This window comes from Amblyraja radiata, chromosome 20 (assembly GCF_010909765.2).
Source record: "Amblyraja radiata isolate CabotCenter1 chromosome 20, sAmbRad1.1.pri, whole genome shotgun sequence".
In the NCBI taxonomy this organism is placed as follows: Eukaryota; Metazoa; Chordata; class Chondrichthyes; order Rajiformes; family Rajidae; genus Amblyraja; species Amblyraja radiata.
The window spans coordinates 13,302,192-13,559,388 of record NC_045975.1 but is presented as its reverse complement, the minus strand read 5'-3'; the positions used below and the strand labels follow the sequence as shown (position 1 = coordinate 13,559,388).

Here is a 257,197-nt window from a genome sequence, read left to right as displayed (position 1 = left end):
GGGACCCACGTGGCTTCTGATGGTTATTCTGAACTTGTTGCCATTGTATCTATAAAACAAGCCTTTGTACACTAACTGATTTAGAGCAGCTCCAAGTGGTAAATTAAAAACGTTAAGCACAGTGCACATTATATAAAGAACATAAAACAATACAGCACAGAAGCAGCCCCTTCAGACAACAATGCCCGTGCCAAATGTGATGTCAAGCTAAACTAATCTCTTCTGCCTGCATGTGATCCATATCCTTCCATTCCATACATTTCCAAAAGCCTCTTAAACGGCACTATCTTATCTGCCTCCATCACCACCCTTGGCAGCACATTCCAGACACCCACCACTCTCTGTGTAAAAAAAACTTGTTCCTCACATTTCCTTTCAATGTTCCCCTGTGAGACTAGTTTTGCTATATTTTATTGGTAAGTTGGACAGAAGCTAATGCTCAGTTGTTTGCATTAACCTTGCATTTAATATGTCCATTAATATGTGCTCTGCTTCTAAAACTTGATTTTATTGACTTCATTGCAAGAAATACTTGATATGCACACTTAGCTCACATTGCCATGGATATTCCCCCTGTATGTCCTTCTCCTCATTTTCCACACCTGATCTATTTAAACTCATGATATAACTTTTAAATGTATCCAGTAGAAGTCTTGTCCTCCCTGATGCTACAATTTGTACACACAAGATCCCCATCGCACGATCTTCAGAATAAGGGGTCACCTGTTCAAGGCACAATGAGAGGGAATTTCCTCTAAAAGGGTCATGACTACTTGAATTCACCACCTTCAGACCTGCAGAGGCAAGGTGTTGAACATCTTCAAGCTGAGATGGGTACAGTTTTTTCGACCGCACAGAGAGGTCAAGTGAATGCCCATTCACTTCTAGAAGGAAAGTGAAGCCAGACAGAAAGTACTGGAGGAATTCAGTGGGTCAGCCAGCATCTGTGGAGGGAATGGATAGGCAACGATTTGGATCAGGACCCTTCTAATGCCTCAGTGGAGCTGAGGCCAGGATTAGAGCATAATGTGATTGGCATGTTTTATTTGCTTAGGATGCTAATCCTATTGGACTCGCTCATTCCTGGTGTAAATTGTGAATTATATTAATTAGATTATGAGCTTTAATTCACACACTTAATTAACAGTAGCATGAACACAGATTATTGTCACATGAACCGAGGTCCAGTGAAAAGCTTTTGTTGCGTGCTAACCAGTCAGCGAAAAGACTGTACAAGATTACAATCGAGCCATCCACAGTGTACAGATACAGGATAAAGGGAATAACGTTTAGTGCAAGATAAAGTCCAGTAAAGTCTGATTAAAGATAATCCGAGGGTCTCCAGCGAGGTAGATAGTACGGGTTCAGGGGTTATGGGGAGAAGGCAGGAGAATGGGGTTGAGAGTGATAGATCAGCCATGATTGAATTGTGGAGTAGACGATGGGCTGAATGGCCTAATTTTCTCCTATCCCTTATGAACTTATGGGCACGTGTTCCTATTTATTATGCTCTTATAGTTTTGCAAAACAGGTGGGGAATGTTACGTGTACAAACTCTGACCTCAATTAGATTGTAAGGTTATGTTGGAAAACTAGATGTCTCATTTGTATAAGCCACAAAAATGTTCAGTTCCAAGTTGACTTTGATTGAAGCCTTATTTACAACTAGGCATTTGTATATGTACTTAATTCATCATATGGAATATAAACATTTAAACCACATTGATTCTTTTAATTTTCTGGTCCAATTTCAAATACAAATAACTGCAATAGAAGCATAGAGTCATGGATAGTGTCATGGTTAGACATAGAAGCATGGACAGTCTTCAAACTGAAAATAAGTGTGTGAGGAAGAGACGTTTAATGTAAGATAATTTCAGCTTTACAAAGTTCGAGCAGTTCAAATTATAATTTCATTTCATTGCATTTTATATTCCTGCAATGTTAAACAGTGCCTTAAGAGCATTAAACCGATTACACCGTTTGCATCTCGATTTGAAAAATAGGAAAAAGGACAAGTATATATTTTTCAAAAATATACTGGACTGAGGGTTTGTTGCTGGAAAACATAAGTTGGTGTTTTTATTCCAGTCATGTGTGGACTTACAGAAAATCTTTATCATTAAAATGATGATACATCATCTTGCAGCTGTATAAGTCGTTGGTGAGACCACACTTGGTGTACTGTGTGCAGTTCAGGTTGAACAGCTGCAGGAAGGATGTCATTAAGTTGAAATGGGTGCAGAAGAGATTCACCAGGATGTTAGCTGAGCTTGCGGGCTTGTTATAGGGACAGGTTGGATGGGCTGGGACTTTCTTCTTCGGGACTTTGGAGGCTGAGTGGATGACCTTATTGAGGTGTACAAGATATGAGTGGCATGGATAAGTCTTTTTCTCAGGGTGGAGGATTCCACGGGCTTAAGGTGAGAGATTTAAGAGGGACCTCAGGGCAACCTTTTCACCCAGAGGATAGTCCACAGCTGGAATCCGTTGCTAGAGGAAGCTATAGCAGTGGATTCCATTACGACTTTCAGAAGGCATTTAAATAGAGAAAATAGATAGGAAGAGTTAAGAAGGCTTATTGGCCAAAATTGGTCTAAACCAGTATGCCAAATTGGTCAGCGTGGACGAGGTGAGCCGAAGGGCCTGTTTTCGTGCTGTGGAGCTCAATCAATGGCCTGTGATTTTGGTCCTTTACAGCAAGTTATAAATATGCGCCCAATGTCTGCTATTTTCATGATTAAATTTATCTCCAAACTTAATGAATTTGATGAAGGAATGATTTACAGGGAGGCCAGACACACAGTGGAGAAGGAATGGGAAAAGAAGATTGTGGTAATAGATGAGGATGGGTCACATTGGGCTGTGTGGCATATTTCTGGGCAGTCCATTCCCCTGTAATACTATGTTCAAATTACAGACACAGAGATTGCTTCTCCAGCACAGGCACTGAATGCACAGTGTAGAGGTGGCTTCCCACCACTCAACTCTCCTCTTCATTCACTTTCCCCTCACTCCCCAGCCCATCCTCTCCTCCCTTCTCTCCCCCATCACTACCTCCTTCACCCTCTCCTACCGTCATGCCTCATTCCCTACTCACTCCCAGCTTACTCCCTTCTTCTTCATCCTCTCACTCTCTCTCTCTCTCTCTCTCTCTCTCCACTCTTTCCTTTTCTTCCCACACACCATTGTCCTCACTGCTGCTCCCTCCCCTCTCTCTCGGTACCTCCTCCCTCAAACCCCTCCCGACTCCACTCATCTTTCCCTCTTGGCATAGGCTTAAGGCGAGAGGGGAGAGATTTAAGAGGGTCCTCAGGGACAACCTTTTCACTCAGAGGGTAGTCCACATCCCTAGCTATAGAACAATGACACACTTATGACTAAATGGGACTCGCCCAGCATGGCAACTTAGTCAACAAGGCCAAGGTGGGGTGAAGGTTATTTTCTGCGCTGCACAACTCCATGGGTTTATGACTCTGTTTCCCTCATTCTCTCCCCCCCCCCCACCCCCACCCCACTTCCCTCACACCCACACTCCTCCCCCTCCTATTCCCCTGTCCCCACACTCACTACCTCTAGCAGAATGCAGAGAGGAGAGCTCAGGGAGGTGACCCAGTCTCAGCAGCATCTTGTGCAGAACAGTTCATGCAATTACAGGGGCACAATGGAGAAGCTGGTGGAGCTGCTGTCTTATCGCGCCAGAGACCCAGGTTCGATCCTGGCCTCGGACGCTATCTGTGTGGAGTGAACGGGCGATCGATGGTCGGGGTGGACTGGGTGGGCCTTAAGGGCTAGTTTCCGAGCTGTATCTTTCAATCGATTAATCAATGACGCGACCTTATATACTGACTCCTTCCTATTCTGCCAAAGGCCTGAAGCTTACACTTGTTGTGTGTTAACGGACGGTTTAACGGGGCCTTTCAGGTAACAAGCACGTCTGATACTGTGTGCTGACAATTCACAATTAGACAATTCACAACATTCAAGTGATCTGAGAGGAGGGCATGCTGATGATGAAGGATAGGACGAGAATAGGACAGAGCAGATGGACAGAATGGCCTGCTTCTCTGTGCTCGAAACAGAGCAGTTCCAGATATAGCCATGCTCACCAACTCTAAGCCCACATTTTGCTCTGTGCTGGTATTAACTTGTCAAAGACTTTGTGCCTGAGGTGAAGTTGTGATCTCGGCCTTGGTTCCTGCTCTGTGCACCTCACTAGGAGTTGTTCGCCATCAGACCGTGGTTCCACATTTCAGTTTCTTTCGGCTGCAGGGTGGCTGAGTATGAATAGCTCTTGCGTCTAAAAGTTGCAAACATTACTGTTAGAGGCACAAGGAAATGTAGATGCTGAAATCCTGAGCAAAACACAAAGTGCTGGAGGAACTCAGCGGGTCAGGCAGCACCTGTTTCGGGTCGGGCAACATAACTATTAGATGAGTGCCCAAAAAAGGTCAAACAATTTAAAATTAAACTCTTCATCCTTTCCTGCAACACAGAGAGGGCCCTTCACTCTTCCAGGTCTGTACTAGCTCTTTGAGTAATCCCACTCTACCATTCCACTTATTTACCTCCCACACACTCACATCCTCCATCCTGAATCACCTGCTGTCCTCCTACACTAGGGGTAACTTACAGAGGCCCCTTAACCCACGACTTGGTAATGTGGGGGAAACCAGGGCACCCGGGTGGAACCCACATGGTCACAGAGAGAATGTGCAAACTACACGATCCCCCACACACATATCTCAAATTCTTCAATAGTGGATTGTAAATGCCTTCAACTTCCCACCTTGCAGTGGTCTTTAGCAACTATTAATGAACACAGGCAGTCTGCAACTGCTTAATGCCTTTAATTAGGAGAAACATCCCACATCCCAAAGTGCAGGAAAAGCCAGGCCTTGAACTTAGTAGAAGGAGATTGATGGGCAGTAAACGAAGGTTGGTTAAAGTGGTTTAAACAAGAAAGAGTGGTGAAGAGTCACAGGCTAATTCCTAAATGAGAGGGTTGTCTTATCACAAGAGACTATACAGATCTGGTCCGCATTCTTTGGAGTTTAGAAGAATGAGAGATGATCTTATTGAAACATAGAGCGTACGAAGGTGTAGATATTGAGATGTTTTCAGCCATGGGAGAATCTTCTTTGAGGGGAAGGAATTAAGAGTTTAACATGAAATCTCTCAACTCGGAAATCTCTCAACTCGGCAAATCCATCGAATTTTCTGCCACAGAGGATGGTGGGAGGATGGAAGATTGGAAGTATTTAAAGTGGAGGTCATTACCATTTTGAACGAATGGGAGACTTGAGGGCGATGGGAAACTGGCAGAGGGGAGGGGAGTTGAGATCAGCGTAGATCAGCTACAATTACATGGATGGATGGGACAGGCATGAGGGGCCGAATGGCCTGCTCCTGTTGTCTTGTGCACATTAGAGAGGTGGACTGGAGAGTTATATCGCACAAGGGATGTGGAGTTGAGTCAGAGGATGAAAAAGTAAGGATGTGGAAAGGTGAGGTCACAATAAGAGGGAAGGATAGAACATGGTGGATCGAAATACAAGAGGAAAATATGTTGTTGTAAATCTGGGAGTCAATAAAACATAGTATATCAGAGCTCCACATAATGGATGAGGTTCTGTGTATGTCGTGGACTCATAGACTTGCACCACAGAAAGAGGACCTTTGGCCCTTCTTTTCCATGCTGACCCAATTGACATACTGGGTTAGTTACATTTGCCTGTATTTAGTGATTTCCCTCTAAACCCTTCTTATCTTTATGTCAGTCCAAATGTGTTTTAAAAGTCACAATTGTATCTACTGCTATAGCTTCCCCAGGCAGCTTGTTAATGTCCAAGTGAAAAAGATGCCTCAGAGGTCCCTCTTAAATCACTGCCCTCACGACTTATGCTTACGCCCACCAGTTTTAGAATCCTCTACCATGAGACAAAGACTATGAGCGTTCACTTTATCCATGCCCATCATGATCTTGTACACCTCACTAAGGTTAACTCTCACCCTCCAAAACAAACTGGTAACAGCCTCTCCCTCTAACTCAATCTGCAAGCCCATGAAACATCTTATTTCAATCTCTTCTGCAGCCTTTCCAATTTAATAGCTGGGCGATCAAAACTGCACACAGTACTCCAACTACATCCTTAGCTAATACTACATGTAACTAATCAGAACCTGAGTCTGAACTTCCAAGACTCGTGTGATGCCACATGCCTCCCCTGTATAAAGCTCAGATGCTGATCTAGTCTGCCTTCAAATAACAGGCGGCACAGTGGCGCAGCGGTAGAGTTGCTGCCTTACCGCACCAGAGACCCGGGTTCGATCCTGACTACGGGTACTGTCTGTACATTCTCCTGTGACCTGCGTGGGTTTACTCCGGATGCTCCAGTTTCCTCTCACACTCCAAAAACGTACAGATTTGTAGGCTAATTGGCTTCGGTAAAATCTATAAATTGTCCCTAATGTGTGTAGGATAGTGTTTGTGTGTGAAGAATCGCTGGTCGGCGGGGACTCGATGGGCCGAAGGGCCTGTTTCTGCACTGTGGTAGATGTTTGTGTTCCATTTTCAGTGTGTTTTGGGTGTTCTTTATCATTGTACCGCAGCTGGCAAATTCATTTCACTTGCAATGAGACGAATAAAACTGATTGCATTGTATTGTATTGTATCTCCAAAACCAAAAACCTAAACAAAACTAAACTGAACTCTACCTCCCACTTCGGAAAGAGAACTCGTAACGCAAGCAGGTTCTTACCTCCTGAGAAGGATAACCAAAGCAATCACAAAGACCACGAACACAATGAGGAGCACCAGTCCCAGCACTGCGGATAACAAAGAAACAAGAGGAGTCAGACACACACCTAACTGGGCAAAGTGTGATGACACAATGTAAAGCAGACCTGATAATCCTGCAAGCTATTGGTGGTCCATGCAGAGTAACGAAGGTTTAGGGGAGATCTTGAATGGGTGAACCCCACTACAGGAAGGATGTCTATATGCAGTTCTGGTTGCCCAGCTATAAGAAGGGATGTCATTAAGCTGGAAAGGATATAAGAGAGATTCACCAGCATGTTACTTGAGCTTGTGGGCTTGAGTTATAGGGAGAGGTTGGATAGGTTGGAGTTTTTTTTCTTTGCAATGTCGGAGGCTGAGTGAGGGGTGACCTTATAGAGGTGTACATGATCATGAGGGACATGGATAAAGTGAACGCTCACAGTCTTTTCCCCAGCTCTATGGCTCTACCCCTAAACTAACAGTGTGGGGACTACCAGCTGCCTCAACCCCATGCCCCCTCACTGAGCGACAGAGAGAGGGCACAGTATGGATTGCAGGGGAAGGGAGAATGGCCGTCTGCAAGCCCTGGTTCCAGTTAAATTTCAACTGTTTAATCTGAAGGGTGGCAACTCAACCATTGCAGCACCCAATAGCCATAGAGCCATGTAGCACAGAAACAGGCCCTTCGGCCCACCTTGCCCATGCCAACCAAGCTGGCATACTGGGCTGGCCCTATATGGCTCGCATTTTATTTGGCCCATATCCTTCTAAACCCTTCCTATCCATATACCCCTGGCAGCTCATTCCAGATATTCTCTGAATGAAAAAGTTGCCCCTGAAGTCCCTCTGAAATCTCTCCCTTCTCACCTTAAGCCTATGCCCTCTGGTTTTAAAATCCGCTACCATGGGAAAAAGACTGTGAGTGTTCATTTTATCCATGCCTGTCGTGATCTTGTACACTTCAATAAGGTCACCTCAGCCGCAGCCTATCCAACCTATCTGTAACTAAAGCTTGTACCCCCCAGGTAACATCCTGGTGAATCTTTTCTCCAACTTCCTGACATCGTTCCTATCGCAGGGCAAACAGAACTTCACATTATTTTTCGATTACAAACCTGATTTCCAAGAACCTAAAGGTTTTTCCGAGGAAAAAACTCACCCCAGTAGAGGATCCATTTGCCGAACTTTATTTTGGCCCTCTCTGTCTCAGGTTTGTCGTAAACCTGTGTTGGCTGTGATGAGGAGACATCCATCTCGATCGAGGTGGGTGAAAAGAACCTTGCTTTCCAAGTTGTTGTTTTTGAGCTTGGCTTTGAGACGTCAGAGCTGAATGCAGGGATGATACTCGGGGTAATGGGACGCAGGTCCATGGACGTAATTTCTGTCATGGAGGTCGTGGGCCAAATTAATGGCTCACAGGCATTCCTCTTCTGGGAATCTGGAAAAGGGACAACACTGAGGTTAGAGAGAGGAGGAAAGGAAGAGGAGGAAAGACCAGTGTGAAGAAAGGTCTCGACCTGAAACGTCACCTATTCCTTTTCTCCAGAGATGCTGCCCGACCCGCTGAGTTACTCCAGCATTTTGTGTCCAAATGAGGTTAGAGGTTCTACCAGTTCAGAATGGTGATTCTCAATCTATCGGAGACCATTTTTCTGTTCTAACCCACTATTTAGTCAAGTGTGTGACTGGGAGCTTTAGAATGGGAGTAGGCCACTCAGCCCCTCGTTCCCACACCACCTTTCAATAAAATCCTGACTCATCCTTCAACTCAACATCACTCTCTTCCATAACACCACATTCCTTCATTGCAACATCTCTTCGCCTCTGCCCTACGTCCTCAATGACGAAGGCTCCAAGAGGTCCAACAACCCCCTTCCCTCTGAGTTGAGACATCTCTCCCATCTCAGTGTTGAATGACCTGCCCCCCAACCCTCCTCCCCCCACCCTCTCCCCAGCTGGGGGGGGGCATCACCTCTGCATCTACCTTGGCCAGCTTTGTAACAAGGAAACACAAGACAGTGCAGATGCTGGAATCTTGTGCCACAAACAAAGTGCTGGAGGAACTCAGATTAGATTAGATTAGATTAAACTTTATTAATCCCCTTATTCAGGGGAAATTCTGATGTCCTTGCAGCACACTAATAAAAATACAACATAGATTCAAAAAGAAGTTCAACACAAAAACATCCCCCCACAGTGATTCCCACTGTGGGGGAAGGCACAAAGTCCAGTCCCCATCCTCTTGTCCACCCAAAGTCGGGCCTATTGAGGCCTCCACAGTCGCCGCCACGGCGCCCGATGTTCTCGCCGGGTGATGGTGCTCCGGCGTCGGGAGAACCCCCAGCGGCTTGGGGTGCCAGGAACGACCGCCTTCCCACCGGAGCCCGCGGCTTCCAAGCCAACAGACCGCGCCGGACGGAGCTCCGCACACTGGCGATCTCAGCAAGAGATCCCAGGCTCCGGGATGTAACGTTCAGCGTCGCAGCTGGCCGCTCCACAGAATCGCGGCTCCACAATGTTCTTATCGGCGGTCCCAGCATACTGGAGTTCCAGCGCGGCGACCCAGGAAAGGCATCGCCCGCTCCGCAATAGCGCTCCAGCGCTGCGCCGCCGCCAAAGCCGATGTTCTGGCCAGGTCCCCCTCAGGGAAAGGTCGCTCCAGGACCTGCTGGTAGGCTGCAAGGACAGGTCGAAGTCGCTGCTCAATGGGTCGGGAGGCATTTGTGGAGGGAATGGACAGTTCTGGGTAAGGATCCTTCTTCAGTTCCCGACCTAAAATGTCATCCGCCATCTATACCTCACTCACGCTGCCTCGGAAGAGCAGCCAACATAATGCATAATCCTCTTCGCCCCTCTCCCATCAGGTTGAAGATATAAAAGTCTGAAAGCATGTACCACAGATTCAAGATCTCCTTCTGACTATTGAACAGTTCTCCCATAAGCTAAGCATGTCGTGGTGATCTCCCAACCTACCTCATTACATCCCTTGCACTTTTTTTAATCCGCACTTTCTCTGTAACTGTAATGCTGTAATGCAGTGATACTATATTCACTCTGATATTTCTCTTATTTCAGTTTAGTTTAGCTTAGAGATACAACGCGTAAAACAGGCCCTTCGGCCCACAGAGTCCATGCCACCCATCGATCACCCCTTATCACTAATTCTATGTTATTTCACTTTCACACCGACTCTCTACACACTCTGGGGCAATTTACCAAGATCAAATAATCCACCAAACCCGCATGTTTTGAGGATGTGGGAGGAAACCAGAGCAAGCGGAGGAAACCCACGTGGGCACAGGAAGAATGTGCAAATTCCACACAGATTACGCCCGAGGTCAGGATCGAACCCGGGTCCCTGGCGCTGTGAGGCAGTGGCTCTACCAGTTGTACCACTGTGCTGCCATCTCTTTGCACTACCTGTTGTATCTGTGTATGGCTCGATTGTTCTCTGGTGTGAGTGGTATGATTTGACTGGGTAGTGCAGAAAGTTGATCAGATCAGCCTTTAAATAACTTTTTTTTGCAGTTGAGTTTGTTGGTGAAAAATAACCCCTTTATGAAGGAGCTGCTCCTGAAATCTGTTTTTAGATGAGGACGACAGATCGTCAGGATGAGGAGGGACGTGCTCGTGAGAGGAACTGGTGAGTGGTGGATGAGGACTGACCTGGATTACTAGTGAATCAGCAACAAACAGGAAGTACATGGAGTGGGGGCTGTTGAACGACGATAAGAGTGACCTGCCGAGTATTCAAGTGAGAAGAGGAAAAAGCAGAGGAAGAGTCTTCTGTCAACAGGCCTCGCGCAGCAATCCATCTCAACTTCCTCCCTGATAACCATCGCAATTCAGGAAAGAAGGAGTGGGGCTCGGGGGTGAAATCAGCTGAGGTCAGTACTTTGTGAAAACAAATACCAGGCTTCGAGGGACAAACTCTCATCCCGTTTATAATAAGGGTGGCCAGATGGTCAAGCACTCCCATTACCCAGAGCTTCCTGGAAGCAACAATCCATCCAGCCAGGAGCCACGGCATACACACAGGCCCATCGGCCCACTTTGTCCATACTGACCAAAGCAGCATACTGGGCTTGTTCCATTTTCCTGCATTTGACCCATATCCCTCTAAACCCTTCCTATCCATATATCTGTCCAAATGTCTTATGAAAGTCATCATTGTATCTGTTTCTTTAGCTTCCTCAGGCAGCTCATTCCAGATACAGGGCAGCACAGTGGCACAGCAGTAGAGTTGCTGCCCCGGCTACAGGTTTGATCCTGACTATGGATGATGTCTGTACGGAGCTAATCTTGGCTTCAAGAACCAATCCGGCAGTCCCTGGCCAAAGAGTGCAGCACAGCAGGCTCTGTTTGCCAGCAGTGAAGGGCAACGTGAACACGACACAGGGATTGTGATGGAGGCAGGAGGAACTGTAGATGCTGGTTCACGAAAGAGGACACAAAGTGCTGGAGTACCTAAGGGGTCAGGCAGCATCTCTGGATAAGTGACATTTTGGGTGGGGACCCTTTTTCAGATTAATTGGGGTGGGGGTGGGGGTGGGGCGGAAAGTTAGGAGGGGCAGGACAAAGGCTGGGAAGTAATAGGTGGATACAGACAAGGGTGGATTCTAATAGGCAGGTGATTGGACAAAGGCCAGAGATGAAAATACAGGTGTGAGACACAAGGATTGAAGAGTTACAAAATGTGAAGCTAGAGGAAGGAATATTTGATACGATAGAACTGTATTTATCTCAGGAGGGAAATTGGTGGCAGGGCAGAGGAAAATGGATGTGAATTCAGGTGGGGCACAGAGGAGAGTCACCCCGTTGGACTGCAACCTTGTCGTGGTCGGGGAGCTTATGTGTCTCACTGGCCCCTAGAGCTATGCCAGCGGGAGATTCATCTCCTGTTAGGGTCTCCCATGCTGGACAGGTCGAAGGGTAGAGGCGAGACGAAGAGCGATCCACTGGTCCTCCAGGTTGGAGGTTGAGCACAGGGCGAGCAACCCTGTCTCGTAAAACAAATGTGTTACGGAAACAGCAACTGAAGGAATCAACAAGGAGTGGAGGACCTTCGTTGCTGCCCTACATGCCAGGAGGCATAATAGGCAGTAAGTAAGTAAGTAACAGAGGAGAGAGGAGGAGAACAGAAATGGAGGGCGGAGAAGGTGGGGGAGGAAAGCGTGATGGATAGGTGACGTTTTGGGTGCGGACCATTGTGGGGAGTGGTGTCCAGTTCTCATTACCGTTCTGAAGGAAGCAAAAGGCATCATACTCCATGTCCTTGCTTGCTTTCCAGACCACCACTCCTGTATTGTTCTTTCCGCACAAATACTTTGGAGTGACTCTCGGAATGACAACAAAACCGTCTTCGACCCAACCGTACCTGGACAGAAAGGTGATCATTAGAGGCCGGGGCAGCAGGGAGGCGAGAGCAGCGAGGGGCGTCCGCGGGGAGCGAGTCGTTGTTGGTATTCCCAGTGAATCAGTGATGTCCGCACTTCATCCCAATATCCCATGCTGAAGGAGCTGTGGGAGGGGCGGTACTGAGGGAGCGGCGCCCTGTGGGAGGGGCGGTACTGAGGGAGCACCACACTGTGGGAGGGGCGGTACTGATTTAGCGCCGCACTGTGGGAGGGGCGGCACTGAGGGAGCGCAGCACTGTGGGAGGGGCGGTACTGAGGGAGCGCAGCACTGTGGGAGGGGCGGTACTGAGGGAGCGCCACACTGTGGGAGGGGCAGTTGAATTGCACTCACTTGCACTTTTCAAATCCTTCCTTGTGTGCGCGCTCCATCTGTGCCTTTGTCGCCAGCTCCGCATCAAAGAGACTACAGGCGTCGTATGCTTGCGACAGGTTCAGATTGTAGCCGTTGTTCAGGCTGATGTGGAAAATACCCCAGACCCGGCAGTCATCGTAGGTCATGTCTGTAACACAGAGAGGATGCCTGGTCCTGTCAGAGATACACACCTGCGATCCTCACAGCCGAGCTGTACAGCTCTCAGGATCCCCCCTCCCAACATCACACACAAGCTGAGGGTCACTGAGTCATCTGACACAGAAACAGGACCTTTGGCCCATCATGTCCCTGCTTACCTACACAAATGCTTTTACCAGCACTCGGTCTGTAATATTCTCTGCCGTGGCAATTTAAATAATCCTCTACACACTTCTTCAACGTTGTGAGAGTTTCTCTCTCCACCGCTACCTCGGGCGGTGAGTTCCAGAGAGCAACCATTTTCTGGGTGAGAAAGTGCTTTGTCTCCATCACCCTAAACCCATGTCTTCTAGTTTTAGACATCTTTGCCATGAGGAACAGTTTCCGACTGTACTTTGTCTTCTAATCGTCTGTACCTCTATCAGCCTCCGCCACTCCAGGGAGAACAGTCTCAGACTACAGTCTCTCCCCATAACTGAAATAGACAATAGGTGCAGGAGTAGGCCATTCGATGTGATCATGGCTGATCATCCACAATCACTACCCCGTTCCTGCCTTCTCCCCATATTCCTTGACTCCACTATCTTTAAGAGCTCTATCTAACTCTCTCTTGAAAGCATCCAGAGAACCGGCCTCCACCACCCTCCGAGGCAGAGAATTGTACAGTCCCAGGCAATATCCTGGTGAATCTCCTCTCCAATGCAATCACACACTTCCCACGAGGTTTCGACCACAACTGCTGAGATGGTGGAGCCGGGTTCGATCCTGACCTCAGGTGCTGTCTGTGTGGTGTTTGCACATTCTGTCAGTGACTTTAGACCAGGGATACAGCATGGAAACTCACCCCTTGGCTCACCAGGTCCAAGCGACCAACAATCACCCATAGACTAGTTCTATCCTACACACTAGATACAATTTACAATTTTACCAAATCCAATTAAGGTACAAACTTGCACGTTTTTGGAGTGTTGGAGGAAACTCTGGAGCACCCAGAGAAAAGCCACGTGGTGACGGGGAGCACGTACGAATACCATACAGACAGCACCCGGAGTCAGGATCGAAGCTAGGTCTCTGGCTCTGTTAATGCAGTAACTCTACCACTGTGCCACTGTGATCACATGGGTTTCCACCAGGTGCTCTGGCTTCCTGCCACCCACATCCCAAAGACATGTGGGTGTCTGGTGAATTGGCCTCAGTAAATTGTCCTAATATGTAGGGAGTGGATGCAGAAGTGGGATAACGTAGAACTAGTGATCGACACAAAATGCTGGAGTAACACAACAGGACTAGTGATAATGGGTGATCAATGGTTGGCTTGGACTCAGTGGGCCAATGGGCCTGCTTCCATGCAGTATCTTTCAATCAATCAAATCGCACACAGTACTCCAACTAGACCTCACCAGTATTAATATTTTCTCAGTTACCACCTGCTGATCAAAGCTCACCTGCCTTAGCCAGATTCCTTGCATTAATATGAACACAATTTAGCCTTGCATTCCCATTCCCTGCCAAATTAGTTTAAGCCCTTCCCTACCGAGGAAGCACATCATCCTGTGGAGATGTTGGTCCCATCCCGCTTCAGCTGTTCCTGTCCGGCTTTACCGGTCCCACTCTGGACGGTAGCACCAGGAATGAAGAAGACCGGCAGACTTTGCCCGGTCTATCACAGTTACTGACCTCACCACCACACTCTCATTTCACTGCAACCATCGGGAAGGAGCCTGAAATTTGTGGCCACCAGTTTCAAGAACAGCTTCTTAACAGCAACCTACGAGCTCTTGAACATTGCACAACATTAGCCTCAGCAGCGATGATCGTCTATAGATTGTGTCTTTGGTTGCTCTGCAGGCTTGGTTTTTCACTATTATGATTACCTGGTATTGCATTGATAATTTATTGTATTATTATTGATTATTCCATATTTATCTGTGTGCTATTATGTTTACAGGCCTGTTGAACTCTGGCAGGTAAGAATTGTATTGTTCCAATGTCTGCACATACGGCAATTAAACTCTTTTGACTTTCCTCGTAAGTAGTACCAGCGATCCAGGAATCAGAAGCCTTCCCTTCAGATGTTCATTCAGCTGATCTATCCTCCTGTTCTCAAACTCACTCACACCACAGACAGCAGAGTCCTGAACTATTTTGAATCCTCACATATAAGGAACCACGACAAACTATTTGCATTTATATAGTGCCTTTATCCTTTACCAATCATCGCTGGCATTTCACAGATGTGATCTCCAATCTAAGATTACCGCTGATCCATGAAAGACCAGAGGGCAGGACAATGTAATAGGGAGCAGAGCAGGGGCTGGGTTTTGTCCTCATGGGGACAAACCTCAGGGGAGGAATACGGACAACGTTCCAGATCGGGGTCTCTCCTCAGGGGACTGTCCATTCCCTCGCAGATGCTGCCTGACCTACTGAGTTCCTCCAGCTGGTTGTTTCTTTGCTCCAGATTTCAGCATCTGCAGTCTCTTGTGAATCCAGCAAACCTTAGCGTGCTGGTTTTGATGACAGAATTCAGAATGTTATTATTCACGCCAGGGTTCAACAGCTCTGCCTCTTACACCGACTCTCCAGACAGGTGCTCCACTCCAGACAGTGATCCGAATCTCTGTGCTGGTTGGCATGTGGGACTGGGTGAAGAGCAGGGATGTTTGTGTGTGATGCTCGGGTCTTCTGCCTCCTCCTGTGCTCTCTGCAAGCTGCCTGCCGGACCTTGGCCCTGTTCCTTGCAAACCTGCATGGACCTCAACATCTGCCTGCTCAACCTCATCCCCAAAGGTTGATGAGGAGAGAGCTGTAGCCATTGTAGATATAGATTTCAGCAAGTCATTTGACAAGGTAGGCTGCTCTGGAAGGTTAGATCGCATGGGATCCGAAGGGAGATAGCTGAATAGAAAGAAAATTGGCTCCATGGAAGAAAGCAGAGAGTGATGGTGAAGAGTTGTTCGGACTGGAGGCCTGTGACTAGTGGCGTGCTTCAGTATTCAGTGCTGAGCCTATTGATGTTTGCCATCTATAGCAATGATTTGGATGGGATTATTAGCAGGTCTGCCGATGACACAAAAGTGGATGGTATTATGGGTGGTAAAGATGGTTGTCAAAAATTGCAGCAGGATCTTGATCAATTGGCCAGGTGGCCTGAGGAATTGTTGATGGAATTTAATTCAGAGATATGTGAGGTGTCGCATTTTGGGAAGTCTAACCAGGGCAGGACCTACACGATGAGTGGTAGGGCTCTGGGGAATGTTGTAGAGCAGAGGGATCTAGGAGTGCAGGTACATAGTTTTTTGGCATAGGTTTTTGGCATATTGGCCTTCATCATTCAGAGTATTGAGTATAGAAGTTGGAAGGTCTTGTTACAGTTATATAAGACATTGGTGAGTAATGTGTTCAGATTTTGTCACCATTCTTTAGGAAAGATGTCGTCAAGCTGGAAAGGATGCAGATAAGATTTACAAGAATGTTGCCAGGAATTGAAGGCCTGAGCTATACAGAGAGAGATATATATTTAGAGGTTGAGCAGGCTTGGACTCTATTCCTTGGAGCACAGAAGGATGAGGGGTGATCTTATAGATGTGTACAAAATCATTAGAGGAATAGATCGGGTAAATTCACAGTCTTTTGCCCAGAGTAGGGGAATTGGGAATTGGTTTAAAGTGTGGGGGGAAAGATTTAATGGGAACCTAAAGGGTAACTTTTTTACACAAGGGGTGGTGGGTGTGTGGAAGAGCTGCTAGAGGAGATAATTGAAGCTGGTACTAATGCATTGTTAAAAAAACATTTGGACAGGTACATGGATTGGATAGATTAAGAGGAATATGAGCCGCACGCAGACAGGTGGGACGGGATCACGTCCTAACCACTCTTATCTCTTACATCCTCTTAGATTAAGCAAACAATGGGGGCAGGGATGAGTATAGATGATGGAGCATGTTGGTTAGCATGGGCAGGTTGGGCAGAAGGGCCTGTTTTCATGGTGTATTACTCTATGATTCAAAAGATCCAATCAGGTCTGATACACCTGTTGTGATTCTCTGAGGTTATGAACCATATCAGAATTATTCAGCGCAGGAACAGGCTCACCACAAACCTAAGCCAGAAAGATATTCCTTATCTCAGTCAGTCAGGCTTGGAGGGAGAGGGTTCAGGAGGAAGTTAAAACCGTCTGTATTCAACTGTTGCTTGCTGCCTGACCTCTGTGGTAACGACATCATACAGCATGAGACAGGACCATGTCCTAACCACTCTTATCACTTGCATCCTCTTTGATTAAGCAAACAATAGAGGCAGGGATGTGAACAATAAAATCGTATTGTATTGTAACTAATCGCCTCATCGCATGTGGGGTTGTGCCCTGTTCCCTGTTTGAGTATCAGTTTACCCCTCATTACCTTGGTTACACTTCCTGCATTATTAAACATCAAAAATTAGCACTTGGATACTTGCTTGGTTCTTCTTTCATTTCCTTTATTTCTTCAGAATCTATCCGCCTCAGTGAATGTTATTACACACTCCTCTGTGTCTCCACACATAATTGGCTTCATGCAAGAAAGCAGAGGATGGTGGTGGAAGGTTTTGTTTCTCAGACGGGAGGTCATTGACTACTGGTGTGCCTCAGGGATTGGTGCTGGGCCCATTGATGTTTGAGGTTTCCATCAACGATTTAGATCAAAAATTGCAAGGCATGATTAATAAGTGTGCAGCCAACACTAAACGGGGTGGTATCATAGACAGAGAAGAAGGTTATTAAAAATTACAGCAGGATCTTAATCAGCCAGGCAGGTGGGCTGAAGAATGGCGAATAGAGTTCAATGTACAGAGGTGTGAGTTTGGTGCATTTTGGGATGTCAAAACAGGGCAGGATCTTCACAGTTTCCCAGTGAATGGCAGGGTTGTAGAGCAGAGGGATCTAGTACTGGTGCACAGTTCCCTGAAAGTGGCGACTCAGGTGGATATGGCGGTAAAGAGGGTTTTTGGTACATTGGCCATCAGTCAGGGCATTATGTATAGAAGCTGGTACGTCAGTCGTACAAGGCGTTGTTGAGGCCAAATTTGAAGTATTGTGTTCAGTTTTGGTTACCTAGCTCTTGGAAGGATATCATTAAGTTGGAAAGAGTGCTGAGAAGATTTACAAGGATGTTGCCAGGACTCGAGGGTGTGAGCTATAGGGAGATTGGGGATACTAGGACTTTATTCCTTGGGAGGCTAAGGGGTGATCTTACGGAGATCATGAAAGGATTGACAGGATGGATGTACAGAATCTTTTACTCAGGGTAGGAGAATCAAAATCAGAGGACATGGGTTTAAGGTCAGAGGGGAACCTGAGGGACAACTTTCACAGGCAGAGGGTGGTGGGTATAGGGAATGAGCTGCCAGAGGAGGTAGTTGAGAGAGATATAATTACAGCATTTAAAAGACAATTGGACAGGTACATGAACAGCAAAGGTTTAGATTCATTTGGACAAAATCCTCAGGGTCTCAGACTTGCTCTTCGTTAACCTCGAGTTTGACCAAATTCCGTTTTGTTCCCAATAATCTAACTCATCTCACCAAACTCCCATGGAGGCCACTTGGTCCATCTCAGCTGTGCTGGTTCTTTCAAAGATCTCGCCAGGTACAGAATCACAGAACAGTTACCAGTACAGAGACAGCCAATGGATATGCAAGATTTAGAGGGATCTGAGCCAAATGCCGAACATGCCAACGGTCGGCATGGACAAGGTGAGCCGAAGGGCCTGTTTCCGTACAGGCTCTATCTGGGGAGGGAAATGGACAAGCATTGCAAATAGACACGATGACTGCAGCTTTTGCAGTTCCTTGTGCCTCCAAATATTTAGCCAGTTCCCTTTTAACAGCTCACTTTCCTCACTCAACACTGCAAATTATGCCCCTCCCATCAATTCCCCTTTGCTTCCACTGATCTTTCAGGCAGTACAAGCCAGATCACAGACACTCATAGTGTGATGGGAACCAGGGGTTGGGAGTTCAATGTTATCACACAGAGGAGATTGGTGTTCAATGTGAAAAAGGCAGTCGGAGACAATGGGAACTCTTCAGGTTTCCAGGCGTTTTGTCTTGATCTTCCAACCTATCTCATTGTGCCCCTTGAACTTTTTAAATCTGCGCCTCTCTGTAGCTATAATGTGGCAGCACTACATTTTGCACTCTGGTATTTTTTGCTTTGCATTACCCGTTGTAGTTGTGCATTGCTCGATTGTACTCATGTAAGGTGTGATTTGAGCATATTGCATGTTTTTCACAGTATCTCGGTACAGGTGACAATAATAATCCAATTCTAATATCTAATATACTAATATTAGAGGGTGGCACAGTGGCGCAGTGGCAGAGTTGCTGCCTTACAGCGTCAGCGACCCAGGTTCGATCCTGACTACGGGTGCTGTCTGTACGAAGTTTGTACATTCTCCCCATGACCTGCGTGGATTTTCTCCGGGAGCTCAGGTTTCCTCCCACACTCCAAAGACGTACAGATTTGTAGGTTAATTGGCTTTGGTATAATTGTAAATTGTTGCTAGTGTGTGTAGGATAGTGTTAGTGTGCGGGGATTGCTATCGACGCGAACTCGGTGGGCTGAAGGGCCTGTTTCCGCGCTGTATCTCTAAACTAAACATAAGTGAATGTAAAGCCCAAACTACAAAATAGTTGGAAAAACTCTCTGGTTCATCACTGTCCTTCAGAACATTCAGGATAAAGGTTCAAGGCAAATAGGGATGTGCAATAAATGCTGGCCTTGCACGCCACACCCAGGTTCTCAACTGGTTCAACCCTTTCTCACATCCTCTACACACTGACTCACACTTCAGCTCCTGTGGTTCTGACACATCTGCAGTTCTGAGGAAGAAGTGACTGTGGTTGGAGTCATACAGTCATAGTGTCATACAGGACAGAACCATGCCCTTTGATTCAACTCGTCCATGCCGACCATCATTCCCGCCCAATATCCTTCTAGATTTTCCAAGCAGTAGCTAATCCCAGTTTTCCAATCCATTAAAAAATAATGCTCATATGTTAAGACTGTTCAAATCTCGTTGTACTTGGAAGCTCCATCATCCCGCAACCTCCCATCACACTGGCCCTGCTCTTCCCACCTCTAAGCTCTCCTCTTTTCCAAATTCCTCCCCCACCCCTTCACCCACTGTGCCAACTGCTCCTTCAGATGTCAATGTCTCACTCTCTGGCATTCATTCTCTCATGTCTCCTACAAATCCATGTTAGCAATCAATCCAATTTGTAGGAAAGAACTGCAGATGCTGGTTTATATCGAAGGTAGACACAAAATGCTGGAGTAACTCAGCGGGACAGGCAGCATCTCTAGAGAGCAGGAATGGGTGACGTTTCGGGTTGAGATCCTTCTTCAGGCTTTCGTTTTGGGTCGAGACCCTTTTTCAGTCTGAAGAAGTGTCTCGACTCAAAACGTCACCCATTCCTACTCTCCAGAGATGCTGCCTGTCTCGCTGAGTTACTCCAGCAATTTGTGTCTAATCCTATTTATATTTCTTTTTTTAGCCACACCTGTTAATATAACTTCATAAAGTGCCTCAAATCTTTTCTATTGATATGGGTGCAAATTGTTATTATGACGAGAAGAATTTGAAATGCTACAAAATAAATATTAGCTGGTAAAGTGGCTTGCCTGAACTGTAACCAAGTATCTGATTTTGAGATCAGAAGGGGGTTTCCAGACACTACCAGCTAGAAGTAGCAACTCATAGAGTCAGCGTTTATCTATCTTATGATACCACGTCGGAATCCAGAACAAAACCCCCCAAGTAAAGTGGATAACAACCTCAAGCCATGCTGTATGTCTCTGTGCCTGCGTTACGTTTAATTCATATTCAGTAAAGTTAACAGGGGAAATCACTCTTTGCTGTTAGCATTCAGAGATCACACACTGCACCTTATAGCCAGTGCTTCACTTCCTTGGGTCGTTTCTTTTTCAACTCTTCCTTGTGTTGTTGCTCCTTCTCTTTGGCCAGCTGTGCTGGAACCGACTGCTTTGCCTGGGACATTATTGGTGATCCGACATGTTCATCCTCCACAACGTGATGCAGGTGGTCATGTTTCTTGTAGGACATCGTATGTCGACGTGAAGAGTGGGTGTAACATGGTAGGGCCCACTGTCCTCCCCACAGTTGCTATCACCGAAGAATCTAAGGCTTTGTTCTTCACCAAGCTCCGAGACCCAGATCTCCGTACCTCCCTTTGCAACTGGATCCGTGACTTCTCCATTAGCACGCCTCAATCAGTGTGGATCGGTAATAAAATCTCCTCCTCACTGACCATCTACACAGGAGCACCTCAAGGTTGCATGCGTAGCCCCCCTGTTCTATTCTCTATACACCCATTACTGTACGCGTGTCAGTGTTATGGGGAAAAGGCAGGAGAATGGGGTTGAGAGGAATAGATAGATCAGCCATGATTAAATGGCGGAGTAGACTTGATGGGGCCGAACGGCCTAATTCTGCACCTATAACTTATGAGCATACGACAGTGTGCACAGCTTCAATGTCATCTACAAATCTGCTGGAGACACCACTATTGTTGTCAGAATGGTGGAGGTGAGTCAACCTCCAGGTGAGTTGTAGAACACCTGATTGAGTGGTGCCACAGCAACCTGCCGCACAACTTCAACAAGACAGGGGAAGTAATCGTTGACTTGAAAAAGGGGAAGTTGGGGGACCACGTGGCAGATTTCATTGTTGGGGTGGTGGTGGAGCGAGTAGGCAGCTTTAAATTCCTGTACACTAACATTTCAAATGGCTATCCTGCACCCAACACATAGATGTAATCACAACAAAGACAATGCAGAAGCTCTGCTTTCTTAGATGTTCAGAGATTGAGTAACTAATAAACGTCTACAGATGCACTGTAGAAAGTATCCTGATTGATTGCTTCATGGCCTGGTGCGGCAATTCCAATGCACAGGAACCCAAGAGGCTGCAGAGAGCAGTGGACTAGCCCAGCCCATTAGGGGCACAACCCTTGCTTCCTCCAAAAATATCTACACGAGGCAATGCCTCAAGAAGGCATTGAACATCATGAAGGATCCCCACTATCGGGACATGTCCTCTTCTCACTGTTACCCTCGGGCAAGAGGTACAGAAGCCTGAAGTCCCATGTCACCAAGTTAAGGAATAGCTATTCACCGACAACCATCAGGTTCTTGAACTGACCTGCACAACACTAATCCTACCTTGGCAAAGGAACACAATGGAATACCTCTTGCACTATTGTGGACTTGTTTTTTCCTAATTATGTTTTTGCACTAATGTCGTGTTTTTTTTTTTGCAATCTACTTTCTGTTAGATATTTTATGTGCAATTTATGGATAATATGTGTATGAAATCATGAGAGGAATTGATCCAAAGAGTCTCTTGCCCAGAGTGGATGAATCCAGGACCAAAGGACATAGGTTTAAGGTGAGGGGGAAAAGATTTAATAGGAATCTGAGGGGTAACATTTTCACACAAAGAGTGGTGGGTGTATGGAACAAGCTGCCACGGGAGGTAGTTGAGGCTAGGACTATCCTAACGTTTAAGAAACAGTTAGATGGGTACATGGATAGGACAGGTTTAGAGGGATTTGGACCAAATGCTGGCAGGTGTGACTAGTGTAGCTGGGACATGTTGGCCGGTGTGGGCAAGTTGGGCCAAAGGGCCCGTTTCCACAATGTTTCACTCTTTGACTCTAATCTATTTTTGTGTGTTGTCTGAATCTATGTCCCTGTGATGCTGCTGCAAGCAAGAATTAAAGTGTCCAATATTCTACAACTATCTCTGCCTCGGTAAACCCCTCCAACCCCTACACCCCTGCCTACCTCTGTAATCCCCTCTTGCCTCTACAACCCTACCCACCTCTGTAATCCCCTCCATACTCTTCACCCCTCCCTATCTTTATAACACCCTAGGCCCCTCTCGATCTCTGCAGCCCCTCCAGACTCGACACCCCTCTCTGTCTCAGTAACCCCCTGCAGCCCCTACACCTTTCTCTATCTCTATAACCGCCCCTAAACCCCCCCCCCCACTAGCAGAGGGCAGCTAATAAACCGACAAGAAGTGAGAGGCAACCACAGCACCCAACGGAAACCCTCGCGGCCACATAACTTGCAGCCAAGCTGAGGCAGCAGCACTACCTACTACCCCTGTCTTTCTGCAGATTCTATATCCTGCAGCCTCCATCGTATCCTCAGAGAGGGGTGTCGTTTACCTCCATCTCACAAGCTACAAGATTTCTTGCTTTCTATTACTTTGCTCTCCTGTCTCCTCCCCCCCCGTCAAGAACCACCATCACAGAGAAGCTTTTATTTATCGAATCATCCTCAGAGGATAGGCGAGCGATGATGAATTTTCTTCAGAATTCTCTGTCTACCTCAAAGCAATCACAGATAGCTCCAAGAATGTCACTGAATCACATTTAAAAATCACTTCTCACTGACTCCCACCTTTTGTCATTTTTGTTTTTGGCGACCTAATATTTCTTTGATTAAAGTCATGTTATTTTTCATTCACTTTTCATTCTAAAAAGATCAATGGGTTTCAATAAATATAAATTGTATTAAAAATGATTCCTCAAGAGGAGAAGTGTCAGAGCCCCAACAGTGATCTCTCCTTTGTGATAACATGCATTACGAACTTGGGCTTTGCACTATTCAGTTGCCTAGTATTATGTTTATTAATTTACTATTGATTATTATATAGTTATCTGTGCGCTATTACATTAATGGGACAGTTAAGCTGAAACAAGTAAAGTTGTTGGTACATATGCCAATTAAACACTGGTGATTATTGACTAATATTACGTTCTTGATCTGCTTCATCGGGTAACAAATTGACTTACCTTTCACACTTAAAGGAGCCTGTGGCAGCACCAGAACAACCTGGGCGAGGACAATCAGAGAGAACACTCCCCACCGTGCCATGTCCAAGTCTCCACACGAAGCTCGCAGTGGGAAGTCAGTGTGTGGAACCAACACCCTGGACCTTGGGAGGCAGTGACAGGGAGCTGAGTAACGCCCAGCCTCTTTAACTGTGCACTCACAACCCCGCGGGTGGGAGGAAACAGGAAATAACACATCAGCTAACTTAATGTTCAGCAGGAAAACAGCGGTGGAACAAAACATCTTCATTAATTGCCCCATTTTAGAAATTAGTCGAATCTCACAGAGATTTCCAATGACAGTATTTGAGGAAAGGTGTGGATATTTTGCCATTGAGAAAGAATTTGGGCTTCAATGATGAGTTACTGTTGCAATTTGACCAGAGTTACTGATCGTGGTTGAGTCATACTTCGCAGTAAAGATGATGGAGGTCACTCATCCCAGCCCCAGACATGATCGCAGGAGTTCCTCAGGACAGGGTTGTGAGCCTAGCCATCTGCTGCTGCTCCACGAGTGACCTTCCTTCCATCATGCAGTCAGGAGTGGGGATGTCAATGATGATTGGGTTGGATTCCATTTACAGCTCCCACATGCAACATTCAGGCCCTGGCAGAGAAGTGGCAAGGAACATTTGTACCACCTTAGTGCCAGGCAATGGGCAGCACCAACAAGAAAACACAAGACCATAGAAGTAGGCCACTCAACCCCTCAAGCATGTCCCACCACTCAATATGATCACGGCTGGTCCATGCTGGCCACAATTCCTCTTCTGTGCCAATTCCCCGTCACCTTCAATTCCCCAAACTTTCACATAGTTATCTATCTCCACCTTCAAATATGTCCTGATGATATACCCTCAGGGGCACAGAATTCCAGATATTCACCACCCTCTTGGAGAAGATATTTCTGCACACCTGGGTTATAAATCCAAATATTTACCCTGATTACTGCCCCCCCCCCCCCCCCAATCCCCCAACATTAATGTCCAGGGGATGGGGAAGGCAGACTAAGATGGCAGTTCAATTTGGTGGCCTCCACCACACTTTCAGGCAGAAAATGAAAACAATTCCCTCCCCTCCAACCTCCTTTAGGGTTAACCCCCATCTCCTAGGTTCTGACTCGAGGGAAACAGACCCCTACATATAGCCTCTCCTCATTACTATAAATATCCATCCCGGTAACAGCTCAGCTATCTGCTGCAGCTCCGAGTGCTATCTCACTCTTCCTGTTGTGTGGCGACGAACTCTGCAGAGTGCTCTCTCTGTGAACTCTCTCGCAATTCATACTGTTCTCGCGCGGCTTGCCTGCTTCAGGAGACACAGTGCCTCAGCTCCCTATTTGCATTCACATTCACCAGTTCAGCTGCCGTTAGGAACCTGTGAACCTGCACCCCAAGTAAGAACAGAAGGAATGGGGTCAGGAAGGGGCCAAGCAGCCCCTGAAGGCTGCTCCACCATTCAGCAAAACCACGGCCGATCACCCATCTCACACCCACTTTCCTGCCCTGCCCCTTGATTCCTCTATTGCTCAGAAATCTTCAGTTAGGGTATTGAGTACAGAAGCTAGGATGTTACGTTCCAGTTGTACAAGATGTTGTTGAGGCCATACTTGGAGTATTATGTTCAGTCTAGGTCATCCTACTATAGGAAAAAAAACATGAAGCTGGAAAGAGTACAGAGAAGATTTATAACGATGCTGCAAGGACTCAAGGGCTTGGTTGGGCTATAGGGAGGGGTTGGGCAGTGTAGACCTTGGAGCACAAGGCGTGTGATGGGACATCTTAAAGAAATGTATATAATAATGAGGGGCATATATAGGGTAGACCATCACCGGCATTTGTGATTTCTTCTGCCAGGCAACTTTACATTGTAGTCCAACTGCTGTGTCATTGCTCTCTCATCCAAGCCTCTTTCTATCCTCAATCAAAGTTAGTCATCAGCCAACTCTGAAACACTACACTTGGTCCCCACAGCCTGATGTAGAGTGGGGATAGCGAGGGTTAGCCATCTCCATTGGTCAGTCTGTCAACTTGAGAAGGGCCTGTTTATTAGAGTCATTGAGTACAGCATAGAAACCGGTTCTCGGGTTCACCTTGGCCATGCCACCAAGTTGACATACATACTGTGCTGTCCCAATTGCCTGCAACTGTCCCATATCCCTCTAAACCCTTCCAATCCACAATATCCACCTGTAGCTTCCTCTGGCAGCTTGTTCCAGATATGGACCAGTCTCTGAGTGAAAAAGGTGCCCCAGAGGTCCCTCTTAAATCTCTCCCCTCTCACTTAAGCCTAAGGCCATATACTTTTAGAATTCTATAGCCTGGAAAAAAGACTGAGTTTATCGATGCCCCTCATGATCTTGTACATCTCAATAACATCATCCCTCAGCCTCCCATGCTCGAAAGATTATCTAACCTCTCCCTATAATTCAATCCCGCAAGGCAGCCCAGGTAACATCCTGGTGAATCACTTCTGCACCCTTTCCAATTTAATGATATCCTTCCTATAGCTGGGCAAACAGAACTGCGTACAGTTCTCCAAGTGTGGTTTCATCAAGGACTTGTACAGCAGTATCATGATCGCTCATGATGTACTCAATACCTTTCCCAATGAAGGCAAGCATGCCAAACTCTTGCTACCCTGTGTCTCCTATGTATTAACCAAATCTCAATCTTACCCCTTAAACTCTGTCACCACCTTCTTATGTGGGACCTTTTCAAATATGTTTTGAAAGTTCAACTACACCACATCATCTGGTGCCTCTTATCTTCTCTCACAGTCACCTCCTCAAAGAACTCCAGAAGGTTTTCCTTTCAGAATTCCTATCAGGGCAGCACGGTAGCACAGCGGTAGAGTTGCTGCCTTTCAGCGAATGCAGCGCTGGAGACCCGGGTTCGATCCTGACCACGGGCGCTGTCTGTACGGAGTTTGTACGTTCTCTCCGTGACCTGCGTTGGTTTTCTCCGAGATCTTCCGTTTCTCCCACACTCCAAAGACGTACAGGTTTGTAGGTTAATTGGCTTGGTAAATGTAAAAACAATTGTCTCTAGTGGGTATCGAATAGTGTTAATGTGCGGGGATCGCTGGTCGGCGCGGACCCAGTGGGTCGAAAGGGCCTGTTCCCGCGCTGTATCTCGAAACTAAACTAAAATTCTTTGCAAGATGTTGGACGTTTCAACCTCAAGTGAGGCCAGTAGATTATCAATGTACGACAGATGTACGACAGATGGCACAATGGGCTAAGTGTTCGGCTGGCAACCGGAAGGTAGCTGGTTCAAATCCCGCTTGGAGTGCATACTGTCGTTGTGTCCTTGGGCAAGACACTTCACCCACCTTTGCCTGTGTGTGTGGATGTAATTATGTGAAGCACTTTGGGGTCAATGCAAGTTGACTAAAAATGTGCTATATAAATAAAGAAATTTAATTTAATTTAATTTAATTTAATTTAATTTAATTTAATCAATGTTGGAGGAACTCAGCGGGTGAAAAGCATTCCTTCAACATTTATGTCTACCTTTCCAGCATCTGCAGTTCTTTCTTAAACAACCAGTAGATTATCAGCTATGATTAGTTGCATGTTTTCGCTTGCCTATATTTATTAGTCCCACGGGTTTTTCCCATTCTTTGGCTTGGATCCCAAAATGCACCAGGAAGTTTCCACATGTAGCTCGTGCTTCAGACACTGCTGAATCCTGTGCTTTGGTGAGTGTCTGCTGAGCTGCGTTGAGACGGCTGTGGGATTCTTCATTCTGCAAGGTTCAGCGACAAGGATTCATCCCTAGACAATAAATATCACCAACAAAATTTGTCATGGACCAAGCACAGTGCAGCTATGGCTAAAAGAAGCACAGCGACACATCTACTTCCTCAGAAGACTAAGGATGTTTGGCATTTCTCCAATGACTCTTACCAACTTCAACAGATGCACCAGAGAAAACATACTATCGAGAAACATCACAGCTTGGTTTAGGAACAGGTCTCCCAAAGACTGCAAGAAATTGCAGGGAGCTGTGGATGCAGCCCTGTCCATCACACAGACCCAGACTCCCCATCATTGACTCCATCTCTACATCACATTACCTCAGGAAAGCAGCCAACATAATAAACAGATCATTTTCACCCTGGTCATTCCTTCTTCTCTCCTCTCTATTGGGAAGACAAAGCGTAAAAACATACACCACCACATGCTGGAGCAGCTTCTACCCCACTGTTATGACAATTCTGAATGGTGCTCCCATAAGTTAGGATGCATTCCCAATCTTCCAACCAACTTTCATCGCAGATGCTGGACTTGTTCTCTGTAACTGTAATGGTACAATGCTGTAACAATATATTCTGCATTTGTGTATTTTACACTACCTGGTGTACGTGTGTGGTCTGGTGGTACTCATGTACAGAATGATAGATTGAATTGGACACCTCGTGACATGTGACAATAAACACACCAATAAAACCAACAGAAAGATGGACATTGGCCGTGAGCTGTGGGACCAGCAAAGGGAACCATAGCTTTGTCAAAACCTGCACTATCCTCCACACAGACAAACAAAACCATTGGAACACAGCTGTCGGAGGTCTGAGTTTTTACTGAGACTCAAACACATAACAAACGATAAACCCATTAAATGCCTGTGAAATGGATCCGTGAAGTGGTTGGAATATCTCGGAGTGCAATGTCACGGTGCACTGTAGTTGCCAGGCAGCAGACACAGGTTTGTTCGACAGTAGGTGTCAACAGTGTCCACCTGTGGCACAGTCCTTGCTGTCCACATTGCTGCTGCTCCCCCTGACCTGTGGAATGACTTGTGCTCGAGGTGCCGGCCGCAGTGGCCTCTCCGTCCGTCATGCCTGCGCCCGGTTCTTGCGCCACAGTCGTGAGAAAGGCCAGGGGGAGCCGTGGGCCGAGGGACAGGAGCCTTTCACACCGGGCGTGCTGGGAGTGTCCTCGCACGGACTACGCTGAGAGCTGAAGATGTTGACGAGGACGGCAAAGAGGAGAACCATCATGGCCACGATCCAGATCACACAGCGATGCTTCAACGGCCTCGGGCACAGCTTGACCATTAGCGCTGAGACCTCTTCAAACTTACTGTGAGAAAGGCAACGAGAGAAAGGGAGGATGAAAGGCAGAGGCAGAGTGGAGGCAGCGGTACAGAGAGCAAGAGAGAGACACACACAGCAGGGGAAGAGAGACCATGACAATGACAGGTGGAGGATATGGAGAGCAAAGGAGGGAGAAAGATACGAGAGGGAGAGAGAGAGAGGGAGAGAGAGAAAAAAAAAGAGAGAGAGAGAGAAATACAGAGTGGAGAGGTTAAAGTAGACAAATTGAGGGAGGGAGAATGTGTCAGAGGAAGAAACAGATGATCAGAGGTCAGAGATGTGCAAAGAGAGAGGTGGATGACAAGAGAGGAAGAGGAAATATAGAGAAATGCAGTGTGTAAGTGAGAATAGTGGGGAGCGGGGAATGGAGAAATGCAGATGGAGGGAAGGGGAGGGAAGAGATGGAGACACATTTCATGAATTGCAACAGATCAGAGAGGGGCTGCGGGCATGTTTCTGGGTGGAAGAGGGTGGCCTCTCTGTCACTGATCAATGTGACATCCTGTGTTCAAGGAGTGAGAACGAGGGGCGTGGAGCTGGGTCCGAACCAGCCTGGTGTCGGCATGGGGGTTGGCATGGGCATGGGCAGGGGGGGAGAAGGTGCGGATGGGGATGGGAGGATCACAGTGAGGGTCATGGTGGGATCAGTGTGGGATGTCAGTTTGGGGGAGGGGGGGTTGGTATGGATGGAGGTCAGGAATGTGGATAAATATCTGGGGTGGGGTTAGGGTGAGAGGGGATCTGTGGGGGTCATCGTGAAGGAGCTCAGTGTGAGGGGGGGGGTCAGTGTGTGGGGTGTCAATAGGAAAGGGGGGGTCTGTGTGGTGGGTCATAGTGAGGGGGGCTGGGGAGGGTGATGGGGAGGGGGAGGGGGAGGCTGTGTTTTAGGCAAGGTCAGTGTGTGACGTGATACAGGTTGAAGATGCGTCATGGGTTGGGGGGGGGGGGGGGGGTTGGGTTATGAAGGCACAGTCCCCCATGAGTGATGATCAGTGCAGTCCGATGCCCATTGAGGTGGTGGAGGGGAGACAGAGAGGAATTTCCAACAGCCTCTGCCTACCTCCCCCAGCCACCAGCTCTCCCATCACCCCCCTGCCCCCCTGCACCCTCCTTCTCCCCTCACTCACCAGGGCTTGCCATCATCACCCCCCCCCCCCATTATTGCCCAGCCCCCATAGTGGGTAATGAAGCCGCCACAAAGACCCCAGCCACCTGTGTGTGGAATTTACATGTGACCCCGGTCAACCCAGGCCATCTCCCTGATCCGCTAGTTTCTTCCCACCTCCCCAAAACGTGCAGCCTCCTGGGTTAACCCGTCGCTGTAAGTTGTCCTCAGTGAGTGGGTGAGGGCAAGAAGCTGGGGGGAAGTTGATGGGAAGGTGAGAACTCTAGTGGTGGAAGGGGGTGGAAGAGGCAGGGGAGGGGGGGAAGGGAGGGATTTGTAGAAGTCAACAAAAATTGGAGAATTCAAGGCTCATACCATTGGGTTGTAAGTTAACCAAGTGGAATTATGAGGTGCTGTTCCTCCAATTTGTGCGTGACCTCACTCCGGCAATGTCACTATGGGAATGTGAAGAGGAGTTGAAATGCTACAGGGAAATCTAGTAGACTTAGTGGACCGAGTATAAGTGTTCAGGGGAATGGTTGCCACACTAATGGTATGCACATTGAATTCTTCAATTTCAGGTTGCTTCTACAAGCACTCCCTTCCCCCTCCCCTCCTCTGCCCCCACCCCACAACTTCCTCCACTGGAAGTCTGTTAACCAGCTCCACAGTTTGTAAACACATATCCTTCTTGTGTTCACACCTGTATCTATCCAAAGATCCGCCTATCGGGGAACCTCCTTGCCCCATGGTCAATGGTGGCACTGATTTGTCATGTTTTTTGTCACTTTCAGGTTTTTTTCTCTACTCTCCCTGCTACAGTCAGTCTGAAGAAGGGTCCTGACCCGAAAAGTCACCTGTCCATTTTCTGAAGAGGTGCTGCCTGACCCACTGAGTTACTCCAGCATTTTATGTCCATCTTCAGTATAAACCAGCACATGCAGTTTTTTGTTAAATTGCTCTACCATTGTTTGCTCTCCCAAAATGCCACACAGTTTCGCTCCCACCCTTGTCCATCTCAAACACAGACAGAGATTGGTTTGTTGGGCCACGAGTTGGTGCTGATTATCAATGGAACAAGGTCAGACAGTCGACACAAGACTCCCTCTGCCCTCCCAGTCAGATCCTTCCTGCACCGTCGGAACCTCACTACCGCTCGGGACGGCTGCTATGGAGATGAGACGGTTGCCCACCTCTTTGCAGATTGTGGATTTGCAAAGACAGTCTGGAGAGGTTTGCATGAGTCCCTGTCACAATTTATTCCAAGCAGCTCCTTCACAGAGGACTCTGTGATTTACGGACTGTTCCCAGGGACGCATTTGGAGACGGACATCGAGTGCTGCTGGAAGGTCATCAACTCGGTGAAAGACGCTCTTTGGTCTGCCCGAGCTTTGTTGACCTCCCAGTGGAGCGAGATGTCCGTCGGGGAATGTTGCCGACTGGCCCGCTGCAGACTGCAGGAGTACGTGCTGAGGGACGCACTGAAGCTCGGTGTAGCCAACGCCAAGGCTTGGTGGGGGAGGACCACAGTCTAGGGTCCTTCCGCTGCTGGACATGGGGGGCAGGGTGTGGTGGAGACGCCCCTCAAACATAAGGGTAGGGATTCCACGCCAATGGGCCACATGAGTGGCAAGGGTGGGAAATAAATTTGTGTCATCTGTGTAAACAGTATTGAATGTATGTACAACCTCTGAGAATGTTGGATGGAGTTGGATGGAGTTTTGTAAGGATCATGTATTGGATATCTTTATTTCTTGAATAAAGTATATTTTTTAATTTAAAAAAGAGTCTCCCTCTGAGGGAGTTGAGGGGACATTGGCTGCAGTAACTGTTCCTTGTCCACTCAGTTCCATTGGCTACAGTGCCGGGGTTTAAACTGCACTCAACAACTCAGGCCCTTTGAGCCCCAGCAACATCCTTGTAAATCTCCTTGGCAGCACGATGAGTTGCTGCCTTCCAGCGCCAGAGACCCAGGTTCAATCCTGACTACGGGCGCAGTCTGTACGGGGATTGTACGTTCTCCCCGTGACAACCTGGGTTTTTCCTGGATGCTCTGGTTTTTTTACTCCCACACACTCCAAAGACATGCAGGTTTATAGGTTAATTAGGTTCAGTAAAAATAGTGAACGGTCCCTAGTGTGTAGGATAGTGCTAGCGTTCGAGGATTGCTGGTCGGCGGGGACTTGGTGTATCTGTATCTCTTCTCTGCACCCTCTCTGGCTTCGTAGCATCTCTCCTATAGCAGGGTGACCAAAACCTTGACTTCACTGAGTTCACTGCTGTGGGCCACACTGACCACTGCACAATCTACCACACCGCAGGAGTCAACCAGATAATAGCTTGCAAACAATCAAAATCGGTCTGGTGGGCGGGTGCATCACTGGTTGACACGTAGTTTTGCATCAATACAGGATGCTGATTTCTGATTAAGAAGTCAAGACACATCAGTTCACAATAGAAGGAAGCTCAGGAGAAGTTGTGCAGAGAGATGGGAATGTCAAGGAGCGGGTCATGGAAATAAAAAAAGGAAGTGCTGGGGACACTCAGTAGGTCCGGCAGCATCTGTGGAGAGAGAAACTGTTAGTATTTTGGGACTGGGCCTCTTCATCAGAACTGGGAAAGAGAGAAGGCATAGAGTCATGGTGTTGTACAGCATGGCGGCCAATATGCCCCATCTAAACTGGTCATATTTGCCAGTGTTTGGCCCAAGGTGGGAAAGGGGTCTGGAACAAAGTGTTGGCACCAGACTGGTGCATGGGGGAGTGATGCACTTTATGCTTCTTGCATGTTGTAACATGTTGGAAATAATGAGGCTGTAACCGCACGATATGAACAGAGAAAGTAAAACCGAGGCAAAATGACGACCGTTTCTGATGCAAATAGAACAACAGCATGTGTGTTTCTTCAAGGCAGAGAATTTGATATTGAGTCCGGAAGGCTGCAACAAGCCCAGAGGAAGATGTGGTTTTGTTCCTCAAAATTGCCAGGGGCCTATTGGCAAAAGTGCAGGAAACCACAGAGCCACTGGTGGGGTTGGGTGACCTAAAGTGGCAGGCAATAGAAAGCTCAGGTCTCCCCCGCCCACTGAACGCAAGTGGCCCTCAAAGTAATCACCCAGTCTGTTTGGTGTTTGGTTTCTCCGATGCAGAGGAGACCATGTCTGGACTTCAAATGCAATGACTAGACCGAAGGTTGGCAATTGAATCTGACAAAAAGGATGGTGAAAAGAAAGCAAATCTCCTTCACTCCATCAACTTTTATTAGATTTCACCATTTGCACCCTTTTGGTTTCTCCACTCATCACCTCCAACCTTGGTTGCTATCTCCACACTTCTCACTTCCACCTGAATTATATTACAATCAACCCCTTCTCACCTGGATCCACCTATCACTTAGACACAAAAATCTGGAGTAACTCAGCGGGACAGGCGGCATCTCTGGAGAGAAGGAATTGGTGATGTTTCGGGTCGAGACCCTTCTTCAGACTATCCATCTATATCCATCTATCACTTACCAGGTCTTGGCTCACTCCTCCCCCTCACCTCTTCGGACATAGAACACAAAATAGTACAGCATAAAATAGTACAACACTGCCTCAACCACCACCCCTGGCAGCGCATTCCAGGCACTTACCACCCTCCTGGAATCATGCAGCAGGGAAACAGGCCCTTGACCCAACTTGCCCATGACAACGAAAATGCCCCATCTAAGCTTGTCTCACCTGCCCGCATTTGCCCCATATCCCTACAAACCTTTCCAATCCATGTACCTGCCCAAATATCTTTTAAATGTTGTTAAGTTGTTATATTTGTGACTGGAGGTATCTGTCTCAACTATCTCCTCTGGCAGTTTGTTCCATACACTCTGTGTGAAACATTTGCCCCTCAGATTCCTATTAAATCTTTCCTCTCCTCACCTTAAACATGCTCTTCAGTCCATGATTCCCCCACCCTGGCTAATAGACTCTGAGCATTTACCTTATCTTTCACCCTCATAGAACCATAGAAAATAGGTGCAGGAGTAGGCCATTTGGCCCTTCGAGCCTGCACCGCCATTCAATATGATCATGGCTGATCATCCAACTCAGTATCCTGTACCTGCCTTCTCTCCATACCCCCTGATCCCTTTAGCCACAAGGGCCACATCTAACACGATTTTATACACCTCTGTAAGATGACCGTCAGCTTCATGTGCTATCACCCCTTTACTCCGTCTGAAGAAGGGTCTTAACCCGGATTGTCATCAGTCTATCTCCCTTCACAGATGATGCCTGACCTGCTGAGTTCCTCCAACACTTTGTTTTTTGCTCCAGATTCCTGGATCTGCCATATCTTATGTTATGTAGCTCAACACAATGCTTTGTTCCTAAATCTAAATAAAACAAACTATGAATGGATGAGGGGCGAGTTGGCTGTTGTTTCTGGTAGAAAATGTTAAAAAGCCCGATAATACCTAACATTGAAGGAAATAATGCATATAAATAATGCGTACTATGTGGTCCATCCAGGACTGTGAAGAGAAGTGAAGACATCAAAGAGAATATTAAATCGTTCCAGAATTAACCAGAAATAAATGAGAATTGAGTGCAACGTAGAACTCTACAAAGGACCAAGAAATCAATGAGGACAGACATGATAGAATATGAGTGTGGACCCACGAGAAGCAAGAACACACACTGTGGGAACTTCAGTAGTGTGTAAAGAGGGAAAGACTACTTTCAAGAGCATTTATAACAGGGATGAAGGAAATAATGGAGGAATTAACCAATTACTTTGTGCATGTCTGGTGGAAGACAAAAAATAAACCTGCCCGGACTACCAGTTAACAAAGAGTCCAGGGAGAACTGGGATCTGAAGAAAACGAGTATTATTTTTAAAAGCATCAGTGAAGCTGGTGAGATGGAACTTTGATGAATCCCAAAGACCAAATGAACTACATCCTAGAGTTTGAACAGAGGTGGCAATGGAAATAGAGTTCGGAGCTGTACGGCACAGAAACAGGCCCTTTGGCCCACCTTGTCCATTCTGACCATGTTGACCTACTGGGCTTGTCCCATTAGCCTGCATTTGGTCCGCATCCCTCCAAACCATTCCTATCCATATATCTGTCCAAATGTCTTTTAAAATTCACAATTGTATCCACTTCTATATTCTCCTTTGGCAGCTCATTCCATATATGGACAATCCACTAAGTGAAACATTTACCCCTGGGATCCCTCTCTCCCCTCTCACCTGATGCCTATGTCCTCTAGCTTTTGAATCCTCTACTCTGGGAAAGAAACTGTGGGCATTCACATTTTCCATGTCCCTCATGATCTGTACGCCTTAATGAGGTCACTCCTCAGCCTCCTACGCCCCAAAGAAAAAAGTCCCAGCCTCTCCAATCACTACCTATAACTCAAGCATCCAAGCCTAAGTAACATCCAGGTGATAGACATAAAATGCTGGAGTAACACAGAAGGGCAGGCAGCATCTCTGGAGAAATAGGATCCTGAGCTGCTGTTTCTCCAGCACGTTGTCTATCTTCAGTATAAACCAGATTTGCAGTTCCTTTCTACACGCCAACATCCAGGTGAACCTGTTCTGCACCTTTTCCAACTTAATGACACATGTCCTGTAGTTGGGCGACCAGAGCTACACACAGCTAACGCAATAACTCTCGCCTTCCTGGGGTGTGATGAGGGAGTTCAGAACCCACCTGCTCTTCCTTCCTTCGGTGAAGCTGGACGGTGTGGGTGCCTCCTCGCTCCACCCCTCCTCCTTCCCTGGCTCCTGCCGTGACTCCTTCCGCTCCTGGCTGAGTTGGGCTTTCAAACCTTCTTGGTAACTTGGAGACAGAAACATTCATCGGTCAGGGCTTTGGGCAGAAGAGTCAGGAAGTCATGAGCAGCTTTATTTAAAGTTTGGTTCGGCCACATTTGGAGTATTGTGTGCAGTGTGTATATCAAAGTACAGGAAGGCTTTGGAGTGAGGTTTACCAGGGTATTCGCTACCAGGAGACATTGGATAAACTTGGAATCTTTTCTCTGGAGCGTCGGAAGCTGAGAGAAGACCTGACAGAACTAAATAAAATGATGAGAGGCATAATAATAATAATAATAATAATAATGGATGGGATTTATATAGCGCCTTTCTAATACTCAAGGCGCTTTACATCGCATTATTCATTCACTCCTCAGTCACACTCGGTGGTGGTAAGCTACTTCTGTAGCCACAGCTGCCCTGGGGCAGACTGACGGAAGCGTGGCTGCCAATCTGCGCCTACGGCCCCTCCGACCACCACCAATCACTCACACACATTCACACACATTCACACAAAGGCAAAGGTGGGTGAAGTGTCTTGCCCAAGGACACAACGACAGTATGCACTCCAAGCGGGATTCGAACCGGCTACCTTCCGGTTGCCAGCCGAACACTTAGCCCATTGTGCCATCTGTCGTCCCAATAGATAGGGTAGACAGTTTTTCCCAGGGTGGAAATGTCAAAGATGACATAGCTTTACGGGGAGGGGTGGAAAGTTTAAAGGAGATGAAAGAGGCAGCTTATTTTACACAGGGAATGGTGTGTCCCTGGAATGTGCTGCAAGGACTAGTGGTAGAAGAGAAATAGCAGTGTTTAGGAGGTATTTAGATGGGTACATAAATAGGCAGGGGATAGAGGGATTTTGGCCAGGTACAGGCACATAGGATTAGTTTAAGAAGGAACTGCAGATGCTGGAAAATCGAAGGTACACAAAAAAGCTGGAGAAACTCAGCGGGTGCAGCAGCATCTATGGAGCGAAGGAAAAAGGCAACGTTTCGGCACGAAACGTTGCCTTTTTCCTTCGCTCCATAGATGCTGCTGCACCCGCTGAGTTTCTCCAGCTTTTTTGTGTACCTAGGATTAGTTTAATTTGGCTTTATGGGTCGCACCGACATCGTGGGCCAAAGGTTCTGTTCCTGTGCTGTACATTATCAGACTCTGATTAAACCTGGAGGGCGGAAAGCTTTGGAATGTGAGGAATGCAGATACCAACCTCGCTTGGTAACAGAAGCTGGAGGTGGCTACAAAGATCGGGAGGGGCGGGTGGGCGAGGAATTTGCAATCGGAGATGAGAATTGAACAGAACGTGGCAGCAACAAAGTTGGGGCTCTGGTGGAAATGGGAACGGGATGTGAAGGGCAGGAAGTGCTCAAAGTGCATTTATTGTTCCAGGAATGTCCTTGGGAATTACAAGTAAAGGCGATGGACCGGAAAACTTGCCGAGGTCCGAACTGAAGGGTGGGATTTAGTCCTGACTCCAGCTCTGACAGCCAGGAGCGTGGAGGAAGCTGCCAACTTGGCAGAAGCTCGTGCACTGGGCACATTGGCACTGGGGGTAAAGGAGACCATGCAGCGTGCACAGGGGATGGAGCCGGTTCTATTGCCCGTATATTCTCCACAGATGCTCCCTGGGCACAGGGGCAGTCTCACCCTTTGTTAAACGCATCCTCCTCAATCTTGGCTTTGGTCACCGTGCTGGCTACTTCCGCAGCGAGAGGCTGGATATCTCCCGTAACCGGCCGCTCCACCTCTTTATCACCGTTCTGCTTCCTAGTGGACAGGGGAAACAAGGAGTTTGGTGGCACAAGGAGCTGATCTCACAGTGTCATCGCTTTGTTGGCCACAGGGTCCTTTGGCCCAACTCATCCATGTCGACCAAGATGCTAGTCTAATCCACCCACATTTGGCCCATATCCATTTCCTATCCATGCACTTGTCCATATACCTTTTAAATGTTATCATTGTATTATTTCCTCTGGCAGCTCATTCCTGATACCCACCACCCTGAGTTCCTATTTAATCTTTCCCCTCTCACCTTCAATCTATGACCTCTAGTTCTTGATTCCCCAACCTTGAGAAAATGACCCTGTGCATTCACCCGATCTATTCCCCTCTTGATTTGATGTGCCTCACCCCTCAGCCTCCTGTGCTCCAAGGAATAAAGTCCTTGCCTGCCCAACCTCTTCCCATAGTATGTATCGTTTTTCTTTTGCACAATGTGTTTTACCGCCTTGCTGAATTTTGTGTAATTAATGCCTAATTTATGTTTTCTTGTGTTGCCTGAATCTGAATTTCAAAAGACATTTGGACTAGGTACATGGATAGGAATGGTTTAGAGGGATATGGGCCAAACGTGGCGGGGCAGTTGGGACTAGTGTAGATGGTGCTTTTTTGTTTTGCTTGGGCAGGTTGGGCTGATGGGCCTGTTTTAATGCTGGATGATTCTGTATGTGCCTGTGATGCTGCTGCATTTTACTTGTCCCTCACTGTACAATGACCATAAACGGAACTTAACTTCAGGTATCTATACACGCCCACTCTGCTCTCTCCTCTGTGAGAATCCCCATTATATCCCCCAATCCTCAGCAGTACCGGACACTGCTCGCTACCACCCTCCTGTGGACGGACAGGGTGCAGCGGCCGCGTGGCAAGGGCCAGGAGCTTTCACTCACGTCTCTACGAGGGGACTCAGCATGGGGCTGGAGTGCAGGCCAATCCTGCTGGAGCTGCTGGGAATGGTGCTGGGGCTGGTGGTGATGGGGCTGGTGGTGATGGAGCTGCCGGCGTTACTGGTGGAGTTCGAGCTGTTGGTTTCAGTGCTACTCTGTGACTCCATCTGCAAGTACAACAAAAAGAGCCAGTTTGTTAACAACATGGAGACACAGGGAACTGCTGATGCTGGAATCTTGAGCCAAACACAACATGCTGAAGGAGCTGAGCAGGTTTTGAGAAAGCGCGAAAAGGGAGGGGGGTGACAAGCCTAGCAAAAGTGATAGGTGGATACAGGTGAGGGGGGTTCGCTGTCCTTTAAACCATGGCGATTTAAACCAGAGACCAGTAGGCCTATGCGATCTCCCGGTTGCTAAACACTATAACTTTCCCTCCCATTCCCGCCTTTCTGTCCTGAGCCTCCTCCACAGTCAATGAGGTCCAACGCAAATTGCCTCATATTTCATGAACATTGATTTCTTTAACATGAAGTAACTCTTGCTTCCTCTCTCACTCCGTCCCTCCCCCACCCCAGTTTTCTGACTAGTTTCACTGTCCTCCTGATTCATTTTACTGATTGTATGCCTCGTTGTCACTTTCCGCTCAGCTAACAATAAACCATTCTACATTTCCTTCATCATCATCTGCTTTGATCTGCCATTTTCACACCTTACATTCTGTTTGTACCCGTCCATATCTCCATTTCCCTCTGCCCTGACTCTTAGTCTGAAGAAGGGTCTCGACCCGAAATGTCACCTATTCCTTCTCTCCAGAGATGCTGCCTGTCCCGCTGAGTTACCCCAGCGTCTTGGGCCTATTTGCAATTAAGAATGTAATTGTTCTATTACTGGAACATATGACAATTAAACACTCTAGACTCTGACCTTGACATTTATTTTAATACAAGTGGATGATGTGGAGAAGGAGCTGGTGCAGGAGGGAAGGCTTAAATTATATGGATCATTTGGGTGGTAAAGAAGACAATCGGCCTGCATCTATTGAGCACGGACGTCAGGACATCATGTTGCAACTGTACAAGTCAGTTAGTGAGACCACAATGCAGGGTGCATAGTTCTGGTCACCCTGCCCTAGGAAGGGTCATTAAGCAGGAGTGGGTGCAGAATAGATTCTCCAGGATGTTACCTCATTGAGGGCTTGAGTTATAGGGAGAGAATAGATAGGCTGGATTTTTTTTTCTTTGGAACATAGGTGGCTGAGGGGTGACCTTATAGAGAGATTGAAAATCATGAGAGGGTATAGTTAAAGTGAATGGTCACTGTTCTTCCCCCCCCCCCCCCCCCCCCCCCCCCCCCCATAATTGTGGAGTCCAGAACTAGAGGGCGCAGGCTTAAAATGGATGGGACTATTTTTTTTAAATGACCCGAGGGGTAATTTCTTTACACGGAGGTTGCACTTATGTGGAACGAGCTGCCAGAGGAAGTACTAGAGGCTGGTGCAATGGCGGTCTTAAAAATATATTTCAACAAGGAGATAGATAGGAAAGGTTTGTAGTAATATGGACCAAGTACTGTACATGCAAATGGGACTAGGTCAGCTGTAAAATCTGATTGTCATGGGCGAGTTTGGGCCGAAGGGGCTGTTTCCTTACTGTATCACATCCATCACTCTAAGTTATCAACACCATCGAAAGTGAAGGGTAACAGCTAATCTCAACTGAATTATAGCAACTCGAACAATAGCATATGCACAGAAAAAGTGCTGACACATTTTGCTAACTAAAGGAAATGTCAGCAGAGAGATAAACAAAACTAATGTTCCATGTCGACGACTCTTCATCAGAACTTGGTTGGGATCTTATCGTGCCAAGCCCCTTGATTAAACACCTTCTGAGGGTGGCGGGGGGGGGGGGGGGGGGGGGGGGCTGCTGCCACGTGCAGGCAGGCAGGCAGTAGATAGGACTGTTTGGTGAACGTTTGTAACTTTGTCAGTGCCAAAACATGGCGACACGTGTGCATTTCCTAGGCGAGGTCTGCTACATGATTTTACTGGGTTGTTTTCAAAACAAAGCATTTCACTGCACCTAGGTACATGACAATAAAGTATCATCATCGTCCTACACTCATCATTCATTCATCGTTCATTCTGACAAAATGTAGACAGCCGCTCCTGTCTGCCTTTACAGAATTCTGTTACATTTGTTACATGTGGCCTGTCTTGCGCTGGATTGACCTTATTGATGTGTACAAGATCATGGGCAATGATAAAGTGAACACTCAGTCTTTTTCCAGGGGAGAGGATTCTAAGACCAGAGGGCATAGGCTTAATGTGAGAGGGAACAGATTTAAGAGGAATCTTAGGGTAGCAATGTTACAAAATTTTGAGATTTTAAAAATCAAGTCTGTAATTTATCCCATCAGATAAAGCATAAAAATAAGTTTAATTTGACACCTAATTCACTTTCATATCTCAAGTATTTAAAAAGTTATGGCCATTTTCATACTCGGAAATGAGCATCTTGTTCCCTATTGATTTTCTATGGACATAACAAAAAAGTTGTGATCGTGAACAGTCAAAAGCCCATAACTTTCTTAAAAATTAAGAGAACTGAATGAAATTTTCAGTTATCATAGATTGAAGCATTCTGAAACAAATATAATATAATCTTACTTGGATGACCTGAAATTAAAGCATATAATTAGTTAGTTACCTAATTGTAGCTAATTTCAGACTTCAATTACTAGATCTAAACATCTATCCATTTCTTAATAAATTATTAACATTTTTAAATAGCCTAAATGTCCAAATAATATTCACAAATAATTAACAATAAAACATGATTTTTAAATCTCATTTACATTAATTTATAGACCAAATGGAAGGAATTCAGTGTTCAATTGCTGTAAATAAATGCCCATTTAAATCAGCTTTCTAGTGGGATCCTGTGGAACGCGCTGGTTTAGAACGTTCACATTGCGGTAGATTTGTGCCCCCAAATGCCCAGAAAAATACTGCGGGATATAATGGTCCCAAATTGAGCTACTCGCAATATTAAATTTTGTATAAAGGGATCTTTAGAAGCCCTTTTTAATGTAAAAATATACAACCTAACTTCTGCTATCTGCTTTATGAGACCCTGCGGTTGCCGTTGGTCGCGGGTTTAGAGATTGATTTTTAAACTACTATAACTATTATACGAGGCCTTTAAACCTAATAATAGCTTTTGCGACGGGGTCTATCAGCGATTTCCCGTTAATAATTAACTAGGCTGAACATCTTCGATTTGAACAGCCTAGAGAAAATCGCGTTTTAAACCCGCCCCCTCTAAACGGCGCCAAAATCGCGCACACCCTCAGCAGCAGATTTTCAAAGACGCTTCAGGTAGGCTTTGCAACATACCTACTTAGGGATAGCATTTGAACTTCCCCACAGCCATCAGGCTCGGACAAAACTCTGAACATTAATAACCCATTATCTGTTATTTGCACTTTATCAGTTTATTTATTCATGTGTTTTGTAGTCAATGCCTACTGTGTTCTGTTGTGCTGAAGCAAAGCAAGAATTTCATTGTCCTATCAGGGACACATGACAATAAACTCACTTGGACTTGAACTTGAACTCAGAGGGTAGTCCGTATCTGGAATAAGCTGTAGAAACGCATACAATTACGACTTGTAAAAGACATTTGGATTGGGCCAAATAGGACTAGCCCAGAATGCCAATTTGGTTGGCATGGACAAAGTAATTGGGACCTGTTTGTGAATCTTCTTGACTCTAGAGCTCATAGCTGTATGACTCTAAGAGTAGCCTGCACATCTCTCAATGCACACCGAACATGGATCCAGAGGATTACCCTTCATCTCATCACCAATCTTCCCTCTTCTCCCGAGAAGTCTCCAATCCCTTGACACAATCTACTTATTGGTTTGGCTCAGCCACCGAGCACGACACCCGGAGGCTGCAGCGAATCGTCCGATCAGCTGAGAAGGTTGTTGGCTGCAACCTTCCCTCCATTGACGAACTGTACACTGAAAGGGCCAGGAAGCGAGCGGGTAAGATCATCTCTGACCCCTCTCACCTTGGCCACAAATTCTTTGAATCACTTCCCTTTGGAAGGCGACTCCGGACTGTCAAAGCTGCCACAGGCAGACATACAAGTAGTTTTTTACCACGAGTAGTAGCTCTACTCAACAAACAAAAAGTCTGCAGCCTCCTTTTGCTCTGGCATTTTATTTAATTCACATGTTTAATCGATGATGTTTTATTATTAATGTTTAATGTTTTATGTGTCATTCTTAATTGTCACTGTGTGTCATGTTGTCACTTGCGAGCGGGGCACCAAGGCAAATATCTTGTATGTGAACATACTTGGCCAATAAACTTATTCATTCATTCATTCATTCATTCATTCATTCATTCATTCATTCATTCATTCAAAGGAGAACTGTAAGATAGCGGCAAACATCACTACCTCCTCTAGCCTGACTTAGTGTTAGAGGGACACACAGCACAGAAACGGGCCCTTTGGCCCACCGTACCAAAGAGCCAAACTCCAACCCTTTTGCCCATCGACACTAATCCCATTTGCCGTATCAGGATCACATCCTTCCATGCCTTGTCTATTTATGTGTTTGTCTAAATGCCTCAAACTAATTCTTCTATCTGATTCCACCACCTCCTGCAGCAGTGAGTTCTGGACATCAACCACTATCTGCACAATACACTTTCCAGTTAAATCTCCTCTAGAACTTCTTCCTCCCACCCTAAACTATTGCCCTTGTGTTATTGATACCATTTGCTTTGACATTAAACTCTTATAACTAATTCTTTCCAGCAACCTATTACCAGCATATTTTTTTCTGGGATCTTCTGGGATCTCCAACCAAGGGCAGTGCATATTACTGGTGTTCAGTTGCCCAGCTACAGCAGAGAACATTTAAGAATCAACCACTAGGGGTTGGATCAGAGATCAGATAGTGTGGACATTTAGACACAGCAGGTCCATTCCCTCCATAGATGCTGCCTGACCCACTCAGTTCATCTGGCACTTTTGTCCAAGATTTCAGCATCTGCAGATTCTTGTGACCAGAAACAGTTGGTATTCCCCTATCGAGGATTTCTATGAACTCGTAGGGTTTTACAATCCGAATCTATTACAATCATCATTTTGAATGGCTTGGCGCTTTATTCCAAATTACAGACTTTATTTGAATTCCATGATGGCATTTGACTTTTGATGTCTGTAAGAATTTCAACTGTTCGGTTCCGGGACATGTGACAATAAAACACTTTTGACCATTGAGATTACTTATTCATGGCTCTGGAACCTGCTGTGAGATCTTACCCACTGGACCACCATGCAACCCAACTCTCCGGAGAGCTCCTTCACATTCCCCCTCTCCCATCAGACATGCGGTTATGTGATTGATTCTTAACTGCCTCATGAAGTGGCTTAGCAAGATTTCATAACCAGGATGTTAAATCAGGAAGCCGATGAAATGAAACCAACGACATATCAACTTCCTCTTAATAATAATAATAATACATTTTATTTATGGGCACCTTTCAAGAGTCTCAAGGACAACTTACAAAAATTTAGCAGGTAGAGGAAAAACATGTAAGCCTTAGCCTGCATCCATCCCATTCCCCTAATTCCTCTCTCCAGATGACTTGCTACAATGAGTCAGGTGCCCCTGAGAAGTCTTCTTGAACAGAGGATCTAGTGGACAGAGCCCTTGACCACACCTCATCTAATTTGTGCAGTTCTGGTCGCCCCATTACGGGAAGGCTTTGAAGAGGATGCAGACGAGGTTTACTACAATGATACCTGAATTATGGAGTGTTAGCTATAAGGAGAGATTCGACTTGGAGTGTTTTCTCTGGAGCATTCCTGGTTGAGGGGAGACCTGATGTCAAATTATGGGAGGCATAGATAAGGTCGACAATCAGAATTTTTTCCCAGGGTGGAAATGTTAAAGGCTAGCGGCCATGGCTTTAAGGTGAGAGGAGGAAAGTTATAAAGAGATGTGCAAGCCAATTTTTTATTTTTTTTTGCACAGAGAGTGGTGGGTGCCTGGAACTTGCTGCCAGAGGTGGTGGTGGAGGCAGATCTGCTAGTGGCATTTAAGAAGCCTTTTGATAGGCACATGTATCTGCAGGCTATGGAGGGGTAAGGACCATGTGCAGGCAGATGTGATGGATCACGTGCAGGGCAGGGAGATTAGTTTAGCTTGGCATCATGTTCGGCACAGACATTGTGGGCCATGGGGCTTTTTTTGCGCAGTTCTATGTTTTATGTTCTATTGCCGGCCCTGCTCTCATCCCCTCTCCTCCTGGGAAGAATTCTTCTAATCCTCATCAATTAGCCACCTGCATTCAGCGGTCCGAGATTTTTGCAACTCCAATAAGTTCCACCAGTACAACACGTAATTAGGCCCTTTGGCCCATCGGGAGCACACTGACCCTATATTAATCCTCTTTTTCTTTCTCCCCACATTCTCATTTTCCTACCACTCACCCACACACTAGGGGGCAATTTACAGCAAATTAACCTACCGACCTGCACGTTTACAGGACTGGGAAGAAACTAGAGCGTTTGGAGGAAACCCACAAAGCCATGGGAGAACGTGCAGACTCCACACAGACAGTGTCAGAGGTCAGTATAGAACCTGGCTACCTGGCGCTTTGAGGCAGTGGCTCTATCAGCTGTGCCACTGTGCTGCCCATATTTGCAGCTACTAAACTAACGGTTGATCCCATTTGCAATCAATCAGCTGGCTGTAGATGAAAGATAAACATTCTGGTACATGGATAGGAGAGGTTTAGAGAGATATGGGCCAAGCATGGGCAAATGGAAACTAGAACAGTACAGCACAGGGACAGGCCCTATAGCCCACAATATCTGTGTCAAACATGATGCGAAGTAAAACTAATCTAATCTGTCTGTACATCATCTATATCTTTCCATTCCCTGCTTATCCATGTGCCTACTATGTCTGAATGGGACTAGGCTTAGGTGGGGCGTTTTGGTCGGCATGGACAAGTTGGGTTGAAGGGTCAGTTTCATGCTGACTAACTATGGAAACATTTTCCTTCATTCACCCTCTCCAAACCTGTCCTGACCACTCTATCAAGCCTCCACTCACAATGAGAACAACCCCAAAAGGTCAGGAGTGGCATGGATAGCGAGGAAGATTGTCCAAGGCTTGAGATGGACATAGATCAGATAGAAAGTTGGGCAGAGAGTTGGCAGATGGAATTTAATTCCTACAAGGTGATGGAAGATGTTGGGAAGTCAAATAGGGGCAGGACATCCACAGAAAACTGCAAGACACCAAAGAACGTTGATGAACAGTGAGAGCTCCGAATCTATAACTGGCAACAGAGGTAGATAGGGTGGTGAAGAAGGCATACAGCATGCTTACGGCATAGGTCAGGATACAAAATATAAGAGTTGGGATGTAATGCTTTACAAAACACTGTTTGGACAGCACTTGGGACTACTATGGGGTTGCATTGGAGAGAGTGCAGAGGAGATTCACCAGGATGTTGCCTAGTTGGAAGAGAGCACGGATAGGCAGGGCTTGTTCTCCCTGGAGTGAAGGACGCTGAGGAGTTCAATATAGTTTAATTTAACCTGACAGAGTCTATAAAATCAGTAGAGGAATATCTAGACAGTCAGAACCATTTACCCATCGTTGAAATGTCATAGATCAGAGGGTATAGCTTTAAGATGAGAGGGGCAAGGTTTAAGGGTGATGTGCGGGGCAAGGTTCTTTTACACAGAGAGTGGTGGGTACGTGGAGTGCGCTGCCAGGGTGTAGTGAAGGAGGTAGATACCAGCGTGGCATTTAAGGGGTTTTAGGATCGGCATATGGATATGCGGAGAATGGGGAGATATAGATCACATGCAGGCAGAGGAGATTAGTTTGACCTAGCATTGTGTTTAGCATGGATATCGTGGGCCAAAGGGCCTGTTGCTGTGCTGTGCTGTGCAGTTTTACATTTTATGTTCGTGTTGCATGTATGAAGAGAACTGGGAGAAGATTATGGAACAGAGACAGGTGGACACAAAATGCTGGAGTAACTCAGCGGGTGAGGCAGCAACTCTGGAGAGATGGGTCTCGACCCGAAGCGTCGCCAATTCCTTCTCTCCATAGTTGCTGCCTCACCCGCAGGTTACTCCAGCATTTTGTGTCTACTTTCAATTTACCAGCATCTGCAGTTGTTTCTTAAACATGGAACAGAGCCACCTCCCCAGAATGGACTGTAGACTTCACATGACTTTTCCCTTGATCTTTGTTTATCACCGTTGGACATTTAGCGTTAGACATTTTTTGTTTCCTACCAAAGCCACGGTGGGCATCATGGAGCTGCTGGGTGGGTGTCCTGGAAAGTTGATAAACTTCGGTAGCACTGCCACACTCACTCTCCGGCGCGGCACAGTCTGTGGAATAAAACACCACAAAGTCGTTAGTAGTTTAAAGCCGCAACATTGAGAAATAAGTCAGTTGTGGGGAGACCCATGTTTGGCATCAGTGTAAAACCCACAGTGATGGTTGGGCAAAGAATGCTACCACCCAAGAACAAACTCACCCCCACTGTTTTTATACCACAGTTAACAACATTAGGGTTTCTGCCTGAGGCCGGGAGAATTAATTGCTGCTGAGACTGTCTGCCAGACTGTAGTCAGTTAACCCTTCTGCAGTTGTACAGGGCCCTAGTGAGACCACACCTGGAGTATTGTGTGCAGTTTTGTTCCCCTAATTTGAGGAAGGACATTCTTGCTATTTAGGGAGTGCAGCGTAGGTTGACAAGGTTAATTCCCGGGATGGCGGGACTGTCATATGTGGAGAGAATGGAGCGGCTGGGCTTGCACACTCTGGAGTTTAGAAGGATGAGAGGGAATCTTATTGAAACATATAAAATTGTTAAGAGTTTGGACACGCTAGAGGCAGGAAACATGTTGCCGATGTTGGGGGAGTCCAGAATCAGGGCCACAGTTTAAGAATAAGGGGTAAGCCATTTAGAATGGAGATGAGGAAACACTTTTTCACACAGAGAGTTGTGAGTCTGTGGAATTCTCTGCCTCAGAGGGCGGTGGAGATCGGTTCTCTGGATACTTTCAAGAGAGAGCTAGATAGGGCTCTTAAAGATAGCGGAGTCAGGGGATATGGGGAGAAGACAAGAACGGGGTACTGATTGGGGATGATCAACCATGATCACATTGAATGGCGGTGCTGGCTCAAAGGGCCAAATGGCCTACTCCTGCACCTATTGTCTATTGTCTAACCCATGTCACCCAAGCATCACTCAATGTAAGATAAAAAAGACTCAATGTGCTGGAGTAACTCAGCAGGTCAGACAGTATTTCTGGAGCACATGGATAGTCGACATTTCAGGATGGGACTTTTCTGCAGACTAAAAGGGACTGCAATGTAGCCTGTCTGTGTCTTCAGAGACGCTGCCTGGCCCGCTGAGTTACTCCAGCGCTTTGTATCTATTTTTGCAAACCAGCACCCTGGTCATGCTCTCATTTCGCTACTACCATGGGGAAGAAGCTACAGGAGCCTGAGAACTGTGACCACTGAGAACTGTGACCACTGAGAACTGTGACCACTGAGAACTGTGACCACTGAGACCGTGACCAGCCTCAGGAACAGTTCCTTCCCCTCTGTCATCAGCTTTCTGAACGGTTCTTATAAGCTGGGGTACAGGACAATTGTCCTCTAACCCGTGGTGGACGTTGGACTTTGTCTATGGAACTGATGCGCTACAATGCAGAGAACTGTATTCTGCCCTCTGTATCTTCCCCTTTGCTCTAGCTATTGCACTTGAATTTGACTTGTTTATATTAATATGTTGTATATCTGATTTGTTTGGATAGCATGCAAAACAATAGACAATAGACAATAGGTGCAGGAGTAGGCCATTCGGCCCTTCGAGCCAGCACCGCCATTCAATGTGATCATGGCTGATCATCCCCAATCAGTACCACGTTCCTGCCTTCTCCCCATATCCCCTGACTCCGCTATTTTTAAGAGCCCTATCTAGCTCTCTCTTGAAAGCATCCAGAGAAGCTGCCTCCACCGCCCTCTGAGGCAGAGAATTCCACAGACTCACCACTCTCTGTGAGAAAAAGTGTTTCCTCGTCTCCGTTCTAAATGGCTTACTCCTTATTCTTAACAAAGCTTTTCACCGTACTTTGGTACACGTGACAATAATAAACCTAAATCTATTTATGGATCTTTAGCTAATCAAGGGATAAGAGGCTGGTGTATGGAAAGATCAGCCATGATCTTACTAAATGGTGGGCAGGGCTGAATCTACTCTTCTCCCCTCGTGTTTAGTCATAGTCAGAGAGCTGAACTGCAGGGAAACAGGCCGACCTTGTCCATGATGACCAAGTTTGGCATATTAGTCACAGTTACCTGCATTTGGCCCAAGGCCCTCTAATCATTTCCTATCTACTTGTCTGTCCAAATGTCTTTTAAAAGTCATAGTTGCTTCCACTTTTATAACTTCCTCTTGCAGCTCAAACACTGCTGGTGGTCCCCACTCATTTCCACTCTGAAGCCCAGGAGTGAAACAAAAGTCATTGTGAGAGCATTAGTTTCAAGGAGGCTCTGACCATATCCACTATATGGAGTTCCAGATATTGTCCACTGAAAGCCCGGGGGAGGGTGCAGAATAGGTTGACCAGGTCAGCTGCTGAGACGAGGGACATGTTTAAAAAGCATTGATGTTCCATACACCCCTGCCCTTGTCTTCCTTAGTGGTTGAGTTTGTGGATTTGGGAAGTGCTGTTGGAGTAGCCGAGGCAAGTAACTCCAGTGGATGGTACACATTATGGTGGAGGAACAAGTTGGGCTGTATTTAGCATCTTTAGCTACCTCTGGTAGCCCATTCCAGATAAGGATTGTCTGGTGTTTTGGGGAGTGGATGGGGTGCCATTCCAGCGAGCTGCTTTTCTTGAATGGTGTTGAGCTTCTTGTGTGTTGTTGGAGCCTGCACTCACCCGGGCAAGTAGCGAGTGTTCCAGCGCACTCCCGACGTGCCTTGTAGACAGGGGAAAGGCATTGGGGCGAGTCAAGAGGTGAGTCATTCACCAGCTGCTGACTGTTCATAACCACATTCATGTAGTCAGTCATATGGCTTGACCACATGACGTGTTGTTAATGGAATGTGCTGTCATCAGTGATTATCCCTACTTCTGACCTCATGATGGATGGAAGATCCAGGTCCAGGATTGCAGGAAGATTGTTCCCGATGTTGGGGAAGTCCAGGGTCACAGTTTAAGGATAAGGGGGAAATCTTTTAGGACCGAGATGAGGAAAACATTTTTCACACAGAGAGTGGTGAGTCTCTGGAATTCTCTGCCACAGAAGGTAGTTGAGGCCAGTTCATTGGCTATATTTAAGAGGGAGTTAGATGTGGCCCTTGTGGCTAAAGGGATCAGGAGGTAAGGAGAGAAGGCTGGTACAGGATACTGAGTTGGATGATCAGCCATGATCATATTGAATGGCGGTGCAGGCTCGAAGGGCCAAATGGCCTACTCCTGCACCTATTTTCTATGTTTCTATGTTTCTATGGCACTGATGGAGCAGCTAAAGATAGTTGGGCCCTGGACCCTGCCCTAAGGAACTCCAGCGGTGATGTCTCAGGGTTGTGATGTGTGATCTCCAGCCACCACACCCATCCTCCTCTGTGTGAAGTCAGAGCCCCAATACCACACTCAGTCAAATGCTGCCTTGATGTCCAGGGCAGTCACCCTCACCTTGCCTCTGGAAGACGGTACAGGACCTGAAAACCGTGGCCAACAGCTTCAGCAACCATCAGGCTCTTGAACACTGCACAGCACCAACCTCAGCAACTATGATCTTCTATGTATGGACTGTGTCGTCAGTTGAGTTTAGTTTAGTTTAGTTTAGAGATACTTTCTGCTCACTGAGTCCGCACCGACCAGCCATCCCCGGACATTAACACCATCCTACATAGTAGGGACAATTTACAGAAGCCAAATTAACCGACAAATCTGTAAGTCTTTGGAGGAGGAAACCGGAGCACCCAGGGAAAACCCATGTGGTCACGGGGAGAACGTACAGACAGCACCCGTACTCAGGTTTGAACCCAGGTCTCTGGCGCTGTAAGGCAGCAACTCTACCGCTGCACCACCCTTACAGGGCGCTGCCCAGCCAGCAGCTGTCTGTCTTTTCATCTTTTTTTTATTTTTAGTTAGTTAAAGTGTTTTTGTTTCTGGAGTTCTAGACTTTTTTATGTGGGGGGGGGGGGGGAAGGGGGAAACTACCTTTCAGGGTCCCTACCTGGTCGGAGAGGCAGCTTTTCTCCGGGCTGCAGTTTCGACCCGTCCTCGCGGCCTACCAGCGGGCCTGGAGCGGTGTTTCCTGTCGGGGACCGCCCAGAACCACGGCTTCGGCAGCGGCACAGCGCTGGAGCGCTATCGTGGAGCGGGCGATGCCTTGCCCGGGTCGCCGCGCTGGAGCTCCGGTGAGCTGAGACCGCCAGGAACAACATCGCGGAGCTGCGGGCGGCGGCGCTGAACTGTACACCGGGAGCCTGGGATCTCGCGACGAGATCGCCAGTAGTGGAGCTCCAACCGGCGCGGCCTTGTTGGCTTTGGAAGCCGCGGCCTCCAGTACGGAAGCGGCCGTTCCAGGTGTCCCAAGCCGCTGTGAGGATTCTCCCGACGCCGGAGCACCATCACCCGGCGAGAACGGCCAGGAACATCGGGCCTCCGTAGAGGCAACTGTGGAGGCCTCAATGGGCCCGACTATGGGTGAACTGGGGTTGGGGACTGGACTTTGTGCCTTCCCTCATGGTGGGAGCCATTGTGGGGGGATGTTCTTTATGTTTAAATCTCTTATTAATGTTATGTCTGTATTCTTTCTTTATGTGCTGCATTGGCAAGAAGCATTTCACTACACCTAGGTGTATGTGACCAATAAATAACCTTTGAACCTTTGAACCTTTGAACAACTGCCCTAGTTTTGCACTTTTATGGTTTTCTTGTATTATAGTTATTGTTATCGTAACATTATGAATCATTATTATATATTTACCCGTGTGTTAATAGATTTACAGGCCTGTTCAGCTGCTGCAAGTAAGAATTCCATTGTTCAGTTGCTGGTACATTTGACATTTAAACACTTTCAACATTTGACTCAGCCCTGCGGTCCGTTTAGCCCAGCTGAAAATTGACACCTATTCTCTCAGACGGAGATAAAACTCTTCATTGCTCTACTCTGAGTAATAGCAGTGGTATTTTAGCAATGCCCAGAGCAATCTTTATCCATGAATACCCATCACCCGATGAACCATTTCTGCTGATGAGTCACTCTGCTGTGACATTGACGGCCTCTTTTCTTGAGTTTGAGCAGCATGACTATGATTAAGATTTTATAAATATTTAGTGAGACAGAGTGAGTTTCTTAGAGCTTTTGGTAGTCGCAATGGCAGGTTTAAATGTTCAAACGTCAAGGTGAGAGTCAAGAGTGTTTAATTGCCACATGCACCTGGGCCACAACAATGGAATTTATACTTGCTGCAGATTTACAGACACAGTGGCGCAGCTGGTAGAGCTGTTGCCTCACAGCGCCAGAGACCAGGGTTCGATCCTGACCTCCTGTGCTGCCTGTGTGGAGTCTGCACGTTCGCCCAGTGACGGTGTGGGTTTTCTCCGGCTGCTCCGGTTTCCTTCCACATTCCAAAGACACACAGGTTTGCAGGTTGATTGGCTTCGGTAAAGTGTCACTAGTGTGCAGGATAGAACTGGTGTACGGGTGATCGCTGGTCGGTCACTGTGTCACTGTGGGCCAAAAGTCCTGTTTCCACACTGCATCTCTAAACTAAATTAAACAAAAAATTCCAAAGACCTGTGAATTTGTATATTAATTGGCCTTTGTAAATTGCCCCCAGTGTGTGGGAGTGGATACAAAAGTGGAAGAACATAGAACTCATATGAACGGGTAATAGCTGGTCAGGGTGGGTTCGGGGGGTGTGAAATGCTTCTTGCCAATGCAGCACATAAAGAAAGAATACAGACATAACATTAACATCTCTCCAAATCCTAACGCAACAACACAACAAATAAATACACAATAAACAATCTGTGAGACTGGAACAATACCAGTGCGTTTAGAAAAAAATCTGACTTCCTACATTTGTCCCTTACCTTCCCGAGAGTGAGCGACATGGAACGGGCTGTCCTGGGAACTCCGTCGTCTAAAAGAGAAGGGTAAAGGAGTTAAATGTTTGTGGGCGATGTAATCTGTCCCCTCATTCTCCTCTTGTCTTGTGTAGCTTAATCCCACACCTCCCATCCATTGATTTACAAACATCTCTTGTGGGCGAGGGCGACATTTTCTGAATAAGATCGGTGAAAGAGTACTGCGCTTTCCCAAACGCCCAGCACAAAGGAAGGCCGCTTCCCTCCAAGTGCCTGTCATGGCCCTTCCAAAGTGTGATTCCCACAGCCGCACATTCCTACCCTTTCTCCACTGCCCTAATTATTCCGCGCTGGACAACCCAATGAAAGAGGAGAGAAGCAGGATGGGGCTGAGCACCCTTTCCAGCGTGACAACATCTTTCCTATAACATGGTGCACAAAAACTGATCGCAATACTCTAAATGTGGCCTCACTAACGTTACCGAAACAATGGGGACCTCAGGTTCAATTAACTGGGAGATAAAAGAGGTTGGAGATGGAGCAGGAGCTATGGGGCAGCCTGCCAGCTTTGAGACGGGTGATGGTAAAAAGATTTGAAGGATGGGAGACAGTGCAAGCCCGCATTACCCAGCAGAGGCCAGGAAGGGAAGCTTGGCTCAATGGGAATGGGATTTAGGGAGCTGAGAGAAAATACTTCAAGGTCAGGATGTGGTTCAGAAACCAAAGACTCCCCCTCTCTGCTTGAAAACAACACATGCATTAGAGTGTTTGAATTTCATCCTGAGTTTGAGATATAGGGAGAGGATGGATAAATTAGGACTCGTTTCCCTGGAGCATTGGATGCAGAGGGATGACCTTATGGAAGAGTATATAATCATGAGGGGCATAGATGAGATGAATGGCCACTGCTGGTGGTGAACTGCTGCTGCAGGCGGGATTACAGCTCTGTGCTGAATGATAGGGGAGAGCAGACAGAGGAATATGAGGAGAGACATAGAGGAGATTGTCACAGTATATCAATCCTATCTATGGACACAGGGTTAAGGTGAGAGGAAGGAGATTTAAAGGGGATCTTTCGAGTGAGAGCTTTATACAGATAGTGACTGATATCGGGAACATGCTGCCAGAGGAGGTGGTAGAATCAGATGTATTCACTGTGTTTGAGAGATTTAGAGAGGCATTTAAATAGTGACGGAGATGGTCCTACTGTGGGCAAGTAGAAAGTTATGTGGAACGTATAGTCTTTCCGCTGACTGGATAGCACGCAACAAAAAACATTTTCACTGTACCTCAGTACAAGTGACGATACACTAAACTGAACTAAGTGGGATTAGTGTAGATTGGCAAAAAAGGTTAGCATGGACAAGTTGGGCTGAATGGTCCATTTTCATGCTGTACGAGTCTATGAGTAGATGCAACTGACAATCGTTTCGATCGGTAACAACTTTCTATCCATCTTTAATATGAGTCCTTCAGTACTTTCAAGCCTTCCCAGTTCACTGACACAATCCATTCACTGCCGGTTGGCATCAGTATATATCAGTGAAACACTCAGTAAATTCAAGCACTTGGGTGACCAAACATGGCACATCAACATGTCCCAGTCTAATCGCCCCTCCCCACCCTCTCCACATACCCCACACAGTCAAATCCCCCTCCCCTCATTCCCAATCGCCTTAATACCCCTCACACTAATTCCTCTACCCCTCACTAATACCCCACTCAATCCATTCCCACTGTCCCTGCCTTTAACCCAGCCACAGTGACCAGGCCTTGATGGCCCTCCCTCCCCTGCCACTGGAGACCAGACTGTACAAGTGTCCCTACCGCTGCCGTCTCCGTACGGGCTGTAGCTCCGGCTGGAGTTCTGGTTAGCCAGCTTCTTGTACTCGGTGAGCTCGGCGTGATCCTTCTCGTACATCCTCTTCAGGTTCTCCACGTACTGTATCATCACCTCGGTGGCCTTGGACATCCGCTTCTCCTGCAATGTCCAGGCAATCAGTTACCTGATTCAGTTTAGTTTAGTTGTGAGAAATAGGCCCTTCGACCCTCCGAGTCTGTGCCAACCAGTGAACACCCCTACAAGTACTATCCTGCACATAAGGGACAATTTACAATTTACAGAAGCCAACTACACTGCAAACCTGTACGTCTTTGGAGTGCGGGAGGAAACCTGAGCACCCGAGGAAAACCCACGTGGTCACAGGTAGAATGAACAATCTCCATCTAGACAGCACCCGTAGTCAAGATGGAACCCGTGCCTCAGCGCTGTAAGTCACCACCTCTGCTGCTGCTTCACAGTGCGGCCAGGGATTTGGATGAGAACGCACAAGGCATGATTAGCAAGTGTGCAGATGATAATAAAGTGGGTGGCTTGTAGATAGTGAAGATGGTTGTCAAAAATTGCAGCAGGATATTGAACAGTCGGGCAGGTGAGCTGAGGAATGGATGGAATTGAATACAGAGAAATTGCGAGGTGTTGCATTTTGTTACTACTGCCTATAGGGAGGTTTCACGGCAGTCGGGTCACGACCCATGACCCGTACTGTTGCTACGCTACTCCAAATGGAGTACACGCAATGAACTGCAGGTGGGCACTCACCATTGTTTCCAGCGTAGCGGGCCCGTTAAAACCCGCTGAAATTGTCAATTTTTGCCCTGTAAATAATTATGGAAATCAGGATAAGCGTGTGAGACATTTAGCCTACTTCAGAATTCCAAAAGTGAGGAGGAATGACGGTAGATAGAAGCGGGAGCTGAAGGGACAACAACAGCCCGAGTGCTTTGCGAACATTGGCCGTTTGCTCACTGCATTTCATCAACTAAGGCATTATTTGTGTTTTTTCTTGATTCCTTTGGCATCTAAAAAGTTTCAGAGGTGATAAATCTGGCTGTAAATTTTTTAAATCGCCCATGGTTCCCAAGTGGGGTTTTACATACAAAATGAAAACGCATCTGAAGAAAAATTTACAGCCAGATTTATCACTTCTGAGAATTTTTAGATATCAAAGGAATCAAGAAAAAACACAAATAATGCCTTACTTGATGAAATGCAGTGAGCAAACGTGATAATTTCTAATATTTTCAATTCCGATAACTGCACGGCCAATGTTTACCAAGCACTTTAACTGCTGTTGTCCCTTCAGCTCTCGCTTCTCTATACCTTCATTTCGCTTCACTTTTGGAATTCTAAAGTTGGGTACATGTCTCACACACTTACCCCGACTTCCACTATTTTTTTCAGCGCAAAAATTCAACATTTTGGCGGTTTTTAACAGGTAGGAAAGTACGCGTTTCTTGCATTAATAACATATACCGGAAGTTACGGATGTCCTCCAGATGGATTGAGCGGCTCCGTGCGTCAAGCCCTATGACCCAGTGACCTTACGTGCAACCCCCCTACACCTGCCCCATGCCTCCTTCTTATTCTTGACCAGAGCCTCAATTCCACACGCCCACCTGCCCTGCCCTTCATGCTAATGGGAAAATGTGTGCCCTGGATTATTGTCAGACGTTCCTTTTCCTTCAAGCAACCTGCTGCAATCAACTTCAGCGAATTCCTATACAAAAACTTCAAAGTTGGCCTTGCCCCAATTTAGAATTTTGACTCCTGGGCCTGCCCTATCTCTATCCATAACTATCTTAAACCTAATAGAACAGTGGTTGCTGGTCCTAAAAGTCTCCCCCACAAAAACTTCATCCACTTGCCCTTCCCAATTTCCCAAGGCTAGATCATGTAGGGCCCTCTACATATTGACGGAGAAAACTCTCTTGAACACATTTGACATATTTTGCCCAATCTAAACCTTTTGCACTATGACATTCCCAGTCAATATTGGGAAAGTTAAAATCCCATATTATAACAACCTTAGCCCTCCATATCCCACTACAGATTCTGCCCGAGTCCCACCAGCACTTTGTGTTTTGCTCCAGATTCCAGCATCTGCAGCTTCTTGTGTCTCCAGCTCCTGTAGGCTGCCCCTGCCATCATGGATAACACACAGCGAGAGATTCAGGCTAGAACCACCTGACGTGCCCACGTCCCGCTGGGCTGTAAAACCAGCCCGGGTTCTCCATGCTCACCTGTCGGACGGCCCCCACCATCTCTGCCCGTCCGGAGAGTCTGACAGCCAGGCGCTGTAGAACGCCCACTGTCTCCAGCAACCTCTCCTGGGCATTGCGCAGCTCCGACTGCACCCAGAGCGAGGACGAGAACTGAAAGCAAAGGGAGCGAGTAAGAGGGAGTATTCACCGTCTCTGCAGAACTCCCCCAGTTCCCGCCTCTTAAACGCCACTCATTCTCTCCACTCCTTCACACTCATGCTACACTAAATCCATTTTATTCCCCCCACATTCTCCTCAACTCCCCCCCTTCTAAAGATTCTACCACTCACCTACACACTTGGAACAAAGTACAACGGCCAATTATGCCACCAATGGTGGTGTCTTTGGGATGCGTGAGGAATGTGGGTCGGGTCGGGGGGAGAGGGGGTGGGGGGTTTGGAACCCACACGGTCCCAGGGACAACATGCAAACTTCACACAGACAGCATCCAAATTCAGGATTGAACCCAGATCACTGGAGCTATGAGCCAGTGGGTCCACCAGCTACACCACTGCACTCACAGTCCCGACACTGCAACAGTGCAGGCAAGGCCAGTAGAGACAGTCTGTGTTGTGATCTGAACCCACTCTCGCCTGGCCTTGTAGAATAGCTGCTTAAACATCACTCATTCTCTCCATCCCACAGTCAGCAGGGATCCAGGCCAAGCTCAGGAATTCCACACCAAACCCATTACCTCCCAAGTTCAACGAAGCTTAAGGTCATGTTGAGGTCTAATTAGCACGCAAAAAAAACAGAAGAGAAATACACATTGATGTCCTTGCCCATCTCATGTAGCTCCACACAGATTTGACTGTTTTGGTTCCTGAAGGGTCCCATTCTCTCTGGTTACCCTTTTTCCCTTTATGTACTTATAAAATCTCTTGGGATTAATATTATCTGCTAGAGCCATCTCCTGTCCCCTTTTAGCCCTCCAGGTTTCCTTTTTTATTCTTAGTTTCCTTATCAGTTCCCGAAACTCCTTTTCACTGTACCTCGGTACACATGACAATAAACTAAACTGAGCTAGGGGTAACTCAGCGGGTGAGGCAGCATCTATCGAGAGAAGGAATTGGTGACGTTTCGGGTCGAGACCCAAAACATCGCCAATTCCTTCTCTCCATGGATGCTGCCTCACCTGCTGAGTTACTTCAGCATTTTGTGTCTACCTTGAATTTACAAGCATCTGCAGTTCTTTCTTAAACTAAACTGATGTATTGATATCCCCTGTCTAACCTCCTGCTACCATGACGCACCCAAGTGTTGTTTCTCAAGCCTGAGCCTGTGCAACAGGTAAAGGAGACAGGCTGTAGTGGAGCAGCCAATTTGAGAGCAGCTGCTTTGAGATCAAAGTGCTCATGACTGACTGACCCACCGTCCCTGCTGGCCTGGTTTCCCAGTCGCCTGGGATCCCTGGAGGAGTTTGAAACCCATGGAATCAAGCAGAGGGCCTCACCTTCAACTCTGATTTGAAGTTTTCCAGCTCCCTCTCTGTGTTGTCCTCAGCCAAGTTCCTCTCCCTCTCCGCAAGTCCCAGCCTCGTCTCCAGAGTGTAGCTGTCATTCTTAAAGGCCAGGGACAGCTGAATGAATGTGTTCTGCAAAAAGCAAAGAGATAATAGATTTACAGATCACATGCCTGCACATGAAAATGCGCACACTCACATGCACAGTCACACCACACACACACACACACTTGTGCATATTCACACTTATGCGTACGCATACACACACATGCATGTTTGCATTTAGATATACACAGGTGCACACACACACATGCATATAGCATGCACTCATGCATGCACACATGTACCTGCATGCACACACTGTTAATCCCCCTTCTGCAACAATCCCAACAATTCATCTACCCGCCCTCTTCCACTAGCATATCCCTCCTTTGGCAGGGAGACCAAACCTGCACACAGTGCTCCAGGTACAGTCTCAGACAGGGCCCTACATAATTGGAGTAAAACACCTCTAAGTTTGCACTCAAATCCACTGCAAAAAAAGACCACGGGTATCACTTGCCTTGCTGCACCTGCATGTTAACTCTCAGAGGTTCATCTGTAATGACACCACCACATTTCAGTCCACCACACATTAGGTGGAGTCGGTGCACATATCCAGGTCCCCCTGTCCTTGCACCCCTTTCAAATTTCAGTTTTTTTTTAAAACATTTGGAATTTGAACAGAAAAGCTTGAAGCAGTAGGCATGGAATTACCAGATTTCTGTACAATCAATCCCAATCTCTAATGTTCTTCAGGAGAGGGATCTGACATCCTTACTCAGTCTGCCCTGCATGGGACGAAAACCCACTGCTGTTAATTCTTAACTACATCTTTAGCTCTGAGGCATTCAGGGATGGAGGGTAAATGCCAGGAATGTCTCCTGAGTGGGTAAAGGAGAAGAATGAAAATGCTCCATGACAGTGTTTGTTGGTGTAGGGGTTCCCAACATTTCCAGTGTTCCTCCTCTGCTCAGACTGTGAAGGCCACTTCCTTCAGCTCCTGATCGGTTCAATGAGTTCCTCCAGCAGTGTGTTTCTTGTGTTGATGTCATTGCCTGCATTCAGCCCATATCCCTCTCATCCTTTCCAATACAGGCACCTTTTAAATGCTCTGAATGTAGCTGCCTCTACCACCTCCTCAGGCAGCTCGTCCCATATGCAGGTCTTTCCCAGTTTACGAAAGGCAGACTTATGGACACCTGGTACATATGCAGGTGTCTGGTCTGAAGAAGGATCTCGACCCGAAACGTCACCCATTCCTTCTCTCCAGAGATGCTGCCTGTCCCGCGGAGTTACTCCAGCATTTTGTATCTATCTTCCATTTAAACCAGCATCTGCAGTTCCTTCCTACACATATGCACGTGTGTTTGGATACAGGACTACAAGCATCCTCTGCTGGCTGGGAATGGGGCATTTCCGTGTACACTCTCTCCCCTCTCACCCTCCTTCAGAGGCTCTGGGTGGAGCCGAGCAAAGCTGAGAGCATTGAGCAGACTCACTCACTCTCTCACTCACAGAGTCATACGTCATGGAAATAGGCCCTTCAGTCCAACTTGCCCATGCCCACCAAGATGCACTATCTTCACTAGTCTCGCCTGTTTACATTTGACCCCTATCTTTCTAAAGCTTTCCTATCCGTGTCCAAATGTCTTTTGTACCTGTGGAGTACCTGCCTCAACCACCTCCTCTGGCAACTCGTTCCATATAACCACTACCCTCTCATTGAATCTGTGAGACCGGCTGACGTCCCCACTCGCTCTCCTCTCCCACATACTGTGTATGTCCATCTCTGTCTTAGCAATCGTTTGAGTTACAAACAGTTCTCAGGGACAGAAGCCTATTGTAATCCGTGGACGATCTGTATCCACAACCATCTGCCTGAAAAAACTGCCCCTTTGAATCTTAGAGATAGCGGAGTCAGGTGATATGGGGAGAAGGCAGGAACGGGGTACTGATTGTGGATGATCAGCCATGATCACAGTGAATGGCGGTGCTGGCTCGAAGGGCCGAATGGCCTACTCCTGTGGCTATTGTCTATTGAATCTTTTCCGACTCACCTTACAAGCCCTCAAGTTTTAGACTCTCCTACACTGGGTAATAGACTGTGTCCATCAACCTTATCTATACTCGTCGTGAGATCATCAACCTCTATCTGGCCACCCCTCAGCCTCTTGCACTCCAGGGAACAAAATACCAGTTTAACAGAAAGTGGTGGAAGAAATCAGCGGGTCAGGCAGCATCTGTCCCACTGAAGGGAAAGGACAGACTACATTCTGGGTCAGGACCCTTCTTCAGACATGAGGGTCCTGACTCAAGATGTCCATTCCCTCCACAGATGCTGCCTGACCCATTGGATTGCTCTAGCACATCGTGTTTCGCCCAAGATTTAAGCATCTGCAGTTCCATGTATCTCCAAAGTCCCGTTTATCCAGTCTGAGCTTATAACTTAAACCCTCCAGTCCCAGTAACATCCTCGTAAATTTGCTCTATACCCTCTCTAGCGTCATCATCCGCGCAGCACGGTGACCAGAACCGCTCACAGTGGTCCAAGTGCAGCCGAACATATTATCAGATATTCTTGCCATGCTGCTTTCTGCTGCAGGCATGATTCTATTTCGGGGGGGGGGGGGGGGGGGGGGTGTGGATCAAAGGATGAGACCCAGTGCTGTTCCACAGATCAAGGCTGGACTTGTGTAGGCTGCTCGAGTCTCAGTTTGGGATCCACAGTCACTGCTGACTCGATGCCAGCACTCTCCAGCGTTGAGAAACTGCTCCCTTGACCTTCATACAGAACAGAAACGTCATATACACCCACGCGGGACTCTGAGAAAGCCTTTGACAGAAGCCTTGTTGCTATTATACTTGTGATCGTTTACATTTTCGTTGAGAGCAGGATGTTTTAATGGAGTTCTACTCTGACGCAACAACAGCCAAGAGGGAAATTGAAGACACCCACCTCGATCTCCTTCTCGGTCAAAGGGGGTAATCTGCAAGAGAAAGAGAGAGAAATGCTTGAAACGTTGACGCTGTTTCTCCCTCCAAGTTGCTGCCTGACCCGTCGAGATCTTCCAGCATTGTCTACATTTGTTTTGGATTCCAGTGTCTGTGGTTATGTTTCTTTGGTGATAGGGTTGGGTTCAGTGAACTCCCTCCCCCGAGCCCGCCCTCCCCACCCAATACACCACACATCATCACCGGCTCCTGTTATAGGCTCATGGAGCTGCACAGCACAGACACAGACCCTTCGACCCACCCTGTCTATGCTGACCAATGCTAGCATATCGATATCTATATCTATATCTATCCACATATCTTTTATAAATCATAATTACATCCACTTCTATAGCTTCCTCTGGCACTGAAGGCAGTGGAGGCCAATTCTCTGGAAGCTTTCAAGAGAGAGCTAGATAGAGCTCTTAAAGATAGCGGAATAAGGGGATATGGGGAAGGCAGGAACAGGGTATTGAATGTGGATATTGTCTATTGGCACATTCAAAATATAGACTATCCTTTGAGTGAAAAAGTTCCCCTTAAGATCTCCCTTAAATCTCTCCCCTCTCAACTTAGAAACAGTTTTATTCCCAGAGCTATAGCGGCTTTGAACCGGCCCTGCTGAGTGCCCCCACCCCCCCTGGACTGTCTCCCTCAGATGGCCACGTCACACAGCTTATTTATTTATTTTACTCTTGTTTCACATCGGTTGGACGCTGCATACTAAATCTCGTTGCACTGATGTACAATGACAATAAAATATATTATTATTATTATTATTATTATTATTAAGCCTCATGTTTTAGAATCCTCTACCTTGAGCAAACGACTGTGATGCCTCTGTCTCTGTCGGTCCACTTTATCCATGCCCCTCGTGATCTTGTCAACCTCTCAGGCCTCCCTGCTCCAAAGTAATCAGTCCCAGCCTATCCAACCTCTCTCTGTGAGTCAAGCCTGCCAGCTTCCTGGTGAATCTGTTCAGCACCACCTCCAACTTAATGACATCCTTCCAGTAGATAGGGACACAGTACTCTGTGTGGTCTCACGACTATTGAAGGAGTGTGGGGCATTGCAGAGGTTTGAGGGTTGAGTGAAGGCAGGCAGGTTTGAAGCAACCAGTGTAACCAAACCAAGAAGCTCCACTTCGAATTGACAGATGCGAGCTGAGACACGTGGAGAGAACTTGGTTCCTGCTAAACGTGCCCCCTCCCCCAATGTACTGCTCTGCACCAGCATCCAGCCACATCATCCTCCTATTATGTTCTCCCCGCTGTCTATCTCTGGCTTCCTCATAAACCCATCCCGACCGCACACCTCAAATCACCCTGTGAGAAGAGGACCCACACACCCCCTGCTCTGTGAGAGAAGCAGTTCCTCCTTGTGTTATTTATTATGTACTGTCTAACACTGATGCCCCTGGGATCTCGGCAACAACCTGTGTATATTCAACAACAATTTTCCATCACCCTAATGACCACGATCAGGCAAGGGTTGGTCATCTCTTCAGTGCAGGAAGGCAGCCCACCTTGCTCAGCTCTCTGGTGAGAAGTGGTGCACTCTGATGGTAGTTGTTCCTTCAAGCCTATGTAAGACCAACCAACCTCCCTCTTGCCTTGGTTCATCTCCAGCTGAAACTCTGGTCCAAGAAGCTCAACGCTCAATGACTGACCCAGTCCCCCAAACCCACCAACTACCTAAAAGAGAATCGTCATAAAGCCATACAGCACATGCGGACCAAGATGCCCCATCCAAGTTAGTCCCATTTGCCCACGCCTGGTCCATATCCTTCTAAACCTTTCCTATCCATGTATCTATCCAAATGTCTTTTAAATGTTGATATAATATCTGCCTCAACCACTTCCTCTGGCAACTCGTTCCACATACTCACCACCCTCTGTGTGAAAATGTTGCCCCTCTGGTTCCTTTTAAATCTTTCCCCTCTTACCCTTATTTTCAAATCACCCCATCTTGTTGTGTTTATAACTCTCCCACATTTCTCACCCTAATTCTGGTCTCTTAAAATTCTGGTCTCTGTGTTTTATGCAGGGCTGATGAGGGCTTATGCTCTCAGAGTGCATAGAATGGATTCAGTCCTGACATTAGATCTCTGGTCTGCCAGCCACAGGGAGACGGTTCCCATCACAGCGAGCTTGGGACTCTGACCGACCCCGCTCCATGTACTTCACACACAGGCTGTGGGAAGCAGGGAAACAGAATCCTTGTGAAAGAGATGGAGCCAGAGAGAGAGAAAAACAGATGAGGAGCGAGCGAGAAAGAGAGAAGGGGAAAGAAGACACAGAGGCAGAGATGGACAGAGGAGGAGTAAAACTGGGAGAGAAAAGGGAAACAGACAAGTTGAGGCAGGGAGAGACCCAGGGAAGGGGCTGTGAGACAGAGAAAGAGGGGGGAATAGCTGAAATGAGATAAACAAGACTGACCAGGAGAGAGTTCGAGACATGGAGAAGACAAATAAATAATGAGCAGAGAGAACGAGGTCAGAAAGAGGAAGAGCGATAGAAACAGATCAAACCCGATCCCTGTGCTGTCTGTGTGGAGCCTGCATGTTCCCTCTGTGACACGTGGATTTCCCCCTCAGCTGCTCCAGTTAACCCACTCCACAAGTGGGTTGGTTGGTTAATTGGTCATTGTAAATCCCCTCAGTGTGTGGGCTAATGTAAAAAGATTCAGACGGCAATTGATGAAGAGAGAGAATGGGACTTTGGATTTGATCTGCTGGGAGCTGACATGTATCCAATGGGCAGAATGGCCTCGGTCTGTGTCGTAAGTACATATAGCAGTGATATTATGGAAAGAGCTGAGGAGTACACCCTGATAGGTGGAGACAGTGGGCGGTGAGAGAGAGAGGAGGTTGGAGAGGATGAGCTAGAATGCTGACGTCCCATTAGGAGAGTTCAAATGGTGAGCAGGAAACTGGAAGAACAGCACATAATTTGTTTACGTGGCCTGCAACCCAACATCAAATTCTCCAATTTCAACTAATACCCCCTACCCCTCCCTCTCTATCCTCACCACAGTGCTCACCCATCTTTTCAACATCTCCCACACACCCAGTCACCCTACTCCATTCCCCTCCTCTGTATGCTCATCTCCCAATCCCCTAATCCCCCTTCACTATTATCCCCCCCCCTCCCCGCCAGATGCTGCCTGTACTGCTGAGTTCCTCCAGCACTTTGTGCTTTCTGCAGTTTAGTTTATTGTCACGTGTACCGAGGTACAGTGAGAAGCTTTTGTTGCGTGCAAACCAGCCAGGAAAGGCAACACATGATTAAAATCAAACCATTCACAGTGTACAGGTACATGATAAGGGAATAACGTTAGTGCAAGGTAAAGCCAGTATAATTTGATCAAAGAGAGTCCGAGGGTCCCCAATGAGGTAGATAGTAGTTGAGGACTGCTCTCTGGTTGCACTGGATGGAGAGAGGGAGAGAGGTAGACAGAGACTGGGCCCGAGAGGTGGAGCTGTGGAAGGGAACAGTGTTTGTTACCCTGAAGATCTGTCCTCTTACCCTGCGGACAGTGATCTCTGCACCTTCAGCTTACGCAGCAGTGAGTCAGGGATGCTGGGGGTGATGTTACAGCTGCCATCCACCGCTGGGCTTGGGACGGGAGACGGACCTGGAAGACAAGGCAGGAACAGCGTCCGTCAACCCATCAGACTGAGGATGGAAACAGCTCAGGACTTACCGCCACGGTGTCAGCTCGTGAACCTGGCTGGGTCAAGTCATGTTGAGCAAGAAGCTCATTAGACATCGGCTCCAGCACAGGGCACATCCTCAGCACCACTTAGATTTACACAGGGTAACCATATGAAGAATATTTCATTCAGTGCAACTCACATCCTTCACATGCCCCCATGGAGCAGGCAATGGTGTCCTAGAGCACGTCCAGAGCACAATGTCTCTGTCCATCACTGTGCAGCTCTGACTGTATATATATATATATATATATATATGCTGTCAGAGTGTATGTGTTTGTGTTGTTGGTGTGTATATATATACACACCGAAAGCACACACACATACACTGATAGCACATAAATACATCAACAACACATATCACACATCGACAGTGGATTTACACACACCGACTGCAAACACACACAACAGAGACAACACACCCACATACACAACACACCAGAGACAACACACCCACCCACACAGGGTGACAACATGCACACACACACATCAGACACAACACACATACACTCCCTCCATACCTACACACACACACTCATGCTTGCAGATACATTCATACACAAACTCCCCAACACGCCCCCTTACATACATGAACATGTGCACAAACCCATTCACAGCCTCCCCAAAATACATTAACACAAACTGTCAACACATCCGTACACACACATGAAAACATTGACATGCACCACACACATACACCCACGGATAGACACACAAATACCAACACCCACACACACACAGATACAGACAGACACATACACACACCAACACACAGACACACACACACAGATACAGACAGACACACACACACACACACACACACACCCTCTTACCTCTATCCTGTTCGTTTATCTCACTGAGGTCGGGTAATCTCTGTCCGGCTAGGGTTTGGTTCCGCATCAGTTTATTCTCCTGGTTAAACAGAAACAATGCGTTTACCTGCCTCGCTTGGGAGAGGGATTTGCTCTGGAACAGCAAATTATTTTGGCTTCATATCAATGATGCAGAGAGATTCTCAGCCAAGCAAAATGGCTATTGCAGGACGAGACTCTGCTGGATCTATTGGTGGATAACTCCCCTACAGATATTATTTTCTAAAAGCCTGAGAATAACCATAAAGACTGATGTATATGTCACACTTATGTATAAGCTGCCAGATCGCTTGATCTGATTCACCCAGATCTCTGGTTTGAGCTTTACAGGGTGATAACATCAGATTACATTGATTCAGGTGTGGAACTCAGGCTACTCATTGCACATCAGTTCTTGCTGCAAATTAGAAATCCCTTCTATTGCAACATATCGAGCATGACTGCAGAAAATTTGCCAAAAATAATTTTGTGTTTAATGGCACTCTGATAATTTCAGAGTAAAAGCCTCCGACAGATGTGTGAGAACAGCTCACACCAGACAGTGCAGTCTCTCTCCTCCCCACTGTACATTGGTACATTCAGGAAAATTATCAGAAGACCTGCTCCCCACCCCCTGAGACTCCATCTGAGCAAACGTCACAACCTAACCCACGCAATCTCTAACCTTAATGCATTACGATCCAGGTTAATGCATAGGAGTTGGTGAAGACTAAGACATGCTGGGAGGGAGTGGAATGATGTCATACTGTAATACAGCATGGAAAAAGGCCCTTCGGCCCAATTTATCCATGCTGACTAAGGGCCTAAATGACCTGAAGAAGGGTCTGAAAAAGGGTTCCGACACGAAACGTCACCTATTCCTTTTCTCCAGAGATGCTGCTTGACTTGCTGAGTTACCCCAGTATTTTGTGTCTATCTTCAGCCTAAGTGACGTAGTTCCATTTGCTCATGTTTGGCCCACATTCCTTTCCTATGTAGCTCCAAATGCCTTTTCAATGTTATTATTTACCTGCCTCAACCACTTCCTATATCAGCTCGTTCCATAAGCCCACCACCCTCTCTTTGAAAACGTTTGCCAAGCTCCTACTAAACCATTCCCCTCTCGACTAAGCCCTATATCCACTTGTTTTAGACTCCCCTACCTTGGGAAAAAGACTGTGACCGTTCACCTTATCCACATACCCACTATAAAGGCAAGGGTTAAATGAATGAGAGAGAAAGGAAATATTTGAAGAAAGAGGAGGGCAAGGAAAGGCGAGAGTGGCAGGAGGTAAGAAAGCAATTACAACCCAGAATATATTTTGGGGGCTAAAGGAATTTAATGAGTGAGAATTTAATGAGTATGAAATTGGATCCATATGTGGCTGCTTTTCAAGTCAAGAGTGCTTTATTGTCATATGTCCTGGACGGGACAATAAAATTCTTACTTGCTGCAGCACAACAGAATATGTGAATATGTAAACATTGTATATAACGGGGAAAAAAAGAAAATGTTCAATAAATAACATGCACAAATTCTGCATGAAAAGATTACTACCTGGGTTACATCATCTGAGAATTGTTCCTCCCTTTGGATAACTATGCTTGCACACAGCATTACCCTATATCAGTTAAATACCCTGTGAAGTAACCACTGTTTTATACAATCTGCAGTTTGAGCTAAACACCACACTACCTCTCTTTTCCAACTTTCTCTCTCCTATTCCAATCAGGATGAAGGATGGAGAAGAGTCCCGACCCGAAACGTCACGACCCATCCCTTTTCTCCAGAGATGCTGCCTGACCCACTGCCTGACCCTCCAGTACTTTGTGTCGATCTTCATTCTGAAGGATGGTCTTGACCTAAAACGTTGTTTGTCCATTCCCTCCACAAGATGCTGCCTGACCCGCTGAGTTCCTCCAGCCCTATATGATTTGCTCCCAGCATCAGCAGTTCCTTGTGTTTCTCTGATCATTCCTCGTGAGGTAGGGACACATTCAGCAGAGAGCACGATGGGGGCAAGCGATTTAGGGACACACACACACACACACCCTTTCTTTCAGGACTTTCCATGTCCACTGCATTACACAACTGGTGTTTGGCAGGCATGGGATGGGTACGTCTAAGATCTGATGAAACATTAACCCAATGGGCCCCATACCTCACCTCCTGCTTTACTGTATGTTTTTACAGCCGAGGGAAGCAATCTGAGGCACAGCAGCCCCATCACTGGATGATGACTGTAACTGCAGCGTGACATGTTTACATAGGGGTTTCCCATTGTAAATATGGAACATAGGATTTACAACTATAAAGAGAGCAAGAGGCCAACATGAGACAAAAACATGACAGCAAGGCGAACAACATAGAAAATAGAACACAACACAGGAACAGGCCCTCCAGCCCACAATGTCCGTGCCAAACATGATACCAAGATAAACTAATCTTCTCGGACTGCATGTGATCCATATCCCTCCATTCCCTGCATATATGTGCACATCTGAAATCCTCTTAAATGCTACTATTGCATCTGGATCCAGCACCACCCCTGGCAGTGTGTTCCAGGCACCCACCACCCTGTGTAGAAAAATCTGTCCAACACATCTCCAGTAAGCTTTTCCCCTTTCTCCTTAAAGCTATGCCCTCTAGTCTTTGACTTTTCCATCCTGGGGAAACGGTTCTAACTGCTTACCCTAAGCCTTACATAATTTTATAAATTTCTACTAAACCTCCAATTTTCCCGAGAAATATGTTCCAAGTCTGTCCAATCTCTCCTTACAGCTGGCACCCTCTAAACCAGGCAGCAGACAGGAAATGTGCACAGATGAGTGATTTTAAGAATATGATGAATGCTTACTGGCGAATGCTGAAATAGTGGCATTTGTACGTGTAGACCACAGCAGATTTGGAATAAAAGACAAGGGTTCAGAGATTCCCTCATTTCATTCTCTGCTGGACCTCAGCTGATTATTAATCAAGAGAGGGTTTCCCTGTATCAGGGCAGACCACAGTGCCACAAGCCTCAGCCTTGCTTGCAACACTTACTCTTCAATGTCCCTTCGTGAGAAAAGATCAGGCAACAGCGTGCGCCTGCTTTCCCTGGGCAGAGCACTCAATTAGCAAATAAGTTACCTCTCGGAGTTTGGTGAGCTTCTGCAGCTTTGGTTGGCCGGGCAGTTCCTTGCAATTAAAGCTTTTAAGTTGGTTGGCGTCAAGTACATCGTCGAAGCCAAAGCTCTGGGCTGTCTGGTCAGGGAGGCTTGCCGATTCATCCAGCTCCCCATCCAGCTCCAAGCATTCCCAGGAAACGGCGCGCAGAAGAGGCTGCGAGCTCAACGATTTGATTTCAGCTCTGCAGGGCATCCTGGCACGAGCGGAGGCTAGTTCCGTGCCTGTTTTCAGTGCTTCGAAGTCAGAAATCAGAGCCTGACAGGGACTTGCTGGAAATGCCTTGCGTTCTGGACCTCTCAGCTTGGTAGGGCTGGCCAAAGCATCCTCTGACCCTTTGGTATGTGAGCCATGGTCACTCTTGGACTCCCTACATGCACTGAGTTCCAGGTCTTTACGTTGAACTGAGACAGCCACGACCTTTCCTGAAGGAACGACCTGTGAACCCATCGTTCCTGGAGGTGCTTGTCTGCTTTCGATGGTCTTCCTGACTGGAGATAATTTTCTGGTGTCTTTCTAATGCAACGGTTCAGGATAAGAGAAAGCAGTCAGTGGTCAGCATTGTTCGTGATGACATAAAGAAATAATATTATAATTTCAAACAGAACTAACCTCTGATTTTAGTTGAGTGTCTTGCTCTCTTGTTCGAGGGACTTCCAAATGCTATAAGCAAATGACATGTAATGTAACCAACACAAGGCAAGATTACCGATGTTTGGACCAGAAATACCTCACCATGTATTTTTCAGAAGTTGCTTGTGTTCAGAAGTGTGAAAATGCACACCTCCAGCAGATTCACGGACAGTTTCTTACCAGCTGTTATCAGGCAACTGAATCATCCTATCAACAACTAGTGAGCAGTCCTGGGCTAAAATCTACCTCACTGGAGACCCTCAGACTATCTTTAATTGAGTTTTGCTGGACTTTATCTTGCACTAAACGTTATTCCCTTTATCCTGTATCTGTACACTGTGGATGGCTCGATTGTAATCGTGTACAGTCTTTTCGCTGACTGGTTAGCACGCAACAAAAGCGTTTCACTGTACATCGGTACACGTGACAATAAATTAAATTAATCTAAACTGTGCTCACGCTACTGTTAATTAAGTGTGTGAATTAAAGCTCATAATCTAATTAACTATTCACAATTTACAGCTGGAATGAGCGAGTCCAATAGGATTAGCTTCCTAAGCAAGTAAAATATGCAAATCACATCATTAATTATTAATTTTAATTCTACTGTTACAATCCAAGGGAATTATGGATTAGATTGAAGCGATCTATAAGAGGCGCCGCCTCAACAAAGCAGCCAGCATTAAAGATTCACATCACCCTGGTCTTATGATCTCATCATAGTCTCATGTTGTGGCAACCATCCTGAAGAAGGTCCAGGGGCCTGAGAACCACGATCGCCAGGTTCAAGAACAGCTTCTTCTCAGAAACCATCAAGTTTCTGAACACTGCACAATACTAACCTCAGCACTGTGATCTTCGATGGATGAGTCTTTGGTTGCACCACGTTTTTTTTATTTTGCACTATTATGGTTACCTGGTATGAATCTATTGTATTATAGATTATTATATATGTAACTGTGCGTTATGGCATTTATTTTCCTGTTAAGCAGCAGTAAGTTAAGGATTTAATTGTTCCATTGCCAGTACATATTTCAATTAATTGATTCTAGACACTTGTCCTTTCAAGATTATGATTAAAACCTTCCTGGCTTTTTTCTCGAGAGGGTTGTTCTATAAACCAAACACTACAGTTGGTGTTTCTACCAGTCGTGTCCTTTTATTGGAAACTTTGCTATAATTAATTTGTCCAGCAACGTACAGGATGGATGGAGGCCATTTGGTCCATCATGTCTGTACCAGCTATAAACTACTAGTCCCATTCTGCTCTGTTCCCTCACTATGCAATCCCCAACTGAATCGTGGCCCCAGCACATCCAATCCACAGCAGATTCTGTTGATATTCCAAGATCCTTGGAAAGAAGCCCATGCACAAGTTAAAGTGTTTATCCATATCTTGAACAACTGGCGAGACTGTGAGAGAGTTTGCCATATTGCAGGCAAACACCTCCTCACCTCCAGCCTCTAATCATTCCACCTTCTCTGCTTTAACACTGACTTACAATGATCAACACTGTGACTGCCAACACATATTGGGTTACATACAACATGGAACCCGGCCCACCTTGCTCAAGCCGATCAGCTGGCATTCTGGGCTCAGCCCATTTTGCCAGCATTTATTTTATAGCCCTATCCATATATCTGTCCAAATTACTTTTAAAAATCATAGTTATATCCACTTTTATAGCTTCCTCTGGCATTTCCTTCCAGATTGTGACTACTCTCTGAGTGAAAACATTGCCCCTGAGGTCCCTCTTAAATATTTCCCCTCTCACCTTAAACCTATGCCCTCTAGTTTTAGAATCCTCTACCCTGAGAGTTCACATTATCCATGCCTCTCGTGATCTTGTACACCTCACCTCAATTTCCCCCCTGGGATAAATAAAGTTCTATTATATTGTATCCTATGAGGTCATCCCTCAACCTTCTACACTCCAAAGAGAAAAGTCCCAGTCTATCCAACCTGTCCCTATAACTCAAGTCTGCAAATATAGGTAACGTCCTGGTGGATCTGTTCTGCATCCTTTCTAACTTAATGACATCCTATCTATAGATGGATGACCAGAACTACAATCGTTGCCTCTTTTCCCCTCCACTATCCTTCTACACCTCCACCAGAGTGTATAACCACCAAACATCATCTATCCATGTTTTTCAGAGAAGCTGCCTGGCCCGCTCAATTACTCCAGCACATTGTGTCTTTTTTTGTATTCCCACCATGTTGAACTTAACCACTGGACAAAAGCAGGTGGAAGAACTCAGCGCGTCAAGCAGGACCTGGTCTTTCCACAGAGTTCCTCTCTCTTACAGATTGTATTTTGCTCCGTTCCAGGCGGAACTTCAAATATCATGTTTTTGAAAAGGAGAGAGCACAACTACACAAGAGCCATGCAGAGTGCGTGTGTCCGAGTGCTGAGTAAAATAATCAGACTCTTGTTTCTGGTGGTTAGTGAAAGTAGTTTATTTTCCATTGAACCATCGAAGCGAGCAGTGGAAGTACAGCCATGCACAGTGTACTGTTTGGTGAGCGGTGCAAAGAGCCATTATGCCTGACACAGGCATGGCAGCAAAGTTACAATCAGAGAGCTTTCACACACTGACGGTCACTGGAAAGTGATGCCCACATCCATCTTAAAAACATGCCAGGTGCTGAGACCAGTTGAGCAGGCAGTGAGGGAAGTGGGTTAGTAAGCAAAGCGACTCCTGCAAGCCGATTCCACATTGAGTTGGATCAGAGCCATCCTACAGCCTGTACATGATTGCCCACCTCAAGCCGCACCACTGCCATCACGTTCAATGACGTGCCACACTCTCTCAGACCATATTCAATGGCGTGCCCTCTCTCTCTCTCTCTCAGCCATCACATTCAATGGCATTCCCACTCCCTCCCAGCCTTCCAAATGAGTTTGTTCTTTGCAATCATTCCAAAATGCAGGAATGGTTCCGTACTGAAACTTGCTGTTGGAAGAGCCCAGAGAAGCATTTCCCAACACCCTGTTGAGAAACGGGGCATCAAACACAGGAGTGAATCAGGTAGGGCAGTCTCACAGAGACATTGGAGAAGTGTCTGAGGATGGATCGGTCAATCTGCAGAAGAGTCCTGACCCAAAAACGTCGCCTGTCCATTCCCTCCACGGATGTTGCCTGACCTGATGAGTTCCCCCAACACTTTTTGTTTTGCTCAATATTTCAGCATCTGCAGTCCCCTGTGTCTTCACCAGAGACAGGAATGCTGGAGAGAGGTTATCAGGGGGTGGGATGGATGGGGGTGGCTGTGCTAACAGAATGGGGGGTAAGGGAGAGAGAACGTAGGGATATTGGAAAGAGTAGGGTTGTTTGAGGGGTGAGGTATTGAAGAGAAGGGGTAAGGGAAGGGTCGGGTTACTGAAAAGGGTGATATCAGAAATGGGCAAGAATGTTCTGGTGTCAATGAAATTTCTATTTGCTATCAATCCTTTTGTCAGCAGTGGTCAAAAATATCGGTTAGCAACAGCATATGACTAGACAGGCATAATTGGGATAATAAATCAAAGCGTTAGATTGATCACTGAAAGATACTGCGGTTAGTTCAATGTCGCCTATTGATTTCCCATACAGCCTGTCGCAGCAGAGGACAAGCTTGGATGTGACATGCACAGAAATAGGTGAGGCTCAAAGTAAAGACCCGCTCTGTGCACCGTCCCCTGACATCCCAAACCCCTACACATCTAATCAAGTCATGTAGTCACTCTTGCAGTCAGTTTAGTTTCGTTTTTAGAGATACAGTGCCGAAACAAGTCCTTCGGCCCACCGGGTCCACGCCGACCAGCGATCCCCGTGCATTAACACCAAGCTGCACCCACCAGGGACAATTTTTACATTTACCAAGCCAATTAACCTACAAACCTGTACGTCTTTGAAGTGTTGGAAGAAACCGAAGATCTCGGAGAAAACCCACGCAGGTCACGGGGGGAACGTATAAACTCTGTACAGACAGAACCCGTAGTCGGGATCAGGCCCGGGTCTCCGGCGCTGCACTCGCTGTAAGGCAGCAACTCTACCGCTGCGCCACCGTGACCGTGATCTTGCACGGCAAGATCGTACAGTCAGCAATTTGATCATTCACCAGATCGTGGTGCCCCAGGGATAAACACTGGCCAGGATTCCGGAGTGAAGTCCCCACTCGCCCTTTGAACAGTTTCAAGGGGTATCTTACTCCCATCTGGGATTGGGATGGGGATGTTGCCGGTGAAGTTGTCATTTATTGGCTGTCAGCAATTTGCCTTGTACAGAGGGTCTTAAGAGACCACTTTCAGAAGGAACCTGGGAGTTTATATGGCCCCCAATCACATCAAGGCCCAGAGCAGGAAAGGATGATTGGGAAGAGGACAGCTGAATCAGAGGGGGTCTTCCAACAATTCAATAATTTCTAGAATCCAGCCTGCCCGTTTTTATTTAATGACCGGAATTTAAGTTTCCCCCATTGCTGTGATGAGTTTTGAATCCATACCTCTGTGCCGCAATCCAAAACTCTGTTTACGAGTAACTACCACCTATACAACATTCCTGAAGGTGGACAATAACCAAAGGACAGTGGATTGACAGAGGGGATGTGGTGGGATCAGAATTAGTGTCAAGAAATCAATTGTACCGGAGTTCTGTCCAATAAATGAATGACTACTTATTCAAAGCTCCCCCTCTCCACGATTTTACCCTCCATTGGGGAGTTCAGCCTGGCTGATGTGCCTCAGGTCTACAGATGGGACTTGAACCCAGGGGCAAGAGTTGAACCATGGCTGATACCTGTAGGAGATACAGTGGATGCAGTGACGCCTCCTACGTCAGGTAGTAGCAGAAAGGGGGCAATAGGCAAGCAGAGCTCCTCAGGGGACAATGATTGCCTGTACATTGTGATGATGCTTGGGTGACCTTACCACACTCACACATACAAGATGATACACATTGACTCCATCAGCACCACCATGTTTGCTTGGCCCTGCACTGTAGTGTTAGCCTAGACTTTTACGCTCAGGTTTTTAGGACAGAGGTTCAACCTATATCTTTTTAACTGTGGCACGTGTACTGTACCACTGTTTTTAAAAGGCAGGAATGTACTTCCCCTTCGAAGGTAGCCCCATGAGTTACTCTGTTGATCTAATTTACACCAGCTATTCAACATTGGATGCTGTTTCCACTGGGTTGCCCCCGTTGTTCTAAGGCCTGAGGGTCATGGTGTGCCTTGCCCTACATGATCAAAGTTCACCGATCTTTCCATTCATCTCCAGATCGGTAGAGAAACCCACTGTAAATTATACTAATTCCATCCAGGGATTGTTCTGGTGTCCCAGTCGGAGTCCCCTCTCCTCAGCAGTCCACTGTAGATCATCACCATCGCGAGCATTTGACCTTTACCTTCATGTCCTTGTCCCTGACGGGTGACGGAGGGGGTTCCTCCCCAGCCTGGGGCGACGGTACGACCATTGTTCGGACCACTGGCACGTCCAACTCTAGTGGCAGAATCAGGAAAGTGTTTATATTGGCAGCTGTCGTTCACCTCTGCCCACTCCTCAGATGCAGGGGGTCGCAATATATTTCCCACTGGGAGGTTGAATGTATCCCACATTGAAATTGGGGCCAAGAAAACACACCAATGTCTCCACAGGAGGCTAAGGAAGTTCGACATGTCGTCAAAGACACTTCTACAGATGAACCATAGAAAACATTGTATCTGGATGCATTACCAGCTTGGTTTGGCAACTGCTGTACCCCAGAGCTCAAAACATTGCAGAGAGTTATGGATGTAGCCCAGTCCATAACACAGACCAGACTCTCCACAGCCGACTCCATCTTTCCACACCATGCTGCACTGGGAACGCAGCCAACATAATCAAGGCAGACAAAAATGCTGGAGAAACTCAGTTGGCGAGGCAGCATCTATAGAGCGAAGGAAATAGGCCAGTGGTTCCCAACCTTTTTTAGCTCATGGCCCCCTTGGGATCTTTTAATTTTTTCTGTGGCCCCCCCCTGACATTATTAGCGGAAAAAAAGTACTTCAATATTATAATACCTTCCATAAAAATACCAGTGTCTATTAATTGCACATATATTCTCTTTTATTCTATTCCACAAACATCAAAAATATATCAACTACATTTAAATTTATTAGAACTGAAATTTAGGAGGCAACAGGGTGGTAGCTCTGTGGCCCCCTTCATTGAACCTGTGGCCCCCCTGAAATTTGCCATGGCCCCAGGTTGGGAATCACTGAAATAGGCAAAGTTTCAGGTTGAAACCCTTCTTCAGACTTCAACATAATCAAGGATCTTTCCACCAGTCATTTGCTCTTCTCCCGTCTCCCATCGGGCAGACGATACAAAAGCTTGCAAGCACATACTACCAGATTCAGGAACAGCTTCTTCCCCAATTTGATGAGACAATTGAACAATCCCATAAACTACGGTGCAGCCCCAATCTTTCAGTCTACCTCCTGGCGGAAGTAGAACTCCCTTGGACTTTATCTCTGTAACTGTAATGCGACAATGCTGCAGCACTATATTCTTCACTCTGATACTTTTCTCTTTGCTATACCTGATCCACCTGTGTAAGACTTGATTGTACTCATCTAGAGTATGATTTGAAGAAAGGTCCTGACCCATAATGTCACTCATCCTTTATCTCCAGTGATGCTGCCTGACCCGCCGAGTTGTTCCAGCACTTTGTGTCTATCTTCGGATTATACCAGCATCTGCGGTTCCTTTCTACACATATAGTCCGATTTGACTGGAGAGCACACAGACAAGGATTTTCACTCTATCTCGGTACAAGTTACAATAATAAAATAATACCAATACCAAGGTAGTAGAGAATGGAAGACTTGCATTTCTCTAATGCCTCAGGGCATCCCAAAATGCTTTACACTTCATGCTGAAGTGTAGATGCCACCGTGACATTGGAATAGCAAACAAATTCTGCGCAGCAAGCTCCCATAAATATGAAAATTATGTAATCTACTGATATTATTTGAGTAAACACTGGCTCGGGACTCTAGGTACAATTCCCTGCTTGTCTCCAAAACTACATCAGGGGATTTTTTCTATTTCAGAAATAAACTTTATTCAGAATAAAAAATATATACAAAGCAGAAACTAGAACAACTTTTCACAGTTGTCTATACATTTCTCAGTGCCTACTTGCCAGTGCCTATACATTCAATGGCGTAACACTCAGCAGTGTTTGCACCTATCTTTAAAGAAAACACTCTTGCCACTCATGTGGCCTATATCAGGGGATGTTTTACCTCTGCCTTAGAGGGCAGAGCTGTGTGAATGCCTCATCCAGCAAGTGCTGCTCTGCCTCAACACCATTTGCCGGTGGAGGTGGAAGGATATTGATTGGCTTGGTGTGGGTGATTGGTTTAGGCAGTGTTGATTGGCTGGCATGGGTGTTTGGTTTGTTTGGGGTTGGGTAATTTAGTTTAGTTTAGTGATACAGCGCGGAAACAGGCCCTTTGGCCCACCGAGTCCACACCGACCCATGATCCCCGTACACTCGGACTATCCCGCACACTCGGGACAATTTACAATTATACCAAACCAATGAATCAGTCTGAAGAAGGGTCTCGACCCGAAACGTCGCTTACTCCTTTTCTCCATAGATGCTGCTTCACCCGCTGAGTTTCTCCAGCATTTTTTTGTCTACTTACAATCTATAAAGCTGTACGTCTTTGGAATGGGGGAGGAAACCAGACCACCCGGAGAAAACCCACGCAGGTCACGGGGAGAACGTACAAACTCCATACAGACAGGTTGAAGGGGAGGGTGTTGATTGGTTTGGGGGTGGGTGAATGGATTGGACGGTGATGACTGGCTGGGGTTGACTGGTTTGGTTCGGTTTGGGTGGGGATGAATGGTTTGAGAGAGGGTGATCTAATTGACTAACTCACTCCATGCCATCACGCTAGGCTTCCTTCATGTGGCCCATATGAGAGGCGGCCTTATTCAAATCGATAAGTTTGTAAGGGTGGATGCAGGATGTTTTCGCTAGTGAGGGAGTCAAGAACTAGGGAACTTAGTGACACGACTAGGGGATGGTCATTTAAAACAGAGGTACGTAGACATTTTGTTTAAGAAGGAACCGTAGATGCTGGAAAATCGAAGGTAGACAAAAATGCTGGAGAAACTCAACGGGTGAGTCAGCATCTATGGAGCGAAGGAAATAGGCAACGTTACGGGCATTTCTTCTGCAGAAGGTGGTGAATCCCTGCAATTCGAGGGGTCCTAGGTTCTTGTTCTCAAAGCTCTGGGCTTGAACACAACATTTAAATTCAGAGGTGAGAGAGCTGGTGAGAGAGCTGTGGCAGGCATCTGCAGGAGGAGCAACTAGCTCGAGAAACGGGGCAAGCAGCTGAGAGGTGACAGTGGTTCACAGGAAGGAGCTGTATGTGTGGGAATGATTGAATTCCCTTTAAATGTGTGTCAGCTTCAAGGGAGCCTCATGTGCGTGCACTCAACCTGCAGTTGTGAGGCACACAGCCTTCAAGATGATCGCAGCTATCACCCCTATTCTGTACCATTTCTCCACATCCAACCCTACCCGCCCAAACCAACCAAACACTCGCTGCAACCAATCACCACCTCCCAAACCAAATTCCCTCCTCTACAGGGCCTGAGACCCGGGTTTGATCCCGGGTGTTGTCGGTACGGAGTTTGTACGTTCTTCCCGTGACCACGTGGGTTTTCCCCGGCTGCTCCGTTTTCCTCCTATGCTCCAAAGACGTAGGCTTGCAGGTTAATTAGCTTCGGTAAGAATTATAAATTGTCCATAGTCTGTGTAGGATAGTGTTAGTGTGCGGGGGAACGCTGGCCTGCGAGGACTCGGTGGGCCGAAGGGCCTGTTTCCGCGCTGTATCTCTAAACTAAACTAAATCAATTACCATAGCCCAAACCAATCATCCAAATCACAAATTAACCCTCCCGCAAACCAAAAGTCTTACTCCAAACGAATCATCCACCTACCCCCAGACCAATCTCACTCCCCCAAAGCCAATCCATTGTATCTGTCCCCAAAGCAACCCTTTAACAAACTAACAACTGCCCCCCCCCCACAAAACCAAGTCAGTCTTCCACACCAAGATAGCCCATACCCAACCAAAGAACCCCACCCCCTGCACTGTGCGCCTCCAAAGTCCCCATGGACACCGCGTGTTCCCTCTCCAGGGGCACGCGGGCACGGACGTAGACCTGGAAAAGGAGCAGCAGTCAACCCCGGTGCGGCCGTTGACTACCCGCTGCCTGGACCCGCGAATGGCCATCTTGGCCAGGCCCAGGAGCAGACAGACAGAGAGATCCCCCCCCCCCTCCGTCCCGACCTTCCCCCCTCTGTACCGGGTGCCCAATTATCAGGAGCTCTGCGGCTAAAATGTAGCCAAAACTTGAGGAACAGCCCCTTCAGATAGTCAAACAGGGGCTGCAACCTCTCACACTACATGTACAAGTGGAACACGGTCTCTTCCTCTCCGCAGAAGTGACAGGCGGCTGGCGAGTCCGTGAACCGGCTCAAGTACCTGTTGCAGGCCACAGCCTCGTGCAACACTCTCCATCCCAGGTCCCCGATGTAAAGGGGGAGGACCTCCACTGAGGACCGCTCCCCAGGGGCAGTACTGAGGGAATGCCGCACTGTGGGAGGGGCAGTACTGAAGGGGTGGAGGGTGCTTTACTCTGAATATAAACAATGCTGCCCTTGCCCTGGCCGTGCGACAGTTCTGTCAAATTGTGACTTGTTGGACAGGTTTGGATACTGTTGTTCTGAGGAGATGGTTCAGGTCAAGGGAGTAAAGATTTAACATTTGGGTCGGCTGATTCAAGAGGATGTGTGGGAAACCTTTTTAACCTGAGGCTGGGTAATGTTTGGAATTCACAGCCCGTTGAGGGTGGAGGAGTTGATCAGAACCTTGCGCAGATAATGAGGGACACACTGAATAACCTGCAGGGCCACACGGTGAGAGCAGGAATAGGCCCAATGGGATTGCTGCACTGGGAGCTGGCATGGACCCGATGGGCTGAATGGCCTTCAGCTATGTGATTGTTGATGGGGTCTGAGTGCAGTGCCGAGCTGCGAGGGGGGATATCCAGCGCTGAGCAGTGCGGTTACCTGGTGGGGAGTCAGAGGCGCTGGATCTGGAGCGGCGAGAACGGCGGCTGAGGAACCTCTCACTGAGCTTCTTCGCCTCCTCCAGCAGATCCGTGTTCTTCTTCCGATCTTCGTCCGACAGCTCCATGTCCGGCAGCTCATCGTTTACTAGGTTGTACACGTGGCCATCTCCATCTGCAGGCAGAGCAGTAGCTTCAACTCCAGCCAGACCTCAATCCCATCCTCACTCTCCTCAACCTCAGAACCTCATCCTCATTCACCTCAACAACCTTGGGCAACCTCGCACCTCATCCTCACTATCCTCAACCTCCCTCACCTCAAGTCTCACTCACGTCAGCCTCAGAAGCCCACTCACCTCAAACCCAACCAGTGCTCCATCTCAACCTCACTCACCTCACCTGCAGAATCTCAACCTCCTCACTCGCCTCATCCTCACCCTCACTCACCTCAACTGCATCCACACTCATCTCAAACTCATCCTCACCCTCACTCACCTCATCCTCAGAACCTCAATCTCAGAACATCAGCCTTAATCTAACTCACCTCATCCTCCCTCACCTCCACCTGAACTTCAGCCAGCCCCGCCTCACCCACCTACCTGCATCCTTATTCAACAGCCAAGCTAAACCTCACCTTCTATGTGGTCTGATGGGACTCAGATGGGCAGAAGCAGAGATACAGATGGATAGAGACAGGGAAGATAGATACAAAATGTTGGAGCAGCTCGGCGGGCCAGGCAGCATCTTTGGAAAAAAGGAGCAGGTGATAAGGGGGGCAAGGTGGAGAAATAAACTGGAGGTGAGAAAAGGCCAGAACAAATCAGGGCTTGCAACAGATGGCCTCAGGAAGGGTGGAGCCCACAATGGCCCATTGTTGGCTGGGGAAGGTATAACAAGAGGGATACAAGGATGCGACCAATGGAACAGGGAGGATGACAAGGTGGGGAAGAGGGGGAGAGAGAGAATGCAGGACCGGGAAGCAGACAGGAAGAAAGAGCAAGCGGAGGAGGGGTCAGAACTCCTTGTTGCTATCAGTCCTGTAGCAATGAGGACAATCTGAAGTGGGGAGCAGATCTCAACTGCTCAGTACTTTACCGACAGAGGTGAGGGAACTTGCTGAAGACGAGGAGGCCCTGGAGTTCCTGCTGGACCTTCTCTGAACGGGACTGTGGCACCTGCGGAGTTAACAACACCAGTGTTAATGATTCAAAACCACATGAATTCAGAGGGAAAGGACTCCTGTTCCAACCACTGTACCAAGATGATCCTTACCCCATAGATCCAGTGCCGCCAGGACACCGGCCTTTAAAGGTTTCAAATGTCTTTTATTGTCACGTGTACCAATTAAGGTCCAATGATATGCAAATTACCATGCAGCCATACGAAAAAAAACGCAACAAGACACACAACTACATAAAAGTTAACATAAACATCCATCACAGCGGAATTCCCCACATTCCTCACTGTGATAGAAGGCAAAAAAGTCCAATCTACCACCTCTTTATTTCTCCCACGGTCGGGGCAGTCGAACCATCTGTGGGGTGGATCAAAGCCCCCGCAGCCGACGGTCGAAGCCCCCGCCTCGGGACGATCGACACTCCCGCGTCGGAGCGGTTAAAACTCCCACGGCTTGGAGTTCTGACCAGAGACCACGGGATCCGTGATGTTAACTCCGCAAGCAACCACAGTTGGAGCTCCGAGGTCAATCCCTGACAAAGGGATCGCGGGCTCCGCGATGTTAAATCCGCAGGCACCCGCGGTGGAGCTCTCGAAAGTCGGTCTCCAGCAAAGGCCGCCAACTCCTCGATGTCAGGCCGCAGTGCGGACGGAGATACGATACTGATTAAAAAATCGCATCTCCGTCAAGGTAAGAGATTAGAAAAAGTTTCCCCCACCCCCCACATAAAACAAGCTAAAGAACACTAAAAATATACATTTGACACATACTATATTAACACAAAGAAGGAAAGGGCAGACGGACTGTTGGCGAGGCAGCCATTGCTGGCACCACCCGGTTGTAGCCTTTAAACTGAGAGAATAAGAAATTGTGCATCTCCTTCGGACAAAATCAGACTTTTCAGAGACTTGGAAGTTGCAAGATGGCGCTGAAACATGGCGGCTCTCTAAGTGCCGCTCAAGAAGAGAATCTATTGTACTCATGCATAGTATGATTTGACTGGATAACATGCAGAACATGCTTTTCATCGTATCTTGGTTACATGTGGCGATAACTAAACTAAACCAAAGGGAAGAACAAATAGGCGGGAAATCTATTATCAAGCGCTTTCAAATGCTGGTTTGACGGAGAACCCACAGAGTTGACAGAGAAAATCTTGGCCTTGACACCGCCTCATGGAACTTACCTTATGTGAGCGGCTTGGTCACTCTCCCTGTCCGAAGTGTTGAAGACCTCTGGTAGAACAATTGCTGGTGTTGTATTCATCCTTGTTCCAGCGCCTGGAAGCTGCATTCAGATCGATAGTCACATAATGATTCAAGGCATCGTCCAACACCAACTGATCCTATCAGTGCACTTTGCCCATGCCAACCATGGTGTCAATCTTTGGAACCACTTAAAAAGACTTTAGACTTGGCAATTGCTCCCAGAACAGCAACAAAGCCAGGCAAACCGAGAATAGAACAACCCCAATTATCTCTGGAACGGGTTTCACTAAGTACCATCCCGGGAGTTTATTCACAGCCATCCCCTCACTCTGAAAGCAGATTGGTTTCAGAGACAATATCACCTGCTTATTTCTCCCACCACCTCCCACTAAACCAGTCCTCCTAATCTTTTCCCCTCTTCCGTACGCTCATTGCCCGTCACCGAGCCCATTTTCCTTTTACTTCCATCTTCCCCTTCCCCCTCCCACCATATCCCACCGCCCAGCTTTACATCTCACTCTTCTTCTCTCCATATCTGACACCTTCTTGAATCCTTTTCACCTCTAGCCCTTGTCATTTACTCCACCCTACCCCAATCACACTACCTCACCTGTATCCACCTATCACTTTCGTTTTTACTTTAGTTTAGATATACAGCGCGGAAATAGGCCCTTCGGTCCACCGAGTCCGCACCGACCAGCGACCCCCACACATTAACACTATCCCACACACATTGGGGAAATTTTTACACATCCACCAAGCCAATTCACCTACAAACCTGTACGTCTTTGGAGTGTGGAAGGAAACCGAAGGTTCTCGGAGAAAACCAACGTGGTCACGGGGAGAATGTACAAACTCCATACAGAAAGCAGCCGTAGTCGGGATGGGACCTGGGTCTCCGGTGCTGCAAGCCCTGTAAGGCAGTAACTCTACCGCTGCGCCACCATGGCTGCCCACTTGCCAGGTTTTTCCCATCCCCACCTCTCTTTTCCATCTTTCTTCCCTCTTCAGCCTGACAATCAGCCTGAAAAGAGTCCCAAACCGAAACGTCATCTGTCCATTCCCTCCACAGATGCTGCTTGATCTGCTGAGTTCCTCCAGCACTTTCTTTATTACTCATTGACAATATGTGGTCAGGGAGAGAAGGGAAATAAAGAGGGGAAATAAAGGGGAAATTTGAAACTCGGGGATCGGAGGTGAGCATACTGTGGAGGGGAAAGGAGGGGGGTGAATCAGATGGTGGGAGAAATGTGCGCGCATTGGAGTTTGGGGTGCAGGTGTGAGAGACGGGGGTAGGAGGGTATTACTTAGGAGGTGTATAAATTAATGAGGTGAATATTTAGGGTGAATGTAGAATATTTTACCCAGGGTAGGGAAATCAAATACAAAGGATATAGATTTAAGGTGAGAAGGGCAAGATTTAATAGGAACCTGAGGGGCAATTTTTAAACTGAGGGTGGTGGGTCTACGGAATGAGCATCAGAAGAAGTAGTTGAGGCAGGTACCTATAACAGCATGTAAAAGACATTTGGACAGATAAATGGATAGGAAAGGTTTAGAGGGATATCGACAAATGGGACTATGTCGGCATGGATCGTAGGACTTGTTTCTGTGCTGTGTGACCCTATGACTTGAAATTGGAGAATTCATTGTTCATATCATTCTCATGTTTGTGAAGAGAAAACACAGGAGTCCCTGCAAATTACTACCCCTGGAATGTTTCCCTCTTACATCACGTCGGTACAGTACGGTGACAAAAATCCTTCACGTCTCTCCACTCCTTGGCACTGATCCGACTTATCTTCTAACAGTAATTAGGGTTTACTTTCTATTCTTTGTGCTAATATTCCTGGGATCTACCATGGGAAACAAACCTTCTGTTCTACAGTATCGATACCTTTCATAATGTTATATCCCTCTATCATATCACCTCACAGATTACTTCACTTTAGGGAAAACAGTCCCCTCTTCTGAAAACTCGATACATCCATTCCAGCGACATCCTTGTGAATCTTTACTCCAGCCTCAAGCACATCTTTCATGTAATGTGGTGACGCGAAGGGCAGACAATACTCAAAGTCCAGCTAACCTGCGATTCATACAACTGTAACAAGGTAATGGAGTTTGTATCCGATTCCACCACCTCCTATGGTATCGTATTGCAGATACCAACTACGCTGAGTAAAAACAGAGTTTGAAGGAAACTCCCGACATGAACCGGTATCCGTCAATTCCCTGCACAGACGCTGCCTGGCCCGCTGAGTTCCTCCAGCACTTCTTGCTTAGCTGTGAAAATTTTTTTTCCTTTGGGTCCCCTTTAAAACTCCTTCCTCTCATCTTCAACATATGCCCACTTGTTTTTGATACCTGATATTCAGTGTCCAGCAAATTTCAAATGAAGTTAAATTTATGATTAATGTTTAAAAGCAAGTAGAACATAAAGTACTATGGTGATGGAATATCTGAACAGGCACAGAATGTTCACACCTCCCCATTCATTTATTATCTCTTTGCATCTGAAACATAATCTTCATCAGTCTTATCGTTGCCTTCAGGAAACTGGTGTGAAGCCAAACACATATCCTTGCTCAATGATTCAACCTCGCCAGCTAAGGCCCTGCAGTTTAGGAATAGGAATGAACTCAGTAGAAGCAGTCAATGAGTTGAAATAGGCAGAAGTCCGATTCCAGCTTGCTATCCAAACTCAACTTCTCTTCATCTGCAAAAATTGTATCAATGTCAGACTCAGCTACACTCAACAGCTGGAGACCCACAGATCTAAAGACCCTCCACCTTCGCTTCATCATGATCCTAAATGCCAAGCCTCAATCCTGAGGGATTCTAGCTCCAGATTCTTCAGCATAGAATGACTGATCCCTCTCACAACCGTAAAAGGAGATTTACGGAGATCAACTGTGGGCATACAATGGTGCAGTGGGCAAAGCTATTGCCTCACAGGGCCAGTCATCACAGGGCCAGTCCGTGAGGAATTCGTATGCTCCGCCTCTGACCACATGAGTTGCATTGGGATGCTCCGGTCTCCTCCCAAATCCCAAAAGCTTGTGGGTCGGTAGGTTAATTAGCTTCTGTAAATCGCCCATGTTGAGTGGTAGAATCTGGTGGGAGTATACAGGAACAAGGGGGAATAAACTGGGATTAGTGTAGGAGACTGTGGGAGATCACCATTCATTCTGCTAAACTCCCAGTAGTGATACACTCCCTCATAAGCACTAGCTCCCTCACGAGCCTCCACCGTGCTTTGCCGTGCTCTGAGATTGTGACCTATTTGGCCACATATGCATTTATATCAACATTACCTGGAACACAGAACAGTACAGGAACAGGTCCTTTGGCCCACAATGTCTCCCCTGAACATGATGCCAAGATAAACTAATTTCCTTAACCTGCACAGATCTATATCCCTCGATACCCTGCATATCCATGCACCTATCTAAAAGCTTCTTAAACACCACTATCATGTCTGTCCACCACCACCGTCACTGGCAGCTGTTCCAGGAACCCATCACCCTCTGTGTAAAAAAACTTGGCCCGCACATCTCCTTTAAACTTCACCTCTCTAACCTTAAAACTTCCATTCACTTCCATTCTTACTGAGTTACCGAAGGTGATAAACAATTGCAATGAATGAAAGACGTAGAAACAAAGAACTGCAGAAGCTGGTTTATAACAAAGATAGATACTTAGTACTGGAGTAACAGAAGAAGGATCTGACCAGAAACGTCACCCGACCTTTTTATCCAGTGATGCTGCCCGACCCGCTGAGTTACTCCAGCACTTTGTGGGTATCTTTGCAATGAATGAAAGATGGGTCTAGCCATTAGAACACAATTTGTCACAATCCTCATTCACGCTAAACAGACCCTGGTCTCCCCATCTGCTTGTTCACGATGACCGTTATTTCCATTTCTTACGTTGGGCTTAGAGTTCTGCGTTGTGTCCCGGTGCTCAGTGCCTTCCTCCTCCTCAGGAAGGGTGGGCATGCTGGGAGCTACAGTACAGCGAGGACCGCGAGTTGAAGAGCCAGCGGAACGGCAGGGGGGGTCGAGCCCCGGTAGAGTGAAGTTGCTGAGCAGCAGCCGCAAGGAGGAGATCGGGGCAGAATCTTCTTCTTCTGGCAACTGTGAAAGAGAGAGTCCGTCAGACCGAGAACACCCTGACCCACTCACTCCAGCATCACAATCCAATTGAATGGAAGCCAATGGAACAAATGAGACTATTGAGAGTGATAGACACTGCTGGGTCCATCACAGGTACCGACTTGCCCACCATCGAAGGGAGCTACAGGAAGCATTGTAGCTAATATCCCGCACCTTGGCACCAGACGTCTGGCTAAATTCCATTTATCTGGGATTCACAATCAAGAGTTGAACATCTCCTGCAGCTGTGGGTGGGAATTCCACACCTCTCAGATATTACCTGGACCTGCGAGCTTCAGTTATAGGGAACGCGGGATAGGCAGGCACTTGTTTGTTTGGAGCACATGAAGCTAGAGGGTGACCTATCTGAGGTGTACAAGACCATGGAGCCATTGATAACGTGAACGCTCATAGTTTTTTTCCCAGGGGGGAGGATTCTAAAACTAGAAAGTGTAGGTTTATGGTGAGAGAGGAGAGATTTAAGAGGGACCTCAGAGGCAACAGAAGGTTGTGTGCATCTGGGATGAGCTACCAAAGAAAGCTATAGAAGTGGATACAGTTACGACTTTTAAAGATGTTTGGATGGGGAGGGTTTAGAGGAATACGGGCTAAATGCAGGCAAATGGGACCAGCCCAGCTTGCCAACTTGGTGGCATGGACATGATGGGCCGAAGGGCCTAGTTCCATGCTGTGGGGCTCTGTGGCTCTCCTAGTGGGCCTGGATGCAGAGCTCTCTCAAGGGGCTAGCACAGGGATGGGGAGACGAAGAGACTCATTATGCAGTGTGATGCAACCATTCCCATTATGCTATAGTGTATTATTGTCATGAAGTAATTAGCTGTGTCTGGCTTTTCTGTTCAAGGAGCAGGAATGAGGAAACAGAAATATGTTGTTGGATAAAGATCAGTAGATTATCGAAGCTCTTCTCTCCCTGTGGAATCCAGACAAAATCGCCAGCAATGGAAGGCCGGCCACAGGGGACAGATTCCAAACATGGATGAAGTATTTGAAGGATTCTGAATTTAGATCATGTTGCCCTGGTCATTGTTAGCACTTCTTCAGAGGAATTCGGACTGTATAGACTCACAGTGGTGGCAGGAAGCTGTGCTTCAGCCTCTGGGCTCAGTGCTTGCTCCTCATCTGCCTTCAGGGACTTGGTTCCGCCCAAGATGTTCCTTGTGGACCAAAACAATTAACAAAACAAAGAATTGATTTGAGAGTGATGCCAAAACAGGAAAACAATCTACTTGCTTAGCGTAAACTGTATTAGGCTGCAGTTCAGACATTCAGACAACAAAGAAAAAGACCCTTTGGCCCAACTTGTCCATGCTGTCCAAGATGCCTATATTTTCATCCCCATTTTAGCAAATTAACATTTCTTCCTTAAATGCTTCCAGTAAAACATTTGACGGATTGTTTGACCCTGTTTTTATGGAGTCATAGCATTGTACCTCCCATGATACGAGACTGAGGGGGGACGGGACAAATTCATGATGGGGTTGGTAGGGTAGATGGTATGAATCTTTTTCCCATGATGGGGGTGTCTGAGACACGAGAAGGTGACCTTTGGCATGCTTGCCTTCATTGGGGAAAGTACTGAGCAAAAACGTTGGGACATCATAATACAACTGTACAAGTAGTTGGCGAGACCACACTTGAAGTACTGTGTGTGGTTCGGGTCGCCCAGCGATAGGAAGGATGTCATTAAGGTCGGAAAGGTTCCAAAGAGATTCACAAGGATGTCACCTGGGCTTACGGGCTTGAGTTGTAGGGAGATGTTGGATATGCTGGGACTTTTTATCATGGAGCGTAGGAGACTGAAGGGGGACCTCATTAAAGTGTACAAGATCACGAGGGGCATAGATAACGTGAACACGCACAGTCTTTTCCCCAAGGTAGAGTATTCTAATACTAGAAGGCATCGGCTTAAGGTGAAAGGGGAGAGATTTAAAAGGGATCTGAGGGACAACTATTTCACTCAGAGTAGTCTGTATCTGGAATTCACTGCCAGAACATGCTAGAGAAGCGGATATAATTACAACTTTCAAAATATGTTTGGACAGATATATGGAATGGAGGGGTTGGAGGGCTATGAGCCAAATGGGATTAGCCCAATATGACAATTTATCAGTATGAACAGTGTGGGCTGCAGGGCCTGTTTCCTTGCTGTACAGCTCTATAGCATTATAACACTTCCAAATAAGTGTTGCATTGGCTGGGGAGGGCTTTGGACATCCTGAAAGGGATGGGATGCGTGCTACTGAAATGCAGATCCTTCCCTTCCTCTCTGGATATTTCCAAGCCCGGGGAAAGATGCTGATCTTCCACCAACCCTCTGTCCCATGCAGCAGACCCGCTGTGGTTAGGTGCTACCCTCGGCCTGGAGCTGAGACCTGTAGTTCCAGGCCTGACCTCTAGGGATGACTATCCTCCGGCAGCCAGGTCCAGTGGCCAGTACCGCTGGCTCAAGTGTAGAACAGACCATGATGTTCGTGCAAGGTGATCTCACCTGGCTGCGGTCTGTGCCTCTCCCGCTTCAGTCCGGTGCTCCTCTGATGGTGAAGGTTTCTCTGCTCCCTCTCGATGTCGACCCAACGACGATGGTCTAAAGTGCTTCTGGATTCCAAATGGCTGGCAACTCCAGCTATGTTCTAGATTAAGGGCATCTGTGAAAGAGCGGTGCAAAATAATGAATGGTATGACAGGGGTGGTACATGTCTGCAGTTAGCAAGTGCGTGCAAATGGCCAGCGGACAGACAACAGCTGGTTTTTGGACTTTGTGTTGGTTCCACTACGGACTTCGGCTTTGCACTATTATGGCCGGATTATTGATTTATTGTGTTATTTATTTCTTTATTTATTTATTTATTTTTTGTTTATTTTATTAGAAGTTAGTACAATACAAAACAATACAGTGGGACCTAATTTTAGGTGCCAACTATGTCATAATGTAATTATACATTCTATATACAACCTCTAGATTTATGTTTTTGAAAAGAAAATAAGAAAGACAAGAAGAAGGGAAAAAAAAAAAATTGGAGAAGAGAAAAAGAGGAAAAATAGATAGTAGAAAATAGAAAAACGTGAAGTGTGTGTATAAGATTTATTGCGTTATTGATTGTTGTCATCTGTGTGTTTACAGCAAGTAAGAATGTTATTGTTCTGTTGTTGTTATACCTGGCAATGAAAGACTCTTGACTCAGTATGACCACAGCGGTTCTATTGGCTACAAAGTGCTCTGAGATATACTGCAGTGGTGAATGGCGCCACAGAAATGTAGTTCTCTTGTCCTTACCGAGCAGAGAAGGGCAGTGTCCTGAGCTGCCATGACCCTTGCACCGTCCAGCGAGGGGACACGGGCCGTGGTGGTGTAACTGCCCGAGAGTCTCCTGAGATAAATGCTGCACATCTGGTTCCTGTTTCTGAATCACAAGATGATATTTGATTGTCAGCTTGATCTCAGACAAGAGTTAAAACATTATTGTAACTTGGGGAAGGTCTGGTATTGCAAGAGAACGTTGGGGCAGTCTGCCAGGAAACAGCCCACAGGTTCTGCCCTTCCATGAGTGGCTGAGTCTATCCACCTCAGCAAGCAATCTCCATCTATGGGTCCCTTGCAGACCCTGAGACATGGACAGGGAGCCCTCATGGGGAAACCTCTGGGATAAGGGTTCCTCTGGCGGCACAGTGGTGCAGCTGGCAGAGCCATTGTCTCAAGGCTTCAGCAGCACAGGTTTGATCCTGACCTCCGGCGCTGTTTGTATGGAGTTTGCATGTTTTCCCTGTGACCGCGTGGGTTTCCCCTGGGCACTCCGGTCACCTCCCACAAACCAAACATGAGCCGGTTGGTAGGTGAATGTAAATTTCCCCCAGTGTGTAGGTAAGGGGTAAAATATTGGAGGAGTTGATGAGAATATGGGGGGTAGAATAAAATAGGAAGGGGGTAGTGTACAGGGTTGTGAGGGTCTGTGCAGGCATGGTGGACCAAAGGCCCTGCTTCATGCTGTGTGTCTCCACTGAATACACTCCATTGACTATGTCGGCTGCTCAGTGATGGGACCCCATTGAAAGAAACATAGAAACAGAAAATAGGTGCAGGAGGAGGCCATTCGGCCCTTCGAGCCAGCACCGCCATTCATTGTGATCATGGCTGATCGTCCCCAATCAATAACCCGTGCCTGCCTTCTCCCCGTATCCCTTGATTCCACTAGCCCCTAGAACTCTATCCAACCCTCTCTTAAATCTATCCAGTGATTTGGCCTCCAGTGCCCTCTGTGGCAGGGAATTCCACAAGTCACAACTCTCTGGGTGAAAAACTATTTTCTCACCTCAGTCTTAAATGGCCTCCCCTTTATTCTAAGACTGTGACCCCTGGTTCTGGATTTCTTACTTCCTGGATGAAATTTCCCATTTACATTTGAAGGAATCGCCAGATTCTTCCCCCAGTGTCTCCACCATCAACCTGTTCATGGTGCGACCTCTCACTGACTCAATGACTTCAACACTGCAGTTTGGACGTCTGCCCCAGGTAATGCCTTGCCCTCTGGTTGAAAATGAAAAATACCGCAGTTGGTGGAAATAAGAACGGAAGTTGCTGGAAATACTCAGCAGTGTCGGCAGCAGCTGTGGGAACTTGTGCTCCGGATCTGCCAGATTTGAGGGAATCATCTGCATCTTCACAGTTCTGCCAAGTACTTTTTGTTCCCTTTTAATGATCTTCGTCCATCCAGATGTAACAAGAGCTCTGTATCACCTGACAACAATGCTCTCCCCGCCCTTCCCCCACTCTACTACTTAAAACACATTTTCCCATAGAGACACAGAGCAAAAAGCATGGAAACAAGATGATCAGTCTAACTTGTTTTTGCCAACCAAGATGGCATACTGGGCCCATTTGCCTGCATTTAGCCCATGGCCCTCGAAAACATTCCTATCTATATATCAGTCCAAATGTCTTTTAAAAGACGTAATTGTATCCACCTCTCTAGCTTCCTCTGGCAGCTGAAATGCAGGCAAATGGGACTAGCCCAATATGTTGACATAGTCAGCATGGGCAAGGTGGGCCAAAGGGCCTGTTTCCGTGCTGTACAGCTCCAACTTACACGATTGTTTCTCATTATCTGATCATTCGGTATTCCTTCAAATGCTACGATATGTTGTTCAATTGTCAAGATCAGAATTATTTATACCTGACATTTACGGTATTACACCGGTGTTCCTGACTCAATGCTGACCTTTTACAGGAGTCCATCTGACGAATCTCAGTCGCCACCTCTGTGCAATGTATCAGAAGTCAAGGTTTCAAAGTCAACTTATTGTCACATGAACCAATTAAGGTACAGTGAAATTCTAATTACCAAACAGCCATATTTAAAAAAAAGCAACAAGACACACAGCTACATAACAGTTAACATAAACATCCGCCACAGCGGGTTCCCCACGTTCCTCACTGTGATGGAAGGCAATAAAGTCCAATCTTCTTCCTCTTTTTTTCCGTATCGCATCCCTGGCAAAGGGATCGAGAGCTCCGTGATGTTAAGTCCGCAGGCTCCCGCGTTGGAGCTCTCGAAGTCGGCCTCCAGCAAAGGCCGCCAACTCCTCGATGTTAGGCCGCAGTGCGGACGTGCGCAGATGCGATACGGGAAAAAAATCGCATCTCCGTCGAGGTAAGAGACTAGAAAAAGTTTCCCCCAACCCCCACATAAAACAAGCTAAAGAACATTAAAACATACATTTAACAAATACAAACAAACAACAAAAGAAGGAAGGGACAGACTGTTGGCGAGGCAGCCATTGCTGGCGCGGCCCGGTGTACCACTGAAGTCATGACATTATTTGAACATTATTTTATTTTCCCTTGTCGTTTTTATATCAATCTTTTACCGCTTTCCTTTACAGATGACCCCACTACAGCAGGAAGGGGAATTACTCGGTCAAAAATCGCAATTTGCCATTACACGTGTCTATATGTCAAGAAACGTAACTTGAAAAAAAATGTCTGTTTATTTTCATTTTTTCACATAAACTTCATAATAGCAAATTTTATACCACGTCTCAAATTTTTCCGGTACCGATTAGTGAACCCTCTAAGGGCGAGTTTCCTTCTACCTGAGCGGTAGAATACAGAATTGCCTGTATATTCTTCAGCAAACAAAAAAATGTATATATCTCAGAATGAAATTAACAGTTCACCATTGATCAGAAACGCAGATACACATATAAACTGGCCTAGGAGAGCTGGTCAAAGAGGCTGGGGATCCTGTGGTCAATGATTTGTCTCCACACATATGGAGCATGAAAAACAAACTGTAAAGCACAGGAACAGGCCCTTCTGCACACAATGTCTGTGCCGAATGTGATGCCAGGTTAAATGAATCTCCTCTGCCTTGATGTGATTTACATCCCTTCATACCTACAAATCCCCATGTCATCCTAAAACCTCTTGAATGCCACTATCGTATCTGCCTCCACCACCACCCATGGCAGCACGTTCCAGACATCCACCACTCTCTGTGTAAAAAAAAACATCTGCTTTAAACCATCTATGCCTCTCATAATTTCATAACCGTCTATCAGGTCTCCCCTCAGCATCTGACGCTCCAGAGAAAACAATCCAAGTTTTGTCCAGTCTCTTCTTACAGTTTATGCTCTCTAATCCAGTCAGCATCCTGGCAAGCATCTTCTGCACTCTCTATAATCCTTCCTTTCATGAGGTGACCAAAGTCAAACAGCCAAACTGTCAGAACTGTCCAACTGACAGACAACCCAAAGCCTTTGCACCATCAACAAGGCGCGTCAGGAGTGTGATGGGACACTGTCCACTTGCCTGAATGAATGAATGCAGCTCCAACACACTCACAAGCTTAGCACTGTCTGGGACAATGAAGCTCGCTGATCAGAACCTCCTCCACATCATAAAATATGAATTCCCTCCAACACCTATGAGCAGTGGCCAAATTCCATACAAACTACCCAAAGGGGGGGGGACCGCGTAGAAACAGGGAACTGCAGATGCTGGTTTCCCAAGGAAAGACACAAAATGCTGGAGTAATTCAATGGGCCAAGCAGCATCTCTGGAGAACTTAGATAGGTGATGTTTCAGGGTCTGAAGAAGGGTCCCAATGTGTAACGTCACCTATTCCATGTTATCCGGGGATGCTGCCTGAGCCGCTGAGTTACTCAAGCATTTTGTGTCTTTCCAGGGAACAAATTTTAATCAGCCACAGCACAGGGCAGTGCTTTTCATCTCTTCCTGCTGTGTCCTTGGTTGGACATGCTGGCCTGTCGGTGAACATATTCAGATCGCAATCCCTGGGAAAATCTCAACCGGTACAGTCCCCTGCCGTCTGCCAGGAGATCTAGCCAGGAGAGAGGAGCTATCAACAGAATAGCTTTACATTGGGAAGCGGTGATCACTGCATACAGGCAGCACTTGTCTCCCAGGCCAGGTGGAGATCAAAGCACGTCTATGAGATCTAATGCAGGCCCCTACAGGATAAAGATTGATAGTGCTGGGCTCTGCGTCAAGAACCGAGTGTCCTGCTGATCTGCTGCTTTCCTGAGCTTAGATCATCAGTTTGGCACCAGCCCAGTCACTCGATACTACGTTGAGGTGCAGGGCATTCTCCACTGATTTACATCCTGCACTGGGCCAGCGGTAACTCGATATGCAACACAGGCAGGGAAACACAATCAATGCAGCAGGGATAAACTAGAGTACCAACTCACAGTCAAGGTGGTACTGAGAGAGCACCGCACTATTTTTTTCATACAAAATGCTTTTATTGATAACAAACAAAAATACAAAGTAGTAACAGGATCAGAGAATGCCTATATTGCCATTTTACAAAGAAAGTTATCAAATTAAAATATTAACATTTTTATCAATACATTCGACCTCCTGCGGTGACCAGCGTTCACGGAAGGCCTCCACAGTCCCCATGGACACCGCGGGCACGGACGTAACCCCGGAAAAGGGGCAGGCAGCCGACCGCTGTGTGGCCGTCGACTGCCCGCTGCCTGGACCCGCGAATGGGAGCACCGCACTATGGGAGGGGCAGCACTGAGGGAGCTCAATAACGTGTGCGATAGCTTATTCAGCCATTTGGGTTTAGACTCCATGGAGGACGGAGGAGTTTCCACAGGCCTCCTGTCTGCTTCCCGGTTCGTGCACCAGGATGCCCAGTGAACAGCGGCCCGCGGCCAGGTCCAATATCCATTGTTTGACTGCCAAATATTTCTGGCAAAATAATTTTGCAATACTGAATGTCGAAGTGACATTTCTGAAGTTTCTGTGCAATGGTTCACTCAGTCGTCGCAACACTCATCCCACTGCTAGAATGCTGCGCTCAGAAGAGCACAAAGAACGTGACTGGCACCCAGGCGGATTAGTTCACTGAAGTCAAACACACCTTGCAGCCTCTGACCATAAGCCTCAAAACTCTACAGCAACCTGCACCCTTCCCCTGCGTTCCAACTCTCCCTTGATAACCGACTGCTATAGTCACCCGCCTCCTACATACCTCCCACCCATATCCCTCCTGCTACAACACCCCTCAGCTGGTGGCCCCTCCTACTGGCACCCTCCCACACCCATAAGTGTCACAACCATCCATAATCCCACCTTCTCCTTGACAGTGCCCCGTCCATCACAGGTACCGACCTCCCCACCATCGATAGAGGTGCCCCTCACATCACCCTGGCCGCACTCTCATCTCACTTCCACCATCGAGAAGTAGGTACAGGAGCCTGGGAACCGTGAACTGCAGGTTCAAGAACAGCTTCTTCCCACCAATCATCAGGCTCTTGAACACTGCACAATACTAACCTCAGCAACTATGATCTTCTATGGACTGTGTCTCCAGTTGCACTACACACTTCAATTTTGCACTATGATGATTACTTAGAATTATGGTCAATAATTTATATATTTATCTTTGTGTTATTGTGTTAATGGGCCTGTTAAGCTGCAGCAAGCAACAATTGTATTGTTCTGTTGTCGCTTCATAGGACAGTTAAACGCTCTTGATTTTATCTCATCCTACCCATGACACCATCTCATTACAACCCACCACTTGCATCGATACCACTTACATCCCACAACTCTCTCTAAAGAGTCTATCCTCATCCGCGCATTCCTTGCACAAGGCTCAGGGTCTTAGGTTCAGAATCAGATTGCACTCTACTGAAGATAGACACAAAAAGCTGGAGTAACATAGCTGGACAGGCAGCTTCTACCTCTGGAGAGAAGGAATGGGTGATGTTTCGGGTCAATCCGAAACGTCCACCCATTTCTTCCCTCCAAAGATGCTGCCTGTCCCGTGGAGTTACTTCAGTTTTTTGTGTCTATCTTCGATTTAAACCAGCATCTGCAGTTTCTTCCTACACACTTGTACTCTACTGATCCTGCCTGGCTGTCTGTGGCTGTGTAACGGAACGTGATAATGTTTACCACATTAGAACAGTTTCTCTCTCTACCTCTGGAGGCAGCGTTGAGCCAGCATTGTGGTGTGGGGGCAGTGGAGGCATCCAACAGACTGCTGGACATCGTTCTATCAATTAGGTGTGGTGGATGCTTCCCAGATTGCCAGGCACGTTGTGATTAATGTAGGATTTGTGTAAACGGGTGCTTGATGGTTGACATGAACTGGATGGGCTGAAGGAGCTGTTTCTGTGCGAAGTGACTCATCACACCCTAATTCCGAATGGGTTAATCAGAAGTGAGAACAAGACCACACACCAACCCCACATCAGACACCGACTCAGTACAGGACAAAGTCACTCCACAAAGACCCTCAACTGAGAATGGGGCAACAGACTCCACACCAGACTATCTGTTGCCATTATTTTGAGGATCATCCTTTAAATGTACACAACAGCAAACCTGTCTGAGCCACTGCACTGTTGCACGATGGTTGGTGTATTCAAGGGGAGTGTCACTTTAACTGACCTTGCCTAAAAGCCAGAAATGCAGGCAAAGAAATGATGTTATTGCTTCATTAATTATAATAAAACCGTGCATTACAGCACCATGATTCACAATGATAACCAAGTTTATTTATAGTTCTACAAAAACAACTGTTAACCCTGATAATGAAACTGAAATTGTTCTGCATTATTTCTTGGAGAAAATGTGTTTGCAGATATGAGAATGATAAAAAACACAAACCCAGTAACCCCCCAGACTGCAGTCAAGCACCACAGACATCACCCAGATTACCTTCCTATTGCAAACTTGATCCCATGATACAGTCTGATCTTTGAGTCATAGAGTTGAACAGCACGAAAACAGACCCTTCGGCCTTCCTTGTCTATGCTGACCTAGTGACATATTGAACTAGTCTCATTTGTCAGCATTTGGCCCAGTAACCCTGTGAACCCTTCTATCTCTCCGCTGTCCATTAAAGGTTGTAATTGAATCTGCTTCTATAGCTACTTCCGGCAGCTCATTCCAGATACAGACTACCCACTGAGAAAAAAGATTTCCCCTGAGGTTGTTCTTAAATCTCTCCCCTTAATCCTATGCTCTTTAGTTTTGGAATCCACTACCCTGGGAAAAAGACTGTGAGCGTTCACTTTATCAAAAATAGTCCAACTTATCCAACATCTCCCTGTTACTCAAACCCACAAGGTGAGCGAGCATGCAGCACTTCCCAGTGCAGGGAAGAGAGCACTGTCAGAGGGACTGTACTGAGGGAGTGTGACACAGTCACACAGACAGTAACTGAGGGAGTGCGATACAGTCACAAGGACAGTACTGAGCAAGCGATGCAATGTCAGAGGGTCAGTGTTGAGGGCAACTGTTGGATGGGCAGTTGTGCAGCGCTGCAGTGTTGTGGGGATGGTACAGAAGTGCTGCACTGTCAGAGGGGTGGTACCACGCCAGATGATATCCCTTCGCATCCTGGAATAAGCATCTTATAGAAGGGTATAACATTAATGAAGAGAATAGATAGGGTGAATGACAGCCTTTTCCCAAAGGAGGGGATTCAGGAACCAGATGGAATGTGTAGGAAGGAACTGCAGATGCTGGTTTAAACCGAAATGCTGGAGTAACTCAGCCTGACAGGCTGCATCTCTGGATGGAAGATATCGGGTCGGAGAAGGTTTTGGGTCGAGTCCCTTCTTCAGTCTGAAAAATTGTCTCAATCCGAAAAGTCACCCATTCCTTCTATCTAGAGATGCTGCCTGCCCGGCTGAGTCACTCCAGTATTTTGTGTCTATCTTTAAGAACCAGAGGGCATAGGTTTAAGGTAAGAGTGGAAAGATTTGATAGGAACGCAAGGGACAACTTTCTCAAAACAGAAGGTGGTGGGTTTATGGAACAAGCTGCCAATTAAAGTAGCCAGGGCAAGTACAATAACAACATTTTAAAGACACTTGGACATGTACATGGATAGGAAAGGTTTAAAGGGAAATGGGACAAACACAGGGAAGTGGGGCTATCTTAAATGGGGCATCTTGGTTGGCATGGATGTTGGGCTGAGGATTCTGTTTCTGTGCTGTTTGACTCTATTTCAGCCTAAATCAGTAAAATAGATGTATCCCAGTTTGAAGGCAGAACCATGTCCAAAATACTGAGATGCTGCACAGTAACTTGAAACGAAAAAAAACTGTTCAGTTTGACTTGTGGTTCTGCTCATTTATGATCGATGCACAGGGGGAAATAATTGGAAGTGTACCCAACTCTGCAGCCGCACCTTGCGAGAGGTCACCTGAAGCAACGTATCTGCTGCCATGGTACCACAGTGAAGTGGTGCGCTGCAAATTAATGCCTCTGAGCACTAAAATGTTTTTGTTTGGTAATTGCACGTTTGTTCACCCCAAAATCAAATTTTGCTTGGGCTTGTAGCATTATTTTTTTTAAATGCAAAGGCGATAAAAAAAAAGCCGTTAACACCAGCTGGAGAAGTTTATATTGCAGAGATGCTCCCGGAACTGGGGTTATGAACTATTCTCGACTCTGCATCAGCATTGCATCAACTGTGGCCGTGAGGTGAGATTCACAATTACTTACAGAGAAGTAACAGAACACTACAATCTAGAAATAGGACTCGCTTCCTCTCAAACGGGAAATAAACTAAGATCATGAAAGAGATTAGCCCCTGTTACTATTCTCACTTTGTCATCTTATTTCACATTTGCCCCTTCCCTGAACGGACGCATTAACCAGAGGTTCCGGTCATCAATGTGAATCCTGATATTGAGCTGTGATACAAGGATTTGCGTGTATCAACCTCTGTCATGACTGATATCTGTAGAATTCAAAGAGCTAAACATCATTCTCTTCAACTAAATAATTGGCCACCTCATCATATTTCGTTATCATAGTCTGAAGAAGTGTCTCGCCCTGAAACTTTGCCTGTCCATTCCCTCTACAGATGCAATCTATCCTGTTAAGTTCCTCCAGCACTTTCTGTTTTACAAGTTATTATATTTGGTCATCTCGTTACTACTATTGGGAAGAAGGTACAGGGGCCTGAAAACCATGAATAGTTTCTTCCCAGCAACATTAGGCTCTTGAACACTGCACAACACAAAGCTCAGCAACTATGATCTTCTGTGGGCTGTATCTTTGACTACAGACTTTGGTTTTGCACTATTATGGTTACCTAGTATTATGGTTATTAATTTGTTTTATTGATTATTATAGGTTTATGTATATTTAATTGCATTTATAGGCCTGTAAAGCTGCAGTAAATAAGAATTTCATTGTCCCGTTGACAGTACATGACAATTAAGCACTCTTTACTGAATTATAAAAGATGTTAATGAACATTGCCAGGATGGTTGTGGTGGGAATGTTTCATCTTGTAAGGGAATCTAGAAGTAGGGGGGTCACTGTTTAAAAAGAAGGAATTGCCCATTTAAGAAAGAAATTTTAAAAAAATTCTCAGAGTCTTTCGAACTCTCTTCCACAAAAGGCAGTGGCAACAGTCTTTGAATACTGGTAAGGCAAAGTTAAAATAGTTAGGGAGTTAAAGGTGGCAGCACACATGCCGTCACTAAAAGTTATGTCTCAGGTTAACAAGTCAGTGTAATAATGTAAAACAAGCACAAAGCATGTTTCTAGAGAGACAGAAATGAAAAGTTGGCACGTCGTGATGCAGCTTTACAAGTTGTTAGTGAGACCACACTTGGAGTACTGTGTGCAGTTCTGGTCGCCCAGCTATAGGAAGGATGTCATTAAGTTGGAAAAGGTGCAGAAGAGATTCACCGGGCCTTTACTGGGGCTTGCGAGCTTGAGTTTAGAGAGAAGGTGGATAGGTTGGGACTCTTTTTCTTTGGAGCCCAGGAGGCTGAGGTGTGACTTGATTGAACTGTACAAGATTATGACAGGCAGGGATAAAGAACACTGACAATCTATTTCCCAAGTAGACATTACGGGCTTAAAGTGAGAGAGGAGAGGTTTAAGATGGACCTCAGAGGCAACATTATCACCTTGGGTAGTTGGTATCTGGAATGAGCTGCCAGGGCAAGCTACAGAAGCAGATACAATTACATATTTTAAAAGACATTTGGACAGATTTGGAAATGAATACAAAGGCTTCGGACGGGATATGTGCCAAATGTAGACAATGGGACAAGCCCAACTTGGCCAGCGTAGACTGGGTTGTCTGAAGGGCCTGTTTCCATGCTGAACAGCTCGACAACATAATCTATGAAAGAGTCAATGTTTCAGGTAAATGACCTCGTTTGGAGACTACTGCTTGTTGCTGTTTTGTAGCACATTCACTTCTGACAATGACTTGAACATTAATTCTGTTTCACTTTCCACAGATGCTGCCTGGCCTGCTGAGCATTTCAGATTTACAGTGCCTGCCATTTTTTTTAACAATTATGGAGCAATCCCATCACTGTCAACAAACCTTCTGACAAAGTGGCGCTGTTGTTGTCGGATGAAATGACCTCTTCCTCAATGAGGCCAAACATCAGCTCTCCGTCCTTGTACCTTCCTTGGATCACGGCCACCCCACGTGCTCACCGCTGGAGATCTTCCCAGCAAGGACACAGGTTCAGTGCCCCAATTCCACCAGGTCTATTTCCACCACCGCCCCAAAGTCCACAGTCTGTGTAAACCCATTGTTTCATCCTGTTCTTGCCCCACAGAACCTACTTCTTCCTCACTTAACTGGGTGCTTCTTCCCCTCCCTTGACTATGATATAGTTGGGATCACGGAGACATGGCTCCAGGGTGACCAAGGCTGGGAGCTGAACATCCAGGGATATTCAATATTCAGGAGGGATAGAGAGAAAGGAAAAGGAGGTGGGGTAGCGTTGCTGATTAGAGAGGAGATTAACGCAATGGAAAGGAAGGACATTAGTTTGGAGGATGTGGAATCGGTATGGGTAGAGCTGCGAAACACTAAGGGGCAGAAAACGCTGGTGGGTGTTGTGTACAGGCCACCTAACAGTAGTAGTTCAAGTTCAAGTGAGTTTATTGTCATGTGTCCGTGTATAGGACAATGAAATTCTTGCTTTGCTTGAAGTTGGAGATGGTATCAAACAGGAAATTAGAAATGCGTGCGACAAAGGCAAAACCGTTATAATAGGTGACTTCAATCTACATATAGATTGGGTGAATCAAATTGGCAGGGGTGCTGAGGAAGAGGATTTCTTGGAATGTATGCGGGATAGTTATCTAAATCAACATGTAGAGGAACCAACGAGAGAGCAGGCTATTTTAGACTGGGTATTGAGTAATGAGGAAGGGTTAGTTAGCAGTCTTGTTGTACGTGCCCCCTTGGGCAAGAGTGACCATAATATGGTTGAGTTCTTCATTAGGATGGAGAGTGACATTGTTAATTCAGAAACAATGGTTCTGAATTTAAAGAAAGGTAACTTTGAGGGTATGAGACGTGAATTGGCCAAGATTGACTGGCAATTAATTCTAAAAGGGTTGACGGTGGATATGCAATGGAAGACATTTAAAGACTGCATGGATGAACTACAAAAATTGTTCATCCCAGTTTGGCAAAAGAATAAATCAGGGAAGGTAGTACATCCGTGGATAACAAGGGAAATCAGGGATAGTATCAAAGCGAAGGATGATGCGTACAAATTAGCCAGAAAAAGCAGCATACCAGAAATTCAGAGACCAGCAGAGGAGGACAAAGGGCTTAATTAGGAAAGGAAAAATAGATTATGAAAGAAAACTGGCAGGGAACATAAAAACTGACTGCAAAAGTTTTTATAGATATGTGAAAAGAAAGAGATTAGTTAAAACAAATGTAGGTCCCTTGCAGTCAGAAACAGGTGAGTTGATCATGGGGAACAAGGATATGGCGGACCAATTGAATAACTACTTTGGTTCCGTCTTCACTAAGGAAGACATAAATAATCTGCCGGAAATAGCAGGGGACCGCGGGTCAAAGGAGTTGGAGGAATTGAGTGAAATCCAGGTTAGCCGGGAAGTGGTGTTGGGTAAATTGAATAGATTAAAGGCCGATAAATCCCCAGGGCCAGATAGGCTGCATCCCAGAGTACTTAAGGAAGTAGCTCCAGAAATAGTGGATGCATTAGTAATAATCTTTCAAAACTCTTTAGATTCTGGAGTAGTTCCTGAGGATTGGCGGGTAGCAAACGTAACCCCACTTTTTAAGAAGGGAGGGAGAGAGAAAACGGGGAATTACAGACCAGTTAGTCTAACATCGGTAGTGGGGAAACTACTAGAGTCAGTTATTAAAGATGGGATAGCAGCACATTTGGAAAGTGGTGAAATCATTGGTCAAAGTCAGCATGGATTTACAAAAGGTAAATCATGTCTGACGAATCTTATAGAATTTTTCGAGGATGTAACTAGTAGCGTGGATAGGGGAGAACCAGTGGATGTGGTGTATCTGGACTTCCAGAAGGCTTTCGACAAGGTCCCACATAAGAGATTAGTATACAAACTTAAAGCACACGGCATTGGGGGTTCAGTATTGATGTGGATAGAGAACTGGCTGGCAAACAGGAAGCAAAGAGTAGGAGTAACGGGTCCTTTTCACAATGGCAGGCAGTGACTAGTGGGGTACCGCAAGGCTCAGTGCTGGGACCCCAGCTATTTACAATATATATTAATGATCTGGATGAGGGAATTGAAGGCAATATCTCCAAGTTTGCGGATGACACTAAGCTGGGGGGCAGTGTTAGCTGTGAGGAGGATGCTAGGAGACTGCAAGGTGACTTGGATAGGCTGGGTGAGTGGGCAAATGTTTGGCAGATGCAGTATAATGTGGATAAATGTGAGGTTATCCATTTTGGTGGCAAAAACAGGAAAGCAGACTATTATCTAAATGGTGGTCGACTAGGAAAAGGGGAGATGCAGCGAGACCTGGGTGTCATGGTACACCAGTCATTGAAAGTAGGCATGCAGGTGCAGCAGGCAGTGAAGAAAGCGAATGGTATGTTAGCTTTCATAGCAAAAGGATTTGAGTATAGGAGCAGGGAGGTTCTACTGCAGTTGTACAGGGTCTTGGTGAGACCACACCTGGAGTATTGCGTACAGTTTTGGTCTCCAAATCTGAGGAAGGACATTATTGCCCTAGAGGGAGTGCAGAGAAGGTTCACCAGACTGATTCCTGGGATGTCAGGACTGTCTTATGAAGAAAGATTGGATAGACTTGGTTTATACTCTCTAGAATTTAGGAGATTGAGAGGGGATCTTATAGAAACTTATAAAATTCTTAAGGGGTTGGACAGGCTAGATGCAGGAAGATTGCTCCCGATGTTGGGGAAGTCCAGGACAAGGGGTCACAGCTTAAGGATAAGGGGGAAATCCTTTAAAACCGAGATGAGAAGAACTTTTTTCACACAGAGAGTGGTGAATCTCTGGAACTCTCTGCCACAGAGGGTAGTCGAGGCCAGTTCATTGGCTATATTTAAGAGGGAGTTAGATGTGGCCCTTGTGGCTAAGGGGATCAGAGGGTATGGAGAGAAGGCAGGTACGGGATACTGAGTTGGATGATCAGCCATGATCATATTGAATGGCGGTGCAGGCTCGAAGGGCCGAATGGCCTACTCCTGCACCTAATTTCTATGTTTCTATGTTTCTCCCCATCCCCACTTACATCCGCAACACCTTTGATGTTCTCTGCACCTCCATCACATACAAAGATGGACACAAACAGACCAGTGAAGAGCAGGTGCAGGCCACTCAGTTCCTCAATGACTCATTGATAAGATAATAATGGCTGCTCAACCTGTTGGCTGAACTCTGCACTCCCGCCAACCCAAGATAACCTTTCATTACACTTGCCTACCAAGAATCCATTTCTGCCTCAAAGACTGTGTGAAATTGGCATCTAAAGCAGATAGGGTAGTAAATTATGGATATATCAGGTGTGTGTTATTTTTCCGAGGATGGATTTGGCAAATACTAGAGTGCATACTGTAACTTTCTGGTCAGAAGGGGATAGTTAAAAGGAGATGTGTGGGGCAAGTTAGACACACAAGCAGGGCGGAATAGAAAGAGACGGTGCAGTTTAGTTTGGCATCATGGTTGGTGCGGACACGTGGACCAAAAGGAATGTTTCTGTGCTGTTCTGTTTCATGGTCCATCAACGATGATCTTACTGAAAGGTCACAAATGACCTCGTCCTCTTCCAATTCTTATGCTCATGAAACCAACCAATCATCCTCCATCAACCATGTAACCTGCTGATGTGCAGCCATGATCTGAACTACATCCACAGCTCGATGAGGAAGAGAGCTTAAAATCACTCCCATAAAAATAATATCACTCCCCCTGATTCTAGGCTTTCCCAAGGTCGAACCTCCTTCCGCATCCATCCTACCGAGCCGCATGACTCCTACAACCTTTAATCGTGTCCCTTCTCACACTTCTGACTTGAACTGGACTGGAAGATCTCTGTATTTAATCCAGGATGAGGCTATGGAAACCTGGATGGGTCCAAGCTATAGCTATCTCTTTGCAGGATTTTGCAGAACAGTCTCCAACTTAGTCGGATTCCCCTTTCCCTCTTTTTGGTACATTGATGAGTGTATCAGTGCTGCTTCCCGTTCTCCTGTAGAACTCAAACGTGTCATCAACTTTGCTGCCAGTTTCCACCCTGTCTCACCGTCCATCAGTCTGGCTCTGCCTCTCACCTTCTCTTCCCTGACTTTACTTTTTAACCTTTTTCTCTGGTTTCTATGGAAACTTATTATCTATTTGATGTAAAGCACTTTGGTGTCAATGCGGGTTGACTTAAAACGTGCTATATAAAGAAAACTTACTTACTCACTTACTACTTACTTCACAGGAGAGGTCACCAATATCCATTCCAAGTACAAGGGATCACACTCAACTGCACTTCCACCCCGATCGCCATAAGAATTCCATTCCGTTCTCCACCTTTTTCCTAGGTTCTAATGATGAAATCTTCCTCGGCAGCCTTCCCTTTTTTCCCCTTAACCAAGGCCCACCACAGTTGACAGGGCTGTCACTGTGGCAGTTCCATTTCCTGCGAATCTATTCCCCTGCTCCTCGCCTTTCGCCCCACCAGCCTCCCCACTAATGGATCATTCCCCTTTACAGGGATGCCGTCACCTACAAACGGATGGGATCATCAAGCATATCTCCCCCTCCCCTCCCGGTGTTCCAAGGGAGCTGTGCCCTACATGCCCTCCTTCTCACAGCACCTTTCCATGCGACCGCGGGAGAAGCCATACTGCCCCAACACCGCAGGGATCCACAAGAGGCACTGCCTCCAGAAAGTAAGTCATATCAAAGACCCACACCACACCACACTGGCCACACCTACCATCAGGAAAAAGGGTACAGGAGCCTGAAAACCATCACCTCCAGGTTCATCACCTCCAGCTTCTTCCCAGCTAGACAAAAGTGCTGGAGAAACTCAGCGGGTGCAGCAGCATCTATGGAGCGAAGGAAATAGGCAACGTTTCGTTCCGAGCATGCATGCTGCACCCGCTGAATTTCTCCAGCACTTTTGTCTCCCTTCGATTTTCCAGCATCTGCAGTTCCTTCTTAAAAGCTTCTTCCCAGCAACCGTCAGACTATTGAACCACACTGCACAGCCCTACATCAGCACTGAACTAATATGGAGTTTTTTATGTTGCACAATGTATTTTGGTTTGCATTGTTATGTTCTGGTTACCTCATAATTTATTATATTATTGTTTATTGTATATTTATTTGTGTTTAAAGGCCTGTTAAGCTGCAGCAAGGAAGAATTTCATTTTTCCGTTCCTGGTGCACTCGATGATTAAACTCTTGACGGCTCTTGACCTGCCCATCTAAGGACCCAAACATCTTTTCATGTGATGCAGAGATTCACTTGCACATGTTCCAATTCAATGTACTGCATTCGGCGCTCACAATGTGGCCTCCTCTATACTACAGAGTCTAAATGCTGATTGGGAAAGTGCTTCATAAAATACCTATGAGGCGACACTGAGCTTCGCATCACCTTTCACTTTAATTCTCTGTCCCACTCCCCATCTGACCCATTGTCTTTGGCTTCCTACACTTTGCCAATGAAGCCCCATTTTAAACTCTCACCAACATTCAACAAGATACATCATCAAGACTCAACATTGAATTCAACCATTTCAGATACTTCAAGGTCGACAGAGGAGCGGCAGGTGAAGGAGCGAGTGCGAGGATTGGCTGCAGCAGTTAAAGCCTTGGAATTTTTCCAGAGCAGGTCATTAAAAACCGGTCGGGGCCAGCCTGCAACACATACCTTCAAGGTCAGCAGAGGAGCAGCAGGTGAAAGAGCGTTTAAACTGCAAGTATTTTAATGCAAGGGGCCTGACGGGTAAGGCAGATGAGATTAGAGCATGGTTAGGTACGGGTGACTGGGATATTGTAGCCATGACTGAAACCTGGTTAAGGGACAGGCAGGACTGTCAGTTCAACGTTCCATGGTACAGGAGCTTCAGGAGAGACAGGGGTGAGGGGAAAAGAGGACGGGGGGTTGCATTGTTGGTTAAGGAGGAAGTCACGGCTGTGTTCAGAGGTGACATTAAGGACAGTTCGTCTAGTGAGGCTATATGGGTGGAGCTGAGGAACAAGAAAGGGATGATCACCTTGTTGGGGGTCTACTACAGACCCCTTAATAGTCAACGGGAATTAGAAGAACAAATGTGCCAGGAGATTGCAGACAGCTGCAGGTCAAATATGGGTTCAGATGGGGTGCAATTCCTCAAAAGAGTTCAGGAGAGTTTTCTTGAGCAGTATGTGGAGGCCCCCACACGTTGGGAATTGGGAAGGGCAAATTAATAAAGTGAACGTGGAGGAGCCTTTTGGGAACAGTGACCACAGTTTGATTAGGTTTAAGATAGGGACGGAGAGGGTCCACGTGTTAAAATGCTCAACAAGGGTAAGGCTAACTTTGAGGGTATGGAAGACAGTGTCGCTCAAGTTGACTGGAGCAGGTTATTTGAGAGGAAAGGAACATTGGCCAAGTGGGATGTTTTTAAAAGTGTATTGAAGAGAGCTCAGGATGTGTACGTCCCCATTAGAGTGAAGAGCAAAGCAGGCAAACGTAAGGAAGCTTGGTTGATGAGGGAAATTGAGACGTTAATCAAACACAAGAAAGATGTCTCGGACAGGTATAGGCAGCTGGGATCAAGTGCATCCCTGGATGAGTTTCGAGAACTAAGGAGTAAACTAAAAAAGGAAAATCAGAAGGGCAGAAAGGGGCCAGGAAATAGCTCTGGCGGGTAGCACTAAGGACAATCCCAAAAGATTTTATAAATACATAAGGGGGAAAAGGGTAACCAGAGATAGAGTGGGATCTCTCAGGAATCAAAGCGGTCACCTCTGTGTGGATCCAGAGGAGATGGGCAAGGTACTCAATGAGTATTTCTCCTCTGGATTTACCGAGGAGAAAGACAGTAGGATGGTGGAAATTGGAGCAGTCACTGGAAGTGTCTTGAAAGCAGTCAGGGTTACCGTCGTAGAACTGAAGGTACTGCCGTGTGTGAAGGTAGACAAATCTCCAGGGCCTGATCAGATATATCCGAGGACATTGTGGGAAACTGGAGTGGAAATTGCGGGAGCCCTGGTTGAAATTTACGAGTCGTCCTTAAATACAGGAGAGGTGCCGGAAGACTGGAGGGTGGCAAATGTTGTACCTCTTTTCTAGAAGAGCTGCAGGGAAAATGCTGGGAACTATAGGCCGGTGAGCTTAACATCTGTTGTTGGTAAGTTACCGGAGAATATTCTGAGGGATAGGATATACAGGCATCTGCTGATTAGGGATAGTCAGCATGGTTTTGTATGTAGAAGGTCGTGTTTCACAAATCTGACTGATTTTTTTGAAGATATGACCAAGGTTGATGAGGGCAGAGCTGTAGATGTTGTGTATATGGATTTCAGTAAGGCTTTCAACAAGATTCCGCATGGTAGGCTGCTCTGGAAGGTTAGATCGCATGGGCTGATAGGAGAGATAGCTGAATGGATAGCAAATTGGCTCCATGGAAGGAAGCAGAGGGTGATGATGGAAGTGTTTAAGAAGGAACTGCAGATGCTGGAAAATCGAAGGTAGACAAAAGTGCTGGAGAAACTCAGCGGGTGCAGCAGCATCTATGGAGCGAAGGAAATAGGCAACATTTCGGGCCGAAACACTCCTTCAGACTGATGATGGAAGGTTGCTTCTCGGACTGGAGGCCTGTAACTAAAGTTGTGCCTCAGGGTTTGGTGTTGGGCCCATTACTGTTTGTCATCTACATGTCCATCACCACTGTGTCATTCAGTCCCTTTCGGCCTCCAGCATTTCAGGGACATTCCCTGTATCACTCATTATCACCTTCCCCACAGCCAACAATGGACCTTTCCTTCATCATTGTTGCTTCTTGCATATCTTTCATTCATTTGTTCTATGAACCTTCTATATCTCTCGTTTCCCTCTCACCTGACTGAAGGGGAGAAGGATGTCTTCCCAAAACGTTACCTATTTCTTTTCTCCAGAGATGCTGCCTGACCCGCTGAGTTACTCCAGCTTTTTGTGTCTTTCTTTCGGGACATTCCCTTTGTCACGTCACCTCCCCCCTTGCTCTGCAGCTGAAATCCTGCTTCATCTCTCATCTTTTCCAGTTCTCAGGGATGGCCAAACAATGACTATTTGGTCATTAGTTTTTAATGGGAACTCTCCACATGCCCCACACTGGTCAACGAACATTGACTGAGGACTACAACGAGTGGTCAGTATCAAATGATGGTCTTGCAATGCTCAGATCCAAGCGCACCTTGTCCATTTGGGAGATCTGGACGTAGCTGCAAGGTCTCCATTCATTTCCCTCTGAGGTGGAGCTGAGCTGCTCCACAGACACTGAGTGGTCCTCTGGGCCACGTCAGAGATAACAGCATGAGGTGGGTCCAGAGTCACGAGAGGACCGCACCATGAAGGATAGTGATTTAATCTTCTGAAGGAGCACGTGGGTTTTTATAACAATCCAGTAGTTTTAATGATCACTGTTACTGAGACAAGAAATTATTCCAAATCTCAAATTAAGTCCCAGAGTTGCAGAGCACACCTTCAACCCACCGCATCCATGTTGACCTTTTTGCCCATTGACACTAATCCCATATGCCCACATTGTGACTGTATTCTTCCAAGACTATTACACACAGTAAATGTATTTGACTTGACCATCTCCTCTGCATTAAAGATATCAACGACTAACAGAGTAAAAAACGTACCCCTCACATCCCCTTTAAAACCCTCCGCGTCCCTAAACCTGCATCCAGTTTGACGCTGACTGTCTACACTGCTGCCTATGTCACTCCTACTCTCATGTATTCCAATCAGATCACCCCTCAGCCTCCTTCACTCCAGGGTAAACAAGCCCAGTCTATCCAAGCTCTCCCCATTACTAAACTCCTTCACTCCAGGCAACATCCTGGGGAATCTCCACTGCTTCAGAGCACTTAACTGACTTTAAATCCCACTGCTGGCAGGGTGGGCTTAGTCCTTGGCTCTGTAGCCTGGAGGCTTCAGCTCGGCACCACCACTGCAGTTCTCGTGTGTCACCATTTAATGACATCCATCCCGTTACATCCATTATCTGCAAGTTTCTTGTCTTCTTTTCTCAGATTTCCATTCCTTAACATGTCATCTCTTTACTCTCCTAATTGCCAAAGAACCCTGCGGGGAGGAAATGAAGAAGTGAGTCTGGGGGGAGGGGGTGGACAGGGAAGGGAGAGGACAGAGAAGGGACAACTTCTAATTTCTTTATCCCCAAGGGGAAGATCTCCACGCTCTAAGCACCGGGTCAAGAAGTGACGCATTTGATTCCAACTCTGACAAGCAGTTCTGGGATTTAAACAGGACTCGTTGTTTTGGAAAGAAGCCTTAAAGTTGCTGCTTCAGAGAGCATTGTCCAGGGAAATGGCAGCTTGATGTTCAAACGCAAACCTTTCCAAGGCAAACACAACAGTGCGTGCTGTCCCACGTTTATTTTGAATTACTGCTTCTTCAAATTACTAAACCACTTTTTCAAGCAGCAAGAAAATACATTTATGTACAATTATAACCAGACTGCGTTGTGGGGATTGTGGGTCTGGTTTAACAAATTTAACTGAGCATTGCCTTGAATTAAAGATTCCCATTCAATTACCTGCAGCTTTGCCCACTCCCACCCGGTAATGTCCTCCAGCCCTACAATATACCCAGCTCAAGCTACAGTGATAATTTCATTGTTCAGTGGCCAGTCCAAATGACAACTAAACACTCTTGACTCTTGACATTTGGTTGCCTGCTTAAAGCCCATTTGCAACATAATTTAGTCTGCTCATTTAATCTGCTCATATCCCATATAAATGGTTAACATAGAAATATAGAAACATTGAAAATAGGTGCAGGAGTAGGCCATTCGGCCCTTCGAGCCTGCACCGCCATTCGATATGATCATGGCTGATCATCCAACTCAGTATCCCATCCCTGCCTTCTCTCCATACCCCCTGATCCCTTTAGCCACAAGGGCCACATCTAACTCCCTCTTAAATATAGCCAATGAACTGGCCTCAACTACCTTCTGTGGCAGAGAATTCCACAGATTCACCACTCTCTGTGTAAAAAATGATTTTCTCATGGCGTCAATGAATGCATACATTCTTTACTTTATCCAAAATCATCATTAAATATGGCGAATATTTGGGACCCTAACGAAGACCATGTATAACATTCTAGAGGAAATTTCAAGCTGGGTCAATAATTTATCTTTGATGAGTTTTAAAATTAGGTGACAATTTAAGTAGCTGTGTGCAGTTCTGGTTGCCCAGCTATAGGAAGGATGTCATTAAATTGGAATGGGTGCAGAAGGGGTTCACCAGGATGTTACCTTTGAGTGTGGGTTTGAGTAATAGGTAGTGGTTGGATAGTCTGGAACTTTTTCATTTGGAGCAGATCGGGTCGAGGGATGACCTTTTTGAAGTGTACAAGATCATGAAAGCGTTGATAAACTCAGTCTTTTTTCCCCAAGGTAGAGGATACTAATATTAGAGGGCATAGGCTTATGGTGAGAGATTTAAGAGGAGCCTCATGGGCAACTTTTTCCACTCAGAAGGTTGCCCGTATCTGGAATGTGATGCCAGAAGAAGTTACAATTACGACTTTTAAAAGACATTTGGACAAATATATAGATCGGAAGGGTTTAGAGGGATATGGGCCAAATACAGGCAAATGGGACTAGTCCAATAAGCCAACTGTCGGTGTGGACAAAGTGGGCCAAAAGGCATGTTTCCATGCTGTACAACTCTGTGACTAGGATTTCCTGTGAAAAAATGTATCATCCGTTGAATCACATAAATAGACAGTTCCCTACCCACTCCTTCCATTAACTTTTCTTAATACTCAATAGTCGTCGAGTACGAGGAATGCCTCATAAATCCATGCTGGCTCTCTCTCTGACAAACTGAACATTTTCAAGGTGTTCAGTCATTCTTTCCCTAATTATAGGCTCGTAATTTTCAGATATCAGATGTTGGGCAAATTCCTGTCATTCCATCTCTCATGTTTAGTACATAGGGAAGGAAAATGGGGATTTTTTCTAAGGTTCATGAATGAAGAAACAACTTTTGTTGGAACAACTTTTAGCTCGGAACCTCCATTATAATCCATTTTGATTCGACTCTCATTAAGAAAGAACCCAATCCTGGGGATTAATGCTACTCAATGACACTTTATTTATTGCAATGACCTGCTCTCATGGATTTTGGTTTGGCACTGCCTCTGATTTATAATACTTTTCTCGGAATGTCAGGCATCCTATCCTTATTCTCCACTGTAAATATTGATGCAAAGTAATCCTAGTTCAGTATCTGTCTGTTTCTCAGCTTCATTTACAAGTCAGCACAATCATATTTCCATATAACCATATAACCATATAACAATTACAGCACGGAAACAGGCCACCTCAGCCCTACAAGTCCGTGCCGAACAACTTTTTTACCCTTAGTCCCACCTGCCTGCACTCATACCATAACCCTCCATTCTCTTCTCATCCATATGCCTATCCAATTTATTTTTAAATGATACCAACGAACCTGCCTCCACCACTTCCACTGGAAGCTCATTCCACACCGCTACCACTCTCTGAGTAAAGAAGTTCCCCCTCATGTTACCCCTAAACTTCTGTCCCTTAATTCTGAAGTCATGTCCTCTTGTTTGAATCTTCCCTATTCTCAAAGGGAAAAGCTGGTCCACATCAACTCTGTCTATCCCTCTCATCATTTTAAAGACCTCTATCAAGTCCCCCCTTAACCTTCTGCACTCCAGAGAATAAAGACCTAACTTATTCAACCTTTCTCTGTGACTTAGTTGTTGAAACCCAGGCAACATTCTAGTAAATCTCCTCTGTACTCTCTCTATTTTGTTGACATCCTTCCTATAATTGGGCGACCAAAATTATACACCATACTCCAGATTTGGTCTCACCAATGCCTTGTACAATTTTAACATTACATCCCAGCTTCTATACTCAATGTTCTGATTTATAAAGGCTAGCATACCAAAAGCTTTCTTTACCACCCTATCTATATGAGATTCCACCTTCAAGGAACTATGCACAGTTATTCCCAGATCCCTCTGTTCAACTGTATTCTTCAATTCCCTACCATTTACCATGTACGTCCTATTTTGATTTGTCCTGCCAAGGTGTAGCACCTCACATTTATCAGCATTAAACTCCATCTGCCATCTTTCAGCCCATTCTTCCAAATGGCCTAAATCACTCTGTAGACTTTGGAAATCCTCTTCATTATCCACAACACCCCCTATCTTGGTATCATCTGCATACTTACTAATCCAATTTACCACACCTTCATCCAGATCATTGATAATAATAATAATAATGGATGGGATTTATATAGCGCCTTTCTAATACTCAAGGCGCTTTACATCGCATTATTCATTCACTCCTCAGTCACACTCGGTGGTGGTAAGCTACTTCTGTAGCCACAGCTGCCCTGGGGCAGACTGACGGAAGCGTGGCTGCCAATCTGCGCCTATGGCCCCTCCGACCACCACCAGTCACTCACACACATTCACACACAGGCAAAGGTGGGTGAAGTGTCTTGCCCAAGGACACAACGACAGTATGCACTCCAAGCGGGATTCGAACCGGCTACCTTCCGGTTGCCAGCTGAACACTTAGCCCATTGCGCCATATGTCGTCCCATGACAAACAACAAAGGACCCAACACCGATCCCTGAGGCACCCCACTAGTCACCTGCCTCCAATCCGACAAACAACCATCCACCATTACCCTCTGGCTTCTCCCATTCAGCCACTGTTGAATCCATCTTGCTACTCCTGCATTTATACCCAACAGTTGAACCTTCTTAACCAACCTCCCATGAGGAACCTTGTCAAAGGCCTTACTAAAGTCCATATAGACAACATCCACTGCTTTACCCTCGTCAATTTCCCTAGTAACCTCTTCAAAAAATTCAAGAAGATTAGTCAAACATGACCTTCCAGGCACAAATCCATGCTGACTGTTCCTAATCAGACCCTGTTTATCCAGATGCTTATATATATTATCTCTAAGTATCTTTTCCATTAATTTGCCCACCACTGAAGTCAAACTAACAGGCCTATAATTGCTAGGTTTACTCTTAGAACCCTTTTTAAACAATGGAACAACATGCGCAGTACGCCAATCCTCGGGGACATTTCAATTTTGTTCCTCATCATAGTCAAAGAGTTCCTCAGCATGGGGACAGGCTCTTCGGCCTACCTTGTCCGTGTTGAGCAAGTTGGCATACTAGGCCAGTCTCATTTGCCTGTATTTGGCCCGTTGCTCTCTTAACCCTTCCTATTCCTTTAAAAAATTGTAATTGTGCTTCCATTGACCTTGGCGTCACTTAAATTTCTTTCTCTTCTCCATTTTCCACATTTTTGCTGCCATTATTATTTTTGTTATTCTTTATATCTCCTTCCTGATAGAATTCACACTCTTTTCTGAATTTTTCTGTATCAGTGGCATACAGCTTGAAAACCGATCCTTTGGTCCAACTTGTCTATGTCAACCAAGATGCCTCATCTGAGTACGTCCCATTTGCTTGTGTTTGCGCAATATCCCCCAAAACCATTTCTATCCATGTACCTGTCTGAAGAAGGGTCTCAACCTGAAACGTCACCCATTCCTTCTCTCCAGAGATGCTGCCTGTCCCGCTGAGATGCTCCAGCATTTTGTGACTACCTGGCAACCTCAACTACTTCTTCAGTGCTTTTCCTTTTATACATTTCTTGCAGCCCTTGCCTCGTTAATGATCCATACGTCCAGCCTCTGCCCCAGAAACATATTAACTGGATATCAAGCAAATTCTCTTTTGAACACCTCCAGCTGCTCTGATGTGGTTTTACCCATTAGTTAAGCTTTCTTAGCTAAGGTGAAAAGTTCTCACTGAAATTAGCACAAAAGCACATGGATCAGCACAGAAGCAGGCTCTTCGGCCTACCTTGTCCATGCCTAACAAGTAGGCATACTGGGTTAGTCCCATTTGCATGCATTTGGTCCATAGCCATCTAAACTCCTCCCATCCATTTACGTGTTCATAACTTGCTTTCTCTCTGTCCTGGTTATGTTTCTCTCCACACAGATGCTGCCTGATCTGATGAGTGTTTCCAGCATTTTCTGTTTTTATTTCAGATTTCCAGAATCAGCCAGCTTTTAAATGTTTTTAGAAAGTTTTTGTTATCCCCTGGAGAATAGAAAACTGAAGGTGGCTTTATGGAGGTGTATTTAGTCAGAGCCAACCTGGAGCTGTTGAATTTAAATTCAGTTTCGGTAGGATGGATGGTCACAGTCTTTTCCCCATGGTACCGGATTCTACGATTAGAGGGGAGAAATTTAAATGGGATGTGAGGGGGGCATCTTTTTCACGCAGATGATGGTGGGTATATGGAGTGGTCAGAGCCAACTGTGGAGGGAAGTATAATTATCACATCTAAAGAACGTTTTGACAACTCCTGATAGGATAGATTGAGCAGGATATCGGCCAAATGTAGGTAAATAGGACAAGGTCAGGTCGCCAATTTACTTGGCATTAATGAGTTAGGTCAAAGGGTCTGTAACTATGAATTTATGATGTCACTGTTTGATAAATGCTCACACACTGTTAGGCCACCAACTAAATCAGTTTAATTACCTTTTAGTAAATCCATTATGTTTTACTCCCTTGTTAGTTCTGACACATACTGCTTCAGAAAAACATCCTAACTACCTTTCAAACATCAGATAACCTATTAATCCCACTCTATATGAATGAGAAATCACCCTGCTTTTACAGATCTCTGAATTTATATATTCCATCACATCACAGCAGCTGCCACAGGATTGTTACACAGCTTCCTCTATAAGGCCAGCCCAGTGACACAGCTGATAGAGCCACTGCCACAGAGCACCGGAGACCCATTTTCAATCCTGATCTCAGATTGTGCAGAGTTTGCACGTTCTCCCTTTGACTGCATGGGTTTCCCCCGGGTGCTTGAGTTTCCTCCTACGTCCCAAATGTGTGCAGATTGGTAGGTAAATTGGAGCAAAAAAACAAACGGCTGGAGGAACTCAGTGGGTCAGGCAGCATCTGTTGAAGGAAATGGACAGACCCTGCATCAGCACTGAGTGGAGAGGGGAGAGTGCCAGCATATAGAGGTGAGAGCAGTGGCGGACTGGGTCTAAAAATATTGGTTGCCAGGAGACAAAGGGGGCCCACTTCATCAGGGGCCCACTTGCCATCGGGCAAGCTGACACCCTGGCCAGACTGCCACTGGGTGAGAGGGAGGGGGCAAAACAGGGACTGACAAGTGATAGGTGAGATGGTAGATTAATTGGCTCCTGTAAATTGCCCCTTTTAGTTGGATGAATGTGAGGAGAATTAAAAATGGGATTAACCGACGCAAGATCAGTGTAAATGAGTGATTAATGGTCAGCATAGACTTGATGAGTGAAGGGCCAGTGTCCATGCTGTATCTCGCTACATCTCTTTGATTTACATTACTTTCTATTACACAATTCTTTCTTAAATCCTCCACAGGCCTTGTAACCTGGCCCATTCCAGGCCTGACTATCTTCCCACAGCTACAGCATCACACTCTCCACAGTTAATTCTCACCTCTCATTCAGCTTATCCCTTGAATCCTTTCCCATTGTATCAGGAACACCGAATATTCCCAGACACCCTATCCCATATCCCAAGGAACTGTCTAAGGAGATGGAAACAGCAAAAGAGTGGATTAATGTCCAGTAACTGTGCATTAGGCACCACAGATAAAGAAGAGAAAGCACTTTGCTGGAGGGACTCAGCAGGTCAGATAGCATCTGTGGTGGGAATGGACAGATGACACTTCAGGTCAGGACCCTTCTTCAGTCTGCCTACCCATTTCCCTCCACGGATGCTGCCTGACCCGCTGCGTTCTTTCAGCCCTCTGTGTTTTTGCACAAGATTCCAGCATCTGTAGTTTCTTGTGTCTACAGATAAAGAGAAAACTGAAAGATGCAATGTAATGAAACCAGAAGAGGGGAAATAAGAATTGTCTCGGCAAAACATCGGAGGGCAGAGTCAAGGATCAAGAGTGCTTAATTTCACACACACTGGGAACAGAACAATGATATCCTTGCCTGTAAAGCTGCAGCAATTGTGAAGCACAGTTTCTGAACATTAATCCACTTTTTTCCCTTTCAGCCGTTCAGCAGTTCCTTGAGATTGAGACTGATTTGTTTTCACTCGTGGGCGACAGGCAAAGAGCTGCACAGCACGGAACAGGCTCTTCAGCCTACCATGTCCATGCCGACCAAGTTGTCATGCTGGGCTAGTCCCATTTGCCTGCATTTGGCCCATAGCCCTCTAAACCCTTCCTATCCATATATCTGTCTAAATGTGGGAAGGACCTTGAGGAATATTATCCCTAATCCTCTACCCAGGGATAAAGAGCGTGAGCGTTCAATTTATCCATGCCCCTTGTGATCTTGTACACCTCAATAAGGTTACCCCTCAAACAGAGCATGTGATTCAAGACTGGAGGTCCCGGTGTCTCTCCCCACAACATGGTCAACGGCAACAGCCACTCACTCCCCGATCCAATGGCCAGAGACAACTTCACCTGTGGAAGCTGTGGATTGGTCTGCCTGTCAAGGATAGGCCTAGTCAGTCACAGCAGGAAACGCAACCACAGTTGAAACATCCCCCTCTCCCTCTCTAAGTAGGACAACATCAAAGCCACACCATCATGTACAGAGGTCAGAGGAGATTTACTAGAATGTTGCCTGGGTTTCAACAACTAAATTACAGAGAAAGGTTGAATAAGTTAGGTCTTTATTCTCTGGAGCGCAGAAGGTTAAGGGGGGACTTGATAGAGGTCTTTAAAATGATGAGAGGGATAGACAGAGTTGATGTGGACAAGCTTTTCCCTTTGAGAATAGGGAAGATTCAAACAAGAGGACATGACTTCAGAATTAAGGGACAGAAGTTTAGGGGTAACATGAGGGGGAACTTCTTTACTCAGAGAGTGGTAGCGGTGTGGAATGAAGTGGTGGAGGCAGGTTCGTTGGTATCATTTAAAAATAAATTGGATAGGCATATGGATGAGAAGGGAATGGAGGGTTATGGTATGAGTGCAGGCAGGTGGGACTAAGGGTAAAAAGTTGTTCGGCACGGACTTGTAGGGCCGAGATGGCCTGTTTCCGTGCTGTAATTGTTATATGGTTATATGGTTATGGTTATCATCTCTCGCAGATGGTCGGAAGCCATCAACTACCACAGTTGTTGTCCCGTAAATCATCTCCCTTTCCCAATCCTAACAGAGTTCAGGTGTCCCATTAATCATATTTGTTACTTATTGGTGCCCGCAATGCATGAAATGAAATTCCTCCTTCATACACCGCTCCTTAGCTGCATGGACACCATTAAACTCTGGTTATGTCCACGGACAACATTATAGTCTATTTATGTCCACACCAGTTTGCATGTAATAATACTGAGATTAAGCACCTTTGTGTTATAGAGTCACACAGCATGGACGCAGGCCCTTTAGGCCAGCTCGTCCATGCTGACCAAGTAGTCTAACCAAGCCTGTGCTTGGTCCATATCCCTTCAAACCTACCCTACCCATGTACCACTCCATGGGTCTTTTAAATGTCACAATAAACTTCAAAGCCCAGTGATGCTCCCAGTGCAAGACTGCAGGAGTGCTCTCTCAGAGTGGATCGCGGAATCGAAGCCCAGAGCTGAACGCCCTCTGCTCTCTAATGTAAACCCAGGCATTCCTTTAACATTATCTGTAAAGAACCCAGAAGTCCTTCTGATGTCCTGGGGTCAACATTTAATCCCTCAATCGACATCGCTGTAACAGGTTATCCAATTATAGTTTATGGGATTGAGTTGTGCACAAATTGGCCGTGGCTTACACTGTGGAACAACTTCATAAGTTGTCAACTGCTTTGGGTAGTGTTCGGTCTGTGAAAGGCGCTACAGAAATGAAGGACTCTCTTCCTCTGTACTGAACTGGTAAGAACAGAAGTAATCTGCCAGCAAAGAAAGGAAGCAAAGGGTGACAAAGGGTCTCGAACCGAGACGTCACCCATTCCTTCTCTCCAGAGATGCTGCCTGTCCCGCTGAGATACTCCAGCATTTTGTGTCTACCTTTAATCTATCAACAAGATGTTTACATGAAGATAAGCACCGAATCGCTCCCGTGGTTCGATTATACAGAAGAGAATGGTACCCGCGGACATCTCTTTCACTCCGAGTGCGTTTATGTCAGTCAGTAACAGGCTGTGCAGGCTTCCATGCAGATCACAACATCTCAACACACAGCTACCAAACTACACGAGAAACCATCCCTCTCTCTCTCTCTCTCTGCAGCTTAAACTACTGCATACAGTTAATTAATTACGTCGGCAAGATGCTATCTTTAAATGCTGCAGCTGCTTCAGCATTCCTCCGACTGATGTTTTCAAACTTCAGACAACGGTACTGTACCTTGTTCAGGGGCAAAAGCCACAAAAACGATTCTGTACACAGTCCAAGGCAGGGTCCAAGTGCTCAGATCTAGTTATATGGATCCCCCAAACAACAGACAGACTCAGGACGAACTGACGGGATAATTCCTGCTATTCTGAGCCCAGCCTCTCTCTCACTCTTGGGAGCTTTTTACCATTTATGGACAATGTTCCATCTGGTCCTGTTCGTGCTCACTCTCTCTCTCTCTCTCTCTCTCCCCCCCTCTCCCTCTCTCACTCTCACTCTCACACACATACAGTCCCTCCATCTCCCTCCACCTCCTTTCTCCCCCATATCATATTCTTCCTTTCTTACCCTCTCTCTCTTGCACACACAGTCCTTCTATCTCCCTCCCCATTCCCTCTATTGTCCCCACAAAATCACATTCTTCCCCATCTCCACCCATTTCTCCCTGTGTCTCTCCTCTCTTTCAAATGTTTTCGAGATATCACTCACTCTTTTTCACCCTCACCCTCCCCCCTCTCCCCCCCCCCCCCCCCCCCCCCCCGCCCCTAGGCCGACCCCACAAAACTTTCTAAAGGAACTTTGTTAAACTTTGCATCTGTGAGGATAAATACTAAAGCATGAATGAGAATTTCCACGTGTTGTGGAAGTAAAGGTTGCTGGAATGGGTGACGTCAGGAGTACCGAGCAGTGGTACTGTAACAGGTGACCTCAAATCCCCACTCCTCAAGTGCAGGACTGCAACATGGCTGCTGGCAAAATCATCGACCTCCCCTCCCCAACATAGCCCTTCATCATTTGTACTCCCCCTGCTCCCAGCAGATGTTGGGGTCAATGACAACAGCTAGATCCAGGCTTACAGGAGCACTCACTCCACCCCAGGCACCCTGGAACATGCACACCAGGAGGGAGGGAGGGACACCCTGTCCTCAGGATGTCCCAGGTCTTACACCAATCTGTGGTGGACAGCAGACTGCGGTGGACAGCAGACTGCGGTGGACACCAGTCCGTGGTGGACACCAGTCCGTGGTGGACAGCCAACTGTGGTGGACTTTCTAAGGAGCAGCAACTGTTGGAAAGCAGGTCAAGCAACCGATGGGGCGCTGCCCAGTAAGAGAGGCACAGCTAAGAGGCACACTAACTGGTTGTATCACTGCCAGTTTGGCAACTCGAACACCCAGGAACGAAGGAGACTGCAGAGAGTGGTAGATATCCATCACAGGTACTGACCTCACCACCATTGGAGGCGTTGCCCAGATAGGCAACCGATATCATCGAAGATCCACACCACCCCGGCTACACTCTCACCTCACTACTACCACCGGGAGGAAGGTACAGGAGCCTGAAAACATTGACTCCCAGATTCAGGAGCAGCTTCTTCCCAAGTTCTTGAACACGTCACATGACTAACCACAGCAACTGTGATCATCTATGGACTGTGTCTTTGATGACACTACGGACTTCGGCTTGGCATTGTTATGGTTACCTAGAATTGGTGGGGGCGCTGCAATGGCGGCAGCCCTGTCAGCAGCGCGTTAGTTTTTTCAAATTTTTATGTTTTAAAGTATGTTTTTAATGTTTCTTTGTGTGTTTTGTGTGGGGGGTGGTGTGGGGGGGTGTGGGGGAAACCGTTTCGGCCGCCTCCTCCATGGAGAGGCGACTTTTTCCAGGTCGCCTCCCCCGTGGCCTAACAGCAAGGATCGGCGCGGCCTTTCCCGGAGACGCGTTCGGGGCTTCAGCGGCGGGCGCAGCGTGGACTCTCGGCGTGGAGCGGGTGAGCCCTCGCTGGAGGGGAGCGCTCCGTTTCGCTGGCCCGGGGCAGCCGGCAGCCTGAAGCCGCGCGCGGTCTGCACAGCTCCAGCTGGCGCGGCGTCTACAGCCCGGGATCCCTCATGGGGGACCCGGGGGAAGAAGAAGCCATCACTGCCGGCCCGCGGCCAACTTCTACCGCGGGCGCGGTGGCGACTTACCATCACCCCTGGAGGGGAGCTTCGACCGCCGGCCCTGCGGTCTGCGGTGCTTCTGGCTGCGGCGCGGCGGGAACTTTAAACTTTAAATCTCGACCGCCGGCCTGCGGCCTACACCAACTTAAAGCCGCGGTCTCCGGTGGGGAAGAGCCGATCCTGGACTTACCTGGACTTGTACCTTGTCCTTTTACCATCAGGACTGCGGAGGGTTGAAGTCCCGACCACGGGGGAAAATGGAGGAGGACTGGCCAAATTGTGTGCCTTCCACCACAGTGATGAATGCTGTGGTGGATGTTTATGTTAAATTTTTATTGTGTTTTTGTGTGTGTTCTTTATCATTGTACAGCTGCTGACATATTCATTTCACTTGCACTTTATGTGCAATGTGTCAAATAAACCGTATTGTATTGTATTGTATTGTTGGTGTTAGTAATTAATTGTACAATTGATTATTATATATTTTTCTGTGTGTTTATTGGGTTTTACGGGCCTGCAGCAAGTAAGAATATCATTGTTCCATTGTTGGTATATAGGACAATTAAACTCTCTTGGCTTTTGACTGTGGGAATCAATCGCTTAAGCACACAAAAACATGCTTCTCAGCCCCTCTAGCCCATGCTCATTGGCAGAGGTCCCGGTCTATAGTTCCCCTGCTCCTCTAGGTAGGTGCTCAGCCTAAGGAGTGTTCCTACCTCTGCCATCTCTTCCGGAAATGACTTACACACCCAATCAACTGTTTCAGACCTAAGGGTCTCGACCCGAAACGTCACCCATTCCTTCTCTCCAGAGATGCTGCATGTCCTGCTGAGTTACTCCACGATTTTGTGTCTACCTTCAGTGTAAACCACCATCTGGAGTTCCCTCCTGCACATGGCTCAGTGGGATAGCTTTTCCTCAGCTCCCTTCGACCCTGCTAAACATTTATTGAAAACAGCCTCACAGCACACTCCTCTCATACACAGACTCAGGCCCCACCTCATGTATCCATGCTGACCGCCCCTCTCCAAATACTCATTTCTGGCACCCACAGAACCCCTTATGAAAATTTGCCTCATTCCGAACAGTTGTCAGCTTCCGTTGATTGATTGAAAGATACAGCAAGCAAACAGTCCCTTCGGACCGCCGAATCCAGCCCACCACCGATCTCCCGTGCAAACTGGCTGCTTATCCCACTTTTGCATCCATTCCCGACACACACTCGGGACAATTTACAGAGCATAATTAACCCGACAGATCCACAGGTTTTGCTATGCGGGGTGGAGGTTGAGCACCCAGAGGAAAGCCACGGCATCACAGGGAGAACGTGCAAACTCCACACAGACAGCACCCAAGGTCAGGATTGAACACGAATCCCTGGCGCTGTGAGGCAGCAGCTCTACCTACTGCGTTACTGTGCCGACTCCGGCAGCCTATTCCAGGTATAGACTACCCTCTGTTTCTGTGCTGTGCTGCTCCACCATGCAACTAGATCACAGCTCCCGATCGCTGGTTCTCAGGCCCACCCAACAACCATGTCCCCCGATTCCCTCGGTCGAAAGATTGATGGATGTGTGAGCCACAGTTCCACGCAGCTCATTAAGCCACTGATATGTCAAAGACTGTTTTACTTTCGGTATCTGACTATATTTAGATTATACTGTATAAAGCTGTCAGGGGATTGATAGGAGGCTGTGGTTTAGAATGACAAATGATATGGAGTGGGAGATGACAGAGTCCTACGTGTCTGCAACCAGAAGCCAAGGAAATGGACACAGACTGATGCTGGATAGGCTCAGGCCTAATTCCTTGGAGCGTTGGAGGCTGAGGGGTGACCTTATTGAAGTGTATGAGATTGTGAGGGGCATGGATACAGGGAATGCTCCCAGTCTTTTTCCCCAGGGTGGAGAATTCTTAAACTACAGGACATCGGCTTAAGGTAAGAGGGGAGATATTTAAGAGGAACCTCAGAGGCAATATATTTACTCAGAGGGTAGTTTGTATCTATAATATGCTGCCAGAGGAAGCAGAGAAGCAGATACAATTATGACTTTAAAATATATTTGGACATATATTTCAGAAAAGGTTAGAAGGATATGGGCAGAAGGCAGGCAAATGGGACTAACTCAATATGAGAACTTGGACGGCATGAACAAGGTAAGCCAAAGGGGTGCTACCATACCATACCAGGCAGAGAGAGACAGAGAGGGGCAGAGAGGGGCAGAGAGAGACAGAGAGGGGAAGAGATGGGCAGAGATGGGCAGAGAGAGACAGAGAGAGACAGAGAGGGGCAGAGAGAGGTAGAGAGAGGCAGAGGGAGAAATTTAACAGCCAACGCAAAGAGGCACTGGGTAGCCGTTTCATACAATATGCAGAAACATCACAGACACAAAGTCATTAATCACATCACACGTAAACAACATTGCCTTGTCGTTGCAGTGCAGCAGCCAGAAAGTGCTGTGAACATTCTAACACATACCTCTGTCCTCCACAGAGGACAAGCTACATAGAAAGTGCAGCTAAAAAAAAGTGCAAGGGCTATAACAAGGTAGATTGGGAGATCGGGAATTCATCCTTAGTTTATAAGAAGTCTGTTCAGTGGTCTAACAACGGTGGGGACAAAGCTGGTGGCAAGTATTTTGAAGCTTTTGTACCTTCGGCCCGATGGGAGAGAGGAGATAAGTGAGTGATGTTGGAGTGAGGGATGCTCAATTATTTGGCTGGTTTTTTGCAGCGTGAAGTGCAGGTGGAGTTGATGGTGGGGGGGGGGCTGGTTTACATGATGGACTGGGCTACATCCACAACTCTGCAATTTCTTGTGGTCTTAGGCAGAATAGTTTCCATGCCAAACTGATACAACCCAATAGGTTGCTAGAAGTTAGTATGGGTCATTGGAGACATGCTAAATTACCTTGGTATTCCAAGGAAGGATAGGTGTTGCTGTGTTTCGTGACTGTAGGATCAATGTGTTATATTTTTCATCAGTTCATAAGTGATGGGAGCAGAATTAGGCCATTCGGCCCATCAAGTCTACTCTGTCATTCAATCATGGCTGATCTATCTTTCCCTCAACCCCATTCTCCTGCCTTCTCCACATAACCCCTGACACCCGTTCTAATCAATAGTCTATCCACCTCTACCTTAAAAATATCCATTGACGGCCTCCAGAGCCTTCTGTGATACTTCTGCCATACTGTTTTTGGTGATTCTTCAATCGAGTTCTGGACAGTAAAGGGGATCAGGCAGGAATGTGCAAGGGCATGGTCGGCCGTGACTTCATGCAACAGTGGAGCAGGTTCAACATGCCAAAGAGCCTAGTCTTGCTCCTATTTCCTGTCCCTAACAAGATGGGTTTATCAAAGCTAAGAAGTTTTATCAAAGCTAAAGTCAATATGGTACATCTCACAGAGTGTCATTTGGACACTTCCCTTTAATTGCGAAGTTGTCTTTTGCTTTGTGTTTAGCCATTATCCCATTCACTTCTCTGCTCCTGGATTCAATATATTGAACAGCACATTCCAATCTGCACGGCAAGCACATCTCTAAACTCTAGCAATTTATACATGAAGTATCCTTACCCTGTTAGCGCTGCTGTCGTTTGCTTCATCTGCTGCCTCGCATGGTGGCTGGGCTGCTCCCTCTGTACAAACCAAATTCTACGTTAGCAACTCACATGGCGCCAGGTTTGCTCCCGAATAAGATTAGCCGTTCAGCCCGTGAAGCCGCTTTTCGAAGCCCACACCAGGGCCGGCGTACGAGGCATCTGAAGATGGTGACGCATTTGGGGGAGAAGAGGAGTCGGGGAATGTGGCGGATGCGATCGGCACTTGAACCTCTACAATATTCCTCATCGTTTGTGACCAGTGCCTTATGTAAACCACAGCAACAATCACCAGGCAACTGTGTAGAACCAATCAAAGGGATGCTAATTAATGATGGTACCTCTTTTGGTAATGATAAGCATCTGATAGATTTTCACAAGGACCCAGAGTCCAGTTTCTTTATACTTATAGGGAAAATTATTCTGAAGTACGTCATCTGTGCTTTAACAATTTTGCTGCTTTGATCCCTTTTAAAAAGGCTCTTGGTTAATATTTTAGAACAAAAGCACTGTTTGATATGTGCTATTTCCCTGTTTAACCGGTTTGTTTTTTGATGTCTAGTTTCACCAATAATTAAGCCACCTCTCAGACTCTAAGCTATTCTGCGAAAGTGTTCCAAGTTCCCACTACTCAGGGTGAGAAATGCTTCCAAACACCACCCCTGGTATGGTTGCAATGCCAAAGCTGTTCAGGGACACAAGAAACGGCAGGTGCTGGAATCTTGAGCATTATGCAAAGTGCTGGAGGAACTCAGTGGGTCAGACAGCATCTGTAGAGGGCATTAACAGATGACATTGAGACCCTTCTTCAGATGATTGGAGTGGTGGGAGGGGGAGGGGGGGGGGGGGGGGGGGTAGGGGGGGAAAGCCCCGGAAAAGAGGTTTATTTTTAGTTGAATGTTAGTTGAGGCAAACCGACTGGCCCCCTTGTTCAAGGAAGAACTGTAGGGATCTGAAGCTTTCTGGGTGGTGAATGGAGCTGTAAAGAGACTGGACTTCCATGGTAAAGATGTGGCAATGAGAACCTAGGAATTGGAAGTCATTGAAATGGTGACATGCTCTTTTCCAGCATTCTCCCCATTACTCGAATCGGTCTGAAGAAAGATCCTGACCCGAAATATCATCTGTCTATTTCCCCCCACAGATGCTGCCAGTCCCTCCGAGTTCCTCCAGAACTTTGCTTTTATAAGAGCTATTACCATTGTCACCCAACACCAGCCTCTCTGTCACTATCTCCACCTCCTCGAGTCATTTTTAACACCTCACTTAGTTAGAAGGTGTAATTTCATTGTAAAATACATCAAAGGCCTTGAGCGGGCTAGAGCCTGCTTGAGAAACTGCAGTTATTCTGCAGTGACAGACTTCACGGAAAGTAAGTCACGAGAATGTTCTGTTTCCTGTCTATCAGATGTCTGCATAAAATTATCAAAACTTTTCTACAATCTACGGGAACCAGTATTGTGTCTAATTCTGGTCATCTAACTTTAGGAAGGATGGGCTTGGTGATGTGTAGAAAAGGTTTACTCAAATTATTCCCGGGAAAAAAATATAAGAAATACGAGCAGAGGCTGTCCATACTCACAGAAACAAAGGAAACGTGAGCAGGAGTAGGCTACTCGGCCTCTGAAGCCTGCCCCATCTTTCAATATAATCATGGCGGACAGTATGGCGCAACACAACTTTGGATTTAATTCTAACTACGGGTTGGGTGAGGTGGGTGGGGAGGGATGAGAGGCAGGTATATCACCACTTTTTTCTCACTTTTTCTTTTTGTCCTTTTATTTTTTTTCTATTCCTCTCTTCTTTCTTTATTTTATTCACTCTTTGGCTGCACTACTTTGGTAGTCTAGGAGTTCTACCTTTGCACATTTCACTTTTTCTCTTTCTTGTTTTTTCTCCTTTCTTTTCTAATTCAAAGCAAAAAAGTTAAAATTGAAGCTGTACAATAACTGTATCATTTTATATGCCGTTGGTTCTATTTTTGTACATTTGCTTCTAATAAATAAAAATTTAAAAAAAATTTAAATTAAAAAATAATCATGGCGGATTAATCCTCGTCTGTGCTGATGTGCCCGTTCCCCACAGCTCTCCATTTACCGATCTTTCAAAAATGTATCTATCTCAAGGTAACAAGGCATAATGATGAGTGCCATATAGATAAATGTGAGGTTATCCACTTGGGTGGCAAAAACAAGGGGGCAGATTATTATCTCAATGGGGTTAGGTTAGGTCAGGGGGAGGTACGGCGAGACCTGGGTGTCCTTGTATATCGGTCACTGAAAGTTGGCGTGCAGGTATAGCAGGCAGTGAACAAAAGCTAATGGCCTTCATAACAAGAGGATTTCAGTATAGGAGTAGAGAGGTTCTTCTGCAGTTGTATAGGGCTCTGGTAAGACCACATCTGGAGTATTGCGCACAGTTCTGATCTCCTAATTTGAGGAAGGACATCCTTGTGATTGAGGCAGTGCAGCGTAGGTTCACGAGATTGATCCCTGGGATGGTGGGACTGTCATATGAGGAAAGATTGAAAAGACTAGGCTTGTATTCACTGGAGTTTAGAAGGATGAGGGGGTTTCTTATAGAAACATATAAAATTATAAAAGGACTGGACAAGCTAGATGCAGGAAAAATGTTCCCAATGTTGGGCGAGTCCAGAATCAGGGGGCCACAGTCTTAGAATAAAGGGGAGACCATTTAAGAATGTGGTGAGAAAAAAAAATTTCACCCAGAGAGTAGTGAATTTGTGGAATTCCCTGCAACAGAGGGCAGTGGAGACCAAATCACTGGATGGATTTAAGAGAGATTTAGGTAGAGCTCTAGGGGCTAGTGGAATCAAGGGATAGGGGGAGAAGGCAGGCACGGGTTATTGATTGGGGACGATCAGCCATGATCGCAATGAATGGCGGTGCTGACTCAAAGGGCCGAATGGCCTCCTCCTGCACCTATTTTCTATGTTTCTATGTAATACAGTTGATGCAGTCCACATGGACATCAGTGAAACGACTGACAAAATCCCACACGGGAGACTGATGTAACAGTTGGAGCACTCAGGGCAAGGTGGCAAACTGGATCCAAAACTGGAGACAAAGAGTGCTGTTTGGATGTTGTTTTGTGATCAGAATCATGGGAACAGTGGTATTCTATGGGGATAAATGCTGGGACTATTAATGTTTGTTGAAAAGAATAGTGATTTGGATGTGAATGTAGAAGCTCTGATTAGCAAGATGACATGAAGTTGTTGATGGTGAGGAAGTAGGTTTCTGGCTGCAGTAAGATATTGATTAGTTGGGAAGATGGGCAGAACATTTGCAGATGGAAACTTTATCCTAAAAATTGCGAGATGATACATTTTTGGAAGAATTAGGCTCCATAGAGTCAGAGAGCCGTACAGCACGGAAGCAAGTCCAGTGGCATATTTGGCTAGTCCACTTTTCCTGCTTTTGGCCCATTGCATCTGAACCCTTCCAATACATATATCTGTCCCAATGTGGGCCGGAACTTGGGGAATATTGAGGACCAGAGGGACATCGGCATACATGTTCATGCATCTCTGAAAGTGGAACCACAGCTTGATGACATGGCTAAGAAAACATCGAAAATATCGCCCAGATTTACCGGGGCACCAAATATAAGAGCTCTGAGGTCAAGGTATAGCTTTATAAATCATTGGTTGCGCCACTGCGGGAGTACCGCATGCAGTCTGGTTGGCACACTATGGTAAGGACGTGATTGTACTGACAGGGTGCAGTGGAGACTCAGTAGGCCTGGCCTAGGATGGATCAGTTCAGTAATGAGGAGAGGCTGGATACGTTGGGCTGGACGTCAGGGCGATCTAGCAGTAGAAGTAACAGTCTACAAGTTATACTCAAGATCTTGGTGCGCTTAAACCAATGACATTTTGACACAGGGCTGAATCATGGGATTTTATTGTGGCCTACATCACATTACTAATGACTAAACCGACAATAATCAACAAGGAGGGAAAGCTATGCTTATAAAATAGATTTGTTCATACTTAGGCGACACAATAGGCTGCAGTGACAGAACTGCAGGTGTTCAGCACAGACATTGTGGGCCGAAAGGTCTGTTGCTGTGCTATGTTGAATCTGGGGCAAAAAAACAAACTCCTGGAGGCACTCAGCATGTCAGGCAGTATCTGTGGAGGCAGAGGGATGGTCAGCATTTTAGGTTGAGATTGCTGCCTGACTTGCTGTGTTCCTCCAGCAGTTCATTGTCTGTTCATACTTACAACTCCTAGTGCCATCCATTCCAAATTACCAAATAACACGGTATTGGGGGTTCAGTATTGATGTGGATAGAGAACTGGCTGGCAGACAGGAGGCAAAGAGTAGGAGTAAACGGGTCCTTTTCAGAATGGCAGGCAGTGACTAGTGGGGTACCGCAAGGCTCAGTGCTGGGACCCCAGCTATTTACAATAAATATTAATGATCTGGATGAGGGAATTGAATGCAACATTTCCAAGTTTGCGGATGACACGAAGCTGGGGGGCAGTGTTAGCTGTGAGGAGGATGCTAGGAGGCTGCAAGGTGACTTGGATAGGTTGGGTGAGTGGGCAAATGCACGGCAGATGCAGTATAATGTGGATAAATGTGAGGTCATCCACTTTGGTGCCAAAACAGGAAAGTAGACTATTATCTGAATGGTGGCCGATTAGGAAAAGGGGAGATGCAACGAGACCCGGGTGTCATGGTACACCAGTCATTGAAAGTAGGAATGCAGGTGCAGCAGGCAGTGAAGAAAGCAAATGGTATGTTAGCATTCATAGCAAAAGGATTTGAGTATAAGAGCAGGGAGGTTCTACTGCAGTTGTACAGGGTCTTGGTGAGACCACACCTGGAGTATTGCGTACAGTTTTGGTCTCCTAATCTGAGGAACGACATTCTTGCTATAGAGGGAGTACAGAGAAGGTTCACCAGACTGATTCCTGGGATGGCAGGACTTTCATATGAAGAAAGACTGGATAGACTCGGCTTGTACACGATAGAATTTAGAAGATTGAGGGGGGATCTTATAGAAACTTACAAAATTCTTAAGGGGTTGGACAGGCTAGATGCAGGAAGATTATTCCCGATGTTGGGGAAGTCCAGAACTAGGGGTCACAGTTTAAGGATAAGAGGGAAGTCTTTTAGGACCGAGATGAGAAAATCATTTTTTACACAGAGAGTGGTGAATCTGTGGAATTCTCTGCCACAGAAGGTAGTTGAGGCCAGTTCATTGGCTATATTTAAGAGGGAGTTAGATGTGGCCCTTGTGGCTAAAGGGATCAGGGGGTATGGAAAGAAGGCAGGGATGGGATACTGAGTTGGATGATCAGCCATGATCATATCGAATGGCGGTGCAGGCTCAAAGGGTCGAATGGCCTACTCCTGCACCTATTTTCTATGTTTCTATGTTAACTACAATTGGAACACCGAGCTCCCTGGTGCCATGAGAGGATGTGAGGCTGCCACATGTAATATTCTAATGCAGAAGCACAGGGAAGTGGAGCAGGACAGTTGGACCTCAGAAAACTGGAGTTTAATGGGGATTTTGTCAGTCCTGAAGTCCTTACCGTTAGCAACATTCTTCTCAGAGCCTGGACAAGATTGGAGGTCTCCAACAAACATCTTGGTGCTGTGGCTGGGGCTGGATCCAGATGGGTGGGTTCCCATTGCCTAGACCATAGCAAAGAGTCATTAGAGTTTACATGTCAGATTCATGGAGCTGCACAGCTCAGCAACAGACCCTTCAGCTCACCTTGTCCATGCCCACCAAGTTGGTATTGTGGGCTGTACCTGTATTAGGCTCATATCCTTTTAAGCCCTTCCTATCCATATATCTCTCCAAATATCTTCAAAATTCTTATTTGGATCTGCTTGTATAGTTTCTAGATATATTCCAGATATCGACTATCCTCTGAATGAAAATGTTCCCCCTGTGGTCCTTTTAAACGTGGGTTCATCAATACAACAGCTCATTTATTCTTTGTCGAGAAGTTGAGAACTTGGACAGGCCTTATAAATCCATTAAACTATCAATAGTAAAGCATCCTCCTTCTTACTTCCTGTAATTTCCTCCTCCTTACACTCCAAATAAAGTACTCATAAATTCAGAATGATAAAATTAAGATTATAATAAATCAAAAACCAGAAAAATAACCAGAGACTTGTAGATTTAGAGAAAGAATCCTGAATGAATTGTATGGAAAAAAAGTTCTGACCTAAAACATTGACTGTCCTTTCCCTACATAGATGTCGCTTGCTCCACTGAATTACTACAGCAACTTAAAAAAACAATCTAAATACTCTGTGTCGCTTTAAAAAAAACTCCACCATTTTTTTTTCAGTAACTTGAAGTTCTAATTCAAATAAAATGTAAATAGAATTAAAATGATTGAAAGGCATGTATTTCATAATAGGAACTGAACTCTTATTTTGAAAGTCAAATGTTAACTTTATTATGGGAAGACAGTAGCCTTTTCTTAACGACCTTACACTTAACTTGCTGTCCAGGGCGTTGAGCTGAAACTGGACCTTCATAAATCACTGCAGGAAGGCAGTAATATTTAGTATGATAAAATAAGGAAAGTCTGTTCTTCTCAGCCATTTACTGCTCTTCTTTGGTTGTTTTTATTTATACATGTTTTTTTAAATGCTGCATTATTTGGATCCTGTTAATTAATTAAAGCATATAATTAGTTAGTTACCTAATTGTAGCTAATTTCAGACTTCAATTACTAGATCTAAACATCTATCCATTTCTTAATAAATGATTAACATTTTTAAATAGCCTAAATGTCCAAATAATATTCACAAATAATTCACAATAAAACATGATTTTAAAATCTCATTTACATTAATTTATAGGCCAAATGGAAGGAATTTAGTGTTTAATTGCTGTAAATAAATGCCCATTTAAATCAGCTTTCCAGTGGGTCCCCGTGGAACGCGCTGGTTTAGAACGTTCACATTGCGGTAGATTTGTGCCCCAAATGCCCAGAAAAATACTGCGGGATATAATGGGGCCAAAATGAGCTACTCGCAATATTAAACTTTGTATAAAGGGATCTTTAGAAGCCCTTTTTAATGTAAAAATATACAGCCAACCTTCTGTGGTTTGCTTTATGAGACCCTGCGGTTGCTGGCGGTCGCGGGTTTAGAGATTGATTTTTAAACTACTATTGGTATTAGAATCAGCCACTAAATGATTTATTCAAAAAGGCAAGACACACACCACCCTGGTTCCTTCACTCTCATCTCACTACTACCATCGGGAAGAAGGTACAAGAGCCTGCAAACCCTGCCCACCAGTAAAATTGGCTTCAGTAAAATTGTAAATTGTCCCTAATGTGTAGGATAGTGCTAGTGGACGGGGTGATCATTGGTCTGTGCGGACTCAGTGGGCTGAAGGGCCTGTTTCTGTGCTGTATCTCTAAAGTCCAAAGTCCACGTCTAAAGGTTCTTCCCAGCAGTCATCAGACTCTTGAACTCTGCACAACCATAACCTCAGCAACAATGATGTCCCATGGACTGTGTCCTCAGTTAAAGTATGAACTTCAGTTGTGCACTATTATGATTATCTAATATTATGGTTATTACTTCAGTGCATTATTGATTATTGTATATTTAACTGTGTTCTTGCATTTTACCAGCCTGTTAAGCTGCAGCAAGTAAGAATTTAATTGTTCCGTTGCCAGTCGATATGACAATTAAACACTCGTCATCTTATCCACTCCCCTCATCCTAACCTTCCACCCCACTGCCCTTCGCTTTCAACAGATCATCTTCCAAAATTTGCACCAACACCAACAAGCTACCACCAACAGGCACCTCATTTCCTCCCCTTTCAGCATTTTAATGGGATTGTTCCTATCCTGGGTCTTTAGCCAACAATTCCCCTCTTTACAACACTTTCCTCTGCAACTGAAGATCCTTTCACCTTATCCTTTCACATCACTAAGGGAACCAAACTGTCCTTCCAGGTAAAGCAGTGATTTACTTGCACAGCAATGATTCACGTGCATGTCTGTGCATGTGTAGTTGTGTGTATCCTTGGAGTGCAGGAGGCTAAGAGTGATCTGATAGTGGTGTATACAATCATGGGCGAATAGGTTGGGTGAATACACTGAGTCTTTTTTTCCATGATAGGGGTATCAAAAACTAGAGGGCATAGGTTTAAGATGAGGGCGGAAAGATTTAATAGGAGCCTGAAGAGCAACCTTTTCACACTGACGGTGGTGGGTATCTGGAACGAGCTGACTGAGGAAGTGGTTGAGGCAGGTACAGTAACAACACTTAAAAGACATTTGGACATGTACATGGATAGGAAAGGCTGAGAGAGATATGGGCCTGGCAAGGGCAAATAGGACTAGCTTAGATGAGGTATCTTGGTGGGCACGGAGGAGATGGGCCAAAGAGCCAGTTTCTGTACAATAACTTAATAACTCTGTGAGTGTATGCGTCTGGATGAGAGAAATCCAACCCTGGCAAGCTTCCTGGTGCCCAACCCAGGCGACTATAGGGCCTGTCCCACTAGGGTGTCATTTGCGTGCAGCGCAGATGGCGCGCGAGGATTTTGAGAATCCCCAAATCCTCGGGGCACCGCGCGCTACCGCGTGTCACTGCCTACGCCACCATGTCTAACCACGTGTTATGAGCACGTAATACACGCCATGCGCACGTCGTGACGCGTAAATGATGTCGCGTAAAAGACGTGCAAATATCGCCCAAGTGGGGCAGGCCCTTATTTGTGTTCTAGCCACAAAAGCAGATCTACAATCACATATTACAATCACTCCACACATTAAAATCTATCTATACACTGTAAATGGCTCGATTGTAATAATCATGTATTGTCTTTCCGTTGACTGGTTAGCACGTAACAATGGCTTTTCACTGTACCTTGGTACACGTGACAATAAACCAAACTGAACTCCCTCCCTTCCTCACTGCATCCATCCATTTCTTCCTCCATCCTGTGTTTATTCAGCTTTCTCACAACTTAAACTTTGTTCTTTGCCTCACCAAACCCCGTGGGAATGTGTTCCACAATTCTCACCACACTCTGGGGAGAACAGATTCTCCTGAATTCCCTGCCTGATTTCCTTACATCGATGACCTCTGGTCGGCTCCTCACAGCCAGTGGAAACTCTCCATCTGTCTCTGTTCCACCAAAGCTTTCACAAGATTAACAAGCCTGCATCCAGTCAGCCCTCATTCGTTCTGTTCACAGAGGCCCAGCCCAGTGTGGCTTGTCAGTAATTATATCCTCGCACGAGCATGTTGCAAAGTTGTCATCTCTAACAGTAGAGAGTCCCAGATTATGATCACTGGAAGGTACTGCCATTAGTTTCTCAAAGGAATCTAGTGCCTGGTCACCATGGACTCTGATGTACACAGGGCAAGCTGCAGTGAATTGTTTGTGCAACACAGCCTCATAGAACAAATTTTCAATGGGCAAGGGTCACAGCTGGAAGCTGACAAATTCAGAGTGTTTTCTGAAAGGACAGCTTTTCTTCTCAGTTTAACCTCTTGCTTCATTTTCATTCCAATAAATCATAATGTGTTGATCAAAATTCCTTCATATATATTTCAACGGTTCAATGTCACGTATACACTGCACAGCGAAATCCCTTTTGCATAGCTCACACTTGGAAGATTCGCATATTTTGGCACCATTTATAAAAGCTCGAAAGGCGGGTGGGTTCACGTGCATGATGTACTGGAGTGGCCCCCGATCCAGGTAAGCCCCAGGCCTCCTCCGACACCCTCGACCGGCTCGGCCCACGAACCGACGTCCCTCTACTCACCCGACTGCAGGGCTGCCAACATTGGGTGAGAGTTGAGAGAGAGAAATCTGGACCCACCCTACGACAATGTCTACGACAAGCCACCACCTAGTCGACGTCAAGCTGCGACAAGCTACGTCGACCGGCGACACAATTACTTGCGAATTGGGACGTCCACCTACGACCACACAGGCGACTACCTACGACAACCAAAGTCAACTTACGTCCACCCGCGACAAGAAACGACAAGCTATGACCCCGTCGGCGACAATTGAAGATGCCACGGCACTAATTGCACTGCGTCGGGGCGGTGATGAAATGCATGAGAGTTGGCAGCGCTGCGACAGTCTCTGTGTCCTGCGGGGTTGTCCTCCTGCAGCCGACCTTGCAGGCGCTGTTGGCAATACCCCGGTCCCGGCAGCAGCTCCATCCGCCTCGGCTCTCCAGTCTTCAGGGCCAAGATCGGCAGCTTCCAAGCTTCCTCCCCCCCAGGCAGCGGCCCCACCAGGTCCTTCTTCACAGCGGCCTACCGGGTCCTTCTTCATTCAGCGCTGCAGCGCATCTTGGGCGCCTTCTGCCACAGCATATCACAGGAGACTGTGTGCGCCGAGCCCAGTCCCAAGGAGATACGTGTGTGCTCCGAGCCGGGGAAGGATCTTTCCACTGGTGGGAGAGTCTAGGACCAGAGGTAAAAGCCTCAAAATTAAAGGGCGCTCTTTTAGAAAGAATGTGAAGAGGAACTTGTTTAGTCAGACGGTAGTTAATCTGTGGAACTCATTGCCACAGAGGGCTGTGGTGACCAAGTCAGTGGATATTTTTAAGGCATAGACAAATTCTTAGAACGGGTGTCAAGGGTTATGGGGAGAAGGCAGGAAAATGGGGTTAGGAGGCGGTGATCAGCCATGATTGAATGGCGGGAGTAGACTCGATGGGCCGAATGGCCTAATTCTACTATAACTTGTGAACATGTTTCTGGTGTATTTAATATCACCATGTTTAAAAAGCCTGCATCCGATTCCCAGCAATTCTGTGCCAGAGCCTGCATTCGTGACAACGAGTCCATGGTTGAATGCTGTCATTTCAAGCTCGCCTGCGCCACTGCTGGCAGCCGGGTGTTACTACAACAAGAATGTTGACATCGGAGGTTCCCATTATAAAAGAGACACAAGAAACTGCAGATGTTGGAATCTTGAACAAAACACAAAGTGCTGGGGGAAGTCAGTAGGTCAGGCAACATCTGTGGAAGGAAACCGCCAGATGACGTTTCAGGTGGGATCCCTCTTCAGACTGATGGAGTAGTGGGGAGATAGCTGGTAGACTGAGGTGAGGGGAAGGGGTGAGGCAAGAGCTGGCAAGTGATGGATGGAAGCTAAAAACATAAAGTTGGAATAACGCAACGGGTCAGATAGCATCTCTGGAGAAAAGGTGACGTTTTGGGTCAAGACCCTTCTTCAGATAGATGGATCCAGGTGAAGAGGGGTTGATTGACGGTGTCAGGTAGGAAGGGTGGAGACAGTAACCAAGGCTAGACGTGATCAGTGGAGAAGCCAAAATACAACAGATGTGTAATGTGATCAGAAAGAAGGGGAAGAAATATAGAACCAGAGAGAGGTGTATAGGATTCCTCCATAGATGGTGCCTGACCCGCAGAGTTCCTCCAGCACTTTGTGCTTTGCTCAAGTTCCCATTATGTAACAGGATTTTTCAGGGAGAAAGTAAAGCAAGGACAGAATAAAAAATAGAGTGGGTCTTACTCCACTCTATAAATCACACGCACCACTTCACTGCAAGAGTGCACTCAATCCTGGCTCACACTGGAGTCTCAGGCAGAGTTAAGGAATTATTTTTATCTACTGTTGTAAATCTTTGAAGCAGTTGGACAGCCCAGAGTATGATCATCAAGAACGTATTGGGGGGGGGGGGGGGACAAGCAAGAGATCACAAGTGGAAGAGCGTAGATTCTGCATCAGTATGTATGGGTTGTGCATCAATCAAGTGTCATAAAGCTGTATGGGAAGGAAACACGCCCTTCGACCCACTTTGTGATAATCCCATTTGCCCGTATTTGACCTATATCTGTCCGAATGTCTTTTGGTGTGGGACCAATTTAAAGCCTTCCCTCTGCAACTGTAATACCCTTGTTGCTGGTACTGTCCAGTTCGAGGTAAAATTGCCCAGTTCAAAGTAGGTTTGTTTCATTTCAATATTCAATGACTTTGCTCTGATTAAACCCACTAAAGCACATGATACTCCCACCGTGACCCAAAAGGAGCAAGAGAAAATAAACATATTAGATCGAGAAGATATTGAAAATATTGCTCATTTTAAAACTTGAACTCAATCCAAAAAAAACCCACAAAGTTCCAGATAAAGCACTTCACCATGACAACAAAACAATGCAGGCCACTGGGTGAGAGTGTCCACAGTCACAGACAAAAGCCTGGACGCTAAAGTAACAGCATTTAAAAAATAATTGGGCAGGTACATGGACAGGAATGGTTTGGAGGGATATGGGCCAATCACGAGCAAATGGTTCGAGCACAGGTGGGCCATCTTGGTCAGCATGGACGAGTTGGGCCAAAGGGCCAGGTCTGTACTGTGTGACTTTATGACTCCAGGCACTTTATAACTCTGGACATCTACTCACCTCCAAATCAGAGGAGCAAGCACCCCACTAGCCTCACCCCTCACTCAAACACCTTTGTCACCAGCTTGGAGGAATCATTTTGTTGCCCACACCGGTCTTAGGATGTGACTGAATTTTCTCTATAAAGAAACATGGGACAGTTAAGAGACCATTCGTCCCACTAACCTATGCTTTATCAAAACTCATCTGTATCTCAACTTCAATTATGCAGCCTAGTTTCAAAATGACCCCACTTTCGGCGATTACATGAAGTGCGCAGCAGGGGAACCAGCCGTTCAGCAACTCTATAGAATACCAGCCGCCACCCACAACTCCCCACCTTTCTCTCTCTCTCTCTCATGTTTATCCAGTTTCATCTCAAATCCGTCACTAAAATCAATGGTGTTGATGAATGACACTTAGACGGGAATAGGTGGCATCTTAGTGAAGATGGCTATCAAGGATTACAGTGGGATCTGGATCAGCTTGGGGAGTAGGACGAGGAATGGCAAATGTAGTTCCATTCAAATAAGTGTGAGCTGTTGGATATTGGGAAGTTAAACCAGGGTAGAATTGATTAGTATGGATCTCAAGCATTATGGGGAGAAGGCAGAGAATGGGGTTTAGAGAGAAAGATAGATCAGCCATGATTGAATGGCGGAGTAGACTTGGCCTAATTCTGGCCTAATTCTGCTCGTATCTTTCACAGTGAACGGAATGGTGTAGAGCAGAGAGCTCTCGAGTACAAGTACATAGTATAGGGGCTGCACAGTGGCACAGCAGTAGAGTTGCTGCCTTATAGTACCAGCCACCTGGGTTCGATCTTGACTACAAGTGCTGTCTGCACAGAGTTTTACGTTCTCCCGTAACCGCGTGGGCTTTCTCAGGGGCTCCGGTTTCCTCCCACACACTAAAGATTGTAGTTTAATAGACCTGTTAATTGTAACAGGTCTCATGTGTAGCATAGTGCTAGTGTATGGGGTGATCACTGGTCAGCGCGGACTTGGTGGGCCGAAGGGTCTGTTCCCACCCTGTACTTCTAAAGTTCCCTGAAAGTAGTGTTGCAGGTCTGAAGAAGGGTCTCGACTCGAAACATCACCCATTCCTTATCTCCAGAGATGCTGCCTGTCCTGCTGAGTTACTCCAGCATTTTGTGTCCATTACAGGTAGATCATGGTGAAAAAGGCACATCGGCCTTTCTCAGCCAGGGAATTGAGTATAGAAGTTGTACAAGACGTTGCTGAAGCGGTACTTGGAAGATTATGTACGGTTTTGGTCACCCTGCTATAGGGAAAAATGCCATTGAGCTGGAAGGAGTTCAGAGAATGTTTACATGGAAACATAGAAAAATAGGTGTGGGAGCAGGCCATTCGGCCCTTCGAGCCATGGCTGATCATCTAAAATTAGTACCCCGTTCCTGCTTTGTACCCATATCCCTTGATTCCTTTAGCCCTAAGAACTAAATCCAACTAATTTTTGAGAATGTTGCCAGGACTTGAGGGGGAGGTTAGGCAGGCTAGGTCTTTATTCCTAGTAGCACAGGAGGATGAGGGGTGATCTTATGTAGGTGTATAAAAGCATGAGGGGAATAGATAGGGTGAATGCACAAAGTCTTCTTCCCAGGGTTGCAGAATCAATAACAAGAGGGCATAGGTTTAAGGAAAGAGGGGAAAGATTTAAGAGGATTCATTTAATTAACTATTACACTGCTTGGGATAGACTTGAACTTGGGTCTATAGACCAGACCTTCGGATACTAGTTAAATAACAAGACAGCTAGCAACGGAGACTCCAAGAAAGATAGAGGCAGTGGTCCCTTGCATGGAAGCTTTAATTGGATGTGGTTGTTGAATCACACAGGACAGCCAAGGATATTCAGGGCAACTATCTTAAGCAAAGGAGCATATTGGTGAAGGTTGGTGCGTTCCAAAATTAAACTATTCCCCACATAATTAATCCAAATGAACCCCTCATAAGGCTCTGGATTATATTTAACATGTTAAAAGAAACAGGAAGTTAAGTGTGATAATAGTCAAGGGTATATTTTTAACAATACGCTGTTTAGCTTACATGGTCAATGTTTTTATAGGTTTTGTTCAGTTGTCATGGCAATTCAACCACACTAACCGAACACCGTATTCCAATTGATCATCAGTTACACCAAAGCCAAAAGAACAATAGCTCTATTAACCTTGCTAATACAAGGTGGCATAACAGCTCACCAGCTCTCCAAGCAGTTACTACAGATTTTTTTCCCACCTCAGGGAATCCCAATGCCATTTATAACTTTGGAAGTACAGTTGCCATGGCGATGTGTCTATCTGTGCATCAGCAAGACAGATGAACAGGTCATTGGAGTGGAGTAAAGTTTGGCCAAACTATTGGAGATATCTCCTACCCTCATTGCTGAACAACAGCAAAGAATCTTTTACACCATCACGTCAGCCTCTCATCAAATGACCAGCCTTCGATGCTATATGTGAAGGGTCCGAGAGTCATAGAGCACGGATCAGGCCCTTCACCCCAACTCATGCATGCCGGCCAAGATGCACCATCTAAGTTAGTTCATTTGTCCGCGTTTGACCCTATCCCTCTAAACCTTTATCAAGGTCACTGTCTAAATGTCTTTTAAATGTTGTTATTGTGCCTGCCTCAACTGCTTCCTTGGCAGCTCGTTCATTACACCTATCACTCTTTGTGTGAAATGTTTTCTCCTCAGGTTCCTATTAAATCTCTCATCTTAGGCCTATGTCACTTAGCTCTTGATTCCCCTGCCCTGGGAAAATACTCTGAACATTACCTTATCTATTCCCCTCATGATTTAATACATCTCTATAACATCAACCCTCAGCCTCCGGCTCTCCAAGGAATAAAGTTCAAGCCTGCCGAACCTCTCGCTATAGCTCAGGCCCTTGTCCTTGCAACATTCTTATAAATATTTTCGACACTTTTTCCAACATAATGTTATCCTCAGCAAGGTAATGCACTAATTCATCTCAGTAATGTTGGTGTCAGGAACATTACCACACCAGGAATGACTGCACTGATGCAGGATTCGGGCATTGAAAGGACAGCGTAGATGTGGTGGGCCAGAGGGCCTGTTCCTGTGCTAAGTGACTGTGAGGCCATTCAGCATCTTTCCTAATTGTTTGGCTGATCTACACCTCGTTATAATTTATATAGCTTTAACACGTCTCCCCTAATGCATCTCTATTGACAGATGCACAAGAGACCACAGATGCTGAAATCTTGACCAAAATGCAGAGTGCTGGAGAAAGTCACCGGGTTAGGCAGCATCTGTGGAGGTCATGGACTGACGGCAAATCAGGTCGTGTCCCTTCTGCAGAAGGGTCCTGACCTGAAATGTCATCTGTCCATTTTCACCAGAGATGCTGTCTGACCCAGTAGATTCCTCCAGCACTTTGTGTTTTGCTGATCTCCATTGAACTCTGATCTTGAACGTTCCAATGACCCGTCAGCCTCCACAGACTATTGTTTCATCTCGCACTTCCACGTTCTTATGGAAGGTCATTGACCTGAATCTTGCTATTGAGGGAGTGCAGCGTAGGTTTACAAGGTTAATTCCCGGGATGGCGGGACTGTCATATGCTGAGAGAATGGAGCCGCTGGGCTTGTACACTCTGGAGTTTAGAAGGATGAGAGGCAATCTCATTGAAACAAAACATCTTTTGTTAAGGGCTTGGACATGCTAGAGGCAGAAAACATGTTCCCGATGTTGGGGGAGTCCAGAACCAGGGGCCACAGTTTAAGAATAAGGAGTAAGCCATTTAGAACGGAGACAAGGAAACATTTTTTTCTCACAGAGAATGGTGAGTGTGGAATTCTCTGCCTCAGAGGCCAGTGGAGGCAGGTTCTCTGGATGCTTTCAAGAGAGAGCTAGATAGGGCTCTTAAAAATAGCGGAGTCAGGGGATATGGGGAGAAGGCAGGAACGGGGTACTGATTGGGGATGATCAGCCATGATCACATTGAATGGCGGTGCTGGCTTGAAGGGCCAAATGACCTACTCCTGCACCTATTGTCTATTGTCTATTGAATCATCAAATCTAGTTCTCTCGCCACAGAAGCTGCCTAAGCTGATGAGAATTCCCAGCCCTCCATGTTGAGACTGGAGCTCTCCAGAGAGAGTGTTTGACGGGACCAGCACGCCCACCTGCTCAGCTGCTATCTTCCGTTGGCTGTCACCTCTCGGGATCGTGGCCAAGGCAACCAATTGTCCCTCCTCTGCCAGCACAGCTCTGTGCTGAGCTGAAGAGGCTTCTAGCTCTGCTGCTGATAGCATCTGACTGAGCTCGGCCATTTGCTCTTCCATGGCAGACGTCCTTTTGGTTGACTCCTCAGCCTGCATCATCAGGCTCTCGATCTCCCCCTTCAGCTTTTCTGCCTCTGCCAGGTAGAGCAAGGCCTTATCTCCTTCAGTGTCTGCTTTTACCCCAGCAGCTGCAACAGCCTGTTCCATCTCCACCACCCTCATCTCTGCCTCACTGGCCCTGGCCTTCCAGGCCTTCACTCTCGCTTCAGCTGCATCCAGGGCTGCTGCCATCTTCTCCAAGGCCTCTGCCTTGGCCTCGTTGACCGGCTGCCAGACCTGTAGCTCCAGAGGACACAACTTTTCTTCATTCCGGTTGGAGGTCAGTGATCTTCCATCCACTTCCAGGGTAGGAACTTCAACATCTCGCCCCAGAGCAGCCACATCTTCCCAGGCCTCGTCCAGCTTCGAGGCTCCAAGTGATTGGGTTCTGATGGCCTCTGCCTCAAGCATGGCTTCCTCGGCCCTCTCTTCTGCCACAACTGCTTGCTCTTCGGCCTCTTTTCTGAGAACATTCTCAAGTTCCAGCTCCCGGATCCTGATGGAACCAACAACAGTTTTAACATTAGGGCATCTGCAAGGAGCTAAAGAGTCTGCATTTCTCCAGAGCTTTTCACAACCTTAGGACTAACCATCGTGCCAGAGGGAAGAGGAGGTTTGGTATGTCGATGAATACTCTCTTGAACTTCGACAAGTTGTGTTGTAGAGAGCATACTGATTGGTTGCATCGTGACCTGGTTCGGCAACACAAAGGCCCAGGAACAAAGAAGAGTGATAGACATCACAGGCACTGACCTCCTCACCATGTGGGGAGGTTAGTGAGCACTGTCTCAAAAGGGCAGTTGATATCATCTAAGACCTACACCACCTGAGCCATGCTCTCATCTTGCTATGACCATCGGGAAGAAGGTACAGGAGCCTGAAAACCTTGACCTCCGGGTTCAAGAACAGCTTCTTTCCAACAACCATCAGGCTATTGAACAATAAACAACGCTAACCCCACAACTATGATCTTCTATGACTGTGTCAATGGTTGCACTGCAGACTTTGGTTTTGCACTATTATGGTTACCTAGTAATATGTTTATTCATTATTGTATTACTAATTATTGTATATTTATTTGTGTGTTATTGCATTAATGGACCTGTTACGCTCAAGCAAGTAAGTGTTATTGTTCCATTGCTCATGCATATGACAATTAAACACCTTGGACTGTGTAGGAAGTAACTGCAGATGCTGGTTTACACTGAAGATAGTCACAAAATGCTGGAGTAAATCAGCAGGTCAGGCAGCATCTCTGGAGAAAATAAATAGGTGACGTTTTGGGTTGAGACCCTCCTTCAACTGTATCAAGTTGGCCAGCTCTCCCTGGATCCCATGTGATCTAACCTTCCAGACCAGCCTACCATGAAGTACCTCTATCGCTGTGCCACGATGTCTACTGCACTGCTCTCATCAATCTTTGTAGTCACATCTTCAAAGAACTCAATCAAATTGATGTAACATGACGTGCATGCACAAAGCTATGCTGATTATTCCTAAACAGTCCTTGCCTTTGAAAATTCATGTAGATCCTGTCTCTTAGAGTCCCCTCCAATAACTTAGCCACCATTGATGTGAGGCTCAACTATTTGCAGTTCCAAAGCTTTTCCTCGCAGCCTATCTGAAATAGAGCCACCCTATAGTTTTCGGATTCCTCACTAAGTTATAGGGCGGCCACGGTGGCGCAGAGGTAGAGTTGCTGCCTTACAGCGCCAGAGACCCGGGTTCGATCCCAACTACGGGTGCTGTCTGTATGGAGTTTGTACGTTCTCCCCGTGAACACATGGGGTTTCTCCGAGATCTTCGGTTTCCTCCCACACTCCAAAAACATACAAGTATGTAGGTTAATTGCTGTATGTGTAAATTGTCCCTGGTGTGTGTGTAGGATAGTGTTAATGTTCGGGGATCACTGGTCGATGTGGACCCGGTGGGCCGAATGGCCTGTGCTGTATCTCTAAAACTTTTTTTAAACTTTTAAAAACCCCTGGCTATCCATGACAGAGAAATGTAATCCTTTTCTTTCCATTCTCCATTTCAGGGGGGCTAGGGGTGTTTAGGTTAACTTACGTGTCGGCCAGTTTGTGTTTGATGTTGAGGTATTGTTGCTGACACTGCATGCAAGCGCCTTCCAGAACCTCCATCGATTCATCCCAAGAATCCTTAATTGGTGCCAAGAGGTGAAGCTTCTGCACAACAGCTTGAATTGTCTGTTCCAGTTCTTTTCTCAGCTCCTAGCGTGAGATCACAAAAAGTACAGGTCAGTGATAAACCAGCAGCCGAAGCAAAGGTCAATGACGACCCAACAAATGGGTAGAGGACAGGGGCAACACCCACTCCCAGCTGAAAGGTGTCATATGTACCAGCCATGGAATAATGATATTCTTACTTGCTGCTATTTAACAGGCCCGTAAATGCAGGGTGTAACATCCCAAGTAAAATATGAGGTGCTGTTCCTCCAATTTGCATTGGATTATCATGGTGGATGAACATAAATGTAATCTTGATTGGCATGAGCAAGTTGGGCCGAAGGGCCTGTTTCCAGGCTGTGTAACTCCATGACTCGGTCTCTTAAACACCACTATCATATCTGCCTCCACTATCAGCCCTGGCAGACTGTTGCAGGCACCCATCAGTCTGTGTAAAAAGTTGCCCCACACCTGCTTTAAACTTTCCCCCTCTGACCTTACAGCTCTGCCCTCCGGTTTTTGACATTTCCATCCAGAGCAAAGATTTGAACTGTCTAAACTATGAGATTATGCCTCTCGTAATCTTATAAACTGCTATCAGGTTTTCCCTAAACCTCCAAAGTTCCAGAGAACTCGACCTGAATAGTCCTCTTCAGCTACTGTGTACCTAACAAGAGTGACTCGCACTAAGACAATGCTACAGGATGACCTGAATCACATCAACACATGCCGACGTGCCTGTTATATTTAACCTGAGTCATCCAATTAGATTCTAAACCAAGATAATCTGCAGTTTAATGGATAGAGAGTGCAGAGCCCTGCATGACAAACCTGATTCTAAGTCATTTGTCACAGGAACTGCAGTGAGAGGTTTGTGCAATATTGCCCCCTGGGGGATTAATGTGACACCAGACAATGTTTAAAAGGGATTTGGATAAAAAAAAGTTGTAATTGATACCGCATTAAGTTAGAAAGAGTGCAGCGAAGATTTACGGGAATGTTGCCAGAACTCGAGGACCTGGGCTCTCGGGTGAGGTTGGGCAGGCTTGGACTTTATTCCTTGGAGTGCAAGAGGCTGAGGGTGATCTGATGGAGGTGTATAACATCATGAAGACGATAGGGTGAACGCACGGATTTCTACCTAGATTAGGGGAATCAAGAAATAGGTTTAAGATGAGAGGAGAAAGATTTAATAGAAACATGGGGGGCAACGTTTCACACAGAGGGTATATGGAACAAGCTGCCAGAGGAAGTTGTTGAAGTAGGCAAAATAACAACATTTAAAAGACATTTGTTCCACTACATGCATTGGAAAGGTTTAGAGGGATATGGGCCAAACACATGCAAATGGGACTAGTTTACATGAAGAATCTTGAACGGCATTGATGAGTTGAGCCAGGCTGTTTCAGAGCTGTACGACTCTATTAATGAGATTAGAGTAAATAGGCATTACATTCAGCATGCACATGTTGGGCAGAAAGGGGACAAGGAGGTCTTATTAAGACTGGTTGGGATGAGAACCAACAGAAATAATAACAGACATTTTAAGCAGAGTCAGAATCATGAAAAGGGCCCTTTGGCCCACCATGTTCACACTGACCATCAAGCAATAATCCTTGGCGATCCAAATGCTGGTCCAGCTCCATCTTAAATATTGTGAGTGTCTCTGCCTCCACTACCCCCTTAGACATTTTCCATGATTTGGAATTTTAATTTATAGTTATGAAGGGCCTAATTTTTTTCCAATATAACTAGCAGAAACTCAACGCCTGAACCTGCTGAGAAAGTATTTGATCCTAAGATTAGTGTATTTATATGTCTGGTCATTGCAGACGGAAGGATCAGAACATTGTGTGTTCATGAAATCTAGAGATGGGGCAACACAAGAGACTGCAGTCGCTGGAAACTTGGGCAAAACACAAAAGCGCTGGATGAACTCAGCAGGTCAGGCAGCATCTGTGGAGGGAATGGTCAAACATTCATTACAGGTCGGAACCCTTCCCCAGACTGATTTTAAGAGTAGTTGCACTTGCAAAAAAGTTAATACCTGTACTTCTGATAACACAGTGCAGTGAAACTCCGATAATCCAGCATGCTCCGAACTGTGGAAGTATCAGACTGGAGGATTTTCCAAACTGTTACTCTGATTGAAACCTCAACACACTTTTAATTCATTTTTTATTTTATAAATCATGCAGAAGTATGTTAATATTTTCCAGTGAAACCAATTATTTTCAAGGAAATATAGGAAACAGGGTCACAGTATGTTAAAGATAGCACGGAAAACACCACCCTCTGAGCCGGAAGTCGAACCATTGGGATTTCCGAATAGGTGGTTTGTCGGAGTTTTGAATTCCGCATCCAAGGTGCAGCTAGTTGACAGAATGTGGGAGATTGAAAGGCTCTCAGTCACCATTCTGCTTCTCTCTGACCCATCACTGACCCCCTGCTGACCGTTACCTGGACATTCAGCTGCTGTCCATAGTCCGTTCGAAGCAAAGTCATGAAGGCCGCAGCATGGACATTCAGTTGATCGATCTGGAAAAGAAGAACAGCACATCGCACATCAGCCATCCAGTATACAGCAAACAACCCTTCTCTCAGGCTTCGCTGCTCAAGACCTGGGGTCCGCCTTGAGGAGTGATTGGAGTGACTCCGTCAGGAAGCTTAGAAAGGGGATGGAGGGGTGTGGAAGACACTGCCTAATATGCCACTTAGCTGCAACCATGCTGGGCAAGATAGTTATTCCCCGTTCTCCATTCTCAGTCCCAGTCTCATAGTATTGTGTTATTCATCCAGTAGTCCAAACATTGTTTTATAACGTTATAGCAAGACATTCCATTCCAAGACATAGCGCCTGAAGAAGGGTTTCGGCCCGAAACGTCGCCTATTTCCTTCGCTCCATAGATGCTGCTGCACCCGCTGAGTTTCCCCAGCAATTTTGTGTACCTTCCATTCCAAGACATGTTCTGTGCTATGGCTGATGAAGGCAAGCATTCCAAATGCCTTCTTCACCACTTTATCCACCTGTGTTGCTATATTCAGCAGCCATGGGTCCCAAGGTCCCTCTGCTCCTCAACACTAGGGTTATTTTCCCCTTTAAGATGCTTCACTTTGTATTTGCCCAGATTGAATTCCATTTGCAATTGTTCCCCCTGACTTTACAACTGATCTATATGATGCTGTAAGGAAGCTCTGAAGGACTGTCACTCCCCGGCAGCAGACCTGCCTCGCCTGCCACAGAACTGGGAACTCGCCTGGAGTGGGGGTCTTGTCCGAGGCTCGTCTCATGTTCGCTCTCGAAGACCGGGAACCGGAGAGGAGGGTGTAGAGAGTCAGCGACGGCGGTGGATGCTGGATAAAGGGCCGGTAAGAAGAACCAGTGTCTTACCTTCCGCGCCTTTAAGGTTGGCTGCGGGAGGCATGCTTGGGACACGGTCTGAAGGTGGCCGGGCGAAGAGAGGGACGACGGTTCTGAAACTGGGCAATGGGCAAATGGCGCCAAAACCTGCCGACTCTTGCATATGGACTCAGTCGGGGATTGCACTTATATATGGCAACAATCTTATTGATCTATAAGCAAAAATAGAATTTCACTATACCTTGGTATGAGTGATAATAAAGAACCATTGAACCATTGGGAAGGTCAAGTTGGCATATTGGTATAGTCCCATTTGCACACATTTGGCCCATCGCTTTCTGAACCCTTCTCGTTCAAATGTCCTTTAAAAATTATGATTGTATCCACTTCTACACCTTCCTCTGCCAGCTCATTCCAGATGTGGACTACCATCTAGGTGACGCAGAGATTCCTCTTAAATCTGCCATTACTTCTCTCCTACATCCCTTACCATCTCGTTGACTGTCCTCCGGAATAGGAAGCCATGTCTCTTGGCCTTTATGTGACTGAGGATCTCCTGGAAATGGTCTCCATGGTCTTGTTGCGGCATCAGCCCACAAACAGGGTCAGGCAGCGTTTCGAACCCCTCCTCCTGTTGGTACAGTGGCCGGAGGTTTTAATCCATAGACACGCAACAATCTTCAATGAGCAATGCCCAGCGAACAGAATTCTTTGTTTACATAATTTTTAAACTAAACATTATTAATTTAATCCTCAATGTCCTTGAGAAGGAGAAGGTGTGTTGCCTCCTTACTTAATAGGAACCCGAGGGGCAGCCTTTGTCCACTCCGAGGGTGGCAGGTATATGGAATGAGCTGCCAGAGGAAGTAGTTGAGGCAGGTACAATAACATTTTAAAAACATTTGGACAGGAAAGGAAATGTTTACATGGATATGGGCCAGGCATGGGCAAATGGGACTAGCTTAGATGGGGCAACTCGGTCAGCATGGATGAGTTGGGCCGAAGGGCCTGTTTCCATGTGGTATGACTATAATTCTAGATGGCACACTTGGCCTGCAGTTAGATCATGACTCTATTCAGCTTAAATAAGGGCAGTGGGATAGTTGACGTTTCTAGCTGACATCCTGCGTCAGGTCCTGATACTATGCATTAGTAATTCCGGTCTGAATTCCTGCCTGTAAAAGCACATGAAGGGAATGTGGGCAGGGAGGAGGGGACACCCAGAGCGGGTCACAAGAAGGGCTGATACTTCCTGGAGACACAAGAGACTGCTGATTTACCTTCTTTTCTTTTAAAATCTTTTTATTAGCTTTTTTTCCAAAAATCAAAAACAAAACAAAACAAAAAGAATAATGATAAACATAACAATGATATTGATACATAGGGATCAGGATTACATTAATAACAGGTATAACCTAAATATGAATCCAGTATCAAAATACACAATATAGTTAAATGTTTAAAAGAAAACTTATATATGTAAAAAAAAAAGAAAAAAAAGAAAAAAAGAGAAAAGAAAGAAGAAACAAAACCCCCCTAAACTAGAAAAAAAAAAGCAAAACAGAATCTGAGCTAAGAATTTCAGCAATTTAAGTCCCTGTTTGTCGCCCGTTCCACCATATAAAGGTAAAATAATTTTTCTAACGGTTGTAGAGGGAGCAATTTATGTTGTGTGAAAATGTTGAATGAATCTTCCCCAAGTCTTACCAAATTTAACCAAGGGTTGAACAATTTTTTCTAAATTTAAACATGATATCGTTTCAGAGTACCAATGGAGTGTGGTCGGAGGGTTAGAGTCTTTCCATTTAAATAAAATAGATCTTCTGCCGATTTATGTGGTAAAAGCAATCAGCCGATGGGCGGAACAGGACAAATGAATAGAATCCGATTTACCTTCTGACTCTCTCGTATTTCCTGCTGCAGGGAGGCTGGAAACCAGACAGCACGATTCGGGGGAAGTCCAGGTGAGGATTTCCAGACACCCAGTTTACAGCTGCTTGCAGAAGCAAAACACAAAGGATCAGTGTGTGTGTGTGCCGGCAGCTCCGGTGTGTGGAAAATCAGCACAAGTAACAGGGAGACTGCACTTTGCGATCTCTCCTATGCTGTGGGTGCTGGCAACAAGTGTAACCACAAGAACATCCAAAATCAGAGCAAGCGTTTGTCATTATTTTTTTGCTACATCGTTCAAGAAACGCAGAGCTGATTTTGCAACACTTTCTCTACATAAATTCTACATCCACTGGCTCCTTTAAACTTTAACCAGTGGTGAAAATCTTCCCCCCACCCTTCTTCTAAAGAGGATTCTAAAGCAAGAGGGCATAGGCTTAAGGTGAGAGGGGAGCGATTTGGGGCAACCTCTTAGCTCAATGAGTAGTCTGTATCTGGAATGAGCTACCAGTGGCACCTATAAAAGCGGACACATGATGTTTGAATGTCATTTGAGCGGAAGTATGGATAGGAAGGGTTTAGAGTGATATGGGCCAAATGCAGTCAAATGGGACTGGTCCAATATACCCTTGGTCAGCATGGACAAGTTGGGTTGAAGGGCCTGTTTCCAGGCCGTATAGCTCTATGAGTTTATAACCAATACAAGCATAAGAAATATCATCACTGCTTTCCCTGACCTTGGCCTGGCATCTGCTCGCAAGTAGGGTCAGGCAGTGCTTTGGACCCTTCCACCAGTTGATACTGGGTCAGATGGGTTTTAATCCATACACACAACAATCCTCAATGAGCAATGCCCTAGGAACATAATGTTTTGCTTCAATATACTTTGACCATATTTAGAAACCACTAAACATTGTTGATATACTCCTCAATGTTCTTAAGAAGGAGAAGGCGCTTTGCCTCCTCTTTAGTAGGAACCTTCTCACACGGAGAGTGGTGGGTTTATAAAACAAGCTGCTAGAGGGGGTAGTTGAGGCAGGTACAATGACAACATTTAAAAAACATTTGGACAGGTACATGGATAGGAGAGGTTTCAAGCTAATATGGACCAAACACAGGCAAATGGGTTCAGACTTTTTTTTTTACACGATCATGTTCAAACTGTACAACATCAGAATGGCCTACACACTCACCTGAACAAATCTTGGCAAATCTTTCCTTGTGATTTCTTCAATTCAGCCCGCAGGCCCTGAGAGAGAAAACGGATCCACATCACACAATGAGCTTTCCCAGCAGATAAAATCCCAGCCATAACGGCATCACTGCAGTTGGATCAATCAGAAAGCCCTAGATACCTCCAAGTCACAGCAGGTGCTTTGGGTCATCCCAACTGATCGGACTCTTAAACCCAACGGTAAATTCAATGTCTCACACTTAACAGCCTTCAGTTCCTCACTATTTCTGCAACCACTCCACACTCTAATCCCTCGAGAACTCTGCACTACACCTCCAGTTCCATCCTCTTAATCATCCAACTGCTATTGCTCCACCACCGATGATTAGCGTGACCACGTCTTTCAAACTGATAGAGCAGGATATATTCTATTTTAGTAAAAAGGGATTGAATGGGTGGGTGATGTTTACAGCCTGGATTGTGTTGAGAAATCTCTGCAAAACTGCTAATGTCCACTGTAGCTGGGAGCAACCTCCCGGTTTCCATGTAGATACAAGGAACTGCAGGTGCTGGTTTACAACAACAACAAAAAGACACAAAGTGCTGGAGTAATTCACCGGGTCTGGCAGCATCTCTGGACATCATGGACAGCAAGGATCCTGACCCAAAATGTCACCTTTCCATGTTCTCCAGAGATGCTGCCTGATCCGCTGAGTTTCTCCAACACGTTGTGTGCATTTCCCCCCCAATTCCATGCATGTGCATCATCAATGTCAAAATCTACCTGTTGGTGTCAGTGGTATGTGGTCAGGCACTGGGATGGAGTTCATGAGCTGAAGAAGAAACTTGTTTAAAATTCCTTTCATTTCACAAAGGTGAAGTGTTGCATATTAGGTAGTTAACAAGAGAAGGACGAACACAGTGAATGGCAGGGCCTTGTAATTGTAGATGGTCCCAGTGAAAACATAAGACTGTCCCCAATCACGGTCATAAGTTGTAGGAGCAGAATTAAGCCCTTCGGCCCATCTATCATGGCTGATATTTCTTCCACTCTCAACCCCCATTCTCCTGCCTTCTCCCCATAACCCCGTCACCCATGTCAAATCAAGAATCCATTAATCGACACCTTAAAAATATCGACTGACTTGGCCTCGACAGCCTTCTGTGGCAATGAATTCCACAGATTCACCACCAGTCCCCATTAGCCTCCTCCGTGAACAGAGCCCGGGTGTGACGACAAACGGCAAAACCTACCTCGATCACCTTACAGCTCTTTGCCTTGGACATCTTTAGTTCTTCAATCAAGATATTTTCCTGGAATATTGTGAGAAGAGCAAACAAATACATAAGTGTTTTGAATAGCAAGGAGATTTCACCTTTATAACCTGTATTGGAACAGAAACAGCACCTCATATTCCGTTTGGGTAGCTTACAACTCAACAGTATCAACATTGATTTCTCCAATTTTAGGTAACATCTAACAACCCACCCTCATCTTTCACCCCCACACCCCCCCTTTCTTCTTCCCCCCCCCCCCCCCCCCACCACCACCCTGTGCCCAACCTGAAATCACACCTACTTCCCTCCACCCCCCTCCCCTCCACCTACATTCCATCCTCTCGCTTCACAATTCGCAACTCTTCAATCCTTTTATCTCATGCCTTCCGTTTTTTTCATATCTGGCCTTTGTCCAACCATTTGCTGATCCAAAAAAGCTCACCTGTGTTCACCTATTATTTGCCATGCTTTGTTCTGCACCTCCGCTCTTCCAGCTGTTTCCCCCCTCCCACAATTAGCTATCAGTGGAAATAGTGGGCAGGTATAATAACAACTTTTAAAAGACATTTGGACAGGTACATAGATAAGCCTTTGAAGAGGTATAAGCCAAACACGGGTAAATGGGAGTGATGGGCATCTTGGTCAGCATGAATGAATTGGGCCGAAGGGCCTGTTTCGTACAGTGTGACCCTTATGACTCTAAGACTAATTCCCGTTACCTAATTGCCATCATTTCTAACAACTCACGTGTAGTTGAAGATTTATAGCTCTAAATCTCCTTCACCTCCATTACTGGCCAGGATGTTCTGTTCTCCTCTAATCTCCTTCGAAGGTGCTATTTCACAGCTGTACATCCGACCCCTGACTGTCCCCCGAATGACTGACCTCCAACTATGATGCCCACACACTCTGTGTTCTTAATCACAGGTTGCCGTATCTTTTTAGATTCCATCAGCTTTATGCACATCTAGGACACTGGTTTCATTTTTCAGGGAAACATTACCCACCAGGTCTGTTCTTCTAAGATTATTGACAACTTATTCCACCTCTGCCACATGGGTGTGACCAGCTATTTAAAAATCCAATCACGTGTCATACCTCAAAGATTAAAGCATCTTTAGAAATCAACAAGTTTTGGGCCTCATGGATCTGCTTCTGAAAAATAAGAATACAAACCTATAGAGTATTGGATTGGTTTATTATTGTCAAATGTACCGAGATACATTGAAAAGCGTTGTTCGCATGCCATCCAATGAAACCATGCTATATCCGAGTACAATCAAATCAACTGAAGTGCAAAGAGAAATCTACCAGAGTACAGAATATAGTGTTACAGCAGTTTATAATTTGCAAGCTGGAAAGGGTGGGGAGAAGATTCATGAGGATGTTGCCAGGAATCGAGGACCTGTAGGGAAAGGACTAATTATTTATTCCTTGGAGCGCAGGAGAAATGAGGAGTGATCTTATAGAGGTGTACAAAATCATGAAAGGAATAGATTGTGTAAATGCAATCCAGAGTACGGGAATTGAGAACCAGAGGACATAGGTTTAAGGTGAGGGGGGGGAGAGATTTAATAGGAACCTGAGGGCTAACTTTTTTTTACACAAAGGGTGGTGGGTGTGTGGAACGAGTTGGCGGAGGAGGTAGATATTTGGATGGTTAGGAAAGGATAGGTTTAGAGGGTTATGGGTAGGTGGGGTTAATGTAGATGGGGCATGTTGTTCAGCATGGGCAGGTTGGGCCGATGGGCCTGTTTCCACGCTGTATGACTCTATAACATTATAGTTATAAGTCCAAGGTGCGCGATGAGGGAGACTGGAAGATTGGCAAGTAGAGGCTACACTCTAGTTTATGGGAGGACCATTCAGTCTCATAACAGCAGGGAAGCTGTTCCTGAATCTGGTGGTAATTGTATCTACTCTCCAATACAGCTCTTCAACTTAAAACAAAGTTGTTTTCCTCTCTTTCCCCATCCTGATGAAGGGTTGCGACCTGTCATATTAATCGTTTCTCCCTCCACAGATGCTGTTTGGCTGGCCGCGTCTCAACATTTAGTTTAGTTTACCGAGTTATAGTGTAAAGTTTTTGTTTCCTTTCCTGCCTCGTTTATTTACAAGAAGCACTGAGTTATAAAGTCAGTAACCAAAAGAAAGATTTCCAACATCGGTAGGGTTTATTTGATTTTCACACATTAATATTAATTTATACTTACAGTCATGTCAGCATTTTGGGTTAGCAGTTCATCTATCCGATACTTCAGCTGCCGTTTGTCCCTCTCCATCTTTTCAATCTACAGAATGAACCAAATATTGTGTAAAGCGCAAAATAAAAGTTACTGATGTATGGGTGCAGAGTAATTGACGCTGCCTTTGGGATCCTGCTTCAGTCCTAATTTCATGTGCTCTGTGTGGAGTTTGCATGTTTTTCCCCCATGCCTCTCATAATCTTATCCATCTATTGTCACCCCTCAATCTCTTATGCTCCAAGGAAAGCAAGCCCAGCCTATTTAATCTCTCCCCATAACTACCTGAATCCAGGCAACATCCTGGTGAAATAATGTAATAAAATGAACTGCAGATGCTGGTATATACTAAAGATAAACACAAAATGCTCAAATAACTCAGCAGGTCAGGCAGCATCTCTAGAGAAAATGGATAAGTATTGTTTCAGGTTAGAACCCTTTAACAGTTTGAAGAACGGTCCCAACCCAAAACAGTACCGATCCATTTTCTCCAGAGATGCTGTCTGACCCGCTGAGTTACTCCAGCATTTTGTATTTATCTTTATCATCCTGGTGAATCTCCTTTGCATTCTCTCCAACATAACAACGTCCTTTCTACAGTGTGGTGAACGGAACTGCTCATTGTTTTATGTTTCACTGGATAGTTTTTATGAACTCTGTCAATACCCAAACCAACTGTACTTACCTTTCCAGATGCTGACCACAGCTGTGCAACCAGAGCCTCGTTCTCCTTCTTCTACACAAAAATAAGTTTGGTTTTAATTATATTTCAGAGCAAGTATACATTCACTATTTTTTCGATAATGGCACAATCCATTTTTGCTTCTAGCAAACCAGAGTTGAGGCAGGTACAATAACAACGTTTAAAGGACATTTTGACAGGAACATGGATAGGAAAGGTTAATAGGCATATGGGCCAAACACTGGTAAATGGTCCACAAAAATGCTGGAGAAACTCAGTGGGTGCAGCAGCATCTATGGAGCGAAGGAGATAGGCAACGTTTCGGGCCGAAACCCATCAGCAGTTCCTTCTTAAACACTGGTAAATGGTCCTTGTTCTCTCCCCATGGCCTTGTGGTTACTCTATAATAGAGCCAGTTGGACTATTGAATTGCAGTGGATCTCCAGCACTGAACAGAGACTTGGTGGTCATACTCTGTCCAGAATGTCTGCATGCAATGGCACTATACCACAGTTATTGACAACTCTGCAACAACTTGCTGAAAATCTCAAATGGCTACAAATTCTGTCAATGGGGTGACGGAACTGATGTTACTGTCAATGCTGCTTCTAATTAACAAGGGCACATTTTGCATGACGGTTTCATGATGAATAATGGCAGTTGCGTGGAATGAGCTGTGAGATGAGGGTGTTGTCTCCTTAGAGCAGAGAACATATCAAAAGAAATAGGAACAGACCATTCGGCCCCACACGTCTGCTAGCTATTCAATCAGGTTGCGGCTGATTTTATAACAGTGCTTCTTTCTGCACTGTGCTTCATGTGGACAAGGAATTTCATTAAACCTGGGTGTACATGACAATAAACTAGTCTGAATCTGAATGGAGAGCTCTTCCAAAGACCAATACACAAGAACAATGTGCCAAAATGGCCTTCATCAGTGCCGTGTTTCTATTTGGTTAGAAATGAAAATATTTTTTTTTCTTTAATGATTAGTATGATTATCAATTGTTTATAATTTTGATTAAAAAAAATAATACTTTATCTCAAATATCATTGATTTGAATCCCCCCCAAAAAGAACCAAGCAAACATTTTTATACCTTGTAACCAAAATGTTGTTTTATTTACAGAGTAATACACCGAGTATTGGCCAGTTTGTGTTTTGATCTGGAAATTGGTTTGTCCATACCAGCTCTTTGCATTCTGTCCCCAGCTGATGAACTCTCTCCCGTGCCTCTCTTCCCGCACTCCTTGCATCTTCTAACTCTTCCACCACGGATTGCAAGCTGTGTATCGTCCTTTGAGAACTGAAAACGACAACACATGACTTCAACACTCCTTCGTCTTTGGCCACTGTAATGGCCAATTTTTGTGGTGAACGTCACTGGAGTCTCAAGGACCTTTGAGGCCCATCGTGCATGTTGCAGCCTTGGGTGAGCGAATAATAAAGGAATTTAAATTCCTGGAATAACTCAGTCGGTCAGGGAGCATCACAGGAGGATGTGGATAGGATTCATTTTGGATTGAGAGCCTTGTTCAGACTGGAAAGCTCTTCAGTCCAGATCTGAAATGTAACCAAAATCTGAAGAAGGATCACAACCCAAAATGTCACCTATCGATGTCTTCCAGGGATGCTGCCTGACCCGTTGAGTTACTCCAGCTCTTTATGTTTTCCACAAGATTCCAGCATCTGCAGTTCCCCGGGTCTTGATTAAAGGAGTGCGGATTTCTGGGACCTAGGTCTGGGGAAGGAGCGATATGGAACGAGGAAGTGGTAAATGTGGTACAATTACTTTTGAACAGGTACTGTACATGGATAGGAACGGTTGAGAGGGATATGTGCTAAACGTGGACAAATGACACTAATTCAGATAGGCATCTTATTCAGCATGGATGAGTTGGGCCGAAGGGACTGCTTTTGTGCTGTTTGACTCTCTGACCTCAGATGCATTCAAACGATATTGGGACCACAAGTTAAACAATGAGAACAACGCACGGACCAGGATTGTATTGGAGCATTGATTTAGTGGCCTGCAAACGAGGCATTTAATATGTTGGAAAGGATCATTAGGAAGAATCTAATTCCCAGGTGGGCCTTTATTTCGTGGAAGATCATAGAAGGTGCTAGTGTTCCAGCCAAATATTTGCCCTCATTCAACATCACAGCACATATTGTGTTAGTCCATCAGAATTCACATCACTGTTTTGGGATCTTGCTGGGCACAGACCATCGTTGCTACTACACTGCAACACTGACTGCGTTTCAACTGCCCTCCATCAGCTGTAAACTGTTTAGTGATGCTATGAGGTTGCAAAAAAATCGTCTTTCTGTCTTTGCACTCCCAACCCAAGGCAGCTGCAGAATGGATGAATTTCCTTGACATACCTCATCAGATGATTCTTCAGCTTCGTCAGTTCCTTCGACAACTGCAGGTTCGTCTCGTCCGACACTTCCAAGGCTTTTTGGAGGCTGCTGTTCTGATCTCGCAATTTCCTGTTTGCATATTTTAGATCTGCAATGTTGTTGATTAATTCACTAGCCTCTCTTTAAAGAAATGTTGAAAAAAAATAATCAATCCTTAAACTCCTGGAGACATGCTCAAGTAGTGCTTGGTAGGAAGGAATTGTTTCCATTAAGGTTCAAGCAGCTTGAAGGTTGGATCCATGCTTTGGGAAGGATGTCACAGCTTTCAAGGAGGTACAGAGAAGATGGTATTTTACCAAGGGTAGAGGATTCTAAAGCTAGAGGACATGGGCTTAAAGTGAGAGGGGAGAGGTTTAAGAGGTGTCACAGAGTAGCCTGTATCCGGAATGAGCTGCCAAAGGAACCTATTGAAACAGATACAATTACAACCTTAAAAAGACATTTGGACAAATGTATGGATAAGTGGACTATGGACCAAATACAGGTAAATGGGACTTGACAAGTATGCGTATAGACAATGTGGGCTGAAGGGCCTGTTTCTGTGCTGCATAGCTCTATGATTCAAAGAGAGGAGAACTTGGGGCTGCTCTCCTTGGAACAGAAAATAATAGAGGAGTTGAAAATCACAATGAGGTTTTGATAGGATAAATAGGACAGGAGGGTCATGATCAGAGGACTTGCAATAAAGAGCCAGAATTTTCTATACACCAGGTTGCTGTGATCTTGGACATGCAGCCAGGTTTCAAAAGAATAAACTTGCAAGACTGTGAAGAATGAGCAGGTGAATGATCACGGAGGCTAAGGAATTGTGCCAAATTAGTGCGGTGTATTTAACCATATACAAATTACCAAGGACACTGTATAGAGCACATTATAGTGGGCAGACTCCCAGGACCTGACATTGTGCATTCTCGGATCCTGTGGGAACTAAGGGAAGAAATTTACAGGATCCTTTCAGAAATATATGCTTCATCTTTAGCCATAGGTAAAGTTGCGGAAGAATGGAGGGAGGCTAATGATCTTTCAGAAAGGCTACAAGGACAAGTCAAGAAACTCAGGTGGCTGAATGAAGAAATTTATTTGGCACGGAGGGAGCAGAGAGCTAGGAGAGATGGAGCCCATTGATCATTGATTACCCCTCTGGCCAGTACAGCCATCTGCAGCGCCTTGGTCAATTGGCCCCATTCCTAGAAAGATGTGGATGCTTTTGAAAGGGTGCAGAAGAGGTTCTTGGTTCTTGGTTTCTTGGTCCTCCAAAATATTCCAAATGGAATTTAAACTGGAGGTGGTGAAGGGAGGGCTTAAGCCAGAAAGGGTTATTGGGAAGAAATAGCTACTTTAAATTTAGTTGCATCTGGTTGGGTAACTATAGATGGGTGGAGATTATTCCATGCTTTAATTGTGCGGGGGAAGAACAAATTGCTGTATACATCTGTCTTTGTAGCTGGGATCACAAATTGGATCGAATCCCCTCGTCTGCTCCTAATTGGTTTGGGTTTGGTGTAGGTCTTGTGATCTATTGTGGTTGTGTGTTCTTTATTATTGTATCGCTGCAGACAACCCAAATGTTCACCAGCCTGGCTGTGTGGCAATAAATTATATCTAATCTAATCTAATCTATGTCGAGCTGACCATTTTGTAAAAACAGGTCAAACGGTGAGCTTCACGTCTGTCTTGGAGAGGGTTCCACCCCAGAGAATTCAGAAGTTTGGTGACACTCGCTTCTCTCTCATAGGTGTTAGTAACAAATCGAGCTGCCTGTCTTTGGACACATTCGATGGAAGAAATGTTTTTATATCAGGATTATACCTGCATTGGGTATTAGTTATACAGAGAGTTGGAACAAACTTGGATGGTTTTCTCCGGAGTAACGAGATCTAAAGGGAGCCATGATGGAAGTATATAAAATTATGAGAAGCATAGATACGGTAGACAGACAGAATCTTTTACCCAGGGTGGAAAGGTGAAAAATGAGAAGGCTTAGCTTTAAGATGAGGGGGGAAGTTTAAAAGGGATGTGCTTCGCAAGTTTTTTTTACACAGAGAGTGGTGGGTGGCTGGAATGCGCTGTTAGGGGTGGAGGTGGTGTTAGGTAAAATTATGGCATTTAAGATGCTTTTCAATGGGCACATGTATATGCAGGGCATTGAGGGGTATGGATCACGTACAGGAAGAAGGGATTAACTTAATTTGGCATCATGTTTTGGATAGACTGCTGTGTTGTACTGTTCTATATGCTATGTAAATCCTAGTCACCCTTCACTCACCGAGTAGCACTGGAACCAGTTCCTTTTGCACATGTGCAATCGCTTTGAAAGCATCTACATAAAAACAGAAAGAAGAAATCTAATGCGGCAAGTACTTACAATATTGTAAAGACTAGTTGTCTGGATCTAGAATGAGGTAAAGGCACAATTAATGAAGGTGTTCTACATTATAAGTGGTTTTCACACAATAGGTAAGGAGAAATGATCTGAAAGTCATAGATTGTTGCAACACAGGCCATTCGCAAGTACCACTGTTTAAGAAGGGAGCGTGGCAAAAGAAAGGATAGGTTCGTTAGTTTGACAACTGAGGTTGGTAAAATTTTACAGTCCATTATTAAGGATGAGGTTTCTTGGAAGCACATGATAAAATAGGCCAAAGTCAGTCAGGTTTTGCTCAGGATAGATTTTGCTTGTTGGAGATTTTTGAGGAGGTAACAAGCAAGATAGAAAAATGAGAGTCAGTGGATATTATTTACTTGGATTATCAGAAGTGCCACACTTTATCAAAGGCCTCCGTTGTGCGGCTGCTAAGCAAGATAGGAGCCCATGGTATTAAAGGCAAGGATACTAGATGGTTAGAAGATTGGTTGACTGGGAGAAGGCAAGTCGGCGTTGGGTCCACTACTTGTCCTGTTATCATATTATCTGGATGATGGAATTGATGGCTTTGTGGCAAATTTGCAGATTATACGAAGATAGGTGGAGAGGCAGGTATTGTTGAGGAACCAGGGAGTCTGCAGAACGCCTTGGACAGGTTCGGGAGTGTGGGCAAAAAAGTGGCAAATGGAATACAGCATAATAAAGTGTATGGTCATGCACTTTGGTAGAAGGAATAAAAGCAAAGACTACTTTCTAATGAAGAGAGGATTCAGAAATCGGAGGTGCAAGGTTCCCAAATGGTTAATTTGCAGGTTGAATCGGCTTTTAATGTCTTACAAACATTTAATTGCACATGCCTTCATCGTTCCCTCTGGCAGCTCGTTCCATACACCCAATGCCCTCTTTCTTTGATCTACTGTATTTTTCCCAATGGGAATTAATTGCTCTCTTCCTAAGAATTAATATCAACAATTGCTTTGGGGACGTAGGAGAAACCTTTTTAATCCAGATATATTTGAGAATATCAAGCAAGCAGCCCGGGGAGTGGTGGAAACAAACAGTACATTGCTTCAGGTCATTCAGACTAATGAGTTAAAGCACAAATCCATTCACCCTGAAATAAGCGAGCTGCAGACAGGAGAACTCAGGAGATCATGCACCAATTTTCATTGGTGGGCCAGCAGTGGAAAGAGTTAGCAGCTTGAAATTCTTGGGCGTGAACAGCTCCAATAACCTGTTCTGCACCCAGCACATTCATGTGATTATGAAAAAGATTTAATCACAAAGAAGTTAAAGTGGTTAGCAACCCAGCTACATTGACAAGATTGAATTTAGAAGATTGAGGGGGGATCTTATAGAAACGTACAAAATTCTAAAGGGGTTGGACAGGCTAGATGCAAGAAGATTGTTCCCGATGTTGGGGAAGTCCAGAACAAGGGGTCACAGTTTAAGGATAAGGGGGAAATCTTTTAGGATGCGAGATGAGAAAAAAAAATTTCACACAGAGAGTGGTGAATCTGTGGAATTCTCTGCCACAGAAAGTAGTTGAGGCCAGGTTGCTGACCATTTTAACTCCCATTCCCATACAGACCTTTCAGTCTTTGGCCTCCTCCACTGCCAGAATAAGGCCACACATACACTGGAGGAACAGCAACTCATATAATGCTTGTGTAGCCTATACCCCAACAGTATACACATTGAATTCCTCAATTTCAAGTAACACCCCTCATTCCCCTCACTTTCCCCACTCCCCGCCCCACTGTGCATGAATCTCTCCCACCATCTCCCATTGTCCCAGTCACCCTCCTCCTTTTCTCCAATTCCATCCTTTCTTTTTATCCCCTCTTTCTCCTTCCCCCATTCCATTCCACCCATATCCCTCCCTCCAGCTTAATATCTCCCTTCCTTATCTGAACACCCTTTTGTCTCCTTATGACATCTAGTCTTTGTCAATATCTCCGCCCATTTGCCAATCACTCTCCTCCTCACCCGTATCCAACTATCACTTGCCGGGGAAGCCATTTAAGACTGAGGTGAGAAAAAACGTTTTCACCCAGAGAGTTGTGAATTTGTGGTATTCCCTGCCACAGAGGGCAGTGGAGGCCAAGTCACTGGATGGATTTAAGAGAGTTAGATAGAGCTCCAGGGGCTAGTGGAGTCAAGGGATGTGGGGAGAAGGCAGGCACGGATTATTGATTGGGGACGATCAGCCATGATCACAATGAATGGCGGTGCTGGGTCGAAGGGCCGAATGGCCTCCTCCTGCACCTATTCTCCATGTTTATATGTTGTCAGGCTTTGCTCTACCCCCACCTCCCTATTTCTCTGGCATTGTGAAGCAGCAACTCTACCAGCTACGCCAATGTTTTAAAACGTTGGGGCATAACTTTCCTGTTCTAACTTCCCTGCTTGAATGTCCTAACAAGCGATGGCCAGTATCTTATATGCTTATATTATCTTATATTACTACTCCCAAAATACATCAGCACACATTTCTTAGGATCACACTTCATCTGCTATTGCCCAGCTCATTACATCCTGGTGTGCCCTGGTGTGGTTTCAGATTTCTAGTTACAACGATCCTTCTTAACCACATTACCCATCCTGCGTGCAATTTGCGATCCAACTTCTCATCGTTAAGTGGAAGCCTCCTCGATCAATAGCAATGTCCTTTCGTTCTGGATCAAGCATATTGTGCAGCACCTGTAATCTGCCATCCTGGCTCTGACCTGTCATTTCCTGCAGGTATCGAACGATCACCGAAGCTGCAACTCTCCCTGTTGGGCAAAATGAAAGGATCTGCCTTCAACTCAACCAGCTCATAGCCTCTCTTCCCGCTGCTCCGAGAAACATTCAACACTCGAATTAATCAAAGTAAACCATATTCCATTGGGGAGCGGGTACAAACTTCATAATAGATGGCAAATTAAATTGACCAGAAGAGTTAAATTGACCAGAATACCTAAAATATATTCAATGGAACAGGAAGATGCCTTTCAACCACTTTCTGCCATTCATTCCAACCATGGTTGATCTGTACCTTAACTCCACCAACATTCTTTGGTCCAAAATATTTAACTTTAGGGTTGGCTCTTGCTGCACTTCCATAGATGGAGTCAGAGCATAGGAACAGGCCCTTCGGCCCACTGTGCCCATGCTGAGCAAGTTGGCACACTGGATTGGTTCCATTTGCCTGCATTTGGGGGGAGTCAAATTCAGAGCCAACCACTCTTTCACAAAGGCCAGTTTCTACTTGTTTCTTTACCACTCCCTTTCATCATCCATGATCACTTCCATCATTTCTCTTCCCTCCCACCCAATTTCTGTTCAGCCCTTTGGATCTGCCCTTCCTTCCTCACTTCCCCCACTTCTGTATATGTTTAGAAAACACTACATAGCTCACTACATTGCGATTCTGCACAGAAGCTGCTTGATTTGCTCAGTATTTTCAGAATACTCTGATTTTATTTTAGATATCCAACATTTTTTTCTCCAATAGTTGTCTTTTGTTCCAATGGACTTTTGTTGGGTTAATGTTCAACGAGATATCCCTTAGCGGGATGCAGCTGAGATACAGATCAGGTGAATTAACCAGTTTGAGGTGCTTCTTCCTTAAGGGCCTGTTCCACTTTCACGACCTAATTCACGACCTTTTTTACTCGTGGACATTTTTCATCAGGCTAGAAAAACGCCCCGATCTACTTGATGCCACGAGTACCAGAAGAGTTGTACAGCACTTTGTTGCAACAGTGGTTGTTTTTAAAGTGCTCTATAAATAAAGCTCAGTTCAGTTCAGTTCAGTTCAGTACCTACGACTAGCATCACGACCTACCTATGATCTACCTACGACCTCGTGACGACCATGCTGCGAGTATGAGTCAAGGGCAAACTCGGCAGAGGTCGTGAATTAGGTCGTGAAAGTGGGACAGGCCCTTTAGACTCCCAGTGCACACACATTACAAAAAAGATACAATCAAATCCATGTATAGAAAGCGAGAGCACTGAAGACGTGACAAAACTGGGAAACACACATACAAATAGAGGGTCAGGCAGAGTTCATACAGTCACATAGTTACACAACGTGGAGACAGACCCTTCGGCCCAACTCATCCATGACAACCAAGTTGCCTAACCCAACTAGTCAGTGCTTTAAGAAACATTTAAACAGGTACATGGATAGGACAGGTTTAGAGGGATTCGGGCCAAACACACGCAGATGTGACTTGTGCAGATGGAACATGTTGGCTGGCGGTGGGCAAGTTGGGCTGAAGGGCCTGTTTCCATGCTGTAAGACTCTATGACTCTAGTCCCACTTGCCTTCGAATAGCCCATATCCCTCCTAACTTTTCCTATCCATGTAGCTGTAGAATTTGCACTAATGTATGTACATATATATATTCTGCTGTTCATTATTCTATGTTCGCTCTTCTGGGTGAGATGCTAACTGCATTTCGTTGTCTCTGTACTGTACACTGCACAATGACAATAAAGATTGAATCTGAATCTGAATCTGAATCTAAAGTTTGTTTCCAATGTTGTAATTACACTCGCTTTCACCAGTTCCTCTGGCAGCTTGCTCCATATTTGCATCACTTTCTGCGTAGAAAAGGTTGACCCATGGTCTCTTTTAAATATTTTTTCTCTCATCTTAAACATGTGTCCTTTAGTTTTAGACTCCCCTGCCCTGGGAAAAAGACTGTGGCTACGCACTTTATCTGTGCCCTTCACAATTTTATAAGGTCACCCATCAACCTCCTATGCTCCAGGAAAAAAAGGCACAGCCTATTCAGAGTTTCCTCATAGTTCAATCCTTCAGACCCGGTAACATCTTCGCAATTCTTTTTTGCACCCTTTCCAGTTCAAGGCCATAGGACGGTCAACTCAACTAGTGTGGGAGAGAGAGAAACCCAGAGATAGCGACAGGGAAGTGTGCGTGTGTGAGTGTAAGAGAAGGATGGAGATGGAGATACAGAGACCGGTTGAGGAATATTTTATACAGTTGCCTGAGAGTTTAGAGCTCAGAGACTATGTACCTGTGCCCTCAGTATCGCAGGCCTTGAAAGTGAAGTTCAACACATCCTCCTCAGAGCAGAGACCAGGCTCATCATCATAACTTGCTGCACCTTCTTCTGAAGGCATGGCATCATCGCTGCCTGTTAGGGATTTTAGTGGGAGTGAAAAGTAATGCATTCAAAGGCTCACAAAATGAAATATGATATCAGGTAGCAAGCTATGCTCCAAATCCCAATTAACACATCTTCCGGTAAATTGCTTACCCTACCATCGCCTACTGGTAAACAAGCCCAAAACCCCCAGCCCTGTTCTTCTACTGTGCTGACACTGCTCAATATTTTACGTAAATCAATGACTCCACCCAACACCCACCCCACCACACCCTCACCAGCACACATACCTTTTAATGTGAAAGGGGAAAGATTTAAAGGGAACATGAAGGCAATTTTTTCACATAGAGTTTATGGAGCCAGAGGAAGTGGCTACAGCATCTCAAGATATTTTACAAGATATTTGGACAGGTACATGGATAGGAAAGGGATATGGTTCAGGGCAGAGAAGTGGTACTAGCTTAGATGGGACATCTTGGTCAGCATGAACAAGTTGGGCCAAAGGGCCTGTTTCCATGCTGCATGACTCTATGACTATGTGTGACCCAAGGCCTCCTGCCTTACCTGTAGAGATATTTTTGGCCCAATACTGGCAAACACCAGATAAGTACATTGCAAACAAAAGCTCAAATCCTACTGTCAATAGCCATGGGTGCAGTATATCAAGAGTCAAGAGTGTTTTATTGTCATATGTCCCAGACGGGACAATGAAATTCTTACTTGCTGCAGCACAACAGAATATTGAATATGTAAACATTGAAGGTGAGAGTGTGAATAGCGGGCATCGGCTGCAGAATCGCTGAGCACCTTTGAATTAACGGTTCTCTTTTGAAGAATGGACCCGACCCGAAGCATCGGGTTCATTCCCTCCACAGCTACTGCCTGACCCACTGAATTCCTCCAACACATTGATTAGTTGTAATTTGGAGAGTGTGTTAAAATGGCTGAACACACAGGGTTGGGTGTAGGTCAGGTGGAGGTTGATGGGGTAAATTCCTGAGGTGAGGAAGCAGATTCTAAACAGTCAATCTCGGGATCTATGGATGCAGAGGTGGCAGCCGATCAGAATCCAGAAAGCGGATTGGTATTATAAACGTCACTGAAGCTGACAAGATCCTGGGCCAAGCAACAGTTAAATGGTGGAAAGGACAGTTTCCAGAAGATAAATGCAGTGTTTTTATTTGTGACGGTACACATCAGTATGGTGTACCAGCACCTCTCAAATTTTATTTTTATTTTTTTAATTTAAAGTTTTTTTAAATTAAAAACAAGATTTCCACATTTTAATGATTTTAATTTTTCTGCTCTTTCAATTTTAAATTATCCATTTTATTACAAAAAAATTACTGATGTTTAAAAAGTAAACTGTATTAATTAAATTAGGTGTAGGAAAGAACTGAAGATACGATGCTTGTTTAAATTAAAGGTAGACACAAAATGCTGGAGTAACTCAGCGGGACAGGCAGCATCTCTGGAGAGAAGGAATGGGTGACGTTTCAGGTCGAGACCCTTCTTCAGACTCTAATTAAATTAGGTGAACAGGCCCTTAAAACACATAGCAGCAGCTGGAATGTAATTATTTGACGTACAGCAGTCAATGGTTTCGTTTTACCGATATATACCACCGGGGGGCGCCATACGTTAGAGGGCGCCATATGTTGGCAACCTCGCCAACAGTCTGCCTATCTTATCGTCTTTTTTTGTTGTTATTTTTAGTGTGTTTTAAAAGTTTGTGTTAATGTTCTCTGGTTTGTTTTGAGGGGGGGAGTGGGAGGGGGTCGGGGGAAACTTTTTTTCAATCCCTTACCTTGTTGGAGATGCGATTGTTTTCCGGATCGTACCTCTGGTCGCTCTGCAGCCTAACATCATGGAGCTAGAGGCCTTGCTCGGAACTGACTTTGAGCTCCACCGCGGGGACGTGGACACCATCGGAGCCGATCCCTTGCCTGGGGTTGACGCTCTGACTCTCTGAAATCTGCGGATTTCACCATCGAGAATCTCGCAGTCTCGGGTAGAGACCGATGTCAGGAAGCTCCAAACGATGTTTGACCAGCCCCGACCCGGGGTTGATCGCCTTGCGCGGGGGAGCTGAGATTCCCCATTGATGTGGGAGCTTGATCGCCACGAACCATCAACGCAAGACTCGAGGCCCTCGACCGCGGGAGAACAAAGAAGGGAAGAGATTGAACTTTTTTTCACCTTCCATCACAGTGAGGAATGTGGAGAAGTCACTGTGGTGGATGTTCATGTTAAAATGTATTTTGTGTGTTTTGTTGCCTTTTAATGGTATGACTGTATGGCAAATCAAATTCCTCGTATGTTACAAAATATACTTGGCTAATAAAGTATGATTAAGATTATGATTATAGCATGGAACTGGCCCATGGATCCATAAAGCCTCAGCACCACAGATGTATGGGGCAATGAATTCCACCAATTCACCTCCCTCTAGCTAACCAAATTCCCTCTCATCTCCATTCTAAAGGTACGTCCTTTTATTCTGAGGCTGTGCCCTCTGGTTCTAGACTTTCCCACTACAGCAAACACCCTCTCCACCGTGGTCTTTCATTACCGGTAGGTTTCAATAAGATCCACCCCCCGCCCAACTCCAGCGAGTACAGGCTCAGAACCATCAAACACTCCTCATACATTAACCCACTCATCCCCCGGGATCATTCACGTAAATCTCCTCTGGATCCGCTCCAACGTCAGCACATCCTTCCTCAGATATGGGGCCCATAACAGCTCACAATATGCCAAATACGGCCTCACCAATGCCTTATAAAGCCTCAGCATTGCATCCGTGCTTTTATATTCTAGTCCTCATAAAATGAACGTTAGCATTGCATTTGCCTTCCTTACCATTCGATTCAACCTGCAAATTAACTTCTTGGGAATTCTGTACCAGCATTCTCAAGTCCCTTTGCACCTCCTATTTCTGAATCCTCTCCCCATTTAGAAAGATCTCTATGCCTTTACTCCTTCTACCAAAATGCATGCCCATACACTTTACTAAGCTGTATTCCATTTTCCACTTTTTTGCCCAAACTCCTAACCTCTCCAACTCTCTCTGCAGGCTTCCTGCTTCCTCAACACCACCTGCCCCTCCACCTATCTTCCTATCACCTGCAAACTTGGCCACACAGGCATCATCGAGATCATTAACATAATGGTGCAAACACCATACAGGCAGCTCCTGACGTGAGGATCAAACCCGGGACTCTGGAGCTGAGGCAGAGGCTCTACCAGCTACGTCATTGGGCCATCACGTGAACTCTTAGATCAAAGGCTGTGAGCAGCAACTTCATTATTTTGTTTTCTGGCAACATGACATGCATGTTTGATAAATTTCTTAGTGTATGTTATTTTAATAATAGGTTTAATGTTTTAAATGTGACAATCACTCCTCTGGCAGTGCAGTGCTTACTGACTACTGGCCCTCCCTTAGTAATTTTCTGGATGTTATAGCCTTGGTTAAAGCACAACAATGTAAAATAGTTTAATTGTTGCAGCCACGTCAGAGCATTCTAGTGACTCACTTTTGTCATTGACGAATTCCACTTGTCTTCCAAAGACTTCCCCGGCTGAAGTCTCTCTGGGTGCATTCAAGCTCCTGGTTAACGACACACCTACAGCCATGTTGACATTATCATACCCATCCATGGATGAGCACGTTGTCCCAGCGCCCAGTCCAGAATCTAAACGCGAGACAAAGTTGGAGCACAGAGAGTCCTTCTCTTCATGATCCAGTGCCTGGCCTCTCTGCAGTGACGGCAAGCCTTCAATGACTGCCAAACTCCGAACCTTCTCCGCTTGCCCCTTGGAAGTCATTTTAATTTTGCGAAACCTGCACAATATTGATAAGGAGCAGAGCACAAATTATTAACAATAACTTCTGCTTACAAACGATCCTCAGAGCTGCAACCATACAGAAGGTGAAGAGTCAGGAGTCAAGAGGATTTAATTGTCATACGGTGCCCTCCATATTGTTTGGGACAAAGACCCATCATTTATTCATTTGCCTCTGGATTCCACAATTTGAGATTTGTAATCGTAAAAATCACAGATTTCACAGATGAGGTGGTATGCTTTGGATCTTGGGCAGTTCCTTCTCCATACTTTGCTCTTGCCATCACTTTGATATAAGTTCATCTTTGTCTCATCTGTCCATAAGACTTTTATCCAGAACTGTGGTTGCTCTTCTAAGTACTTCTTGGCAAACTGTAACCTGGCCAAACTATTTTTGCAGTTAACCAGTGGGTTGCATCTCGCAGTGTAGTCTCTGTATTTCTGTCCATGAAGTATTCTGCAGACAGTGGTCATTGACAAATCCACACCTAACTCCTGAAGTTTCTGATCTGTCAGACAGGTGTTTGGGGATTTTTATTTATTATTATATAGATAATTCTTCTTTCATCAGATGTGGAGGTCTTCCTTGGCCTGCCAGTCCCTTTGCCATTAGTAAGCTCACAAGTGCTCTCTTTCTTCTTAATAATGTTCCAAACAGTCGATTTTGGTAAGCCTAAGATTTGGCTGATGTCTCTAACAGTTTTATTCTTGTTTCTCAGTCTCATAATGGCTTCTTTGACTTTCATTGGCACAACTTTGGTCCTCACGTTCGTCTTCTTCTTCTAAAAGTTTCCAAAGGTGATGGAAAGACTGGAGGAAAGGCTAGGTGCTGAGAGCTTTTCTTATACCTTTATTAAGGAGGCATTTAAACCCACCTGAGCAATTACAAACACCTGTGAAGCCATGTGTCCCAAACATTATGGTGCCCTGAAATGGGGGGACTGTGTATAAACACAGCTGTAATTTCTACATGGTGAAACCAAAATGTATAAAAATGGCCTTTAATAAAATCTGACAATATGCACTTTAACCACATGTGATTTTTTTTCTATTACAAATCTCAAATTGTGGAGTACAGAGGCAAATAAATAAATGATGGGTCTTTGTCCCAAACATTATGGAGGGCACTGTATATAACGGCAAAAGAACATTAAATTATTTTTTGCTGCAGCTTAATGGGCCTATAATAATGCAATAATGACCAGAAAATATATAATAATCAATTATTTAATAACCATAATAGTAGGTAACCATAACAGTTCAAACTGTAGTCCGAGGTGCACCAAAGACCGCGTCGTTAGAAGATCAAAAGTTGCTGAGGTTAGTGTTGTAAAGTGTTTAAGAGTCTGATGGTTGCTGGACGATGCTGCTCTTGAACTTGTTTTCAGACTCCTGTACCTTCTTCCATTTGGTAATTCACGATGGTACTGTCGACATCTGACAGTAGTTACTGAACTAATATGAAGGCCTCAAACATCAAGGCATATGATTAGCACCATCACATAATTCTACATTCCAACTATAATGATCTTGGAATGAAGGCAACACAAACTCGAGTTGGAAGGGTTACTTTATGAGGCCAAAAGGATTACACATACTTGGCAATTCCCATTAATAGAATATTTCATGGTGGGCCAAAGGGCTGTGTCAGTGCTGTACAGCTCTATAATTCTATGACCTTCAACATAACAAAAGTATCTCGCCAACAGAAAATTAACACTGAGAAGATGACCAAAACCTTGCTCAAAGTAATATTAAATAGTTTAAGAAAAGTGACAAAGTAGAGAGGTGTAAGACAGTGAATTCTAGAATTTAGGGGCTTAGCAAGTCAAGTATTTAACCAGAGGGTGGTGAATCCGTGGAATTCATTGCCACTGACGGCTGTGGAGGTCAAGTCATTGGGTATTTTTAAAGCAGAGATTGATAGGCTCTTGATTAGCAAGGACATCAAAGGTTGCAGTGAGAAACCAGTTGAATGGGGTTGAGAGAGGAAAATAGATTAGCCATGATCGAATGGCAGATCAGCCACAATGGGCCGAATTGCCTACTACTGCTCCTTTGTCTCAAGATAAGTCATTTATTGTCATAGAAACAGGCATATCGGCCCACTTTGTCCATGGTTGGCATACCAGACTGGTCCCATTTGCCTGCATTTGGCTCATATCCCCCTAAACCCTACCTATCCATATGTTTGTCCAAATGTCTTTTAAAGTCATCATTGTATCCATTTTTACAGCCTCCTCTGGCAGCTTGTCACAGATACAGACTACCCTCCGAGTAAACAATTGCCCCTGAGAGCTCTCTTAAATCTCTCCCCTCTCACTTGAAGCCTATGCCCTCTAGTTTTATGATCCTCTATCCTAGGAAAAAGACTCCGGGTGATCTTGTACACTTCAATAAGGTCAATCCTCAGCCTCCTACGTTCCTGTTTGTTGCACACAATCAAGATGCAGACAATGCTGTTTGTCATTATTTTCAAAGTTGTGTATACACCTACTTCTATAAGCATCATATGTAGGTTTCAATTTACAGCATTTTCCGTACATGCAATGCAGTCGGGTATGTAAACACACCTAAATATTGTGTCTTTCCACAAATAATATATCCACACATACAATGTTTAGATGTACCTTTCCGAGCAACATATATATGTTGTTCTACCTCCCCTATATACATTGATATGTTTCCTGTAAAATTTTAAATAGAAAGTGTTTGATTATTCGATGATAGTCACTTTTGCAAATCTACACATTCACAAACATACCCCTACATTTAATGTATATGTACTCTGAAAAATAACATCTTCAACATTTTCAGGAACACTTTCTTCCCCATTAGACAAACATAGAAACCTAGAAAATAGTTGCAGGAGTAGGCCATTCGGCCCTTCGAGCCAGCACCACCATTCAATATGATCATTGCTGATCATCCAAAATCAGTACCCCGTTCCTGCTTTCTCCCCATAACCCTTAATTCCTATTTAACTCTTTCTTGAATACAACTGGACAGTCCTCCCATAACATAGGGTATAGTTCCTAAGTATAGTGGATAGTAGACTTTTTCTCTGTAAATGTAATGCTAAAACACTGTAATGCTGCATTCTGCACACTGGTATATTTTTTCTTTACACTACGTATATTATTTGATTTGACTAGATGACCTGCAAAAAATTGTTTATACTGCATCTTGTTTATACACATGACATTAATAAACCAATACCAAAACCAATACCATTTTCTTCTCAGCATCAGCATGAAAAAAATACCATGCATGCATACCCGAGGTCGAAAGATTTTGGCATGCAGTACATATCTTTGTGCAAAATGTACTATCATTTACTAATCACCACTGGATGAATTCAAGCATTAAAACTAGAGTAAGATAACGTGTTATAATTTATTTTAAGACTTTACCTCTTAAATTCATTTCAGCCTGTGGATCGCACAGATTTCCGGCTGTAGTTCAGCTCCAGGCTTCAGAAGTTGACGTATTTTCTCAAATTAGAATAACTTTTAACATTAACGAAATGCTGAAAATCACCATCTTTTGAATTTCTTTTCATTTCCCAGCAGCTTTCTCAAAAAAAGTATATCAGATGTTAACAGAAAAACAGCCCAGATTGGCAATTGCAGTATAGTTGTTGATGGATGCTGGTGTCACACTGAATAATCAAACGTCACTTCAAAACCAGCTGGCCCAGACAGATCTGTTCTCTCTGGCTCTAGTCAATCTATCAGGGGTGCAGGCATCAAAATGAAGTCCAACCTTAAAACATTCAGCCCCTTGAATCGGCATCTCCATTCAGTCGGATCATATCTTTATCTTCAGATCAACTTCATTCACTTCCTTTGTCTTTGTGACTCTTAAACCCAACCAATAAGTCATGGAGTCATACAGCAAGGATACATGCCCCTTGGCCTAACTTTGACTAAGGTGCCCATCTAAGTTAACCTCATTTGCCTACATTTGGTCCAAGACGTGGGAGGGATGGAGATCAGAGAATATCTCTAATATGGCGAGACAGATGGGTTCATGATGGAGTGAGGCACATTACGTTTATTGGTAAAATGTTTTGGAAACGATGAGGCTGTGAAACTGCCCAGCAGACTGTACGAATAGAAAATGTAAAACTGAGCCGAGATGATGGCCATTTTCTGATGCACACAGCAAGAAAGGTGGAGCATACAATACCAGTGTGGAAGCTGCATTCAGCCCAGACGGAAGATGGGGATTTGCTCCTCAAGCTAAAGTCAGTCAAAAATTTCAATCAACCCTCAGCACCTAAAGTTTTTTATAGGGGAAGAGTTCTAGAATCCTCTCAACTTGGTTTAGTTTTGTTTATTGTCACGTATTCTGAGGTATAGTGAAACGCTTTTGTTGCATGCTAACCAGTCAGCGAAAGACAATGCATGTTTACAATCAAGCTGTCCAGTGTACAGATACACGATAAAGGGAATAATGTTTAGTGCAAGATAAAGTCTAGTAAAGTCTGATTAAATATAGTCCAAAGGTCTCCAATGAGATAGATAGTAACTCAGGACCGCTCTCTAGTTGTTGATAGAATGGTTAAGTTGCTTGATAACAGCTGGAAAGAAACTGTCCCTGAATTTGGAGGTGTGTGTTTGCACACTTCTACACCTCTTGCCTGATGGGAGAGGGGAAAAGAAGGAGTGACCAGGCCGAGACTCGTCCTTGATCATGCTGGTGGCCTTGCCGAGGCAGTGTGAGGTGTAAATGGAGTCAATGGAAGGGAGGTTGGTTTGTGTGATGGTCTGGGCTGCATCCACAATTCTCTACAATTTCTTGTGGTCTTGTACGGAGCTATTCCCAAACAATGCTCTGGTGCATCCCAATAACATGCTTTCTAGGGCGCATCAGTAGAAGTTGGTGAGAGTTATTGGGGACATAGATAAGTGCTTTCTGATAGCACTGCGGAATGGTTTGCACCCAATTATCAGAATCCCATGTGGGTCCTTGTCAAATGGCATTCTAACAAACATCCAGACACCGTCTACTACCCTGCCTTCATCAATCTTCCTACATATGTCCTCAAAAACCTCATTCAAATTAATGAGAATGGGTTTCTCCTGCACAAAGCCATGTTGCCTGCTCAGCCAGGGATCAGCCCCTGCCTTTTCAAATGTACATAAATCCCATCCTGAGAATTTTCTCCAGTAATTTCCATATCATTGACATCAGTTTCCCTGACCTCTTCCTGCTGTTATTAAATAAGGTAACCACACAGTCTCTCACCCATGGTTAATGAAGAAACAAAAATCTACATCAAGTCCCCAGTTATCTCCTTCCTTGCATCCCTGAGTAGATCACATCTGGCCCTGGATATTTACCAATCCTTATGCCCTCTATTACATCTAACAACCCGCCCTTTCTTAATGTTGATCTTCTTCAGACTATTAATTTACTCCTTCCCAACTCACTGTCTTGCACATCTTTCTCCGTAGTGAAGTCAGATGAAAAGTAATTCATTAGGACCTCACCCATGTCACTCGGCTGCACACTAAATTATCCCTTTAGTCTCTCACGTTCCAAGGCTATCCACTTTCTCCTGATATACCAGACTGATTCCTGGGATGTCAGGACTTCCATATGAAGAAAGACTGGATAGACTCGGCTTATACTCGCTAGAATTTAGGAGATTGAGGGGGGATCTTATAGAAACTTACAAAATTCTTAAGGGGTTGGACAGGCTAGATGCAGGAAGATTGTTCCCGATGTTGGGGAAGTCCAGGACAAGGGGTCACAGCTTAAGGATAAGGGGGAAATCCTTTAAGACCGAGATGAGAAGAACATTTTTCACACAGAGAGTGGTGAATCTCTGGAACTCTCTGCCACAGAGGGTAGTTGAGGCCAGTTCATTGGCTATATTTAAGAGGGAGTTAGATGTGGCCCTTGTGGCTAAAGGGATCAGGGGGTATGGAGCGAAGGCAGGTACGGGATGCTGAGTTGGATGATCAGCCATGATCATATTGAATGGCGGTGCAGGCTCGAAGGGCCGAATGGCCTACTCCTGCACCTATTTTCTATGTATCTATGTATCTATACTTACAGAAGGTCTTTGGGTTTTCCCATATTACATCTTATATGTTTCAATGATATTTGCCTCTCATCCTTCTAAACTCCAGAGAGTATACGCCCAGCTGCTCCATTCTCTCAGCAGATGACAGTCCCGCCATCCCAGGAATTAACCTTGTAAACCTACTCCCTCAATAGCAAGAATGTCCTTCCTCAAATTAGGGGTCCAAAACTGCACACAATACTCCAGGTGTGGTCTCACTAGGGCTCTGTACAACTGCAGAATAACCTCTTTGCTCCTATATTAGATTCCTCTTGTTATAAAGGCCAACATGCCATTCGCTTTCTTCACTGCCTGCTGTATCTGCATGCTTACTTTCATAGACTGATGTACAAGGACCCCCAGATCCCGTTGTACTTCCCCTTTTCCCAACTTGACGCCATTAGATGTCCTTCCCATTGGATGTCCCCCTCCCTCCATCCCCTACCAGATGCCTCCCTCCTTTCCACTGGATATCCCCACTGCCACTGAATGCCCCCCTCTCCATCCCTCCCTCCCACTGGATACTCCCTCCCCCCGCCCCACTTGATGCCCCCTCCTCACTTCCACTGGATGTCCAATCCCCTCACTTCCACTGAATGACCCTCTATCTCACATTCTGTGCTCCCACTCTGGCCCTGTTCCCTCTCCCCCTGTATCCACCCCCAATCTGCCCCTCAGTATCCACCCCCCTCTGACACTGTCCCCCAGTATCCACCCCCCTCTGACACTGTCCCCCAGTATCCAACCCCCCTCTGACCCTGACCCTCAGTATCCACCCCCCCACTCCGACCCTGTCCCTCAGTATCCACCACCCCCCTGACAGTCCCCCAGTATCCACCCCCACTCTGACCCTGCCCCCCTGTATCCACCCCCCCTCTGACCCTGTCCCTCAGTATCCACCCCCACTCTGACCCTGCCCCCCTGTATCCACCCCCCTCTGACACTGTCCCCCAGTATCCACCCCACTCTGACCCTGTCCCTCAGTATCCACCCCCACTCTGACCCTGCCCCCCTGTATCCACCCCCACTCTGACCCTGTCCCTCAGTATCCACCCCCCCTGACACTGTCCCCCAGTATCCACCCCACTCTCACCCTGTCCCTCAGTATCCACCCCCACTCTGACCCTGTCCCCCGGTATCCACCCCCACTCTGACCCTGCCCCCGTATCCACCCCCCTCTGACACTGTCCCCCAGTATCCACCCCCACTCTGACCCTGCCCCCCTGTATCCACCCCCCCTCTGACACTGTCCCCCAGTATCCACCCCCCCTCTGACACTGTCCCCCAGTATCCACCCCTCTGACCCTCAGTATCCACCCCCACTCTGACCCTGCCCCCCTGTATCCACCCCCCCTCTGACCCTGTCCCTCAGTATCCACCCCCACTCTGACCCTGCCCCCCTGTATCCACCCCCCCTCTGACACTGTTCCCCAGTATCCACCCCACTCTGACCCTGTCCCTCAGTATCCACCCCCACTCTGACCCTGCCCCCCTGTATCCACCCCCCCTCTGACACTGTCCCCCAGTATCCACCCCCACTCTGACACTGTCCCCCTGTATCCACCCCCACTCTGACACTGTCCCCCAGTATCCACCCCCCCTCTGACCCTGCCCCCCTGTATCCACCCCCACTCCGACCCTCCCCCCCCCACCCCCACTCCGCTCCTCCTCCTCCCTCCCGCAGGCCGGGGCTGGGCTGAGTCGTGCCCCGGAAGCGCTGGCGGGGGGCGGGGCTGCGGGTCAGCGCCAGGCGGGAGCGGCGCGAGGCCTCGGGATGTTGTCGCGCGGCTCCATCGAGATCCCGCTGCGGGACACGGACGAGGTGCGGGAATGGGGTCGGGGTCGGGGTCGGGGTAACGGGGGGGGAATGGGGTTGGGAGCGGGGGAGTCGGCGCCGGGAGCGGGAGGCCGGTTGCCGGGGACCGGTGTCGGGGCTACGGGGGGGGTGGTACACGGAGGCCGCCGGCAGGCTGGCACTGCCCGGTCCGGGGAGCCGGCTGGCTGGCGTTGCTGGGATCTTGCTGTGCCGATGCCCTGAGTGCAGATCTGGTGGCACTCGCCCCCCCCCCCCCCCTTCCTGCCGTAACTCCTCTTGCCCTCCCCCTACCTCCACTCTTCCACCTCACTCCCTCTGTCTATCCTCTTCACCCCACCGTAACTCCCCTTGCCCTCCCCTCTCCTCACCCACCTCCGCTCTCATCCCCCCCCCTCATTCTTCCACCTCACTCCCCCTCTCTATCCTCCTCACCCCGCCACATCTCCTCTTACCCTCCCCCTCTCTTCCTCCTCATTCCCCTACCTCACTCATCCCTCTATCTTCCTCACCCCACCTCATCTCCACTTACCACTTCCCCACCTCCGCCTCACCGATTATTCTTCCCACCTCATTCCACCCCCTTACCCTCCTCACCCCCCACATTCCCCTCCGTTCCCTCTTCTCTTGCCACCTCTCTCACTCCCCACCCCTCACCCTGTTCCCTGTTGCTCCCTCTCTGTGACTTCTGTTCTCTACCCTGGTGTTCCCCCTCACCCTGTCCTTTGCTCCATGGGGTAAGGGGAGGGGGCCATTAGCTTGTAGATCGGGAGGTGACCAGGTCCTTTGCTATCGCTGCCACCCCTCTGTGGGCTGCTTGTCGATGTGCCCCATTACATGAAGGATGTGGAGGCGCAGAAGAGGTTTACCAGGATACTTCTTCTTGCGTATGGCGTGCACAGCCTAAAGTTGTTGGACAACTTGTTCTATTTGATTTTATTTGATACTGCTTGGAATAGATGGTATTACCTATAAGGAAAGTTTGTACAAACTTGGATTGTTTTCTCTGGAATGACAGGGGCTGAGGGGATAATTTCAATAGAACGTTGTCCCTGACCTGATAGAGATTAGGAGTGGCAAAGATGGGGTATACAGTCAGAGCCTTTTTCCAGCGTGGAAATGTCAACACTAGAGTGTATAGTAGAAGGATGAGAGGTGGGAAGTTTAAAGGAGATGTGCAGGGCAAGTTTTTTAAAACACTGAATGGTGGATGTCTGGAATGCCAGGGATGATGTTTGAAACAGGTGCAATAGTGGTGTTTAAAAGATTTTTAGATAGGCACATGGATATGCAGGGAATGGAATGATATGGATCAATGCAGGCAGAAGAAATTTGTTTAATTTAGCATCATGTTTAGCACAGACATTGTGGAAAGAAGGGCCTATTCCTGTACTGTTCTATAGTGATGTTCATGGATTTTTTTCAACATGATTGCTTTCGACCATTTCTTTCAATTATGCTGTCATTCTCTGATTTTCTAGTATATCTATCATGGTTTCTCTTCAAAGATTCTTCAAATATGCACGTTCAAAACTTGTCTATTTCCTTTCTATGTAACAACCGCACTATAGCTTTCAGTGTAGTTTTTCAGATTTCCTGCATTTTTCTTCCAGTTAAAGCAAAGTGAGATGCTATGCAGGAGAGAAAATCGTAACAGTTTTATCTCTGCAAAATCTCTCTTGATGGCGTGACCCGGTGCCGAGCTGATTGACGCTTGGCAGCTGAATGAAATCCCCTCGTATCTAACCTACACTTAATTGTGATATTTAGGTCATCGAGCTTGACTTTGATCAGTTACCAGAGGGAGATGAAGTCATCAGTATCCTCAAGCAGGAGCACACCCAGCTTCACATATGGATGGCCCTGGCGGTATGTATTTTACTCTTTCCCGACAAAAATTAATAAAATTGTGAGAGGCATAAATAAGGTAAACAGGACCATTTTCCCATGGTGGAAATGTCAGACTAGAGGATATAGCAAAAATGTGATGGAAATCGAACCAAGACTGGGGCGACACAGTGGCACAGCCGTAGAGTTGCTGCCTTAGCACCATAGACCCGGGTTTGATCCTGATTGTGGGTGCTGTCAGTACGGTGTTTGTATGTTCTCCCTGTGACCGTGTGAGTTTTCTTCGGGTGCTCTGGTTTCCTCACACGCTCCAAAGACGTACAGATTTGTAGGTTAATTGGCGCCTGTAACATTTTGAAGTGTATTTAGTACAAAAGTCAGGACATCATAATGTGGCTGTACGTGGAGACCACACTTGGAGTATTGCACGCATTTCTGGTCACCCAGCGATTGGAGGAATAGCATTAAGTTGGATGCAGAAGGGATTCACCAGGATGTTACCTGGACCTGTTGGCATGAGTTATAGAGAGAAGCTGAGACTTTATTTTTGGAGCGTAGGAAGCTGAGATGTGACCTTATTGAGGTGTACGTGATCATGAGGGAGGTGGATAAAATAAACGCTCAGTCTTTTTCACCAGGGTAGAAGATTTAAAAACTAGAAGGCTTTGTGGGAAAAATTTAAGAAGGATCTGGGGCAACATTTTCACTCGGGTGCGAGTCTATTTGAAGCGAATGAGGTTGAGAACTGGATACAATTATAACTTCAAAAATACATTTGGGTAGATCATAGATAAGGTTGAGAGAGCCATGGGCCAAATGCAGGCAAATGGGATTAGCCCAGTATGCTAGTTTGGTCGGCATGTACTAGGTGAGCCAAAGGGCCTGTTTCTGTGTTGCACATCTCTATAACTCAAAGGTGAGAAGGTTTTATTTAAAATCGTGAATTCCGCAGAATACAAAGCAAGGAAGTTATAGTGTACTTTTATAACTGTATTGTTAAGTCTCAACAGAAGAATAGCATTTTCAGAAAAGAAGAGTAAATTATGAGGTCTACTTTTATTGCCAATCACTAGTAACTCTTGAATTAAGAGGCATTCAGGTCATTTCAGAAGGCAGCTAAAAGTCAATCACATTACTGTATGTCTGAAGTTGCAGACAAGCCCGACCGGGTAAGGCCCGCTGATATTTTTCGAGAGAAAACATCAGTGGACTTTGCTGCTATAATTAGTGTTTTTACCTTCATCATTTTCATCCCAGTAGCAATTCAATGAATTGAATTTTAATGCCCAAGCTTGTATCTCTTAATCATCTGTCCAGACCTCTTGCTTACAGTTCCTGTCACTCATTCACATTTGAAGATGTGGCAGGATCTGTTGATGTAATTTTTTTTTTACTGCACACTGAATGGACACTGGTTTGAGTAACGTTTTTTTGTTTCCTCTGGGTATGTGAGTACTCAGGAAAATAACAATAAAGATATACAATACAATACAATACAACAATTTGTATACATTTCCAGAAGGCACATGGGATGAGACTTTGCAAAAATAACAGTGAAAAAAAATACCGATGAGCTGGTACCTTGGCTGACAGAAACGGGACAAATAGCAGAGACTTAATCTGTTTATCCAGTCCATGGTTATTAAATCTGGATCTATACATTCTTTATGCATCAGATAGCATCTCTGGCGAACATGGAGAAGTGTCGCTTTGGGTCAGGAACTCTGAAGAAGGGTTCCAACCCAAAATGTCGCTTCTCCATGTTCTCCAGAGATGCTGCCTGACCCACTAAGTTAATCCAGCACGTTACGTCTTTATTTTGTAAACCAGCATCTGCAGTTCTTTGTATCTCCTGTCTCTATAAGTTCTGGTTTGTTTGTCTATTTTTTGTTCTTTCACAAATTAAAAATCTTTCTACCTTAAAGCTGGAGTACTTCAAGCAAGGAAAGACGGAAGATTTTGTCAAGCTTCTGGAGGCCGCTCGTATCGATGGAAACCTGGATTACCGAGATCATGAGAAGGACCAGATGACCTGTCTCGACACACTGGCTGCTTACTATGTACAGCAAGCACGGAAAGAAAAGAACAAAGATGCAAAGAAAGAGCTCATCACGCAGGCTACCCTGCTGTACACCATGGCTGACAAAATCATCATGTACGACCAGGTACGGGCACAGCTGTCATGAGTGTGAGATGTAGTGTGGTGTTGTATGGTAGAAATGAATGTAGGGAGATGCAGATTAGCGTAGTGAAAGAGTATGACATGTAATAGTTCAGGGAGGCTTGGGACACAATTGGGCATTGATGATGTTGTATAGCAAGGCCACAGTGTGGTAAGCCAAGGGGAAGATCATCACAAAGTACAGGGAGGTGAAACTATGGAATACCTGTTGCACAACTGACATCTTCGCAAGAACTGTAGTAAAGCTTTTCCTTGAATTGATCCTACAACATTAAAGCCAATCAGAATAGTTTGAAATGTTACTGCATAAAGGAGCATAATTCATGTCACTGTAGTTATGATACCCAGTGCTTTTTATGTTGACAAAAAGGTACCATGCGTGTTATCAGTTAAAAACATTTTATCAATTATTTTTTCCAATAATCTATTAGACATGCTAGAGGCAGGAAACATGTTCCCGATGTTGGGGGAGTCCAGAACCAGGGGCCACAGTTTAAGAATATGGGGTAAGCCATTTAGAACAGAGATGAGGAAACACTTTTTCACACACAGAGTTGTGAGTCTGTGGAATTCTCTGCCTCAGAGGGCGGTGAAGGCCGGTTCTCTGGATACTTTCAAGAGAGAGCTAGATAGGGCTCTTAAAGCTAGGGGAGTCAGGGGATATGGGGAGAAGGCAGGAACGGGTACTGATTGTGGATGATCAGCTATGATCACATTGAATGGCGATGCTGGCTTGAAGGGCTGAATGGCCTACTCCTGCACCTTTGGTCTATTGTCTATTATCCCCGCTGTTTTGTTTTTAATTTTGTGACCAATCAACTTCCAATTACATAAACTAATAATTAAAACATAAAATGAACAAGTTAAAAATCAAACACATTATTAAAATAATATTCACTAAAAACATTAGGCGTAAGAGCACCACACTAGAACAGCATATCATCACAAAGAATAAATAATAAACTAATAAACCCTATTACATTTTTACTTCAATGAGTCCCTCGACTCCGCGTCAGTTCCCTAAGTCCCAAGGCTGCAATAAATCAGTCATATAGTATGGAAACAGACACTTCGGCCCAACTTGTCCACACTGACCAACATGTCCCATTTAAACTATTCCTATCTGCCTGCGCTTGGCTCATATTCCTCTATAACTATTCTATCAATGGACCAGTCTCATTTTTTTTCTTAAACATTGTGATAGTCCCTGCATCAATTACCTCCTGTGACACCTCGTTCCATACATCCACCACCCTTCCTATTAAATATTTCCCCCTTCACCTTAAACCTATGTCCTCTGTTTCTCAATTACCCTATTTGGGCAAGAGACTCTGTGCACCTACCCATATCTATTTCTCTCATGATTTTATAAACCTCTATAAGATCACCCCTCATCCTCCTGTGCTCTAAAGAATAGTCCCAGCCTGTTCAACCCTATAGCTCAGACGGTCAAGTCCTGGCAACATCCTCGTTAATCTTCTCGCACCCTTTCCAACAGTTGATGGTGACGTGACATTTCTAAATTCAGGAAATAATGTATAAACAGGGATTGTTGAGGTGAATAGCAGAGATGCATATAAGAGGTAACTCTCCACAAATGAAATCTCCAGTAGAGTAATAATAAATCTATATATTTTTAATTATTGGGCTAAAAGCATGGTGAATGTTGGAGTGGCAAAGTAAGCATTACTTCATGATTAGGCACGAACATGTATTGTTACATTAGAAACTTCACTTGCCTATAAATCTCACATCGGGAATATCAGTGGTAATGTTCATGCATAGGCAGCTGCCATAGAATGTCTAACCAGGATAACATGGACTGCTGTTTTCAATGGACTCAGAATAATCACACTTGCTATGATGATCCAGAGGGTGACTCACTAACAAACCTGAGGTAATTCTCAATGGTCACTGAGTCTCGTAACTAGTTGCACAGCATGAACGTTCAGATGTACCTCCTCCATTCTTGGACATCAAACCAAGTGACGTAAAGTAGTTGACCTCAACCCTTCTACTGGAAATGAAGGCAAAATGTGATGTAAGCTCTTTGCACTGTTAATTGGTAACTCCACTCCTGAAGTGTCTTAAGAGTTGCAAATCATTTGTGTGTGAAGTCATGGAGTTCCTGGAAGAGACAGAACCAATCCTAGCCGCAGTAGGAGAAGAGGTGAACCGGGGAAGACTTGGAGTGAGTTGACGTTTGGAACATCTTGATGTGGTCCTGCACTATTTTGCTAAGACAAATGAACACCCCTCCACACCTCATTCGAAGTGACCTTGACTGAGAAATTGAGACAGATTACATCTGGCAATGTTTGCCTCTGAGCAGCACTTCATAAAATGAATGTTTCAGACACCCCTCTGTATGAATAATCTCCATCAAACAATGCAGCATTTGAAAGCTGAATTCTTTAGAAATGCCCAGATGGGATAGATTGAATCTGCGTCTTGTGTGATAACATCAATATCTCGTTGGTTTTGAAGCTGATGCCCGATGTTATTTGAAGGAGGATGTGGTACAGGAGGGGAAAACTTTTTTAAGGAAACGCTGATAAGGTGAGATGAAGCAGGACTTGTGAAACAAACATCAGAGTCTACCTGCTGAAAGGCCTGTTTCTGTGCTGTGAATTCTATGTAAATAATTTATGTTGAAAGGTGTTTTTGCCTAATGTACTCTCTTATCTGTAGAACCACTTGCTGGGGAGAGCATGCTTCTGTCTGCTGGAGGGGGATAAAATGGACCAAGCTGAGGCGCAGTTCAATTTTGTGCTCAATCAGTCGCCGAGTAACATCCCTGCACTCCTGGGTAAGAATTGTCTGAAGGCAAAGTATGCAACAGGTTCTTGGCTCTGATTGGGAGAAGAGGCAGATTCTTCTTCCTCTGCATTATCTATAAAGAATTTACAATGGCCATTGAGCAATTAAATCAAAGTGGGTATCCAAATTTACAGCCGTGTGAATGATAAATGAAACCTATTTCCCACGGTCCTACTAATCTGAAAGTACCTCAAGCGGCTACAATCATTCTATCTTACGATGTTGGTGTCCCAAAATCAGTGATGTGCTTTCAATGTACCATCATTGTCGTAATGAAGGAATTGGCATACAGCAGGCTCCCACAAATTGCAATCAACTGTCTGCTTTATGTCGGCACACAAGATTACAGATGCTGAAATCTGGAGTAAAAGTGGAGGGCTGCTGGTGGAATTCCAGGCAGCATGTGAAGGGTAATGGGCATTCAGATGAAGGGTCTTGACGAAAAATCAATTGCCTATTCCCTCCACAGATGCTGCCTGACCCACTGAGTTCCTTCAGCAACTCTCTTAGTCTATGTTTTATGTGTAATTGAGGCCTAAATGTTGTCATAATATAGAGGAAATTCCCTTGCTCTTTTAAGTGTTACGTCATTTATATCTGCCAGAGAAGGCATACGTGTCTCAGTTTAACACCACCTCTGAAAATAAACTTCCAAAAGTGAAGCCCTCCCTCAGTGCTGGCAGACAAATATAAATATGGGTTGTGTGCTCAAGTATCCAGAAAGGGACTTGAATCCTCAATCTTATGTGTCAAGAATCTAGTGTTATCATTTGAACCATGAGACTGGTACTAGGAGGTAGTGCCGTTGTGATACATGATTTATCAGATTCAGAATTTATCCTGCAATGACGTTGAAAGATTTTTCTTGAATCTCAGCCCATGATTGAAAACAGCTAATGAATGACCACAGGACTGAGTTGGTACAAGTTAATTGGCTTGAACACAGACTCCTGACCCAAGCATCCCACGACTTGCAATTTGTACACTGTCAGTTTAAATATCCAAATAGCATGTAACCAGTTGTCTTTTATTCCCTATCTGCAGGTAAAGCTTGTATCTCCTTCAATAAGAAAGATTACAGAGGTGCTCTGGCTTATTATAAGAAGGCTCTTCGGACTAATCCTGGATGTCCAGGTAAGGAATGGCTCTAGTTACTCCAACACGGGTCCAGTCAGCAGTCAAAACTACTTAACAGCTGCATCAACCCAACCTGATTCCTCTTATAAAGATACTTGCGATGACACCAATAATGCTAGAATCAAGATTTATGTTGCAGTTTAATAGAGTTCAGATTCATAGTCATTCAGCGTGGAAATATGCTTATCGACCCAACTTGTCCACGCCAACCATGATGACCCATCTAAGCTGGATTTATTTGCCTGCGATCGGCCTATAGCCCTCTAAACCTTTCCTATCCATGTGCCTGTCTAAGTGTCTTTTAAATTATGTTAGAGTACCTGCCTCTACTACCTCCTTCTATCACCTGGTTCCATACACTCACCATCCTCTGTGTGGAAAACGTTGCCCCTCGGATTCATATTATTTCTTGCTCATCATGACTTAAACATATGTCCTCTTGTTTTTGTCCCCTGCCGGGTAAAAGATTGTGCCCGATCTATTCCTCTCATGATTTTATACACCTCTATTACATCACCTGTCAGCGTCCTACGCTCCAAGAAATAAAGTCCTAGCCTGCCCAACCTCTCAGAATAGCTCGGCCCCCAAAGGTTGTTTTATTTGAAACTGCTCTTTAATAGTCCTTCTTACTGCAACTTCTGATATAGCCACACTTTCCAAGAACTCAAATTCAGTACATCGCAATTGTCAGGGGTTATTGAAGTGTGCGGCAGTCACACTTGTGTAGATTTCTCCTTTATATGCATATAATAGGAGAGGGGGTGGGGTCCTCGAGTGGGCAGGAATGGGACTTATTTCCAAAGAGGCAGCAGGGAAAACAGATTTCCTGTGATGACAATGGATGGCTGCAGGAATCAGAATTCCAAAGATGGCAATGGAGTCCCAGCAGGGCTCCTAACACGATAGCCCTGTTGGGATATTAAGAATTGAAGGAAGAATAGATTGGACAACATGGGATTTTAAAGAGTGTGGAGTGAGGCAAGCATGGATTGGGAAAAACACAAAATCGTTAAATGTTATTTGGAAATTTTAACTGGCAAAGTGCTCAAGTTATGTTTTGTGGCTACTGTGGGCCAAGATACTCCGAAGGAGAGGAGAACTTGACAGCTTTGCCTGCTGTCTTTGGCTTTTGTGCTGGAATACATGGGTTGTGAGTTGCCATCAAAATAGCCTTAGTGAGTAACTGCAATGCATTTTATATATGGTACACAGTACCGCACAATGGCACAGAGGGGTGACTGTTCAAGCTCCGCAAAACATTCTTGGATAAGTGCTTTCTTTAAGTTATTAGGTGTGGCAATGGAGGTAAATTTCTCTTGATAGCAAATATTTCAATAAACTCATTAATGATTGGGTTTTTATCACAAAGAAGAGGCCGTCTTTGTCTCAGAAGAAGCTTGTTCCTAAAACTTATATTTTTATTCTTTAGAAACTATTATTTACTCAAGCTTTTATTGTTGTTTTCTTTCCACTGCACTAAATAAAATAGTGAACTCCTTTTGCTTGTTATTTGAATGATAGGAGCGACAATTCCGACTAGTAATATTAGTGGGAATATTATTTGACTGATTGTTCCTCACTGAAAAATGAGCAGTGTTTCTTGCGATTAGATTTACTAGATTGCCGCTCCTGTTCCTTGTTTCCACAGCCGAGGTGCGGTTAGGTATGGGCCATTGCTTTGTGAAGCTGAGCAAGCTGGAGAAAGCTCGGTTAGCCTTTGGTAGGGCTCTCGACCTCAATCCCAAATGTGTGGGGGCACTTGTGGGGCTTGCTGTCCTGGAGCTGAATAATAAGGAGGTGAGTTTCTTGTCTGAGTTACTATGCTTTTCTGTCGCAAATGGAATAGAGCTGTTGCAGAACAGATGTAGGGACTCATCTCTTAACTATAGTTACATTGATTGACAAATTTAAAATGGGGGCAACTGCAAGTATTTTCTTTTAACTCCTTCACGGCATTGCAATCACGAGTTATATTATTATTCACCCCTTAAAGTAATGGTGGTGCTGCCTTAAATCACTGCAGACAATATTGAACGTGCTTCTATGGAGCTTTTGGGTCAGTGAATTCCTGGATTTATGACCTGTTGACTCAGTTCAACCCAAAAAAGCTCTTTAAAGTTGGATGCATTGCAATTTAAAGATTCTGACAATGAAGAAATGGCAATATCAGGATGCAATATGACTTGTAGAGAAACCGGCAAGGGGACAATGTTCTCGGGCTCCTACTGCCCTCATCTGAGGGGTGCGATTGCTTTGTGGGGGAACCGATTAATCGGGAGCACATCTGCAGACCTTCGACACAAACACAGAACTCACAAATTTCCAACAGTAGGTCGACAGAAGATGCTATTTATGTGGGAAGGAACAGCGGGTGCTCCTAAGCCATCAGCTCCCAAGTCTTATCAGTGGAATTTATAACAGTCACGCTTGGACTCTCCAAAATAAAGTAGGTGACAGACATCAGAAGCACCAAATGTAGTAGATGTGGTTAAATATGAACCTCTGTCTCACCTGAAAGGGATGCTGGGGTCCCTGGAAGGATGTGATGGAGGAGGTGTAGGAATAGATATGACATCTTCTGCGGTTGTTGGGGAAAGTGCCCAGGGAGGGGGTGGTTTGAGGTTTCTTGTTTCTCCACCTATCACTTGCTAGATTTTGTATGGCACCACCTCTCTTCCAGCATTCCTCCCACTACTAAAATCAGTCTGAAGAAGGGTTTCGACCTTCGTCTGAAGAAGGGTTTCGTCCATTGAAACACTGACTATCCATGTTCTCCCGAGATGCTGCCTGACCCACTGAGTTGCTCCTGCACTTTGTCGTTTTCTGCAAACCAGCATTTGCAGTTCCTTGTGTCTACAGTTTCTCAATCAAAGTGGTTTTGTTGTGGCATATATTACTAGGAAACTGGGTATGAAGAAATAATTAAACAGCTTGTGGAGAGAGCAGATTAAGAGTGCTTGTGATGGACAGTTCCAGTCAGCTCCACACAGAGAGAGAGAGAGACAAGCTAATTTGACTCTAGCTTCCACTTCAAGAAAATTGTCTGCATCCTTCAGTCGCATTGTGGATTTTGTTTTGTTTGTGAACATGCGACAGTGATTGTTGAATAAACCGCAAACTGATCCAATCTTTCCTGTTTTTCTAGGCGGATTCCATCAAAAATGGTGTGCAGCTGCTTTCAAGAGCATACACAATTGATCCCAGCAACCCAATGGTATTAAATCATCTGGCCAACCACTTCTTCTTCAAAAAGGTATAATTCATGCAGTAATGAATCCAGTTTTTCAGTGGTGATATAATTAGCATGAGTAACCCAAGGGCCCACTCAAGTAATTCATTGAATTGTTCTAAGCCCAACAGCAGAGTTTGAAAATTTGAAAATGAAAAAATCTCATGCAAGTAAAATTGGCACAAACCTTTTGGATGGCTGTAATAGTCCCTAACTGGCTCAGCCACTATGTTCTGTGCCTTTGATTGCACTACAGCATTTGTTTTTGCATTACTATGGTTACCTAGTATTGCAGTTATTAATTTATTGTACTTTTTATCATATATTATCAGGGTATCGTTGCTTTTATGGGCCTGTTAAGCTGCAGCAAGTAAGAATTTAACTGTTTTGGGATTGCACTTAAACCTTGGTGCTCTCCCATTTCTCAGACTGCCCCAGTCATCCTCCTCTTGTCAAGAACCAAATTGAACTTTAAATCCAACTTCCTGCTATTGATCACAGATGTCTCCAATTGCTGGTCCCAATATACTTTGGCAATTTAACTGAAAATTAAAAACTCTTCCATCTTTTTCCCTCCTGAAATTCAATCCAAGTGAAGCAACATGGAAAAATAAATAATGTCATCAGTTGTTGTAGTTTCACATAAGCAATTTTGTTTTGATAGTACAGTAGTGGTGTTTGGTTCCTTGATATCACTTTCTCATTTGTTTTTAGGATTACAGCAAAGTACAGCATCTGGCTCTTCATGCCTTCCATAACACTGAGGTGGAGGCTATGCAAGCTGAGAGTTGTTACCAGTTAGCTAGGTCCTTCCACGTGCAGGTGAGTTAATGCAAACCTTTCATTCATGCTTGTGTCTTCTATGTTATAACGCCTGAGACATTGCAAATCAATATTTGTAGGCTGGGTATTATTGTGTAGGAGCAAGACAAGACATTTCAGTTAAATCATAGCTAACCTCTCTGGAATTCTCTGCCACAGAAGGTAGTTGAGGCCAGTTCATTGGCTATATTTAAGAGGGAGTTAGATGTGGCCCTTGTGGCTAAAGGGATCAGGGGGTATGGAGAGAAGGCAGGTACAGGATACTGAGTTGAATGATCAGCCATGATCATATTGAATGGCGGTGCAGGCTCGAAGAGCCGAATGGCCTACTCCTGCACCTATTTTCTATGTAACCTGTACTTATACATACAATAACTTAGAAGAAGGCAAATTGGCTCATCATAACTATTCTGTCTCGCAGGGAAGCAATCTTATTGGTCGCATTCCCTTACATCTTATTCTCTCTCAACCAAACCCATCATCTGCCTTTCAAAGAAATCTTCAGGGAACTGTGCAACCAAACAAAGAGACAGGGAAGCAACAACTTCAATCACAACCAATGATGAGGAATACCTAGAATTTGACGATCTATCCACACATGCGCCAAGTGCTGCCAGTTCCTAGAAATGGCCCACAATCGCAAGCAATTCTAACTTCAGACCTCCTGGGCAGCTTTGCAGGTTCTCAGAGCTTCGGTGAAGAATTTGCTTGTTCATTGTTGTGGAGTGCAAATGTTCGCAATAGATTCTCAGCCCAGCAATACACTGCCTCAGTGGATTTTTTTTTTTTTAAGTATAGGGTGTATGTAACTGAGTTAGGACTCAGTCCAGACCAAGTGTTGTAATTAATTGGGCATTCTGTGTCGTACCAGTATTGCTAATTGTGTAAATGGAATGCTAATATAATCTTGAGATTTAGCTATAACTAATTCTACAGATGTGCTTGTTCTATAGGGTGATTATGATCAGGCTTTCCAGTACTACTATCAAGCTACCCAGTTTGCTTCCATCACGTTTGTTCTGCCCTTCTTTGGCCTTGGACAAATGTACATTTATCGAGGGGACAAGGAGAATGCTGCACAATGCTTTGAGAAAGTTCTAAAAGCCTATCCCAACAATTATGAAACTATGAAAATTCTAGGTTCACTCTATGCCACTTCAGAGGAACAGGAGAAGAGGGAAGTTGCAAAGGTACACTACTTTTCGAATTTACTTTCCCAACTTGACAATAAATTTGTGTCTTTTTATGACGTCAAACACTAAAAATGGTTTCATCTTATTTTTAAGGGTCATTTAAAAAAAGTGACTGAACAATACCCAGATGATGTAGAGGCCTGGATTGAATTGGCTCAAATCCTCGAACAGTCAGATATTCAGGTATGAAGGCAATCATTCTAAATCATGAAATAAGTATAGAAAATGCTTATGAACAAACGTTTCCAATCATTACCCTTCTTCAGCCGGATGAAGGGTCCTGATACAAAGCATTGTCCGTTCCCTCCACATATGCTGCCTGACCAGCATTTTTTGTTTTGCTCAAGTTTCCAGCATGTACAGTTTCTTGTGTCTCCAGAAAATGGTGATTATACTCATCAGCGGAGTCACCACCTGGTATAAGAACAGTTAATCTTTCCAGTCATTGTCCTTTCGTCTAATTTGCATGTTAGAGATAAAGTTCTTAATCACATGCAGAGGCTGGGGAAAATGGGGTGGGGATGAGCTAAGATCATATAGGAAGTTGCAAAATAAGGTGGAATATTAGTAACGCAGGACAAGAAAATTAGAGGGATATAAAGGAATAAATTATTGGTCAAAAAGATTTGTAAATGCAAAAGAAAAATAATTGCAGTTGTACAGTTCAGTGCTTAGCTAACGATCAAAGACACGGAAACTAGAATATGGCACACCTATATGGCATGACTTGAGTTATGAACCTCCTGGAATCATAAAGCTGTACATCACAGAAACATGCCCTTCGGCCCACTTTGTCCATGCCAACCATGTTGACGGATTAAACTATTTGCCTACATTTGGCCCATGTCCAGCAAAAACCCTCCTGTCCATATTTCTGTGTAAATGTTTTTTAAAAGTCATAATTGTATCAGCTTCTATAATTTATTCTGATAGCTCATTCCATATTCCCGAGTTTAACCTCGTGGGCTTTACCTGATACTTGGTGATATTAATGTGGTTGAATTCTGTTTATAGGGTGCACTCTCGGCCTATGGTACAGCTACACGTATCCTTCAGGAGAAAGTGCAAGCTGATGTCCCTCCTGAGATCCTCAACAATGTCGGGGCACTTCATTTCCGATTGGGAAATCTGGGAGAAGCCAAGGTAAAGTTCTCTTGGGGCATTTAAACCAGCAGATTTCCATCTTTCTCATGAGACAGTAACTTTTGGCAATGAATTATAATGTAGAATTCCACCTTCATTGCTGGTTTCCAAGTTATTTTCTTCTGCTTCATCCTCTTCCTGTTGTTCCATTGGTGATTTTACTCTCGGTGGGTTTCTTTATCATGCCTGCCCCAAGAATTAGGCAAACGTACAATGGCAGATAATAGGAACCAGCCCTTCGGCCCACAATGTTTGTGCCAACCATGATACCAATTTAAACTAATCCTATCTGCCTGCAGGTGATTTGTATGCCTTTATTCTGTGCCTGTTCATGGCAATCTAAATGCCTCATAGATCTTGCTATCTGCTTCTACCACTCCCCTGACTGTGTTCAGGGCGTTACAAATTTCATTTCCCCTCTGTCCTTAAAGCTATTCCTGAGATTATTTGACATTTTCACCCTGGAAAAATGTTTTGACTATCTACGCTACCTGCCAGCTCATAATTTGTATACGTCTATAAGGCTGACCCTCAGCCTCTGAAGTTCCAAAGAAAACAATCTAAGTTTGTCCAACCTTTCTTTATGCTAATAGCCCTAAGCCTATTGAATTACTTCTGCACGCTCTCCAAAGCCTCCACATCCTTCTCGCTATGGCCTGACCAGAACTGCACACAGTACTCCAAATACGGCCTAATCAAAGTTTGATAAAGCTGCAGTATGACATTGATGCTTATACTCAATGCCCTGACTAATGGCCAGCATCCACATGCCACCTTCACCACCTTGTTGCCACTTTCAGGGAGCTATGAATTTGCACTCCAAAATCCCTCTGTGTATCCCAATGTAATTTAACATCCCAAAGTGCAAGACCTTATACTTGTCTGGATTATACACCATCTCCTTGTACTCCACCCACATTTCCAACTGATCTTGTTCAGCCATATCCTTTGACAGCCTTTCTCACTATCACTGATCATGTAAATAACAGAGGTCCCAGCACTGATCGCTTTGAAACAGCACTGGTCACAGACAGTCAGAAACTCCACCCCTTCCCCTTTCACTACCACCCTGTCTTCAATGACCAAGCCAATTTTGAATCCAATCTACCCAGTCACTGTGTATCCCATATGCCTTAACTTCTGGATCAGCCTACCATGTCCACTGTGCCTTATTTCACACTTAAGTAGTTATTTTTGACAAGCTCTGTGATATGGATAACAGTATCCGTGTAAATATAATAATTTGGTTGTTCTTGGCAGAAATATTTCTTGGCTTCACTCGAACGCGCAAAGGCTGAAGCAGAGCACGATGAGCACTATTACAATGCAATCTCAGTCACCACTTCCTACAACCTGGCCAGGCTCCATGAGGCCCTGTGTGAATACCATGAAGCAGAAATACTGTACAAGAATGTTTTAAGAGAGCATCCAAATTATGTGGACTGTAAGTAATTTCTCAGCCCAGTTCTTTTGGTGTGGTAATCATGAACTTAGTAGTGATGGTGATTACAAAGTCAAGCGTAAAGCCTGGTCTATAAGTTTGGAATTATGTTTGTTGGACTATGATATGAGTTTGCTTGTAGTTTTTTAACAATGAATGAATGAATAATACTTTATATCGTCACATGTACCTAGGTAGAGTGAAATTCTTTGTTTTGCATACAATATACAAGTACAAGTATGCAAAGAGTCGCCACATATAGGGCATCGACAAGGTAACAAAAGTATTAATTATGGTCCCTCTTCGTTCTTGGCGCCCCCTCCCCCTCCAGTCCCTATTTGTTCTCTCAATTTCTCCCCCCCCCCCCCACACCAGGCCCCTCTTTGTTCTCTCAATCCCCCCCCCCCCCCCCCCCACGCCAGGCCCCTCTTTGTTCTCTCAATCCCCCCCCCCCCACGCCAGGCCCCTCTTTGTTCTCTCAATTTCCCCCTCCCACTCCGGGTCCGTCTTTGTTCTCTCAATTTCCCCCTCCCACTCCGGGTCCGTCTTTGTTCTCGGTCCCTCTTTGACCTCCAGCACTCCCGCGGCCCCAGTCCTTGGCCGATCTCCGGGCCCGTCCTCACCCGCCCACCGCCAGGTCCTCACTTAGGCGGCTCCGCAACGTTTGCCGGGCGGTTTCCTACTGCACCGCCATGGCGTTCTCATTGCTAATTGTAAGAGTGAGAAACTGTTTAATGACGTGTATAGGGATGTGGTGGCAATTGTATTTCTACAACCACCTTTCTTTGAAACTAGTTGTGCTAATGCATTACGCAGCAGTTGAAATAACTGAACAATGGAGGCTTTAGGGGCTGAATGACTCATTCCAGCTCCTGTTTTCTATATTAACAATTTGTTAGCTGTGCTGATTATATGGGTGTGTTGATTAAAATTCAGATGCTTCAAACAGTTCCTTGAAAGGATGATACAGTGTAGTGTGAGGGAGGTGACTGTGTCCCTAAAGGGCCTGTCCCACTTAGGCGATTTTTTAGGTGACTCGGTCGTTCCAGGTCGCCGAAAAGCCGGCGACTGCACCCCCTACGACATGCTACAACAACCTACCACATAGTCGACGGCAAGCTACCGACAACCAACGACCCATTAGGATGTCCACTACGACAACCTACGACCACACAGATGACAACCGGTCAACCTACGTCTACCCGCGACAAGCTATGACAAGCCACGACCCTATCGGCGACAACTGAAGACAATTCAGTCGCCGGTACCGGTTGACGTAGGTATTTACCAATGGAATTCACCGAAGTCAGCACCGGTGACAACCTACGTTACCTGGCGACAGCCTACGACAGCACCTACGTCAGGAGAAGTCAAGCTGCGCTCATTGACGTCCAACCCACTGTCGCCGAAATTTTTTGAACATGTTGAAAATCCAGTGGCGACCAGAAAGACGCTACGACTCTTTGGGCGACTGAGGAGACTACTCACGACCATACAGGCGACACCCCAGCGACCATGTGGCGACAGCCTAGTCGCCTGTAATCGCCTAAAAATTGCCTAAGTGGGACAGGCCCTTAACTGACAGATTGTGACAAAAGATAAAATAATCTGCCAATTCCTAGTTCTGTAATTTTCACATGTTGTGGCAACAAAACTTAATTGTTCAATAGCGACAGTTCTTTCAGGCATTTTCTGGAAAGATGTCTAGCCTGCTTTTTTCCTCACTTTGTAATCTCCATATAGGTTATTTACGTTTGGGCTGCATGGCGAGAGACAAGGGGAATTTTTATGAAGCCTCCGACTGGTTTAAAGAAGCTCTACAAATCAACCAGGTTAGTTCAAGTGAGCATAGAAGAGTCTGTAAACACCTCACAACGTAAAGCTGATTTTTATTACATCTTCCATTTATGTAACCATATTGTGACTTTTCATGGGAGCTTGACCAAGATACTTAAGATATTGGTCTTAAGTATCCAATTAAGATCAATAATTGGATCTTAATTGTTGACAAGAGGCTTGTTAAAATAATTTTAACATTTCAAAGAAATTTGTGGGGGAATTACTGATTTTGGACCCATGTAACTGAAGGGTGGCTATAAAAGATGAGGCAGTCTGCAAGCCCAGAGAGCAGAATTTGAGAATGCGGATTCTTTGTATGTTGTCAAAATGGAGACTGTGGAAGAGGAAGCCCAGCTGTTATAGAGACGGGCCAACACTGTCGTTAACGTCATCATCAGCGATCATTCAAAGTCGAGTATGATTATCCTCCTGGTGGGTCCCTATTGTGAGTTGTCCCTCCAGGTGGATGACTGTGCGTGACATCTTTTAACGCAAGTTGTCCGGTATATGCACAGCTACCACATGGTCCTAGACAGAGATACCTGGGACCAATGGCATGGATCGCAGGTAGATAGACACATAAAGCTGGAGTAACTCAGTGGGACAGGCAGCATCTCTGGAGAGAAGGAATGGGTGACGTTTCGGTCCTTCTCTCCAGAGATGCTGCCTGTCCCGCTGAGTTACTCCAGCTTTTTGTGTCTACAGTTTAAACCAGCACCTGTAGTTCCTTCTTACACAAGGATTACAGGTAGTTGGGAGTTTCTCACTGTTGCAGCTGCCTTCTTCCTTCTCAGATGTTGTGCACCACCTGCTGGCCAGCCACCATCCTTCGCCTGTTTCACCATTGAGGTCTTGGGCCACATTTTTGTCAGCGATCTCCTCCTTGACCATCCCACTAGGGATGAACCTGCCAGGACTATAACTCCAGACTGCTGAGTTCTCAGCATCTTTGACACACACAAGCCACTGTGACAAGGTGGCGACCCTCGGAGAAGCCAGCAGTGATATTGCCCTATCTCGGCTGAGACCGGCTCTTTTATCCGTTCCAAATCAAATCTGTGTGCGTTGAATACCCACACACAGCTCTCTGGCCTTTGGGTCGTGTCAAGCAACCTAAACTGAGTTGGGTGGCTGCCCAGTCTGTTTATCTCATTTTCCGTTGGGTGGCTGCCCAGTCTGTTTATCTCATTTTCCTTCTGGCTACGGAAAACATTACTGAAAGCTTGATCTTGAGAGGAAAGAGAAATGCTCAGGTGAAGTGCAGCCAATCACACAGTTTGTTGAAATGAACTATTTTCACTTGTGCTCTCAGGATCACCCGGACGCATGGTCACTGATCGGCAACCTTCACCTGGCCAAACAGGAATGGGGGCCGGGGCAGAAGAAATTTGAGCGTATCTTGAAACAGCCGTCCACTCAGAACGACACCTACTCCATGCTGGCCTTGGGCAACGTTTGGCTTCAGACCTTGCACCAGCCAACGAGGGACAGAGAGAAGGTAAGAAAAGATAAAGGGAAATCGTCAATCTCCAAACCTACTGCCTGCATTTAATCTGCCTCCCGCTGTTCCTGCATATTTGTGTGTCAATTTAAAAGCCTCTTTAATGGCACTATCATATCTGCTTTCACCACTACCCCTGGCAGTGCATTCCAGGCACCTGCCACTCTACGTGGAAAACCCTGTCCTCTGCATCTCCTTTAAACTTTCCCCCCGTACCCTTAAACCTACACCCTCCAGTATTTGACATTTCCATCCTGCAACAATCCAAGTTTGTCCAACCGCCCCTTATAGCCAATACCCTCTAATCCAGGCATCATTTTGGTAAACCTTTTCTGCATCGTCTCCACACACTTCCTGTAATGGAGTGACCAGAACTGCACACAACACTTCAAATATGGTCTAACCAAACTGCAACTTATAATCAGTTACCCAGTCAATAAAGACAAGTAAATAAAATGCTTTCTTTACCACTCGATCTACTTATGCTGCTATTTACAGGGTGATCCTGGGAGCTTATGGATTTGGATCCCAAGATCTCTGTACATCAATGCTGTTCAGGATCCGGTCATTATTTGTATACTTTTCCCTAATTTTTGACCTACCAATTTTTGACACCATTTGCACGAATTAAACTCCGTCTGCCATTTCTCCTCCGATAACTCTTGCACTGTCCTTTGACAGCCTTCTTCACTGTTTGCAACACCACCCATTTTTGTGTCGTCCTGGGCTAGCAATAATACAAGGAGCATGGAAGAGGAGTTTTTGAAGTGTGTTTTGGAGAGCTTCCTTCATTGTGTGTTTCTAGCCTGATGGCATTGTTGGATGATGTTCTGAGAAAAAGCAGGGCCAAATGGAGCAAGAATCAAGGGGGGCCTTCAAGGAAACAACAGTCATAATGTCATAAGTTCACATTAGTTATGGAAAAGGATATAAACTGTGCCAAGATTTTAAAAACTTAATTGGAGAAGAGCCAATTTTGATGGGATGAGAACTGATCTGGTTTGCATAAATTAAAATCAAAGCTTGGCAAGGAAAGCAGGAACAGTGGTCCATCCGTGACTGACAGGAAAAATAAAGATTGTATTAAATCCAACATTGCCGAGTTCTAAAACATTTCCCATCATAGAGTGATATAGTATGGAAACAAGCCCTTCGGCCCAACTTGCCCACACCGGCCAACAATGTCCCAGCTACACTAGTCCCACTTGCCTGCGCTTGGTCCATATCCCTCCAAACCTGTCCTGTTTCTTAACGATGGGATAGTCCCAGCCGCAACTAATAAGGTCATAATCAATAGGTGCAGAATTAGGTCATATGGTCCACTGAGGCAATCATGGCTGATCTATTTTGCCCACTCGACCCCATTACTATAGTGCACGTGTATAAAGTCCGAGACTATGAGTTATAACCCATTAGCTCAGGCCCTCGAGTCCTGCAACATCCTCAAGATTCCTCTGTACAGCACAAAATATAACACTTCCTCCTTGCTTTGACAACCTTCTACACTGCCCACAACCCCACTGATTTTGGTGTTATCTGTGAAACTTACTCAACAATCTATTGACATTAACGTCCAAGTCCTTTATCACAGTCTTGGCACAGATCCCTTCGGAGCTCCACTAACAACCCTCCAGCCAGAATAACACCCTTCCACCACAACCCATTGCCTCTAAGAGTAAGCCAGTTCTGAATCCAAATAACACTGTCACCGAGGATCCCATGCATCTTAATCTGCTGGATCAGCCTATGCTGAGGGTCTTAATCAAATGCTTTACTAAAATCATAGACAGAATCCACTGCCCTCCCTCATCAATTATCTTGTCATTTCCTTATAACTCAAATCAAGTTTGTAAGACACAACCTGCCATGGACAAAGCCATTCTGAATGTCCCAAATGAGGCCAGTTTGATCACAGCAGTTGTAGTTTAGGGAATGGCCACCATGTGGTGCACATGAGCAACCTGCAGAAACATTAGACTCTGAAGAAGGGTTTCGGCCCGAAACGTCGCCTATTTCCTTCGCTCCATAGATGCTGCTGCACCCGCTGAGTTTCCCCAACAATTTTGTGTACCTTCTGAAACATTAGACTCGGTGGCCCGGCGATGCAGCAGTAGAATTGCTGCCTTACAGCACCAGAGACCCCGGTTTGATCCTTACTACGGGTGCTGTCTTCATGGAGTTCCTACGCTCTCCGTGTGGCCTTTGCAGGTTTTCTCCGGGTGCTCCGGTTTCCTCCCACACCAAAGATGTACAGATTTGTCGGCTAATTGATTTGGTAAAATTGTAAATTGTCGCTAGTGTGTGTATGATACTGTTAGTCATAGAGTGCCCACACCGGCCAACATGTCACAAGCCTGCGCAGGGTCCATATCCTTCCAAACCTGTCCTATCCATGTACCTGTCTAACTGTTCCTTAAACTTTGGGATAGACCCAGCCTCAACTACCTCAGGCAGCTTGTTCCATGCACCCACCACCCTCTGAAACAGTTATCCCTCAGGATCCTATTCAATCTTTTCCCCTTCACCTTGAACCTTGATTCCCTTACTCTGGACAAGAGACTGTGCATCTACCCAATCTATTCCTCTCATGACTTTGTATACCTCTATAAGATCCCCCCTCATCCTCCTGCGCTCCATGAAATAGAGACCCAGCCTACTCAACCTCTACCTATAGCTCATACCCTCTAGTCCTGGCAACATCCTCATAAATCTTTTCTGAACCCTTTCAAGCTTGACAATATCTTTCCTATAATATGGTGCCCAAAACTGAACACAATATTTTAAATGCGGTCTCACCAACATCTTATACAACTGCAATATGACCTCCCAACTTCTATACTTAATGCTCTGACTGATGAAGGCCAAAGTGGCAAAGACCTTTTTGACCACCTTATCTACCTGCGACTTGACCTTCAAGGAACCATGCACATGTCTGAAGAAGGGCCTCGACCTGAAGGGCCTCGACCTGAAACGTCATCCATTCCTTCTCTCCAGAGATGCTGCCGGTCCCGCTGAGTTACTCCAGCATTTGGTGTTTATCTTTGATTTAAACCAGCATCTACAGTTCTTTCCTACACACCTGTCCTCCTAGATCCCTCTGCTCTACAATGCTACCCAGAGACCTGCCATTTACTGTGTAGGACCTGCCCTTGTTCGACAAAATGCAACACTTCTCTGTACTACATTCCATCAACCATTCCTCTGCCCACCTGGCCAATCGATCCAGATCCTGTTGCAGTTTTCCACAACCATCTTCACTATCTGCAAAACCACTAACTTTTGGATCATCAGCAAACTTGCTAATCTTGCCCTGTATGTTTAAGAAGGAACTGCAGATGCTGGAAAAATCGAAAGTAGATAAAAATGCTAGAGATCAGGTATGATCAATGATGTTCTCATCCAAATCATTGATGTAGATGACAAACAGTAACGGGTCCAGCACTGATCGCTGAGGCACACCATTAGTCACTGGTCTCCAGTCCGAGAAAAGCAACCTTCCACCATCACCCTCTGCTTCCTTCCATGGAGCCAATTTGCTATCCATTCAGCTATCTCTCCTTGGATCCCATGCAATCTAACCTTCCTCAGACTTCTTGTTATTTCTGGCAAAGGAGGTAAAGATGTCATTAAGCTGGAAAGAGTGCAGAGAGGATTTATGAAGATGTTGCCTGGACTTGAGGGCCTGGGCTATGAGAGGTTGGGCAGGCCAGGACTTTATTCTTTAGAGCGCAGAGGCTGAGAAATGTACCGTCTATAAGCCGCCAACTAATGAAGAGGAAAGTGAGAACCATATTGACAGGAAAACTGCAGAGATGTGCAAAAGCAAATCCCACCTCCCCCAAATTGATAAGGAGGGGACTTCAGCTGTTCGAATACAACCTGTTCTGAGCTAGCAGAAAAATGGTATGTTGGCCTTTATTAAGGAAAGGATTTGATGACTGGAGTACTGCACCTGGATATTATGCGCATGTTGATCTCCTTGCTGAGAAGGGGTGTACTTGATAGAGAAGGAGTGGAGAAGTTTCCCTAGATTGGTTCTGGGAAGTTCTGGGCTCCGTTATTGGATGTGTATGAAAATGGTCAAAAGTTTTAACTGCTATGATTTATGTATTAAACAATCGTGGACACTAAATTAGACAATGATGTGTCTTCACCTCCAGATTAAAAGAGATGTGTTTCGAATTATTCACAATTTATTTCCAATTCAATAAATTTGTAGGAGAAACGCCATCAGGACCGAGCATTGGCAATCTACAAACAAGTACTCAGGAATGATCCCAAGAATCTGTATGCTGCCAACGGCATAGGTAGGTACTGTTCATTGTTCAAGAGAGAGGAGCAGACTACCTCTCTCCTCATTCCAAATCTTTTTTTAAGGTTATATAAGAGACAGACATTGAGTCTGCTCTTGTTCTTTCAAACAGCAATTCAGTTTGCACTTATCGGTGGTTCTCCATGAAATGTGTGATCTCTATCTTTCCTTCAAGTATTTATCCATTTCCATCTCCAAATCTTAAGTACCCATTGGATTAAAAAAAAGTGATTTTTGTCGTGTCACCTCCAGTTCTCATCTTAGTTGCCTAAAATCTCTGGCTATTGAAGCTTCGCCCATTGAAAACAGTTTCTAATCCATATGAGGAAAGATTGCATAGACTGGGACTGTATTTTCTGGACTTTAGAAGAAAAAGAGTAATCTGATCGAAGACAGGCTAGACATAAGGAGGATGTTTCCTCTGGCTGAGGAGCCAAGGAATAGGGGGCACAGTTTCAGAGTAAGCGGTAGGCAGTCTAATACTCGGATGAGGAGAAAGTTCTTCAGGCAGAGGATGATGAATGTTTGGAATCCTCCAACTTGGAGGGTTTTGTACTGTTCATTCGAAACAGATCGATAGAATTTGGTGATGGTGCTGAGGTAGAAGAGCAGATGTGAAAAAGTAGTAGTTCAGCCTGAAGAAGGGTCTCGACCCGAAACGTCACCTATTCCTTTGCTCCATAGATGCTGCCTCACCCGCTGAGTTTCTCCAGCATTTTTGTCCACCTTTGTGCTGAGGTAGAAGATCAGATGTGCTCTCTCTCAATGAATGGTAAAGCAGGCTGTAAAAAGTAGATTTGAGCTGTTAAATCTGCTGCATCTGAATCCTTGATGATCTTAAATACATGTCAAATCTCACCTTTATTTCTTTCTGTCCTTCAACCATGTCTGTTCCAAGAAGAATTATCCCAAATTCGCCAGACTGTCCATGTAATTATAATGCAGCTCACCGGAATGATTGGGATTGACATTTTCTGTAACTTTAAGGCCTTTCCTAAAGTGTGATGCACAAGTACTCCCAGGTCTCTCCATGCTTTAAAATTCCCATGATTTTAAAGAGTTGACTTTATTACGATCAGTACCAAAATGATTTCCCAGTGTTATTCCCTTTCAACAGGTGCAGTATTGGCACACAAGGGTTATGTCCGTGAGGCTCGGGATGTTTTTGCACAGGTGAGGGAGGCTACAGCGGAAATCAGTGACGTCTGGTTAAACCTGGCACATATCTACGTGGAGCAGAAGCAGTACATAAGTGCCGTGCAGATGGTATGTACCAGACACATCATTTCACTCGCATCTGACAATAATAAGTCAATGCCTAATATTCTTACCTTCCAATTAGAACATAGACTACAGCACTGGAACAGGCCCTTTGGCCTCCAATGTCTGTGCCAAATATGCTGTCAAATTAAACTAATCCCTTCTGTCTAATCGTCTGCCTGAAGAGCATATCTCGAATGCTTGGCACATGGCCATATGCTTTCTCAATTTTCAGGCTCAGAATTAATATAAGATTCATTAACCAGCCGTTCTGACACCAGATCTTAGTATATCTCTTTAAACTACTGTAAGGTATTTCCCACATTAGGAACGCCAGATTTGTGGACACCCTGTACAAACAAATGAGCGTTTGGGATACTCACGGTATGAATGCGGGTAGATTTGCCAGTGGCTGTGAGGCTGCAGGCATCTTCTGCTGGTGGGAATGGGGCAATTCCATGTGCCATCTCTCCCCATCCCTACCTCCAAGACACAAGGGGGCTGGGTGGGACGGGGCTGGAGATGCTGCGCAGTCTCACTCACTGACTTAGTGAGTGAGACCAGCTGATGGTCACTCTTCACGCACCTGCTCACTCTCGTGTCACTGCTGTTTCCGTGATCCTCTCTCACACATGGAATTATGTTTGTCAATTTCAGATGATAACTTTATGTCCTTAAACAATAGAGGCCAACGCTTGAGGGGCCTAGCTGCTTACTCTTGATCCTAATTTGTATTGGCTGTCTCACTCGGGCTTTGTTATGGAACGTGTTTGGGGATCAGCAATGGGTGAGATCCGCTGTGACGGAGCCCATTGCCCGCACCCAGTGACAACACACGGAAGTAGGTAGTTCCCAATGTACTGTATTCTGGCACCTCAAAGGGAAAAGAGAAAATCAAAGTAATGGCCAAAAGAACTAGAGTGGAGATAAGAAACTTTTCATGCAGCAAGTTGTGATTCTGGAATATGCAGTTTGAAAGGGCAGTGGAAACAGATTCACCAATCTCGTTCACAAGTTCACAAGCTAAGTAATTAGAAAATCATTGTGAACAACTGGGTAGGACCCAAGTAGTGGATCAAAGCAGAATGTGAAGAAGGATCCCCACCCAAAACAACGTCCATCCATGCCCTCCACAGATGCTGCCTGATCTGCTAAATTCCTCCAGCACTTTGTTTTTTTGCATTGGATCAAATATACAGCTTTTCAAAATGGTCACAGAAGAAAACCTACTTATCAACAATTTTCACAACCGTAAGACATTGCTCGGCACTTTTTTATCTCTATTGGAGCCCTAGTAAGAATGGTAGATGATGAGTACTGTGATCTTTTGTTTTGACCAGTATGAAAACTGCTTGAAGAAGTTTTACAAACACCAGAGCACTGAAGTTCTGCTCTTCCTGGCGAGGGCTTACTTCAAATGTGGCAAACTTCAAGAATGCAAACAGACTTTGCTGAAGGTAATGTTTATTTTCATTGAGAAAGACTTAAGTTCAGAGGCTAAGCTAAACGCCTTACCTACAAAATACTCCGCATAAATAGAATCATAGGGAAGGGGTTATTGTCTTGTTAATATGTTTCAGATAAAAATATAACTTTCAGGGGCATGAATAGGATAGAAATTAGCCCAAAAGATGCATGTTCTACATGTTCCATGCACATCACATCTCACCTTCTTCCTTTCAACCTGTTTGCAAATTCTTTTGTTGCTTCTTCACAGCACTCAGATTTCTGTGCATTACTGAGTGCTTCTGTTACTCGATATTGTAATGGGTCCCACTTGTAATCATTCTACGCCTCTTGGCTGGTTTCAATCCCTGTGCCAGAATTTTGTCTTGCTTCTTGGGTTGTAGTTGTAGAGCCACACAGCACAGAAACTGGCTCTTCAGCCCACCCTGAACATGCCAACCAAGTTGACACACTGGGCTAGTCCCATTTGCCTGTATTTGGCCCATACCCCACTAAATCATCCCTATCCGTATATCTGTCCAAAAAATCCAACTTTTTAAAATATAATATTTTTATTAGAAGCAAACATATTAATTATGGTAAAATATAATTACATATTATAGTAAAAACTTTTCATGTATATCAATCATACATTATTAAAATTTTCAATTGTGGATTGATTCTGCTTCTAGTTTTTTTTTATATAGATAGTAAATAAGAGAGAAAGAGAGAGAAAGAAAAAAATATACAAATTGTAACAGTCATAGAGCATGTGTCATCAATGTCATAACATTTGATAATTAATTGTTTTTAGTTCCATGTGATTCTTAAGTCAGGAGCAGAATTATGCCATGTGGCTCGTCGTCTACTCTGCCATTCAATCATGGCTGATTTATCTTTCTCCCTCATCCCATTCTCCCACCTTCACCCCATAACCCCTGACACCCTTATGCGGGTGTCTTTGGTGTGAAGTGGAGCTGGCATTTTCTTTCAGCCAATGTCGTTCGCAGATGAGGAAGATTTTCAACTCGTCTTTTATAACACTAGTTTTGCCAGGTTAATGTCCCTCTGCTTGTACATGTTGAAAAAGATGCACCTGTGTTTTCGCCAGGAGTAAAGGAAAAAATAAGCCAGTACAGGAATTAAACCTGGGATGTTTGTAATCTGGACCCAGCATACCGGCAACTGCAACCATCCCGTTAAAGTGAAAATGTTTGCATGTTGACCATAATATTTCACCGATGTGCATAGACTCTCCATGGAAGATGAGGAGTTCAGTACTTGAGTAACCAAAGGAATGGTTTATGTTCACAGGCCAGACACGCAACACCTAATGACACCGTGCTCATGTTTAACATGGCCCTGGTCTTGCAGAGACTGGCTACGTCAGTCCTGCGAGATGAAAAGAGCAATCTGAAGGCCGTATTGAACGCAGTCAAAGAACTGGAACTTGCCCATCGGTAAGATGTGTAACTTGGAGTTAACAGCATGAACCCAGGGATAAGTTCCTGCCATGAGTTCTAATTCTGCAACTTGCATATTACAGGTACTTCAAATATCTCAGCAATGCTGGAGATAAGATGAGGTTTGACTTGGCTCAAGCTGCAGCAGAGGCCAGGTATGTATCTGATCACATTTGGTCTCATTTACCCTTGGGCTGTGGAATTGTTTTTCAAGACTGATGTTTGTCACATAGTCGCCTGAGGCTGTGTTTGATTTAACTGAACATTTAGTTGGTATTAAAGAGAGCAGCTAAGAGTTGATAGTATTGACATTGGGATCGTGAATGGGCTCAGAGTGGAGAAAGGCAAGAGCTTCTCTTCAATATGGAGGGAGGATGGGGAGGTACAATGGAGAAGAAGATGTGGGAATGTTTAAAGTGCTGAATTGCTTGGGATGCCTCATGGCAAAACAAAGTGCTGGAAGAACTCAATGGTTCAGACAGCATATGTGGAGGGAATGGGCAGGCAACATTTCGGGTTGGAACCCCCCACAGATGCTGCCTGACCCGTTTCCTTCAGCACTTTGTGTTTTTTGTGTCAACATATGCTATTGTCCTTGCTATTGACTCCATGCTGAGTTTGTAGATCTGTTGGAAACAAGACTACTAATGGGAATTCTCAAGGAAAGGTATACTTGACGCACAACATTCCCAAGCACCAGCTGTCCCTCATTATTACAGTGTACTGTTAGCTGCGCAAACATGGAGGTTGTGATAGATTAAGGCAGCAAATTTTTTAATTGATACGTTGCTTACCTGGGATACTGCAATTGTCATGGCTCGCCAACATGTCCCAGCAACACTAGTCCCACCTGCCTGCGTTTGGTCCATATCCCTCCAAACGTGTCCTATCCATGTACCTGTCTAACTTTCTTAAACATTGGGATAGTCCCAGCCTCAACTACCTCCACTGGCAGCTTGTTCCATACACCCACCACCCTTTATGTGAAAAGGTTACCCCTCAGAATTCTATTAAATCTTTTCGCCTTCACCTTGAACCTATGTCCTCTGGTCCTCGATTTCCCCTACCCTGGGCAAGAGATTCTGTGCATCTACCCGATCTATTCCTCTCATGATCTTATGCACTATAAGATCACCCCTCATCCTCCTGTGCTCCAAGGAATAGAGACTCAGCCTCTCCCTATAGCTCACACCCTCTAGTCCTGGCAACATCCTCACAAATCTTCTCTGATCCTTTTCAAGCTTGACAATAACTTTCCTACAACATGTTGCCCAGAACTGAACACAATAAAGAATTATAAGAAGCTGTTCTTGAAGTTGGAGGTCATGGTTGCAGGCTCCTGCACCTTCTTGATGGTAGCAGTGAGATGAAAGTGTGGCCATGGTGGCCTGAACCTTTGATGATATTTGCTGTCGTCTTGAGGGAGAACCCCTTGAATATCCCTTCAACCGTGAGGAGGTCAGTACCTGTGATGGACCAGGCAGCGTCCACCACTCTCTGTAGTCTCCTTCATTCCTGGGCGTTGCCGAACGAGGCCTTGAAGCATCCAGTCATTATATGCTCCATATTTGTCGGCATACCGAATTTGTAGTCTGTGTGTTTCAGGCAGTGTTCTGATCTGATGAGCCAGGCCCAATACCACGTGGCCCGCGCACGGAAACAGGATGAGGAGGAGCGTGAACTGCGCTGCAAGCAGGAGCATCAGAAGGAGATGCTGAGGATGCAGATGGTCAAGGAACAGGTTAGTGCAACCACCAAATGTCTCCATACGACAGAGCATCAGTGTTGGGGAAGAGTGGAGTAATAAGCAAGGAAACGCCCTATGGCCCAAACCGGCCATGCCAATTTCTGAATTTGGGGTCAGATTTAGTCAGGAAAGAATGTTGCAAGTGAGCCAGCGGTGATGTCTGAACTGTGATCGTATCGCCTTTGAACACTGGGATAAATGGTAGAACAACAACTGGAAGGATTTCGATCTTTGTAAACCTAAAGTTTCATCTGGTTTATTTAGAAGCAAAGCAGGGAGTTCTTTATCGTGTCCTGAGGACAACAGTTAATTTTCAAACACTATTACCAGAAGAAGAGAGACACACAAATCTACAGTTGCTGGAATCTTGAGCAAAAAAAACCTCAAGATAAGAGGAATTCAGCAGGTCAGGCAGAATCTGTGGAGGGAATGGACAGACAATATTTTGGTTCAGGAGCACCCTTTTTCAGACTTGCCATAAAAAGATTGTTTGCTCCTTATGTTACAATTGGTGATATCTTGTTATGCACAAATGGATTTCTGCATTACTCACGTTGCAGCTGTAGCAACAATTCAAAAGTACATTGTTGGCTGTGCCATCCTTTAGGACATCCACTAGCCCCAGAAACTTGACTGGTTTTGACTTTGACTACACCAACTTATTTTAGGAGCTGGAAACACTTTGTCTCACCCTTGCTCAACCTTTCTCTTTCTCCTTCCTCCCACCCGTTAACCCCAAACAGGAGGATAAGAAGCAAAAAGAGTTAAATGAGCAACGGAAGTTATTGGAGCAGCGCAGCCAGTTTTTGGAGAAAACCAGGAGCTTGTTGGTGTTTAATGAAGAGATGGAGACGTCCAAGGAGAAGAAGAAGGGTGGAGGAGGAAAGGTAAGATGAAAGCTCAGCACTTGGAGTTAAGACAAACTATTTTACCCCAGCAGTTCTCTCCCTGCCTGTCTACAGCTCCAGTTATCATGTAGAGCTTTGGTAGTATTTTTTGGAACCACTTCCTGTCTATCCAATGCCTTTTATGAATGCATCACTTTACTATATTTGTCTTGGCATCTTTGCAACTGTATTTTCCTTAGGATGTTTAATTTACTATATACATTTTGTGTTAGTTAATGTTTTTGTCATCTTAAAACTCATTGCTTGCTCCCTGTTCTGAGTAAATTTTGTTTTTCACAGCGTGCTAAGAAAGGAGAATTTGAAGAATTTGTTAATGATGACTCAGATGATGATTTGTCTCTGCCCAAGAAGAAGAGGAAGCAGAGAGCAAGTGGAAGTGAAAATGAAGGTGGGGATGAGGATGGTGATCGAAAGCAGAAGAAGAAGAAAAGGAGAAGGTACATAAGGCCACAAGCGCGGGGGGGGGGGGGGGGGGGGTTGTGCTCATTACAAGAAAGCCACCACCACAGATTTGCTGAGAGTAACACTGTTTCATTAGTAATTGAACCTTTTGAAGAACTAACAAGGAAAATAAATGAGGATTAGTGCATTTGATATGTGTAGGAAAGAACTGCAGATGCTAGTTTAAATCGAAGACACAAAATGCTGGAGTAACTCAGCGGGACTGGCGGCATCTCTGGAGGCTGGTCTGCGGGGTGGTGTATGATGGTATTGCTACTGTTGGTTCTCTGTGTGATCCTTGTTGCAGGATAGCTTGAAATTTCTATTTTGTGCATTTAGAAAAACATTAAAACTGGGAGCTGGGTAAAGGAGACCATGAAACAGTGGAAGGTAGACAAAAATGCTGGAGAAACTCAGCGTGTGAGGCAGCATCTATGGAGCGAAGGAAGATGCTGCCTCACCCGCTGAGTTTCTCCAGCATTTCTGTCTACCTTCGATTTTCCAGCATCTGCAGTTCCTTCTTAAACATGAAACAGTGGAGTTGGCGTGACAGGAGTCTAGCCCAAGGATCTGCATATCTCACACATAATTTTGGTATTTCAGAAGTATGGTAATGTAATACTGTTTTCTTTCTCCTTGGCCCTCTGCTCCCTCCTTCCCCTTCTCACCCTCCACCCCCTCTCCCACTCAATAGACCCCAGAAACATGCAGAGGATGGCAGTGATGATGAGGAAGCTGCCTCTCGACCTAAGAAACCACGCAGGCCAAAGGCGGGAGAGCGCAAGAGGAAAGTACGGGTTTGTTTCAGTGTCATACGATCGTGGCATTTAAGAGACTTTTGGATTGGCATGTGTATATGGATCACGTGCAGGCAGAGTTATGTTTAACACAGACATTGTCGGACAAACGACATGTCACTGTGTTGTACTGTATAAAGTCTTCATAGAGACATACCACACGGAGACAGACTCTTCACCCCAACTCGTCCATGCTGAACAATTTGCCTTCCACAAACACATTTTACTTGCTTGTGCATGGATTATATTCCTCCAAGGCTTTCTTATCTATGTCCCAAATGTCGTAACAGTACTTGACTATACTTCCCCGGCAGCTTGTTCCATATATTCACCACCCTCTTTGAAAAAAGTCTCCCCTCAGGATCATATTAAATCTTTCCCCTCTCACTCTACACCTGGTTATAGACTACCCCTCCCTGAGGAACATACTGTGGCTGTTCATCTTATTTATACCTCTTTCTATGATAGCTAATAGATATTTGTGTACACCTTAACTTCAATTCCATAACATGAAATGGGTGTAGCATTTGCAGTTATTAGTTTTAACATTCCAGAGAACCACTTCCCAGAAATCTTTCCACTTTTGCAATAATATTGCACGACCACTCACATTATAACCAGCTAGAGAATTAATTCCAGCTGATTCAAGCACAACACTGATTTTAGTTACAATGATAAAGATTCAAGATTTCAACGTTATGTAAACAATGACAATGCATCGGAGGGAGTTGCCAACCCCTGATCCATACTGTTCACTTGCCACATTATTTCTACCTTTTTATATAAGCAAAATATTGCTTAGTTGTTTTATTGGGATAGACTAACTACCTGTTTTCTCTGTAGGTCAAACCTGAACGGCTCCCGCCTTCCATGAAGGGCAAAATTAAGTCAAAAGCCATCATTTCATCCAGTGATGATTCCTCTGAAGAGGGGACACTGAAGATAGCAGAAGGGTAAGTTTGTCTAACTCAGTAATGTCAGCCTTTCAATTACTAACTCTGTCTCGATGCAGGGTTATGTGTCCTGTTATTCTACTGTCTAATGTCACAGTAAATGGCATTCAGAGAGATTGGGCAAGGAAAATGGGCGACTGTACAGGTTATACGGTGAGAATTTGACAATTTCTCAGGTGTTTATAATGTCAGGTTTTCTCCGCGACACAGTTTGATTGCCTGGGCGCATGCGTATCCATATCACATACTCGCTCTCGCTATTAATACTTTTAGTGTTCCTGCAGCGAGTGGACGCAGAAATAGCAACCCAGGTTCTTAATCCCAACTCCGAAGCCCCTGCTTGAGAGGGCAATGTTATTATGAGTAGTGAAAATATAAAATGACAGAATCACAAGCTGTTGGAGGCCGTACACCAACAAGTAATGGAGACTTGTTGCTTCTGGTGAGGGTTGCATTCAAAGTACTGGTTACCGTTCAGCAGTCCAGTGATAGGACCTCCGTCCATCCTTCAGGCCTGACTCTGTGAGCCCAGATTTCCTCAGCTCTTGTGTGTTGAAGATGGGCACTCCCTTGTCGCTTCATTCTGTGACATTGAGCTGCGGAGCAGGAAACATAGAAAGGTACAGGAGTAGGCCATTTGGCCCTTTCAGCCAGCGCTGTGATTCAATATGATCAAGGCTGATCATCCAGAATCAGTACCCCGTTCCTGCTTTCTCCCCATATCCTTTGATTCCATTAGCCCTAACAGCTATACCTAACTCTGGTGGGTTCTTCATCCCACCTTGTCCATGCCGACCAAGTTTGGCATGCTGGGCTTGTCCACATTTGCCTGCATTTGGTCTATTCCCTCTAACCCCCTTCCATCTATATATCAGACCAAATATCTTTTTAAGTCGTAATTGTATCCATTCTATGACTTCCTCTGTATCTGGAACATGCTGACAGATTACCCTTTGAGTGAAAAAGCTGATCCTGAGGTCCCTCTTAAATCTCTCTCCTCTCACCGTAGGTTTTAGAATCCTCTTGCCTGGGATAAAGATTGTGACTGTTCACTTTATCCATGTCACTCCTGATCTTGTGCACATCAATAAGGTCCTCAACCCCCTGTGCTCCAAAGAAAGAAAAATCCCTGCCTGTCCAACATCTCCCAATAACATGTCTGCAGCACCAAGAACAAGGGAGAGGGACAAATTGGAGAACTTTCAAAGTCATTGTGACAGAGAAAGTGAAGCAAGGGGCTATGTCGCTGAGTAATTCAACTGTGTGAACCCTATCTGGGGCTCGCTGTGAGGGCGCTCCTTTAGAAAGGAGGTGAGGAGGAACTTCGTTAGTCAGAAGGTAGTTAATCTGTGGAACACATTGCCACAGAGGGCTGTGGAGGCCAAGTCTGGATATTGTTGAGGCAGAGATAGACAAAGTCTTGATTAAAACCGGTGTCAAGGGTTATGGGGAGAAGGCAGGAAAATTGGATTAGGAGGCAGAGATCAGCCATGATTGAATGGCGGAGTGGACTCAGTGGACCAAATGGCGTACTCCTACTCCTTGAACTTGTGAGCACAGAACCCTTTCATTGGTGATGTACAAGGTGGTGACTGTCAGATCCACCCCTAACTCACGCATCAGTCATGGGTAATCCACAGGATTAGAAAAGACACATAGTGCCTAGAAACAGGGCATTTCTCCCAACCAGTCAAAGCCAGCGATGGTGGCGCTGACCAGTTTCCTCCCAGCAAAATCCCCAATATTCCCTTTCCCTCGTGTGTTTATCTAATGTCCTCCGAAATGCATCGCTGCCGCATGCAAGCGAGTTCCGCATTCCCGCCACTCTGGGTACAAGAACATCCTCTGAGTTCCCGGATGGATTAACTGGATTAACCATCAAATGCTATTCACAACGCTGCTTCAACTCTTGCCCACAAGTGGAAACCTCCTCTGTCTGCCCATTCTATCAAAACCCTTCATCACTTTAAAGACCTGCTGGGTCATCACTCAGCCACCTCTTTTCAAGGGGAAAGAGAGCGATTCTGTCAAGTCTGCTCATCTTTCTGCCAGTATATTTACCCTCACATTTCCGGTGTCATCCTTGTAAATCTTTTCTGTATCCTGTCCCCAGCCTATGTCTCCATTTTATAATTTGTTGCCTAGAGCTGTGTGAAGCTTTCTGGGTGGTCTAACCACTGTTCAATTCCTGCTTTTCAATGTTATCTCCCTTTAAATTAGCTGAATTAGTTCTAGCTCAGCGCCAGGGAACCAGGGTCGATTCTGACCTGGGGTGCTGTCCATGTGGAGTTTGCACATTCTCCCTGTGACTACATGGGCTTCCTGGGTGCTTCATTTCATCCCACAACATAAAGAGGTGCGGGTTTGTAGGTTAATTGGTCTCCAAATTCGCCTGAGTGTGTAGGGAGTGGATGTGAATAGTGGTGTAACATAGATCTAGTGTGAACGGGTGATCGATGGACTTGTTTCCATGCTGTATCTTTCAATCAATCAGCCTGAATATTGTGAGGTGAGTGTAGCATGAATACCAGTATTGCTTGAGCATTATTTGAGCACAGGGAGCGGGTGTAAGGTGAGCACAGTTTAAATGCTGTTCCAACGTACACAGGTGTGGGCAGGGGTGTCCCTAGAGTGTATGTGTAGGCTGACACAGACCTGCAATAAATAACCTGCTATTCCCTCTCCCCAGGAACGCTCGGGACAGTGGTTCGGACGAGGAGCGGGCGGCTGACAGCCGCAGGAAGCGAGTGGTGTCCGAGAGCGAGTCGGAGGACGGGCAGAAGTCGGGGAGCGTGGGGGGCAGCAGCCCAGGGTCGAGGAGCGGGCGTTCGGCCGCAGCCTCCGACAGCGAGGCGTCGGCCAGCAGGCGGCCAGAGTCTGACCACTCGGGCAGGAGCAGGTCTGCCAGCTCAGCGGAGGAGGATCACAATGAGTCTCGCCCTGCGTCGCGTGCCTCCAACGACTCGGGCCGCCAGGACTCTGACGAGGAAGGGTCAGTCCAGGGGTCCCCTGCCGAATCCAACCAAGAATCCAATCAGGAGGATGGCCACCAAGCATCTGTATCCCCCGTGCAGTCAGACGATGAGAGTGACTGAGTAACACAGTCCATCCTGTGCACAGTCCAAGCGCTGGCTGGATGCTGACGTTAGGGGAGAGATGGTTTACTTTATCAGAAGCTGTGAAGTCTGGCATTTTATTAACCACAGGGAAGGACTCGGCAGACTGTTTGTCACCACGTTTTGTAGCCGAGATAGCACGGGGACCCGAAGGCAGTCATTTACTGTCACGATGATGAAATGCACGGAGAATCAGGCAAACTGGTGCTGGCTAGATCTGGTCTGTGGGGAAAAAAGAGTAAATATTTTAGGAACTATAGAGATTCAAAAATGTGACCTATGATTTTTTTTTGAAAATCCTTGTAAACGCAGAGAAACGTACAACGTTTGTTTAATAAATGTTTCATCTAAATAAGAGTCTCCTGTGGAATAAGTGGGTTGTTCGTATTCAGAAACAAGTGTCCGTGGAATAAATCACACTGAGCAGTAATCAAATAAACAGGACGTACAGATGCAATGCTGGAATCTTGAGCAAAATAACAAGGTGCTGGAGGAACTCAGTGGATCAGGCAGCATCTGTGGATTGAATTCAGCCTGAAGAAGGGTCCTGACCCGAAATGCCGCCTTTCCATTCTCTCCACAGATGCTGCCTGATCCATTGATTTCCTCTCGAACTTTGTTTTTCACTGAAAGAAAGATTGTTTCCAAGGTGATTGAATGGCTGAGTAGAAGGTTTGTGTGCAAACGTTTCAGAAAAGGACAGCTCCTGGCTTTGGAAAGAAGATGGTGTAGGCAAGGTTTTACAGGAGAGGGTTGTGGAATTAAATTGGACGCAGTGGTATGTTCCTTAATTCAAGCAATCAACGGCCAAGGAATTTACATTCAAGTTATTAAATTTGAATTGAGAAGACAGGAGTGATGGGGGGGAAAAAATCTAAATAAAAAACTTTCTTCAGAAAATGAAGCAGAGTTGCAGTCTCGTAGACTCCACAGATGGTTGAAACCAATACAGATAAAACTTTCGAAAATGTTCCTGGGACTCAAGAGCAGGTTAGGACTTTATTCCTTGGAGCGCAAGAAGCTGAGGGGTGATCTTATAAAATTGTAAAATCATGAGGGGAATAGATTGTGTGAAAAAGTGAAAAGACTGGCCAATCACCCAGAGGATGGTGGGCCTATGAAACAAGCTGCTAGAGGGGGTAGTTGAGGCAGGTACAATAACAACATTTAAAAGACATTTGGACAGGAACATGGGTGACAAGGCTTAGAGGGATGTGGACCAAATGGGACGAGCTTGGATAGGCCATCTTGGTCAGCATGGATGAGTTGAGCTGAAGTGCCTGTTTCCAAGCTGTATGACCCTGATTCCAAAGTTGGAATTCTCCAACAATGACAGAGCTGCCATTAGATCCACTGCCAGAGTACACCCACACAGGACCCACATTCACTAGAGGATGATGAGTGAGTAATATGTGGATGACAGAACGCTGTTGGGAATGCAATCAACGACACGGCAAGGTGGTGAAACACACCCCATAAGTCATGCATGAATAGGCCATTAGTTACCTGTGTTACTATCCCATATCTTCTGACTTAAACCCACTTCTCCACAATATCTCTCTAATCCATTAATATCAAAAATCTATCAGCAGTGGAGCACAGTAACAGAACCAACATATCCATGCTGACTAATTGGACACTAAGCTGTAAACCCTTCAGGGTCTGAGGAAGAGGTCAGACACGAAATGTCACCCTTACATTTTCACTCGAGATACTGCCTGACTCGCTGAGTTACTCCAGCATTTTGCGTCTATTTTGTGTCTATCTGCCATATACAGTGCCCTCCATAATACCCATCATTTATTTATTTGCCTCTGTACTCCACAATTTGAGATTTGTAATAGAAAAAACATCACATGTGGTTAAAGTGCACATTGTCAGATTTTATTATAGGGTATTTTTATACATTTTGGTTTCACCATGTAGAAATTACAGCTGTGTTTATACATAGTCCACCCCCATTTCAGGGCACCATAATGTTTGGGACACATGGCTTCACAGGTGTTTGTAATTGCTCAGGTGTGTGTAATTGCCTCCTTCATGCAGGTATAAGTAGGTATGTTGCAAAGCCTACCTGAAGCGTCTTTGAAAATCTGCCGCTACGGGTGTGCGCGATTTTGGCGCCGTTTAGAGGGGGCGGGTTTAAAACGCGATTTTCTCTAGGCTGTTCAAATCGAAGATGTTCAGCCTAGTTAATTATTAACGAAAAATCGCTGGAAGACCCCGTCGCAAAAGCTATTATTAGTTTTAAAGGCCTCGTAAAATAGTTATAGTAGTTTAAAAATCAATCTCTAAACCCGTGACCGCCAGCAACCGCAGAGTCTCATAAAGCAAACAGCTGAAGTTAGGCTGTATATACTTACATTAAAAAGGGCTTCTAAAGATCCCTTTATACAAAGTTTAATATTGCGAGTAGCTCAATTTGGCCCCATTATATCGCGCAGTATTTTTCTGGGCATTTGGGGCACAAATCTACCGCAATGTGAACGTTCTAAACCAGCGCGTTCCACAGGTACCCACTAGAAAGCTGATTTAAATGGGCATTTATTTACAGCAATTGAACACTAAATTCCTTCCATTTGGCCTATAAATTAATGTAAATGAGATTTAAAAATCATGTTTTATTGTGAATTATTTGTGAATATTATTTGGACATTTAGGCTATTTAAAAATGTTAATCATTAATAATTAAGAAATGGATAGATGTTTAGATCTAGTAATTGAAGTCTGAAATTAGCTACAATTAGGTAACTAACTAATTATATGCTTTAATTTCAGGTCATCCAAGTAAGATTATTTTATATTTGTTTCAGAATGCTTCAATCTATGATAACTGAAAATTTCATTCAGTTTTCTTAATTTTTAAGAAAGTTATGGGCTTTTGACTGTTCAAGATCACAGCTTTTTTGTTATGTCCATAGAAAATCAATAGGGAACAAGATGCTCATTTCCGAGTATGAAAATGGCCATAACTTTTTAAATACTTGAGATATGAAAGTGAATTAGGTGTCAAATTAAACTTATTTTTATGCTTTATCTGATGGGATAAATTACAGACTTGATTTTTAAAATCTCAAAATTTTGTAACATTGCTACATTAAGAAGAAAGAGAGCACTGGTGAGCTTACTAATCGCAAAGGGGCTGCCAGGCCAAGGAAGATCTCCACAGTGGATGACAGAAGAATTCTCTCTATAAAAAGAAAGATCCCAAAAAACAAAAATGTAAAAAAATGGGCTTTTATTAAACTCGGACAATGTGCACTTTAACCACATGTGATTTTTTTCTATTACAAATTTTATATCATCATTTTACCCCTCTGCTCCTGGAGGAGCACTTAAGCACCTTCCACCTCCTGCCCCCACCCCCCATTTGGCCCTCTCTGCATCTGGGCTCGTGCTCCCATTTAAACATAGAACAGCCTAGCACAGGCCCACAATGCTTGTGCTAAAAAAACGATGTCAGGTTAAACTAATTTCCTCTGCCTGCACATGATCCTTATCCCTCCATATCCATGTACACATCTAAAAGCCTCAACCACCACTGTCATATCTGCCTCCACCACTCCTGACAGCAAATTCCAGGCAATCATTGCCTTTTATGTTAAATTAGACGCCCTTCACAACTCCGTTAAACTTTGTCCCGCTCACCATGATGCAATGCCTTCTAGGCATTGATATTTCTACCCTGGGGGAAACCATTCTGTCTATCTGTGCCTCATGTAATTTTAGATACTTCTACTAGATCTCCCCTCACCTCTGATGCACAAGAAAAAACAATCCAGACTTGTCCAATTTCTTGCGGCTAACACCCTCTGCTCCACGCAGTGTTTTAGCTCCCAGCTTTTGCAACTTTGTAAATCACCTAAATCTCACCAGCTGCACATCCTCAATGCCAGCAGAGTGCAGCAACAGTCCTGACGTAGATCTGTGTGTGACACACTCACTTGTCCACTCAGTGACATGGGTTGTCTGTGGCACCAGTTGGTCTTCACCTGCTTTGGGAGGCCAGTGTAGCAGTGTTACAGAAGCTGCCACCAATTTTAAAATGCAACATTGGAATCTTTAACATTGAAATTTGTTGGAAATTCGAATCAAGGGATTCAGGGCAAAGGTGAAAAGCTGCAATTGTAGTTTATGGAACGCCCACCATGTGGCGCGTTTGAGCCACCTGCAGAAACATTAAACGACACAAAATGCTGGAGGAACTCAGCAAGACAGGCAGCATCTATTACAGGTCGAGACCCTTCTCCCTGTAAGCCATTCTTGTCTCTATGCACATATCTCACCAATCACTGTGGGAGTGGCAGTACTGAGGGATGCCGCATTATGGAGGGTCCAAAAGTGCAAGGGGCCAATATTCAAGAGTCAAGAGAGTTTATTGTCATGTGTCTCGGATAGGACAATGAAATTCTTGCTTTGCTTCAGCACAACAGAATATAGTAGACATGAATACAGAGCAGATCAGTGAGTCCATATACCATTATATAAATATATACACACATGAATAAATAAAACATATAAAGTGCAAATAAACAGATAATGGGCTATTAATGTTCAGAGTTTTGTCTGAGCCAAGTTTAATGTGCACATGATGGCTGTGGGGGAGTAGCTATTCCTGAACCTGGACGTTGCAGCCTTCAGGCTCCTGTACCTTCTACCTGAAGGTAGCGGGGAGATGAGTGTGTGGCCAGGATGGTGTGGGTCCTTGATGATGCTGCCAGCCTTCTTGAGACACCGACTGCGATAGATCCCCTTGATGGTAGGGAGGTCAGAGCCGATGATGGACTGGGCAGTGTTTACTACTTTTTGTAGTCTTTTCCGCTCCTGGGCACTCGAGTTGCTGAACCAAGCCACGATGCAACCGGTCAGCATGCTCTCTACTGTGCACCTGTAGAAGTTAGAGAGAGTCCTCCTTGACATACCGACTCTCCGTAATCTTCTCAGGAAGTAGAGGCGCTGATGTGCTTTCTTTATAATTGCATCAGTGTTCTCGGACCAGGAGGGAACCTCAGACCTCAGAAGTGAGAGGTTGAAAATGTCCGTAAAAACTCCAGCCAGTTGGGCCGCACAGGCGCTTTTTGAGGGTTCACCCCTCTGAAGGATTTTCTGATGTTAGCTTCTGTGACTGTGACTGAAATACCATCACAGCGAATGGGGACTTGAGAAGGCATGCGTAAAATACATTGAGCTCTTCAGGGAGTGATGTTTCGCCGACATTCGAGCTACCTCCTGACTTCGCCTTGGAGGAGGCGATTGCATTCAGGCCCCGCCACAGCTGCCGAGCATCTGTCTCATCCTCCAGCTTGAAGCAGAAGTCCCTTTTAGCCTTTTTGATGGCCTTACCAAGGTCGTATCTGGACTTCTTGTAGACCACTGTATCATCAGCCATGAATGCCCGGTGTCTGGTTTTCAGAAGAATGCGGATCTCAATATTCTCCGACAATCGCTGACCTGATCATTATTTACTTTGTTTGACCTCTGGGCCAGTTGCCGCAAGTGTGAGCAGCAGATTCACTCAAACATTCCAATTGGAGCCACGGGGGTTGAGAGATGAATGTGCCCGAATGCCATGGTGGGATTTCCCCAGTCATTCCATCCATAATTCATTCTGACTCTAAGAGGCATCTCCCAGAGCCGATTGAAGGATCGTTCTGTTACTCTACTGGGTCTGTGCAGGGCACATGGTGGCGAATTGGGACTGCAAGGAGTTATACAGCAGGGAAACAAGCCCTTCGGCCCACTGAGTCCATGCCGACCATTAACCATCCATTCACACTAATCCTATTTTATTCTCATTAATCCCCATAGATTCTAGCCCTCGTCCACAAACTCGGGGAAATTTACAGCGGTCGATTAACCTATTGACCTGCGTGTTTTGGGGATGTGGGAGGAAACTGAATACCCATGAGATCAAAGGGAGAGCGTACAAACTCCACACAGACAGCATCAGAGGTCAGGATCGAACCTGGGTTTTTGGAGCTGACAGGCAGCAGCTTTACCCAACTGCACCACCCATTGGTTGTCTCCATTAGCAGCCTGGTCATGACCAGTCAACCATTCCTTTCCTCTTCCCTCAGAGAAGGTTCTTGCAGTCCTTTAATAGACCCCACCACCTCTGACATCCCTGCTCCTGAGTCAGACCAGGAGTACCTGGAGCAGCTCTGGCCAACTAGTGGATGAACCAACCTGGAGAGAGGGCAGTAGACCTCAATACAAATGACTCCTGGTCCATTGGGTTACATGAGTTTTGGAAGGCAGATTATTATCTGAGTGGTGTCAAGTTAGGAAAAGGGGAAGTACAACGAGATCCGGGTGTCCTTGTACATCAGTCACTGATAGTAAACAGGCAGGTACAGCAGGCAGTGAAGAAAGCTAATGGCATTTTGGCCTTCATAACAAGAGGGGTTGAGCATAGGAGCAAAGAGGTCCTTCTGCAGTTGTACATGGCCCTGGTGAGACCACATCTGGAGTATTGTGTGCAGTTTTTATCTTCAAATTTGAGGAAGGACATTCTTGCTATTGAGGGATGGCGGGACTGTCATATGTTGAAAGATTGGAGCAACATTTTAGCAATATCATCTATCATTTGGCGTAATTTCAGGATCACATGGCCACACACAGATAGACTAAGCGGGACCCATCGGGTCCCTGTCACACGGGAGGCCTGGTGCCCCAACGCAAAATTCCACCACTCGCTCATAGCCCCCACGGGAGGCCTGGTCCCCCAACGCAACCCTTTCCCCAAGGCAATATTCAACCACTCACCCATTTCTCCCAACGCAACCCGTTCCCTCACCACAATATTCCACCACTCACCCATAGCCCCCAACTGACACGGGCTGCTCATTTCGCCGTATTCAAAATTCAGTGTACTTGACTTTGAAATATTTTATTTAATGCACCATCCCTCCATGCTGCCAGGAATTAAAAAAAAGGGATAGCAACATTGCAGCTTGCAATTACACATGTAGTGCTGGTAACCTGGCAGGACTGAGCAAAGATTATAGAGGAGCTCTGCTATAAGATCTTTGGGACTGAGTGTGCTGAGAGTGTAACTTTGTAGCATTGTGAAGTCATTGCTGCAGATATAGCTGCAGAGTGAAGAATTCTTTCTCAAATCTTGACTTTTTTAATTAAAAAATGTGAAATAACTTGTGAAATATAACATCCAATCTGAATAAAACTTTATACGAACGACCGTGGGACAAAGGTAAGGTGGTGCAGAATTTTTTGCACTACCGGGTACCGTTTTGGCATAGATCTGTGATCACATGGGATCGCATAGATAGATAGAAATAAGATGAGTTTTAGTAATATAAATAGATAATAATAATAATAATAATAATACATTTTATTTAATGGGCGCCTTTCAGACATCTCAAGGACACCTTACATAGATAATCGGAATAAAAACATATAATCGGAATAAAATAAGTAATAAAGACATCACAGAAACACAAATTAAAAACATAATTCAATCCAAAAACAGAAAATCAAAAACACAGTGTGAAGAGAGAGCAGCGGCAGCCAAAGCTCACCAGCGTCCACTCTCTCTTCACGGCAGCCATCTTGGACACAGACTTACAGGATTACAATTAGACAAAAAAATCATCCCCCCACAGTGGGTAGCACTGTGGGGGAAGGCACAATGTCCAGTCCCCACCCCATGTTCACCCCAAAGTCAGGCCTATTGAGGCCACCGCAATTGCCTCTACGGAGGCCCGATGTCCCTGGCCGTTCTCACCGGGTGGTCTTGCCCCGGCGTCGGGAGAGTCCTCTCGGCGGCTGGGCCACCTGGAACGGCCGCTTCCTGGTTGGAGACCGCGGCTGCCGAAGCCGACAAGGCCGCGCCGGTTTGGAGCTCCCAGGCTCCCGATGATTGAAGTCGGCGCCGCCTCTCCGCACGCCGCCTCTCCGCTCCGCAGCCCGGAGATGTTGCTCTCGGCGGTCCAGCTCACCAGAGCTCCAGCGCGTCGACCCAGGCAAGGCATCGCCCGCTCCACTCCGCGATAGCGCTCCAGCGCTGTGCCGCCACCGAGGCCGAGGTGCTGGGCGGTCCCCGCCAGGAAACAGCGCTCCAAGCCCGCTGGTAGGCCACGAGGACGGGTCGACGGGCAGCCCGGAGAAAAGGCTGCCACACCGACCAGGTAGGGACCTAGATAGATAGATTAGAGAGAATGGGACCTCTAAGGAATCAAAGTGGTCACCTCTGTGTGGAACCACAACAAATGGGCAAGGTCCTCAATGAGTATTTCTCCTCCGTATATACCGAGGAGATAGTAAGACGGAGGAACGTGGGGCAGTCAATGGATATGTCTTGAGAGCAGTCAGTGTTAATGTCGAACTACTGAAGGTACTATCATGTATGAAGGTAGACAAATCTCCAGGGCCTGATCAGATATATCCAAGGACATTGTGAGAAACCAGAGAGATAATTGCAGGAGCCCTGGTTGAAATTTACGAGGCGTCCTTAAATACAGGAGAGATGCCGGAAGACTGGAGGGTGAGAAATGTTGTACCTCTTTTCAAGAAGGGCTGCAGGGAAAATGTTGGGAGCCACGGGTCGGTGAGCTTAACATCTTGGAAAGTTAGACCAAAAAGGTCGATGAGGGCAGAGCTGTAGATATTGTGTACATGGACTTCAGTAAGGCATTCGACAAGGTTCCACATGGTAGGCTGCTTTGGAAGGTTAGATCGCATGGGATCCAAGGAGATGGCTGAATGGATAGAGAATTGGCTTCATGGAAGTAAGCAGAGGGTAATGGTGGAAGATTGCTTCTCGGACTGGAGGCCTGTGACTCGTGGTGTGCCTCAGGGTTTGGTGCTGGGCCCGTTACTGTTTGTCATCTACATCAATGATTTGGAGAACAAACAGGGCAAGATTAGCAAGTTTGCTGATGATACAAAACTGGGTGGTTTTGCAGATAGTGAAGATGGTTGTGAAAGATTGCAGCAGGATCACACTACAGAGAAGTGTGAGGTGTTGCAATTTGGGATGACAAACAAGGGCAGGACCTCTGGGGAGTGTTGCAGAGCAGGGGGATCTAGGAGTGCAGGTGCATGGTTCCTTGAAGGTCGAGTCACAAGTAGTTAAGGTGGTCAAAAAGGCTTGTGTCACATTGCCCTTATAGAAGCATAGAGGTTGGGAGGTCATGTTGCATGTAAGACGATGGTGAGGCTGCATTTAGAATATTGTGTTTAGTTCTGGGTACCATGTCATAGGAAAGATATTGTCAAGCCCTCCCATCCCCCAGCCCTCGGGCTCCTCCTCCCCGCCACCCCCTATCAGTGTGAAGAAGGGTTTCGGCCCAAAACGTTACCTATCTCCTTCGCTCCATAGATGCTGCTGCACTCGCTGAGTTTCTCCAGCATTTTTGTGTACCTTTGATTAAGTCCCTCAGCACAGGCTGATCCAGCAGATTAAGATGCATGGGATCCTCAGTGACCGTGTCATTTGAATTCAGAACTGGTTTACTCTTTGAAGACAATGGGCTGTGGTGAAAGGGTGTTATTCTGGCTGGAGGGTTGTTAGTGGAGCTCCGCAGGGATCTGTGCCAAGACTTCTGTGATAAAGGATTTGGAAGTTAATGTTGTTTAGTAAGTTTACAGATGTCACCAAAATCAGTGGAGTTGTGGGCAGTGTAGAAGGCTGTCAAAGCAATGAGGAAGTGTGATATTTTGTATTGTACAGAGGAATCTTGTGGATGTTGCAGGACTCGAGGGCCTATTGGGTTATAAGCTCAGTCTTGGACTTTATTCCCATGCACAATAGCAATGGGGTAGAGAGGGCAAAATAGATCAGCCATGATTGACTCTGTGATTATGACCTTATTCCTTGGAATACAGGAGGTTGAGGGGTGATTTTATTGTGGTGCATCTTTGTCTCGGTAAAGGAATCAAGAACTCGAGGGCATCGGTTCAAGGGAAAGATTTAATAGGAAGCAGATGGACAATTTTTTCCATGCAGAGGGTAATGGGAATTATGGAATGAGCTGCCACAGTTGAAGTGGGTCCAATAACATTTAAACAACAGGTATGTGGGTAGGAAAGATGTTGAGGAATACGGACCACATGCAGGCACTTGGAACTAGCTTCCAATTATAGTTAACACAAACAAGTCTGCAGCAGCTGATAGTTGGGGAATATTGTTAACTGGGGCCTCTCCGGCAAATAATTGCATAACACATGGACATAACAAGCTCTCAACCAATGGCACATTTTATTGTGAACTTTAGTCCACTGGTGTTGTCCCAGGCAAGGTTTCCTTGGAGATTAACAAGGAGAAGTTTGAGTATACCAGTGCCTGGCATCTGCCAGGATGAAGAGGTTACTTCTGTGACCCTGCAAGTGACAGCAGGAAAGAGACTGAAGCAGCCCAGGGATCCATTACATCAGGCGCTGCTCCAAGTGGCCATGCAGTAGAGGATGTCAACATATCATTTGGCTTCCAGCTGAAGATCACAATTAAGAGACAGCAGCAAAGGCAGAACCTTCTGGAAGGTGCCTGCATACAAGTCTTTCATAAAACAGAGCATACAACCAGAAGATACATTGAAGGCGAGTTAGAATAAAATGATTAATTTTAGGATAGCCTTCTGTTCTAGTGGGGTCAGCACTGGACCTTCGAATTCTACCATCTAAGTGGATGGATTGAAAACCATGGGTGGAAGGGCAGACAGAAGCCTGGGCTAAGAACCCAGAAAATTTCAAACGGCACCATGACAGTTCTGGTATTTAAATTAAATGGAAAACAAAATCAAGTGGCTATAAGGCTAACAGACAACCATAAAAACTCATCAGTGCACCAATGTGCTCTATGAAATTGTCCACGAATACAGCTCAACTAATTTCTGAAAAAGGAACCAATCTCTTCCTCCCTCCAAATTCAGATTGTGAGTCTTGCACATGCATCAGCGCATTTCACCAGACAATCATCAACAATGCAAGATGGAGCTTCAGACTGCTTGCAAGTGGAAACAATTCAAGGCAGAAACCATGTTCTTGAACAGTCGAGTTAGCAGAGTGGGCCGCTGGAGGCCCTGAAGCAGCCCAGGGCTCCAAGTGGCAGTAGAGGATGTCAACATATCACCTGGCCTGGTTGACCACTGCAACTCTGATCCAGTGCTGCTGCCAGGACAACAGGCCTTTATGGCCAAGACTTACTTTTTTTATTTTTTATAAACAACTTTGGACTTGAAGAGACAATCCTGAAACGTGATGACCCGTATAGCCAGTCTTACACTATTGTATTTGGTATGAATATGCCTAATGTATAGGATTGTCACTGATATGTATGCAAACAACTTTAGTGAACTTGGGTACATATGATAATAAAGTACTATTGAATCATTGATATTAGGAATTTTAATGTCAATGCCAAGCAAATGTTTTTATTAAATTGCAAAAAAACTTGCATTTAAATACATTCAAAAATACCTTGATCCGATGCATTTATTACTTCCCTTTCCCAATCTTGGCAGACATGCAAAAGTTGGCAAACGCATACACCAAGCACAGCCTTCATTCGGTCTGTCTCACACCAAAACCAATCCAAAACTGTAAAGCAACATGCATCAACCACGGAAATGCATTTTAAACAGCATGTTAGTCAAATCTGCAGCCACAATAAGCCAGTAAGCTACCATCACACCCACCTCCCACAGATCTGACTGGAGATTTTCTCCTATACCATAAGATACATGCTCTGCCCAAATTTTAGAGATGTCCTTAGATAGAACATGGAACAAGCAAATAGCTGGTCTTATCCTTCAACTTCTATACAAGAAACAATCAACAGGAAAATAAAGCCATCAAGTATCACAATGTTTATTATAGATACAAGTTACTGTATATAAAATCAGGGCATGTGAACAAGTAGTGAACAACTTGATAAATTAAGTAGGCTTCATTTTGTTACTATCACACACGAGGGGTCAAAGAAAAGTTAGTTCCATTAATTTCACCATTGAATTTTCCCCCCCGTCTTAACAAGCACTTTAAAGTCCTTTACCAGGGCACGCTAGCATTGTGCAAGTAAATGAGATTAAAGACTTGCATTTGCCCAGTTTACAGGATTTAAGCATGGTTAACCCTGGCACGTACCTTAAAGCCCAAAAGATAGAGTGGAGATAGAAATACAGGCAAATTAAAGTTACAGCTGCAACCCCTTGATTACAGTTTCCAATTTATTTTGTTTTTAAACAATCCAAGGGAAAAGAAATCAAATATTGCAACGACTCAAGTATTTTGCTGAGCAAAGTGCATTTCTACAGTGTCTTGGTGTTGCTATTCAGTTTTTAAAATAACCAATGTAGAACAGCAGCCAACAGCATTGTCTTCATTATAACTACCGCTCGCACCGAGTAAATTTAGGGTTCAGTTATTGCATGCTATTCATAGGTCATGAAGTTGCCTAAAAAGGTACTGTAATCTTACGATTCAATGGTACACTACGCTTAAGACATACACTAAAGGTTATGCAGAAATTGAGCCATGAACATGCTCCTGCGCTAAATACTGCAACAGTGGAATGAATCTCTGCAGTGGTTGGGATGAACGTAGTTACATCACAGCAACAGTATATTTGCACAAGTTTAAGGCTTTGGCCGATTTCAGTCACCCTCTTCCTCCTCAGATTCTTCCTCCTCTGCAGTTTCCAGCCAGGTTAGCCACTGATTCACCTGCAAATATTAAAAAAAAAAAATCCATTACCAATTCAACGGGGACTTACTCTGGCCAAAGGCTGGAATGCAGAATGAAGACCACATGGATGGGTTTCAACATCCGCAGGTAAAGATAGTTCCAACCTCAGCTTGCTCATTTATCGTTGGCAATCACACCAAATCAGCCCACATTCACTTACACTAAAGCAACCAGTGCATGCCAAAATACCCCCATTATATCATCCTTGATATACTTGCTTTGACACCGAGAGTAAAAATACATGCAAACAATTCCAAGGCCTTAAAGAATGATGAGCATTTACAGAAATCCAGAAGAATCCACCAGCACAAGAACTGATAACAAGACGTGCACTATAGTTCAGTTACCTGAAACAAAGCTTTGCCTTTCCCTGGGAATTCCTGGCTGATATCCTCTTTCCACGCCAAGAAGGCTTCCTCTTCTATTATTTCCATGTCGTAAAAGTTCACAAAGAAGCGCAGTAACATACCTATGAAAGGAGCAGTTCCAAGGTCAACACACACACAGTACACTGGATGCAACTTAACTGTCACTTACAAATTCCAATACGTATACAAATATATAAATCCAGTTTCATATAATTTTCACGTCGCAAGATAGAACACAAGCCAGAATTTGCTGGTGGGAACCTACCTTTAGGGAAGTTGTGATTGTAGCAGTGCACCTGCAATGCGTATAAGGCGCTAACTTGTAGCTCTGTATGATCGTGCAGGAACTTTTGCATTACTGGCTTGAAGGACAGGAGCAACTGCTTCTCAAGTTCTAACACTTCCTTGGAAGGAACACCTGTTGGGTCAGCACTTTCAGCTGGGGCCATCTTAGAAATATGTTGCAGGAAGCTGCAAGAGGAGGAAACATCCCAGTCAACTGCAATTCAACTTTAATCCATTTCTTAACATCTCTCCATTTGCTGGAGATTTATTCTCAAAGATGACAAAAGTAGGAACTGCAGATGCAGATTTACGAAATAGCGCTGGAGTAACTCAGAGGGCTAGGCAGCATCTCTGGGAAAACACGTTTCAGGTGAGGACCCTTCGAGTCTCAAGGGGGGTCCTGAGCCAAAACATTACCTGTTCATGTTCTTCAGGTGCTGCCTGACCTGCCGAGTTAATCCAGCAATTTGTTGCCTCAGAGATTGTGCAGTTTATCCAGCCAAACATTCGCAATAGTAAAATAGAATTCTGGGACTCCATTGAACAGATATGGTCAACAAACATCCCTTTTTACCAAGAGTCATTTTGTTTTTAAAGATAGGGAATATTTAATTTCCAGTATAAAAAGATGTGATTGCTATATATATACCTGGTCAAAAGAATGTTGACAAATCCTTTATCAGTGTGTAATTTGGGAGAAATGTTATCCTTGATCCACTTATAAATGGCTTGAGGGGATGGGTCATTCTTAATTTGTTCTGCCAACTCTTTCTCCAATTTCAGAAGCGGGAACAAGAAACTGAGACCTTTGCCCTCCAGTATCTCCAACATGCGATCCTTGTTTTGGTCAATTTCTGCTTGAAAGAAATGAATGAATCACACATGAAAGCACTGCAAACTCAATTGGGAAGCAGTCAGATTATATCAACATTTAAACAGAAAACACTGGAATACTCCCCACTCTGGGCAGCTACAACGCTCAAGAACCAACAGGACATAGCAGTCTGCCTGATAGGCGGACTCTATCTATAATACAGTACAATAGAACCTTATTTATCCCAGGAGGGAAATTGATAACAGCGGCAGTGGTGCAGCTGGTAGAACTGCTGTTTCACAGCACAGGATACCTCAGTCTGATCCTGACCTGGGGTGCTGTCTATGTGGTTTTCACATGTTCTCCTGTGACCAGGACCTGTGCTTGATTTTCCTCCCACGTCCTGATGACAAGTGTGATTATTGTTCAATTGGCCTCAAAATTACCCCTAGGGCATAAGGGGATGTGCAGCATGGACTGAAGAGCTTGTTTCCATGCTGTATTTCTAAACTAACCCCACTCTCTGCTGATGCACAAAAAACAGTTTGTACATCTACAGGATGCACTGCAACTCTCCAAGATGCTTTAGGCAGCACCTCCCAAGCACACCACCTCCACAAACTAGATAAAGGCAGAAGGAGCATGGGTCACCACCACATGGACATGGCCCTTCATTCGCCATCAAGAATTGGAAATATATTGAGTTTCCTGGGTATTCTCCCCTCAACAGCATTGCGTGTATAGTCACACAAAGTGGTTCAAAGTAACTCAAGGATGTGTAAGAGCAACGAGGGATGGGCAGTTTTCATTGTTAGTCAAAGTGCTTCACTGGAAGGAGGTGGGAGCAGATCGTGATTATGGGTCCAAATTAAAATGGCAGGTAACTGGAAGCTTGATGATGAATTTGCAAAAGACGTAGGTTGAACAAAGGTACGCACATCGTCACCGGACCTACATTAAGGTGTCCCAGCATCAACATCTCTTATGAAGTGAAAAGCTGCCAAATTTTAGAAACGGAGTTCAAGGAGATAGAGACTGAAGTTTATATAGGATTCCACGTCAGCAAGTTCAGTGACAAGACAAACAGGATACCACAGGGAGCAAGGAAAGACATTGGATTAAATTAAATTTACTTCAATGTTAGAGGTTTGATGGATAAGACTGATGAACTGCCAGAGGAAGTGGTCGGGGCAGGTACAATAACATAACCTGCAGATTCTGGTTTACCAAAGAAAGACAAATGCAGATACATAGACAGGAAAAATTGAGGGGAATATGGGTCAAACTGCAATAAATATGACCATCTTAGATGGGCCATCTTGGTTGCACTGGACAAGTTGCACTGAAGGGCCATTTCCATGTTTATAACTATATGGCACCACCAAAACTCCACAAAGTGAAAAAGTAATGAAAGGACACAAATGAAGCCAGTATCACATACCAGGTTGAACTGGTGAAAACTGGTAATCCCTACTCCATCGCCTTCAACAAACTCCCATAGCTCAATGCTCTTGGCCAATAAAGATCCCAACCCAAAGTATGGCTCAATAACTTTCAATTTCAAGGGTCACAAACCTGGCAACATCTTCTGCATGTTGAGTTTGCTCAGCTGAAAAAGGTCAGTTAGCCACTCTCGATCCTTCAATTTGGCAAGCTGTTGTAGACAAAGCAAGAATAAGGGGAATTGGGTTCCATTTTCAAAGGGCTGCGCAAGTTCCAAGAGGGTCACAAGCTCAGAGATAACGGCGCGTGCTGCATACTGGGCCAAATAAGATTTCACCAGCGGTATATCCCCCTCCAGCTTGGGGCACTGGTCCAATACGTTCAGGAAAGCCTGCAAATAAATCAGAACATTTCCCATTACATGAAGCTGACTTGGCAGTCTAGGTCAAATTTAGTAACATAGATGATAGTTCCATGATAATAGACAACCTAACATGCTAAACCATATTTCAGTACTGGAGACTGGAATAATAATAAATTCAGTTCAGGCCTCCAATCCAAACAAATATCCCAAGTAAAAATTCAAATAATCCCAACTATTCCACTTTAAAACTGTAAACCCCACTTACTTGCATGAAATTTTCACCCGTAATGAGCCCTTCCTGCCTGAGTGCATCGATCAGACAGCTAGCTTGTTCTTTGTCCTCATCAGAGCGATCTAGAGTCTGCACAATCATCTTGCTCAACATTTCTGGCAGGAAAGGCTTTGGTGCCCTCATTTCTTTCACTCCATTAACAGCATCTTTAACGTTAACATTAGCCAGGTAGTCCGTTAGGATAGTTTCCTGTAAAAGAATGGATTGTGAAACAGCAGTGAGGCACTAAAAGGAAATAATTGAGTTTCATTGGCCTAGATCATAATTAAAAGCAGTATTCCTGTTCGAAAGTGTGCACCACTACAGACCTCATTGGTGTCACACGAGCATTTACTCCACTGATCAAGCAAAGGGATTATAATTTCCCTCGCAGATCAAAGTGGCCCCTCGAAACCAAACCAACGGTCCCAACAGAACCTTTACTTTACTCCACATCTGAGCTACTGAGAAGGATTAGATTTAATTTTCTCCGCCGCCCCACCCCCCCCCCCCCCCCAAAAAAATCCGGTAACTCACGGTCAGTTTAATCAGTTCTTCTTTGGAAGGTGCTTTCTTGTTCTTCACAGGCTTCTCCTGAATCAAGGGTGGATTTGTTTTGAGACCTAGTTGAGGGGGCTGACAAAGAACACTCATTACCACTAACATTGAAGTTGCCCTTTACAGCAAATTATGGCCACTCATAATTCAACATTATATGGATTACAAATCAGCTGAACCTTTGAAGGAGACAATTGTCAATTAATTTTTTTCCAACAAGGTTTGACCCCTTGCGGCTTATCAAAAAATCTCAGGGTACACCACCTGAGAATGTTTTATTTTTTTAAAACAGAATTATGCCTAGCAGGGGTTAAAAACATACCTGCCCAAGGGGTGGTGTCTGAGTACGAGGAGGCTGTGCACTCGGTGGGATCATAGTTGGTGTTTGCGGTTGTAGCTTGTGCACTAGAGTTTTATTCAGCAGAAATGACTGTGCAGGCCTCAAACTGATCTGTAAATGAAACAAGCAAACTGCAATGTCATTGGCCATCTACAATACCCATACTAGTACTGCACACTGTAGTTAGTACTAGGTAGCACTTCAAATAAGTTGTTTAATACAGATCCAAACGTCTGAAGAACATCTGGTTACTTTGTCAGGTTCAAACTGAGTGGCTGCCCTCATTTCTTAATCACGCTCACAGAACACTGGCCAGCTATCAGTGACAGTTGGAGAGGGGAAGAGGAAAGCAAATAGGAAGTGAGGGGGCAGAGATTGGCATGAGATGTCAAGTGGGTCAAATGGAAAGAATGGCTTGCCAGATTATCCCTCGCAATAACGCGTCATTCCTTAATCATTGGGCACCGAACCATTGAATATGTCCAGATTCAGATTACCTCATCTGCATTGATCTGTCCTTTCTTTATGAACCAAGGAGGCATGCCTTTGGATTGAGTTGTTTGCTGGGATGAGTGTCCCTGGTTTTGTCCATGGTAATGCTGGTTCTGTCCCTGTAATAGAACACTGTCACTTCCTTGTGCCAACACTACCTGCTGCCAGCCTCAGCCTTAAAAGGACAGACACACTCAACGAGTAGCCGAGTAGGTCCTGGACTCTACTCTTTCCAATATGTGTTTTCATGTCCACCAGCAACCAGAGGCTGTTTCCAGAGACAGGCACACCCCAAGTGCAGGAAGTCTCACGGCTTGATTCAGACTCAACACAGAAAATAAAGGACAGCCTCGAACATGCACTCTGCAAGACTTCAGCTGCCCTGCAACCATAATGCAATGTCAGCAGCTCACTGCTAACCAAGCATAATTGCAGATGTGCATCTCAGTTAAAACCTCAAATTAAAAACCGGGTTATTTGCTTTGGAAATAATCAACAATTCAAGACAGAAAAATAAATGTTTTCATACGAGTATTTCTCAGGTTTCTCGCACTACCCCTAGCATGTAGTCGTTAATAATTCATTGAATGAATGGAAGAACAGCAAGCAGCACTGCTTCAGTTCACTACTACCAGAAGGTCGAAAAAGCTGCAAATATTGCACGTTAGCTGCATCAAGGCATTTCACTCAGTAACTCCCTCGGGCGGCACAGGTAGCATTGCTGCCTCACAGCGCTAGAGACCCGGGTTCGATCCTGTCTACGGGTGCTGTCTGCAAGGAGTTTGTACGTTCTCCCCGTGGCCGCGTGGGTTTTCTCCAAGATCTTCGGCTTCCTCCCACAATCCAAAGACGTACAGGTTTGTAAGTTAATTGGCTCATTCTAAGTGTAAATTGTCCCTGGTGGGTGTAGGATTTTGTTAATATGTGGGGATTGCTGGTCGGTGCGGAATCAGTGGGCTGAAGGGACTGTATCTCTAAACTAAACTAAAACCTCACCTTGTTTCAATTAAGCTTGATTGTGTTAGACATAACAAGCAGTTGTCGATACCCAAACATTCAATAGGGTAGTTGAACTGTAACCTACTGGCATTAAATTCCAGCTGACTATCAACTGCATATGACCATGAATAGCAAGGCCACGACCAACAAACAACTTACCTCCTTCACACTGGGGGCAATCAAAGCCTGAATCCCATTTCAAAATTGCATTATCCACTGCAGAAATTTCCATTCCGCTTGCCACAGTTTAAGAATAAGGGGTAGGCCATTTAAAGCCGAGATGAGGAAAAACTCTTTCATACAGAGTTGTGAATTTGTGGAATTCTCTGCCACAGAAGGCAGTGGAGGCTGATTCACTAGATGCATTCAAAAGCGTTAGATAGAGCTCTTAGGGCTAGCGGAATCAAGAGATATGGGGAGAGCAGGAACGGGGTTCAGATGTTTTTACGACAAGCAAAGGCTGCAATTAAAGACAAACTATCCCACCACCAGTTTCTCAATGGGCCATACTGTGCTCATCAAGTAGTTGGAAAAATAATCCAACGTGGTTTTGTTTGCTGTAAAAAAAACATGACTTATCCAACTGCCCTAAAGGGGATGCAATGGTATCATCTCTTACCTGGTTAGATTTAAGGAAAGACTTGCTTCCCATTTCCCCAAACTGAGACTGAGGAGTCACATGCCCACCATGGCCATTAAAAATTTGGTTGGAACGATGTCGCCCCATGGTAGGTGAGAATCTGTCTTGAATTACTCCTGGACCAGTACCAATTCCACTACCTTTGAACCCAAAACAAAACAGTCAGGAATTATATTAAACACACCCAAGTTGCCTCTCAAATTCAGGGTCCATTACTTACCCGGCATTTGTCCAAACATATCAGCAAGCCCCCCAAGTGGGTCTCTGTCAAATTTCCTTCCAGGTGGTATAAAAGAGCCCTCCAGAAAGAAGTCATTCCTCATTCCATGAGCCATTGACGGCGGATTAAAAACTCCCAAATCCTGAATGCAAGACAAGAACCGTTTGAACCAGGATTCAAACAAATCTCTTGATCTTAAGCTCAAAGTCTGGTAGTAACCCACCTTTCCTCCTGCTTCATGACGAATCTGGTTTATCGTCTTTGGTCCATTGTCATTAAAAGCCTTGCGAGGAACCCAGCGGTGCACACGCAACTCCACAGTATCCTATATCGCGTGGGGGGGGGGGGGGGGGGGGAGAAAGAGTAGTTCAGCATCGCACACTAATTAGTTGTAAAAGCAAGAAAAAAGTCTTCAGAACTGAACAAGTTACCTGCAGTATGAAACGGATCCTAGCTGGCAATTCCTTATTTTGCATCAAGGAACGCATCCGGGCAAAGTACTGATCCATTAGAGACTAGAAAGAGCAGAAAAATCGACATAAGATCTTGAATTAAATGAGGTGGCCCAACGCGGACAGTGAACAGTTCAGCATTTAACATGCTCTTTACCAACAATGGCCTTTTAAACTACAGTATTTCCGGGCAATTTTTTACCCAAAAATAATGCACAAAATTTTACCTGCTCCCTGGGAGGCCGAAGGTCAGGTTGTTAGCCCAGAAAGATAGAATTGGCTATCCCTCAGTACAGAAACATCAAGAACGATGTTGCTGTACTGAGGGATAGCCAAGTGTATCCCTCATTGCCGGCAGCTGATGGGAAGCTGCTGTAGAAGGACAGTGCCGCTGGAGGGGGGAGGGAAGAAAGAGCTCCTGTCAGAGCATGTGGGGAGTCTGGCCCGGGTCAGCATGGCCTGGGCTGCATAAATAGGCTGGGCCGCCAGGGGTAAAGTTGCATTGAGGAGGGGGTTGGGGATTATGCCAGCAACTCACTTACTGCTGCCCTCTGGGCGCGGAGCCACCGCATTGTGGCCGGGGAGAGAAGTAGCTCGGGTGGCTGCGAGCGGCCGCCACCACCTCAGCGCCTCCTGCCCGCCAGCCACGGTATCCATCGGCACAGGCGCAACCGGTGGAGGTGGTGGTTGGTGGGTAGCTACTGGGCGGAAGGCTGGCTGCTCCGTCCTGGGCTCTCTCTCTCTCTCTACCAGCCCCGGGGTAGGCAACCTGGGGGTTACAGCCAGCCCCGGGACTCGCAGGCGACCTGGGAACTGCAGCCAGTCCAGGAGACGCGAGGGATATGTGAACTGAAGCCAGTCCCGGGGATGCGAGGGATCTGTAAACTGAAGCCAGTCCGGGGCAGACAGGTGATGTTGCCGACCCCTGGACTAAAACAAATCCTTGATCATGTCCCGCCATTCTTTTTCCAAAATTTAACAACTTAAATTGGGGATGCGTCTTCATTGCCGGGAAAATACAGTACATATCATATGAAACTCAAGCGATTTTCAAACACTTCAAAGCCATAACTTTTTAACTGTACTTCAGAACACCAGCAGTGTCATACTCGTACAAATCAAGGAGTTGTAGCACGTTTTGAAGTTGTTCCGCTCAAAGCAAGCAAAAGGGGATCAACACAGGAGTGGCAGGTAAGACCAGTTGGAACAGTATAAAAAATCCAGGAACACCAAATTCTTGTCGGGATAGTTCTCACTTGCAGCTCAAAATGTGCAATCGGCCCAGCTTTACCTAAAAATAAAACGTATGCAGAAAATAATTCATTGATTTACCTTGGCCTTTTCATGGTCTAGTCTAGGTCCTATTGTCCTCATTATCTGACAGAGGCACTCCAAATCCTCCCCCATATCCTTAAATTGAACTCTCTTCTTCTTTTCCAAAAGCTAAGAAAAAAAGATTTATAATTAATCGTAAATTCTCTTCATGAGCATAAAAGTATTGAAGTCCAAAGATGAAGTGAGTAAAAAGTCCTGGGGAGATAAGGATAAAAAAAGATGGGATAAAAAATAAACTACATTTCCAGAGAGTTGACAGACGCTGGCAAAACAAAGGCATCACAGGATTAGGTTATGAATTAACAATTATTAACTTCTGAGGGCCAATGTCAAACACAAACAGTTTGGCAAAGTTATGAGCTCAGAAGCCAGGAGGGGCACTAGAATAAGCACAGATGGATCCAAGCATATGCTCCCAGCCAGACATATATTGGTGTTTAATGCTTGGTTTAATCTAGTCTGTTAAATCAAGAAAGCAAAAGATAGTCTGCATATTGAGCCATGTAATAATTTATGAAAACGATTCATAGCAAAAGGATGAGTATAGGAGCAGAGAGGTTCTACTGCAGTTGTACAGGGTCTTGGTGAGACCACACCTGGAGTATTGCGTAGTTTTGGTCTCCTAATCTGAGGAAAGACATTCTTGCCATAGAGGGAGTACAGAGAAGGAACCAGACTGTTTCCTGGGATGTCAGGGCTTTCATATGAAGAAAGACTGGATAGACTCGGCTTGTACTCGCTGGAATTTAGAAGATTGAGAGGGATCTTATAAAAACGTACAAAATTCTTAAGGGGTTGGACAGGCTAGATGCAGGAAGATTGTTCCCGATGTTGGGAAAGTCCAGAACAAGGGGTCATAGTTTAAGGATAAGGGGGAAATCTTTTAGGACCGAGATGAGAAAAACATTTTTCACACAGAGCGGTGAATCTCTGGAATTCTCTGCCACAGAAGGTAGTCGAGGCCAGTTCATTGGCTATATTTAAGAGGGAGTTAGATGTGGCCCTTGTGGCTAAAGGGATCAAGGGGTATGGAGAGAAGGCCGGTACAGGATACGGAGTTGGATGATCAGCCATGATCATATTGAATGGCGGTGCAGACTCGAAGGGCCGAATGGCCTACTCCTGCACCTATTTTCTATGTTTCTAAACCATTATGGTTGCCTCGTGCCAATTCAGATCGAAAATGCATAATCCACTTTGAAAAATGTTCCCATCAACACTGTCACATGTTGCAGCAACCCAACTCCCATCAATCAAAGCCCCCAAATATTGTTTTTCCCCCATGTTTCAATAGCAATAGCAAGTAATTTTGTCCAAAACCTGTTTGCTCAAAAGAAAACACAGAACACCCAGAAAGCAGTGACCGTCCAAGCCACTTACTGTTTTGATGCACTTATGAAGGATAGATTCGTGGATAAGATCAAGTTTGCCAAGCTCTCCAATGAATTTGATGTTGCCCAACATTTTGATCTTGGCAATGGCCCGCTGCTCTTCCTCTTCATTTGAGAGGGGGGCATCATGCTTGTCGTAGACTAAAACACAAAACAGTCTTTAGTGAGAAACCACGTTGCAAAATCACATCAAGGTAACAAATATTATAAAACTACACCTACTGTCGACATTTCCGCTACGGTTTTCAAATTCATCTTGAAGTTTCGAAATCAAAAGGCGCCTGAATGTCTGGAAGAGGGTACAGATTTTCAAAAATAAGGTCTCATGAAATTATCAATTGCACACATACACAAACCAATAGCACCCCCAATTTAAACAGATTCCGCTTACCGTACTTTGCTTGTGGTGTTGCAGCTCTGGAGATGGGCCATCAAAGTTAGGAGCATCCTCTGCTAGACGCAGGCATAACTGTGCATATAGCGAGCTATACTTGGGCTCTTCAAGGGCTTTGTCTACTATCTACAACAGTGAAAGATTTCAAATCAAATCTACATACCGTGAGTGTTGGGCACAAGATTTTATTTCATCCAACTTACAAAATTCAGGTAACAGAGGAGTCATACTTGGCAGAGAAAGATATGGCAGGAAAACCATATCTTGCCCATCAAATCTGCTCGACACTTGTACAAGGCACACGTATACTTCAGAGCTGCCAAGTTTTGTCATAGCATTTCAGTATTCTAATACCTGAAAATCAGTATTTTGCTGAGGAAATCAATATTTTTACGTGGTACCATTTTGCTGATTTATTTTTTATGTGCGGTCATACACATGTAAGAGTACAAGAATGCAAACTTTGCTACCAATTGACGTGTCTTCTACACACCTTACTTGACAGTGTATTCATTGCCATCTCTTTGTATACTGCTGTTTGAACGGCTGCTTCCTGCTTTTAGCACCAGATGATGATGATGTAGAAGCCATTTTGGAAGCCTCCCACTCCCTTCCTCGCTCTCTCCCTCCCACCCTTTCCTTTTTTTCTCCCCCACTACCCGAACAGTCTGTGACCCATAGCGCTATGTTTAAAGCCCATAACGCTCCAGCCGGCAGCACTATATTTAGAACCCATAGAGCTGTAGCCGACCGCTCTTCGTTTAAATTCCCACGCGCTAACATGACAGTGCTGTTTAAACCTGGAGCGGGACAGGCAGATCAAAGTTTACAAAAATAATCCAGATCTTGAAATTTAGAATACTAATAGATTTAATATGCTATAATTTTTAGAGGTACAGTAATACTTTTTATATCCTTGCATTTTTTAAGCAGCAAGATGAAACAGGAAGTCGGGCAGATTTAAAAAAAAATCCGTATTTAACAAAGCTAAATCGTACATCCGTATTCTTATTGCATTTCCGTTAAAAAATACGGGAAATCCGTACTACTTGGCAGCTGATACTTTTAAAACTTTTTGAAAAGAGAAGCAAGCAAAGACATGCTACAAGTGGGAAACAGGATAATTCCTTGCCTCTACCTCGTTACAGCCTTTGCATTTTTCTTTATCTGTACTTTCTGTAGCTATATTAATACTATATGCTGCCGACTATTTTTCCTTTAACACTACCTAATGTCATCACATATGGCACAATTGTTCACTGTACATCAGTAAATAATAATACCAAAGTGGACAGCAAAGAAACAAGCACATAACATAAACCTGATCTCCCAGTGGCTCAGCACTTCAACTCCCCCTCCCATTCCGACCTTTCTGTCCTCGGCCTCCACCATAAATTGGAGGAGCAGCACCTCATATATCGCTTGGGCAGTTTGCACCCCAACGGTATGAACATTGACTTCTCTAATTTCAGGTAGTCCTTACTTTCTCCTTCCCTTCTCAGTTCTCCCTCAGCCCACTGTCTCCTCCTCTTCCCTTCTTCTTCCCGCCCCCCTTCACATCAGTCTGAAGATACGTTGCCCGAAACGTTGCCCATTTCCTTCGCTCCACATATGCTGCCTCACCCGCTGAGTTTCTCCAGCATTTTAATCTACCTTTAATTTTCCAGCATCTGCAGTTCCTTCTTAAACAAAACATAAACACCTGCTCTGATCAAGTCTAAATGACCGAATTTTGAAAATTGTATGTAATAAATCTATGATAAGCAAAGTGAAGCAATTTTTGAACTCAAAGAAACTCACCAGTAAAATGATCCCTTTTAGGACCAGTTTTGTGTCTACACCCACATTGAGGAGCTCAAGGCATAGCTTGTCAAACTTCTCTGGAGTAAGCTTGTTCAAAATGCTGAAAGTGAGATCAGAGAATTAATATATTTAAATTCAACTGTCAGTACCATTATACACTGGCATTTTCAGGTGAACTTAGTGACTAATTTCATTATGATACCTGATTATGACATTGCTACCATGAGAGACCTTTCCCAAGAACAGAAATTTCCAGACATTGAAACAATTCTACAAAGCATCAAATTAAAAATGCCCATTGTTGTCAAAACAAAGGATTTAAACCAAAAAATGGTTGCCGTTTTTCATCAGATGAAGTGCAAGACACAGTATTTTACAGTTGATTGAACAGATACTAGTTTCTGAATGGATCCATGTTGTCAAAGTTGTTCATTGCAGAATCTGACAGGACAACTTCCATTATCACATTTGAGCCATTTTTCATTAAGTTATATGCTTCTGTGTCGTACGACTATGACTATTAAAGGCAGTCATAAACAAAGGGGCAAATTGACAACGTTTTGCAATTGCGGGCTGTAGAATGGTATGAAAACAGAAGCAAAACTGAATGGCAACATCTTAACCACAATTGGACAAGCAGTAATTTACCAAGCACTTCAATGGCAAGAGAACAGCACCACATTTGAATATACTTTCTTCAAGAGGGACTAGTCTTAAAATCAAGTTGTTTATAATCATTCATTAGCGAAGGAAAGCATGTTCCCAAAATTAACCACGAAGCTCATGATCACTATTATCATGATTTCACGTGACAAAACAAGGAGTTTATCAGATCAGCCAATCACCATTAACAGATCCAATGCACCAACTATGCACTGCTTTTCCTAATTTGCTCAGAAGCAAAGCAGAGCTGCTAAGTTTTGTCAGAGCATTTCAGTATACTAGTACCTGAAAATCAGTATTTTGCTGATGAAATCAGTATTTTAATGCGGTGCCATTTTGCTGAAAATGTTTTGGTTTTTTAAATGTGCGGTCATACTCATGTAAGAGTACAAGAATTCACAACTTTGCTACCAATTGACATGTCTTCTTCTAAGCTATGCATTCATTGTCATCTCTTTGTATACTGCTGTTTGAACAGCTGCTTCCTACTTTTAGCACCAGATGATGATGTAGAAACCATTTTGGAAGCTTCCCTCTCACTCCTTCCTCTCTCGCTTCCTTTTTTCCTCCCTCCCTCTCCCTCTTGAGCCACCCACCGTTCTGTAAAATCAAGGCCAATCCCAATGTAACTGCAATCCCACTGGTAACCTTTCACCACTAGGCTTAACCAGAATTCTACCACTGCCTGAAAAATAAGCAAAGGCTCCACTGAGAAAGAGAATTCCAAATACTCATTGTTATACGAGAATTTTCCCGAACAGTCTGTGACCCATAACGTTATGTGTAAAGCCCATAGCGCTATGTTTAAAGCCCATAGCGCTCCAGCCGGTAGCGCTATATTTAGAACCCATAGCACTGTAGCCAACAGCTCTTCGTTTAAATTCCAATGAGTTAAACTGACAGTGGGCTATTATTTTTCCATTGGCGAGTAGTAAGTTAATGAAATCGTACATCGGTATCCTTATCACATTTCTGTGCAATATACAGAAAAAACGTACTATTTGGCAGCTCTGGCAAAGGCTCCCCTGTGGTTGAAGTGCTGCACTGTATCCAACCCAAAAACTGCTGCTGACAGATCATAATACAGACTCACAAGTTATAGGAGTAGTATTATGCCATTCAATCATGGCTGATCTCTGCCTCCTAATCCCATTTTCCTGCCTTCTCCCCATAACCCTTGACACCCATTCTAATCAAGATTTTGTCTATTTTTGCCTTAAAAATATCCACTGACTTGGCCTCCACAGCCCTCTGTGGCAGGGAGTTCCACAGATTAACTGCCCTCTGACTAAAGAAGTTCCTCCTCACCTCCTTTCTAAAAGAGTGTCCTTTAATTCTGGGGCTTTATCCTCTGGTCCTAGACTCTCCCACCAATGGAAACATCCTTTCCACAGCCACTCTATCTATGCCTTTCATTATTCTGTAAGTGTCCCTGAGGCCTCCCCCCTCAACCTAAACTCACGAGTGCCCAGTGCTGTTAAACACTCATCATATGCTAACCCACTCATTCCTGGAATCATTCTTGTAAACCTCCTCTAGACCTTCTCCAGAGCCAGCCCTTCCTTCCTCAGATATGGGGCCCAAATTTGCTCTCAGTACAACAAATGCAGTCCTCTTCATCTGCCAATCTCCTAACTTGTCCAAGTCCTTCTGCAGAGTCCTTGCTTCCTCTACATTGCTTGCCCCTCCTCATCATCTGCAAACCTGGCCACAAAGCATTTAATCCCCTTATCCAAATCATTAATATACAAGGTGAAGAGAAGCAGCCCCAACACAGACCATTGCGGAACTCCACTAGTCACTGGCAGCCAACCTCTGAGGAGGGAAAGCAGAACCAAGGATAGGATAAGGCATGGATCTAAGTATTCTAGATTTACTTTTAATGTGTGCAAAATAAATCAGTTATGGCAATGGACTGGTATCATCCTCCTGTCAGATGTGGAAAGTCAAGGAGTGCATCCAATTACATCTATTTCAGAAGGGATGGATTGGTCAGGAGCATACAGGAGGCAAGGAGGGTTAGAGACCTTAAGGGAGATGGTCACAGCAAAGGTTTAGCCAGATAGATGGGTATCCGTCACGAGAAGTAGGCACGTAGTGCACTAATCTCTAAGTCTATTGCCCTCACAAACATGCAAACCGCTTTAGAAACTGTTGGGGATGAGGTGGCCACTCGGGGGCAAATTACCTAACCCAATAATTTAATTTTAGGATTTCCCAATTCTATACCATTCACTCTCAAGTTTAAGAGAATTAATTCTATGTTACAAAGCGAAACACTTTAAAATTCAGTAGCTGCAGGGCATGTCTGGAGGACATGCAAAGTCACTCCTGCCACCATCGTTTGTTGTAATACATGCCTGACTGATAATCTGTCACAAGGACACATCTCATCAAACTGTAGTCAAAGATCACACATGGCAGCTCAGAATAATTCACATGGCTGGAGTAGTGATGAGCAAAAATGGAGGATTTTCTGTCCAGAGCCAGAATCTATCAATGCAATTGTGGCAATATTGGGGCCCAAATTTGGCAATATTGTTCATGCAAGAATAATCAGAATTTAATGACAAATTCAGTGGCCACTACTGTCAAGTTAGGCTCACAGCTTGATGTCCAGATGATCCTGATGAAAACCAGATTTTACACTATAACAGAGCACACACGCCAGAATGATGGCCCACTGAACTGTGTCCACAGTTATGAAGCACAGAAACAGGCCCTTCGGCCCAATTCATTTGTAATATGTATCCATCAGACATTATAACATTACCAAGACTCAATCGCCCAATGGTTTCGGAGACAATTAAACAAATTAGTTCAAATGCATTTGACGATATAATGGCCAAAGCAGCCAGGATGGCTAATCATAACCAGATTAAAACAATTTACAAAGATGATTCCTTTCCATCTAATCCTTCCTCTGGCATTTTGGTTTTTAGATCCTGCAAATCTCACAAAGTAGAATGATGTCATTATGTAAAAAGAAAAATTGTCAACCATTCCTTAATGCAAAGTGAATGCACTCTGTATTAGATACATTAGATACTTGTGTTCTAGCAAAGCTACTTCCATCACTAACTAAAGAATGTTTTGAAACAAAGAGGTGCAGTGAATTGTTTCATGCTAACTCCACAAATCATCAAATTATCTGCATTCTGAAACTGAAGAGCACATCCCGTCTAAAGTAATGGTTCCCTAAATCTAGTAAGATCAAGGCAATTTCCCTTACAGCCCACATATTATAATCTTATAAGAACAGGTTGTCACTGCAAGTGGGAAATATGAGTAACGCAAATGTTGAATGCAATATAATATCCATCCGATGTATATGGTGCACGAGAATCTGAAATCACCAATACCTCCCAGGGTTAATTGTTCAACTGAACCACCCTGCTGTCTCTCCAGGGAGTATATCCTGCTGATGGGACAGGATACGTCTCGTGTTTGTGATGGGAGACATCTGGCATGGTAGTTAGTGTGTGAAAGCTCTCCAAATTCATACTGGTTCTGACTATTGTCATTTCCAGTTAGCCCCATCATCCTCAATTAAAATACATTTAAATCCTAGTTTTAAAATTTAAACCGTCATCAGCTTATTTTTGGCAAGGGCAAGATTCATTGCCCAGACACCCATAACGTATATTTCAAAACCAGGTAATTCAAGGTTTAGACTAACTAGAAAAATGTGTGTACTTGTGCGAATCCTTTAGAAGCTAGAGGATTTATAACATCAACTACCCTTTACTCAAGAGTATGCGTGGCAAATATATGCAATCAAATTGTTAAACAATGCCAGGTCTATTCTTCCACACAACAATTATGGATTGTGGATTTATACGCCGTCCAAATCCAAACATTCACCACCATAGAGTCACCATTTTCATAAACTTACCCTCTGACTTTCCTGAAGATTCCATCTTGCCGTTCTTTCTCATTTAAGGAGTTGACATCTCGTTTAGTGCTTTATGAAGGAACCCATCTCTGAACGCTAGGCCCTGAAGGTGGGAGAGGGAAGATTCCCTCCCCTCCCCCGCCCACACAGGGGCCAGCTGTTGAGAGATAGGAACAAAGTCTATAGCAGCTGCTCAAAATAATTCATCAACATTGATATATGAACAGCTCATTGTCAAGGTTAGGTGTATTAATGGTTTCTTTAAAGAACTCAGATTAAATACTCAATGTACACTGCTAGTTGGCTACAATCAAAGACCACATAACAGTAAACTGTGTTAATGCTGAAAATGCCATAATTGCTGAAATCTTTCGATATTAACAATCAAGGGGAACTGTCCATGCACCACAGAAATAAATGGATACAGATTTCTAATTTACAACTTCAGAATCTAGCAATTTAACAGCAGTGGTTACATTGCATGACTTTATTCATGACAACATAGGCAGGGTAATAAAGTTGCACTGTTCTACAGTCCCTCAAGGAAAAAGGGAGCAGCTTATTTCAGTAGAGCACAGACCCAACTTTCTCAATCACGTTCTGAGAATGTCAGACCTACTACCCAAATCGTCGAAGTTGATAACGTTCCACTTGTCTGCATCTGGCCCAAATTCTTCCAACCTCTCCTCTCCACATACTTGTCCGATTATCTTTTAAATGTTCTCATAGTATCACATGTACTAACTCCTTTGGCAGCTTGTTCTACGTATGTTTAAATCTTTCCTCTCTCCCCATAAAACTACGAGTCTGAAGAAGGGTCTCGACCTGAAACGTCACCAATTCCTTCTCTCCATAGATGCTGCCTCATCCGCTGAGTTACTCCAGCATTTTGTGTCTACCGATTTTACCAGCATTTGCAGTTCTTTCTTACATATAAAACGATGCCCGCTAGCTTTACTCCCCTACCATGTGGAAAACACGGTGGTTATTCACCTAAATTATATATTACCTGTGATGGCTAATAGTTATTTGTACACAGTAATTAGACTCAATAAACATTAGTTATTAATGGCAGTATATGCAGTCCCTAGTTTTAATGACCCCAAGAAAAATCTCCCAACATTTTATCCACTTTTGCATCAGAAAATATTGCACTACAGTCCGCCTATAACAGGGCAGATTAATTTGCAGCAATATGTGCTGCAGCTGTAGAAGTTACTTCATTTATCATCCAAGATCAATGTCCATTTTAATGACAATGTTAAGCTTCAAGATTTTAAAATTAAAGCGATGGTATGAATGGCCATTCAAAAAGTTAATAGTTACCTGTTGCTGGCAGTCTTGGTATAGTGCTGAGGTGCACCCCTACCTCCTCCTCCGCCCGAAGAAGCACTAAAGATGTGAAAATGTTTTAGGTCATGATCTATACCCACTTTTTTCACAACTTTAATTGCCACAAATTCACACTTTGTATTGCAAGTACTAACTAGATGTACATATTTTTAACAATGGAGCCCAGGGTATAGTACCCCTATTTTTCTCCAAGAAAACTGACTATTGACATGACAACCAGAAATAACTTAAGCCTATCCTCAAGTTAACCAAACACATACTTCTAGCAGTAAAATTGAAAAATAAGGAACTGCGGATGCTGGTTTCTGATTAAAAAAAAGGGGTTCTGATGCAAAACATCACATATTTATGTTCTCCAGAGATGACGCTGACCCACTGAGTTCCACCAGCACTGTATCTGCATCTAGTGCCTAGTATAAAATAGGAGACAGGGACTGATGATCGCAAAATACAGAGCAACGGCTAAAAAATGGATGGTTCTTGATCACGTGTTGGAATGCCATAGTTGACTGGACTGCCCCGGTACGGATTTCCACTCCATACTGCCACTTTCTGTGCAACACTGAACGGGTGGATGCTCTCCCCGAGGTACCATCTTTCACATGTTAAACAGAAATCCCCCATATCAGATGTTGTGCAAAAACACTCAAAGGGCACCTATAACTGGAAACTTAGCCCTGATTACTATTCATGTGGATAGAAAAAATATTTAAAAGGGTGTTCGAAAGTAAACACACCATTGTGTTAGCAACTTAATCCAAATGACCCAGTGAAGACAAAATCCTATATCCACTTTCAAAAGTGCAGGGACATGATCCAGATTTTAAAGCAAATTAAGAGAATTTCCAGAAAACATACAATTATGTACTAAAAGATCACTACTTCAGGGATACCATATATCAGTTATTGTACTGTCAAAATTACAGAATTGCAACTTTAAAAAAAATAAGAGCACAAAAGTAGATACCTGAAACGAGAAGCAACCCCTTCAGCAATCACACTCTCCACTTTGGCGGCTTGACAAAACGAAAAACTTCCAAAAGAAGAATATTATTGGGAAGGGTAGGGAAATGAGTTACCTAGGAGAGAATAGAACAGTAAACCTTGTGATCTAACACGACATCTTCTCCGATGATGAATCACCGGCCTACTCCACCCAGTCCAACGCACAAAGGAAAAAAACATTTCACAAAGGGGAAAATGGCCGCACCGCCCAGGGCTGAGGAAATGCAGGAAAATTTTGGCTTGTCTTTGATCGACTCACAATGACGCAGGGCAATTAAAAGCAGGATTACTTCTCCATCTACCGGAGAGGGTGGGATGAGACAATGAGAATGGGGAATTAGGGTGGGCATCGCAGACGAAGAAGGACCACGATCCGGGGCACAAAGAGAATCAGAGGCAGGAAGAAGACGGGACAAACGGTGGATCAGATAGAGGAAACGAGATGCAATTAGACCGGCGAAAGCAAGGAAGCACCAGACCTAAAGCGCAAAGGAAGGCTCGACAAGATCACAAGAACAAAACCAGGGGCGGGCGAAACCTTGACTCTCAAATGGACGATTAAACATGAACAAGGAAGAGACCGGAGGAGATGACGGCGTCGTGACCAGGAAGGAGAGTTTGGAAGCAGGGGCGAAGAGAGTGGCGGTGGATGGAAGGGGAAGAGGGAGGCGGCGGCCGGAGATCGGCCAACACCCGACAAGTGTCGCCGTCTCCCCCTACAGACCCGAGGGAGGACGAGGCCGGGAGATCTGCACCAGGGGGACAAAAATAATTCCCCCCCCCCCCTCCCAAGGGCACAACTCAGCCACTCGTCCGCATCGATATACGAGGGAAATAAAAGTAACCCTTTCACAGTCCCGCACTCAACGACAAACCCCCCCTCCCAATAATAAAAAAAATCGAGACCCAGGCCTCGAGGCCTAACGCCGCCATTTTGTGCAACTTGGCCGGGTGAGCCACAAAATGGCGGCGCCGCCCTGGGCTGCCGAGCCACTCACCGCGCCGGCCTCGCAGCCCCAGTCAGCACCGCAGGTTGTTCGCCGCTCCCAAACCGAAATAAAAATGAAAAAAAACAAACGAGGGAGTGAAAACGGTCATTAAATTATCACTCGACCGCGCCCGCTCCACATAGATGGCAGCGTTAGGCGGGAACCGTACACGAGCGAGACAAAGAAGCGGAGCTCTGCTGCCGCCGTCACCGTCAGTTAGCCGAATGGCTTCTCTTACCCTCAATGCACCGCGCCGCGTGCTGCAACCAAGCTTTATTTCCGGCTCGGCGCCGCGCCTCCTTGCTCCGCTTGCTCGGCTTGCTCGCCCTCCCCCCCCTCCTCCGCGCGTGCGCGCCTAGCCACAACCAAACGTGAAACGGCCAACGTCACGCTGATTGACACCGCGCCGCACCAGCCACGTTGCTTCGTTGTGTGATACAGCCCGCCCCCTCCGCCAATCAGGCCGTGCGGGCCCGGCTCCTCGCCCGCTGATTGGACGACGGCTTCAATGCAGCCGCACTGCGGATTGAAGGACTTGGCCACGCCCCCTGTGAGGGAGTCCCCGGTGCGGCCACGCCCACAGACGTCACCAGGCACCGTCTCCATCGCAATGCACGCCCTTCCTCGTCACTAGGTCCCGCCCATTGACGTCACCAGGGCCCCGCACCTTTCGGCATGCCTGTCGCCCGATCACGCTCTGCTCAGACCATCTCTGATTGGAGGCTGCTGAGATAGGAACCGTCCATCAATGAAGCCTTAAGGATCAAAGATCTAGGATCTTTGTTAAGGATTGTCCCTAAATGACAGGGGCCACACAACAAACACTTGGGATTCAACTCTTACCACCTCCAAGTCAATTCCTATTTTCAAACGATGGATGTCACGCCTAAAGTTAGAGAGCAAATTCATGGAGACAAATTACGGTGTCTTTCCTTTAACGTTATTTTTTTGTGAGAATGGCCGATGCTCTTGTAATTAAATCTGCTCCCTGTTTCTTGGTTTCTTGGTCCTCCAAAATATTTCAAATGGAATTTAAACTGGAGGTGGTGGAGGGAGGACTTAAGCCAGAAAGGGTTATTGGGAAGAAAGAGCTACTTTAAATTTAGTTGCATCTGGTTGGGTAACTATAGTAGGGTGGAGATTATTCCATGCTTTAATTGTGCGGGGGAAGAACGAATTGCTGTACACATCTGTCTTTGAAATACTTGTCTTAAAAATAACTTGTTGGGGAATTGGTGATGACACGTCATCGAATGTCAAGGGTAGACTCTTTCTTGTTGGAGATGATGGCCTGGCACTTTTGTGGTGTGAAGGAGTGTCCCGAACCAAAACCTCATCTGTCCACAGATGCTGTCCTCCAGCACTTTGCCTTTTGCATGGAAACAGGCCCTTGGACGGTGGACCCACCAAGTCGGAGGCCGACCAGCAATCACCCATACACTAGTTAAATCCTACACACTGGGGACAATTTAGAGGGGACCAATTAACCTACAAACCTGCATGTCTTTGGAATATGGGATGGCGTCATCAACGCCACCAATTCGCCAGATGTTTGAGGAACGTAAGTCACCAAATACTTTATCAAACGTTCAAAGGTGTACGAGAGCACACTGACCACTATTTACGACAAAGATCACACTGATTCAGTATGCCCTAGAACGAAGGAGGCTGTCGAAAATGGTGAACATTTCCTGGTCCAGCACAGGTACTGACCTCCCCACTATTAAAGGGATGTACATGAGGCGCTGCTTCAATGACCCACACTGGCCATGCTCTCATCTCGTTGCTACCATTCGGAAGAAGGTACAGGAGTCAAAGAACCATCAGGTTCAAGAGCAGCTTCTCCCCAGCAAATATCAGACCCTTGAACACTGCACAATCGCATCCTGGTACCTAATTACTAGGGCCTCTGTTTAGGTTGTTCTATATACCTCAGCTTGCACTGGTATGGTCTGGTTACCTAGCATAACTGGTAATTTATTGAATTTTTGTTTGTATATTCATTTGATTTGTTGTTGCCTTAATACGTCAGTAAAGCGCAAAAAAAATATTGGTTCTCTCTCCAGAGTAGCTGCTTGACCTAGTGAGTACTTCCAGTTTTTAACTTCAGAGGGTGAGTAACCCTTGAGTTATCAAGAAGGAACTGCAGATGCTGGAAAATCGAAGGTACACAAAAATGCTGGAGAAACTCAGCGGGTGCAGCAGCATCTATGGAGCGAAGGAAATAGGTAACGTTTCGGGCCGAAACCCTTCTTCAGACCATTGAGTTATGTTGAGTTAATGTGTTCCAGATGTTAATGACTCATTGTGAAGTCAAGTACTTCCTGTGTGCCTCTAGATCTCCTTGATCATCATCTGATTTAATCTGTATATTTCACACCTTTCATTCTCTTTGTACCCCTTCATACCTCTAGTTTCTCTCTCTCCTTACTCCCAGTCTGAAGAAGGATCTCGACCCAAAACACCGCCCATTCCTTCTCTCCAGCGATGCTGCCTGTCCTGCTGAGTTACTCCAGCATTTTGTGTCTATCTTCAGTGTAAACCTGGCCTGTCAATTTAACGAGTAGATAATCTGCTCCGAACCACTTTGATCCATCATGATGATTGAACCTGATAATCTAATCCTTGCATCATGAAGCCCACTCATTTCCCCATTGAAAGTAACACCTGCCTATGGGCACATTTGAATATCTTTAGCAGTAACAAAAAAAAATTATAGCTACTTCAAAGGAGTAAATGCATTTCAAGGTCCTCGCTGACAAACCAATTTCTATAATGGATCACATAAGGAGATACTGGTACGGATGAAAAAGAGCTCGGATTTACTTAGATATGTGAAAAGAAAGAGATTAGTTAAAACAAATGTAGGTCCCTTGCAGTCAGAAACAGGTGAGTTGCTCATGGGGAACAGGGATATGGCGGACCAATTGAATAACTACTTTGGTTCCGTCTTCACTAAGGAAGACATAAATAATCTGCCGGAAATAGCAGGGGAGCAGGGGGAGCAGGGGTCAAAGGAGTTGGAGGAATTGAGTGAAATCCAGGTTAGCCGGGAAGTGGTGTTGGGTAAATTGAATGGATTAAATCCCCAGGGCCAGATAGGCTGCATCCCAGAGTACTTAAGGAAGTAGCTCCAGAAATAGTGGATGCATTAGTAATAATCTTTCAAAACTCTTTAGATTCTGGAGTAGTTCCTGAGGATTGGCGGGTAGCAAACGTAACCCCACTTTTTAAGAAGGGAGGGAGAGAGAAAACGGGGAATTACAGACCAGTTAGTCTTACATCGGTAGTGGGGAAACTGCTAGAGTCAGTTATTAAAGATGGGATAGCAGCACATTTGGAAAGTGGTGAAATCATTGGACAAAGTCAGCATGGATTTACAAAAGGTAAATCATGTCTGACGAATCTTATAGAATTTTTCGAGGATGTAACTAGTAGCGTGGATAGGGGAGAACCAGTGGATGTGGTGTATCTGGACTTCCAGAAGGCTTTCGACAAGGTCCCACATAAGAGATTAGTATACAAACTTAAAGCACACGGCATTGGGGGTTCAGTATTGATGTGGATAGAGAACTGGCTGGCAAACAGGAAGCAAAGAGTAGGAGTAAACGGGTCCTTTTCACAATGGCAGGCAGTGACTAGTGGGGTACCGCAAGGCTCAGTGCTGGGACCTCAGCTATTTACAATATATATTAATGATCTGGATAAGGGAATTGAAGGCAATATCTCCAAGTTTGCGGATGACACTAAACTGGGGGGCAGTGTTAGCTGTGAGGAGGATGCTAGGAGACTGCAAGGTGACTTGGATAGGCTGGGTGAGTGGGCAAATGTTTGGCAGATGCAGTATAATGTGGATAAATGTGAGGTTATCCATTTTGGTGGCAAAAACGGGAAAGCAGACTATTATCTAAATGGTGGCCGACTAGGAAAAGGGGAGATGCAGCGAGACCTGGGTGTCATGGTACACCAGTCATTGAAAGTAGGCATGCAGGTGCAGCAGGCAGTGAAGAAAGCGAATGGTATGTTAGCTTTCATAGCAAAAGGATTTGAGTATAGGAGCAGGGAGGTTCTACTGCAGTTGTACAGGGTCTTGGTGAGACCACACCTGGAGTATTGCGTACAGGTACAGTTTTGGTCTCCAAATCTGAGGAAGGACATTATTGCCATAGAGGGAGTGCAGAGAAGGTTCACCAGACTGATTCCTGGGATGTCAGGACCGTCTTATGAAGAAAGACTGGATAGACTTGGTTTATACTCTCTAGAATTTAGGAGATTGAGAGGGGATCTTATAGAAACGTACAAAATTCTTAAGGGGTTGGACAGGCTAGATGCAGGAAGATTGCTCCCGATGTTGGGGAAGTCCAGGACAAGGGGTCACAGCTTAAGGATAAGGGGGAAATCCTTTAAAACCGAGATGAGAAGAACTTTTTTCACACAGAGAGTGGTGAATCTCTGGAACTCTCTGCCACAGAGGGTAGTCGAGGCCAGTTCATTGGCTATATTTAAGAGGGAGTTAGATGTGGCCCATGTGGCTAAGGGGATCTTAGGGTATGGAGAGAAGGCAGGTACGGGATACTGAGTTGGATGATCAGCCATGATCATATTGAATGGCGGTGCAGGCTCGAAGGGCCGAATGGCCTACTCCTGCAACTAATTTCTATGTTTCTATGTTTCTATTACTGCAAGCATATGTTACGCTTTGTTCAATTAAAGTTCCTCAGCAGAGGGATCATTAGGAGGCGCCGCTAAAAGGCAGTCAAGATTATCAAGGATACACAACCACCCTGGCCATGCTCTCATCTCGCTGCTACCATCGGGAAGGAGGTACACAAGCCTGAAAACCGTGACCATCAGGTTCAAGAACAGCTTTTTCCCAGCAACTATCAGGCTCCTGAACACCGCACAACACTAACCTCCACAACTATGATCTTCTGTAGGCTGTGTCTTTCGTTGCGCCACAGACTTCAGTTTTGCACTGTTATGGTTGCTCAGTATTACGATTATTAATTTATTGTATCATTGACAATTATATATTTATCTGTGTGTTTGTTAAGTTGCAGCAATTAAGTTTTTCATTGTTCCTTTGCAAATACATAAAGGGTCGTTGGTGTTTAATTGTCATATGTACCAGCAACAGAAGAACAACATTCTTACTTGCTGCAGCTTAACAGGCTGTAAGCAAAATAACATAAGATGATATATAATAATCAATAATACAATTAATTAACAACGTGACATTTAAACCCTCCATACTTGAATTCAATTGTAATTGAAGAAGCAACTGGAAGATGCAGGAGAGATGAGAAAAACATTCAGCCAGAGGGAGGGGGTCAGAAATGCTCATTCCTTTGTGCCAGCTCCTGCAGCCTGGTTTAAACAGTCGCTGGGTGTGTATGTGAAGGGATTTATCGCCCTTCATAAATCACCCAGAGCAGGAGGCTGAGCAGCCTCCAGGAGCCGCTGGCAAATGTTTCAGACTATAGTCTGTCTGTGTCGCTTCAGGGAGCAGTGAAGGTATGTCTGGAGTCCCATGGGAGTCCAGGCGGATTAGGATGACAGATTCCTTCACGAGTCTGTCTGTCCACTCCCCACATTGATGCTACCTGAGCCACTGAGTTCCTTCAGCTCTAAGCGTTTTACTCAAGATTCCATTATCTGCAGTCTCTTGTGTCCCCCAAACGTACTTGATTTTAAAGAGGATCTGAATTCATTTCACTTTTAGACTTTAGAGATACAGCGTGGAAACAGGCCCTTCAGCCCACCAAGTCCGTGCCGACCAGTAATCATCCCATACACTAGCACTATCCTACACACAAGGAACAATTTACAATAGACTTATTAGCAGAGCAGATAAACAAGGATGTTCAAGAAGGAACTGCAGATGCTGGAAAATCGAAGGTACACAAAAAAGCTGGAGAAACTCAGCGGGTGCAGCAGCATCTATGGAGCGAAGGAAATAGGCAACGTTTCGGGCCGAAACCCTTCTTCAGACTGATAGGGGGTGGCGGGCCTATTTCCTTCGCTCCATAGATGCTGCTGCACCCGCTGAGATAAACAAGGCTGTTACTAGCACTTGAGGGCCTGAGCTACAGAGAGAGATTGGGGAAATCAAGACTTTATTCCTTGGAGTGCAGAAGGCTGAGGGGTGATCTTACGGAGTTGTATAAAATGATAAGGGGAATAGATAGGGTGAATGCACAGAGTCTTTTACCCAAATTAGGGGAATCAAGAACCAGAGGACAAAAGTTTAACGTGAGAGTGGAAAGATTTAATAGGAACCTGAGGGGCAAAATTTTTCACTTAGAGGGTGGCAGGTTCTATAGCAGCATTTAAAAGGTACTCGCAGAGATACATGGATAGGAAGGTTTAGAGGGATATGGGCAGATGGATCCTTGTTTATCTTGTTTAGATAAGGCATATGAGTTGGGCCAAAGGGCCTGTTTACCTGCTGCGTAACTCCCTGACTCGATGATCAGCAAGGGCTGTTGTCTAAACGTGGGGAGGGATTCCCTCTGCCCCACACTCTCAGGCAGTGAGTTCCATACCGCATCTTTTACTGAAAATCTCCTTCCTTTCGATCCCTCGACCCGTACGTTCAGTGTTGTCGTTTCACTGACTTCACTGCAAACACATAGATCCTTACCGTTCACAAAAACAGAAATGCTGGAAGAACTCAGCCAGTCAGGCAGCCTCTGAGGTCAACATTTCAGGTCAGCGTAAACAGCGACGACTCCATCAGTCTCGCCACTTTAGTTTTAGTTTTGGAGAGGCAGCTTGGAAACAGACCCTTAGGCCCACCGAGTCTGCACTGACCAGTCACCCGTGCACTAGTTCTATCCTACACACTAGGAACAATTTACAGAAGCCAATTAACCTACAAACCCACACATCTGTGGAATTTGGGAGGAAACCAGAGCATTCGGAGAAAACACATGCAGTCACAGGAAGAATGTACAGGCTCCATACAATAGACAATAGGTGCAGGAGTAGGCCATTCGGCCCTTCGAGCCAGCACCGCCATTCAATGTGGTCATGGCTGATCATCCCCAATCAGTACGCCGTTCCTGCCTTCTCCCCATATTCCCTGACTCCGCTATCTTTAAGAGTCCTATCTAGCTCTCTCTTGAAAGTATCCACTAAAGGGAACCGGCCTCCACCGCCCTCTGAGGCAGAGAATTCCACAGACTCACAACTCTCTGTGAGAAAAAGTGTTTCCTCGTCTCCGTTCTAAATGGCTTACCCCTTATTCTTAAATTGTGGCCCCTGGTTCTGGACTCCCCCAAAATCGGGAACATGTTTCCTGCCTCCAGCGTGTCCAAACCCTTAACAATCTTATATGCTTCAATAAGATCCCCTCTCATCCTTCTAAACTCCAGAAGCCCAGCTGTATTCTCTCAGCATGTGACAGTCCAGCCATCCTAGGAATTAACCTTGTAAACCTACGCTGCACTCCCTCAATAGCAAGAATGTCCTCCCTCAAATTAGGGGACCAAAACTGTACACAATACTCCAATACTCTCACTAAGGCCCTCTACAACTGCAGAAGGACCTTTTTGCTCCTATACTCAACTCCTCTTGTTATAAAGGCCAACATGCCATTCACTTACATCACTGCCTGCTGGACCTGCATGCTTACTTTCATTGACTGATGAACAAGGACCCCTAGATCCCATTGTAGTTCCCCTTTTCCCAACTTGACACCATTTAGATAGTAATCTGCCTTCTGTTAGCAGCACCCGTAAGCAGCACCCATAGTAAAGATCGAACCCCAAGTCGTTGGCGCTGTAAGGCAGCAAGTTTACCGCTGCGCCACGGCCTGGTCTCCCACTGAAAAAATACAAAAAATCGGATCAAAAGTATACTCACTGCATCTATGCTTAATAAGGATCTGCAGATTCTGGAAAATCGAAGGTAGATAAAAATGCTGGAGAAACTCAGCGGGTGAGGCAGCATCTATGGAGCGAAGGTCTTTTACTATAGATGAGGCTCTCACCAGGGTCTCTTCTATACCCCGTAACTCTGCTCTCACTCCCCATCCCCCCACTCATAACAAGGGCAGAGTCCCCCTTGTCTTCACCTTCCACCCTACCAGCCGTCACATACAACAAATAATCCTCCGACATTTTTGCCACCTCCAACGGGATCCCACCACCGGCCACATCTTCCCATCTCCTCCCCTGTCTGCTTTCCGAAGAGACCCCTCCCTCCGTAACTCCCTGGTCATTTTGTCCCTTCCCACCCAAACCACCCCCTCTCCTGGCATTTTCCCTTGCAACCGCAGGAAATGCTACACTTGTCGCTTTACCTCCCTCCTTGACTCCATTCAAAGACCCAAGCAGTCTTTCCAGGTGCGGCAGAGGTTCATCTGCACCTCCTCCAACCTCATCTATTGCATCTGCTGCTCTAGGTGTCAGCTGCTCTACATCGGTGAGACCAAGCGTAGGTTTGGCGATCGCTTTGCCCAACTCCTCCACTCTGTTCGCATTAACCTACTTGATCTCCCGGTGGCTCAGCACTTCAACTCCCTCTCCCATTTCGAATCCGACCTTTCTGTCCTGGGCCTCCTCCATAGCCAGAGTGAGGACCACCATAAATTGGAGGAGCAGCATCTCATATTTCGCTTGGGCAGTTTACAGCCGATCGGTATGAACATTGACTTCTCTAATTTCAGGTAGTCCCTGCTTTCTCCTCCCCTTCTCAGCTATCCCTCAGCCCACCGCCTCCGCCTCTTCCTTTCTTTTCCCACCCTCACATCAGTCTGAAGAAGGGTCTCGACCCGAAATGGTGCCTATTTCCTTCACTCCCTAGATGCTGCCTCACCCGCTGAGTTTCTCCAGCATTTTTGTCTACCCTCACTGTACCTATAGGGCTGAGATCTTTTTACCGTTATAGCTTACGACCTTTGACAAATCCCATGATTTCTTGCGTTTTTCGGAATACCGAACTCGCTTATAGACTAATCAGATCATCAGATAGAGGGATGATTGTCTATTTTAGCTCCTTGTCTCTAGACTTTTAACTTTCACCCACAGGAAGGAATTGCAAAGAGATTATTTACTGAGGCAAGAATGCATAGAAAACACTAAACGGAATTGGTCAAGAATTGAAATCAATGTAAATCCTCTTTGGAATCAAGGCTCGGTTGTTGGAGAAAACACAAAGGGTTGGGTTAACTCAGCGGAGCATCTCTGAAGAACATGGATTATGTGACGTTTCAGGTCGGGAACCTACGGGAACTTGATCCGCTGTTACTCCAGTAATTTACTCCATGTCCTTGGTTCTACTTCCCGGTAGAAACAGAGAATTACAGATGCTGGTTTATACCACAGATAGACACAAAGTGTGGGTGTAACTGAGCGGGTCAGTCAGCAGCTCTGGAGAAAAGGAATAGGTGATGTTTCAGGTCCTGGCCCTTCAGTCTGAAGAAGAGTCCCGACCTGAGACGTCACTCATCCTTTTTCTCCGAAAATACTGCCCGATCGGCTGTGTTACTCCAGCACTTCATGTCTAATTCTCAGTTGTTGGATGTGGAAAGGTTGGCAGGAGGCTCCCTGCAGAGGGCGCTGCTGGGCAGGTGTGCACGGAGAAGTGAGCAGGAATGATGTTGAAGGTCTCAACCAGAGAAGTCACCCATTCCTTCGATCCAGCGATGCATCCTGTCCCGCTGAGTTACTCCAGCATTTTGAGTATCTTCGGTTTAAACCAGTATCTGCAGTTCCTTCCTAAACATGTCCCTCGAACAACCACGATGGTTCAGTATCAGGGCTCAGAGAGCCAGGGCAGGGACAAGAAGACATGGTGGCACTGAGAACTTTGGAATTTTCCACCCAAGTAGAACTCAGAAGCTCAGTCACTCAGTATATTCTAGAGAGAAGTCGAGAGAGCGGTGGGCTCAGCCCAGTCCATCACAGACTCAGCTCTCCCCACCATCGAAAGCTTCAACATGAGGTACTGCCTCAAGAGGGCGGCGTCTATCATCAAGGATCCCACCGTGCCCTCTTCTCACTGCTACCATTAAGCAGGAGGTGCAGAACACTACCTGGTTCTGGAACAGCTACTTTCCTTCAACTATCAATTTCTTGAACAAACCTGTACAACCCTAATTGGAGGAACAGCACCTCATATTCCGCTTGGGTAGTCTGCATCCTGGGGGCATGAACATTGAATTCTCCCCATTTTGTTAGCCCTTGCTGTCTCCTCCCCTTCCTATCTCTCCCTCAGCCCTCGGGCTCCTCCTCCTCCTTTTTTTCCTTTCTTCTCCCCGCCCCCACCCCCATCAGTCTGAAGAAGGGGTTTGGCCTGAAACGTTGCCTATTTGCTTCGCTCCATAGATGCTGCTGCACCCGCTGAGTTTCTCCAGCATTTTTGTGTACCTTCGATTTTCCAGCATCTGCAGTTCCTTCTTAAACAACCCTAATCCTACCTCAGCAATATAAAAACATTACTCATTTCTTGCACTACAATGTTACGAATTGTGCTTTGCATAAATGTCTTGTTTCTTTGCGCATTTTTGTTTTCTCATGGTCTTGCAGTATTTATGCATGATTTATGTTTGGTGGGTTGTCCGAGTCGACGTGGCTGCGAAGTTGCTGCAAGCCAGATTTTTCGTTGTTCCAATTCCTCATTGTACTCGGACATATGATGATAAACTTAACTCACATAGAAGGGGTTAGAAGAGCTTGGAAGCGGTGCTGTCAGAGAAGATCAGCCATGAATTGAGACACATTCGCAGACTGCCCGATGAAGGTTGAAATCAGTTGCCGGATGTTCAGCCAGTACCAGGACCATGAACGGCACAGTGGTGCAGTGGGTGGAGTCACTGCTTCATCGCTCCAGGGACCCGGGTGCAATCCTGACTGCGGGTGCTGTCCATGTGGAGTTTCCACGTTCTCCCTGTGACCATAATCTTCAATTTTCAGTTATAGCGTCACACAGCACAGAAACAGGCCCTTCGTCCAGAAACTTGTCCGAACTGACCAAATGGTCCAACCAAGCTTATTCCATTTGCCCGTTCCTGGCCTGTATCCCCTTAACCTTTCCCATCCATGCACTTGTCCAGATTACTTTAAAATGTTGTTATTATACAAGCCTCAACCTATATACCCACCACTCTTTAGACTAGTGGAAACAGGCCCACCGAGACCGCCCTGTACACTAGCACTATCCTACACACGAGGGACAATGAAAAAATGTTTAAAGAAGCTAATTAACCTAAAACCTGTGCATCTTTGGAGTGTGGGAGGAAACGGGAGCACCCGGGAAAAAGGGAGTTTTTTGACAAAAAGGACTGGAAAAAAGGCAGCCACAGGGAGAACGTACAAACTCCGTACAGACAGCACCTGTAGTCAGGATCGAACCCGGGTCTCTGGCGCTGTAAGGCTGCAACTCTACCGCTGCGCCACTGTACTGCCCCACTCTGTGTGGAAAATGTTGCTCCTTGGATTTCTATTAAATCTTTCCCCCCCCCGCTCACCACAAACATGCCCTCTAGTTTTAGACTCCCCAAACTATGGGGAAAAGACTGTGTCTATTCACCTTATTGAAACCCCCTCAGGATTTTCTATACCCCCTCAGCCATCTACACTCTTGGGGAAATAAGATCCAACCTCTCTTTATGACTCAGACTTTCCACACCCTGTAATATCCGTGTGAATCTCGGAGTGGGGAGGAGAGGGTCACAAGGAGGCCGTGATCTATGAATTCCTGGACCACAGCCTGGGATTCTCGCACACACACACACACAGTTCACCATTGCTACAGACGGCCCAACCTTTCAGTCACAGTGCAGTCGCGACCCGGAGTCATGAGCTCCGGGAAAATCCCTATGTTTTCCCAAAGCAACGTTACTCGTAAACGCGTTGCTACGGCAACCAAGCAAAAAAAATCTTCAACGGAGATCTTTGAATCTGAGGCTCATTCTGCAGCAGAAAGGTCTGAGGTCGAACAGGGAGAAAGTCACTGAGGGTTCTGATGTAGCTCTATCAATGGTCAATTATCTTGCACGTCTCCCACCCCTACGTTCATTCCATAATCCGATGCTTCTGCATTCAGAGAAGTTATCTGAAACACTCTCGAGATCAAAGCACTTGGAGTGTTGCTCAAGGCGTGACGCACCAAACTTGACGTTCAGACAAACACAACGTTTTACAGTGTGAAGGAAAGAACCTCAGATGCTGGGTTCCACTGAAGATAGACACAAACATGCTGGAGTAACTCTGTGCGCCAGGCAGTATTTCTGAAGAAACGTTTCGGGTGGAGACTGAAAGTCTTCAGACTGAGAGTCAGGGGAGGGGTAAACTAGAGGTATGAAAAGGCACAGAACAAATGACAGCCTGCACTGAAGACTCAAGAACGGTGGAGCCCACTATGGTTCATTGTTGGCTGTGGAAGAGGTGATAATTAAGGCATACAACCAGTGAAACTAGCAAGACGACAAGGGTGGGGGAGGGATAGAGAGAGAGAGGGAATGCAAGGGTTACTTGAAATTAGAGAAATCAATATTCGCACCGCTGGGGTGTACGCTGCCCAAGCAGAATATGAGGTGCTGTTCCTCCAATTTGCGTGTGGCCTCACTCTGACAGTGGGGGAGGCCCAGGACAGGAAGGCCAGAGTGGGAATGGGAAGGGGAGTTAAAATGTTTGGCAACTGGGAGATTGCGCGGCACAGGAGGAGGACATTCCATCAACAGTTAAGCGTGGGTTTGTATCGAATATTAAACTTGTCTCCTGCCCTTAACCCAGAGCACAAAATTAATCATACACCAATCTCACTGCCCTGTTCTCTCCTTACAGTCCTGTATAAATCCCACTGTCCTATATCAATCCCCAAATTATTCCCATTGACCCGCTCCCTTCCCTCAATCCCACTCTCCCATTCTCCCCAAAGCCCTACATCAATCCTACACTAATCAGTCTGAAGAAGTGTCTCAACCCGAAATGTCACCCATTCCTTCTCTCCAGTGAGTAACTGTCCCGCTGGGTTACTCCAGGATTTTGTGTCTACCTACATTAATCCCACTGCCTCACTTTCTCCCCAAAACCCCTGTACCAAACGCCAAACTATTCCCACTGCCCCGCTCTTTCCCCATCAAACCCACACAAATCCCCTGCCCTGCTGTATCCCCACAGCTCCGCATTGATCCCACACTAATCCCACTGCCCCGCTCTCTCCCCAATGCCTCGTATCAATCCCACACTAATCCCATTATCCTGCTCTCTACCCACAGCCTCGTATCAATCCCACACTAATCCCACTGCCCCGCACTCCCTCCTTAGCCCTGTATCAAATATAAAGTAATCTCAGAGGATCCCTGACAGGGTGCTCCCCACTCAGTATGTTCCCCCTGACAGATCAGCACTAACCTCCGCACCGCCTCGACGGTGCACCGTTTTCTTGGGCACAATATGAGTGCGTAAGATCGAAGCAGGAGAGGGCTCTTCACTGATGGGTTTACCCTGCATCCCAAGGCATCCCATTGTTGGCCATTCCGATCACTGCAGGACTG

The 257,197-nt window shown here is 45.4% G+C and overlaps 4 protein-coding genes and 1 non-coding gene across 8 annotated transcripts; 1 reads left to right on the top strand and 4 right to left on the bottom strand.

Annotated features, from left to right (window-relative positions):
- Positions 1-3,543: 3,543 nt before the first annotated feature.
- Positions 3,544-23,977, bottom strand: lyve1 (lymphatic vessel endothelial hyaluronan receptor 1). The gene is made up of 6 exons (XM_033038866.1): positions 23,576-23,977; positions 12,530-12,698; positions 12,019-12,158; positions 7,941-8,219; positions 6,762-6,828; positions 3,544-4,300 (listed from the first exon to the last, which is right to left on the bottom strand). The coding sequence occupies exons 1-6, from the start codon at positions 23,946-23,948 to the stop codon at positions 4,216-4,218; spliced, it is 1,113 nt and encodes a 370-aa protein (XP_032894757.1). The 5' UTR covers positions 23,949-23,977; the 3' UTR covers positions 3,544-4,215.
- Positions 23,978-28,182: 4,205 nt separating this feature from the next.
- Positions 28,183-173,815, bottom strand: irag1 (inositol 1,4,5-triphosphate receptor associated 1). Of its 4 annotated transcripts, XM_033038863.1 has the most exons (42): positions 173,753-173,815; positions 170,844-171,002; positions 167,121-167,428; positions 163,492-163,611; positions 161,058-161,235; positions 158,360-158,413; positions 156,055-156,213; positions 154,858-154,975; positions 153,673-153,723; positions 152,958-153,035; positions 151,843-151,899; positions 150,721-150,780; positions 149,486-149,541; positions 148,296-148,395; positions 146,890-147,033; positions 145,502-145,576; positions 142,923-143,086; positions 140,658-141,351; positions 129,645-129,747; positions 124,050-124,111; positions 89,407-89,533; positions 88,621-88,777; positions 87,199-87,286; positions 85,887-86,093; positions 81,933-82,033; positions 80,665-80,744; positions 79,571-79,744; positions 74,834-74,928; positions 69,422-69,472; positions 68,774-69,325; positions 65,623-65,701; positions 64,602-64,710; positions 61,040-61,070; positions 58,033-58,173; positions 56,559-56,690; positions 54,303-54,456; positions 52,482-52,531; positions 46,638-46,736; positions 38,296-38,459; positions 37,274-37,393; positions 35,520-35,648; positions 28,183-28,703 (listed from the first exon to the last, which is right to left on the bottom strand). In XM_033038863.1, exons 3-42 carry the CDS (start codon positions 167,410-167,412, stop codon positions 28,457-28,459), a joined length of 5,652 nt encoding a protein of 1,883 aa, XP_032894754.1. In that variant the 5' UTR covers positions 167,413-167,428; positions 170,844-171,002; positions 173,753-173,815; the 3' UTR covers positions 28,183-28,456. The 4 variants fall into 4 exon arrangements, with proteins under 4 accessions (XP_032894754.1, XP_032894753.1, XP_032894756.1 ...); XM_033038862.1 differs by lacking the exon at positions 173,753-173,815 and having other exon boundaries at positions 170,844-171,800; XM_033038864.1 differs by lacking the exon at positions 173,753-173,815 and having other exon boundaries at positions 28,540-28,699; positions 170,844-171,800.
- Positions 173,816-175,233: 1,418 nt separating this feature from the next.
- ctr9 (CTR9 homolog, Paf1/RNA polymerase II complex component) lies at positions 175,234-211,269 on the top strand. The gene is made up of 25 exons (XM_033038861.1): positions 175,234-175,328; positions 177,090-177,188; positions 179,093-179,332; positions 182,041-182,158; positions 183,214-183,303; positions 184,955-185,103; positions 186,452-186,559; positions 187,250-187,357; positions 188,311-188,547; positions 188,644-188,733; positions 189,565-189,693; positions 190,954-191,137; positions 192,878-192,966; positions 194,286-194,471; positions 198,694-198,781; positions 199,904-200,052; positions 201,387-201,503; positions 202,807-202,952; positions 203,039-203,110; positions 204,561-204,696; positions 205,446-205,589; positions 205,890-206,047; positions 206,746-206,848; positions 207,692-207,801; positions 210,491-211,269. Exons 1-25 carry the CDS (start codon positions 175,281-175,283, stop codon positions 210,894-210,896), a joined length of 3,504 nt encoding a protein of 1,167 aa, XP_032894752.1. The 5' UTR covers positions 175,234-175,280; the 3' UTR covers positions 210,897-211,269.
- An 11,003-nt stretch (positions 211,270-222,272) lies between these two features.
- eif4g2 (eukaryotic translation initiation factor 4 gamma 2) lies at positions 222,273-244,299 on the bottom strand. The gene is given in 23 exon segments (XM_033038551.1): positions 222,273-223,597; positions 223,967-224,088; positions 224,253-224,458; positions 224,922-225,126; positions 226,662-226,920; positions 227,159-227,374; positions 227,702-227,800; positions 228,045-228,173; positions 228,560-228,673; positions 230,173-230,333; positions 230,414-230,555; positions 230,637-230,738; positions 230,845-230,928; positions 232,198-232,308; positions 233,581-233,732; positions 233,814-233,880; positions 233,983-234,111; positions 235,786-235,888; positions 240,347-240,415; positions 241,673-241,738; positions 242,667-242,722; positions 242,725-242,778; positions 244,060-244,299. Coding segments are annotated over 23 exon segments (2,955 nt in total). The 3' UTR covers positions 222,273-223,528.
- LOC116984884 lies at positions 228,338-228,527 on the bottom strand. The gene has a single exon (XR_004415157.1). It is a non-coding gene; the product is annotated as a small nucleolar RNA SNORD97 (small nucleolar RNA).
- Positions 244,300-257,197: the final 12,898 nt, after the last annotated feature.

What these genes read in the sequence shown, in the direction of transcription:
- lyve1 (XM_033038866.1), bottom strand. Translation starts at nt 23,948, where the DNA reads ATGGCAAAATATCCACACCTTTCCTCAAATACTGTCATTGGAAATCTC. An exon ending in CAAATGGATCCTCTACTGGG is followed by an intron (nt 6,829 to 7,940) that starts GTGAGTTTTTTC and finishes TGTTATCCGCAG; the next exon opens with TGCTGGGACTGGTGCTCCTC. An exon ending in TTGGTTATCCTTCTCAGGAG is followed by an intron (nt 4,301 to 6,761) that starts GTAAGAACCTGC and finishes TGCAACTTTTAG; the next exon opens with ACGCAAGAGCTATTCATACT.
- irag1 (XM_033038863.1), bottom strand. Translation starts at nt 167,412, where the DNA reads ATGACTTCCAAGGGGCAAGCGGAGAAGGTTCGGAGTTTGGCAGTCATT. An exon ending in GGACAGTCAACGAGATGGTA is followed by an intron (nt 145,577 to 146,889) that starts AGGGATGTAGGA and finishes CTTTTCCAGATC; the next exon opens with GATCAACTGAATGTCCATGC. An exon ending in ACACTCAACTAAAATCAGAG is followed by an intron (nt 69,326 to 69,421) that starts GTTAGTTCTGTT and finishes CCGTTGCATTAG; the next exon opens with AAAGACACCAGAAAATTATC.
- ctr9 (XM_033038861.1), top strand. Translation starts at nt 175,281, where the DNA reads ATGTTGTCGCGCGGCTCCATCGAGATCCCGCTGCGGGACACGGACGAG. An exon ending in TGGAGCTGAATAATAAGGAG is followed by an intron (nt 185,104 to 186,451) that starts GTGAGTTTCTTG and finishes CTGTTTTTCTAG; the next exon opens with GCGGATTCCATCAAAAATGG. An exon ending in AGAAGGGTGGAGGAGGAAAG is followed by an intron (nt 205,590 to 205,889) that starts GTAAGATGAAAG and finishes TGTTTTTCACAG; the next exon opens with CGTGCTAAGAAAGGAGAATT.